General features: G+C 48.7%; 6 protein-coding genes, 1 long non-coding RNA gene, 3 other non-coding genes and 1 pseudogene across 14 annotated transcripts; 3 read left to right on the forward strand and 8 right to left on the reverse strand.

Moving 5' to 3' along the window:
* The window catches only part of LOC105869221 (small ribosomal subunit protein uS11-like), a 6,919-nt pseudogene extending 3,175 nt beyond the window's left edge, over positions 1-3,744 (forward strand).
* A 17,367-nt stretch (positions 3,745-21,111) lies between these two features.
* SNRPE (small nuclear ribonucleoprotein polypeptide E) lies at positions 21,112-27,258 on the reverse strand. Of its 2 annotated transcripts, XM_012758891.2 has the most exons (5): positions 27,125-27,258; positions 26,615-26,641; positions 25,535-25,597; positions 24,023-24,101; positions 21,112-21,327 (listed from the first exon to the last, which is right to left on the reverse strand). In XM_012758891.2, exons 1-5 carry the CDS (start codon positions 27,176-27,178, stop codon positions 21,272-21,274), a joined length of 279 nt encoding a protein of 92 aa, XP_012614345.1. In that variant the 5' UTR covers positions 27,179-27,258; the 3' UTR covers positions 21,112-21,271. The 2 variants fall into 2 exon arrangements, with proteins under 2 accessions (XP_012614345.1, XP_012614356.1); XM_012758902.2 differs by lacking the exon at positions 26,615-26,641 and having other exon boundaries at positions 27,143-27,258.
* Positions 27,259-31,774: 4,516 nt separating this feature from the next.
* ZC3H11A (zinc finger CCCH-type containing 11A) lies at positions 31,775-52,122 on the reverse strand. Its single transcript, XM_020284342.2, has 16 exons — positions 51,984-52,122; positions 50,376-50,495; positions 47,665-47,788; positions 47,191-47,394; positions 46,955-47,071; positions 46,428-46,508; positions 45,493-45,603; positions 44,627-44,689; positions 40,797-40,895; positions 39,309-39,377; positions 38,182-38,688; positions 37,473-37,552; positions 35,607-35,940; positions 34,957-35,123; positions 34,518-34,585; positions 31,775-33,769 (listed from the first exon to the last, which is right to left on the reverse strand). The coding sequence occupies exons 1-16, from the start codon at positions 52,035-52,037 to the stop codon at positions 33,511-33,513; spliced, it is 2,457 nt and encodes an 818-aa protein (XP_020139931.2). The 5' UTR covers positions 52,038-52,122; the 3' UTR covers positions 31,775-33,510.
* An 11,006-nt stretch (positions 52,123-63,128) lies between these two features.
* On the reverse strand, positions 63,129-63,227 carry LOC142863845 (uncharacterized). Its single transcript, XM_075996936.1, has one exon. It carries the CDS (start codon positions 63,225-63,227, stop codon positions 63,129-63,131), a length of 99 nt encoding a protein of 32 aa, XP_075853051.1.
* A 516-nt stretch (positions 63,228-63,743) lies between these two features.
* On the reverse strand, positions 63,744-69,719 carry ZBED6 (zinc finger BED-type containing 6). Its single transcript, XM_075996935.1, has 3 exons — positions 69,585-69,719; positions 69,011-69,076; positions 63,744-68,289 (listed from the first exon to the last, which is right to left on the reverse strand). Exon 3 carries the CDS (start codon positions 67,828-67,830, stop codon positions 64,888-64,890), a length of 2,943 nt encoding a protein of 980 aa, XP_075853050.1. The 5' UTR covers positions 67,831-68,289; positions 69,011-69,076; positions 69,585-69,719; the 3' UTR covers positions 63,744-64,887.
* An 8,617-nt stretch (positions 69,720-78,336) lies between these two features.
* Positions 78,337-88,832, reverse strand: LAX1 (lymphocyte transmembrane adaptor 1). Of its 2 annotated transcripts, none has more exons than XM_012758858.3 (6): positions 88,551-88,832; positions 88,016-88,211; positions 84,900-85,012; positions 84,004-84,111; positions 83,312-83,391; positions 78,337-80,694 (listed from the first exon to the last, which is right to left on the reverse strand). In XM_012758858.3, exons 2-6 carry the CDS (start codon positions 88,102-88,104, stop codon positions 79,801-79,803), a joined length of 1,284 nt encoding a protein of 427 aa, XP_012614312.1. In that variant the 5' UTR covers positions 88,105-88,211; positions 88,551-88,832; the 3' UTR covers positions 78,337-79,800. The 2 variants fall into 2 exon arrangements, with proteins under 2 accessions (XP_012614312.1, XP_012614303.1); XM_012758849.3 differs by having other exon boundaries at positions 88,016-88,266.
* LOC142864022 (U6 spliceosomal RNA) lies at positions 86,880-86,983 on the forward strand. The gene has a single exon (XR_012914620.1). It is a non-coding gene; the product is annotated as a U6 spliceosomal RNA (small nuclear RNA).
* A 12,504-nt stretch (positions 88,833-101,336) lies between the features above and the next one.
* ATP2B4 (ATPase plasma membrane Ca2+ transporting 4) lies at positions 101,337-201,164 on the reverse strand. Of its 3 annotated transcripts, none has more exons than XM_020284344.2 (22): positions 200,708-201,164; positions 187,760-187,945; positions 157,817-158,473; positions 144,257-144,454; positions 143,412-143,669; positions 142,779-142,904; positions 142,176-142,319; positions 141,001-141,036; positions 139,237-139,398; positions 135,391-135,605; positions 134,803-135,045; positions 132,624-132,865; positions 130,496-130,727; positions 129,443-129,622; positions 128,653-128,740; positions 127,690-127,796; positions 121,103-121,294; positions 120,410-120,623; positions 119,660-119,871; positions 118,555-118,662; positions 115,315-115,491; positions 101,337-105,939 (listed from the first exon to the last, which is right to left on the reverse strand). In XM_020284344.2, exons 3-22 carry the CDS (start codon positions 157,998-158,000, stop codon positions 105,625-105,627), a joined length of 3,633 nt encoding a protein of 1,210 aa, XP_020139933.2. In that variant the 5' UTR covers positions 158,001-158,473; positions 187,760-187,945; positions 200,708-201,164; the 3' UTR covers positions 101,337-105,624. The 3 variants fall into 3 exon arrangements, with proteins under 3 accessions (XP_020139933.2, XP_020139932.2, XP_020139936.2); XM_020284347.2 differs by lacking the exon at positions 187,760-187,945 and adding an exon at positions 111,586-111,763 and having other exon boundaries at positions 105,775-105,939; positions 200,708-201,162; XM_020284343.2 differs by lacking the exon at positions 187,760-187,945 and having other exon boundaries at positions 200,708-201,162.
* On the reverse strand, positions 115,669-115,776 carry LOC142864014 (U6 spliceosomal RNA). Its single transcript, XR_012914612.1, has one exon. It is a non-coding gene; the product is annotated as a U6 spliceosomal RNA (small nuclear RNA).
* Positions 201,165-209,574: 8,410 nt separating the features above from the next.
* On the forward strand, positions 209,575-213,192 carry LOC105869283 (uncharacterized). Its single transcript, XR_012914514.1, has 3 exons — positions 209,575-210,098; positions 211,552-211,654; positions 211,775-213,192. It is a non-coding gene; the product is annotated as an uncharacterized LOC105869283 (long non-coding RNA).
* Positions 212,008-212,069, reverse strand: LOC142864027 (U7 small nuclear RNA). The gene has a single exon (XR_012914624.1). It is a non-coding gene; the product is annotated as a U7 small nuclear RNA (small nuclear RNA).
* Positions 213,193-283,739: the final 70,547 nt, after the last annotated feature.

Consider the following 283,739-nt stretch of genomic DNA (forward strand, 5'->3'; position numbering starts at 1 on the left):
CAGCAACCACCTCCGGCAGTGAGCATCTCGCCAGCTACCCCACCTGCACTCCACAAATCCGGTGATGCTACGATTTGCTAGAGTGAGAGAAAACTGTTTAATTAACCATCTTTATTTGCCCCTCCAGGGTCCTGAAAGCCCTTGCCTTTCCTCCTTTTGTGCACATACAATTATGTACACTTCCCAACAAGCTATAGACTGGAGTGTAAATAATTAATTTTATTCCAATAGACCCTAAAATACTCCCTCCTTTAAGAAACCTCCTGGCTGGCCGAGCGCGGTGGCTCACGCCTGTAATCCCAGCACTCTGGGAGGCCGAGGCGGGCGGATCGTTTGAGTTCAGGAGTTCAAAACCAGCCTGAGCAAGAGTGAGACCCCGTCTCTACTAAAAATAGAAAGAAATTAATTGGACAACTAAAAATATATATACAAAAAATGAGCCGGGCGTGGTGGCACATGCCTGTAGTCCCAGCTACTCGGGAGGCTGAGGCAGGAGGATCGCTCGAGCCCAGGAGTCTGAGGTTGCTGTGAGCTAGGCTGACGCCACGGCACTCACTCTAGCCTGGGCAACAAAGTGTGACTCTGTCTCAAAAAAAAAAAAAACAAAAAACAAAAAACCTCCTGGCTGAACATTTCCCCTGGACACTAAACTCTCAACTTTTTTATTTCAAGTTTTCCTGTTCACAACTCTAAAATTTACTTATTTTTCATGGAAACATTTTATTCCTACTTTGCTATAGTTGTTTTGGTTTTGTTTTTCTGTTGTTGCGGGTTGGATCTTCATAAGTATACCTATCTGAAATTTTAATACAATAAACGACAGGTACTGACTTTGATCTTGTATGGTGGAACCTAGTAACATATAATTTTAAAAATAATGAACACATTACATAGCCTGGAAAACGAAGGTGTAGTGAAAAATATTCACAGCTCCCAGACTCCCCCTTTAGAAGGTCCTTTCTCTTATCTAAGGAAAAAGGAAGGGAATTCCATGAGTCACTGAGGAGTTTGGGATCTGAAAGCCACCCATCCCCATCCAAAATGTTTTCTGGGGACATGTTTTTAGAATGCAATAATAAGGAAAAAGACCTACCTTTATCTCTTTTCCCCATTTTACATCCTCACACCTACAAAGGTCCCAAACAAATGACTCGTAAATAAGAAGTCATTGCTATCTCCTTAACTGATAGTAAAAAATAAAATAAAATAAAATAATAAATATATTTTTAAAATTAAGAAGTCATTTTACATACATTTATATTTATTATATTTCTCAATTTAAAAATGTTTTTCATATTCAGTGTCAAGATGTAGACACTGCATCCTGTAACCCCATCCGCTACCCCCCCCACACTCCTCCTCTCCTCGTTTCCTGATGAAGAGGCTACGCTGAAGGCCTGCTGCCTGCCATTAACTCTCACTTTGCCCCAGTTCTCCCACTAGGGCTCAGATGCCCTGCCAGTTTCATCCTTCTAGCTGTGGCCAAACTTGGGAGACTATGTCTCAAAGGTAGGAAGTACTCCTAAAGCCTGGGGAAATTTCCCTACGCAATCCACAGAAGATAAGTTAGGAAAAGCCAACAGAGGCAATTCAGGAGCTCTAAGTTCCATCCTCCTAGACAAAGGCACCTGCCCAGAGGACTCTCTCTCAACAGAACCCAGTCACAAAGTGTGGGACGTCCGCAGTGCCAGGAGAGACCAGGGCAGGTGAGAAGAGGGAGTTTTCTGGCCAGTCAGCTTTTCCCCCTAGGCTGTGGAGAGAAGGCTCTGAGGAGAAGGCTCTGAGGAGAAGGCTCTGAGGAGAAGGCTCTGAGGAGAAGGCTCTGAGGAGAAGGCTCTGAGGAGAAGGCTCTGAGGAGAAGGCTCTGAGGAGAAGGCTCTGAGGAGAAGGCTCTGGGACCAAGTAGAGGAAAATGGAAAGCAGCACCCGGGTTAGCCAGAGGGAGAAAGAACAAGGAGGCCATCCCTGCAGCAGCTGGGAGGCTCTGTCTTCAACAATAGGACGCATAAATTGGAATCTGAACTTTCACAGCAATCAGTCCACACCCACATAAGAAATCAAGGCAGTAAGGAAAGCCAGAGCTCAGATGATGTGTTTAAAGTAGTGGGGATGGAAAAGGGCTGTGTTCTATTTTTTTTTTTCTTTGAGACAAGAGTCTCGCTCTGTCGCATGGGCTAGAGTGCTGTGGTGTCAGGATAGCACCTCAAACTCCTGGGTTTAAGCAATCCTCCTGCCCTAGCCTCCCAAGTAGCTGGGACTACAGGTATGCGCCACCACGTCTGGCCAATTTTTCTATTTTTAGTAGGGGGGGGTGTCTCACTCTTGCTCAGGCTGCTCTCAAACTCCTGACCTCAAGTGATCCTCCCACCTCAGCCTCCCAGAGTGCTAAGTGGTTCTATCATTAATGCTGTTATAACATTCTCTTTTTTTATTTTTGAGACATAGTCTTGCTTTGTTGCCCAGGCTAGAGTGAGTGCCGTGGCGTCAGCCTAGCTCACAGCAACCTCAAACTCCTGGGCTCAAGCGATCCTCCCGCCTCAGCCTCCCGGGTAGCTGGGACTACAGGCATGCGCCACCACGCCCAGCTAATTTTTTGTATATATATTAGTTGGCCAATTAATTTCTTTCTATTTTTAGTAGAGACGGGGGTCTCGCTCTTGCTCAGGCTGGTTTCGAACTCCTGACCTTGAGCAATCCACCCGCCTTGGCCTCCCAGAGTGCTGGGATTACAGGCGTGAGCCACCGCGCCCGGCCTGTGGTGGTTCTTACAGCAGCTCAAAAAACGTTTTAAACCGCTGCTTGGAGATGCCCGGCTTTGGTGCAGCACTTTGATTTCAAGTCCATTTGATTCCTTCAGCAATCCTCAGGGGTTGCCGGACTCACTTTCCCCTGATGCTGCAATGATTAGGAAGGCTACATAACACCGAGACAGCGCCCCGGGTGCCCCGAAAGTGAGTGTCAGTTTTACAAGAATCCCAGCATTGCAGGGCTGTGGTGAGAGAAGTGGGCAAAGCAAGAGGAAGTCTGTTACTGACACTCCGCTCTATCGGGCGATAATGCAACCGTTCACCTTCCTGTTGAAGAGTTCGACGTGCTCTCACAGTTATAAATGAGATGCTCTCAGATTGTTTTCTTAAAAATTCCTTAAAGTCATCTAGCTTTTAAAAGAGTCGTGCCATCTTGCATCAGCGATCTAACGCACTTCCCTGGTGACTGCTCTGACATAGGGTGGTATACGTCCCTTGTTTTCGTGGCTGCCCTTCATGTGAACCCCCTCCCTGTATCCGGGGGACTCCCCGCCATTTGAGCTTTAGTACAAAGCAGGCCAGTGTCCCACTGCAGAAGGACCAGACGCTTACTGTCCGAGCAGCTCCTACAGCAAGGGAGTAGGCAGGTGACCTCGACTTGGCTGAGTGGACACGCCCACGTGGGATGACGACTCAGGAAACAGTAATGCAAAGGAAGAAGCAGAAAAACACTTTATTCCAACAACAGCCAAACCCGGTTTCATGCAGTGTTCGGTGCTGGCAGCAAGAAAGGCTTCATCAGACTGGGTCCATGCTGTGACTTTGGCAGTGGTCATGCCTCCCTCCCTCCCCTTTATTTATGCCCATTTCCAGAGCTCTCGTCTCTAGGAGACCCTGTGAGCTGCCCAACGCCTTCTTTTGGCGCTCAGGCCCAAACTTTGGCGACATCTTTGGGTCTACTCTGGAATCCTATGAACAATCCATCAAGAAGTTCTGACAGTGGCCCATCTCCTCTGCTGCTACTTCCTGGCCCAAGCCGCCCTTATCCCTCGCCTGGATTACTGCAATAGCCTCCTTTTTAAAAAAAATCACCCACTTAGGCCGGGCGCGGTGGCTCACGCCTGTAATCCTAGCACTCTGGGAGGCCAAGGCAGGTGGATTGCTCGAGGTCAGGAGTTCGAAACCAACCTGAGCAAGAGCGAAACCATGTCTCTACTATAAATAGAAAGAAATTAATTGGCCAACTAATATATATAGAGGAAAAAATTAGCCGGGCATGGTGGGTGCACGCCTGTAGTCCCAGCTACTCGGGAGGCTGAGGCAGGAGGATTGCTTGAGCCCAGGAGTTTGAGGTTGCTGTGAGCTAGGCTGACGCCACGGCACTCACTCTAGCCTGGGCAACAAAGCAAGACTCTGTCTCAAAAATAATAATAATAATAATAATTAGGATTTGGAATCCTAACTCTCTAGATCAATATAATAGGGTGTAGCTACTACAGATTATGTCACCTGAAAATTTTATAAGAATTCCTCATAGGTCTTTTTTTTCCTATAGAGACGACGTCTTGCTACGTCGCCCAGTGGCTGTTCACAGGCACAGTCATAGTGTACCGTAGCCCCAAACTCCTGGGCTCAGGTGATCCTCCCGCCTCAGCCTCCTCAGTAGCTGGGATTACAGGCGTGTGCCACCGTGCCTGGCTCCCATAGGTCTTTATTCAAGTTGTTGAAGCAAATATTGAATGAGGTAAAGCCTGGCCTTTAGAAATCTCTCCCCAAGTTGCGATTGATTTTATCAGTACTCGGGTTTAACTCTCCAGTCAACAATAAATAAATGCACCCCCAACCGCTCTGCACGGAGGAGACTGTGGTTTAGTGAATGCAGCAGTGGACTGAGAACATATTCTCATGGATGTGATTGTGACGCAAACTTTGCCACTGACCTCGGACAAGTCCATTCATTTTCCTTGAACTCATTTTGGAAAATGGGAGGGCTGCATTAAGCTTACTCCCGCTTCCAAAAATTCAAGGATTCTATCATTCAGTCTACATTTCCTCATGAAAAGAGACAATAATGTGCTATCTCTTTATCTATTATCTCCCTCAACGACAGGGCAATAATATTTCTTTCTCTTTGGCCTAATTAATGGTACTTCAGCAAATGGGAGTCTTGTAATATTCTCAAGACCATCTAATTTCAATTCATCCCACAAACATTTGTTGAGTGCATACTGTGCCAGACATTACGGTAAAGCACTGCTAAAATAACTCACCAGCAATAAAAAACAAAGTTAATCAACAAATAAACACTGCATTCTCCAAGCTGCCTCCTGCTCACTGATTTTAGACCCGTGCAGCAGCGTGGAAGCATGTCAGACTCCTTTCCACTGCCACTACCCCTTGCAGTTTCCGCAGCCTCGGTCCTTGTGCACCTTATCCAAAGAGTTATGTCTTGTCCCTGACTTCTCTGAGATTCTCTCTCATTCCTTCAGAGGTTATACGCAATTAACCGTGCTCTTCATTGCATTTTTCAGGTGTTCCTCTGAGGACCTTACGACTTGATCACGGAAGCAGACCACTCTGAGTAAGACATTAATAGGGTAAAGGATGTATCACAGGGATTAGGTCTTATGCAACCATGGGGGCTAGTGGAGCAGTCTATGTCGGTCTGTTGCTTCTGAGTCTGGTGCTGGGTCTGAAGTCAGTGAGGCCAGTGGTTGAAAAGGGAAGATACATGTGATATGGGAGAGACAAATCCATGAGGACGAACCAGAGCTGCGGGGGTCTTTCCCTCACTCTCTAGATAATGCAGTCCATCTCCAGGATCCGTCTACCATTTGCTTTAGTTTCAGTGCCCGTGTCCTAGAGAAGTCAAAGGAGAGACCCATAGAAGTCAAAGGAGAGACCCATAGAAGTCAAAGGAGAGACCCATAGAAGTCAAAGGAGAGACCCATAGAAGTCAAAGGAGAGACCCATAGAAGGGTCCGTGTCCTAAGAGAAGTCAAAAGCAGTCTCGAATAATCAGAACCCTTCTGCCAGACTGCCTGATGTTGATTTGTTTTCTGGCACGGCTTCCTCTACCTCTTCTTCTTCGTTGTCTGGCACTTGGTCGGAAGCACTCATCTCCATCAGTTGTCTTCTGTTAATTTCTTTGGTGTGGTGTCTGTTAGCTCTTGAGTTTCTCCAACGTCTATGTCTTGTTGTTGTTGTTTCGGCCATATCCTCGCTCTCTTTTATGATTTCCTTGACTGGCTCTGTCTTAAATCTTGTCATGTACAACATATGGGCACAGTTTTTCTCCAGCAGGAATTTGTTTCAAGCCTGATAGCTTTCATGGCTTTTTCCATAACGACAATGGCATCTTCAGTGGTGTAATCTTTCTAGACTTTCATGATGTTCTCCCTGTTGGGGTTCTCTCCCATAGCACTGTCAATCCTTTCTGTGTGTAATGAGCCGTAAATGTCCTTATAACCCCCTGATCTAGAAGCTGAATCACAGACGTGGTGTTTGGGGGCAGGCAGACCCCTTCAGGCCCTTGGTGTTGAACTCATGGGGTCCTGGGTGGCCAGAGGCATTGTCCTATATCAAAAGAACTTTAAAAGACAGTCCCTTACCGGCAAGGTAACAAAGGGACAAAGCATTGATGAAACCAATCCAGAAAGTGTTCTCATTGTCCAGGCCTTCTTGTTGTACAGCCAAAACACTGGCAGCTGGTGTTTATCTTTCCCTTCGAGGCTTGGGGGTTTGCAGCTTTATAGATAAGGGAAGACATGATCATAAACCGGACTACATTTGCACAAAACAGTAGAGTTAGCCTGTCACTTCCTGCCTTAAATCCTGGTGCTTGCTTCTCTTCCTTACTAATAAATGCCCCTGTTGGCATTTCTTCCCCCTACTAGAGCACTTTCATATGCATTAGAAACCTGTTCAAGGTGGGTAGAGTGGTACACGCCTGTAGTCCCAAGCACTCAGGGGGCTGAGGCCAGCCTGGGTAACATAATGAGATGCCTACTCTAAACAAAATAAAACAAAACCATTTAGGCAAGTGTCTTTTCTCCTCAGTGATTTTCTTAATGGTGTTTGGGAACTCGTCTGCTGCCTCTTGGTTAGTAGAAGCCACTTCTTCGGTTACCTTGCCATTTTTAAAGCTAAACTTTTTTCTAAAATTATCCAACCATCCTTTGATGGCATTAAATTCTCCAGCTTCAGATATTAGAGGCTACAGGTGTGCCTTTCTTATAGCAATTCTGCACCCACATAAAAGCTGCGTTTTCAATATGAGATAAAAAGATATTTCACAAACAGTGCAAGGTTTTCCCGCCTCCTGGTGTAGCTGCAACAACGGCTTCATGAATTTCATTTTCTTTTTTTACACTGGTCCTCACGTTGATTTCATTTATCTTGAAATATTGGGCAACTGCAGCCACAGACCCCAATCTACAGCACGTATCAAGAAATTCAACTTTTTCTTATAACGTCATGACTTTTCTCTGCTTCTTGGGAACACTTCCAGCATCATGGGTGGCGCTTTGTACGAGTCCCGTGGTGTTGATTCAAGTTTTACGGTATTGCACCAAACACGACCCAAAATATGTACGAACTGCAAGAGACCACTTTTCACTACCATATGCAATGCGCTGGAGAGACAAACTGCTTACACAGAGATGGCGTCTTAAGCAGATATTCCCAACACTTGAGATCACTGCAGTAGCAACAGGAGGTGGCTACAAAATTATTACAGTAGTACTGAGTTACTACAGTTAATTCTATGATAGAGAAAGCCACCGGAAGAGAAACCCAGAGGACTGGAGTTATGCTGCCATGGGCTAAGGAATGCTTGGAGCTACCAGCAACTGGAACAAGCAAGGAGGTATATTCCCCAGAGCCTGCAGAGGGAATATGGCCCTGTTGACAACTTCACTTTGGAATTCTGGGCTCTAGAATTCTGAGAGAATAAATTTCTATTGTGTTAAACAAACAAAAATTATGCATTCATGATTTAATACTGTATCGTTACATTTGTTTACATTTCTCTTGACTGTGAATGGCTCCATGCATGGTCTGTAAGTGTTTGTGTGCATAAGTTTCAATAAATTTTAACTTTTTTTTTTTTTTTGAGACAGAGTCTTGCTTTGTTGCCTAGGCTAGAGTGAGTGCCGTGGCGTCAGCCTAGCTCACAGCAACCTCAAACTCCTGGGCTCAAGCCATCCTTCTGTCTCAGCCTCCCAAGTAGCTGGGACTACAGGCATGTGCCACAATGCCCGGCTAATTTTTTCTATATATATTAGTTGGCCAATTAGTTTCTTTCTATTTATAGTAGAGACAGGGTCTTGCTCTTGCTCAGGCTGGTTTCGAACTCCCGACCTCGAGCGATCCGCCCGCCTCGGCCTCCCAGAGAGCTAGGATTACAGGCGTGAGCCACCGCGCCCGGCCAATTTTAACTTTTTATAATTGATTTGTATATATTTTATGGTGGTAAATGATAAAATAGACTAGTATTTACATATATTTTATGCATTCGTAACATACCTTTTCCTTAATATTTTCAATATTTCTAAGCTACACAGTTCATGTGTGAGTTTTTTTTAAGTTGTTGCAAATCTCCAAAAAGTTTTCCAATATATTTATTAAAAAAATCCATGTATAAATGGACCTGCACAGTTCAAACCCATGTTGTTCAGGGATCAACTATATCTCCTACTGGCTCTTTTTTCCGGTAGAATTCTGATAGATGCAGTGATATTTTTTTTTTTTTGAGACAGAGTCTCACTTTGTTGCCCAGGCAAGAGTGCGTGCCGTGGCGTCAGCCTGGCTCACAGCAACCTCAATCTCCAGGACTCAGTGATCCTCCTGCCTCAGCCTCCCGAGTAGCTGGGACTACGGGCATGCGCCACCATGCCAGGCTAATTTTTTTTTTGTATATATATTTTTAGTTGGTCAATTAATTTATTTCTATTTTTGGTAGAGACGGGGTCTCGCTCAGGCTGGTTTCGAACTCCTGACCTTGAGCAATCCACCCGCCTTGGCCTCCCAAAGTGCTAGGATTACAGGCGATGCAGTGATATTAACAACAGTTGTTCATAAGTTTTCTTAGTATAATATTAATTTTATTAATATCAATATGTAGAAATATATAGCCTGGGCACAGTGGCTCATATCTATAATCCCAGTGAGGCAGGAAGATTACTGGAGGCCAAGAGTTTGAGACCAGCCTGGGCAATATAGCAAGACCTTCTCCCTACAAAAAAATTTAAAAATTAGCCAGGCATGGTGGCACATGTCTGTAGTCCTAGCTACTCAGGAGGTTTAGGCAGTAGGATTATTCTCCAGCCTGGGTGACAGAGTGAAATCTTGTCTCTAAACAAAAATACAAAACCAGACAAAAAAAAAGATTCAGAAGAAAGAGAGATTGACTTTAGAAATTATAAAATTTCTAAGTAACTTAATAAAGAATGAGAAAGTATGAGGAAGTTTTAAGATAAAGAAGCCAAAATGTACAAAACTGCTTATCTTCTGATGATCAGTGTTACTTTGGATGTACGATATTTGCAAGTAGAATTAAAATGAGGCATTTGAGGTAGTTAGCCTTCGAGATAGCTCCCAGTGGTCCCTACCTCCTGCATTGACATCCTCGTGTTGTCCCTTCCCATATTATACTGGGGCTGGTCAGTCTGATCAATGGAATATAGCAAAAGTGATATATGTCATTTGGGAGATTAGGTTTTAAAAGATAATGTGGCTCGGCTGGGCGCAGTGGCTCACGCCTGTAATCCTAGCACTCTGGGAGGCCGAGGCGGGAGGATCGCTCGAGGTCAGGAGTTCAAAACCAGCCTGAGCAAGAGCGAGACCCCATCTCTACTATAAATAGAAAGAAATTAATTGGCCAACTAATATATATAGAAAAAATTAGCCAGGCATGGTGGCACATGCCTGTAGTCCCAGCTACTCGGGAGGCTGAGGCAGGAGGATTGCTTGAGCCCAGGAGTTTGAGGTTGCTGTGAACTAGGCTGACGTCACAGCACTCACTCTAGCCTGGGCAACAAAGCAAGACTCTGTCTCGAAAAAAAAAAAAAAAAAAGATAAAGGAAACAAAGTAAAACTCATAAAAAAAGCAAAACTGAAGAATCAAGAATAAAAATTAGGAAACATAAAATAGAAACCAAGATAAACCTAGTATAGTATCACCATTAAAATTTTTCTAAATAGTCAAAATCCTGCTATTAGAAGGCAAAGGATCATAAATTATTTTAAAATCAGTTAAATAATATGTTACTAATATAGATACTTAAAAGTCAAAAGGTCTAGAAAGGCTAAACATAAGAGAATGGGCAAAGGTAAACTAAAGTTATAGAAAAGAAAAGCAGGGATAGCAATATTAATGCCAGATAAAATAGAAAAAGGGCAAACAAGCACTAAGGCAGGTAGAGTTATTCCATATGATGAAGGACAGTCAGTGGTGAAATATAACACCTTGGGTCCACCCTACCAAAGTAAAGAGGTGCAGCTCCCGGTGGAGGGGCCAGTCTTTAAGTGATCTAAATATCTGTTTGAGAAAAAGAAAAAACGAAAATGTTGATATTTTGGCAAAAAGGGAAAATATAATGATAAGGAATTAATATGGACCAACATCGCAGCTAAATGTATAATGTAGATTGATAAGCTCTTAATGAGAAAATTATAAAAGTACAATTATAGTTGGGGATTTTAATGCTCCAATATCAATGACACATTAAGCAGACAGGATAATTCATAACACAGAACATTATTACAGATTTTATATTCTAGAAATAATGGCTACACATGTTCATGTATAGAAATTGAGCATGCCAGGTTATAGAGAAAAATCTCACTAAAGATAATAAAGGAAAACATTTTATGGGCTATATTTTCTGTCCACAATCAAACATTATTGCCTAAATGTTTTCTAAACTTATAAAATAAACAAGTACCCTAGAAATAAGAACTTGGAGAAAAAAGAAAAGCAGAAGAGAAAATATAAAAAGACAGCACTTTGTAGGCTATAAAAGTGTATAACAAACGTTAGTAATTATTGGTTACCAATTTAAAAAATAATAATGAAAATGCCAAGCTATCTAAATCTTTGTGATAAAGTCAAAGCAGTATTTGGAGGAAAATGTATAGTTTTTAAATATATTACTTTTTAAGGGAGAAAAAATATTACATAAAAGCAACAACAAAAATATCACCAAAAGTAGAAGAATGGGAATAATTAAGACCAAACAAAATTAATTATAAAATAAAAATAACTTGATTATGTAAACATTATAAAATAGATGAGCCTCCAGCAAATCTAATCAAGAAGAGAGAAAATATACCCAAAATATTAGAAACAAGGAGGCAAATAATATACAAACATGCCCCAAATTTTCCTATTATAAAGAAAAAATAATTTTTAAAAATTCTAATTCTCGGTCGGGCGTGGTGGCTCACGCCTGTAATCCTAGCATTCTGGGAGGCCGAGGCGGGGGAATCATTTAAGGTCAGGAGTTTGAAACCAGCCTGAGTAAGAGTGAGACCCGTCTCTACTAAAAATAGCAAGAAATTAATTGACCAACTAAAAATATATATACAAAAAATCAGCCGGGCATGATGGCGCATGCCTGTAGTCCCAGCTACTTGGGAGGCTGAGGCAGAAGGATTGCTCGAGCCCAGGAGTTTGAGGTTGCTGTGAGCTAGGCTGACGCCACAGCACTCTAGTCTGGGCAACAGAGTGAGACTCTGACTAAAAAAAAAAAAAATTCTAATTCTCTCTTTTTCTCTTAAAAGACCCCTTAGAAACCAATTTTTAGAAATAAGTTTTCTGATTATAAAAGTAATACAAAATTTATATTTCTATTTGCACAGCAGACTAGGTACTACAGGACTGAACCATCTACTAAAAGCAAGAAAAACTGCTGGATTTTTAAAAATCTTAAATGTATTCAGAAGCTGAAAAGAAAGTAAAACTTTCTTGTTATTAATGTATCTATTTTAAGGCATTATTGGTTGAAAGATATAGAATTACTTTACTTACTACAAAAAAAATAATGTTGTCAAACTATGACACAATGCTTTCTTATAACTTTTTTTCTTGTGACTTTTATACTTACTGAAGGAGATCTTTTAGACTAGTCATCTATTTTTAATCATATATTACTCTTCACCAAACATAGTAAGGAAAATATAAGGGAAAAAAATGCTTAAATTATGCCTTAAACTTCCTCCCATTCAATCTGGCTCTTCTACACAATGCTTCGTGCCATCAAGAATATTAGTAGGTTGGGGGTGGGGTTAAAAAAAAAAGAATAGTAGTAATGTATTATTTCAAAACATAATCCTTAAAATAATGAAAAACCATTGATGCTGGGCTCTTAAGCCTGACTTTGCAATTATGTAGCACTAACCTACTTCTGACTCATGTTTCAGGAATGTTGCTGAGTAAGTCTGATAAACTATGAGGCCATTCCCTTTCCACTAACATTTGATTCCTAGGGATTAAAAGAATGCTCCACTATTAGCCTAAAGATTTTCTTCTAAGCCACTGATACGCATTCTGCAATTTCCATGCTGTGCTTTTGCTATTTGTATGTGCATAGACGATGAAATCTGTTATGCTCACCTGACTGGCAGTGATTGTAGGACACCATTAGTTTAAGATAAAAACTGATTTCAGAGATGTTAAAATGTGAAAAATGTATGTTTCAAATAATAAAACATGATAAAGTGGTGGTGAAGTCAAATATGGAGAATATCTATCAAAACTGGAAGAGCTTAGGTTCAATTTTTTTTTTCTTTCTCACAGCTATAGGTTCCAGAGAGGTTAGCATTGTGCCACATGTGAGCTAGAAATCAAAGCCCAGGCCCACCTAAAATAGGGAATCTCAAAGGAGATTTCTTCCTCTTCCCCCTCTTAGAGCTGGGTCTCCAAAGAGTTACACTCTCAGCATGATGTGAGGCTAATTAGAAATCATCCATTTCTCTACCCCAACTATCACCACCAAAGAACAAAAATCACCACCTTAAAATTTGGTGCAGAGTTAGGAAGGGGAGATAATCTCCTCTAAGAACTAAAAGCAAGCCCTAATGTAGATCTGCAGCCCAAACACATATAACCTGGATATCTCAAAAAACAAAAACAAAAAACAAAAAGGCCACAAGCCAAGAATAAGGTTTAAAGTAATCCTAGTATAATGATGCCCTCAGCTGCCCATAAGAAGCCAAATCTCTTTAGAGAAATTCACCTATATCCCAGCCTTCAAAGAATTCCCAAAGAAATAATAATAATAATAATAAACCACCAAAAAGTCAGTTGAAAGTAAAACAACTACAACAAAACAAGAAAAACAAATCAGAAAACCAATAGGAAACAAAGTACCATGAGCAAGGACCAGGAAAATCAGAACTGCAAAGACATGAGATGTTGGAATTACCAGACACCAAATAGGAAGAAAAATTATTTTTACTACATTTCTCAAAATAAAAAGTTGAAAACCGGCCAGGTGCGATGGCTCACGCCTATAATCCTAGCTCTCTGGGAGGCCAAGGCAGGCGGATTGCTCAAGGTCAGGAGTTCGAAACCAGCCTGAGCAAGAGCGAGACCCCGTCTCTACTATAAAGAGAAAGAAATGAATTGGCCAACTAATATATATATATATACAAATTAGCCGGGCATGGTGGCACATGCCTGTAGTCCCAGCTACTTGGGAGGCTGAGGCATCAGGATCGCTTGAGCCCAGGAGTGTGAGGCTGCTGTGAGCTAGGCTGACGCCACGGCACTCACTCTAGCCTGGGCAACAAAGTGAGACTCTGTCTCAAAAAAAAATAAAGATAATAATTTGTGGCTCATGCCTGTACTTCTAGTATTTGGGGAGGTAGATCGAGGCAGGAGGATTGGTTGAGGTCTGGAGTTCAAGACCTGCTTGAGCAACATAGTGAGACCCCCCATCTCTACAAAAAATAGAAAAATTAGCTGGACATAGTGGCTCACATCTGTAATCCTAGCACTTTGAGAGGCCAAGGCAGGAGGATCGCTTGAGGCCAGGAGTTCAAAACCAGCCTAGGCAACACAGCAAATTTTTTGCTGCTAATATCATTTCCAGCATTGCTGAATCTTTTCTATTCACTAGTGTTTCTCTTAGTTATGAGTCATATTTTCCCATGTATTTGCATACTACTAATTTTTTATTAAACACTGGACACAGTGAATGTTTTGGTTTTGAATGATTTTATTGCCTTCCTTTAAAGAGTGTTGAATTTTGTTTTAGCTGGCAGTTAAATTACTTGAGGATCATCTTGATCCTTTCAAGCCTTATTTTTAAGTGTTATTAAGAGTGGTACTATTTTTTTTTTTTTTTTTTTTTTTGATACAGAGTCTTGCTCTGTTGCCCAGGCTAGAGTGAGTGCCATGGCGTCAGCCTAGCTCACAGCAACCTCAAACTCCTGGGCTCAAGCGATCCTGCTGCCTCAGCCTCCCAAGTAGCTGGGACTATAGGCATGTGCTACCATGCCTGGGTAATTTTTTCTATACATATTAGTTGGCCAATTCATTTCTTTCTCTTTATAGTAGAGACAGGGTCTTGTTCTTGCTCAGGCTGGTTTTGAACGCCTGACCTCTAGTGATCCACCCGCCTCAGCCTCCCAGAGTGCTAGGATTACAGGTGTGAGCCACTGCGCCCGGCCAAGAGTGGTACTATTAAAGCTTGACCTTTCTAGGGTCTCTTCCGAGTGTCCCATGTTTAAAAAGTTCTCTCTGGCTGGTCAGAACTCCAACGTCTCCCAACTCTGGGTGCTCTGGGAACTGTTCGCCCTATTGCTCTTCTGGAGATCTTTGCCCAGCCTGAAGGAGTTTCACCCCATGCAGGCACAGATAACTACTAAGCCAAAAAAAAAAAAAAAAAATCCAGAGGTCCCTGTACAGATTTCTGGAACTCTTTCTGTGCAGAGACCTCCTCTCTGAAACGCTGTCTCATGAATTCTAACTACTCCAGATTCTCCAAACTCTGATCTCTGTCTCTATAGCTCCCCGAGTCCACTGTACTTAGATTGGCTTCTCTCTCCCTATGCCTGGTCCAGAAAGTGCCTCAAGGCTAAAAGCCAGCGTGCTTAGCACTTGTCTTGTTTGTTTCCCTTCTTTCAGGGTTCATAATCCTTTGCTGCCTGTTGACCGATCAATGTCTGAAAACAGTTATTTTATATGTTATGTCCAGTTTTCTAGCGGTTTATGGCCTATGTAGGGAAGGAGCAAGGCCAGCACCAGTTAATTTGTCATGGCTAGAACATGATTCACTTTAGACTATGAGAAATTGGGCATTGGTGTTAAAATTTCTGGAGTAATTACTAAAAACATAAGAATAAATACAGGTTGAGAATCTCTAATCTGAAAATCCAAAATCTGAAATCTGAAAATTTCTGAGTGCTAAATTTTGATCACACAAGTGGAAAATTCCACACCTGATCTCATGTAATAGGTCAGATATATTATTAAAAATATATAAAATTACCTTCAGGCTATGTGTATAAAGTGTATATGAAACGTAAATGAATTTTCTATATAGACCTGGGTCTTATCCCCTAAGTTATCCCATTATATAATGCAAATATTCCAAAATCCAAAAAACTTTGAAATCTGAAACATTTCTTGTCCCAAACATTTCAGATAACGGGTACTCAATTTGTATCACATATTTGTGTGGTCAACTGCAAAAATGGCCACAAATTCTTCCCATCCCCACCAAAGGTGGAGTCTACTTTTCCACCCCTTAAATCTGGTTGGCTGTGTGATGTGCTTTTACACCTGTAGTCTCAACTACTCGGGAGGCTGAGGCAGGAGGATTGCTTGAGCCCAGGAGTTTGAGGTTGCTGTGAGCTAGGCTGACGCCACTGCACTCTAGCTTGGGTGACAAAGCAAGATTCTGTTTTTAAAAAAAAAAAGGAAAAAAATTAAAAATTTTTCATGCTATATAATTTCATCCTAAAGAAAAGACAGAAAACTAAAAATCCAATTTGTTAGGTATATATAGTCCTGATAAAGATAACACACACATTCAAAAGGAAGACAATAGTAGTAACAAAAGAAACATATTAAATACTGAATACTTACTATGTGCCAGGCACTGTTCTAAGTACTTTATTCTCATAAAAACCCTATGAAGGAATTAATTTTATTGCTACCATTTTGTAGACAAGGAAATTTAATTACCAAAATAAGAAGTGGTAGATTACAGAATTTGGTACACATCTATTAGACTACAGTCTTAAAATAAAATTTAGCATTACACTTTGCATATCATCAGAAAGGACACTTTGTTCTCAGTGTGACGGACAGTCCTAGTTGTCCACCAGTGTTCATTCTCCTTTTCCACCTTGCTATCTTGTGTTCGTCCAATAGCTGGCTCTGAGGTTAGGGTTTGGGTGTCAGTAGTTATTTAGGAGACGCTGCCAGAAAGCACAATAAGAGAGGAGGGAAGTAAACAGAAATGGCAGGAAAGCTAATACAGTTTGCTTTAGTAAGCTGGTTAAATACTGGGGTAACCGGGGCTCAATTCTGCTTGGGACCTTCTGACAGACTATGTAGGGCAGCAGTCTCCAACCTTCCTGGCACCAGGGACCAGTTTTATGGAAGACAATTTTCCCATGGACGGGGTGGGGGCGGGGGATGGTTTCGGGATGATTCAAGCACATTACATCCATTGTAATGTGCAGTCAAACCTCTCTGCTAATGATAATCTGTATCTGCAGCCGCTGCCCGACCTAGCATCACCACCTCAGATCATCAGGCATTAGATTCTCGTAAGCAACGTGCGACTAAGATCCCTCGCATGCCCAGCTTACAGGATTTGTGCCCATGTGAGACCCTGATGCCACTGCTGCTGTGACAGGAGGAGGAGCTCATGTGACGACATAAGCGATGCGGAGCAGCTGTAAATACCGATGAAGCTTCACTCACTCAACCTCCTGCTGTGCAGCCTGGTTCCTAACAGGAAACAGACCGGGGATTGGGGACCAGAGATACAGAATATGCCTTGGAATTGCACCACCAAACAGTATTTTTCCCCATCTCTAGTCCCTTATGATGTGAGGGCTTCTCTCCAAGAGCAGTAAATCTCAGGCAGCATGTGGACCAAGCATGCTGCGGTGGCCAGAGAGCGCCCTCAAGCAAAGACACAAGAAGTGATTGTTGTGTGCAGCAACTGGTCTGCAAATGCCCTCGGGGAGGGCCGAGGGGTTACGGGCTGAGCACTGAGCACCCACGGAGTCTGCTACAGTGACAAAACCACGATTTTGTTCAGTGCAGTTAAGCTTAAAGACTTACTGTTCACTTGATGTTTCCTGATACTGTACCTCCTTCCCCAAATTTATATGTGAAAGCCCTAGCCCCGAATGTGACTGTGTTTGGAGACAGGGCCTTTAAGGCCATAATTAAATGAGATCATAAGGGCCCAAATCCAGCAGGACTACTGTCCTTATAAGAAAAGGAAGAAACACCAGAAATCTCTCTGAACAGAGGAAAGGGCATGTGAGGACACAGGAAGGAGGCAGCTGTCTGCAAGCCAGGAAAAGCGCCTTCAGAAACGGGATCTGCCAGCACCTTACCTGGGACTCAGCCTTCAGAACTATGAGAAAGTAACCTGTTGTTTAAGCCACTCAGTCTGGGGTATTTTGTAATGGCAGCCTGAGCAGACTCACATACTTACTTTTTAGACTTCCTTGTAGCTAGCAGTGAACAATGGCACAGTTATGGCCAATGAAATATAACTAAGTGTTTGGGTGGAAACTCTGAGAAAGCTATCAAGGACAGACTCGGATGGCATGCTCCACTGTCCTAGGGGAGCAGCGTCCATCTAGTGATCACAGGGATAGGCATAAGGATAATGCCCCAGGTGCCGAGGGAAACGGCAAGGAGAGATGGAAGTGGCCTGGCTGTCTAACAGCATCACTGCCCGTCACACTAGCACAGGCGTGTGCTGTACACCAACACATGTCATATAGCTGGACTACCCATCTCAGCTTTACTATGAGCCAAATAAATTTGTATTTGTTCAAGCTACTGCTAGTTGGCTTTTGTGCTCCTTGAAAATTCCCAGATGATAAATCCAAGGAGAAAAAAATGGAAAAACAAGAAGTTATAGGCCGGGTGCAGTGGCTCACGCCTGTAATCCTAGCAGTCTGGGAGGCCGAGGTGGGCGAGGTTGTCGAGGATTGCTCGAGGTCAGGAGTTCGAAACCAGGCTGAGCAAGAGCAAGACACCATCTTTACTATAAACAGAAAGAAATTAATTGGCCAACTAATATATATAGAAAAAATTAGCCGGGCATGGTGGCGCATGCCTGTAGTCCCAGCTACTTGGGAGGCTGAGGCAGAAAGATTGCTTGAGCCCAGGAGATTGAAGTTGCTGTGAGCTAGGCTGACACCACGGCACTCACTCTAGCCTGGGTAACAAAGTGAGACTCTGTTTCAAAAAAAAAAAAAAAAAGAAAAGAAAAAGCCTACATAAGTAGGTGGTTATGGTTATAGAAGGAATAGTTAAAGAAAGGCTCCTATGTCATCCAGTTAACACAATGAGCTATCTATTAATGTGGTTTATGCCAGGAATTGTCCATGACACCTCCGGGCCCAGAATGCCTTAATCCAAATTAGAATCCACTCTCTAATCCTGACATTGTTGACAAATGTGACATACAATGTCAAGAGCTGGCACCTGCAAATACAAAATCCTAGGATTTTTCAAACTTTTCCTTCTCCCTACCTGCTACTAATAGAACACCAGGCCCACTTCAGCACTTACTTTTCCTTCAGAGCCTAATTCTCTACTCCCACCACCTTTAAGAATGTTACAAGAAGGCTGGGCACAGTGGCTCACGCCTGTAATCCGAACACTTTGGGAGGCCGAGGTGGGTGGATTGTTCGAGGTCAGGAGTTGGAAACCAGCCTGAACGAGACCCCGTCTCTACTAAAAATAGAAATAAATTAATTGACTAACTAAAAATATATATACAAAAAATTAGCCAGGCATGGTGGCGCATGCTATAGTCCCAGCTACTCGGGAGGCTGAGGCAGTAGGATCGCTTGAGCCCAGGAGTTTGAGGTTGCTGTGAGCCAGGCTGATGCCATGGCACTCCCTCTAGCCTGGGCAACAAAAGTGAGACTCTGTCTCAAAAAAAAAAAAAAAAAAAAGAATGTTACAAGAGAGGTAGTGGGTGTTGAGCAAGACCCCCTTAGACACCAACAGCCATTCCAGAAAAATAATTGCTCACATACCAAGGGCTGCCAAGAGCAGCTTCCCAGCGGCATGTTTTAGTAACCTTAATGCAGCAGAGAGCAACGCCTCCTGCAATACAAACTCTGCTTAGAAGAAAGGGTCTACAGATTGTGGAAAAGTACAACTTAAAAAGCAAACACCACAGGCTCCAGTAGAGCAGGAAAGCAAGCAGAGATTTCTAAATACGGAACTCAATTGTAAGAGTTCACTGTACCTTAATTCTCACTACCATTTGCTGTCAAAAATAGAACCTTCCATGTCTTGATCCATTCAGAACAAGCCACAGCAGGCACAGCTCTGCTTCCACAGGGTAGCCAGGTCAGAAAGGCCACACAGGGAAATGGAAAAGGCAGCCAGCAGGTTTTCTTAGGGATTATACTGCTCCAGCTTTTATCCTTCTTCCCAGCTATTTTGGTGCCAAGAAAGCTGCAGGGAGGTCTGTGAAAAAGCAGTTATCTTTTCACCAGCAGGGCTGAAGCAGTCTCAGGACTTTAACTCCCTCTGCTGCTCAATGTTTTCTTTGCATGCTGTAATTGGTTTAATAAATTCCAAACTCAAACGTTAGAAGAGCTAAAGCAGCCCTTTATTTCAAAAAAAAAACCAAAAAGGCACAAGTTCAGATAAGAGAGGACTGTAGCTGGAATGCAAAGTTCTAAGCTGGATAGACTTCTACACTCACATACAAATCTCCTCTATCTGAGGAAGGATTTCTTTTATTCAGTTTAATGGATCTCTCTAGCACCTAGAAAAGTAGGAGATGGACTTATTGGTCCTTCCTCGCTCATCCTTAATAACACTGCCTGTAGCAGAATTTAATGGCCTTGGCTGGGCGTGGTGGTTCATGCCTGTAATACTAGCACTCTGGAAGGCAGAGGCAGGATCGCTTGAGCTTAGGAGTTAGATACCAGCTTGAGCAAGAGCAAGACTCCATCTCCACTAAAAATACAAAATGTTTTAGTCGTGGCACACGCCTGTAGTCCCAGCTACTCAGGAGGCTAAGGCAAGAGTATTGCTCGAGCCCAGGAGTTTGAGGTTGCTGTGAGCTACAATGACACCACTGCCCTCTATTTAGGGCCAAAGAGCAAAAGTCTGCTTCAAAAAAAAAAAGTGGGACTTAATCATCTTTCAAGATCCAATTTAAATAGCACTTAAGGATGTGACATTAAAACTATTTGTTTATCTGTCTGTTTCACTGTGTATACTCAACTTTATGCCAGAGTTCAATAACTATTTAACAGAATTCTAACTAGAACCACCCTGAGATAATGCTGGGAGGGGAGATTTGTCCACATAAGAATTGAATCAGCAATCACTGAGGGAGAAACTAAAATTCTCAGAGATAAGAATAAGAGCTAGGTGCAGTGACAGGTGATATGGCACCTACAGTCCCAGCTACTTGGGAGGCTGAAATGGGAGGATAGCTTTGTGCTCAGGAGTTTAAGTCCAGCTTGAGCAGCACAGTGAGACCCCCTTCTCTCTAAAAAAAAAAAAAAAGAAAAGAAAAAGAAAAGAAAGAAAGAAAAAGAAAACGGAAAGAAAAAAAGAGTAAGAGACAGGTGTGTTTCTCCTGCATAGTATTATTCTGCTTAACAATTTACCAGTTGTGTTTGTGGTCTTTTTCCGCCTATCAATCTCATACAGTCTCCTTCCTATTAACAGAGCTCATTTTTAAAGTACTTGAAAGGCATTTCATCCTTTTCCTATAACCAAATACTTCTCACATTCTGATCTTAGGGATAAAATTCACAAAGACCTCACAGTGACTCAGTGAGAGGGTTGAGCTAACACCGATCCTATTTAAAATGTCCCCAACCTATTTTGGTTAGAAACCCTAGTGTTCCAGTAGCCAGAAGCAGAACCTATGAAGACATGTATTAATGCAAAACCCTTGTTTGTTTCTGTGACCCTCCCCTTCTTTGCCAATAATGGAAGCTTACCTGCCAGGTAGAATTCCTACTCTTCGCCCCAAGAATCTACAGCTCCAAGGTCTGAGATAAGCATGTGCCGAGACAACTGCTACCCTTCCGAAAATGTTAAAATAAATACCAGCAGCTAATCATGCTACTGGGTGAAAGGTCTCTACCACTGGGTAGAAAGAAGCAACATAAATTTTTTAATAAAAACAATCACGCAGTATTTATTGTCATTTTGAAATAACATAAGGGTAATCAAAACAATATGAACAAATGTTTTAGAACTATAAGCCTAACAAGTACACCTAAAAGACCTGTATTGCCATCTCAACAATATCTCACTTCATTGATCATTTCTAGTTGGAGACACTTTGTAGCAGAGTGATATTATCTCCTTTTAGCATGATCCGACCTGTAACAAAACAAACAAACAAAAACACCCTATTAATAGCCACACCCTCGGATGTGTAATTATCTTTTAGCCTCAGAATTTTGTATCTAGTTTTTGAACACTATTGTGAAAATGCCTTCTCTCTCATGAAGATATGTGAACATTTTTAAGTGTCCATATATTGAAAGGCTTTCTGGCTCCATTAGAGTATATGTGACAATACCCTAATGAAGGCAGATGTTATTTTATGAAAAATACTGTTTCTACTAAGAAAACTGAATAGGCCTAACCCAACATTTCTCAATGCTGAGTTTGTTTTACTTACCACTGCCCAAGCTTATTTAAGAGAACACTTTTTTTTCAGAAATATGTATAAACATCTTTAAGAACACTGGTGTTCATTGGTAGAACAGTTGAAGAAATGTAAATCAACTCCAACAGTGATTAAAAATGGTTTACTTTCTCAGGCTTCTACAGATAAAATTAATCTATTCTACAAGATCAATACTACCATGGGAATTCAACACTTGGCAAACAATTTATAAATAAGATGACCTCAACAAGACTAAGTTTGCCCTTCCTGGCAACACATCTTTAAACTTAAAAAACTCAGGCTTTCAGTAAAATAGCCTAAGCAGGAAGAAGCATAACAAGACATCACATTACTTCTCAAAATCTACTTCCCACATATCTAGTATAGGTTCAAGAGAATCCTCAGGGTCCAGAAAACATACACTGAACGAACAGGGACCAAACAAAATGTGACTCATGCATTTATGGAGCATCTGGTCTTACGGGAGAGACACTGCTAAAATCATCCCTCTGATAAATGTTTAACTACAAACTCAGAGAGCACATCATACCCTGCCTTCCCCTACCCCACCCCCAGCAAAACCCAATTCAACTCTGGGCTTCTTAGAGGACATGATATTTGATCTTAGTTCTAAAGATACAGGGAATAACATAAACAAAGTTATACTGTGGGGTAAATGTGCAGATTCAAGGAACTAAAAAGAAGGTAAGTGTGGCTAAAGCTCTGAAAATGAGGCAGAGTAATACAAGACGAAGGGAGGGAGGTTAAGACCAGATCATGAAGGATCTTGCAGAATACATTAAAGATTTTTTTTTCATCCTAAGAGCAACAGGAAGTTCCTGATGAATTTCAAGAAAAGGGATGACATGGTCAGACTGGTGTTTTTAAGACAGAAGCCTAAAGAGCTGGAGGGGGCCGAGGTAGTTGCAGAGAAATCAGTTAGTGAATTAAAAAGAAATTGGTGCCACTCAGTATGGCAGGGAACACTAAAATAGCTCTAAACAATGTGAGTGGGAATTCAGTTTGGTTTCCGATATGCTAACTTTGAGGAGCCTCTGAAACATTCATGTAGAAATGTTGAATAGATTCAGAGGAGAGGGCTGGGCTACGGATATAAATTTGGGAATCAATACACCAGATGGTAACTGAAGCTGTAGTCTTGAGTACCTAGTTAGACAATACTTAATGAGAGGACAGCCTAGAACCAAGTCGTAAGCAACTCAAACATTTAATGGCTGGGTCTCAAATAATGAATATACAAAAGTCTGAAAAGAAATAATCACAAATGAAAACCCAATTGTAGTATCACAGAACTGTGATACTGTAAAATAACCTGGCACACAACTCCTAAAATCCTTAGATTCTCCAAAGTGATCTTTTGTATGCTGATGAGTTGGCTGATGGCCAGCAGCCCCTAGGTAGCTTCAGGATGGGGGCTGCCCACCTGGTCACCGGAAGGACCAAGGCATGATTAGAGAGTTGTGACTTTCAGCTCCACTCCCAACCTTGGGGGAGCAGAAAAGACTGAAGTTTAAGTCAATCACCAATGGCCAATGGTTTAATTAGTCATCCTCACGTAATGAAGCTTCCGTAAAAACCCAAAAGGACAATTCCCGGAGGTTGGCCAGCCTGAGAGGGCATGGAAACTCTGCACCCTTTCTCACATGCCTTGCTCTATGAATCTCTTCATTTTTATCATTTGTAACATCCTTTATAATAAACCAGTAAATGTGTTTCTCTGAGTTCCGTGAGCTGCTCTAGCAAATTAGTCAAACCCAGGAAAGGAGCTGAGGGAACCCCAATTTATAGCCAGTCAGATGCATAGGTAAAACCACCTGGAGCTTCTGGATGGTATGGGGGAGGAAGTCTCAGGGGAACGAGCCCTCAACCTGTGGGATCTGATGCTATCTCCAGGTAGAATTAGAGGACACCCAGCTGGTGTCAGCTGCAGAACTGATTGCCTGCTTAGTGTATAGGGAAAACACTGCCACACATCTGGTCACAGAAGTCTTCTGTGTTGATTATTACTGAGGGAGGGAAAACAAAAATCACCTTCTCCCTTCCAGTTCAGACAAGGAAACAAAGTGTCTTAAGGAGGGAGTGGCCAACAGTGCTAAATGCTGCTTAGAATTAAATAAAATGAGAACTAACACTGACCATTAGATTTAACACCATTAGCCTTTGGTGGTCACCTCTGGTGACCTTGGTGAGAGCTGTCTGGATGGTGAGAGCAGCAGAAGTAGAGCGAGGTGAAGAGTAGGTGGCAGAGGGTGACTTCAAAAGTGTTCTACTCCCCCAACTAATAACTTCTCAATGCAAACTAAGTTTAAACACAAAGTGAGCTGCAAGTCATTCAATTGTACAGGCGAATAAACATTTCTGTAAAACCATCTGTATTCTTACCCAGTTGTTTTCTTGACTTCGTTTTAGAATGAATCTCTTCTGCATCATCTAATACAAGGTTCATATACTCATCAAAACCCTAGAAAAATAAGCCAGTGGACTGTCATCTTCAAGTAAAATCATGTCCAAACCATTCTAAATGAGTATGCCTATCAAGACACAGAAATTACAACTTCTGAAATTCACCTCTACAGACCTTTTACCTGAAACACTGCGTCCTACTGAAACCTCTTTTTAAATAACAAAGAAAGCTAGAATGTAGTCCAAATTACTTCTTCAACCTTTTGGATTTAGGACTTCAATAGATATGCCAACAAACCATTCTCCCTTTCTTTTATAACCTGCCCAATATAGAATATGGGTGTACCTATAGGAATTACCTTCTACCACCGCACTCCCCATGTTCCACAAACACCATTACCATCACCTACTACACTTGTTTTCCAACTGGTAAATATGAGATTATTGATGGAATTTCTGGTATCTAAACGAAATATAAAAGTGTCCCAACATAATACCTCTAGTCATATTTTATCTTTCTTTAAAATATTACTGGGGGTATCCCGCTATCCTGGAAGTCTTGCTTAAGTGATCCTCAGCCTTTGGAGTAGCTGGGAATATAGGCATGTACTAGTACACCTGGCTCAAATGACTTTTATTTTTTTTTATTTTTTTTTTTATTTTGGCATATTATGGGGGTACAGATTTTAAGGTTTCAATAAATGCCCATTTCCTCCCCTCCCCCCAAAAGTCTGAGTCTCAATCATGACCATCCCCCAGATGGTGCACATCTCACTTGTTATGTTTGTATATACCCGCCCCCCTCCCCCCTCCCCCCTCCCCAATACCCTATTACTGTAGCACCTATGTGTCCACTTAGGTGCTACTCAGTTAATACCAGTTTGCTGGAGAATATATCTGGTGCTTGTTTTTCCATTCTTGGGATACTTCACTTAGTAGTATGGGTTCCAGCTCTAACCAGGAAAATATAAGATGTGCTATATCACCATTGTTTCTTAGAGCTGAATAGTACTCCATGGTATACATATACCACATTTTATTAATCCATTCTTGGATTGATGGGCACTTGGGCTGTTTCCACAGCCTTGCAATTATGAATTGTGCTGCTATAAACATTCGAGTGCAGGTGTCTTTTTTGTAGTGTCACTGGATCATTTGGGTAGATGCCCAGCAATGGGATTGCTGGATCAAATGGTAGATTCACTTGTATCACTTTAAGGTATCTCCATATTGCTTTCCACAGAGGTTGAACTAGTTTGCAGTCCCACCAGCAGTGTAGGATCAAATGACTTTTAAAAGTTAATTTTCCCTCTTTTTTGAATTACCTATTCCATATCAACTAGAACAATGAAAAAGCTAAATTAGTGGCCCTTGAAAAACATTCCCTGGGTTGGATCTTTGACTTTTTGTACATTGCTCTGGCTGACCATTTTCTGTGAAGTCTTTTTCTAGAACAAGCTGCTCTGAGATAGAAATAGCCTGGATACTCACAATGATACAGCCCTCTATCCGCATATTCACTTGCTCATAGAGCCACACCTGAATCCGGGATCTCTGAAATGGTCATGAAAATAGAGAATTTTTTAAAAAAGTAAACAAAATCAAGTAACTTTTGTCAAATAATAGAGAAATATGGCTCATAAAAAAAAAAACTTTTAATGAACATAAGACAAGAGCTTTAAGTCCACGCATGTCTAAGAATTGTTAACCAAGAATGGTTACTTGCCAAGAAATATTTTTATTTAATAAATGCCATATTGGAACTGTCCAAACTAATAATTTTTCTGTGATCTTAGGACTTAATGGTATTTCTTACTTCTAGTCTCAATACATTTAGAGTGAAAACTGATGACAGTATAGCACAAACCAGTAATTTCTAATGATCAAGGACTTGTTTCTTAACTCCTACAGCAAAATCCAGCTCCAGAACAGAAATTTCTCTAGGTTCTCAGTTTTCCATGTCACACACCTAGCAATCAATTCTGGTTGTTAAAAGTTATAATGGCTTGAAATTAATCTGTTTTTCAATTATGTTGTTTGTCCCACTCTAAAATTTAAGTTGCTAAAAACCTCCCCAGAGAAAAGCAGCTGCCACCAGGGTCTCACTCTACCTTCTTCCCCTCTTCCTTTTTTAGTGTCTTTTAAAATTCAAGTTTTCCCACAGGTAATAAATATACCACCTTTTCACATGGTTTAAGTTTATTGGGTTTTTCTTCCAATGTTTCATCTTAGAAGGTACAAACGTGAAAAGGTTCTAATGTTCTGGCCAAAATCACTACTAACAAAATACCAATGCTCAAAAACCATACCACGTCTGCAAAGACATACTTTCCGAAAACAATAATTCTGATTTTGCAAAGTAATGACAACACAATTCTTTGTACGCTTGGAGCTGGCATGAATACACACTATTTGAGCTTTCCCTCCATCTTTTCCCTTAATTATTCCTCCAATCTCTAGTTTCATCTATTTCTTTAAACTCTAGAACACAGTGATCAAAGAAGTTGACACAAATAACCAGATAAATTCGTTTTTTGCTTAAAATAGTCGCGAAACAATTAACTTACTTACATTTTGTAAGTATCTGAAGATGAGGTTCTGTACCACAGCGGTTAAGGAAAAAGTTTACAAGTAGCATAGACTCCGCTCCCTGAAACTTGCGAATCTACCCACATCTTTTATTTTCTGAACGGGAGATCTGGTGCCTACTCAACGAAAAGTGCCCAAATGGGCACTTACAAGGGGCCCCCCAGGAGCCCCCTTATTTTCCTGGAGTTTCCTTGTACCGACATCTTCCTCCTGCTCAAGACCGTTAACTCCCTTTTTCACTGAGTACCTAAAGTTGTCTTGCTTCCGCTCGTCCCCTCCATCCCTGCATTCCCGCCGCAGGGGTCTGCCCAAGCCCACCTCCCGCCCGTCACCGCGTCTTCCACTGCCCGCGCTTTCTCCCGGCCTGGGTCGCCCCGGGGGCTCATGGGATGTGGGTCCCTACTGCGCTCCCTCCGGCCGTCTCCCAGCCTGCGCCTTCGCACCCGACATTCTGGCCCGCACCGCCTGCTCCTGACATCCCGCGTAGGATACGATGGGCTGCACCATCACCTTCTGCACTTTCTGGCCCTGGCCTCGGTACGCCATGGCGGAAGCTCACAAAGACCACACCGACCCGCGCGCCACCTCCGAAAGCAACTTCCGGAAAAAAAGAACCGGAAGCGGAAGTGCATGGTGGCTACACGGAGACCTGGGCGGCTCCAGGAAAAGGCCTCTCTAGCCATGAAGTCGCTTTTCTCTGTGCTGCGTTAGCATCCGGGGGAGGCCAAATGAGGCTACGGCTCTTTGGAACCTGGGTGGATCCTGCAGCGACACCTGGAGGGAGGCGGAAGGAGGCGCCGAGGGGCTTCGGTGCGGCGGCCATTGAGGGCGGCATGCCGTGGTGTCTTCATTTTCTGAGTTGGCTTTAAGAGCCAAAATCATCTCACTGCGTGACTGTCTGTAAAATAACTTAATTTAGTGCTTTCCTTGAGGCCTACTGTGCTGGAATTTGGGCTTGATAGCAGCATCGTGGTGGAAAGGGCAGGACAGCAAGAATCCCAAACGCCAGGCCTTACCTGTAGCACTCAGCCGCGGGCAGTCTGAACTCCAAAGCCAGACGCTGTGGTTTGCTCCAGTTAACCGATTCGACTCTCATCAACCTTGTGAAGAATCATTGTCACGGTGGCAACTGAGGGTGGCGATTTAGCGTGAAGGCGCGGAAACTTGCTTGCTGAGCGCAGATCCAGCTCGCTCAGCCTCCCTGCGTCTTGGTTTAGTTCTTTCCAAAGTGGAGATGAACATGTACCTTCCTCAGGAGATAAAAGATTCAGTGCAATGATACTCTCCGTGTGTGTATATGTTAAAGCCTCGGTGTTCGAATGTGTCGTCCTTCCCCGGGTAGCACAGTAGTAAGTGCTGTGTTGAAATTCAGGTGTTCCTGACGCCAAAACCCACTTCCATTATGCCATGGCTTGTGGCCTGGCAGAAATTTCATTTAATTGGAAAGCCCATTTTATAGATGAGGAAACTGAAGCTCAAAATTGAAAAGACTTGCCTAAGGGAACATCGCTTAGGGCAAATGGCCGAATCAAAATGTTTAACTGAGGTCTTCTGTTTAATGGGCATAATATTAATGCTAGCCATCATAAAGATGCTGAGATGAAAGTGATTTATATATATATATATTTTTTTTTTCTTTTGTTTTTTTTTGAGACAAAGTCTTGCTTTGTTGCCTGGGCTAGAGTGAGTGCATGGGCCTAGCTCACAGCAACCTCAAACTCCTGGGTTCAGGCGATTCTCCTGCCTCAGCCTCCCGAGTAGCTGGGACTGCAGGCACAAGCCACCATGCCTGGCTAATTTTTTCTATTTTTGGTAGAGGTGGGGTCTCGCTCTTGCTTAAACTGGTCTTGAATTCCTGAGCTCAAGCCATCCACCGGCCTCGGTTTCCCAGAGTACTAGGATTGTTTTATTTATTTTTTTTGAGACAGAGTCTCCCTTTCTTTCCCAGGCTAGAGTGAGTGCTGTGGCGTCAGCCTAGCTCACAGCAACCTCAAACTCCTGGGCTCAAGCGATCCTTCTGCCTCAGCCTCCCGAGTAGCTGGGACTACAGGCATGCACCACCATGCCTGGCTAATTTTTTCTATATGTATTATTTGGCCATTTAATTTCTTTCTATTTTATAGTAGAGACGGGGTCTCGCTCTTGCTCAGGCTGGTTTCGAACTCCTGACCTCAAGCAATCCACCCGCCTTGGCCTCCCAGAGTGCTAGGATTACAGGCATGAGCCGCCAGGCCCGGCCGTTCATCATTTTTTAAAAGATCAATTTATACCTTAGTGAAGAATAGTTGACAGCTGAGCAAACATAAGGTAAGGCAGGGGTTCTATGAGAGTACCAAGTCATCTCATTTTAAGCCACACAAAGTCCAGCTGTAACAAACACCTCCAGGAAACCTTTCCTGACCAGTCTCAAACTCGTTGATTTCTCATTCGTTTGGTCTGTAAAGTCACCCACTTTATACTTTCACCTACTTACCTCCTGTTTTTTAATAGTATTAATATTTCCTCTCTAACTACTTCAAGGGCGGAGCTTTTGCTTATACTGCCCAGTAGGGTTTAATGATGGTTCAAGTTCATAATATTCTAATCTGAGCCTCTTCAAGGGGTGGGCGTCCAAAATACTTGTGGCAGTTAATGCCAATTTATTTTTCATATTTCCTCACAGTACCTTTTCTAAACTTCATCACCCTCGTTGAGCTCCCAACCCAAACTTTTTTTTCCTTTAAGACAGAGTCTCATTCTATTGCCCTGACTGGAGTGCATCATAGCTCACTGCAACCTCAACTCCTGGGCTCAAAGTATCCTGCCTCAGCCTCCCAAGCAGCTGAACTACAGGTGCATGCCACAGTTTTTCTTTTCTGTAGAGATGGGGCTTGGATATGTTGCTCAGGTTGGTCTTGAACTCCTGGGCTTGAGTGATCCTCCCACTTTGGCCTCCAAAAGTGCTAGGATTATAGGCGTGAGCCACTCCACCTAACCCAAACTTCATTAACCACATATACCTATCAGGTAAGGGTTCCTTCCATTTTGCTTCTCCTCTTCCCTAAAATTTTCTCCTACTCTTGAGTGTTCTTGATCCACCTAATTCCCTATCTGATATATCTATTCAACAAATAATAGGGTCTTTTTTTTCCTTTTCTTTTAATCCCAGGACAGATTATAGCAGTCTTTTTATTGATTATAGCAGAACTTGCAGATTATAGCAGTCTTTTTATAGTCCTTCTGCATCTTTTTCACAATCAGGTTTTGGCTCCATTTACCCCCTACTTATATTTAGCTCTGTGTAGACTGTTGCTTCAATTCTACCTTGAGGCCAAATTAGTTTAACACATTAATTGCCACGTGAGCCTGGGGCCTCACGAAGTATATGTACTCACAGGAGCCACTTGAAATGCTTTTCAAATTGCACAGAACTCACGCACAGAAAACAGTAACAAATTTTTTCATTAAATTAGAAAGGACCATTTTGTTTTCAAAGTTTTTATTCTATTTTCATAATAAAACACCATGGCCCCAAGGAAAAATTTTTTTTCTAATGTGGCAGTCAATGTGTTAAGATAAAAAAAAAACCAAGAACAGGCAATACCAAATTGTAATTCATTGCTTTTTGCTTATCACCATAGACTCTGACTCTGCAACACTTTAGCAGTTAAACCCAACCAAATCTAAACAGCTGAGTCATACGCCCACTCAGTAAAATCTGAATCCTAAATTAACTTTAATGTAAAATTAAATTCTGGATTATTCTTATTTAGGGTCATTATTTCTTTAGGCCCATTTTATTGTATATTGTTATGAAATGGTCAAGTATTTTCTTTGTACTTATGCACTAACATTTTGCAAATTCAAAAGAAAATGCAGATTGGAGATTTAATTATGCTGTCAAATGTCTGGGTTATGGGCACTTTCAAAGATTAAGCAGCTTCATCAAGTCAGATTTAAAAAAAGAACTCTTGAATCAAAAGTTCAATTTATCAAACCCAATGGTATGTAAGAATATATACTTTGAACACTGTGACCTAGAAACTACAGTGAAGGAATAAAGTAGTGATCTTTCAAGGTAGTGCAGGATTACTGTCAATGAGTATGTGAATTAAAGGCACATAAGTATTCAGTAACTGTTAGCTCCTTTAAAAGTGTTACCTCTTAAGCAGTTACAACTGGAGACCACGTATTTCCTGTTGCTAAACTGTCAAATTAAAACCAAATGTTTTAAGGAATTGCAGTTACTCTAGCAAAATGAAGTTACAGTTTTAGAAAAAGACCATAGAATTTTGATCAATATAAATCAAGCTTTGTTTTTGCAACTGTAATTATTAAACATCAGTCTTATGTCTGTGATAGTTTCAAAGACTGGTTGAGATGAAAACAAACATTCTATGTTCTGGCCACATGAAAGGATCTATTGTGATTTAGGGTTCAAGTCAGAACTCTAAGAATCATTCATATTGAGACAAAATATATGAATTATGAAACTATCTTGATATTTCTAGCTATGGCCAAATGGCAACATTTGGGCCCTTTTATTACTACTAAAATTGAAAACTGTCATTCAAAACTAAATATACCATTGTTTTGCTTTTTGTGAAAAGTTGATTCAACTTGTTGGGACTGCTTTTAGACTACTAATAGGAAAAAAATCTATGTTCTTTGGTAGCTACTAAGTTTATATGTATTCTTATAACAATTAAAAAATTAGAGATGAAGTCTTGCTATGTTGCCCAGGCTAGTCTTACTGGCTTCAAGCAATACTCTGGCCTTAGCCTCCTGAGTAGCTTGAGATTACAAAGCACCAGCCACCACACCTGGCTCAATGCTTGAAAGTTCTAAAATGTTTAATCTAACATTGCTTTTAAACTCTCCCTCTTTTAAAAAAATTAATGGCATCACTTGAGTTAAATGGTAAGAACTAAGTATCAGTATCAGAAAAACCCTCACCTACATATAAAAAAGCACATGTAGCTAAAACTCAGCTCATTTGTGGGTAAGTTTGGCAATATGTCCTCATGAAAGGTTTCTAAAGCCAAATAATACCTGTGAAATTGGGGCACTTACACAAAAGGCCAACAACATTCTGACTGGGGACTCTCGTCAAGGTGGATCCCACGCTAAAGTGATGTAAGATTACTTAATTCACAACGTCAAGACGTTCCTACACCAGTTTTATTTAAAACACAAATAAGTATTTCTCTTTCTGTAAGGGCAAATGGTTCAAATAATGCTGAACACGAATCATTGACTAATACAAGTGCTTTAAATATGAAACAAAATTATTTTTAAAAATGCAAAAGAATACAGTTTATATACAAAAGGGACCTGGAATCTATAAGCTGATTCCAAAAATGAAATGAGTAGAAAATCTGTGGTGAAACCAGAACATTCCACCCCTGCTTTGGAGAAGGGCTATCATACAACATTCAGTCAGCTGAAGATGGATTGGTAGAGGTGTGTCTATACATAAATTTCAAGTCATTTTTGCTTGTGCAGAATCATCTGGATCTTCCCAAGACTGAATGGGCAGTCCTGTGGCTTTCTTCCTTTTCCATATTCCCAACAAGGCTACATGAAGTTCAACTCTTGATGAGCCGCTTACAACAGCAGTTCCTTAGGAGCCAACATGACAGGTGGGTCAGATTTCCCTATGAGAAACAAAGCTGGCCACCTACAGCAAAATATCAAAATGGACAAGTCCTTCTTTCCTCCTCCTTCTGATTATGTACAATGTCTCCTTTAAGACTATTATCCCCATCATGCTTGTTCCTTCACAAGTCTAAACCTTGAGGTGAAGGAGACTAACATCAAGAAAAGAAAATTCAATTCAGAAATGAAGAAAACTGGCAGGTATACAATACACCCCCAGAGCATCTCAATAACCCTGCTACAGTACAATCAGTGTACTGCTATGGTCCAAAGATAAATACTGGCAGTTCAAATGAGTTCATTTTTGTCCCTCAGGTAGTTAAAGGGCACCAAATAAATACTGGGCAAACAGTTTGCTGGGAGAGTTAAGAAATAAAAAATTAACTGATTTTTGTCCCAGTGACAATTCAATGCCAGAAGGAGGCAAGTATTGAAGAAAAAGGACAATTTTCATACTAAAAAAAAAAAATTCCTCTAACCATATCACCATCTCTTCTAATGAATCCAGAGAGTCCCAGAAATAGAAAATTAGTTTCAGGGGACCCCTGAGGCACTTTAAAGCCTTAAAAAATTACAGTAATAATAAATTAGATATTGCTCTTCAGAGGCTAACAGAGCAGCAGAAGCATCAAAATCAGGTCCAAAGAATTATGTCCATTTTATAGGTTTCCTGAGCTGCTCAGCCCTCTTTAAAGCTTAGTTGACTCTCCGATTACCTTTAAAAAGACATACAATTTAACACACACTGAGTGGGTTTTTTTGTTTAGTGGTAGCATGAAATTTGGTCCTTAATGGTAGCAGCCGTCTTCATCCATTTCAAACTCCGGTAAATATTAAGTACATAAAGACAATACATAAAAGAAAGAATACAACAAACGGGGAAAAAGCCAAAACTGACAAAACACCTCAAGGAGTCACTAAGTTCTCTTGCACCCTTTCACTTAGATCTCCTTTTCTCAGTCTCTTTTTTGTGGAGAGAAGGGTATGACAGAACTTTTTTCTCAAAGATGCTAAACAATGGCATCAAATGGACAAAATGGCTATCGAGTGACTTAAAAAACCTGACCCCAAGGAATCCAGGACACATACAGATAATTCAGAGGTATACTTCTGATATGGGGCAAATTCTAGACTAAACAAATGATCATCTCAGATAAATGTTATAATAGATGAAACTAAGTCCAGTTTTTTGGCGAGTTTTTTTTTTTTTTTTTTTTTTTTAAGTGTTCTCACTACCACCTTCAGCTGTCAATCATTTCTGATAGCTCAAGCAAAAGGTCATCTTCATCCTTCCCAGGATCCAGGTCGATTTCAGCTTCTAATTTGCCTCCTGAAATCTCCCATATTAGTTTCTCAAAATCATCCTCCACAGAGAGCGGGGGCTTTCCTGTTGAGGCAGAGCTGAGTCGGCGAGTTTTTGTGGCCATCTGGGATGAGGAAGGGCCAGATACCTCTGGGGGTGAGAGGTCTGAAGAAGACTGGGTTGGAGGCAGTGTAAGACTGTAAGAAAAAAATAAGATTATTAGAAAACTGCCCTTTTTCTTTCTTTTTTTTTGAGATAGAGTCTCACTTTGTTGCCCTGGCTAGAGTACTGTGGCGTCAGCCTAGCTCACAGCAACCTCCAACTCCTGGGGGGCTCAAGCAATCCTCCTGCCTCAGCCTCCCAAGTAGCTGGGAATACAGGCATGCGCCACCATGCCCGGCTAATTTTTTCTATATATTTTTAGTTGGCCAATTAATTTCTTTCTATTTATAGTAGAGACGGAGTCTCACTTTTGCTCAGGCTGGTTTTGAACTCCTGACCTTGAGCAATCCTCCCACCTCGGCCTCCCAGAGTGCCAGGATTACAGGTGTGAGCCACCGTGCCCGGCCTGAAAACTGTCCTTTTTCAATAGTTGCCTGAATCACCTAGGCTCAGGGACACAGAGTTAGCAAAAGGGTTGTTTCTGAGGACACACATAAAGAAAGAATTTTTACTAGTTTGGGACCAAGCATTTTTATAATTTAAAGTACAATTCAGCCAGTTGTTAAATATATCTTTTAGATGATATAGGCAAAATATAAACAGTGGCACCATAGGAGAACAGCAACTCTGAATTTTCATGCTTTGTTGCAGTTAATTTGAAGCCAAGCAGATTTATTTAGATATGGTTAAATTGTTTAAAGTTATTTATCAGTGTTATTCTTTAGAGAGCATAAGCAGTAACAATGGCCTGGAGTGTGGTTAGAAAAAATTACAAGGTATTACCTGTCTCTAGGTTTTTCTGCCTCAGGCACAGTGACTGATTTGTCCTCAGAGAGGACTGGGACAACAGCCTACGAAAGGAAGGGTAAAGTAATTCAGTGGGAGTCAGGCTTTTTTATTTGAGTATATTCACTTTCTTTTGCTGCCTTCTTAAAAAGATGGCTATCATACTTTAAGCCTAGGAACCCAAGAATCAATAATCTAAAGGTTGAATGTACAAATAAGCAAAATATCTTGCCACCCAAGTATTAGCCTTTAAAAAATCCTGTCCTGCCACTTCACAAATGTCTAACTGTAAATGTAAAACACAGTAGCAACCCAAACAACTTAAATGCTAGGAAATGCCATGAAGTGTTACACATGGAGCGCTAGTAAAGCATCCATCTTTTCTGCTTACCTACCACACAGAGTAAAGCACCACAACAGTGGGTCTACTTCTTACCACAGCTGCTTTTTTGGCCGGGCTTTCCTGTAGGACGCTGCTGGAGCTGAGTGGCTTCACAGCTGCAATGACAGCAGGATGTACCTCCACTGCCTTGCGTTTTGGGGCCAATTTGGGGGATGAAACAACTTTAACCACAGACGGCTTCACATTTACTTTGGGTTTAACTACAAGGGACAGAAAATATCTGATTAACAGCCAGAATAAACTCTCTTTTACATGGAGGATAACACAGAATAAAATAGCAAAAATCTTTCAGTACTAGAAATACCACAAATAATTAAAAAAAAAAAACAAAAAAAACCCTGAAAATGATCCATATGTAGTTTGTACTACAGGTGGTCACCATGTAGATACACATATTCAAATGACCCCTTTAATGCCTCTTGAATTTGTCACTGTTCTTCTATTTTACTTCTTTAAAACCAGAGGAAACATGCACCATACAAAATTTTAGACAAAGTTTTTTAAATAGCAGTTTTGAATTCTGAGAAAGGAACTCTAGTTTTATCTTTGTATAATAGTATCAGAAATATTACTATCCACCTATCCACAAGGCAAATGAAATTCAACCTAATTATTGCCAGGGAGTTTTTAAAACTTGGTAATTTTGATATCCTAAAGCAAGACATAGTATAAAAAATACTCACCTTTACTCCTTTTATCTAAGGTCTGTGCTGCACATTTCACATTCAATATTGAGTCCCCAATCCCTGAGGTTTCTACCTCCACCTTCTGGGATGACTTTGTGGGAAGCCGCTTGGGCAGGTGGTGCCGTGTGATGCCTGGCACAGCAGTGAGCACCGGTTTTTCTGCCACTTGGGTATTGCAAGAGGAGACATCTCCCCGAAGGGGTGTCAAGACTGACTTTTCCTTCTGTAAGGCTCCCCTCTCCTGCTGTTTCTGCATGTGCTTCTCTCTCATGGTCTCACATCTCTTGACTTGAATTTTAGTAATGTCAACTCCTGTGGTCTCGTCTGAAGCCTGTGGATAAATTTAAATGACAGAATTAAAACCTAATACCTCTAATAACCTATACGGTAATTATTGTTTATAAAGCACCAGGCTAACATCTAAATTAAGAAGAGTTTGAAATGATCCAGAATCTAAGAGAAAAACTCTTTACTTGATACTAAAGTAGACAATATCCTTCTAAAAATGAAAGATTAAAGATGTGTGGAACAATAAAAACCCCAGAGCATATAGGCTATAAAACCACAACTCTAAATCAAATACTAATGACTCCTAAATACACACTTGCACAAAGATTTATGTACAAAGATATTCATTATTTACAACTGTGTAAAAACAAATCTAAAAGTCCAGAAATAGATTATATTCATGTAACAGAAATATTATATAGTTGGTAAAAGCAAATGTCTTGAATTATTAATATGATAAAGTTAAAGCAGGCTGCAAAATGATACACTGTAGAGTTCTCAATTATGTTCTAAACATGAAACAAACTCACATTCATGCATATATAAAAAAAAAAGCTCTTGAAGAAATCCATGAAAACAAAACAAAACAGTGGTGGTCATATCTGGGTTATATAGAATTAGAGTTTGTTCATTCTTCTGAAAAATAAAACTTTCCAAGTTTTGTGTGGTACACAGCATTACTTTCAAAGGCAGGGGGAAACTGTGTAAAAAATATTAATAACAAATTTTAATACCTTTTTAAGAGCAGAGAATACTAATATACATAGAACTACAGGAAACTCTCTTAAAAAAGATTTGTAAATATAGGCCAGGCATAGCAACTCATGCCTATAATCCTAGCATTTTGGGAGGTTGAGGCAGGAGGACCACTTGAAGCCAGTTTTTTTTTTTTGAGACAGAGTCTCACTTTGTTGCCCAGGCTAGAGGGAGTGCTGTGGCATCAGCCTAGCTCACAGCAACCTCAAACTCCTGGGCTTAAGCAATCCTTCTGCCTCAGCCTCTCGAGTAGCTGGGACTACAGGCATGTACCACCATGCCAGGCTAATTTTTTCTCCCTATATATATTTTTAGTTGGTCAATTAATTTCTTTCTATTTTTAGTAGAGACGGGGTCTTGCTCAGGCTGGTTTCGAACTCCCAACCTCGAGCAATCTGCCCGCCTTGGCCTCCCAGAGTGCTAGGATTACAGGTGTGAGCCACCACGCCCGGCCCAAAGCCAAGAGTTTGAGACCAGCCTGAGCAACATACTGAGACCCTATCTCTATAAAAAATTTAAAAATTAGCCAGGTGTGGTGGTGCACACCTGTAGTCCCAGCTACTCGGGAGGCTGATGCAGGAGGATTGATTCAGAAGTTGGAAGCTTCATTGAGCTGTGATGATGCCACTACATTCTAGGCCTGGGCAATAGGGTGAGACCCTGTCTCAAATTTAAAAAAAAAAAATTATAGAGAAAGACTGTTTATCTAATGTATCAGTGAAGTGTTAAATAGAAATTTACATAAGGTAAGACAGAAAAGCACACCTAGCCTTTGTTTGTCATGGACAAAACCATATGATGATCTTTAAATAAACTCACCTCTTTGGCTTCTGTTCTAGGAACACTGCTCTGAGAAGCAACTTCACTTCCTTCCGGAAGTTTCTTCTCTTCTTTCATTCCTATAGTCACATTAAAGACATCATTATTTATTTCATTTAGACTGCAACTTTATGACAGATGAAGTTAAACAAAACTTTACTGGACAAATAAAATTATAGATGAATCCTAAGATGGTCCTTATATAAAGTCTAAAAATGCACATAAAAATAGCAAACATCTATATAGTGTTGCTGTAAAGAAACAGCTTAACTTGATTTAATTCAGTAGTTTTACAAGTTATCTGAGAAGGCTGGACACAGTGGCTCATGCCTACAATCCTAGCACTCTGAGAGGCTGAGGTGAGAGGATCGCTTGAGCTCAGCAGTTTAAGACCAGCCTGAGCAAGAGATCCTCTCTCTACTAAAAATAGAAAAAATTAGCTGGGTGTGGTGGTGCACACCTGTAGTCCCAGTTACTGGGGAGGCTGAGGCAGGAGGATCGTTTGAGCCCAGGAGTTTGAGTTGCTGTGAGCTATGCTGATGCCACATCACTCTAGCCCAGGAGACAGAGCAAGACTCTATCTCAAAAAAAAAAAAAAAGTTATCTGAGTAAAGAAAACTTGTCAAAGAACTCCCAGGAAGATCCCATGGAACACTCCTTTGGAATATTATTTAGGAAAGAGGTACTATAGATGAAGCTTTCTTGTTACCTGTTCTTTTGGTGATTCGGAGCAACCGCCTTGCCCCAGGGTTGACTTCGTGTTGAGGCTGGGAGCTGGTGCTGCTCTCTGAGCTCTGCTGCACCCTCAGTGCCTTCTCCAGTTTAATTTCCTCCAGTGTCTTGATGTGCACCTCCTGCATAGACTTTGTTCTACCTGCAGGCTCCTCTGATTGTCCTTTACTTGTGGCAACTATGGGTGGCAAAACCACTGTTTTTTTAATTTCACTGTCAGTTTTTAGCTTGATGCAAGTTGCATCCTTTTTGCTTTTTTGTCTTTCTGCTTCCTGCTGCCGATGTTTTTTTTCAGCCAGGACCTCAGAGAACGTTTTGATTCGGATACTGGAAGAATTTCTTGTCCCTGAAGTAGAATCATCAGTTTTTGAAGGTCCTTCTGTCTTGAGTTTAGTTTGCAATTCTCCACGTTTTTGACTGGCTCTTTCAAGAAGAATTTCTTCTAATGTCTTCACGTGGATCTCACCAACTTTATTAACTCTCTCTGTTTTAATGGGGGAAAAATATGGCGTTGTACTTGGAGTTCATCTCTTAATGACTTGGAGAAGTATCATTTGGGCAGGCAATTAAAATAATAAAAAATGTAACATTAAATTTCTATCTCAAATTTAGATTACTGCATGTTTCAGGTAGTGGCCCTCAAGGAAAACTCTTAGGAAGCAAAAATTGGTGATTTCAATTTCTATTCAGAAGTGTATTCTTGGCCAGGTGCAGTGGCTCGATAGGATTAATTGAGCTCAAGAGTTCGAGACCAGCCTGAGCAAGAGGGAGACCCCATCTCTACTATAATTAGAAAGAAATTAGCCAAACAACTAAAAATAGAAAAAATTAGCCAGGCATGGTGGCGCATGCCTGTAGTCCCAGCTACTCGGGAGGCTGAGGCAGGAGGATTGCTTGAGCCCAGGAGTTTGAGGTTGCTGTGAGCTAGGCTAATGCCATGGCATTCTAGCCGGGGCAACAGAGTGAAACTCTGTCTCAAAACAAACAAACAAACAAAAAACGACCACAGGCCCTAACCTAATCACAATAGGTAAATCAGTGAAAAGGCAAAGACTCTTATGGCAAGGAGAAAAATATCAGAACCAGGTCTTAGGATTTACTTACCAGTTGCCTCCTCATTATTGGGACCAGCTGACATGCCCAATCGCTCTTTCAGAGACTTAGAAACTTGAACTATAAAAAGAAAGAATTTCAAAAAGCAAAAGTTGAACAGAGACTTTCTACAGGTCATATCTTTTTCAAAGTCATAAATTAGACTACACTTTTCTAATACAAAAGTTTAAAAAACAATCAAGTCATAAACTTTTTTTCTCAATAAAACAGATTTATGTGAATCATAGAATCCTTAGAGCACTCTGGAAAGCTTAAAAAAACCCTACACTTTCTTTGTATAAGAAAAGCTGTACTACTGAATTCAAGAAAATAATTTTGTTACTAAATGATCTTCTAAAATCTTATTGCCATCAAATATTTTTCCCCCTAAATTTATTGAAATATGCTCTTCAGCTATGAAAATCTTCAATGATAGAAAGGCAAAGAAGAAGTAACTTCTATTTGCTCTGAGGATGCAAACAATGCCCCAAAACAGGAATATTTGCTCATCAAAGCCTCTTAGGCTGGAGGAAAAGTGAACAGAAGTGTCTTACCCTCAAGAAAATTTAAAACTAAACACAATGAAAAGGAAAAATACACCTACTCTTTAGTAATTAACCCCAGTGATTCATGCAAGTCATACAAGTGGGAAAAAAAAATCCACTACTTGATTTCTTTCTCTCCTTCAATTATAAACCATTCTAACTCCCACATATCTCTTGATTTAGTCCACGTTTCCAAACCAATTTCTAGATCACTAAATTTATGCCAATACTACCTTCTCTTATCTGGATTATTTTAACAACCTGCTGACTCATCTCCCAGCCATCATGTTTGCCCACTTCTACTCTTTCTCCATATTGCAGGCGGGGTAATGGTTTTAAAATCTGAGCCTTTGATCCCTGTTTACAACCTTTCAATGGGTAGTTACTATCTTAGGATAAGCCCAAACTCTCTAACATGACTTAAAGGCTCAATATTATGATCCAGTCCCTCCTCCTTCTCTAGTCACCATGCTCTTCAGCCCATTTCTGTGTTTTAGCCATACTCAGTGTTCCTGGAGCACATCACACTTTCTTAACTCTGTGCCTTTGCAGACAATATTCTCTTTGCCAGAAACACAAACCTTGTCCCTCCAATTTCGCAGGGCTAATTTCCAACACATATTTAAGGTCTGAACTTTAACATCACTTTCTCTGTGAACCTTTCCATAACAGGAGCCCTTCTTATCTGTTCTTACAGCACCATGTACTTTTCTCTGTCACAGAATTTATCACTTGCTGTTATACTCTAAGCTTCTAAGGAACGTGGTGGTGTTTATTTTGTTCAATGGTGTCTACCCAGAATCTAGCAGAATAAGCAATCAAGTGTTTGTTGAATGAATAATAAAACGGAAGATGATAAACTAATTTACCCGAACAAGAGAATGACAAACCATAGCAGTTAACATTACAAAAAACAATTGTCAAAATTACATACAGTATATTAGAACTAAAGTACCTTTCTTTGGTGTTTTGTCAGTGTTAGCTTCTGGAGCTTCAACTTTCTTCCCTAGCCTCTGTGCAAGGCTACGCTTTAATGGAAGATCACTGTCACCACCTACAAATAGGGAGAACTTACTTTAATATTTCAAGTCAATCTTCAGTGAGGTCAAGAAATATAAGCAAAAACAAACAATGTAGAATAATTCTGTAAGTTTTCTGAATTTATATGGTGTGTTGTTCACCAACGTCCTTAGAACTCAATAGTTAGTGAAGGAATAAAAATGCCATAGAGGCCGGGTATGGTGGCTCACGCCTGTAATCCTAGCACTCTGGGAGGCCAAGGCAGGAGAATCACTTGAGCTTAGGAGTTCAAGACGAGCCTGAGCATGAGCAGCATGAGCGAGATGCCATCTCTACTAAAAATAGAAAAGATTAGGTGGGCGTGGTGGTACGTGCCTATAGTCCCATATACTTGGGAGACCGAGGCAGGAGGATTGCTTGAGCCCAGGAGTTTGAGGTTGCTGTGAGCTAGGCTGATACCAAAGCACTCTACTTAAGGCAACAGAGTGAGACTCTGTCTCAAAAAAAAAAAAAAAGCCATAGAGAGAAGAGATAAGGGATGAAAAATTAAGAATGCACATATGAACACTGACCAAATAATTCGCTAAAACTATAAATGGAGGATCCTAAATCCTGGTTGAAATTAAAGTTCAGAATTAGGAATGTGAAAAAAGCTTCATGTACAAAAAAATCTTAAATTTAGCCAATTGCTGAATTCATGTTAAATTTACCTAGTATAAAGAGAATTAAAAAGAATTATATAATTTCAAGTTTCCCTGTGATACCAAGACTCTGAAGGCTACATAGCCCCTCTCCAATTCTGGAAAATAAATTTAAGGTTTTGAAAGATTCTGTATCCTCAGCCAACTCCCCAACTAGTTGATAAAGCCAAGAACTAAATTAAGTTTCCAAACTCCAGTTTACCATATTGCACTATGCAATGTAAGTTGTTTAAATGTCCTAAGTTTTTAAAAACTGTTTTTAGATTGCTTCACTGAAGTTATATTCTTTTCAAGATCTCATTGAAAACTTCACAAGACCCTGCACAGAGTATGATTCTCTCTCCTCTCATACATGAAACAAAAAATCATACTTTATATGTATGCTAATGTTAAAATAGCTTATTTACATATATTAAAATTTTTTACTATTATTATTATTATTTTGAGACAGAGTTTCACTTTGTTGCCCAGGCTAGAGTGAGTGCCGTGGCATCAGCCTAGCTCACAGCAACCTCAAACTCCTGGGCTCAAGCGATCCTTCTGCCTCAGCCTCCCGAGTAGCTGGGACTATAGGCACATGCCACCATGCCCGGCTAATTTTTTAAATATATATTTTTAGTTGGCCGATTAATTTCTTTCTATTTTTAGTAGAGACGGGGGTCTCTCTCTTGCTCAGGCTGGTTTTGAACTCCTGACCTTGAGCAATCTGCCCGCCTCAGCCTCCCAGAGTGCTAGGATTACAGGCGTGAGGCACTGCACTTGGGCTATTTTTTTTAGAGATGGGGTCTTATTATGTTGCCCAGGCTAGACTCAAACTCCTAGCTGAAGCGATCCTCCTGCCTCAGCTTCCTGAGTAGCTAGGACTACAGGTGCATTTTTTTAACTAAAGTTCTCAGATCAGCTTTATCAAATCTAAAAGTCTTAGTTTAGTTTGCTCATAGTTGCTGAGGATTAGATGAAAATTTATATAAAGCATTGTGACACATACCAAATCCACAGCAAATATCAGATTTCATTTGGGCATGGTTTAATTTTTAAAGTTTTTTATTACTTAGGGCACTAACTGTGTAACTGATTCAATGACACATCACGTTTTCTAACTATCAGCAAACTTGAAACATTATTAAGTTCAGAACAGTTTTGAGGATAGGGCAGTGAGAACAATGTCAAAGAAAATATAAAATAGAGGTAAGGTTTCATTTTAAGCACATTTAAAACAGTATTGTGAACTAAAAATAATCCTAAGCCACACCTTAAAAATGAGCTACCAGCCATGACAGAATGAGGGAGATAAAACACAATTACAATTGCACATGATTTCCCTTTTTCATAAATATTCATGACTCTTTCTACAGCTTGTTGAATGTGTACATTTGACCATACAACTTAGTATAAAATCTTGTTTCTTGCCTGGCTTCTAGCTGGGCCTCTGCTTTTCAACAGCCAACAGGCTGCTACTCTTTATGAGAAAGCTCTCATTTTCTCATTTTTTCAAAGTATAAACCTCACTATTTTTTTTAGTTGACAGTATCTGAAGGAAATTCTGAAATCAGAAAAGGTTTTTGAAATAATTTTTTTGTACACATACACATTTTATTTTACTTTTATTTATTCTCTTACAAATTTTTAATTCTTTTTTTTTTTTTTTTTGAGACAGAGTCTCGCTTTGTTGCCTAGGCTAGAGTGAGTGCTGTGGCATCAGCCTAGCTCACAGCAACCTCAATCTCCTGGGCTCAAGCAATCCTTCTGCCTCAGCCTCCTGATTAGCTGGGATTACAGGCATGCGCCACCATGCCCACTCATTTTTTCCATATATATTAGTTGGCCAATTAATTTCTTTCTATTTATAGTAGAGACGGGGTCTTGCTCTTGCTCAGGCTGGTTTTGAACTCCTGACCTCGAGCAATCCGCCCGCCTCGCCTCCCAGAGAGCTAGGATTACAGGCGTGAGCCACCGCACCCGGCCAAATTTTTAATTCTTTATTTAATTTTTTACTTTCTTTTTTTTTTTGAACACTCAAGAAGAGCATGTACACATACACATTAAGGTACATATACAATTCAGTAATATGGTAAAGTATTTCTCTAAATATAAAATAGCACCAATAAATCAAAAAACTCAAATTATTAACCAAACACTCCCCCCACCATAAAATACATACATTTATTATTATTATTATTTTTTTTTGAGACAGAGTCTCGCTTTGTTGCCCAGGCTAGAGTGAGTGCTGTGGCATCAGCCTAGCTCGCAGCAACCTCAAACTCCTGGGCTCAAGTGATCCTACTGCCTCAGCCTCCCAAGTAGCCGAGACTACAGGCATGCACCACCATGCCCGGCTAATTTTTTTTCTATATATATTAGTTGGCCAATTAATTTCTTTCTATTTATAGTAGAGACGGGGTCTTGCTCTTGCTCAGGCTGGTTTTGAACTCCTGACCTCGAGCAATCCGCCCGCCTCGGCCTCCCAGAGTGCTTGGATTACAGGCGTGACCCCCCGAGCCTGGCCAATACTTACATTTAAATTTGTATTTTAGGCTGGGCATGGTGACTCATGCCTATAATCCTACCACTCTGGGAGGCCAAGGTGGGAGGATCGCTTCAACTCAGGAGTTAGAGACCAGCCTGAGCAAGAGACCCCGTTTCTACTAAACATAGAAAAATTAGGCCGACGTGGCACACGCCTGTAGTCCTAGCTACTTGGGAGGCTGAGGCAGGAAGATCATTTGAGCCCAGGAGTTTGAGGCTGCTGTGAGCTAGGCTGATGCTACAGCACTCTACTCAGGGCAATACAGAGTAAGACACTGTCTCAAAATAAACAGACAAATAAATATGTGTTTTAAACCTAGTACCTTCTAAAAAGTTAATGATGGTACTAATTTAATTAAATTATAATACTTTAAATTTCTGTAACTTCAATAAAAGGTATAATGCACACATGAAAAACATGAGAAAATTTTGTAAGTGCTTTCAGCCAGGAATACAGGGGGACTGCCAATATTGATGGAGAGTTTGGAGAAGGTATCATGTTAGTGCACAAAGAAGCAGAAAACAAAATTTATCTCACCTACTGAAAATTTTCGTTTTCCTAGTCTCTCCGTAAGACTCAATCGAACCAACGGTTCTTCTCCTGAAATAACAAAAACAGAATTTCTCTACCACTAGCCAATTCTTTCTGTATTGAGAAACTAGTAATGGGTACAAAGTATGTTCTGATGTTAGTATGAGCCCACCCAGAAAGTCTCTTGAAAATCAGGTCTCAGTCTTAAGGAAGATTATTGTACTTAAAAAACCCCCCTTTTAATAATAATTTAGACAGCCAAATGCACACAATAGTACAGTACTAATTATTAATAGCAGCCAAGCATAAGGAGAGAGATTGTGTTCTTAGCCACCTGGTTATAAAACCCAAGCTATACTTTTGCTTGTGCACTTTGATATGTTAAATGAAATCATACCCTATTCCAATACTAGCTCTGCTGTATCTTCCTTTCATCACCCCCCAGCAAGAAATAAGCTCTCTTTCTTCTGATTCTTTGTTGTTTGAAAGGCATAAACATTTAAATGTATCTACAGCTACAATTCCTTATTAGGTTTAAAATTATTAAGTAAAAAGACTTTTACATTTTTCTGCAACTTAAAGAGTTTATATTAAAGTCTTTTACCCAACAAGGGAAGTCAATAAATTTGTTGAATGGATATAAACAATAAATGTAAATTAAGTATACATAAATGTGAAGGCTGCTTGAATTAAGAATTTCAACCTTTTAAATAGTAGAGTCAAATGCATCAACTTTCATCCTTATATCCAACCAACATACTAAAAGTCTTACTTCAAATTCATCAAAGGTAAAAAATATCCAGGATTTTGCATTTCCAATTATATAAATGTAGAAACCTGACAACTCTGAGACCTACCTATACCTTCCTTACCTTGTTTGCTGGACAGAGTTACTGTCCTCACCACAGTCCGAACATTCTCTTTTTCAGGACCTGGAATGGGCTGAGGATGGAGTAAAAGACTGGAAACTCCTGAAGAACCTTCTGAATAAGGCAAGTGAAAGAACAGCAAATGATTTATGGAAAATAAAACTATCATAAGACAAAAAAATTTTGTTTTTTGTAACCAGTTAAGTCCAATACAGACTGCTATATCAAAGCCAATCAGCCTTTTTAAATCTGTTTTCCTATGAAATGGGATAGTGGTGGGGGGAGCCTTGGAGCATAATGTGAAAACAAAATAAAAAAATTATTTGGACTAACTTAGGCACTCAACCTCCTTTTATTTATCAATAAGGCTAACATCATTCTAAAGTTATCCTCAGAAGTATACCACACATTAGGCATGTCAATCTAATCCATCCTTTCCATCTAAATTTAAGCATCTGAAAAACATAACTCCAAAGTTCCCACAGAACAAGCTTTAATAAAAGGATTCTTAGACCCAATCATTTATCTCTATATATAATACATTTCACACTATAATTTTTAGGGTCAGAAATACAGATCAACCAAGTTGAGGCAAGCACTGGAAGAAAATCCTAGCAGCTCCTGAGAAAGAACTCTTCTACTACAAAATGAAGTTTTTCCTCTTTTATTATAGTTCTTATATTGTGTTCTTTAGGGTTATAGTTCCCAAGATACATAGGTTCTTTCAGGTTCTTTATTACATGTGCCTAGTTCTGAATAAAGACTGAAACACAGCTGCAATGAATTAAAAAAGCAACCATGATTTAAATAAACCTGTGTTTTACTTCAAATAAGCCAAAGAAATCAAAATCATTTTGCTAATTTTGGCTATTAATTCCACAAGTATCCTTATTATTCTTCCCTAGCAACATACAACCATCTAAGCCAAAATGACTTACCACCTTGCTTCTTAGATTTTTCTTTCATTTTCTTTGATTTAATTTCCTCAAGAGTTTTTATTCCAAAATTCAAACATTCACCTGAAAAACCCAAATAGAAATCATATGAGGACCTAGAGCCGGCATCCTCAAACTACGGCTCTCAGGCCACATGCAGGCCGCCTAGCACATTTATCCAGCCCTCCAGGTGTTTTTGCCACTGCTGCCTGTTCTCCTTAGCAGCCGACTCGTCCAGGGCCCACAGTGCGCACTCTCCAACGGTCTGAGGGACAGTGAACTGGCCCCCTGTTTAAAAAGTTTTAGGATCCCTGAACTAGAGCCTTTTCACCTTTGCATTTTATCTGTACACAGCAGGCATTCAAACATCTTTTGAAGGAATGATCAAGAGAAAGCATGTGTGTATAGCATTCCTTCATGAAACAGATATTTAGGTCAATCACTGTGAACTAAATTTCAAAGGTAGTTAAAATACTGTGGACACATTCAATAATGCTATAAGATTTAGTACCAATACAGCCTCCTCTTACCCTGCTTTAAATTGACCCCAGGTTTCCGGGCAGAAGCCGCTCGTAATCCATTATGAACTTCAGGACTTGGTTGCAGAGTAGGTGTTTTGGTTTCATCACTTTCCTCAGAGAACTGATCTATGTGTCAACATTTAAGGGAAATGCAATTAAAAACACGCCTACAGCATTAATCCTGATTCTGTCCGATTCACCACATGACCCTGACTATTTGCTTTAAAGAAAGAGCTAAAACTTACCATCATCGTCTTCATCATCATCTGCGGCATTAATTACAACTGGTGGATGTGTGGGGCTAGGGACATTTTCAGAACTTTCTACTTTCATAACACTCCGCAGCTGAGGGGAAGGATTAGACTGGACAGACAACTTGTTCTGCTGAACTGTGAGTTGGCTAGCCTTCACTTCCTCTTCTGGTGACTCAGGCACAGTGGGCAACACAGCTAAAGATACAAAATCAGTCATAAATTAAAGCTAGAAGATGCAATCCCAATTCTCTTAAACAAAAATCCCTGGCTACCTATGAGTATATGCCATATACTAATCATTTAACCTTAGGTACAGTTCAGTTCCCTCGTCTGTAAAGCGGAAAGAATACTTTTCTTCACTAGACTGAAAGAAGGCAATGTGTAAAAGTACTTTGTACAGTGTGCATAACCGGTGTACATTTATTTAATAACAACTATTGTTTTAAAATTAAAACTGGATCTCACTTTTGCTCGGAGGTAGGAAAAGGCCATCAACATAACGTCCTCTGTTGTGATGGAAAGCGCAGTTTAGTTTTTGACATCCCATTGGCTGATTTTCCCAATAACAAGGTATTTCACTGCGTTTCTTCTACAAAAAGGAAGAACACATTGTTTTCAAATAAAAAATGAAGTGAGACCTGTTGTTAATTTGGTAATTTGTTTACTGGATTAAGTTTATACAGGGTTCAAAAATCTGAGGCATGTAAGATGAATTTTAGAAGGAAGAGAAGTTGCTAAAAGTGACATAATTTAAGGCATGAAGGAGATGAAAGGAGCAAGGAAGTAGTGGTACACAGAAAAAGGGCTCCTTCTCAGCCCTCTTCCCCATCCCCATAGCCATTGCTGTTGTTTCTTCTTCATACTTTCAGAGATTTTTTTTTAAATGCATATGCAAGTGAAAAACAAATATAAATTCTTTTCCTTCTCCTTTTTTATACACCTTGTTCTTCCCCTCACATTTTTCCCTGGACAAAATATCCTGATCTTTCTAAAATTTTTTGTTAACTGGTAGTCAGTGCTTCACTGAATGACTGCAGCAAAATTTATTTTAAATAAAGGACAGTTAGGTTGTTCATAATATTTTACTCTTACAAATTATGTTTTAATGAGTAAATCTGCATACACCTTATTTTGTACATGAATACATATATGTAAAAGATATAAGCATTTAGTTCCTTTGAGACATGCAGCCAAATAAGCCCCTGTGCAGAAAAGAGTTAACATAGCAGCTCTGAGACTATTATCTTTAGAAAGGCCTGCTTGCAAGACTGGCTCTTGGTTGTCATCTCCCAACTTGGCTCTTGGAATGCTACCAGTCACTTAATTGGTAAGGTGGAAAGGGGGAGGCTCACCATGTGCCTAGAATGTGTAAACAATATGATTTATGCTGAATATCTGCCTTCCTTCTGGGAGTCTGAAATTTTGGTACATGTTAGGCAAAAGGACACGGCCAGCCCCAATAAAACCTTGGGTGCCAAGTCTATGATGGGGTTCCCTGGGCAGAAACATCATACACATATAGCTGCATTTTTTTTAAATGGAAGAGGAATAGACTTTGTATGACTCCTCATGGGGGAGAGAACATAAGAAAGAATCCAAGTCTCATGTATGGAAACAAACAAAAAAAAAAAAATGAAAGAAAGAATCCAAGTCTCTAATGAACTTCCCTGGACAAAACCATCACATGTGCATTGCTGCAATTCCACTGTTGGTGCAAGAGTATGCTCTGTGTGACCCCTAATGGGAGTGAGTGTAAAGAAACTTGCATTTGGATTCCTCCAGACTCTTCCTGTGTCTTTTTCTCTTATGATTCAACAGTGTATTTTTACTCTATTGCTGTAATAAATCTTAGCTTTGAGTATACTGCAGAGAATCCCTAAATGAACACGTGCTCTTAGAGAGACCCTGACAAACCTTCCATAGGTGTTGTGCCAAAATAAATTCTACCACCAATTTTATAAAAGTTGCAGAGTATTTCTTTCTCAATTTATTTAGTGAATTCCCCTGCCATTTACAAGACAGGCAGCTTAAATGTATCATTAAGAGACTAGAGGCCGGGCACAGTGGCTCACACCTGTAATCCTAGCACTCTGGGAGGCGGAGGCAGGCAGATTGCTCGAGCTCAGGAGTTCGAAACCAGCCTGAGCAAGAGCGAGACCCCGTCTCTACTATAAATAGAAATTAATTGGCCAACTAATATATATAAAAAAAATTAGCTGGGCATGGTGGCGCATGCCTGTAGTCCCAGCTACTCGGGAGACTGAGGCAGAAGGATCGCTTGGGCCCAGGAGTTTGAGGTTGCTGTGAGAGAGGCTGATGCCACGGCACTCACTCTAGCCTGGGCAACAAAGCGAGACTCTGTCTCAAAAAAAGGAGACACTAGAAATCTAGAACCAGACTAGAATAACTATATGACCTCAGATACAAATAGCAGTCTCTTCCTTCTTTCCCTATTCCGTCCTTAACAATTCAGTCCAAAGTCTTAGATGGGGCTGAAGGAGATAGGCATTCATCTCGGGGGAGGGACAAGGTGGCCCAGAGGAGAGTGTTGGAGCCTGACTGAGATGAAGAAGGTATCCACGTGACCAGGTGGAACTGGCATAGGGTGTTGGAACCCATGAGGGTTAGGAAGACGTGCATGGGAGGGTACCCTGGCAAGTACTGAGCCTGAGAAGGGTGAGCAAGACTTCTGTGCAGAAGGGATCTCAATATAGGGTGAGAAAGGTATATTCATGGAGGGTCAGCCTGATATAAATATCAAAGATCAACCAGGGGTTGGGCACAGTGGCTCACACTTGTAATCCCAGCATTTTGGGAGGCAGAGGCAGGAGGATTGCTTGAGCCCAGGAGTTTGAGGTTACTATAATATAGGCCGACACCACAGCAACACAGCGAGACTCTGTCTCCAAAAAAAAATACAGATACTCTGCAAATATACAAATATATTTTTAAAGCTCAGATTCACTATAAAACTGCTTTCCAGAAAAATCATGCCCCTTCAGGCTCATATCATTTAGATATTAATGAGCATTAATGTCAGAAATGTCAGTGGATCATTAAAAGAAAATTATACTATTTGTTATAATATATATAGCAAAATGTCACTTTTGTCCCTATATTTTTTATTGACCCACCAGACCCTAGACTACTTATGAGAATGCAAATTCAAAACTTACATCAATCTCCATGTGCCGAAACCTGCACACCTGTCGAAAACAGCGCCCTTCTTGCCATAATGTGCAAACAGTTTCATTTCCTAGTGCGGCCTCACAGTGACGGAATGGGCAGCTGTCACCCTGTAAACAAAAAGAGAACACAGAAAAGAAGTGTGACACTGAAATAAATCCCAGGTAAAATGTGCATAATAAGAGTTTCCTGGAATCTAAGCTGGAGGCCATAGAGCATGCCTGTAATCCCAGCTACTTGGGAGACAGGCAGGAGGATCGCTCAGTTGCAGGAATTCAAGACTGACCTGGGCAATACAACAACATAACAAAACCCCATCTCAACAAACAAACAAAAAGCCAGTTAGCTTCCCATAAGCTAGACAAGTACAAATGAGTAAGAAAAGACAGACAAGGTAGAAAACAACTGAGATGGGATAACAAGAACAATTTGAGAGCAACAAATAAATAATTTCCTATAACCTATTTCTTGACAGTACCTTCCATCTGATCTGATACATGCTAAGATAAAGGGTTGAAAAAGACAAGTAGGAGTGTTAGGTACTCTTTAAAAATATATTTTACAGGCTGGGCAGGGTGGCCCACGCCTGTAATTCTAACACTTTGGGAGGCCAAGGTGGGAGGATCACTTGAGGCCAGGAGTGTGAGACCAGCCTTAGCAAGAGCAAAACCTCGTCTCTACAAAAAACAGAAAAATTAGCCAAGCATGGGCATGGTGGCATGTGCCTGTACTCGGGAGGATGAGGCAGGAGGATTGCTCAAGTCCTGGAGTTTGAAGCTGCAGTGAGCCATGATTATACCACTGCACTATAGCCTGAGTGACAAAGTGAGACCAGGTTTCCAAAAAGAAGAAAAAAAAAAAAAGTATTTTATAGTTTATCTTCAAAACTGTTTCATATATCCTGACTTGTATAACTCTAGCTTTTGATGGAAAATTAGAAAGTAGAGTAGAATTTAAGTATAATTGATATATATAATTAATTATGCTTCACTATATATTATACAATGGTAATATCTCAAACAAAATGCTGTTGTGCAAAGTGCTATATATAAGATAAAATTATCAGAGCTTTGCTCAAAAATTATTTTAAACACAACATTAAGATGATTTGAGAAAGTTTTTATAACATATAAGGCTTACAAAATTAGTAATAAAGAAATAACAGAAAAGCAGACAATAACTAAAGAGAGCTACAAAAGAATCAAGTAGAAAAACAGGAAGTTTTGACAAAGATAAGTAAAATACAATCCACATACTCATTTAATCCAAAGCGTATATTAATAAAATCAAAGTTAGCAGTTAGTAGGTCAAAGTGTCCCCAATTCCAAAGGCATTGTAAACAGATTAATTCTGAACACTGAATGATATGTCTCCAGCCTTTTCACTTTTGTAGAACATGAGAAAATTATATATAAAATGAAGAAAAAACATGAGCAATGAATTTTCCTAACTATGCTAGTTTTTACTAAAAAAACTGACAGCAAATAATAAACAGCTGAGCAAAACAAAACATAAAAACTTAAGATGTTGGGAAAATCTTATCCAATTCCACTAAAGAAACTGCAGACAGAACTGATTTTAGAAATATCATTTCTTACTTTGGTACATGTAGAATAGAAAAAAAAATAGCAGTCTTCTCCTTGATTAGGCATGCTGAGTAGATTCTTAGATCAGAAGTGGCTTCTTGAAACAAGCCACTGCTTCCTCAAGGTGAGGACCAGCTCCAAGTCTCTTGAAATGGGTTTTATCTTCCAAATGACAACTCAGTCACAGAAATTGTCTTTAAAATGTAATCCTAAAATAAGGAGACAATGAATTAAAGTATTTCAGGTAAATTCTTCCAACTTCCTCCTCCAAATCACCCTGGCTAATGCGGTCACATTGTTAAAACTGGATTTTAATTATATTAACATGCACTTACCTATACAGAGCCTTATAAACACATTGATTGTGAATATCGTACATTTTCATCTACAATGTAAAGTTTTTATTCAGGATAGCCATACCCTTCTTTCTTTTGTATTCTCTATATGCTTGTTACCTTGCTTCAGCACTGTAAATTAAATAAGCATTACTAACTAAACAAATGGTCTACATTTTAGATTATTAATGTGACAGATTATTTTATATAAGATACTTGATAAATCTAAAACATTTCTGAAAATCTGGATTTTTTTTTCCATCTAAATGAAAAAAATCAGACCAGGCACGGTGGCTCATACGCCTATAATCCTAGCACTCTGACTCAGAGAGGTCAAGACGGAAGGATCGATTGAGCTCGGAAGTTCAAGAACAGCCTGAGCAAGAGTGTGACCCCGTCTCTACTAAAAATAGAAAAATTAGCCGGGAGTGGTGGTGAGTGCCTATATAGTCCCAGCCACTCAGGAGGCTGAAGCAGGAGGATGGCTTGAGCCCAGGACTTTGAGGTTGTTGTGAGCTACGCTGATGCCACAGCACTCTAGTCTGGGCAACAGAGCAAGACTGTCTCAAATCAATCAATCAATCAACAAACAAATAAATAAATGAAAAAGATCAAATATTTTCACAAACATTTTTGTTACTTCAAAAGCATATAATTATAACTTGATGGCAAAACTGTTTAGCTAGAATACTTAGTAAAACAATTACCTTTGAAAAAAAGTCTGTGGAACTAACTTATAAAATGAAAATAGCTAGAGCTGCACACCAATTATAAACAAGAAACAAAAGAAAGCAGAGTGTGGTGGCTCCTGCCTGTAATTCCAGCACTTGGGGAGGCTGAGGCAGGAGGATTGCTTGAGGCCAGGAATTCAAGAACAGCCTGGGCAACACAGCAAGATCCTGTGTCTACAAAAAATTAAAAAATTAGCCAAATGTAGTGGCGTACACCTTTAGTCCTAGCTACTCGGCAGGTTGAGGTGAGAGGATCACTTGGGCCCAGGATTTCAAGGTTGCAGTGAGCTATGATTATGTCACTGCACTCCTGCCTGGGTGACAGAGCAAGACCCTATCTCACAGCAACCTCAAAATCCTGGGCTCAAGCAATCCTCCTGCCTCAGCCTCCCAAGTAGCTGGGACTACAGGTGAGTGCCACGAAGCCCAGCTGATTTTTTCTATTTTTATTTAGTAGAGACGGAGTCTGGCTCTTGCTCAGGCTGGTCTAGAACTCCAGAGCTTAAGCGATCCTTCCAGAGTGCTAGGATTATAGGTGTGAGCCACTGTACCAGGGCCTCTATGGCATATGGGAAGGAAAAGGGAAAGGAAAGGGAAGGGGAGAGAGAAACAGAAGGGGAAAGGGAAGGGGAAGGGAAAAGGACAAAAAGGAAAATGGGAAAGGGAAGGGGAAAAAGAAAAAAGAAAAAGGGAAGGGAAAAGGAAAGGGAAAGGAAGAAGCAAAAGAAGTCTTCAAAAGCCCTTTTCATAAATAGTGATTCAACAAAATGACACTCTACATTTCTACAAATTTGAACATCAGAAGATCAGGTTTCAGAAACAATAACCTACACATTGAAATCAATTAAACCAAATTAATCATATCTCCCACTAATAATTCCTAATCCAAGAATTGTATGCCATGATGAATATTAGCCTCAAAGTCAACAATCTAAGTTAGGAGTAAGAGTCTACAACTAAACATGTACCAAAATCTTTAAAATTTATGTTCCTTTTGACCCAACAATTCCATTTCTAGAATTTATCCTAAGGTAAAAATAATCAACAAATATTCGAGGTAATAATATGCACAAGAAAGTTCATCACAAACTTGTTTCTAATAATGAAATAACACTGAGAAACCCAAATGTACAAAAACTGGAAGCTATTTAAAAATCTATGGTACCTCCACATAAGACAATGTGTAGGTAGCTATTACAGAGTTTGGTGGCAGAAAGTAGATGCTGCTGTAAGCAGCTCTGGAACTGCTTACAGCAGAGGAACTGTAGGCAGAGGCTGGAAGAGTTTTAAGGCGCTCGACAGAAAAAGCCTAAATGAAACTGCTGCTAAAAATTATGAACATTAAAGATGCTTATGGTGAGATCTTACTTCGAAATGAGGAACATGTTACTGGAAACTATAGGAAAGGTGATTCTTGTTACAAAGAGGTAGAAAACTTAGCAGAATTGTGTTCTATTAGGTGGAAGGTAGAACTTGTAAGCAATGAACTTGGATATTTAGGTGAGGAGATTTCTAAGCAAAGTGTAGGGGGAACAGTGTGGGTTTTCCTTGCTGCATATAGGAAAATGCAAGAGTAAAGAGACACATTGAGGCAAGAACTATTAAGCAAAAATGAAACAGAACTTGAAGATTGAGAAAATTCTCAGCCTATCCATATTGCAAAAAAATGAGGATGCATGCTCTGTAGAGAACACCAGGGGTATGGCTGGACAACAGTTTGCTGAAGAGATTAGGTGTGACAGTGTATCCAATCAATCATCTCAGCAATGATGTGCCAGCTTGGAATATAATGGACAGACATGTATGGAAGGAACATGATAAGAAGACACATATGGAGAAGATGGCCATGTGCCTGGAGTGATGCATCAACAAGCCAACGAATGCCAAGGATTGTCAGCAAACACCAGAAGCTAGAAGAGGCAAGGAGGGATCATTCCCCTACAGGTTTCAGACGGAGCATAACCCTGCTGACACCTTTTCAGACATCTAGCCTCCAGAACTGTGTGGCACTTGGTTATGACAGCCCTAGGAAACTAACACAGATTACAAACATACTCAAATGACCTTTAACACATTGACTGCCACACTAGAAAAAAAATTTTCCCTGGGGCCACAGTGTTTTATTATGAAAACAGAATTAAAAACTTCGAAAACAAAATGATCCTTTTTAATTTAATGAAAAACCTGTTACTTTTTAATTCTCTGTGCATGAGGTACATGCAACTAGAAAAATAGTTCATGTAGTTCAAGGTAAAGAGATGTGTGAATTACATATGCTTCATGAGACCTCAGGCTCAAAACTAGCGTGAGATAAATACAACTCATATGGCAGTTAATGTGTTAACAAACAAAAATTCAGTGAGAAAGAATGGTCTTTTCGATAAATGTTACTCAATCAACTGAATATTCATATATAAAAAAATAAATCTAGACATAGACCTTATAACTTTCACAAAAGTTAAAATGGATAACAGACCTAAATGTAAAATACAAAACTGTAAAACTACTACAAGATAACATAAAAGAAAATCTAGGTGACCTTGAGTTTGGTGATGACTTTTTATTTTTATTTTTTATTTTTTTTGAGACAGAATCTTGCTTTGTTGCAGGCTAGAGTGAGTGCCGTGGTGTCAGCCTAGCTCACAGCAACTTCACACTCCTGAGCTCAAACAATCCTCCTGCCTCAGCCACCCAAGTAGCTGGGACTACAGGCATGTACCACCATGCCCGGCTAGTTTTTTCTATATATATTAGTTGGCCAATTAATTTCTTTCTATTTATAGTAGAGACGGGGTCTCACTCTTGCTCAGGCTGGTTTCGAACTCCTGACCTCGAGCAATCCGCCCGCCTCGGCCTCCCAGAGTGCTGGGATTACAGGCATGAGCCACCTCACCCGGCCTGGTGATGACTTTTTAGATTAAACACCAAAAGCATAATCCATGAAAGAAAATATCAATAAATTGAACTTCATTAAAAGGTCTGCACTGTAAAAGCACTGCTGAGAATGAAAAGACAAACCACAGGCTGGGAGAAAACGAGAAACACATAACTGATAAGGATTGGTATCCAAAATATACAAAGCACTCTTAAAATCCAATAATAAAAAACCCTACCTAATTAAAAACTAGGCAAAAGATCTGAACAGACACCTCTCCAAAGATATACAGATGGCAAATACGCATATGAAAAGATGCCCAACATCATGTCATTAAGGATTGCAAATTCCTTTTAGAATGACTAAAATCCAAAACACTGACAACTTTAAATGCTAGTGAAGATACAGAAGCAACAAGGAAGAAGTCTGGAAGAACAAACACAAACCAAAATGTTCACAGTAGTTACTGCCAGGGTAGGTAATTATTATTTTGTTTTATGCTCGGAATTACATTTTTTCTAATATAATCTAATACAGACATAATAAAAAATTTAAGCCCGCCCACCTGTCCTGACCATTAGTGATTTGCTACAGCGTGAGACGAGGGTTGGATCTTTAACAGCACTCACTGATCCACTAGTTGGAGGTAAGATCCCCCGACCTCAAAGCCAGGGAATGCATTCCGCATTCTAATGTACACCAAAAAGTAATTTAAAAAATCACTTCAAATGGGGGTCAAGTCTCTAGGGATATTCAAATAATTATAATGACACAGATGCAAAAGGGAAAAATATTAATCTGAGGAGAAGGAAAAAGTTTAAGAGAAAAAAACATTTTTAAAGGGGAATAAAAGGCCTAGAGGTAAATTTTACTCCTGAAATCAACATCCCAAAGAACATATATGACTGTTACTGGTTTCAGGAAGACCTTCAACAAAATAATGAAACAATAAAATGGCAGCTATGAAATGGCAACAAAATAACCTGAATTACAATTTTTGACAACTGATTTTCAAATTAGACTTTGCAAAGATCCCTCAGAGTTAGGCAGAGTGTGGGGAGATTGAATCCTGAGTAGATGGACACCCCCTTACTAATGTTACAACAGAAGTTCCTTCATGGCTCTGTTTTGCACACTAAGCTTCTATAACTTTCACTACAGGGGAAAAAAAAAAAAAAAGAATATAATTGCTATTTAACAAAATGGCAAAAAAAAAAATCTAAAAATTAAAGTAAAATTTGATAGTAATAATGCTATCCCAAGCAAACACCCAATACCAAAATGCATACAAATAATTTGTTAAGTTTTAAAAGGAAAAAAAAGTATACAGGTTATTAAGAAAAACCTGATTACTTTCCAACAGAAAATAGCTGTTTTGAAAGTAGGAGGCCAAGATGAGTAACTGGGCCTTTCTCAACCCACCCCTACATTAATGTAGGAAGGAGACATCTTTTAAATTCTTCACCTTCTCAGTAGATTTTAAAGGATATAGCACTGATACAAATGAACACACCACTATGAAAAAAGTGTGGGAAGAAAACTCAATGAGTAAGATGTGCAACATTTGGGGGAGGGACACACTTGAAGCTCTAACTCGAGGGGGGAGGGGGAGAATGGGCAATATATGTAACCTTAACATTTTTACCCCCATAATTCGCTAAAATAAAAATTTAAAAAAATAAAAAAAAAAAAAAGAAAGCTTAAAAAATTAAGAAAATTTTCTGGGCACGGTGGCTCATGTCTGTAATCCCAGCACTCTCGAAACCAACCTGAGTGGATTGCTTGATGCTGGGAGTTCGAGGATAGCCTGAGCAAGAGTGAGACACTATTTCTACAAGAAATAGAAAAATTAGCTGGCGTGGTGGTGCACACCTATAAACCCAGCTACTCAGGAGGCTGAGGCAAGAGAATTGTTTGAGCCCAGGAGTTTGAGGTTGCAGTGAGCTACCATGCCGCCACTGCACTCCAGTGACAGAGGAAAACTGTGACTCAAAAAAAAAAAAAAAAAAAAAAAGGCAGCATCTCAAAAAAATCCAAAAAACAAAAACAAATTTTTAGCCTCTTCCATTACAAATAGATTTCAATAAATTCAACAGAAGGAATAGACAGCAAAATAAACACTGATGAAAAACATAACTGAATTGTAAGAGATCACTAGCAGGACATCTCCCAAAATACAAAGCAAAATTCTTAAAAAAAGTCAATATGAGAGAAAAGGTATATGATATAGAAATAATTCCAAGAAATGCAATTTCTATACAATAACAATTCTAAAAAGCAATGGATCTTAACATATGTACTGAAAATCTAAAAAGCAAAAAAAAAAAAAAAAGAAAAAAATGAAAGAATAGAATTTTATTAATAAAAAAAAGAAAAAAGAAAAAAAGCAATGGAACTGGTAGAGATAATAAAAGAAACAATATAAGAAAATTTTCCTAAATTGGATGAAATTGAGTCTTTAGATTAAAAGAGCTCATCAAAAGACAGAATTTTTCTTTAAAGATATTCCTACTATATGCAGTTATAATGAAATTTTTGAATTCCAGTGGTAAAGACAAATTATACAAACTTTGAGGAAAAAGCAGATTGACAACAATGGAAAGAAAATCAGACACTGCTGGGGGCAGTGGCTCATACCTGTAATCGTAAAACTCTGGGAGGCGGAGGCAGGAAGATCGTTTGAGGTGAGGAGTTCTAGACCAGCCTGAGCAAGAGCTTAACAAGAGTAAGACTCCATCTCTACTAAAAATAGAAAAAATCAGCTGGGCGTGTTGGCACATGTGCCTGCAATCCCAACTACTCAGGAGGCTGAGGCAGTAGGATTGCTTGAGCCCAGGAGTTTAAGGTTGCTGTGAGCTAGGCTAATGCCATGGCACTCTACCCAGTGCAACAGAGTGAGATTTTCTCAAAAACTAACAAACAAACAAAAACAGACTTGACATTATTAGATTTCTCATCTGAATCTCTAACTGCCAAAAGATAAAACGCTATGCATCCAGAATTTAAAGGAGATTATGATCTTAGATTTAGCCTTTCAAACTACATTTCACACAGATAGCTCAGGATTTAGAAGGTTTTAGATATTAAAAGTCTCAAAAAGCATACCATTTATGTATTCCACATATTCTTGAAAAAATTATTCACGTATTCTAACTTGAGAAAAAGAATCTAGAAAAAAAACCTCAAAAGTAGAAAATCAACAAAATAAACTATGTCAAAGGCACTATTTTCACTGCTTTTTAAAAAAGTTTAAAAATGACCGCTTTGACAGATGAAAAACCCTCAATTAAGTACTTTAGGAAATTGAACCAGCTATACATTAAAAGAGTACCAACCACTACATGATCATGAAGGTTTATGCCAGGACTAAGAATGGTTTAACATTAGGAAATTCATTACATTAATAGTGCAAATGGGGTAAACAACCAAAAACCATGAAGATTTCAAAAGAAGATTTCGAAAAGGAAAAAGTGTTTAAAAAGTAAAGAAAAGGTTTTGTTTTGTTCTTTAAGATATGCTGCATCACTGTCGCCCAGGCTGGTAGGCAGGGTGGCACAATCATAGCTTACTGCAGCTTCAAACTCCTTGGGCTTAAGTGATCCTTCCACCTCAGTCTCTGGGACCTACAGGCATGCACCACCTTGCCAGGCTAATTTTTTTCTTTTTTTTTCTTTTTTTTTTTTTTTTTGAGACAAGGTCTACACTGTTGTCTAAACTGATCCTGGCCTCAAGAGATCCTCTAATCTTAGCATCCCAAGTAGCTGGGATTACAGGTGAAAGCCACCATGACCAACAGAGAAGGGATTTAAAATAGTATTTTTTTAAAAAGTAAAATGGCTTTAAAAATTTTTTTAAACCCCCAAAGCAAGCTAAAATGCAACATACATTCTTGATAAAAACCCTTAGGTCACTCTGGGAGGCTGAGGCGGGCGGATTGCTCAAGGTTAGGAGTTCGAAACCAGCCTGAGCTAGAGCAAGACCCCGTCTCTACTATAAATAGAAAGAAATTAATTGGCCAACTAATATATATAGAAAATTAGCCGGGCATGGTGGCACATGCCTGTAGTCCCAGCTACTCAGGGGGCTGAGGCAGAAGGATTGCTTGAGCCCAGGAGTTGGAGGTTGCTGTGAGCTAGGCTGACGCCACAGCACGCACTCTAGCCTGGTCAACAAGCGAGACTCTGTCTCAAAAAAAAAAAAAAAACCTTAGGAAATTACAAGGCACTTCCTTAGCAAAAATGCCCAAAATGCAACATATATTCTTGACAAAAAACCCTTAGGAAACTACAAGGTACTTCCTTAGCATAAATGCACTTAATCACCAGAAACCATCAGTACATAAAGCATGGTAAAGCAGTAGAGGTAGGCTCACTCAAGACAAACAAAAAAGGAACACCCAACTGTCTCTACTGTAATTCAACACTGTTTCAGATTTTCTAGCATATAAAGAAAAAAATGGCATAAATACTAAAAAAGGATGATAAAAAAAAATCCAGAACCTGCAGATTATATATATGCTTGCAAAGTAGAATATCAATGAAAAATAATAAAAATAATAAGATATACAAAAAGCAGTGAATTTCCTTTATGCCAGCAACAACCACTCAGATGATAACAGAAGGTCTAATTCACAAAACTATAAAATACATAGGAAGAAAATGAAGTAGTATGCAAGACCCACATTAAATTAAAAACAAAACCAAAAAACTGTGCAACTATGAAGGTACAGAACACCTTGATAATGGATACACAAAGGGAGTATTAGATGAAAGAAGTTAACTTTTCTCAAAAATAATTCATACACCAAATACAATTCAATTCAAAATCCCCGTAAGAGTTTATTATTAGAACTTGAAGGATTGTAAAATCATCTGGAAGCATAAGTATTTAAGAAAAATAAAGACACTTTAAAAAGGAATCAAAGAGCCCTCCTCTACCTGATATAATAGATGGTAAAATATGACAATGTTTAAATGTAATAATGGCAAATGAATATGTACACACAGATCAACCAAACTTAAAGACAGTCCATAAATGTGATTTATAAAAAAGGTAGCATTTGAAATTAACAAAAATGGCTAGACATTTGAAAAAAAAAAAATTTCTACTCCACATACAAATATTCAACGGAATAAAAGCAGGGATGGCAAAGAGTATGTTATAGCTCATTAATTAGAGCACAATACTGAGAAAGATTCTGAATTCCTAACTGCACTCAGCAAAAAGGCAAGCTATAGGCCGGGCGCTGTGGCTCACGCCTGTAATCCTAGCTCTTGGGAGGCCGAGGCGGGCGGATTGCTCAAGGTCAGGAGTTCAAAACCAGCCTGAGCAAGAGCGAGACCCCGTCTCTACTATAAACAGAAAGAAATTAATTGGCCAACTGATATATATATATAAAAAAAAAAATTAGCCGGGCATAGTGGCGCATGCCTGTAGTCCCAGCTACTCGGGAGGCTGAGGCAGAAGGATCACTCGAGCCCAGGAGTTTGAAGTTGCTGTGAGCTAGGCTGACGCCACGGCACTCACTCTAGCCTGGACAACAAAGTGAGACTCTGTCTCAAAAAAAAACAAAAAAATAAAAAAAGGCAAGCTATATCTGACAATGTCTATGATGCATATGGGAGGAAGACTGGCAGTGTCATATAACTACAATCTTTAGATGGCATCTTTAATGTAAAATATATAATCACTCAACTAAATGGGGAAAAATGCATGGTATTTTTTTTATAAGCTTAGGATAAACAAAAACCTTTCCAAGCAAAAATCTATCAGCAACATGGCCAAAGATTAGTATCTTTACTAAAAGGGATGCATTAAGAACTTCAAGTCAAAAAGACTTCATTAGTTTTTCAGTAAATTGGTACAACTTCTTTAGCAAGTAACAGATAACAATTCTATAAATTCTCATCCAAGAATTGGTTCTAAGTAAATAAGTTCACATAGATATATGTGCACAGACCGTTACTGGATAGAAGGTTGTTTTTGTTTGTAATGGCAAAAACCCAAAAGTCTATCAATAAGGGATACATTAAATTATGGCACATCTATACAATGGAACACAACATAGTCATTGAAAAGATGAGGCAAAGCTATTTATGTGTGTGGACATGGAACTATGTTGTGATAAACTATTAACAGTGCTTTTCTCCAAGCAGATGGAATTACAGGGAGTTTTTACCTTGGCTATATTATTTGTGCCTTTTTGCAATGTGCATATATTATCAAAACAAAGAAAGAAAAAAAAGTTTCCACCCCAAAACTCAGTATGTCAACAATTACGTACAAGAAAAAATGTCTGGACAACAGCCTTTTAATTTCTTACTGATCCAGGAAAATTATGCCTTAAATCACCAAAATATTCACTCCTTTAATGAGAAAAGGCCCATTTCCCCACTTACGTTAGCTGGTTGCTCTCAACAGGAACGTCTGTGTCTTCACTGAGTTCCAATCTATTACGCCTGTAGGTCGAACCAACACTCAATCCATGAATTAATAATAATGAGGCAGAAAAAATTTTCCTCCTCACATTGCCAAGGAAACCTCTCAGCCACAATTCAAACACAGGCCGTGTTTTTAAAACATCTCCCAACTACTGGGAGATTAAGTCCATTCAAATAACCTTTGTCAGACTGGAGACAACTAGGTTAGTTATCTCCTCAAAAACAAAAAACAAAAACCAAAAAAAGTTCATTTAAAAATGAACTTGAGATTCAAAGGGTTATTAAAAAAAAATAAGATCCATCTTCCATAGCCGAACAATACAATTAAAAAAAAAAAAGAAAAAAAGAAAAAAACCACCAAAATTCAATAAGATCCAATTTCTGGTCTTCAAGATTTCTTCACCTATTAAGAAAAAAACAGAAACCTTCCCCCATCTTTATTATCTGTATAATAAAAGCATACTTGTATGTAAAAATATAAATTGTTTTATGTATATAATATACATATACATATATAGTAACTGGCTTATACACACACACACATATACACAAATGAGGGAAATAAAACATTTGGATAAGTTTCCCCTTTTGAAACACACTGTAAACGCCTTTAGATTTGGGTTCATTATAAAAATAGTGAACTTACTCTTATACCAAAGTATCATGAAGTTAACATTAGGCTAAATTTTGCCCAGCCCACTAAATAAAGATTAAAGGAAATCCTTACACATGTCAATGTGTATAATATGGATGTATGTATATCATCATCATCATCATCAGGGAGTGTTTAACCAAAAAAGATAGAAACGTATAGTTATAGAGTAACTAGAGAGTGGTGCAGCAAGCTGTAAAAGGCAGAGCAGCATTATAGCCATTCTAAATTGGTACTGTCAAAATACAGAAAGCTTCTATCTAAGGGAAGATTTTTTTTCTTTTATACCAACACCAGTGTCACTGGCATGCCAGTCAATATTCGCCCTGCAAAGGCTTGCTTATGCAGCCTAGTTGCAAATTCTTTACTACTTATGGCTATAGCTAAAGACTTTATAATTATCATTTACTCCAACTAGTAAAAGGGTAAACTTTTAGAGTTGAAATTTCATTTCACAATGGTACATTTACCATTTAAGAATTGCAAAAAATAAAAAACAAAATCAAAAACAAAAAATCTATTTTGATACATAGAAATGAGTTCTAAATTTTGAAACCAGCCCAGTAACAAAGCAATTTTGATTCTTACGTTAATAAATACTACATAATTTCTAGGCTAAATCTTGCCAAATACTATCCAAGACAAAACTAAAATCAAAACTTAAAAAAAAGTGGACACCTTTTACTCACACTTAATACTAGTCAATTTTCCAGGAATTTTTTGGGCAGGGAATATCCCCAAATCTAAAATGAAAAAAAGGAAAAATTGGGATCTTACATTAGTTATTCAGTCTGAAACTTTTAAGACTTTTACTAAAAGTCATCATTTCTGGCCTCCCACTCAACCACAAAAACATACTTTCAGAGTGGAAAGAGACCTTAAAGATACTGAGATCAATTTACTCATTTCACCAATGATTCCTAACACATGAAAATATTGACTGCTTATTTTTCATTAAGAATACACTGGCCAAAGCAACCTCATACTTAAGAATACAGTATTATGGATCATTATGTATGTTTTTGAAAAGAATATCTAAAATAGAGAACTATCCTTTGGGAAATGCATACTGAGTTTGTCAAAGTATGCTCATAGGGCTTTTATTACAATATCTACTCAATCTTTTTCAAGTTTTGCAAACTTTTAGTATGTTTTTTCCCATAAATTATGCAAAAGTACCTATACCATCTTTATTTTTATAATATTTTTTAAAGGTTAAAAAAGCCAATTCAAAGACTAAATGTAATTTTTTCCTAATTGTTTTTTCTAATGTTTTCCTTTTGTTTAAGATCCAGTCCTACATATACAGGGTAACTCTATCATACTCAATAATTTGAAATTATAAAGCTGACCAGTATGAGGAGGCAATTATACTTTCCAAATATAAAACAATTTTATGGGTTTTCTTTTTCCCAAGTTCAGGATTTTTAAAGAAATAGAAAAATGGGGTGGGGGAGGCAGGCCAGCTTAGTATGCATTTTTTTTTTTTTTTATCATTTCATTGATTTCAGAATAATCAAACTTCCCACATTGGGGAAAATTTTACTTCAAACCAATTACTAATTCAATCTATTAGGCAGAAATAGACTAAGGCCTTTCAATGCTGCACTATATTTTTTAAAATTGAAAATATTGTTTCCTTCTCAGTGTAAACAAAATTTTCAAGTGCTAACTACACTGAGTTACAACTGTGAGATCTTTAATCTTCATTTTATCAAAATTATATTACCTGAGGGATTTTCAGCCCTTTTTGTGTTTTCAGGTTTCCCCAGATTTGTTTTTTAAGGAATAATTAATATGACTATATATAACAACTACAGCAATTAGGATACAGGAACACAGCAAAAAGTTGCCCCTTTTAAATAGATAAAACGAAAAAGAAATTAAGATATTATTTCTTTTTCATTGTTTTGAACAACTCCATTCTCAGGATCCCAGCTCAGAACCAACGTAGAATAATCATAGTTAACATTTTTCAAGTTCATTTTCAGAAACATCAGCTGTTCTATATTGTCAAAGTCCAAGCTCATGATCTGTTTAGGATGAAAGTGGCTATTTGTAGTAAAGATACATTCAGACTGCCAACTACACATGGGGCAACTTAGATACTGAATAGCAACCTGGGTCAAAGCCGGCCATATGCTCATCTTCCTCTGCCAGTAAATCAAAGGGTCATCACCTCCTGAGAATTCTGAATACTTCTCTTTGAAGTACTCATCTACAATTGCAATAGCAGAAGGGAACATGAAGCTTTTGCTTCTAATGGCAACGCTGTCTGTGGCTGAACTATCAATGGAACCTGAATTGGAGGTGCCTTCTTTTATAGATAAGGTAAATGCATCAGCTCCTACTGCAATTGAAGGACCAGAAGGTTCTGAAGTCACAATCTGGCAGACCTCTGGTGAAGATTCCATATAATTACAAACCTCTTCTGCAAGAATCTGCTTATAAGTTTCTAAATCAGCACCTTGAGGAAAAAAGTCTTCCAAACTGTTTTTAAAGCAAGGATCCAACAAAGTAGCCAAGATACAGGGCTTGGATTTGAGCATGGCACTTAGTAAGGTATCAGTTTCAAGTTTCAGAGATAAACTGTCCACCAGATTGAGGGCCTGAGTAATTCCTCTGACTTGAAAATCCTCTCTGAGTTTCTGCAGGGAAAGGAGTAGATGATGGATTACGGGTAGCACTTGATTCAACCCTGTGGTCTTCACACTCACTTTCTGGGTGGCCTCCTCAAATGGCTTAAGAATATCACAAACGTAAGTCATTAGAGTCCACTGAAGGGAAGTGAGCACAACTCCACTGGCTCTACCAAGACTATGGTGAACTGAATAGCAATGTTCCAAGAGCCATTTTAACATATAAAAGGTAGAAATCCAATGTCCAGTTTCATCCTGCTTCAAATTCTTCCATGGAAGTTGGTGATCGTTTTGGAACTCTTGCAGTATCTGACGGGCCTTTACTGAATGACTAAAATGATGACAGGTTTTCCTAGCAGCCACTAACATATTCTCAATGCTTTTGTGCTCACAGAAGAAGTCCTGAATGACTATATTTAAACAATGTAGGAAGCATGGCACGTGGGTAAAACCACCATCTTTGATTGCATGTACCACATTTGAGGAATTGTCAGAAACAATGAAGGTAGGGATAAGGAAATTAGGAGAAAGCCACAGACCAATCTGGTCATTTAATTCTTGTAAAATGTTGGTTATCAAACAGTCTTTGGCCAAACCTGTAACACAAAGCACTGCCCACTTTCTAAAATTGGGGATCCTGCCATTATGGGGAAAAGGTGCAGTTTCCAAAGAGACCCAGTGTACAGTCACAATGAAATAGTCAGTGGATGGGTCATGGGTCCATATGTCAACAGTCAGGTGGATCTTTTGGCTTTGAACATTCTCTAAAGTTAAGAAAATTTTTTCTCTGACACAATCATATAACTGAGGTACAGCCTTAGTGAAAAAGTAAGTCTCTGATGGCAACCTATAGTCAGGGGCTACAATCTGCATGAACCTCTGAAAGGCTGGGGTTGAGAAGTAGTTGTAAGGATGCATATCCTCCACAATCATTTGAATAATTGCCTGATTTATTTGACTTGAAACTGGATTTTCACAATATATTGTTTCTCTCTCCTGTGATTGTATCACAGTGTCTTGCTCTGCAACAGGAATAGGACTTGCAGATCTATTTTCAACCTCTAACACGGGAGGTTCATCTGAATCAGAGTCACTAAGGTCCTCAGCTGTTAAATCTTGGCTGCCTGTAGACTTTTCTCCATGCACTGTATCACTTAGGAGATCATTTCTCTCAGTCTCAGCTTCATCTAACCCATTTCCAACAGCACCATTGTCTTTGTTGGCAACAGCCCAATGGATGGGATGGGTGGCCTGCAGGTGCCGTTGAAGTGTTGAAGTTCCTAAGTGGGAACCTGGCCTACCCCGGCTCACACTTCTTTTGCATATATTACACACAGCTCTTGAGATATGCTGAGGATCGGTGTAAAAAAAATTCCAAACTGCAGATGTCTTGGCTCTGGTTCCAGGGATTAAGGAATGCTTGACAATGTTACTTTTGATGAGAAATCTCCCTCTTTCTGCCCTTAGGGCATCAGATGCTGATTTATCACGTTTCTTCCCCATTCTATTATTAACTAATGGATCAGTAGGAATATATTCAAAGCTTCCACTGCTTCCAGGAGAAGAGGGAGATAAAGATACATCCAAGGTAAAATCTTCCTCCCCACTGGTGACTCCAAACTTGTTGGCCCTGGTCCAGTGAGGAGAATGCCTTGCCTGAAGATGTCGTTGAAGAGTAGACGTACCAAGATGGCTGCCTGGTTTACCCCTGCTGACACTCTTTTCACAGAGATTACAAATAGCTCGCCAGGTGTACTGGGGGTCAACATGGAAGAAATGCCATACAATGGAAGTCTTGGCTCTGGTACTAGGTAGATAGATCTGTTTTTCTACATTGCTCTCAAAAATACTTTCTTCATCCTGGTCAGGGGCATCAGATGCTAACAAAGCAGGGGCATCTGCAACAGGCCTCCCAGATCCCAAATCCTTATTAAACTTTTTGGCAAGGCTCAATTTTTTTCGACGTCTTTTCCCCTTAATTCGCAAACCCTTCTTTCTTTTCTTTTTAGCAGGCAATTTTGCCTCTTTATCCAGTCCTTCTGCCACCATCTTTCCTTCTACCACATCTTCTTCATCTGTATTAGAATTAATAGAAACACATCCCAGAATCCCAGCACCACTAAAAGTGCTGCATCTTCTGCCAGAAGTGAGGGAGGAAACTGGTACACTTAAAGTACATATACTCATTCTATTTGTGTCTCCAAAATTTGTATCTGTTAGTTGGTTTATTATTCAAGCAGAAATACAGCTGTCCCTCTCTACTTGCATTACCTTTTCTCCAGTTTCTACAGGGAATCAAATTCCCTTTGGACCAATAACTTCCAAGCCAGGTTATTTTTGGAGAAAAAGTGACAGCAAAGGAGAACATTCCCAAACTCTTTCTTAGAGGGTTTTAAGATCCCTTCCAACTTTCTGAGGTTGGAAGTCAAACAGTCCAGTGTCCTCATGTTATAGAAATAAGTACTGAGGCCCCCTTTCCCAGAGTCATAGAGTTGGTCAGTAGCAGCTAGAATCCAGGTCTTCCAAGTCCCAGGTTCATGTTCTTTCTGCTTCATCAAGAACTTTATCTACTTGAATTGCCTTCAAGCTTTAAAAATATGTATTTTTATGATGCCTCCTGATAGCAACATCAATTTTTCCTTAATTCTGAAATTAATTATTTTCAGGAAATTTCATTTAAACAAAAACATAGTGCATCATTCAACATCCATCATTTAGGACTGTGATTTGCCAATACAACCCAAAAAGTAACTTCTGGAAAACTAAATCAGACTCCACATACTGGTCATTAACAGCAGCAAATGCTAGTTGAGCCCTTTTAGCTCTAACTAAAAAGTCACACAATTTTTAAAAATGTGAGTGACTGAAAAAAATGCCTTGATTATGAAATTTAAAAACAAGATTACAAGCTGCATTTTCAATGTACTGTTTATATCAAGAGTTAATCCTAAGTTTAGTTTTCAGATATTTTTAGCCTGGAGAAGCTTTACAGCCTGTAAATAAGTAACTCACACGTTGGACTCTACATGAACAGCAAAAACTGAAATATGAGCTTTAAACCACTTCCATTTCTTTTCAGTTGATCCCTCCCCTTCCCCCAATACCTACACACATTTACCCTAAAAAGCATCGCTATCACTAGTTCCACAGCCTCCTTCTCAAGGTCCAGAACCAAGGCCTGGAAGATGTCAACAAAATAGGCCTTCCCCATAGGAATCCGCACCGATTACGGGAGTTTAGGGGGTGTTCTTCATTATGGTTTCACCAATCCTACAAGGAGAACGGAGGTGTCCCTGTTGCTCTTGACTCCGATGCTGAGGGCCAGGGATGGGAGTGTAACTGGGGCGGGGAATGGGGTGTAGGATACCGGAATAATGTCGGTGGCTTTCTGTATGTGGAGTTTGAGAAAATCTCCAAAGTAGGTAGTGGGACCCTGGAGAGGAATGAGAGTAGGTAAATTCAGCTCCTGGCACTCAGTCTGATTTAGGCAGTGAGGGTCCGCTACACTGGACAAACTGTTGCCCGGAGAAGAACCCGATCTAGTGTCAGTTCCCTCTCCGGGAGTCGGACAACAGTCGGCTTTCGGGGCTGCTCCGGGATCCCCCAGTTTCGCGAGCACCGGATGTGGGGGAGGGGAGGAGGGTTTGTTGGGAAGGAGCAGGCGCCGTGGGGGTGGGGCTGGGGCTGGGGGTCGGGTGGATGGGAAAGTGAGCGGGAGCCCGGGGCTCCCTGCCGGGCCGGCGAGGGCCGCAGCCGAGAGGCTGGGGGGAGGAATCGTTACGGCGGGTGGAAGGACCCGCTCTGACTTCCCGGGCTAGGCCGCGACCCAGGGGCGAGGGGAGGCCGCTGCCACTCCCCTCGCCCTGTCCCCCTCCTCCTCGGCCCCAAGCCACCCGGGAATCAAAAAAACGGGTCTAGTTACCAGAGAACAGAAACTTTACCGAACCGGTGACACTATCCCCGACTCCCGATAGCTGCCACGTCTTTCTTCTTTCTTAACCGCTGCCGTCCGTCGTCCTCAGAGCAGCAGCAACAGCAGAAAAACCAAAGACTGCCAGCGTCAAAGATGGCGCCCGGCTACAGGCTCAGCTCTAAGACCCGGCCAGTAAAAGTGCCAGCACGACGCACCGCGCAAGGATTCTGGGAGATGTAGTTTCCTCTATGAGGCGATGCCTAAGATGGCTTCTCCGGGTCACAGGTCACGTGACAGGGAGACGCAGGGCCGTGGGGTCCCTTCCCTTCGGAGGAATGAGTTTTAGGAAGTTACCGGGCTCTTGAAGACGTCTTTGATAAAATTTTGTTTTTGTTTTTGATTTAAGACAGTAAGCTCCCGGTTTATTCTTACCAAAGTGTTTGCTTAAAGAGTAAATTGTCCAGAACCGTGTATAAATTTAATTTAGAAATGAACTTTACTTTTCTCGTGTATGCAATGCTGAAAGATTTGTGAGTTTATTTTTATTTGAAGAAGTGAACTTGGGCTTTGGGGGAGTTTTTTTTTTTTATTTCTTAAAACAAATTTGTATATTAAGAAAGTTAATTCATGCTCATTAAAAAGTTCATGAGAAGGAAAAGCAATCAGTCTCCTCCCCACTTTATTATTAACATTATTCTATATTTCCCTATTTGAAAGTTTTTACCTTTTCCCCCTGATTATAAAAGTAATACACATAAATTTTAAATAATACAGAAATACAGTGTGGAAAGTTAATCTCTATTAATCTCATTCCTGAGAAATAAGCTCTCATAAATTTAGCATATATACTTTCTAACTTTTTAACCACTTCAGTACAAGCTTCAACTATAGTGACAGCCACAGATGAACGCGCACAGCTGAGCGTTGACTTTAGCCGACAGCCGTGATAAGACTTTTCTAATTTTTCATTTATCAAAATAAAATTGTGAACATTTAAAAATAATGTAATGAAAACATATATGTATATGTTACCTATTCTGATTTACGTTACAAGTAAAGCTGCCTGTAAAGTAAAATAAGCTTTCAGTGTTTTCAAGCTTTCCTCATCACACGAGAGATGGTGAGCCCCATACCGAAGTGGTTAAATGCAAATTTACTTAAATATATTCAACTTTAACATCTATTGAAAGAATTTGTTCTGTAAAACCTGGATGCAGTCAAAACGCCACACTCAAGGATCCAGAAGGTCAAGTGCGGCCCCAAGTCTGTGGGTTCCCCACCCCTAAGCCCCTCAGCAGAACTTGCTTAGGTTGCAACCTTTTACCTAACTTGGATAAAGAACATAGTTCTGCTACTAAGAAAGGACACACTTGATGGTAAAGCAGATGGGACTGCAGACACCTTTTCTTTTGTCTTTGTTTTGCCAGTTGCTAGCTTGGTGTTGGAAAGCCAGCCAGCCCATGACTAGGGATCTGCCAGAGCAGAGAGGTGCTGAGTCTCCTTGTACCTGGAGTTTTATCTTCTTTCAAAGTGAGGAGCCACAACTTCAGAATCTTAGCTCTAATCCCTGCCTTACAGGACATTACTCTGTGGTTGCCATGTCAACCAGACCTAACAAACAGGTTCCTGGTAACCAATTTCTATCCGTGCCACATACCTAGGGCTTTTTTTTTTAATTTAACAGGGCTCTCAAAACAGCTTCAGGGGTTTCCAGCCTAAGGCTTTCCAAGCTGCTGTCCTGGCCTGACTGGTATGCTATATATAGTTTATGGTTGTATCATATTTCATCAAATCTAAAATATCATTGATTGTAAAAGAGAGAGAGGAATAAAAACCCTGCCAATTACACTCTGACAGGCCATTGATCAAAGATATTAAAGTTGGAGAGAATGTGCTTTTTTTTTTAAGGTGGGAGGTTGTAAGGAGGGGTGCATTGTTTCTTTGGGGTTTTTTGTTGTTGTTGTTGAGACAGAGTTTCACTCTGTGGCCCTGGGTAGAAGTGCAGTGGCATCATTGTAGCTCACTGCAACCTCCAGCTCCTGGGCTCTAAGCCAGGGGTCCTCAAACTTTTTAAACAGAGGGCCAGTTCACTGTCCCTCAGACTGTTGGAGAGTGCGGCACACGTTCCACACATGCACACTGTGGGCCCGGGACGAGTTGGCTGCTAAGCAGGACAGGCAGCTGTGGCAAAAGCACCTGGCGGGCGGGATAAATGTCCTCAGCTGGCTGCGTGTGGCCCCAGGGCCATAGCTTGAGGATGCCTGCTCTAAGCAATCCTTCTGCCTCAGCCTCCTTTAGCCTCCCAGGTCCAGGATGCTGGAACTACAGGCTTGAGCCATAACAGCCTGGCTGTTTTTTTTTTGTTTGTTTGTTTTTTTCTTTTTGGTAGGAAAGGGGTCTCACTCTAGCTCAGATTAGTCTTGAAATCCTGAGTTCAAGCAATCCTCCTACCTTGGCCTCCCAGAGTGCTAGGATTACAGGTGTGAGCCACCACATCCAGCCAAAGAATGCACATCTTAGAATGAATGAAATACAGTATTTAAAAATAAGAGCAGGCTAAAACTATGTATATATATATATATTTAAATTTTATTTTGTTGCAATTTATTTCTATTTAAGGCATTATTGTGTATATTTTTTTGTAATTTGCTTTTATCATTTTCAATATATCTTGAGTATCTTTTAATGATCATGATCAGTGCATAGAGGCTTAACCACATACGTCCTTCACAGTTCCTTCCCACTCAATGTAAGGCTCTGTTTGCAATTTGTTTCACCAGTCCCTAGCTGATGTAAATACTTGTGTTTCAGTTTCATTAGTCTCTCTCAAGCGGGGAAGAAAAATAGTAGGGTAACATGGATATTGAAGAGGGCAGAAGTTAGAAGCCTGAGGCTATGGAAAAGAGGCAGAACTAGTAGGGAAACCCTCTGAGAGTCAGGAGAGGCTGCACAGAACTCTCTCCTCCCCCACAATATATACATGCCCACAGAATTCTCAGGGATGGGGGTTGGCTTGCTCTTTATACATTATAGGCGTATGTATCCAGACCTGAGGGTGTAATGCCAGACTCCCCTTACCCAGACTGCACCTCAAATTCTATATGATTTTTAAACAGTCTCTAGACTTTTTCAGTAAGTAATCAACACAACCTTTTAGGATGTCCAGTGTGGTTTTGCTTTGAAAGCAAAGGTCTTGTAGAGCCCTCCAGAAAAATAATGCAAAATTATTGAGACAAAATTAGCTTCAAAAGAAAATATTTTGGCTGGGCGAGGTGGCTCACGCCTGTAATCCTAGCACTCTGAGAGGCCGAGGCTGGGGGGTCGCTTGAGCTCAGGAGGTCAAGATCACCCTGAGAAAGAGTAAGACCCCCATCTCTACTAAAAATAGAAAAATTAGCCGGGCGTGGTGGTTCCCACCTGTAGTCCCAGTTACTGGGGAGGCTGAGGCAGGAGGATTGCTTGAGCCCAGGAGTTTGAGGTTTTTGTGAGATAAGCCGACACCATGGTACTCTAGCACAGGCAACAGATCAATACTCTGTCTCCAAAAAGTAAATAAATAAATAAATAAAATTTTAAAAAATAAAGATAATTTTATCAATGATACTTAAGAAAAGTTTCTCTCAATTTCACAGTGTATTAGTGATGTCATGCAAATTATAGGATTGTTGTCAAATTTAGGGAAGCTTCTGTCAAGTTTCTTTTTTTTTTTTTTGAGAGAGGGTCTCGCTCTGTTGCCTGGGCTAAAGTGCAGTAGCATCATCATTCATTCCAACCTCAGACTCCTGGGCTCACGCGATCCTCCTGCCTCAGCCTTCTGAGTAGCTGAGACTACAGGTATGTGTCACCATGCCCGGCTAATTTTTCTATTAATATTTTTTTGTACAGGCCGGGCGCGATGGCTCACACCTGTAATCCTAGCACTCTGGGAGGCCGAGGTGGGTGGATCGCTCAAGGTCAGGAGTTTGAAACCAGCCTGAACAAGAGTGAGACCCCGTCTCTACTAATAATAGAAAGAAATTAATTGTCTAACTAATATATATAGAAAAAATTAGCCAGGCATGGTGGTGCATGCATGTAATCTCAGCTATTCAGGAGGCTGAGGCAGGAGAATCACTTAAGCCTAGGAGTTTGAGGTTGCTGTGAGCTAGGCTGATGCCACGGCACTCTAGCCTGGGCAACAGAGTAAGACTCTGTCTCAAAAAAAAGAATATATATATATAAAATATAAAATATATATATATAATAAATATATATATACATATATATATATTTTCTGTAGAGACAGAGTCTCCCTATGTTGCTCAGGCTGGACTTAAACTCCTGGCCTCAAGCAATCTTCCTGTCTCGGCCTCCCAAAATGGTGGGATTACAGGCATGCGCCACCACACCTGGCCCTGTCAAGTTTCTCATATATATAAGCACTAAGACTTTATCGAATTATTTAGTATATTCTTGACCAGGAGAAAACTTCCATTTTTACTAAGTGTATTCGTTCTATCTATTGCTATATAACAAATTACCCCAAAATTTAGTGGCTTAAAACAACAAACATTTATTATCTCACTGTTTCTGTGGGTCAGGGATTCAGGAGCAGTTTGGCTGGGCGGTTGTGCCTCAGAGTCTTTCCTGAGTTTGCAATTAAGTTGTTGGCCAGGGCTACAGTCATCTGAAGGCTTGACTGGGACCGGAGGCTACATTTGCAAGTCAACTCTTATAGCAATTAACAGGGAGTCTGTTTCTTACCCTGTGGGCCTCTCCGTAGGGCTGCTCAGGATATGTGTAGCTTCCTTCACCGTGAGTGATAGGAGAGAGACACTCAGACAGATGCTGTAAGCTGCAGTGCCCTTTATGACCAAGCCTTGGCAGTGACATGCCACTTCTTCCCTATTGTGTTGATTACACGGATCAACACTGACATGATGTGGGAGGGGACTTGAAACAAGGCCTGGGTACCAGGAGTCAGAGGTCACTGGGGTCTCTCCTGGACGCTTGCTACCATACCAGATGTTAGTGATAACTGAACCCTCCCCTTAAAATTGGACACGCATGAAGAATTTTCCACAGACTGGCTTCTGGCTCCCTATATTTCACACCTTGTCTCTCCTCCACAATCTGCGTTTTTCTGGGGCCAGAGGCTGTTAGGGCAGGTTTACATCCAGGTGTGACCTCTGGCCCCACAACTTTTTTGTCATAATGCCAGATGACTCAGCACGGTGGGTAATAGAGGTATTCTTTTTTTTTTTTTTTTTTTTTTTAAGACTAGTCAAGTAATAGAGGTATTCTTGAAAGCCATTTTGACACCCAGGAAAGTGAGTTTAAACCACATAAATATAACCCAGAATAATTGTATACCAAACCACATAATGTTTGCACAATATTTCAATTATGCTAAATATCACTGACTTTTTCACTTTAAAGTGATTAATTTTATGTTATTTGAATTTCACTTTAGCAAATATATTTTTTAAAAAATACTACAGGCCAGGCGTGGTGGCTCACGCCTGTAATCCTAGCACTCTGGGAGGCCGAGGTGGGAGAATTGGTCAAGGTCAGGAGTTCCAAACCAGCCTGAGCAACAGCGAGACCCCGTCTCTACTATAAATAGAAAGAAATTAATTGACCAACTAATATATATAGAAAAAAAATTAGCCGGGCATGGTGGCGCATTGCTGTAGTCCCAGCTACTCGGGAGGCAGAGGCAGAAGGATTGCTTGAGCCCAGGAGTTTGAGGTTGCTGTGAGCTAGGCTGACGCCACGGCACTCACTCTAGCCTGGACAACAAAGCAAGACTCTGTCTCAAAAAAAAAAAAAAAAAAAAACTACAGCCAGGCACAGTGGCTCATGCCTGTAGTCCCAGCACTTTGGGAGGCTGAGGTGGGAGGATCACTTGAGGCCAGGAATTTAAGACCAGCCTGGGCAACACAGTGAGAGCCTGTCTCTACAAATACTTTTTTAAAAATTAGCCAGGTGTGTCCTAGCACTCTGGGAGGCTGAGGTGGGAGAATCACTCAAGGTCAGGAGTTCAAAACCAGCCTGAGCAAGAGCGAGGCCCCGTCTCTACTGAAACTAGAAGGAAATTAATTGGCCAACTATATATAGAAAAAATTAGCTGGGCATGCTGGCACACGCCTGTAGTCCCAGCTACGCGGGAGGCTGAGGCAGGAGGATCACTTGAGCCCAGGAGTTTGAGGTTGCTGTGAGCTAGGCTGATGCTGTAGCACTCTAGCCCGGGCAACAGAGTGAGACTGTCTCAAAAAAAAAAAAAAAAAAAGAGCTGTCCTTGTGGGAAGGGATGTGTTTACCTTGGTTGGAATGGAGAGGTGTAGCGTCCATATTTCCAAGAAGAGACTCAGGTAGGAACATAGATCTGCGGGCAGGGAAGGCAGGCCCCTGGGAACAGGGCTGGCCACATAATTTGTAGGACCCTTCATTCAAAAAAATATGTATGAAAAGACTGTTGTTGAAGGTGCTAAAATAGACAGCTTTTCCCTTTCTTCTAGTCTCTCTCTCATCATGGTGTTTTTTATTTACTATTTGGTGCCATTCTAAGTAAAGTTAACATTTTAAATAGTTAGCATGAATTTGGCCATTCATCTGTACATTGCGCAATGCAAGCTTTGAATGTAAATAGAACAGCATTTAACTTGGATGTGGAATCACCAAAATCACACCATTTTTGTTGTGTGGCTTGTATATACATAAATGCAGCTGATTCTCAGTATTCATAGATTTTGTATTTGTGAACTCCGCCTACCTGTTAAAATTTATTGGTAGTCCCCTAATCAATACTCCTGGCAGTCTCTATCATTCACGGACATGTGCACGTGCAGAGCTGGCCCACATGCACACGCACCACCTAAGTCTGAACAGGCAAAGCTCTCATAGTACTGCGTGGGGAACTGCTCTCTCGTGAAGGGCCTCAGGCGCCTCCCATTTCCCCTGCAGAGCCAAAGGAGCATCTGACATAGGAGGGAAAGGTTAGAGAGCTGGCTCTTTGTCACCTTCTTCTGAAACTGTCCTAACCCTTCAGGGTGGAAAGAGACCTCTCCCTTCCCCGTCTGGAGTTGGGAATGGCTGGCTAGAGGGAAGGGAGGCCTGCGTGTTTCCATTCTCCTCTAACTCCAGGGGAGCAGGACTCCGACTGGCTTTTTCACTTGGAGCTTCTGGAAGTATTTGCAAGTCAGTAATAGACTCTTAGCCCACAGGAAAACCAAAAGTGACCATAAAGCCCCCGTGATATCATACTAACAACAACAACAAAAAAAGGAGTCACAACGGATTAGTTATCTTTATATCTGCTTTGTTTTCCTGTCCCAACTTGAAAAAAATGCCCTCATCTTTAGCATTATCAAGCATATAAAATGAGACAATGACTCAAAATTTCCTGGCAACTAATGTGACAAAACAAAACTCTAAAGGGAAAGAAAGAATTACAATTTAGTAAAGATCTTCATGGATTTGTTTATAAAATTTTTCAGAAGAGATAATAAACAGAGCGGATACCTAGCTAATATGAGACAATCTGCAATTTATTAATCATTCTTTGTTTTTCTTTTCTGAGACGGAGTCTCACTCTGTTGCCCGGGCTAGAGTGCCGTGGCGTCAGCCTAGCTCACAGCAGCCTCAAACTCCTGGGCTCAAGCCATCCTCCTGCCTCAGCCTCCATAGTAGCTGGGACTATAGGCACATGCCACCATGCCCAGCTAATTTTTTCTATATATATTTTTAGTTGGCCAATTAATTTCTTTCTATTTTTAGTAGAGACGGGGTCTCGCTTTTGCTCAGGTTTCGCACTCCTGACCTTGAGCGATCCTTCCACCTCGGCCTCCCAGAGTGCTGGGATTACAGGTGTGAGCCACCGCGCCCGGCCTAGATCCCATAAGTTTTCATCCTCTCTTAGTTATGAGAATGCTTTCATGACGGCTTTAAAAATTTTGTTCTGTTCATTTAAGCTTCATGCTCACATCGGATACAAATCTCTCCTGACTTGATCAGGTGAGGTTGCTGCAGCCCTGCTGCCCCTGCTCACTAACCCTAACCGGCCACCAGTACCAGACTGTCACAGTGTCCTCTGTGTAGCATGAATTTAAATGCCCCCGCTTGTGGAGCGATGGTCTGTTTTCACTCACAATGCTTCCAACCCCAGATGTATGGGTTTTTTTTTTTTTCCCCTTGCACCAGTCAATACTCCAGCTCTGTGGACACCAGTTGGGTATCCTACAATTCAATTGCATTCCGACACTAGCCAGCGTCTCCTTATTTACAATAGGTTTACTTATTTGTCTAATCCAAGTATACATTTAAAGTAGTTTCAGAATTGCTATACTTCTGTGAGATACAAATTTACAACCAGAGCTGCAGTGTTTGTGTGCAGTGCTTTATGTCCTCATCTGACAGTTTCAGGTCAAAACATTGTTTTCCAAAGGTAAATGTCAGGGTCTGGTGTAGTGTGGCTCACGCCTGTGACCCTAGCACTCTGGGAGGCCGAGGCAGGAGGATCGCTTGAGCTCAGGAGTTTGAGACCAGCCTGAGCAAGAGCAAGACCCCTTTTCTGCTAATAATAGAAAAATTAGCTGGGCGTGGTGGTGCACGCTTGTAGTCCCAGCTACTCGGGAGGCTGAGGCAGGAGGATTGCCTGAGCCCAGGAGTTGGAGGTTGCAGTGAGCTACAATGACAACCACTGTACTCTACCTAGGGTGACAGAGTGAGACACAAAAATTCAAAAAGTTAATTGTCAATTATTTTTCCCTCCATCCCCTTCAGTGAGGTTATGTCATACATTTGTAATACAATTAGATTTATTTGTCACAATTTGCATACCATCCTGGGTCCCCCACAACCTGGTTAATTTTTTAAAATTTGGGTACAGTAAAAGTCCCCTCTCTGTGGCACACCGTTTGTGGGTTTTAACAAATGCATATTGTCATGTATCCACTACCACAGGACCATATAGAACAGCCCCATCATCTTAAAAATTCCCTCCTGCAGCCCCTTTGTCGTAAACTCCTCTCCTTTCCCAAACTTGGCAACCGCGGATCTGTTTTCCATCCCTATGGTTTTGCCTTTTCCAGAATGACTCATAAATGGAATCATGCACTATGTGGGCTTTTAGGCCTAGCTTCTTTCGCTCAGCAAAATGAATTTACGATTTGTCCATACGGTGTGAACCAGCGGTTCGTTTCGTTTCTTTTTACTGTGGGGCGTGGAGGGACTCACGGACTGCACATCCGCAGTTTGTCTTTCCAATCACCTGTTGAAGGACATCTGGGTTATTTCTAGTTTTTGGCAATTATGAATGAAGCCGTCATAAACAGCCATGTGTGGGCTTTTGTGTGATTGTGAGCTTTCAGTTCACTTGGATCAATTCCTGGTAGTGGAATGGCTGGGCTGTATGGTAAGTATATGCTTGTAAGAAACTGCTGTTGAACAGCTTCCCAAAGTGGCTGTCACGCTTTGCAATCCCGTTGGCGACAAGTGAGAGTTCCTGTTGTTTCGTGTCTCCGCCAGCAATCGGTTGGTTGTCCGCACTCTTTTTAAAATGGCCATTGCCCGCCCACTCCAGCCCAGCTTCTTCCTTCCTTTGGCCTCTGCTTGGATCATAAAACAATCTCTACTCTTGCTATGCAGGCTGCTGGCATCCGTGAAGGTAGTGATTTAGACGACTGCCTATCTCCACCGTGCACTAGAGTACTTTCCTGTTTTGCCATTTCCTAACAGTTGTACAAGGCAGTTTCAGCGACATTCTCAGGTTGGGTGAGAGATAATAGCACCCTGCTTGAGAAGAATTCCTCTCTGGCTTTCTGAAACCTCTGCTTTTCTTTTCTTTTTTTTCTTTTTTTCTTTCTTTCTTTCTTTTTTTTTTTTTTTTTTTTTGAGACAGAGTCTCACTCTGTTGCCCAGGCTAGAGTGAGTGCCGTGGCATCAGCCTCGCTCACAGCAACCTCAATCTCCTGGGCTCAAGCGATCCTCCTGCCTCAGCCTCCCGAGTAGCTGGGACTTACAGGCATGCGCCGCCATGCCTGGCTAATTTTTTGTATATATATTTTTAGTTGGTCAATTAATTTCTTTCTATTTTTAATAGAGATGGGGTCTCGCTCAGGTTTTGAACTCCTGACCTCCCACCTCGGCCTCCCAGAATGCTAGGATTACAGGCGTGAGCCACCACGCCCAGCGGAAACCTCTGCTTTTCTGCAGCCTCTTAGCTCTCAGCTTAACCAAGTAAATGCATCGAAATACCAGAGTGATCAAGGGTCTTCGCTAGACTCTGCAGTGACAAAGGATCCAACGGGATGGACCACTTCGTGTGGCTTTCCAGCCAGGTACCTGGATTTTAATTCATGAGGAAGGCGCTGAGTGCCAGGCCCATGCTCAGAGTCCCTGCCGCCTGGCTTGGCAGCCAGCACGTTCTCATAGTCATCAGAGTCCTCGTCTGACATCTCTTCTCTGTGTGTCGTCTGACTGTTCTCACTCTGTGTGGATGGCTGAAAGGCCACATAATCCTCTGAAGCCAAGGACCCTCTTCTGACAGGTTGGATGTGGGTCTCTGGGCCATCTGTCCTGCCCTCAACACGGCCTGTGTTTGAGGATGTCGCTTCTTCATCAACCTGCTGCAGGTTTCCACTGGGATCTGCTGGCGGGACATTTTCATAATCTCTGCAGCACTGACAAGCCACGTGAGGCTGCGTCTCCTGGATGGCCCTGAGATCCAACCCCGTCATGTTGACATAGTCATTTGAGGTCTGAGAAGAGCATTCCCCGTCACTGAGAGAGTCACTGGCCTCAGGTTCTGGGGACCAAAAGCTGGTGCAGTTCACAGCATTCCTGCAGTCCTCGAGTCTCTCTGCAGCAAACTCCAGCTCCTGGGCGCTTGGAAGAACAAGCAGATTTCTGGAGGGGCTGTTGGCAGACGCCAGAGTCTCAGCAATCTCTTCTGCTGTGGGGACATTGACATAATCATGTGAATCCGCTGAAGAAATGTTCGTGCGGTCTCGGGAAGCTCGGACATTGGAGCATTGTGCCAAGGGAGTGAGGTTTCCGCACATCTGGGGCACCGTGGCATTGTCGTAGATCCCCACCGCGAACTCCTCGGCATGGATACGGGCTCTGTGCACCTGGGGGACACTTCCTGCCCCGGGAGGCTACGAGGAAGAGGAGAAAGCCAGTGATAAGATGGAAGCAGAAATATGGACAAAGCCTTTCTTCCTTAAAAGCTCTAAATCAGGGGTCCCAAACTGCAAGGCTCTACAGACCACGTGAGTGTGAGTGCAGTAGGCTGAGTTTAAGAAGAGCAGCAGTGTAAACGTGATGACAAATTGCAGCTGGTTTTCGGCCACAGGGTGGGGCTTCAATGGCAGAGTGGGGAGAAAGTATTGTTAGGTAGATAGCAAGGGACCTCCGAGACTCTTCCTAGGTGACAAAAGTGGGTGCCTTGCCTTGGTGCTGCCTCCAGCAATTGTCCCACCTGAGAAGAAGGACAAGGGTTCCCCAGCACCCCAGTCTTGGTGCTGCCTCACCTTAATCCTGCTCTGAGCAGCTGCCACACCTGGGGGAAGGAGGAACCTTTCTAGTCTGCAAAAGAATAGAACATGGCCTGGGGCAACCTAAGGCTAATGATTACCATGTTGTTAGTTAACTGTCCCTCAAAGTGGTTCCATGGTGACACCTGAACGGTGAGGTGGGCCCATCCCAGACCCCAGACCATAATCAGAGCTTTTTTGTTACGACAGAGGGGTCCATTTGCCCTTCTGTTGCCAACGTACCTTGCTCTTACTCTGTAAACCTGTATCTTGCTCTTGCTCTGTAAACCTATCTTGTCCTTCCCTAATAAACTTTGGTTCCTGCTAGCCTTGCTTTTGGTGTGTCTGGCCATTCTTCAGCCAAGAGCATACCAAGAACTGAGGACGGATAAGATTACCACTCCGAACCCTGACAGTATTGCAAACTGGAGAGAGTTTGCCTCCTCGGATCACAGTGAGGGACAATACAGCTCAATGGCTAAAGGAAGCTTAGATTCAGCCTTTCCACTTTGTGCTGGGTGAGTTTGAGCACTTTACCTACTCTCTCTGGCCCTTCATTGCCTAATTTATAAACTGAGAATCATCATAATATCTGTATCATAAGGTTTTGTAAGGAGTAAATGGATTACTATATACAGTGTTTAGCATAGCTCCTGCCACATAGAAAACACTAAAAGATGCTTGCCGTCATTATTAAAGGGACAACCGATACCCAGACTTAGCTGATTATTGCCACTTAGGGGTGCTGGTTTGATGTTTCCAGAACTTCTAAATTTTCAAGAAAAGCTGGACATCCGGACTTTAAATGTGGGCAACGTATTTAAAATGTTTTTCACATCCTATAGAGTGTAAGCCAAACATGTCTGTGGGTTTAAGACAGTTTGGGACCTAAATTCTAAATGCACAGTCCCCTCAGGGCCCACCCAAGTCCCGGAACTGGCTTTGGCAATGGCCCCTCCTCTTCCCTGCCTTCCGTCAGCCACTCGGACTCGCTACTCCAGAAGTCTTCCAGGTGGGAGCAGAGTCCAAGGAGTGGGAGGAGGGGGAGGGGAAGGTAGCAGCACACAGGTGGCTGTGTAGTAATTGAAACTAAATCTCTGGGTAACAAGAGGCTGAGTAAGAACAGTCGTCATCAGTGACATCAATGCACTCCCCCGGGGACGACCACAAAAACCAAACGAACTAATTTTTAAACAAACAACCTAACTATCAAAATCAGCACCCTGGCCAGGCATGGTGGTTCACACCTGTAATCTTAGCACTCTGGGAGGCCGAGGAGGGCGGATTGTTCAAGGTCAGAAATTCAAAACCAGCCTGAGCAACAGTGAGACCCCATCTCTACTAAAATAGAGGAAATTAATTGGCCAACTAAAAATATACAGAAAAAAATCATCCAGGCATGGTGGCGCACGCCTGTAGTCTCAGCTACTACTCGGGAGGCTGAGGCGGGAGGATCGCTTGAGCCCAGGAGTTTGAGGTTGCTGTGAGCTAGGCTGACGCCACGGCACTCACTCTAGCCTGGGCATCAAAGGAGATTCTGTCTCAAAAAAAAAAAAAAAATCAGCACCCCGATCTTCAAAGCATCCCCTCTACTTTCCTTGCGTCTTTGCCACAAACTGTTACTGGATTCCTGCTTCGGAGCCAGATCTTCAGACTCACAGATCATTATCGTTAATTGTAGCATTCCCCTGGTAACCTCAAAGGTTATCTGATTTTTGATCAAACACTTTCTACATCAGCTACGGTGCGGAACGACTTACGGATGTTTCTGCTATGACTGATCATTGAAACAACTGGACACAGGCCCTACAAGTAGTTCCCAAAGCAGGGCTTTAAGTGTGTTCCGAGCACCAACAATGTCCCAACATTGGACATTTGTGTGTCCTTTTGAGGTGATTCTTTTGAAGGGGGCAACACCCATTTGGAGAAGCGCGTTGTCCATGTGTTTGTGAAAATGATCCATTTCAGCTCTAACATCAGGTACTGGAATGCAGGTGCTCCGGTGCCTTTCTTAAAATCCCAAGCACTTGCTCCTGCCCTTCTTAATTTTTCTCCCTGGGTATAGGGAGGTCCTGAGGCTGGTCTTCCCGATTTATTAATAGGGCGGCAGGGCCAGGGCCAAAGGACACGCTATATTTGCAGTGAAACCAGATCCCAGCCCTAGAACTCTTTCCCCTCAGTTCTTCTGCCAGAGGCGTGCCGTTCTCCCTAGAAGCTTGCCGTGTCCCTGGGCTCTTACCGCGTGCTCGGGGCTGTCAGGGTTTCTGGAGAAGAGGCTCTCGGTACTGAGAATACAGCCACCGCTTGACTGAAGTCTCCCTGAAAGGACGGAGATAAAATCCTGAAGATAGTGGGCCAGCCTCCGAGGGCTCCAGCCTAAACCATCCCAGCATCGCGGGGGAACCGGGTTTGCACCGTGTCCGGAATTCCCAGCCTGGGGCCTGGTGTCCTGTGCTGCAAGGCTCAGGGCTACAGAGGGGACGTGCTCGGAGACCTGGACGCCCCCTCAGCGTGTGTGGCATTAGCGGGTGCTAGCACAAGGGCTGGGGGGGGGCGCTGAGAAGGAAGCTCCTGCAGCGGACCACCCTCCCACCCGTCCCTGTCCCCTGCCTATAATGCTGGCACCAAGTTCTCCTGCATGTATTCCTCAGGCCTAGACACTCTGGGCTTTCCGCTACTGCCTTAACATCAAGGAAGCACAAAACCCCTACCCAAAAGGGCAGGGGAAAGAAAACAAAAATAAAAACACCACCCCCCAGCCCAGAAGTGACCCTCTGCTCCCTTTGTAGAGCTCTCTGCCCCCCCCGCCCCCCAGCTGCAGCTTGCAGTCTGTGTGTCCTGCTCTCTGGAGGGCAGACGGGTGTGAGAGCTTAGGGAATGTGAGCAGAAGCTTGAGCGTCTGCACGCCGTGGACTAGAAGGAGAAACCTACCCGGCTCTTCTTGCCACGGAGGCAAGAGGTCATAAATGTTTTTGGCTCGTTGTCTGGGCCGTGGCAGAGTTAGGGGCCTGGCGGCGACTTGGAGGTAAGGAACTTGCCCTGCAAGGCGATGAGAGAGAGAGAGGGTCAGCAGGGTCGGCGGCAGGGCGTGGGGGCCAGCAGGGTCGGCGGCAGGGCGTGGGGGTCAGCAGGGTCGGCGGCAGGGCGTGGGGGCCAGGCGGCTGCTGAAGGGACTCCCCGCCCTCACCAGGGCTTGAGCTAGAGGCATTTCCACTTGCGCTGGAGGAATAAGGGACTCGGTGGACAGAAGCAGGAAGGGGACACTGGGCATGGGGGTCCCAGGGCAATGTCTGTCCCCGTGGAACTCAGATCGGCACTGGGCCGTAGGAGCCACAGCTCAGGATCTTAGTGAGACAATGGCCAACGTGTTGGATAAGAAAGAACTGAGGACTCCCCCTTGCAACAGTTCATCCCTGGAAAATAAACCGGGCTTTAAATGCCAGGCTAGATTATTTATCTATTCATTTATTTATTTATTTATTTATTTTTTTGAGACAGGGTCTCATTCTGTTGCCTGGGTTAGAGTGCCGTGGCGTCAGCCTAGCTCACAGCAACCTCAAACTCCTGGGCTCAGGTGATCCTCCTGCCTCAGCCTCCCAGGTAGCTGGGACTACAGGCGTGTGCCACCACACCCGGCTATTTTTTTCTATTTTTAGTATAGATGGGGTCTTGCACTTGCTCAGGCTGGTCTCGAACTCCTGAGCTCAAGTGATCCTCCTCCCTTGGCCTCCCAGAGTGTCAGGATCACAGGCGTGAGCCACGGTGCCGGGCTTCAGGCTGGATTATTAATTCTGCTGTGTCTCAGCACAGACCAACAAGGGACTCACGCTTCTTCCGTTTGTTCCAGTTGCACGCGATGCAGAAAACTGTGACGACCAGGAGGATGATGGCAAGGATTCCCGCAAGCCCGGAAAAGATGCTGCTGCTCTGGCCTGGATCTCTAGGAGGACAACAAAATGTCATGGCCCGCCTGCAGGAGGGCAGGGAGGCAGGAGGGTGGGGAGGCAGGAGGGCACATTTCCTTCAGGAGCTAGAGCATGAAGGTTTGGGATGGGAGCCCAGGGAGGGGAAGCTGAGGGGCGTGGAAAGCATGGTGGAAGAGAGGTCATCTCTGGCTTGGGCCTGGGAGAAGGGAATTATCCCTTTTGGATGCCTACTGAGTGCCAGGAGTTTGCATGTGAAGTTTATCTTTACAACAAACCTATCTTGCTTTGCGGCCAACTAACCTGAGATTTAGACACCGAAAGGTAAGGCAACAAGTCAAAGATGACACAGGTAGGAAGGAGCAGAGAAGGACTGTGAATCTAGGGTTATTCGGGTCCAAAGAGCATGATCTTTCCACGCTACCATACTGTCCTCCAAACTTGCAAAGTCAAATCCAGCGAGCCCTGCAGTCTTCTCACTGCCTGCTCCTGGGCTTCCTGGCTTGCTCAGAGGAGAGGATCACCCAGCTCACAATTAGGGAGTGGCCTGTGACAGAGTCCAGCTTGCATGAACTTGAATAACCCCCACAGCATCCACTTGTGGAGCTGGTCTCCAGGCGACGCTCCACTGTTGTGCGGAAGTGAACCAGTGCAAGTTCTGCGTTACTTTGCCACTCCCCGGCCGGGCTGCGGTCACTGCTTTGCTTTGCTAGAGTGCTGAACAGCCTCCAGATGACTGCAGCCCCAGAGGGCCACTTCTACTATAACGGGAAGCAGCCAACTAAAGTCACAGCAGGTGTCAGTGAGCTGACTTACTACTCCCAAATATCAGAAAACCAGGTCATCTACCAGGGAAGGATTTTGTTCCCCTGAATTTTAGGCTCATTCATCCAGCATTCTACTGGGCCTTTCTAGCTGCTGCCAACAGACGTCGCAAACCAAGACAGAGCTCCGTTCTCCATCTGCGAACCTCCTCTTCCTCGGGGGTTTCTCGTTATCTAGTGGCCTGGTCGAAAACCCTGGAGCCATTCTTAACGGCTCTTTCTCCTTCCTGCCCCATTGCCTGTCGGCCAGCAGATTCTGTCTGCTCTGCCCTGGCCCACTGTCCCTAACCCAGCCACCTGGTCTAAGCCGCCTTGAGTTCCACATGGACCTTTGCGATAACCTTCACAATGGGTCTCCTGGCTTTCGCTCTTGGCCCTAACGTACTGATTTAACACGAGCCAGTGGGATCATTCTAAACAGCAAATCAGATCGTGTCCCTCCTCTGTTTGTAATTCCCAGGGCTTCCCATCACACTTAGAACAAAGTCCATAGTCCCCACCCAGCGAGGGCTTATTGGCACCAGGTGATCTGGCCTCCACCTACCTTCTGACCTTATTTCCTGCCACTGTCCCTCTGACTGTGACTGCCAGGCCTCCTTGCTGTCCCTTGGCCACGCAAAGCACTATTCTGACTCAGACCTGCCACTCCCTGGCCCAGGAGCCCTCCTGTCCCAGCTGTCTGCATGGCTCAGTCCCTCATTGCATTCAGGCCTCTTCCAAAAGGTCACCTCCTTAGACAGGTCTTCCCTGGCCACTATCTATGACTTGCAGGCCCCTTGCTTTGGTCTACTCTTTCTTCATGGCACTGGTTACTGGTCGATACTGTAGTATATATCCTTTTGTCTATCTGTTTATCACCTGCCTCTCCCGCTGGGGCTGTAAGCTTTGGGAGATCATGGGCTTGTCTATCCTGCTCGCATAGTGCCTTAAACAGTGCCTAGTACTTAGTAGGGCCCTGATGAATATTTGTTAAATGAATGAGTGAATTAATAAATGAGTGAATGAATATAGAAATAGTTTTAGGGGGTTGCTTCAGGTTTCTGACAACTTTTGTGAACTCCTTCCTCGTTTGACGGCACGTATACTAAAATTGGAATGACACAGAGATTAGCATGGCCCCTGTGCAAGGATGACACACAAATTCGTGAAGCGCTCCATATCTTAAAATATTTTTTGAAAAATACAAAAATTAAAAAAAGAAAAAAAAAAAAGAACTCATTCGTCATCATTGCCATGTCTACCTGCATTATCCATAATAATATTTATTTCCCCAAATTACAGCAATTTTAACTTTATTATAATTGGGTTGTATTTTTATAAGAGCACTGAAATTTATTTATTTATTATTTATTTATAATAGCACTGAAACACCTGCCAAGGTTCCTGAAGTTCCGATTCCTAATTAACCTTTTTTCTTTTTTCTTTTTTTTTGAGACAGGTGCTTTGTTGCCCAGGCTAGAGTGAGTGCTGTGGCGTCAGCCTAGCTCACGGCAACCTCAAACTCCTGGGCTCAAGCAATCCTCCTGCCTCAGCCTCCGAGTAGCTGGGACTACAGGCATGCGCCACCATGCCCGGCTAATTTTTTCTGTATATGTTAGTTGGCCAATTAATTTCTTTCTATTTATAGTAGAGACAGGGTTTCACTCTTGCTCAGACTGGTTTTGAACTCCTGACCTCGAGCAATCTGCCCACCTTGGCCTCCCAGAGTGCTAGGATTACAGGCGTGAGCCACCAAGCCCGGCCTAAATAAAGGTATTTAACGTTCCAAAAAATACGTATCTTTATTGCATCTGTTATTACGATTTTCATTCATGGCAAGTTTTAAGCATCTGAAAACACACCCTCAGGAAATTGGGCCTTTTGTCTCCAGACGGAGTTTGCTATTGTTGTTGTCTGAGGAGTGCCCAGTGGGACTTGAGAGAGGAAAGACCGAGGACAGGGGTCAGGGCTCCCGAGGGGTGAGAGGTCAAAGCAACTTTTCCTCTCCCACGACATCTCCTTTCCTTCCTTAATACCTTCCTGTCCTCCTGTCCTCCCAAACCCTAATACCCTCCTAGGGTTTGGTGGTCTCAGTGGACCCGAGCCTTGGTGTGAGGGGCAGCAGCACTGCTGGGGACCATGCCCTGGTCCCCAGGGAGGACCAGGACCCTCTGATTAAACCTGGGAAGGTGGCGCTCACCTCCCCAAATCACTCACCTGTCCAGGGTGGTGGGAGTCACCCACAGGGCTCCGGGCTCTGAGGTCCTCCCTCTGATTTCCGAAGGGGTCCTGTTGGTGACGTCCATTGTCTCGGAGACCTCTGAGATGCTCTCTAGCTTCAGCTTCTAAGTCTTCTCTTAATCAAAATCGGTAGCCAGCATGTCCACTCCTTTTCTTGGCTCTTCCTGAGTTGCTGACTCCCAGGAGACAAGGCACATTTGTTTGTGTTTTGCATATCACCAAGTGTCCTTTTAGTAGATAACATAAAAATGACAGAAAAGGTCCTCATCTTCACGTCTTCCAAACACTCCCTAATGCACAACTTTGTGCTCTCAAAATTCCTTGTTAAATCTTTATCAAAGTCCCCCACAAAAAACTTTTGGTTTTTAGTCCTTTTTCTCTAAAGCAGCCAATCTTTCTTTCTAGAACTTTCTCCCCTCCGTCCCCCCCACAAACTGCCTGCCTTTTGTCTACCCCTGAAATGTCAGGCTGAGTTGACCCAACATACAAAAACAACAGGTTTGGTTTCTACCTGAACGTGGGACGATGCCCGCTAAGGGAGGTGGTATCTCCTCCGGGTGACGGTGCTCCACAGGGAGGTGGCTCAGGGGGAGCCCACGGCCTCTGCCTGCTGGTGGGGACATGAGGTGCCCGGACGGGGAAGCTGCCCAGAGGCCCAGGGGAGCTTCCGTGAGAAACTCATCTTCCTCTAACCCCGAAGGAAGAGCAAAAAGAGCAAACCACTTCGCCAGAATGGAAACAGAGAGTCAGTCACAGGAAGCGACGCCACCAATGTGCTAATGATGCACAGGGTACAGGAAATGCCACCGAGCCCTTAATAAGACAGAAAACAACCGGATCTTCAGCCCCCTGCTCCCTGGGCCTGCCAGGTGCTCTGTGGTCTGTGATGGGCGTGATTAAAAATGGGGCAGAGTCGCAGAGGACCGCGACGGTTCGCCCCAGGAGTCCGAGACGTTTAGACTTGTACAAGCCTCTGGGTTTAGAGGTTTTTTTTTTTTTAAAGAATGTTTTTAGCAAGTCTAGGTAGCACTGTGAGATTTTTCTTAGAGAAAAATGCAGGTCTCTGGGCCCCAGCTTCTGGTCGAGTGGGTGGAGGCTGGCGATGGGGGCAGGCTTTTTAAATAGATGCTTTTCCAGGTGATTTTTGAAAGAGCTGGTTTGCGTTTCACATTTTGAGAACCAAAGCTCTGGGTATTGTCCCAAGAGTGGCGCTAATGCCGCCGGGTTGGCAGGGCCCTGGGAGGCCACCCGGCTGCCTCCTGGCTGTGTGGGCTCCTGCACAGACAGGTCCCAGTCTGCGTGTCATGCACCTGCCTCAGAAGCCAGGTTGTTTGTCCCCAGGCTACCTGCGGTGTCCCAAACTTTGAAGATTGCTAGAAGTTTGTTTCTAATCCCCTTGCCCCTCTTTCCCTACTAGTCTCCGTAAACATCCTTTGCACCCTGGGACAGCCCCAAGAGAAGCGGCCACTAAGGTTGCAGTGAGTACGTCAAGAGCTCGCTGCCTGCGCTTCCCACGAGGAAGGGGGCTCCCAGGCGGGTGGGAGGGAAGACGCCCAGTGGCCCCGTCACCACGCCTCGGGCCCATCTCTCTCCCCAGGGCACATGGAGGACCTCGGCTTCCCCGAGCCAGCAGCCCCTGCCCGGTCCGCGCCCAGGCTCTCAGCGGCCCGCTCCAGGGAGCTCCGCCGTCCGCGTGCTGGGTGCCCTCCCTCCCAGCAGCCTCACCTGCGGGAGGCAGAGGTGGCTCAGAGGCAGCCGGCTCTGGAGCTGGAACCTGGGTCTCTGCCCACTTCTCCTTTGGACGGGGTCTGAGTAAGAACTAGGACTCCTCACAAGATCTGTCACACTGGTGGCAGGGACCGGCGTCCTGAGCCATTGGAACCAATATCGGGCTGTGTGTGAACTGGCAACTTGGAAGGTGGTACTAGAGACGGGCACCTTAGAAGCCTGACTGCTACTTTAAAAAAATTTTTTTTAAAAAGAACTTCCCAGCCAGGTGCAGTGGCTCACGCCTGTAATGCTAGCACTCTGGGAGGCCGAGGCGGGAGGATCGTTTGACCTCAGGAGTTCGAGACCAGACTGAGCAAGAACGAGACCCCATCTCTACTAAAAAAAAAAAAAAATAGAAAGAAATTACCTAGACAACTAAAATATATACATATAAATTAGCTGAGCGTGGTGATTCACACTTGTAGTCCCAGCTACTCGGGAGGCTGAGGCAGGAGGATCGCTTGAGCCCAGGAGTGTGAGGTTGCTGTGAGCTAGGCTGATGCCACGGCACTCACTCTAGCCTGGGCAACAGAGTGAGACTCTGTCTCAAAAAAAAAAAAGAAGAACTCCCCCCTGCGTGTGATCATTTCAGGGCCTGGCTTCTCTTATCTACGCCACTGCTGCAGTCAGACCCATCTTCCCTCCAGTTTCCCGGTTCTCTCCTGCCCCCGCAGAGGGGAACCACCTCCTCAGCGTGGCTTCCTGAGTCCCCGCTCCCAGGCTGCTGGCAGAGCGCCAGGTTTCCAGGCTGTGGCCCTCGCCCCCTCCAGCCCTCTCTCCGTTCACTCCCCAGGGGGCAAACCCTGATTAAATCAACAAATTAAAACAAAGAGTATCTGAAGTGATTCATCGTCACAGTGGAAGAAAACCATTGATTCCTGGGGATCGGGGTGTGTGTCTTAAACCTGATTGCTCTAGTGTTTTCCTTAAGCTGCTTTTATTGATTTTAAGTATTAAGATTGGTTTTATTTATTTATTTATTTATTTTATTTTTTTTTTGAGACAGAGTCTCGCTTTGTTGTCCAGGCTAGAGTGAGTGTCGTGGCGTCAGCCTAGCTCACAGCAACCTGAAACTCCTGGGCTCAAGCGATCCTCCTGCCTCAGCCTCCGGGGTAGCTGGGACTACAGGCATGCGCCACCGTGCCCGGCTAATTTTTTATATATATATATCAGTTGGCCAATTAATTTCTTTCTATTTATAGTAGAGACAGGGTCTCGCTCTTGCTCAGGCTGGTTTTGAACTCCTGACCTTGAGCAATCCACCCGCCTTGGCCTCCCAAGAGCTAGGATTACAGGCGTGAGCCACCGCGCCGGCCAAGATTGGTTTTATTTTAATTTAATTTAATTAATTAATATTTTTTGGAGACAGAGTCTTGCTCTACCGCCCAGGCTAGAGTGCCGTGGCATCAGCCTAGCTCACAGCAACCTCAAACTCCTGGGCTCAAGCAATCCTCCTGCCTCAGCCTCCCGAGTAGCTGGGACTACAGGCATGCACCACCATGACAGGCCAATTTTTTCTATATATTTTTAGTTGGCCAATTAATTTCTTCCTATTTTTAGTAGAGACGGGGTCTCGCCCTTGCTCAGGCTGGTCTCAAACTCCTAACCTTAAGCGATCTGCCCGCCTTGGCCTCCCAGAGTGCTGGGATCACAGGCGTGAGCCACCGCGCCCGGCCTGAGATTGGTTTTAAATAGACATAATTTGTGTAGCCAGGTCAGTAATGTCCTTGGGATAGGGCAAGTACCTGCTATTTTGATGATGTTGCTGACACCAAAAACTTTTCAGAAGTCCTCTTTGGAAAGACAGAAGCACTGCATTAGAAAGAGTTAACTCAAATTCTGGACTCAAATTCTGAATTACTACTTGCCACATCTTGGCAGCTCATCTAATCTCCTTGGGTGTTTCCTTGGATGTAAAATGACAATAATAATGGTACTTATATAATGCTATTGCAAGAATTAATTGGGCTAACAATGAAAAATGCTTGGCATAGGACTTGGGGCATGTAAGAGCTCATTAAATGGGGGCCACTATTATATTATTGTGACATTAGTCTCATTTATATTTAATTGACGGCTCTTTTTAGCCTTTTTCTTTTCTTCTCTTTTAGTTTTTTAGAGATAGTGTGTTTCTCTGTCACCCAGGCTAGGGTGCAGTGACGTGAGCATAGCTCACAACAGACTTGAACTCCTGGGCTCAAGCGATCCTCCTGCCTCAGCCTCCCGAGTAGCCGGGACTACAGGCATGCGCCACCGGGCCTGGCTTAGTTTTCTATTTTTTGTCGAGATGGGGCTTTGCTATGTTGCTCAGGCTGGTCTTAGACACAGGCCTCAAATGATCCTCCCGCCTTGGCCTCCCAAAGTGCTAGGATTACAGGTGTGAGCCACTGCACCCAGCTTTCTTTTCCTCTCTTGATGCTTACCTGCCTGCCATCCGTGTGTTACTTTATTTTTTAAACACATGTTTGTGGGACATCTCCCATTGCATGGTACTAGGCACTGGATTTGTACATAAAACAGATGGGGTCCTTGCCCTGGCACAGTGGCCAGGCTGGCTGGCTAGCCCCGGGCATGCACTGTGCATTCCAAGCAGACCCAGCTCTGTCTCACTTTTGTGAGTTGCTTTATGTGAGTTGTTTCTTTTTAACGGCAGTTTCTTTTTCTTATGTAAAATTCCAAAAAGAAAAACCTTTTAAAACTTTATACTGATGGGGCACATGGCTCACGCCTGTAATCCTAACACTCTGGGAGGCCAAGGTGGGAGGATGGCTTGAGGTCAGGAGTTCGAGACCAGCCTGAGCAAGAGCGAGACTCTGTCTCTACTAAAAATAGAGGCATTAACCACATGATGTGGCATGCACCTGTAGTTCTAGTCACTCAAGAGGCTGAGGCAGGAAGATCACTTGAGCCTAGGAGTTTGAGGTTGCTGTGAGCTATGATGACACCACTGCACTCTAGCTGGGGTGACAGAATAAGACTCTGTCCCCCAAACAAAACAAAACCAAGCAAACAACAAAAAGCCCTTTATAGCCGTTATTTCTGGGTGGTGGGGCTTGAAGCATTTTGTTACTTTCTTCTTTGAACTCTTACTGCTTGAATTTTTACAAAGATCAAGATAGATCAAGCGTCTTTTTTTGTACTTTATTTTTTTTTAGAGACAGGGTCTTACTCTGTCACCCAGGCTACAGTGCAGTGGTGTCATCATAGCTTACAACAGCCTCAAACTCCTGGATTCAAGTGCCATCCTCCCACCTCTGCCTCCCGAGTAGCTGGGACTACAAGTGTGCACCACCATGCCCAGCTAATTTAAAAAAAATATATAGAGAGAGTCTCGCTCTGTTCAGGTTGCTCTTGAACTCTTGACCTCAAGTGGTCTCCTGCCTCGGACTCACAAAGTGTTAGGATTACAGGCGTGAGCCACTATGCTGTGCCCAGTGTCATTTTTACAAAAAACAAAATTATTAATTAATTAATTAATTTATTTATTTTGAGACAGAGTCTCACTCTGTTGCCTGGGCTAGAGTGCCATGGCATCAGCCTAACTCACAGCAACCTCAAACTCCTGGGCTCAAGGGATCCTCCTGACTCAGCCTCCCGAGTAGCTGGGACTACAGGCATGCGCCACCATGCCCAGCTAATTTTTTCTATATATTTTTAGTTGCCGAATTAATTTCTTTCTACTTTTTAGTAGAGACGGGGTCTCACTCTTGCTCAGGCTGGTTTCAAACTCCTGACCTTGAGCAATCCTCCCGCCTCGGCCTCCCAGAGTGCTGGGATTACAGGCGTGAGCCACCGTGCCCGGCCCAAAATTATTATTTTTAAAAATGTGACTCCAATGCCACCACCTCTGTGAGCCTTCCGCTGCTGAGACCTGGGTCTTCCACCTCTGCGCCCCCACGGCGCTGTGCGTGAGACTGTGCGAGAAGGTCCCTCACGTTGATGGGACTGCCTGTTTAAATGTCTGTCTCCCCAAAGTAGACTTTGAAGCCCTTGGGAGCAGGGACCGTGTTTTATCGATTGCATCTCTGGCATTAAGAACGAGGCCTGACCATACGAGCCGATTGGACCCCCGGGAAGTTCAAGAAGTTCTCCTGGGTGAGTCTGCCACAGTGGATCAGCGAGCGTGGCACGGGGTGTGATATGCAGACGACAGTCAGTGGCTAGTCCTCGTATTGTGCGCTCATCAGTCAAAGAAAAGAAGGCCAACCCCACTGTCCTCTGCACCCTCACTGGGAGGGGACCCGGGGTCCTGTGTTTGTCTCCTTGGCCCTACAAAGGTGTTAGCAGTGGCTTTTGTATTTCCTGGGCCAAAAAAAATGTGCCAAAATTGCCCATGTGAAAGACAGCCCCAAGCAGGCTTGGTTTTTGGAGGTTTGGGGGCCGGGACTCCCACGTTAGGGTGACACAGGAAGCTTCATCGTGACAACCCGTCACCTGCCCTTCCTCATTCATCTGCCTGTATCCTGCAGGCCTCGGCAGTCCAGGCAGTTCTGACACGGAACACAGGCAGCGAATGCCGGCCTTCTAAGTTGAGCCTGTGAGAGAGTGTGGTCAGGACAGAAAGATTTAGAACGGACAGAAACATCCGTCTCAATTCTCTGCTCCCTGCCCCTACTCCACCCGAGACACTCGAGAAGAGTGAGGAGCATTTGGAAGTGACAGCGGTGACCAGGCCAGGGGAAGCTCTGTTCCCTGCTCAGGCGGAGCCCTGGTGGAGGAGGGGCTGGCGTTGCTGGCAGGTGAGACGGCCCCTTCCTTAAGTCTGGAGCCCGCGAGCAGAGCTGGCCTCTGAGCCCTCGGTCCTTCTGGGGTTCTGTGCGTGTCAGCCTCTGCAATGTCCCTTGAGACCTCCCAGCTGGGGAGCCGCAGAGCGGAGGGGGCCGTGGGTTGTGTCTGGATGAGCTAACACCTGTTCACAGCCCCGAGTCTTCCCTCGGCCCCAGAGCCGTGGGCCAGCCGGCGTCCCCTCCTCCCAGACACAGACCCTGACCCCAGGCCCCTGGCAGGAGGACGGTGACTCAGCAGAGCGAGCGGGCTGGGTGGTCACATCGGGAATTAGGCGGGGGCACAGCGTGTCTCAGTGCAGGTGGGGGAGGCAGAGGGCCTGCCTGACAACGGGAGTGGGGTGTCAGAACACGGAAGACACAAGTCAAGGTGAGGGTTTTCGTGTGTCCTGGTGTGAGTAGAATATTTCGGTCACTAACCAAGGTGATATTTCATTCACCGGGGTGTCCTGAACAGGCCAGGGAGGCAAGCAATATATACCTTCATGTAGTTATTTTTTCTTTGAACAAACATTTGCTTTTTGCTTTTTCTTTTTTTGAGACAGAGTCTCACTCTGTTGCCCAGGCTAGAGTGAGTGCCGTGGCGTCAGCCTAGCTCACAGCAACCTCAAACTCCTGGGCTCAAGCAATCCTCCTGCCTCAGCCTCCCGAGTAGCTGGGACTACAGGCATGAGCCACCATGCCCGGCTAATATTTTATATATATTTTTAGTTGGCCAATTAATTTATTTCTGTTTTTAGTAGAGACGGGGTCTCACTCTTGCTCAGGCTGGTTTTGAATTCCTGACCTTGAGCGATCCTCCTGCCTCGGCCTCCCAGAGTGATAGGATTACAGGTGTGAGCCGCCTCGCCCGGCCATGCTTTTTGCTCTTTTGTGTGTCATAGGACAACAGCATGACAGTGGGTCTTGCATCTACCTGTACCCCTTAATAGTAGGCCAGGCCCACATGCGGCATGTGTGCTAGCTAACGCTGCATTGTCCTTCCATTTTTTCCCTAGATTGCAGCCACACAGTAGCCAACAGGAGCCCATTAAACTATCAGATAGGTCATTGCAGGCCTTGGTTAAAAAAATCCTCCAGTGAATTCCCCCAGTGAATTCCCTTTCATGAAAAAGACAGCCTTACCATGGCCTCCAAGTTAGTTACTCAGTTCCAACCCCTGGCATCCTTGCATGTCCTCAAATTAAGATCTCCTGCCTCAGGGCCTTTGCACTTGCTGTGCCCTTCCTCCAGCTCTCTTCAGATAAATGTCTCTTTATCAGGGAAGCCCTCCCTGACCACTCTATACCCACATCCGGTGCTCCCTCCCCCCCTTACCCCACCTTACTTTTCTCCCTTTCTTGTCATTTGACACGCTACATAAATATTTACTTGTTTACTTTGTCTCTCCTCCACGAGACTGAATTTGGAGAGGCCAGGGACTGTGTTTTGTTTACCCAGAGCCTATAACAGTGCCTGGCACAATAAATACTTGTTGAGTGAATGAGTGGACCAGTACCCAAGGGGAGGCGATGAGACCACAGAAGGTGCCTGAGAGAGCCCTTTCACAGGCCTTGGTGAGTGCACGCTAGGTCAGGGCTGGATTTGATTTAGAAGAGAAAAGACACATATTTCTTTTTTTTTTTTTTTTTTTTGAGACAGAGTCTCGCTTTGTTGCCCAGGCTAGAGTGAGTGCCGTGGCGTCAGCCTCGCTCACAGCAACCTCAAACTCCTGGGCTCAAGCGATCCTCCTGCCTCAGCCTCCCGAGTAGCTGGGACTACAGGCATGTGCCACCGTGCCTGGCTAATTTTTTTCTATATGTATTAGTTGGCCAATTAATTTCTTTCTATTTATAGTAGAGACAGGGTCTCGCTCTTGCTCAGGCTGGTTTCGAACTCCTGATCTCGAGCAATCCGCCTGCCTCGGCCTCCCAGAGTGCTAGGATTGCAGGCCTGAGCCACCTCGCCCGGCTGACACATATTTCTTGTGCTTTGAAGGACGTGGAGCCGTCTGTCTCTGCTGCAGGTCCTGCCTGTGCCTGTCTGGGTATGAATCAGAGTTCAGCGTGCAGACGAGAATGCCACCTTGCAGGAGAGGAGAGACAGCGACGAGAGAGAAATTCCACGTAGACGTTCTCCAGCAGTTATTGACAGCAGTTAGACCTAAGAGCAGGCGTGCAAAGGGTGTCGGGGTTGGAAACATCCTTAGGCCACACAACAAACTTGCAGCAGGGTCCGGATTCCCAATCCAGGCCCTTCCCACCACACCTCGGATGAGACATCATGCTTCTTCTCGTCTCTCATTTTATGCCGTTCCACTGGGTTAGATCTCTGGGTCCCCCCCCAAGCTACTGCTCTTTCTACAGCAAACTCCAAAGCAGGAGATGATTATTCCACTGCAGAATCAGCCAGACGACAGCCTCGGCAGGCCGGACGACAGTCACGAGGCTTCGCTGTGTTTGTGTATACGTTGGTAATTATAATGGGAGATAATTGGGACAGGATCCAAATTAGGCTCGCTTGTGTATTTAGACACACGACTCAACGTTGTATTGCCACCCAGCGTTGGATCATTTCAGCACTGATTATTTGATTTGTTAATTAGAATCATAGTGTTTCAGAGCTGGCAGTGATCTTAGCTTTTTTTTTAAGCTACAGTTGATCTGGAAGCCAAAACCATTTTTTTTTTTTAAATGTGCCACTTTTGTTGAACACCTGTGGGCCCCGGATCATCTCTAAGGAGTAACTTTCTGATCTCCAAAATATAATTTGGAAATCATCCATGTAGTTCAGTGGGCTCCTTGCCAAGATGGAAAATCAAGCCAGTCAAGAAGTAGAATTGGGGTCAGGGCACGTGTGTTTCCTGCCTCCGGATCTGCCATGCATCAGAATCTTTTTTTTTGAGATAATGTCTCCCTCTGTTGCCTGGGCAAGTGCATTGGCGCCGCCTAGCTCACAGCAACCTCAAACTCCTGGGCTCAAGCGTTCCTCCTGCCTCAGCCTCCTGAGTAGCTGGGACTATAGGTGTGCATGACCACGCCCGGCTAATTTTTTTTATTTTTAGTAGGGATGGGGTCTCACTCTTGCTCAGGCTGGTCTTGAGCTGCCTGAGCTCAAGCGACCCTCCTGCCTCTGCCTCCCAGAGTGCCAGGATTACAGGTGTGAGCAACAGTGCCCGGCCCACACATCAGAATCTTATTCCATCTCTCTCGTTTTGTTGTTTTAGCTCCTTCACCAAAGAGTGAACAGAAAAACATCCAAACCCCTTCCCTTTCCTACCTGGGCAGCAGCAGCTCAGTACAAAGGCTTGGCAGGAAAGATGCAGGAATTCTTGACTCAAGTAAGGATGCATCTGTTCCCCTTTTCCGCAGGATTGTAGGCCATCTCCAGTTCCCAGCCCTTCCCTCTCCAGCCTCATTCCTTCTTTCAAACAGGGTTTTCATATATACTTGGTTTAAATAGGCTTAAGACATGAAGACCTGGAGTTAAGCACAAATCAAAGTCTTTCAATGTAGTAGTTCAAGAAAGCTTATTTTTACAGGTTGGGTGCAGTGGCTCACACCTGTAATCCTAGCACTCTGGGAGGCTGAGGCGGGAGGATCGCTCAAAGTCAGGAGTTTGAAACCAGCTTGAGCAAGAGCGAGACCCCATCTCTACTATAAATAGAAAGAAATTAATTGGCCAACTAAAAATATATAGAAAAAATTAGCGGGGCATGGTGGCGCATGCCTGTAGTCCCAGCTACTCCGGGAGGCTGAGGCAGGAGGATCGCTTGAGCCCAGGAGTTTGAGGTTGCTGTGAGCTAGGCTGACGCCACAGCACTCACTCTAGCCTGGACAACAAAGTGAGACTCTGTCTCAAAAAAAAAAAAAAAAAAAGAAAGAAAAGGCTCGGTTATGACTGGTTCCACGCAGGACACAGGCAAGCCCGGAACACACAAGCTGCTGCCTTTCAAGCTGAGAGCTTTCCGGTCCATAAATCCCGCAGGTTATTATTGCCTCTCCTGGTTTAGGTTCACGGTGCAGGCAACCGGACGTCAATGACACCACACAGAGACAGTGACATGTGTACGTGTTTTATTTACAACAGAGTTTGAAAATCATTTGTTGGTGAAGGACAGGCCATTGTCATCGTCCTTCCTGCTTGCCGTGACAAGAATGCCACGTCCTAACAGACCCAGGTCGAGGGCTAGTGACAACCTCACTGGTACCCAGTTAGTCATCTTCTTTGGATTGGCCACAGAGTACACCAGGGAGTCTCCCGGTCACATGTCTCCTTGGGAGGGAACCAGGCAGGCTTGGTAGACAGCTTCCAACCAGCCCAGCGACCACAGGGAGAGCATGTATGGAAGCCGAGAAGGGGAGACTCACGAAACATTACAAAAGGTCAAGAACAAAGCAATTACCCTTCTCCGGAACCGGGGGCAGGAAAAAGATGGAAGAAAAGAGCACGCTCCTTTCCATGCAGGGACCTGGGCCCACGGAACTGAGCTGGCCCTTCCATCCCATGGAGCCCGTGTCTTAGGATATAGTGGTCTCTGCCAGAGTGATGCTTCAGGGGTCCGCTCCTCACCATCCCTGACCACACACTGGGGTTAGGAGGTGTGGATCGCGAAGATCCTCTGTTTGGCCTAGCACGGAGGGGCAGAATCAGGGCCCAGAAAAAAAATAGTGGAGGTAAGAGAGGAAACATGGGGCCAAGCTTCAGAAAGAACTCTACAGGTGTGTGTATGTGATGCAACCTTTTTAGCCAAGGGTATTTAGGAGGGAATTTATAAAGGAAAAAAAAAAGACTTTAGTTCTGTTTTTTTTTTGAGACAGAGTCTCACTCTGTTGCCTGGGCTAGAGTGCCGTGGGGTTAGCCTAGCTCACAGCAACCTCCAACTCCTGAGCTCAAGCGATCCTCCTGCCTCAGCCTCCCCAGTAGCTGGGACTACAGGCATGCGCCACCATGCCCAGGTAATTTTATATATATATATAATACATATATTATATGTATTTAGTTGTCTGGCTAATTTCCCTCTCTTTTTTTTTGAGACAGAATCTCACTTTGTTGTCCAGGCTAGAGTGAGTGCCGTGGCGTCAGCCTAGCTCACAGCAACCTCAAACTCCTGGGCTCAAGCAATCCTCCTGCCTCAGCCTCCCGAGTAGCTGGGACTACAGGCATGCACCGCCATGCCCGGCTAATTTTTTCTATATATATTAGTTGGCCAATTAATTTCTTTCTATTTATAGTAGAGATGGGGTCTCGCTCTTGCTCAGGCTGGTTTCGAACTCCTGACCTCGAGCAATCCGCCCGCCTCGGCCTCCCAGAGAGCTAGGATTACAGGCGTGAGCCACCGCGCCCGGCCAAATTTCCCTCTATTTTTTAGTAGAGACAGGGTCTCGCGCTCTTGCTCAGGCTGGTCTCGAACTCCCGAGCTCAAATGATCCGCCCGCCTTGGCCTCCCAGAGTGCTAGGATTACAGTCATGAGCCACCACACCTGGCCTTTAGTTCTGTTTTGTGACACTTCTGGACTCAAGGGATCCTCCCACCTCGGCCTCCCCAGTAGCTGGGACTACAGGTGCACACCACCCAGCCCAGCCCTAATTTTAAGTGGGTCATGTGTTCCTATGTGTGAGCATGAGTGAACTGGGACAGGCAAGAAAAGTGGGGATAAGGCCTCAGATCACAGAGGTCTTTTTTGACCAAGGCTGCTTACTCCTTCAGAAGCAGCCTGTGCAAACGGCCAGGAGAGTCTGGGCTGTTCTTCAACATCATACCTTTCCCCAAGGAGCTTGGGAGAGTGGACAAGGCCCGTTCCTCTCTGTGATGTTTTGAAAGAGAAGAGGAGGCCGGGCGCGGTGGCTCACGCCTGTAATCCTAGCACACTGGGAGGCTGAGGCGGGAGGATTACTTGAGGTCAGGAGTTCGAGACCAGCCTGAGCAAGATGGAGACCTCGTCTCTACTAAAAATAGAAAGAAATGAGTGGGACGACTAAAAATATATAGAACAAATTAGCCGGGCATGGTGGCTCATGCCTGTAGTCCCAGCTACTCGGGAGGCTGAGGCAGGAGGATCGCTTGAGCTCAGGAGTTTGAGGTTGCTGTGAGCGAGGCTGACGCCACGGCACTCACTCTAGCCTGGGCAACAGAGTGAGAATCTGTCTCAAAAAAAAAAAAAAACCAAAAAAGAAAAAATAAATAAAAGAGAGGAGGGGACTTGGTTGTGCACCTGGATGAGGCCTGTAGGAGGAAGGCGGTGTCTGAGCTGTGAAAGCTTGGAAAAGGAAGCTGTTCTGATCTGAAACTGGGGCCTAATATCAGTCACGTGAGAGATTCCACGAATGGAACAATTAAAAAACAGCCACAGGGAGGGGAGTGGGATAGTGGAGAACCCCAGAGGGAAAGGCAGCTAATATAAGGGGAATTGATTTTCCCAAAAGGCATTTCATTAAAAAAAATTTTTTTTAAATGATAACAATAAAAAAAACAAAGAAAAAAGAAAGGACTGCCAAGACTGCCTCTTTCTTATGCTCCCCAAAGCCCCAGGTGCCGAGCTGTGGTCCTGACCGGGGTGGGCAGAGCAAAGCTTGCAAGTACAAGGGGACGAGCGGGGCGGCCGGGCGGCGGGCCGGGAGGGCGGCGGGCCGGGCGCAGGGCCGCCTGACTTCTGCACTTGCTCAGCTCAGTGCTCGGCACGGCCGTGGCGTTTCCCTTCTCGGTTTCAGCAGCCAGCCAGTGGCATCGCCCGCACGTGGAGACGCATTGAGGACAGCACAGGTACAAGTGGGCATGGGCTTTTATTCTCAGTGCACGGCAGTATTGGTTTCTGCTCATCAGCAAAAAGCTTTATTGGTTCCAAAAAAGTATCCCTTTTAAAACTCCCATTATTCTTCCTGTCTCAGTGAAACAACACATCTGAATTTTCAGATTTGCCAGTTTATACCATTTTTTCCCAAGAACCATATAAATACATGCAAAACATTGTACATAGAGCTTAAATAATATCAGAATGCAAATACAGATCTGGGTGCACTGTTAAGCTGAATTGCAAATTATGGCAACACACACTGGGGTACACATTGCTTTGATATCACCATTTGTTTGTTTATCTCATGCAGACCACCATAGTCAATCTTTTGTTTTGTTTGTTTTTTCCTTTTTTGTACAAAAAATACCAGTGCTTGTTATACTAGTTACTGAAAAGAAGAAACTCAAAATTCCTATCTGCATGCTGATTTGAAAAGAACAACGTGGATAGATTTGTTGGCACATATATATGGCATATTCACATATGGCATATATACATACGGGGAGAAAACACGGGCCAGTTCCATCACGGGGAGCTAATCTCCCTCCGTCTCTCCTAATCAAGAGGAAAGGGAACAGCAGGCCTAACAGCAGGGTAAGGAAGGCAAAAGGACTGGCACTGAGCTCAGGGGAAGGGTGTCTGGTCTATTCTGAGGAAGAGGCTAGAATGGCTTAAGAATAGCAAGCATTTTAAGTGCCCACCCTCATCCGTGCAGCGGGGTGGTCCCTAGATAGGAAAGGTGAGGGAGTGTGCATATTGTGAAGGTGCCCCGGGCTGCTTTAATTGTAAGGCAAGGGACGCAGGAAAGAGAGGAAGGGATGCACTTAGAGGTTTCTCGGCACACGCGAGTTTTCGGCAGTGAGGTAATCCCTTAGATTTGACTGTGCAAACGCTCCCCTCTGGAGCTCGAGGGAAAGAAGAAACTCGAACCCGAAAGAATCCACACGTGTCCAGAGGGGTGTCTAGGTGATCTCTCTCTTAACGCCTTTAGGGACAGGAGAGTCATTTCAGAGGACAGAAGACACCCATGGGAAGGACCTAGCCCCAAGACAGCCACCCAGGACTAGAACCAGCCGCTGTTTTATCCATGTAGAGTTCTGTCCCTTATGTCATATAGCGCACAAAACCTTTCTAGTGGAGAGAAGGAGTCTCAAATCACATCCTTGCCAAAAAAAAAAACAAAACCTCACTAATGGAAAATTCCAGGAGGAACAGGAGGTGAAAACCATAAAAATGCAAACTCCAATTTAGAGTAGCCTTGCGGACCAGGAGATGGTAATAATGTCCTTGGTACCACTCTGCCAGCTATTCTCCAAGAAACACAAAGCCAGCCGAGGCCCTGATCCTAATCACTAGTTAGGGAGGAGCCTGGCACTCTATCTCCACGTCGGGGGCGGGGCGCAGGGGTGCAGGGCGCAGGGGTGCAGGGCCATTCCCTGGCAGCTGTGTCCCTCTTGCTGGGTGTTTTCCTGACTATCCACAATGTACTATCCGTTTTCCTAGGTTTGTCAAGAGAGGAATTCTAGGATGATATGTTCTTCTTCTCCCCATCAGACCCTTTTCAAATCCAAAGCACCATTTTGGGGAAAAGCATTATTAACTTATGCCGTATTTTACTCACTGCCAGTTGGATCACTGAAACCGAATAGAAAAAAACTTATATAAAAAAACATATGCACATAAACACTTGAACTTACTCAATTCCATGTCAACAAAATTTATATTAAAAAAGTCTAGAAACCAATAATTTTTTTTTTCCCTAAGTATAAAGATGGCTGTTTGGAGAAAGAAGTATGGTGTATTGGTTTTAAAACCAGTTACAAATACACTAAGTCACCTGTCATGCCAGACAGCTGGTTATGCATTCCCTTCCATGGGGTTACATGACGGCACTTTGTTTTAAATCCTTTAAACAAAATACATATGGCTGACTCGAAAATATCAGTTTCTGATCTAAAAGAAAACTATATATCTTTGCATATATTTCTATATTTTCTCTCCTACTATGGGAAACTAGAACACACACACACACACATAAAAAGAACTGTTGACTTTAAAAAAAGTACACACGAGCCCTCAAGAGTAACCTGTCAGGCACCATGAGAGTCTTTTGGGAACGGGAATGGTAAAATAGCCTGCAAAGCTTGTTATTGGCTTGCCTTTGAAAATGATCTGAGGTAATAAAAGATTCGATAGAATTAAATCTTCCTATGTAGTTAATGAATATGAATGTCAACACCTAATGCCTTGGGTGAGCTATTTTTTTCCCTCCCCCCCCCCTTGAGTATTTAAGACAGAGAAAAAAAAAACTGCTTTACAAAAGCCCAGTGGAATCTGCTTCCCTATTCCCTACAATGCTGGACTGTGCAGTAGAGGGGTGGGGGGGTTGGGCCCTTACAGTCCTGTCTTGGACAGCTCAGGTGACGGGAGGGAGGGAGGAGGGATCCACTGGAAAAGGCTGAGTGGATCAGGCCACCCTCCTCACACGTGGGAGTCTGGCAGTTCAGAGGAGCCTCCAGCCCCTCTCCTGACTCCCGTCTCTCCAGAAAGAGGGGTGCGGGCTCCACTTACCTCGCGGGCCGCGGGAGGCAGGGTCACGGGCCAGCCCCCGCACAGAGGAACCTAAGTCGACATCAGCGGGGATAAAAACGGAACTCCCGCACGCACGTGTGGCTCCACCTCGTTAAGGAACACTTAAAAAAAAAAAATCTCCTAGCGAAGTCCCCGACTCCTGAGAGGCGGACAGGAAGGGGCTGCTTTGGGCAGTGTTCAGGGAAGAAGGCACAGGGCTTCACTGGGCGGCGGCCGGGGCACGTGGCGAAAGAGGGGCTTGCAAGGGGGGCTTTTCAGTGGGGCATTTTGCTCCTTTAAGTCGGCAAAATGTCACGGGGTGCCTCCCGCTTTGGATGCATGTTTTCAAAATCGGAATATGTGAGAAAGGCTGGGACCTTCTCAGAGCCGGGGTAAGTCGTGGGGCGTAGCAAAGAGTAGAACTGGAAACTAAAGAGGATGCTGAAGCTGGTACCCAGGCACCTAAGCTCACGGTTCCTGGTCCCCGCAGGAAGGGTTTTTTCAGATCATGCCGGAATGGCTCTTCAATACTCAATACTCTTCAATACAAGGCTTTTCAGTACTCATTCCCCAAACAATCATGGTCTGCCCTGGAAGAGCCTTGGCAGATGGCTTTGAAAGCAGTGGTTACCCCAAGCAGGACTCACTACGGTCTGCTCTGATGGTCTGTCTTGTCCTAGGCCTGCCATTCTTCTGGTCCTCAACATCCAAGTCCAGCAAGGAGGCAGGGTCGCACCCAACTCATTCTCTTGCCGTGACTTTAGGAATTGGAGAAAGCTCGAGCCTGTGGTAACACTATACACCACGCATTGCGACCTTCCCGGGCCAGGCTGACCTCCCTGGCACTTGACAACACACACGCTAATAAGCTGGCAGTTTCAAAGCAGAAGGTAACCTGGCCATAACAGGGAAACATCCTTACCTGCTCTTAATTGCTTCAAAAGGACCCTTTTAGCAAAGAAAGCTGTCTGATTCCAGAACTAAATTGAGGGTTCTTTTGGGGCCAGAAGGGAGAATGGTCAAATTTACTCAATTCACCCATGTCCTTTCCATGTTCTTCATTGTTAAAACATTAAAAAAGAAAAAAAAGTGAAGGAAAGGAAGCCAAGGATCACAAAAGACCAAAAGAATCTCAGGGAGGTTTGGCTGGAAGGGCAGAAAGAGCCAAAGGCCTTTATGTGTAAGTGTTCAAAATGGGGAAAATTGTCGTAAAAACAATCACACTACTGGATGATTTTATACAATCCCTCCCTACTTCAGCCCATTTCATTTGGGGATTTTTGTCTCCCTCTGAACCCTCAACTTAGCTTATAAACAGCACAGACTAATAGGATAAAATCCGGAAATCCAGACATGGTGACGAGTATATGAACAAAGGGGAAGAGTTTAGGCTGGGGCGATGCCAATAGGATTGTTGTCATTTCTTTAAAAATAACAGCTGATATACCCATGAAGTAGATTCTACCATTACCTGCCTGGGGTTTGACTGGGTCCTGCTACAAACCCCAACTCAAGCTTAACCTGAAATCCTTGTAGGTCTGTGCTCTTGCCTCTTCACGGTCAGCTGGGGTTCACACACACGTGGGAGCAGCTGACATGACAATGAAAAGGTCCATCACCACCTTATAGATGGGATTAATGAAAAAAGAAATAGAGAAAGCAGGGATGGGAGTCAGAGAGTGACAGTTCAAACTGATGTCTCCAGGCTGTGTAGAGGGCTGTCCGAGCGGGAGGCAACAATTTGCACTTGATTGCGATCCACCGCATTGTTGTTTCTGTTGGCATTGACAGTGACCTCACCATCCAACAGGGGCACACTAGTCCCAGATGTAGAAACTGCGTCAAGATCATTCTCCTCTTGCTCATCCAGGAGTGGTGTTCGTGGCAACTCCTCGTCTATGGCGAATTCAGGTTGGATCATGAAGTTGTGGATGGAGTTATGGCTCGTGGGTTTCTGAATGCTTTCGTGGAGGGAACTATGGAATGCTCTGACCACCTTGATCTATACCAGGGGAAGGAAAAGGAGGATGAGAAAATAGGGAGGTGAGAACTGGCCAGCAGAACAAGGAACTGGTGGTTTGAGGAGAGAAACAAAACCCAAACTATAAAATGCTCAACAACCCAAACCAAACATGTTAAGAAGAGATCATGGGGCACTAGACACATCCATGGCTCAAATGTCAAGCACTGGGGTAGGGTGGGGTGAGTGATGGCAAACAACTAGGATGCTTCAAAAACCAAAGCAAAGTTAGCATTCCCAAACAATCCACTCTTCAGATGAAACAGAAAACAAGAAATCTCATTAGTTCTTTCAGATGGAGGGCAAGGACATTGGAACTAGGACATTGTGCAAATTAATAGCCAAACTGAAAAGATGTTTCCGACATGTGTATTTCTGTGTTGAGGCCAAACATTTCGTGAACGTGGAATGGAGAAATTACTCATTGAAGTTCAGTTATCTGTTTAAAGCCCTCAGAGGGCCAGCATATACCAATCTGCACTCAGCACACATCAGGTGACATGTGACCACGAGCACGGTGCAGCCAGGCAGACAAGCCAGTCTTCATTTGTGTCAGCAGCATGCAGGGAAGCAAAACTCTCCAATTGAACAACATGCCCCTTCAGTCAGGAGACGTGCATGTACTGACATCACACACATGCCACTGTGCTCCCTCCCCCGAAAGGACACAGAACTCCACTCCTTCGGTCCCTCTCCGAGAGGACGTGGACAACACACAGGTGTCGAAATACGCCTTCCTCCTGCCTACCGAGGGGAGACCCAGTTCCCATCACTCAAAAGCATGTCCCTGTCTCTGACGCATACAAACTGTGCCCAGTCATGCCACTTTCTCCAGCTGTTTCCAAATTGCGAAGAGGAGCGTGATCTCACGTGCATAAGGGAAAGGAAGGGACCAAAGAGAGAAACCCAATTCGGGGGGCAGTGCTGCCAACAGGTGGCCTTTCTGATGGGGCGGAGGAGGAGGAGGATGGAGGAAAGGAAACCATCTGCAGTCTTACTGGGAAGAGGGAAATGCATTGCCCTGTGTCAAAGTCTTTGTTTTACTGCACACAAAAGAAGGGATTCAGTCAACTCAGGGTCAAGAGGAAAAAAACTGATAATAATTGATGCCCGTGAACAGCCTTTGCTTAGCCATGGCACTGGCTCTTTTGGTGGCTCTGCAGAGAGACTACAGGTCTCTCTGAGGTGTGGCTTAGAACCTGGGTGGGTAGAACCGCTGTAGGAAGAGAGGGCTGGATCTCCGAGGGCGGAGAGAGAGGCCAGGGGAAAGGTACATGGCTGCAGGACAGTGTTCGTTGTTGGGAGGTGGCTGATTTAGTCTTGTCCAAAAATCCTTCCCACAGAAAAGAAATGGCAGCAATGCAGGAGAAATTGTGGAGGTGGGAGGGAGGGAGGGAGGCGTGGCGAATGTTGGGGTAGGGCACCCCTTTCATTCCTCTGCTGTTTAAGGAAAAAATATGTCCCTGGAGAAGAGGCGAGAAGGCAGAGACAGCAGAGCGTGCGAAGAAAGAGCAGCCAAATAAATGGGTTGGGTTGCCTGTCCCGGGCTTCCTGCCACTGCATGGAACCTTCAAAAGGACAATGCGAAGGAGGCTCACCATCGTCCTGCCGGTCCCTCTGCTCTGGAGGAGGTGTGTCTCTGCTGGCTAGGGCTCTCCTTATCTTGCCTCACTGCCCCACGGCCTGCAGGCCCAGCCAGGACTGAGGGTGCCCAGAGTTTAGAAGGCGAAGAACTCCTTGCCACTCAACAGTATCCTCTCAACACCTCAGCTGAGAAGAGTCAAGGAGCCTGGGCACACGCTCACCACGCTGAACAGAAAGTGAGCACCCTCTTTTCCACCCTTCTGTGACTCCTGTCTGACTGCCTGACGTGTGAATTTTACCTGTCTTGTGGCCTTCGCTCCAGATCTAGGTGGGATCAGATGGAATGGAGGTTCCACCTGGTCTTCAGGAGGTCCCAAGTTTTCATTGGTCTACAGCCAATCTTAAAGCAAGGCAAGGTGGCCTAAGTGACCCTAAACCTAACGCCTCCTCCATGGGCCCTGGTATAGATACCGGTACTGGCCAAGGGTTGGGTCCAAAGCCATCCCACCCATCAAAGGCACTTTTCCTCTGCTCTTGGGGTCTCAGAATTTCTAATGAGTACCAGAGGAGAGCAGGTATTTTAACCCCCAGTTCATCATCTTTAGTATCAGTGATTTTCAAACTTCCTGCTTCTATTCAATGGAATGCTTTATTGCAACTATTAATATTATATATGAAGTACATTATAGAGAATACATTTTTAATGACTGGGGTTGGAGTGAGGGGTCTGGAGCCCTAGCTACTGGCTTTTCCTCTCACCTGTTGGGGTGACCAATAATACTGTTACATACAGAGAAACAAGGAGGGGGATAAAAGTGAATTAGGGATGGAAACAATAGGGAAAGCTTTGGGGGTGCAAGGAACAGTCATCCGGCTAGACTGCAGGACTTCTGGAATCTAAAGGGAAACCAGCCACCTGCAAGGGAAGCTCAAGCGAGGTGGGGCCAGAGAGCTAGGGAGCACTTCCTGGCCTGGGGGTGGAGAGAAGGGGGAGGAAGTGGAGCGCATGGGCCCTGCTAGAATGCCCCTCCTGGGCGCCAGCACCGGCCTCACGTGTGCTGATGAACAACCACACGACGTCACCACCAACCCACTCCGGGGCTGGCATCTCCCCTTTCTGGGAGCTTGGTGACTGGTGCATGGACACCGCAGGGCTGGGGAAGCAGGAGAGGGGAAAACTCAGAGCGCTCTCCACTCAGCTAAGCAGCCTTCCCTCCCTGGTCAGCACTTCGCAAAGCCTCTGAGAAATGTCTCTTCCGGGGCCCCTGTTCTGCAGGCGAAAGTGGCTGACGGAAGGGCCACTCTTTTCATGACTCTGGAGCTCCAGGCAGGCTGGACCTTCGATTAGGTGTGAGTGCTAGAGGCTGCTGCCTGCAGCTCAGGGAGCGGGCAGGTGAAGACTGCGTGTCCCCGGCTGGAATTCGGTAGTTTTCTGCCCTCTTTTCAGGGCAGGAGGGAAGAGAAGGATTAGGGCCTTCCTATACAGGGGACTCTTAGAGAGCTAGCTCATGCTGAACAAAGAGCAGAATTCATTTGGAGATCTGCAGTGGGAAAGAGGGTTTTAAAATGCATGACTGTAACTGCTAGGGCCTCCAACTGAGAAGGCACAGCTGGAGAAAGAGCAGGTGTGGCCCGTCTCTCCCCATCCATCCAGCCCTCGAGGGTTGCTGCACACCCTCCACTGGCTCCCCTGCAAGAGCCCAGTGGGCTCGGTCTTCTGCTTGGTCTCTTTCCACTGTGAAACCACCGGGACACCTGACATGAACCCTTCCTACCAGAGAGGGATGATTTAAAAAGAACAGAAGCTAGTTAGAATGGGATGGCAAAATGAGAAGAAAAAAGGAATTTATTTTATTTTACTTTTTTTAGGCTGGTCAAGTGAAGCAATGGGAGTGGAAAAGGCACAAAGGAATCTGTAACTGATTGTGATCAATTAGTTGTATTTTTTTGTTTGTTTGTTTGTTTGATACAGAGTGCCATGGCATCAGCCTAGCTCACAACAACTTCAAACTCCTGGGCTCCAGTGATCCTCCTGTCTCAGCCTCCCGGGTAACTGGGCTACAGGCGCTTGCCATCACACCCGGCTCATTTTTTATTTCTATTTTTAGTTGCCCAGCTAATTTTTCTATTTTTTGGGTAGAGACAGGGCCTCGCTCTTGCTCAGGCTGGTCTCCAACTCCTGACCGCAAGGGATCCTCCTGCCTTGGCCTCCCAGAGTGCTGGGATTACAGGTGCGAGCCACCATGCCCGGCCCAATTCGTTGTAAACACCACTGCACTTGGACCAGCCAGAAAAAAGGAATTAAGACAGGAACACAGAGGGGATCTAGAAAGACCGGAGCGAGAGAGGCTCTTGGATATATTTGTAGGGCAAGATTTATTTAGTTCTTTCTTAGCCGGCTTTGGGCCTGATGAAATAGCACGCATCTATACCAAGCCCACCCCCCACACCTCACATCAGAACACTTAACACTTGGCTAAAAAGACAGAATAAACCTAAGTCAGGTCAACCCATACAGTTCACAATCAAGGGAACCACAGACAATGCGACTGCCCTGTCTTCATCCCGGCCCCAGGGTTGAGGGTTGAAGCTGGGGCCGGGGAGGAAGGAATCGACTGACCGCTCAGGTACCTGGAGCCCGCAATACTCTTAACATGGAGAAACCCCTCTCCTAGCAAATACCTTAACAGCACCACCAGCAAAGAGCTGGCCGCTTTCTCTCTCCTGTCTGGGTCCCATTTGGGGAAGCTCAAATGACCAGGACGGGAAGGCATAAGCCTAAGGATCCAACTATCTACCGATGGGAACACCAGATCTTAGGTTGAGAGTTGACAGCCTTCCAGCTGAAAGGCTGGCTGAGAAAGGGATTCCTTAAAAAAAGGCGTTTCTCTTAGGAAACTTCTAAAAAAGGAGATCTAGTAAATGAAGGAAAAAGTAAGTTATTTCAACCCTTTAATATATTTCTCCTACTCTGATGTGAATTAATCGATTCTTAAACCAGACTGTGGTGGGGCGCCCCCACATGGCTCACGCCTGTAATACTAGCACTCTGGGAGGCTGAGGTGGGAAGATCGCTCGAGGTCGGGAGTTCAAGGCCAGCCTGAGCAAGACCAAGACCCCGGTGTCTCTACTAAAAAGAGAAAAATTAGCTGGGCGTGGTGGTGTGTGCCTGTAGTCCCAGCTACTTAGGAGGCTGAGGCAGGAGGATTGCTTGAGCCCAGGAGTTTGAGGTTGCTGTGAACTAAGCTGACGCCACGGCACTCTAGCCCGGGCAATGGGGTGAGACTCTTGTCTCAAAAAACAAACAAACAAACAAAAAAAACTCCCCCCAAAACACAACAAATCAGACCATGGCTTAAGGTCCCTGAAAAGCATAATAATGAGGATGTTCAGCCCTATACGCTTGAACTGAACTGCCGTCTTTTCTTCACATCCAGCTACAACTTTTACACTAATACTGCCAGCCAACAACACAGTGGTAGCCAAAAGGACTATTACCATCGACCAAGTTCAATATTGGCTCCATTATGACAGGTCCACTGGTAAAAAAGCCACAGGCACATAAGCTCCCTTCATTCCTTTCGTCAGGAGATTCCAAACTCGCCCCCATGTAAAGAGAGTCCCTGGGTATCCCCCCAGTCTAACCTCAACCTAAGCTTGGGAGGTGGATTTTAGACTCAAAGGAGCAGAAGAGGAGAGGAACCACAATACACCCAAACAAAGCAAAAAGCAAACAAACAAACAAGGCAAAGCAAAACAAAACAGAACTTAAGGAAAAAGAGGAACAAGAAATGCAGAAGAACAATTGGAAAACAGAATTATTGTCTTTAAAATGGTTAAGGTTTAATAGCTTTTCTACATTAAAAAAATAAAAGGGTACATTGCCTGGTTTTAGAGTGGGATTTTTGTCTTTTCTTCCCTTAGGTCAAAAGATCAAAGGGAAAAACCAATAGGGAAAGATAACCATGGTTGGTTAAAGTGGATGCCGCGTGCTCTCTTGTGGTCATTTTAGCAAATCATGCATCGTAATAGACTATCACTCACTGCCCAAAGTAGGAGATGAAGCAGCAGCAGCAACAGTGGTGCTGGGGGATTTGACGGGTACAACTGCTGCATAGGATGAGCTAGGAACAAGTTTTACATCATGGTGTTGACCCAAGTTCTGTCGCCTTAGGATTCCCTGAAAAGAGCCTCCAGTCTGGAATGTGTTAATTACGTCCATCTGCAAAGAATCAGAGAGTGAGATAGCTTTGCTCCGCAGTCAGAGAGAGGCTGCATAGATAGAGGCAGGGAGGGTCTGGGAAGGCTCGGGAAGGGGGGTGGACGTAGCTGGGAAGAGGGGACCGGAGATAGAAAGCAAGAGAGAGATTCCCTCACGCACAGGGCAATGGTGAGGAGAAGGAGGGGGAAAGGTTAATAGCACATCACACTTCATTTAGGGAACAATTTGCCGTGGAGTCCCAGCACCCAGCCAGAATCCAGTTTTCTCTTCCCCTTTAACCTACGGTGGGTGTTTTAAGGTGTATAGGTGTCCAAGAACATTTAGCATTTAAAAGGACTTCCCTCCCACCCCATCACTCCTAACAGCCAGACAGCGACTAGCAGCTTATTCATGGTTTTGACCTGTACTCTTAGAAACAATGTGTACAATTTAGGATACTGAAGGCAAAGTACATATCACTGAATTTCAAGGCTCAGGAACCTCTAAGCCAACTAAACTGGCTACCTAATTTTTGTAGATTTCCCAGGAAAACACCTCATGATTAAAGAAACAAACAGGGCCCGTGCAGTGGCCTGTGCATAGGTGGCCGTGAAGGAAAGGCACCCGGACCATGAGCTGCTGGGCTCATCCTCTCCTGGGCATTTCTCTGAGATACCCTTTCCCTTGGCCGGAGGGGACAGGGCGCTTGAGAACGGAGCTCAAGACTCTGGCGGCCAGGCCCGTTAGAGAGCGTGCTGCTGGCTACGTCAACGCACTGGAGATCCTGAACAGAAAACTCAGCAATTAGGCCGAGGGAGGAGAAGGAAGAGTTTTTGGTTGTTGGAGGCGGTGGGAGCAGCTGCCTAACGCCAAGGCTCGGTCTAGCAGGAATGGAGGGAAGGTGCTGATTCCATCAGTCCGACTCCCATGTCCCCGGAAGATGGGAAAGCAGGCCCCTTGGGAGCGAGACGCCTGCTCTTACGCGTGGGGCTTCCCGAGAAGCCATGAAATGTTTAGGGTTAATTTCTGGAGCCAGGTCAAAGTTTGAGCTAAAAGGCCACCCCTTCCTCTCACATCACACAGTTTTCGGTTCCAGGGAACCAAGGAGTCTGAACGTGCAGGGGGGAAGGGTCTACGGTTGGGAGGGTCCCAGCTCCAGCCAAGAAGGGGCCGTAGAAGACTCATCCTTTACTGCTCACTACGGTTACAAGGTCCCAACATCCATAATGAACTTAGATCCCAGCTTGACCTTCCCGTGATCCTAGCCTTTAAGCTCCCTAAACTGCTTTATAGTGCTTTTAGCTCCCCAAAACCCAAGGGGAAAAGAGACGGGAAGAACCGTCTAGAACCAGGGAAAGGGGAAATCCCGCCCAGAACTGGACGGCAGGGTGGCACCGCCTCCCGCTCCTGAGCCAGGCAAAGAGACTGACAGCAAGGATCAGCACTGCGAGGGCAGGGGGTGTTGTCGGAGCCGGCTCAGGCTGGAGCGCTGGCGCCGCAAGGGCCTCGGGTACCGGGGTGCGCGTGAGCGCAGTCAGCCTCCTCTGCTTACAGAGTCAGGCGCACACTGGAACCATAGGAATTTGGTCACGGGGCGTCTTCACCAGATCTCCTTTGGTGCTTAGGTTTGGGCTTTAGTGCTGTCCTGGCCCAACTGCCTCATGCCCCAACGGGGAAAGTTACGACCCTAGAGCTATGTAGGCAGCGAAACCAACAGGGAGGTGCACGGACAAAGGGTGGGGCAGTTGGCAGTGGAGGGGAAGGAAACCCCATCAATCTCAGCCCTACAGGACAGAAGACTGGCAAGGAGTAAGGAGGTTCTGGAATGAGGGGGATCCTGGCTAGGAAAAAAAATTACATAGTAGCAGAGGAGGCAGGTGTGATCCTGAAGGGAAGAAAAGCAAAGACAGGTTATTTTGAAAAGAGCAGACCCAGAGGGAAGCGCTGGGGGCTTTAGAGACGGGAGCCGAAGGCACCAAGTTCTATGGGCACTGGATGGACTCGGCAGCCAGGAGGAGGGGGTGGGCAGGGGCTGGGCGTGGAACTCTGGGTGCCACGAGGCACTGTGTGCAGGTCCTGCTGGCATTTTCCTTTCTGGGAGGAGGAACTCGAGAGAGGGCGAAGGAACCCCAGTGTTCCCCTACCTAGCCCTTCTTTTCCACCGGCTGTCCTGCCCCTGGGAGATGAATTCCCACTAGGGATGCAGTTTAGCAGATTAATTTCGTCTATCTTCCCATGCACTAAGGAGGTGGGGTTGCCTGGGGAACTTTCTAAACTATTTGCAAGGCCAAATTTAGAGTAAAACTATTTTGGGGATCTCCAGCCCATCAACAGAGAGAAATAAATAGGCTTGTTCTCTGGAGACTCCCCCTGAGATCTTGGAATTTATAGTTTGTTGACATGGGGAATCTGAGGAGCAAAATGATAAAGGCATGTGGGGTGAGAGCAGGGAAAGACAGAATTATCAATGCCTAGATCAGCCCATTCACTCAGGAGAAGATAGTTACAACTGATGCATGGAAAGTGAAAAAAACAAAAACAAAAAGATTGGCCGGGCATGGTGGCTCTTGCCTGTCATCCTAGCACTCAGAGGCTGAGTCGGGAGGATCGCTCAAGGTCAGGAGTCCGAAACCAGCCTGAGCAAGAGCGAGACCCCGTCTCTACTAAAAATAGAAAGAAATTAATTGGCCAACTAAAAACATATAGAAAAAATTATCCAGGCACGGTGGCGCATGCCTGTAGTCCCAGCTACTCAGGAGGCTAAGGCAGGAGGATCGCTTGAGCCCAGGAGTTTGAGGTTGCTGTGAGCTAGGCTGACGCCACGGCACTGTAGCCTGGGCAACAGAGTAAGACTCTGTCTCAAAACAAAATAAAAAAACCCAAAAAGTTACTGCAGGGCTGTAGGCAGGGGACTTAAGAGCAGCAGCATCTATCCCATTTCAGAAATTGCAAGAAGAGAAAAGGTTTGAAGGAATTATAGCTACTTCCTGGTCAGGAAGCAAGTCTGAATCCTGCAAAAGATACTCGGGCCTCGAGACACCGTTATTTATAGAGACTAAACCATCAGATTCCCCAGGATGGCCTTAAGCTTTGGGTGGGGAAGGGAAAAGGTGGTGAATTTTTTTTGCAAAGATCCCCCCCAGATAACGTCTATTCCCATAAGGGCAGCCTGAGGACTTTTCGTTTGGTGTCTGCCGGGGATGTGGGCGTGGAGATGCCGCCTAACGCCTTCCTTCTGAAGAGCAGGGAAAGGAACCGAACATTCACTTTCCACTGTGGGGGCCGGTCTATCGCAAGACCCCTTAGCTAGGAAGCTCGCCCACCTGGACAGAGGGCGGGAGGCCGGGCTGAGGGGCCAACGCGAGGCTGAGGGGCTGTGCTACAGTGTTCCCTGGCCTCGCTTCTCTGACTGCCCTCCCCTCGGAGATGCACCTTGGTGCCCTGAAGCTAGGGAGCCAGGGCCGCCCATTCCTTTAGTCGTGAACCTTCGGAAGGGGAGGGAGGCTGGCCGCCAAGAACTGCTGCCCTCAGGACACTGCCCCAGCGGGGAGGACAGGCCTCTACCAGAGTACCTGGGTCTGGATGCGGTTCAGGCCTCGGAACCAGAGGATCTGGCCTCGGCGCAGCTCCATCTCCCCGTGGTCGATCTCGTCCAGGCCCTCGGCTTCCTTGGTGATCTCCTCTTTGTTGGTGCCGTGCCCAGCCTCCTTCAGGAACTTCAGGGACTTGGTAGGTATCGCGGAGATGACCTGGGAGGAGGTGCATTTATTTTAAATTTATTTATTATTATTTTATTTTAGCATATTATGGGGGTCCAAGTGTTAAGGTTACTTTTATTGCCCATGCCCCCCTCCCCCCTCGAGTAAGAGCTTCGAGCATGCCCATCCCCCAAACGTTGCACATCCTACTCGTTGTGGTTGTATATGAAAAATATGGAACGCTTCACGAATTTGCGTGTCATCCTCGTGCAGGGGCCATGCTAATCTTCTCTGTATCGTTCCAAATTTTAGTATATGTGCTGCCGAAGCGAGCACATGGGAGGAGGTGCATTGAAGGGGGAGAAGCCAGCGCCAGGTGAGAAGTCACCGTGGCCGGTGACTCTTTGCCCTGGCCAGCGGGAGAAGGGTTCTCCGAGTGCCACCAGCTGCCAGGCTCTCAGGAGGGTTCTCCGTACTTACGGACACACAAAAGAGGGCTTGTGTTCTAGTAATCCACCAGCCACCTGCCTAGTTATATACGTCATTTTCCTCTTTCTGTCTCCCTTCTTCTTTTCCATTTTGCTACCTGTCTTTTATGGGAAACATAACTATAATGCATGGTACGAGGTAGGAAAAGACAGAGACCAGGAGCTGGGGGACAACAAGCCTGGGGAGAAGATGGTCACACTGCACATGTAGGGTGAGGGGTAGAGGGGGTGCTGGAAGCGAGTGACTCCCTTCTTTTTTATTTAATTTTTTTTTTTTTTTTGAGACAGAGTCTCACTCTGTTGCTCGGGCTAGAGTGCCGTGGCCTCAGCCTAGCTCACAGCAACCTCAAACTCCTGGGCTCAAGCAATCCTCCTGCCTCAGCCTCCCGAGTAGCTGGGACTACAGGCATGCGTCACCATGCCCGGCTAATTTTTTCTATATATTTTTAGTTGGCCAATTAACTTCTTTGTATTTTTAGTAGAGACGGGGTCTCGCTCTTTCTCAGGCTGGTTTTGAACTCCTGACCTTGAGTGATCCGCCCGCCTCGGCCTCCCAGAGTGCTGGGATTATAGGCGTGAGCCACAGCGCCCGGCCGAGTGACTCCCTTCTTAGTTACCACAAACAATGTAATGCCTGTGTTATAAAAATATAGTGGGACGATACTATTAATAAAAGTTTTCTTGGGCTTGGGGTGAAGAAGTGCTTGAGACAAGCCATGGAGGAAGGGACACATGAGTATTTCTTTTTTTTTTTTTTTTGAGACAGATTCTCACTCTGTCACCCCAGCTGGAGTGCAGTGTCATCATAGCTCACTGCAACCTCAAACTCCTGGGCTCAAGGGCTCCTCCTGCTTCAGATTGCAGAATAGCTGGGACTACAGCCACAAGCTGGTATGCCCAGCTAAATTTTCTACTTTTGTAGAGACAGGGTCTCGCTCTTGCCCAGGCTGGTCTCGAACTCCTGACCACAAGCCATCTTCCCACCTTGGTCCCCCAAAGTGCTGGGATTGCAGGCATGAGGCATAGCGCCCAGCCAACACACGAGCATTATCAGAAGGCATGGAGCAGCAGGTTGGGGTTGAAATTCAAAATAAATCCTTGAGCTCAGAACCTGTCGGTTTTCCTTCACAAACGGGACGAGGAGTAGGCAGGGCTGAGACGGGAAAGGAGGCCGGCACGGGCAGTCCAGCATGGAGCCCGGCGTTTTGAGATGGGAAGAATGTCAAAGCTCTGCTTCCGGATGTCGGAAGGAGCTGCTGCAGCACAGAAGGCAGCCTGTGATCAGCATCGAGGCCACGTGGCCACGTGCGACAGCAGACCCAGAAGAGAGTTCCCAACAAGAGGTGCAGCAGCCAAGCTTCACCCACGCACAAAGCCGCTTTAGGGAGCCACTGGTAAATAAACTGCAGCAAACAGAACCGGGTGGAGGGAATCGGGTTAGCAATTTACCAGGGGGCATGTGGGAGGTGTGAAGAAACAACCAGTAGGTCTGGGGGGAAGGCCTGCAGCTCCAGAAAGGGCTCTTTGGGGCCAGGTGGGGCAAAGCCTCCGTTACCCAGGGGGCCGGGCACTCAGGGATTATCCGCAGAGATCTGGGCTCTTGCAGAGAGAAGTACAGCCCAGGCCAGCGCTGAGGATGAGCGGGAGTGAGAAGTGGTATTAGGGAAGGAGTGAAACTCGGACCACACCTGATGCTATTATATATACAGTACTCATAGCTACATTTATTGAATACTTGCAAGGTACCAGATAGACACTGTTCTAAGTCTTGGCAGGCGTCCTCAAACTACGGCCCGCGGGCCACACATGGGCCGCCTAGCACATTTATCCGGCCCTCCGGGTGTTTTTGCCACCGCTGCCTGTCCTGCTTAGCAGCCGACTCCACCTGGGCCCACAGTGCACTCTCTCCAGCGGTCTGAGGGACAGTGAACTGGCCCCCTGTTTAAAAAGTTTGAGGACCCCTGCTTTAGCGTGCAGTAACCAATTTGCTGATTGATAGCAATTAACAACGACCCCGTTATCCTAAATTGAGGACACGGAAGCACAGAGAAGTTAAGTAACTGGCCCGAGGGGACTCAGCTTGTAAAACGGAGAGCCAGATTCAAACCCATGCAGTCATTCCCCAGAGCCCGTGCTCGGACCCGTGTGCTCCACCGCTTCCCGCCAGATCTCGCGAGCCTGAACTCATCTCAGGTGAGAGTCAGGCATTCCACGCACAGAGAGCCACGGCGAGAAACAGAGGAGGCTGGGGAGCCCTGAACGCGTGCACGCAGCAGCCCACGGACAGGCTGCTGCTGCCGCATTGGAATAAGGACTTGTGCTTTTGTAAACTCTTCTACTTCTATTTTCTTTTTTAGCAGAATTCCTTTGAAAAGTTCCACCCGTCCCAGAGAAGCCATGGGAATTGCCTGCCCCCAGGCACAGTTAGAGAAGAAATCAGAAACCACTGAAGTGGTGGGCGCTGGTCCTGCCGCCGCAGGGTGCTGGGCTGGGGGAGAGGAGAGGACGGAGGGCGGAGGGCGGGGCGTCACCACAGCTGCTGGTTCCGCGTCCTGCAGAGGAGGGGCCTGCAGGCTGTGCGGGGATGCAGGGGAAGGCAGGGGCGGGCGGGCGTGCAGGCACTCACCTGGCCCCACAGGAGTTCTCCAATCCCGATGAAGAGACACCACAGCCACTGGGCCAGGCTGAGCTTTGTACAGCTGAAGGGTTTACCCCCAAACTCCACGATGAGAATCTAAGACAGAGAGCAGGGCAGCCTGCCATCAGGGAGGTGACCAACAGGCACTCAGTTCTCCAGCCAGGGACGCCAAAGCCACACATTCCCCCTGCCCCAGGATTCTCGGGGTGCGAGTCCTGATCTGCTTGCTGGGGAAGGGGAAAGAAGAAATCTGGAAGGAGGGGCAGATGCAAACAGCCTTTTAGAGCACTCTGATGAGACAGATGCCGTCACTATGACGATGATTAATGTAAGACGTGGGGGCGTTGGGGGACCTGGAGGCTTCTTGTGACAAAAGCCAGTGGGTGACAAAGAGAAGACACAGCGATGGAGGAGAGGCGTTGAAGGCGGGGCAGATAAGGGACACATCCCGCTGAGGGAGGGGGCAGGAGCTCGTCGGTGCTCGGAAGTTCCTGTACCCGGAGATGTGTTAGTGTACCTCTGCCCAGGGCCGGAGGGGAGGGGCTCGATCCTTGATCCTTTTACCGCCAGGGCGGCCATGCCCTTGACCCTGGTTCCCACAGGAGGAGCCCAGGTTGGGCCGTGTCCGCTACATGTGCACCATGTCACATGTCACCTGTCAATTCTCTTTCCCCGTAGTCGTGCAGCATTTTCTACCACGAGCCCCCTCAGAACCAAGGTGAAGGGACCGGGAGCCCATACTACACGCACACACGTGTTTCATGTGTGCTGGCGGGGGGCACGGAAAGGGGCTAGAAGAGAGTGACCCGTCTCTTGGCCCCTTTGTGGGACTCCTGTGTATTTAGAAGGGTAATGAAAGGGTTCTCCAAGTCCTGTTTGCAGCCCGCGTACTGCCTTGCACTGGAACACCTGGCACGCCGGGCCCGACTCCACAGCAACGCACAGATGGAAGCTGACCGGGAACCCCAGAGTGTTCAAGCCACGGCCTCGGTCCCCATTACTCCCTCCCTCCTTTTCCGGGGTGCTTAGGGAACGGTGGCTCCCAGCTTCTGGCCTTTACCGTCCCAGATCTGCTACCCCGACAGACTCTCACCTGGCTGATGAAGGTGCCCAGGACTACAGTGCAGAAGATGAGGTTGCGGTGAATGCCTGCGAAGACATTCTTCTCCCCGTGGATCTTCCGGGCGTTGATTTCATTGAAGAGCTGCATCAGCACAAAGGTGTTGAAAACAATGGTGTAGTGCTCGGTGGGCGGGGAGTGCAGCGGTGCCTTCCTGCCACTGTCAATGCCAAAGAATCTCTCACCTAGCAGGCAGAGGAGAAGCATAGGAGGGTAAGTGTGGTCTGAACTAGGAGTCAGAAAGCGCTGGTGTGGCCACACTGGGTGCTTGTGGCTGGCGTCCATTCTAACTGGTCACTATCTGAGCTATACTTGTTAGTAAATATTTTAAACATCAGGCCTGGTCTCGAACCATCGGGCCCCGTCTCTGTTTGCCACTGATGCTTGCTTTCATGCAGGGTAGCGTGGTGGTGAGGCTGTGTGTACTGGGGTCAGAGAGACACAGGTTTGCACTTTAGTGCCACTATTTACACATCATGGAACCTGAGCCTCACTTTTGTCATCTATAAAAATGTGAATAATAAGGCTGCCCCCGTGAGATTCTGAAGAGGAGTACACAAAACAGCACGGTGCGCCGTGTAGCAGGAACACGGGAGTACTCAGTAGGTGACGCCGCTGCTTTTCCTAGTCTCAGCTACCTTTTTGCTCGGGCCACTCTCTGCCCCCATCTCCATCTGGCACCCGGCCGCTGCCCCTCCCTGCCCTCATTCCACCCTGGCTCACCAGCAAAGACAAGGACAAAGACGACAACGAGCTGGTAGATCGCATGGCCCAAGATGTTCTTCATCATGGTCCGTGAGATCAGAGGCTTATTCCGGCCATAGGGGCGACGATTCAGCAGAGACTCCGTAGGGGGCTCCGTGGCCAGGGCCAACGAAGCAAAAGTGTCCATGATTAGGTTGACCCACAGCATCTGCACGGCCTTCAGTGGGGAGTCCTGGTGGGAAGAAGAACCAGTCCTCTGAGCTTCCCTCGGAGACCACCCCCCACCTCCGCGTCAGCCCCACCTCTGCTCTGCACATGGCTCCTGCTAGCCACCTAGACTGCGAATCTGGCCGTTTAGTAGCTGAGTGGCCTTGAGAAAGTTACTTAACCCCTCTGAGCCTTGCATTCCCCATCTGTAAAATGGGGGAGATAATACCTACCTTGCAAGGTACTCTTTCTGAAGAGTAGAGACAGTACATACCAGTGCTCAACACAGTGGCTGATGCTAAGTGCTAAATGAGTGGCAGGTAAGTCTTCATTGTTCCACATAAGCAGATGGAGACAAAGGACCCAGGAGAGCTAACTCCTGCCCCAACCGTTACCAGGGAAACCTTGCCCTTACCCCTCAGCGGGCACACTGGACCCGCTGCCCCGTGCTCCTTCTTAGCCCCCGCCTGGCCCTTCCCATGTCAGCCCCCACACCCCCCGCACCTGAGTGATGCAGGCTCCGGTGAAGGCCACGATCACGGCCACCACGTTGACAGTGAGCTGGAACTGCAGGAACTTGGAGATGCTGTCGTAGACGTTGCGCCCCCACATCACTGCCTTCACGATGCTGGTGAAGTTGTCGTCCGTCAGGATGATGTCCGAGGCCTCCTTCGCTACGTCTGTGCCCGCGATGCCCTGCGGCGAGACGGGGAAGGGAAGCGGTGAGACGCGGGGCGAGGCAGGGCTTACCCACGCTCCGAACCCTGGGCTCCGCCAAGCTTCAGAAGCGGGTGTGCGCGTTGGCGGGCGCGCTGGCCACACAGAAGGACACGAAGAGGAAATGGGTCTCTGCCACTCCGCAGAAGAGGGCTGGGGCCCGATGCCACCGCCTTACTCCCGAACCCGGCCTGGGAATGGCAGTCGTCTCCGATACCCCCCTCTCCCTCCCCTCTTGCGGCCTCTATCTTGCAAACTAACTGAAAAGTAGTGAACTAATCCTACGCATTCTACCTCCAAATTCTTAAATTTATGCTTAAGAATGAATTAAATTCTTAAATTTCCATTGCCAGTATCTCATTTACGTCCTTGTCTCCTTTGCGCCTTTGAGAACTCGACATCTTGCTCTAGGAGTAGCTGTATGGCAGCACAGCTCAGGGTCTGTCTCTGTTCAAAATCCTATCCACGTGGGCTGGGCGCGACAGCTCACGCCTGTAATCCTAGCCCTCTGGGAGGCCGAGGCGGGCGGATCGCTCAAGGTCAGGAGTTCGAAACCAGCCTGAGCGAGACCCCGTCTCTACTATAAAAAAAACATTGAAAGAAATTAATTGGCCAACTAACATATATATAGAAAAAATTAGCCGGGCATGGTGGCGCATGCCTGTAGTCCCAGCTACTCAGGAGGCTGAGGCAGGAGGATCGCTTGAGCCCAGGAGTGTGAGGTTGCTGTGAGCTAGGCTGACGCCACGGCACTCACTCTAGCCTGGGCAACACAGCGAGACTCTGTCTCAAAAAAAAGAAATTAAAAAAAAAAAAATGCCAAATGTTTAGAGGCTTAAAAAAAAAAAAAAAAAAGCCGGGCGCAGTGGCTCACGCCTGTAATCCTAGCACTCTGGGAGGCTGAGGCGGGCGGACTGCTTGAGGTCAGGAGTTCGAAACCAGCCTGAGCAAGAGCGAGACCCCGTCTCTACTATAAATAGAAAGAAATTAATTGGCCAACTAATATATATAGAAAATTAGCCAGGCATGGTGGCACATGCCTGTAGTCCCAGCTATTCGGGAGGCTGAGGCAGGTGGATCGCTCGAGCCCAGGAGTCTGAGGTTGCTGTGAGCTAGGCTGACGCCACGGCACTCACTCTAGCCTGGGCAACAAAGCAAGACTCTGTCTCAAAAAAAAAAATAAATAAATAAATAAAAAAAAAGCCCTATCCACGTGGAACCACTGAAGGCTCTGGATAGCCATCTCAGAGGTTGAAAGCCATGCTTTCGAAATAGTGAGCTTTCTAAGCCTGGCAGTCAGTGCCCTCAGCCAGTGAACCCCGATTCATTCTCCAACCTGCTCTTCTATAATCTCTTTGCTCACAATCTACTTGTTTATTCACAATCCCCTGAATCTCTTCTAGAGTTTACACTTCTAGTCGCATCATTTCCCTAAGCCTGAAATAGCCTCTTTCCCCATCTATTTAAATCTTATCTATCTTTAGGGCCCCATCCAATTAAACCGGAATTGCTCTGCGAAGCTATCCCTGACATCCCCAGCCCATAATTCTATTCCACATCTTGCAACTCCGCAGAGGAGCTTATTCTTTAATTTGGTGTGTACTGGTTGGTAGATTATTTGTTCCCTTTACCTGGTAGCATCATTTTCCTATTGAGATTGCAAGAGATGAGCATCTGTTAGACTATGGGATGGGAACTAATCAAGTTCCCATCAAATAGTTCCCTACGTAGGCATGATGGAGTGGTGAGGGGAAGTATCTTAATAAGTTGACATTGGAGTAGAGATCCTGGTGAAGAGACAGTGTCCTTCAGGATATACAATTGCAGAGAATTCCAGGGAGAGGGAAGAACGAGTGCAAGGAATCAAGGAAGAGAAAGGAGGCCAGTGTGGCTGCAGCAGTCTGAGCAAGAAGAGAGTGGTAAGAGACACAGTCAAAAGACTAGTGGAGGCAAGAAAATCCAAGCTCCCCAATACATGCACACAATGCCATAGGATGCACTGTAAAACAAAAGGAGCGATATTGTTATATAATTATTCATATGGAATAATCTTCATTTTTTTCTTTTTTTTGAGACAGAGTCTTGCCCTATTGCTGGGGTTAGAGTGCCGTGGCGTCAGCCTAGCTCACAGCAACCTCAAACTCCTGGGCTCAAGCGATCCTCCTGCCTCAGCCTCCCGAGTAGCTGGGACTACAGGCACAAGCCAGGATGCCTGGCTAATTTTTCTATTTTTAGTAGAGACAGGGTCTTACGCTTGCTCAGGCTGATCTCAAACTCCTGAGCTCAAGCAATCTTCCTGTCTCGGCCTTCCAAGGAGCTGGGAATACAGGCATATGCCACCACGCCCAGCTAATTTTTTCTATTTGTAGTAGAGACAGGGTCTCGCTCTTGCTCAGGCTGGTCTTGAACTCCTGGCCTCAAGCGATCCTCCCACCTCGGCCTCTGTGAGCCACTGTGCTTGGCCTCCAAGTTATGTTGTTAAGTGAAAAAAGCAAGGTGGGCTGGGTGCGGTGGCTCACACCTGCAATCCTAGCACTCTGGGAGGCCGAGGTGAGCGGATTGCTCGAGGTCAGGAGTTCGAAACCAACCTGAGCAAGAGCAAGACTCCATCTCTACTAAAAATAGAAAGAAATTAATTGGCCAACTAATATATATAGAAAAAATTAGCCGGGCATGGTGGCGCATGCCTATAGTCCCAGCTACTTGGGAGGCTGAGGCAGCAGGATCACTTGTGCCCAGGAGTTTGAGGTTGCTGTGAGCGAGGCTGACGTCATGGCACTCTCTCTAGCCTGGACAACAAAGCAAGACTCTGTCTAAAAAAAAAAAAAAACAATTAAAAGAAAAGAAAAAAAAAGCAAGGTGGAAAAAAGAGTCTATAGCATAGTATCACTTATCTAAGGGAGTAGGCTATAAATATATTGCACGTTTGATTATATTTTAAAGAAGCAAACAGAAGGATAAACCAAAAACTAAAGAAAAAAATTACCTGTGGGGTTAAAAGGGAAGCAACAGGGTTAAGGCAACAGGGACAAAAGCCAGATTTCTACAAATATACCTTGTTTTGTGTATTTGACCATAGAACCACAGAACTATTTTATTTATATAAATAGAAAACAAAATTAAATTTGAAAAGCAATCTCTAAACTGGAAAGCCATGACATGATATAAATGAACTGGTGTAGCCACTTGGTAGTGCAACTACACAAGAGACAAATGTTACAAATGAGTTTATTTTTATTTAGTTATTTATTTTGGAGACAGAGTCTCACTCTGTTGGCTGGGCTAGAGTGCGGTGGAATCAGCCTAGCTCACAGCAACCTCGAACTCCTGGGCTCAAGCGATCCTCCTGCCTCAGCCTCCCGAGTAGCTGAGACTATAGGCATGCACCACCATACCCAGCTAATTTTTTATATATATGTTTTTAGTTGGCCAATTAATTTCTTTCTGTTTATAGTAGAGACAGGGTCTCGCTCTTGCTCAGGCTGGTCTTGAACTCCTGAGCTCAAACCATCTACCCGCCTTGGCCTCCCAGAGTGCTAGGATTACAGGTGTGAGCCACCACGCCCAGGCAAAAATGACTTTAAAACATAGTAATTTAATGGTATGTTTCTAGTAAGACACACCTATGGATAAAAAGAATAAAAGAAATATATTTAACTGTTTTTAGTAGAGTAATTGTATTATTATTGATATTATTTTTATTTTGAAACTATTACATATATTTTAGGATAAGACAAATAATAATTATGTTAATGCCATTAGGAATAGCAAATTTCCAGTTGAAAAGATACAAATATAAATTTGGGGAAGTTAAATAAGGTCAGAAAGTTAGAAATTGGGAAGTTAGAATTCCATTATTCTAAATTTGAATGGGAAATATTACTGTGAATCCACAAAGCATTTTATTTTCAAAAGAGACAAACACCAAAACAAAAGTGAGGAATAGAACATTTGTTTTTTTGGTTTTTTTTTTTGAGATAGGATCTCACTCTGTCCCCTGGATAGAGTGTCGTGGCCTCGGGGTAGCTCACTGCAACCTCATATTCCCGGGCTTAAGCAATCCTCTTGCCTCAGCCTCCTGAGTACCTGGAACTACAGGTGCACGCCACCACGCCCAGCAATTTTTCTATTTTTTTTTTTTTTTTTTTTTTTGTAGAGATAGGGTCTCATTCTTGCTTAGATTGGTCTTGAACTCTTGGCCTCAAGTGATCCTCCTGCCTTGGCCTCCCAAAGTACTAGGATGACAGACGTGAGCTACCACTCCCAGCCAAAAGCATATTTTTTAGCTTTGTCTACTGAAAAGGCCTAGAAAAGATGATCTACTCAAGAAACACCCTCGCATTCCAATTGTGTTCTCTAATTACCATTTCACACTAAAATACAGCAGGACTCTTTAGAGAAATCGATGATTTCATATCTAGGATAACAAATGTGCACAATATCTCTGGAACATCTTATCATGTAAGGAACCAAGAAAGCTATTAAAGACAACTGGGGTGGTATCGAAAGGACTCAGCAGTGTTGAAGAGGCCTCTCCTGGCATATTCCTGAAATTTCCTAGAATAAAATTTTTTTTAAAAAGTGGGCTCGCTTGGCCAGGCACAGTGGATCATGCCTGTAATCCTAGCACTCTGGGAGGCCGAGGCGGGTGGATGGTTTGAGCTCAGGAGTTTGAGACCAGCCTGAGCAAGAGCAAGACCCCCGAGTCTACTAAAAATAGAAAGAAATTAATTGGCCAACTAAAAATATATAGAAAAAATTAGCCAGGCATGGTGGCGCATGCTTGTAGTCCCAGCTACTCGGGAGGCTGAGGCAGGAGGATTGCTTGAGCCCAGGAGTTGGAGGTTGCTGTGAGCTAGGCTGACGCCACGGCATTCTAGCCCCGGCAACAGACTAAGACTGTGTCAAAAAAAAAAAAAAAAAAAAGAGGGCTCTCTAAAGTTATATTACTTCTTTCTTTTTGCCTTTTTTCCCTCCTTTTTTGGTAGAGATGGCATGTCACAATTGCTGAGGCTAGCCTTGAACTTTTGAGCTCAAGCAATCCTCCCACCTCCGCCTCCCAGAGTGCTAGATTACAGGTGTGAGCCACCGCGCCCGGCTGATATATTACTTCTTAAGTACCCTTCCACTGCCTAAAAATCACCAACAATCCAATTTATATGGGAGGCTTTCAATCATAAGCTACTTGAATGAGAGGATACAATCTGGGAGGTTTTAAACCTATCTGAACATCAGAATCAACTGGTGCACCTGTTAAACACGCACACATTTCTGGTCCTCATCTCAAACCTTTCTTCTCAATCAAGAGAGCCAACTGTGGGCCGCTGCGGTGGCTCACGCCTGTAATCCTAGCTCTCTGGGAGGCCGAGGTGGGTAGATAGCTCAAGGTCAGGAGTTCGAAACCAGCCTGAGCAAGAGCGAGACCCCCGTCTCTACTATAAATAGAAAAAATAATTGGCCAACTAATATATGTAGAAAAAATTAGCCGGGCATGGCGGTGCATGCCTGTAGTCCCAGCTACTTGGGAGGCTGAGGCAGGAGGATCGCTTCAGCCCAGGAGTTTGAGGTTGCTGTGAGCTAGGCTGACGCCACGGCACTCACTCTAGCCTGGGCAACAAAGTGAGACTCTGTCTCAGGAAAAAAAAAAAAAAAAAAGAGCCAACTGTGGAAGCTTGGAATATGTGGTTTCAAACAAACTTTCCGAATGATTCTGACGCTCAGCCTCACAAGTGAAAAGCAGAGAACTGAGCAGTGCTAGCCCACATGGAACATGAATTTTCTATAGTTTGCCTAGGCAGACAATATCACCATGTCTGTGGACAAATTTAAGTTGGTCATCGTCTGGGCACGGTGGAATCCCAGCACTCTGGAAGGCTGAGGTGGGAGGATTGCTTGAGGTCAGGAGTTCAAGACCAGCCTGAGTAAGAGCAAGATCCTGTCTCTACTAAAAATAGAAAAAAAATTAGCTGGGCAACTAAAAATAGAAAAAGTTACCCAAATGTGGTGGCACACTCCCGTAGTCCCAGCTACTCGGGAGGCTGAGGCAGGAGGATTGCTTCAGCCCAGGAGTTTGAGGTTGCTGTGAGCTAGGCTGACGCCACCGCACTCTACTCAGGGTGACAGAGTGAGACTGTCTCAAAAAAAAAAAAAAGAAAAACATTAAAAAAAAAAGTCGGTCTTGCGTTTCCCGGGTAATGACCCTTCATAACATCCCTGTCCCTGCTATCTACTCTTCGCACTCGATAGGTCCCCAATCACTCACGCTGCTACCGGCCGGGTGGGCGGGAGAGACGGCGCCACCAGAAGCCGCCCGGGCCTCCTGAGGCAGGGAGAGGGCAGCTCGCAGGCGGAGGAAGACACCGTGCGGAGCTTACCATGGCGAAGCCAACGTCTGCTTTCTTCAGGGCGGGCCCGTCATTCGTGCCGTCACCGGTGACAGCCACCACCTGCCGCTGCTCCCCAACAGTGCTGTCAATGATGCCTGGGAGAAAGAGACGGGCGCCGCCGTGAGCCCGCGCCTGCCGCCAGGGGCTGCCGGGCAAGCAGCGTTCCGAGAGAGGCGCTTCTTTGGTGTGCCCACCCCACTCCAGGCAATCCCGCGTCCCAATCCCCCGTCCCCCTGCTTTCTCCTGTCCTTCTTTCTTCCTGATGCTAGAGGTTCTAGAGCACGGGTCCTCAAACTTTTGAAACAGGGGGCCAGTTCACTGTCCGTTGGAGAGCGTGCACTGTGGGCCCGGGACGAGTCGGCTGCTAAGCAGGACAGGCGGCGGCAAAAACACCCGGCAGGCCGGATAAATGTCCTCGGCGGGCCAGCATGTGGCCCGAGGGCTGTAGTTCGAGGACGCCTGTTCTAGAGAAACCGCCTGAGGGCAGCGAGTGGCTCCACGGGGCAGCACTCTGAGCTACGCAGGGCTGTCCTCGTCTGGTGGCCTAAGGCAAGTGCCATGTGTCGGGGGAAAGCGCCAGGTGGACTTGAAGGCAGAGACCTGGGGGTCACACTGCACCTCTTCTGCCCACCGGCCGGCCAGCTGGGTGCGTTACTGGTCTTCTCAGCTTCCCACTTCCTTATTTACACAACGGGCATAGTTTTACCTGCCCGGCCTACTTCTCAGCGACATTGGCCAACACGAAACGGTAATGTTCGAGGACGAGTTTATTGTATGTCATACTCACCCAGGGCTCAGACGTCTGCTAAGCTGCTTGTCCTCCCACTAGCCTGGCTGCTCTCCTGCCACCTGCCCGCTCCGGCAGGAGAGCTGCTCGGGCTGGCGGCTGTCACCTGCGCTTCCCCGGCCCGCCTGCGCCCGTGGCGGGGACGCACTGGGAGCCAATCTCACCTTTCACCAGGGTGTGCTTGTCAGTGGGGGACGATCGTGCCAGGACCCGGAGCTTAGGCCAGATCTCGTCCAGCTTTTCTTGCTCTACCTGCCGACACCAGACCACACCTGGATCAGTCAAAATCTTACTTTTCCACCTGCCCCGAACCACCGGGAGATCTGACACCCCACAGCCCCACGGGCGAGCCTTATCCTGGCCTCCAGGGGACATGAAACGGCCAGCTCAGTCTCCAGGGGTGAATTTACTGATGGTGGTCGTTCGGGCCCTTCTCCTTTTCTTTTTCCTCCCCGTTCCCCACCTGGGAGCCAAACCCCTGTTCTTACTCCCTCAACGGGAGGTGGGCTAGGGCCGTCGGCTGTGGGCTCAGGTGGCTAAAGTGGTGCTTCTGAGGTTTTAGGTGTGATTTCTGTGCAGACCAGGAAAGCTTTGGTCTCTCCATCCCCAGACACGGCCTCTGTTAGCCACCGCTGGCCACAGGGCAGTGACACAGGAGGGGTGGGGGAGGGGGAAATCGTCACTAAACCATCCCCTGACTGCAAAAGCAGAAAGACATGAGAAGTCAGTGACACTGTCTCAAAAGATAGCTTGTGAATGGAGATATTAATAATAAGAAGACAGACGACTCCTCATCTTACCATCTGAGCAGCTTTGGTGCAAAGGGATGCTTCGCCGTGAATAGGTTTGAGTTTAGAAACCGCCCACCGGCTCCCACGCGTCCCAGCTGCCTTACGCTGGCGACGGCCCTTCCCTTGCCCAGAGAGGCCCCGGCGCCTCCCGCCCCGGACCCACCTCGCCCTTCTCATTGCGGATGAGTCGGTTGAATTCTTTGCCTTCTAAGCACAGAAAGTCATCCGAAGTTGTCAGAATGCCACACTTGGTGGCGATGGCCCGGGCTGTGTTGATGTTGTCACCTGTCACCATTCTGACAGTAATGCCAGCTCGTTTGCATTTGGCAATAGCGTCTGGGACCTGTGGAGAGTAAAGAAAGAGGAAAGGCACAGATGGGGGGTGGCGATCCTTCTGAGCTGCCCAGGGCCATGGGGCACGGGCTAAGTCTGGTCATTTTGGTGTAGCCAGCTGATGCCTCACTTCTGTCAAAGCTACGGCAAGTCACATTTGAACTTGCCTCCTTGCACCATGGGGTCAGAGGGGAAATCTGCTTCAGGAGACTGGTATAAAAATTTGCTCCTCGGCAGGGCCTGGATGGCGTTTTGAGATCTGACCACTGCTTTCCTTTCTAGTAGAAGCTTTTACCACTCTCTTGCCACCTGGCCCATGCTCCAACCATGTCAGCTCTTTGTAGTTTCCCAAATGCATGACGCCTTCTCATGCCTCTGGGCCTCAACAGTTGATAATCCATCTGCCTGAACTTCTCGGAGGCAGAAACTTTTTCAATTCCCTAGTGTCGAGAATAGCGTGCAGCACACGGCAGGTGCTCAGAAAGAATGTGTTGACTGAAAGAAGGCAGCTAAAGACAAAGTTGGTGTCCCGGTGAATTCTGCCACCCAACTATCGTTAAGTAGCAAATAATAAGCCCTCGAAAGAACCTTTATTTCCCGCCACTCCAGACAGCACGGGCTCTAGGGAGGCTATGCGCCGTCGGTTTGGCACGCCACGGCACTCCTGGGAAGCAGGGAGCAGAGAAAACGCTATCCCTGTCAGTGAGATGCAGTTCGGTAACTTGCCTGGGGTCACGGTTAGAAAAGGGACTGGGTACCCCACCTTCCTGGGACTCCTGGGTGGCTTCCTATCGGGTCACACTGGGCCTATGCGTAGGCCAGGGGCCGCCGGGAGGCTGCCTTTCTTTGTGTTCTCCCGCTCTTTCTCGGAGCGGAGCCTCACCTCTGGGCGCACGGGGTCCTCGATGCCCACCACGGCGATGCAGGTCAGCTCGGTGAGGATCTCACTCTCGTTGTCCCACGAGGGCTCTGCGTCATCAAAATCCCGGTAAGCTATGCAGATAGTCCGGAGTCCCTCAGAGGCCATGGGCTCAATGACATTGCGTACCATGTTCTCTCGGTCTTTGTTCTTGAATGGTACCGCCTCCCCTTTCTGGTCCAGGATCCGGTTACACCTGGAGAGGCGCACAGTCAGAAAGCAGTGGCTGCGTTCCCCTCTCCACACGCTCCTACAATCCCTTACGGACATTTTGGCAATCTACATTATTCCCAAAGACACCATTCCATGGGCAAGCCTCTCCTTTTTCCATCTCTCAGCTGAGCCCCTCTTTCCAAGGCGGGGTGGCCGGTGACGGAGGATGGTCTGGGGAGGCAGAGAGGATGACTCTCCCCTGTCTCTGTTCTCACCCGTGTGTGAGTACAATGCTGAGTCATTTGCAGACCACCTGCTCTTTTGAATTTCTATTTTTTTTTCTTTTAGAAGAGGTCTCACTCTGTCACCCTGGCTAGAGTGCCGTGGCATCAGCCTAGCTCACAGCAACCTCAAACTCCTGGGCTCAAGTGATCCTCCTGCCTCAGCCTCCCAAGTAGCTGGGACTTACAGGCATGCACCACAGTGCCTGGCTAATTTTTTCTATTTTTGGTTCAGACGAGGTTTCACTCTTGCTGAGGCTGGTCTTGAACTCCTAAGCTTAGGTGATCCACCAGCCTCGGCCTCCCAGAGTGCTAGGATTACAGGCACGAGCCACCACGCCTGGCCTCTTTTGAATTTCTTGAAGGTAGAGAGACTTTTTCAATCCCTAGTATCTAGAATCGTGCTCAGTGCATGGTGGAGGAGGGTGCTAAGCAAGAACATGTTGATTAAAAGAAGATGGCTAAAGCCAAGTTGGGGCACTGGTTAACTCAGCCCTGCTGGCCCTATCCCTAAGCAGGGTAAACTTTTAATGATCTATGGATAATCTAACCACTTTTTTAGTTATATAACTTCCCTCTAATCAGAATTGGGAATGGAGGGCCGAGTGCGGTGGCTCACGCCTGTAATCCTAGCACTCTGGGAGGCCGAGGCGGGAGGATTGCTGGAGCTCAGGAGTTCCAGACCAGCCTGAGCAAGAGCAAGACTCCGTCTCTACTATAAATAGAAAGAAATTAGCCAAACAACTAAAAATAGAAAAAAATTAGCTGGGCATGGTGGTGCATGCCTGTAGTCCCAGCTACTCGGGAGGCTGAGGCAGGAGGATGGCTTGAGCCCAGGAATTTGAGGTTGCTGTGAGCTAGGCTAACGCCAAGGTACTCTAGCCCAGGCAAGAGAGTGAGACTCTGTCTCAAAAAAAAAAAAAAAAAAAAAAAAAAGAATTGGGAATGGAAGGGAAAAGAGAACATAGAAGTAACATGTCTAGTGCTTGCTGTGTATAAGGTATTCCACATACCTTGAATCATTTAATCATAGCGAGGTGGTTAGTAGTATTGTCACTACCTGATATTATTTAATACTGCCTCTGTTTTCAGATTGGGAAATGAAAGTTTAGATAGTCTAGGTCTGAATCCTGGCTGTGCCAGTATTAGATGCGTCCCTCCTTTACCTCTGTTTTCTCACCTCTAACGACATTAACCACTTCGGCACGGCGCTCACAGTCCGCACGAGTCTGCGCTGTGCATTGATGGTGTCCGTTTCGCTCCTGTGTGGTGAGGAAGGCTTTAAAGCCCTGAAAGCTTGTTTTACTTTACAGGCAGCTTTCCTTGTCATGTAAATCAGAATAGGTAACGTATACAGCTATGTTTTCATTACGTTAATTTTAAATGTTCACAATTTTATTTTGATTAATGAAAAACTAGAAAAGTCATATCACGGCTGTCGGCTAAAGCTGACGCTCGTGCCGAAGTGGTTAAGTAGCATTCTCCTCACTGAGTCGATGAAATGAAATGAGCCTCCTAAAGTACTTAAATCCAGTGCTTGGATGTCAGTTATGCCACCACCTGGCCGGGGGGCTTGCTCTCACACGTGGGTTCCGCGGGGGGCACGCCCCGGGCCTCCCGCGAGGAGGGGCGTGCAGGGAGAGCGGGAGGGAGCTCACTTGCGCAGGATGATCTCGGACGCGCCCTTGCTGTACATGCGGAAGCCGCCGCCGGGCTTCCTCACCACCGTGCTCATCGACTTGCGCACCGAGTTGAAGGTGTACACCTTGTGGAACTGCTCCTCGGGCATCTCGTCCCGCACGGCCTCGTAGTCCTGTTTCAGGTCCCTGACAAAGCCCAGCAGGGCACACTCGGTCTTGTTGCCCACCTGCCTCGGCAGGCCTCCCTCCTTTTCTGGAGGCTGAGAGAAAAAACACACGGGACCGTTGCATAAGACGCCTCGGCCCGGGAGAGAACTCAGGAAGGAAAGAATTAACTTACAAAACTTTCTCATATAGACCCAGAGCCCATGGGGGAAGTAATATCTGTGTTTTCATTTTTTTTCTTTTCTTTTTTTTTTCTTTTGAGACAGAGTCTCACTTTGTTGCCCGGGCTAGAGTGAGTGTCATGGTGTCAGCCTAGCTCACAGCAACCTCAGACTCCTGGGCTCAAGCAATCCGCCTGCCTCAGCCTCCCGAGTAGCTGGGACTACAGGCATGCGCCACCATGCCCGGGTAATTTTTTCTCTATATATTAGTTGGCCAATTAATTTCTTTCTATTTATAGTAGATACGGGCTCTTCGCTCTTGCTCAGGCTGGTTTCGAACTCCTGACCTCGAGCAATCTGCCCGCCTCGGCCTCCCAGAGAGCTAGGATTACAGGCGTGAGCCACTGGGCCCAGTCTGATTTTTTTTCTTTAATTAAAAAAGTTTGTGTGGCCGGGCGCTGTGGCTCACGCCTGTAATCCTAGCTCTTGGGAGGCCGAGGCGGGCGGATTGCTCAAGGTCAGGAGTTCAAAACCAGCCTGAGCGAGACCCCGTCTCTACTATAAATAGAAAGAAATTAATTGGCCAACTGATATATATATAAAAAAAAAATTAGCCGGGCATGGTGGCACATGCCTGTAGTCCCAGCTACCCGGGAGGCTGAGGCAGAAGGATCACTTGAGCCCAGGAGTTTGAGGTTGCTGTGAGCTAGGCTGACGCCACGGCACTCACTCTAGCCCGGGCAACAAAGTGAGACTCTGTCTCAAAAAAAAAAAAAAAAAAAAAAAAGTTTGTGGCCGGGTGCAGTGGCTCACGCCTGTAATCCTAGCTCTCTGGGAAGCTGAGGTGGGAGGATTGCTTACTCCTTACTCAGGAGTTCGAGACCAGCCTGAGCAACAGCGAGACCCTGTCTCTACTATAAATAGAAAGAAATTAGCCAAACAACTAAAAATAGAAAAAATGAGCTGGGCATGGTGGCACATGCCTGTAGTCCCAGCTACTCGGGAGGCTGAGGCAGGAGGATCACCTGAGCCCAGGAGTTTGAGGTTGCTGTCAGCTAGGCTGACGCCAAGGTACTCTAGCCCAGGCAAGAGAGTGAGACTCTGTCTCAAAAAATAAATAAAATAAAATAAAACAAATAAATAAATAATAAAAAATTTTTATTTTTAGAGATGGGGTCTTGCTCTATTGCCCAGGTCGTAGTGCAGTGATGCAGTCACAGCACACTGTAACCTTGAACTTCTGAGCTTGAGTCTGAGCAGTTGGGATTACCAGTGTGTGCCACCACTCTTGGCTAATTGTTTTCATTTTCAAGAATGGGGTCTTGCTATGTTGCTCTGGCTGGCCCCAAACTCCCGGGCTGAAGTGGATCCCCCTACTTCATCCTCCTGTGTTGCTGGGATTACAGGCATGAGCCACTGCACCCAGCTGTGTTTTTTTTTTTTTTTTTTCCCCCAGGGTAGGCAGACAGTGGTCAGTGGTGTGCATGATCCCCAAGCCATCCAGGCCTTAGGGGTTTGTAGTTTGTGACATTGCTGGTCTCTCACCCCATCGGAGTCTTACGCTAATACCCTCTCCTTGTTTCTGGAAAGTGAGCAATTTATTCCAGATAAGCCCAAGTCTACTCCCAGCAGGAGGTCCGTCCTTGGAGACAGTGCCTGTTCCTGGCCGAGGATTCCCAGAGGCCCTCCCCGCTCCCATCTACTCCCGTGGATTATCTCCCAGTGTCACCCAGGTGTGCTCCCTCAGGAGTGAGAAACAGGATGTGGGGTGGCAATTCAGGCAGACTAAGCAACAGGGGGTTTGCCTCCGAGAACACTAACGTTCCCTTCCATCCACCCATTCTAAGTGCCCAGGCAAAGGAAAAGCTTACCAGAATCTTGGAGGTATAAGCAGAGTTGATAGAAATGCCATTGACAATCAAGTCCAGGACCTTGGGCAGGAAGATATCTGGGTTCGGGATCTCACGGTAGTGGGTGCCCCCGATGTAAGCCTGTACCACGGTCATGCGGTTCATGGTCAACGTGCCTGTCTTATCAGAGCAGATGGCCGTGGCGTTGCCCATCGTCTCGCAAGCATCCAGGTGTCGTACCAGGTTATTGTCTTTCATCATTTTCTACAAAGGAGAAGAGAAAAGACTCAAGCGAGGACCAACCGGGCCCTCCCAGTTATAGGCCAAAGTCATCTCCCAGCCAACATCTCTCTGCATTGCATTCTGCAGTCCCGCACCAAAACGCAAGATACTATTTTTGTCAAACTCTTAAGATTCTACTGGGTTGTTTAGATGTTGATGCATCTGATTGAGATGGCTCTGTCCACAGTGTCAGGGACTCCTGCTCTTGTGAGGCACCACCCGAAGTCCGTAGGGAGTCGAATGGCCTATCCCCTCACTGGCAGTGACAGGGGACCCTCCCCTCCCATCTCTGTCCTGAAGGAAGAGAGAGAGTTGTTCCAGTCTCACCTTCACAGAATAGGCCAGTGAGATGGTGACAGCCAGTGGCAGCCCCTCTGGCACAGCCACCACCAGTACAGTGATGCCAATGATGAAGAACTTGACAAAGTACTGGATGTAGATGGGAGTACACTCAGATACCCACGGTCTCTGTTGTATCCCAAAGGTGTCGATCACAAAGTACAGAATCAGGATGAAAACTGTGATGGCAGACATGATCAGACCTGTCCAGGGAGACAAATCACATGAACCCAGGCTTGAGGGCGTTCCTAGGGTCCTAGCCAGAGACGGACCGGTGTAAGTCGTAGCCTTTGTTACCAATTTTCACAGCCGCCGTCTCCAGGAAGGCATATTAAAACCCCCTACCCGTTCTTTGCTGGTTGTGCACTACAGCATTGGGAACAGACACTGGTTTTGCATTCCAAAGACACAGGTCCTCAACACTGCGCTAACTTTTTTTTTTTTTGAGACAGAGTCTCACTTTGTTGCCCAGGCTAGAGTGAGTGCCGTGGCGTCAGCCTAGCTCACAGCAACCTCAAACTCCTGGGCTCAAGCGATCCTCCTGCCTCAGCCTCCCGAGTAGTAGCTGGGACTATAGGCGTGTGCCACCATGCCCAGCTAATTTTTTCCTACATATATGTTAGTTGGCCAATTAATTTCTTGCTATTTATAGTAAAGATGGGGTCTCGCTCTTGCTCAGGCTGGTTTTGAACTCCTGACCTCGAGCGATCCGCCCGCCTTGGCCTCCGAGAGTGCTAGGATGACAGGCGTGAGCCACCGCGCCCGGCCAGCACTGCGCTAACTTGACGCGTGGCTTTGGATAAGTCGTTGACTCTCTCTGGGCCTGTTTCCTAGACCAAATTCCTCATCCATAAATAAGGGGGTTGGACTGTTTTTTGAAACAGTGTTCTATGATTTTATCCCAAAGCTACCCTCTTGCCACAATTCACAATATAAGTGATTGCACTAGTCCATTTCCTAGTAGTTTATCAGCTTCGACTTCCCCCCTACTGGCCTGTGAATGCTGGACAGTTCCCAGTTTGTTTGCAGCGATGCCCTGTGGTGCTGGCAATAACCTACACGACTAACCCTTAGCACAGGGCTTCCGGGCCTTTCCCTCGTCACGGCGCACGCAGAAAATGGCGGTAATAGCAAACATCTATGTAGTGCCTGCTGTGGGCCAGGCAATCACTTCTCAACAACCTTGTGAGTAGATTACTATTATCACCCTCTTATTAAAGATGGCGAAACTAAGGCACAGAGCGGTTTCCGGTATGGCATATCGGTAGGGTGACTGACCATTCTGACTTGCCTGAGACTGAACCATTTCCTGGCACGTGGGACTTTGCTAACACCGAGAATAATCCAAAGCAAACGGGGATTGTTGTTTACCCTATGCGTTAAGGTAAACGGAAAAATCTGTTGACGGTCAAAAAACGCCGGCTTAGGGGCTCCGGTTGCTCTGGGTGCTGCCAGGCCTGTGAGGGCTTAAGGGATCAGGATCTGGGCACACCTGTCCCTATCTGTGGCACAATATTTGGGGGAAAACTCTGCTTGAAACCGCAGTCTGGTTTTGGGCTTTGCTTTTCCTGAGGGTCTGCTGACTCTGGGGCCTCAGAGCAAGGCTAGAGATGATGCTATCGAAGAAAACAGATCCTTCTGGACTTTGCTTGATTAAGGTCAGGATTATGACGGGGAAGCGAGACACTTAAGGTGCAATATGCAAGCAGGGACTCACTCTCCGGAGGATGGAAGGCACCCCGCTTGCCTCACCCGCGGCCTGGCCTGGCCTGATACAGGAAATTTAAACAACCAGAGCAAACTAGTGGCCAACCTGCAGGTAGGTTATGCTCCCTAAGAGGAACAAGGCAGAGATTAGGGGACTATTAGGAGGATTGGGTGGGGTCTGTTTAATATTTCAAACCTGTGTGCCAGGCTCAGTAACTTCATTCTGCACCTGCAACTCATCTCATCCGTGTGCAGTTTATATGCAAGAGATTCATAGTAGTTAAAATTAGCCAGGTGCTGGAATGAAAGAAAGAAGCAAGACCAACACAGCCCACTAGATCTTTCTGTGATGCTTTAAACATTCTCTATTTGCACTTTTCGATACGGTAATGTGGTTAATATGACTGAGGAACTGGATTTTTAATTTTATTTAATTTTAATTAATTCCAATTGCAATAGTCTCATGTGGTGAGTGGCTGCTATGTATGGTGGGCAGCACAGATCCTTGCTACCCAGCGTGTGCTAACAGGTCAGCCACATGGCATGGCGTGGGGGCTTGTTAGAAATGCAGAATTCTGGGCTCCACCCTAGACCTCCTGAGCTGCATCTGCACTGTAACAAGAACCCACGTACTGTGTTTCCCCGAAAATAAGACCTACCCATAAAATAAGCCCTAGCAGGATTTCTAAGCATTTGTGCAATAGAAGCCCCACCCCGAAAATAAGCCCTAGTGACGGGCATGGCTACGCAGCGCATCTGCACAACCCATGCATGTCATCACGGAGTGGGAAAGAAGACGAGCAGCCCTTCTCATCTGCCCCAGGATAGCTCTATGGCTCGACATGAGAGATTGGGGCCAATGGTTTTAAAGGATATAGAGTCACAGGAAATTCAGGATGGAATTCGGGGTTTGGAGTGATGATGATGTTCCAGAAGACAACTTAACTATATTTGAATAAATGTAGATTGTTGTACTGTACTTAAAAAAATAACACATCCCCTGAAAATAAGCCCTAGGGTGTCTTCTTTTTTTGTTTTTTTTCTTTGAGTCAGAGTCTCACTTTGTTGCCCAGGCTAGAGTGAGTGCCGTGGCGTCAGCCTAGCTCACAGCAACCTCAAACTCCTGGGCTGAAGCGATCCTCCTGCCTCAGCCTCCCGAGTAGCTGGGACTACAGGCATGCGCCACCATGCCCGGCTAATTTTTTCTGTATATATTAGTTGGCCAATTAATTTCTTTCTATTTATAGTAGAGACGAGGTCTCGCTCTTGCTCAGGCTGGTTTTAAACTCCTGACCTCGAGCAACCCGTCCGCCTCGGCCTCCCAGAGTGCTAGGATTACAGGCGTGAGCCACCGCGCCCGGCCGTAGAGTGTCTTCTTGAGGAAAAATAAATATAAGACCCTGTCTTATTTTTGGGGAAACACGGTAAGCAGCGCACCCAGAGACATACTGATTGTGACTGATAAACAGAAGGGTAGGGTCAGAAAATAAACAGTGGTAAAAGACCATATCTGGAGGGATAGGTCCACTGAAGGAGCAATCTTCCTTTTGTCCCCTCCTCACATTCCCCTGCCCCTCCGTTGAAAGAAGGTGGTGGGGGAGAGGAGAAGGGAGAGGTAAGTGATGGAGAAGTCACTCCCTCATAGTCAGAGTGCATGAGGGACCTTTCCTCTGGAGACAGCCTCTCTGACCACTGTCTTCCTTTTTCCTCCAGTCTTTATTTGGTGTCTATGGCTCTGTGCTTGGCCAGAGGCTGCTACCACGCCTGGGAATTGCCTTCAGCAAACTGCAGCCTCCTCTACCCTTAAGGAGTGTCCAAGCCAACACATGAGACAGGTAAGCAGTTATTAAAGACTTCCTTCTTCAGCTTTAAGTCTCCCTTGTGACACATGCTCTTTATTTCCCATTTGTTTGGGTACAAGAGACCTGGGGCCCCTTAACCCTTACAACAAACACACAGGGGCAATTTCTCTCTCTAGGGAGTGGCCAAACGGTGGCAGAGCTACCCGGACCCAACTAGCCACTCTGAAGTTTCGGCTTCTTTCCGCCAGTCCTGGTTGGTGTAGGAAGAAGGGGATGGAAGCAGTGAGGCCCCAGCGTGACACTGAGGAGCAACGCCGCCACTCACCGGCTTTCCCAATCTGCACGGCCAGGCGGGTCAGCTTGCCCTGCAGCACCGACTTCTCCTTTTTAGGTACCTTGATTGACTTCTTCTCCTTCTCCTCACTGTCAAGTCCCTCCTGGCTGTTGAGTGGCTGGATTTCCAGGGCCACTCCATCCTGGGTCTTTGCTAGGGTGCACACACAAACAGGACAGGTGAGCAGGACAGGTGCTAGCACGGGGTGGCAGGGAGACGGAAACCAAAAGACCCTTCTGTCTTTGTACTGGAATATACCTGGGAGCCCCTGACATCAGTTCCTGCCACTCCCACCCGCTACCAGACATGGAACTTACCTTCGACCCTCTATTAGGGCCTTGGGAATAATATTCTAACAACTGGAGATGAGACAAGGGTGCTTTTAGGGTACGGATTTCCTCTTCAGTGGTGGCTTCCTGGCATTACCTCAGAGCCCCAAGCCAGGTTTATTCCAGCAAGGGGATTAATCATGTCATTAAGTGCTATTACCAACAAACATCCTTCCTGGAATTCAGCTCTTAAAATAGTGAATCTTTACTGCAGAACCCTTTACTGCAGAAGGAAAAGGCTGGAAGATGTTTCTAGAGCATAAGCTTATTTTGTTAAATGGGTTTCCTCTCTCTCTCTAGAGTATCAGGCAAGAAACACAGACCCCCCCCCCCCAGACACAGGGTATTTTCCAGCTCCTTCTTCTATCAGTTGAAGGACAGGGGAAGGAAAGCCCCTTTCTTCCCTGCCTGACAAAGGTAGGGAGGTACGGAGTGGAACTTGGGGTTAAGTGTTTTGGGGGAGAGGGATGAAGCTGATGTGAGGGACACCCCCCCCCGGCACAATAGAAAGCAGGGATAAAGACAGACATAAAAATCCATTTTGCTTTTTAAAAGAAGAGTTCAAGAGACCTAAAGTTAAAGAATTATTTCTGTTTGGCCCTGGTTCTCTGCTGTGATGGCTTTATTTCTAAAGATTCTTATGATGTGGGTTAGTCACAAAGGGAAAAACAAATCTCCAAGAGCCGTCCCAAGCGCGCAGTCCTCGCTGGCTCCCAACGCCCCTCTGCCTGCACCCCTGCAGCGCCCAGCCCTCGCTTAGGATGCCCTTCCTGAGAGAGCCTGCCTGTCTCTGCCGTCGGACTCACAAATAGGACAGAGACGGGATGTAAACACAGCCACCAGAAAGAGAAACACACATCGGATCAGGAGGAAGAAAACATTGTGGAGAGAACAAAGAAAGAGGTGGGGAGAGGTCCGGACAAAGGGCTCTCTCCAAGCACCCCCGAGAAGACCAGCAGAGAAGGAATCCAGACCAGAAGAGGACACCGATGAGGAAGCTAGCAAGAGGAGGGTGCAGGGACTGCCCACCCCAACTCCCTCCGCCATAAGGACTCTGAAGTCTTCCAACCCAGAGACCGAGGACCACTGGTGTTCAAACCCAGCCGAGGGCAATGAAACAAAGAGTTCAGCACCCCGGGAAGAGCAGACCAGTCCCACACAACCCCTAAGAGAAACCTTGACGCCTTGACGTGAGGTTCTACGAGCCAACGGCAGAGGGTGCTGTTGTCCCATTTTTAGATTGGGATGGGGACCTTGCGACCCCCCGCCCCCCCAAATCTCTGCACCTTCCTCTGGATGAGGGATCTGGGCCACAGCAGCAGATAACAGACTTATGGAGCAGAAAAGGGAGAAGGCAGATGGCCTGGAAAGGTCTGGTTTGAGCGTGGGCAGGTAGAGATGGTAAATGAGTGGGTGGAGAGGTTACCTTTGTTGCGATTTTCAGGGACTCCTTGTTTTTTACCTGTTTGAACAAGAAAGAAAAAAGTGGGGTGGAAACCCAGAGTGACTATTAAGAGATCAGATATCCAGTTTGTCGGTCCTGCTCAGAGCCCAAAAGGGCGACAGCAAAGGGGCTGGGTTGCGGGGAAGGGAAATGGAAAGGAAACTCACATCTCTGCTTTCATTCATTCTAGCCAGAGGCTCTAATGAATCCTTGGGAGACGGAGCAAACACTCAGTAGGTGAGTGCAAGCGCACCCCCGAGCTGCTTTCTCTTGGAGCATGGCTGCTGCTGGGAGGGGGCTCTTGGTCTGAGTCACATTGCTTGGGAAAATGGGATGGGGATTTGGAAGTGAGAGGTTAGAACTGTTTCTGCCCAATGGCAAAGGCCCTGAAGGTGTCTCCGTGTTACCTTCAGCAGCACCAGGCAAGCGCCCTCCTTATTCATCTGCAGATAGCTGCAAAAATGAATAGTCTCATTTCCTTTTCATAGACTGTCCTCCACTAAACAGCTCAAGATGATCTTCTAGACGAGTGGTAGAAATCTTTCTCTCTCCCAAGGGAAGAAGGAATGCTTAGGGAAAGGTGTAGATTTGGTTTGAGTGTCTTTTCCTCCTCCTCCTCCTCCTGTCATTCCTTCCTCCAGGAACAAGTGAATGGCAAAGACTGGACTAACTTCAGGGTAGACACTACCTCTCTGTCCCCACTCTCCTAGCTGTGTCCCCCTTGCACTGAGAGCCCACGGTTTCATCAGGAATCCATTTTATTCTTCTGGCCAGTTTCCCCCTAGTCATGATGGCTCATTTACTCTCCCATCTTTGAGGGACAAAGTAGGGGGAGGAGGCGTACACACAGGGTATGTGGCTTAGAGCACCTAGCCAGCGCGTTTTGGGCAGGCTTTATAACTTGGCCCTTCACAACTCACCGATAGGCACAAAAGTTGAGGCTCAAATTCAATCTGATTTGGGAGCCTAGAGCCAGGATCTGGTTTTTCATCAGAGATCCCTGGAGAGCCAGGGGTTATATCTTTATCCCAGCAAGGAGTATGGATATCTGGATATCTATCATTCCAGCAGATTCTTCCAACTAGGCTTTCCATCCAGATCCTTGTTTGTCCCATTGGGACGAGAGGAAAGAGAGTCTCATTCTGGATGTCCCTTACCTTTCTTCTTCTTCTCTTCCTCCTCCTCCTCCTCCTCCTCATGGTCCTCATGGGCGCCCAAGAGAGTAAAAATGATTCCAGTCTGGGAGTTCACACCCACAGCAGTCACTACCATCCGGCCAGAACCTTCCATGACATGGGTTCCTATAAAGAAAAGGGGAGGATAGAAAGTAGTGTTTTTTTTTTTAAATACCTAGCCATGACTTGGCGTGAAACACAAACTTAGAAGAAAAACTAATCCCCTATCCCATGGATAGTGACATACTTAGCATAGTAGGAAAAGGTTGAGAGCTGGCCCATTTAAAACAGACCAAGCAAATTGGTAGGAAGGAGGAAAATGTGTCTGTTTTAAGGTAAGCCCACCTTGTGTCCCCTCCCCCACAACCAGCAGGGCCCCTCCAAGGAGCCTCCAGTACTTGTTTCATAGAAAACCTAATTTAGGTTGCTGACATCCCTGTATTCCATCCTATAATACTCTATTGCCCCAATTGAACCCAAGGGAAGGAGATGGGATAGAGCCAGAAGAGAGAGCAGGGTCTGGGTCCTGTGGGCTGGCTGTCTGCGGGGAGGTAGAAGGGGAGCTTGGGTAGCCCGAGGCTATACCTGAGAGCAACATGAGGTCTTTGTCCAGGGACTTCTTGACATGGTCTGATTCCCCCGTCAGAGTGCTCTCATCAATCTTCAGGTCATTCCCCTGGATCAGGACCCCATCTGCAGGCAGCAGGTCGCCTAGTGCACAAAGGGAAGTGGGAACAGTGAAGGAGGGTGGGTAAGAGCATGGCCAAGGGTGGGGACCTCCAGCTTCTTCCACTCCATCTCAGGGCTGCTCCCATGGGCTCTGCCGGTAGAGCGATGGCCAGGAAGTCTCTGGAGAGCCTTTACAAGACACCGTCAGCTCTCTACCACTCAGGACAAGATTCCTTTCCAGGTTTTATAAATTCAAACTACTATCAATACCCAAACATGGATACTGTCTCTGTGGCCTGGACATTACACACTTTTAACCTTAAGGCACACACGGTACAAGTGTGACAATCTTTTAGGTGAGTTCCAGCTACTGCTGTCTCTGAAATGCCTTCCTGCAACCTCCTTAAACACTAACTTAGAAGCTAGCACAATTTGGGGTCTCTTTGGGTTTTCAGCAATTCTCAGCCCTCTCATGTCAAAGGCTCTACCCTTCAAATGTGGGGCCGTGGTGGCGGTGGTGTACGAGAACAAGAAACGTGGAGCTCTCACCGTACTTGATTTGGGCGATGTCACCCACCACAATCTCAGACACGGGGAGCTGGATGAGCTGGCCGTTTCGGATGATGGAGAACTTTTGCTCCTGTTCGATGCGGCTCTGCAGCCCCCGAAATTGCTTCTCTTTGCTCCAGTCATTAAAGGCAGTCACCAACACCACGACGATCACCGAGAACAGGATGGCTGCCCCCTCGATCCAGCCGGCTTCCGCCTCCTTCTCATCTTCTGGGGCACTTGCAACATAGCCACACACTGTCCCAGGGAAGGGAGAGAGACGGTCACCGAGGGGCTTTTGTTGGCATTCGGAAATGAGGGTAGTCCTTCCACAATCCCCCTCCAAAACGGAAAGTCAGGCAAAGAGAATAATAGAAGACAAAATTCCTGAGTAAAAGCATATCAGAGGATATAGCAGGATTGAGTGTTGTCTTATCACCAGTATAACTATGTATGTTAATCCAAAAGAAGCAAATGACTAAAGAGAACAAATTATGTCGATGCAAACTGTAGGCAAGTCGCATGGAAACTCACACTCATGATTTCCAACATGGTCAGGCTCCCACTGCTATTTCCCACAAGGCCAGACCGCTGGCAGGGGCACTTTGAGATGCAGGGCTCTGTTGCTTGGATTTGATGGGAGAAGGGGGAAAAAGTCTTCTGCAATAAGGGTGGGTTGGAAGAATAGCTTACTAGCTACCAGTAGGCTTCCTGTGGACAGCCCACTCTAGATAACAGGGCGAGAGTTTTAAGCTATAACCTGCCAACCCCCAGCACTGACTGCTTTTTGGTGGTGGAGGAAAGAACCCAGATCAGAGTCATGCTGGTATGTTTAGGACGCTCACCTTCACTGTCTTCACTCCCGGGACGGTAGAAGGACAGGACCAGGGAGATGATGGCTGCGATCTCCAGGATGATGAGTGTGACATCTTGAAGGGCTTCCCACACTAATTCTAAGAAGGTCTTGGGCTTTTTGGGGGGTATCACGTTTTGTCCAAACACCTGCCGACGTCTCTCCAGATCTACAGGGTTCCCAGACAGACCTGAAAAGGACACAGGCGTGGGTAATGAATGAGGGGAAAACGGGGAATGATAAAAGAAGGCAGTTAAAAGCCCTATTTTAAAAAAAGACCTCTTGCTTCTTCAAGTGCCCAAGTCTGAGAGACAGTTAGGGTGGCCAGCCATCTCGGTTTGCCCAGGACTTGGGGCGTGTGGAACTTCCGGTCTGAATATTAGCAAAGTGGGACTAGTTGGTCACCAGGCCACTCACTTCTTGTAACCAGGATAAGCTAACCCAGACGTGAAATCTCTTCTACTCCTCACTGAGTTCGTGCTAGACTCCAGCTCTAAGAACATAGACATTAAAACATCTCTTGGGATTCACGCAGAACTTTTCTCTCACGTGGAAATGCAGGTAATGATTTAAATATAGAGTGAGAGGCCAGGTGGTGGCTCACGCCTGTAATCCTAGCACTATGGAAGGCTGAGGCGGGAGGATCGCTTGAGGCCAATAGGAGTCTGAGACCAGCCTGAGCAAGAGCGAGACCCCCGTCTCTACAAAAAGTAAAAAAATTAGCTGGGTGTAGTGGTGCGCACCTGTAGTCCCAGCTATTCAGGGGGCTGAGACAAGAGGATTGCTTGAACCCAGGAGTTTGAGGTTGCAGTGAGCTACGAGGATGCCACTGCACTCCACCCGGGCAACAGAGTGAGACTGTGTCGCTAAATAAATAAATAGATAAATGCAGAGTGAGTTTCCATCCATTGGCTTATACATAAAGGCCAGAAAAGGATGACCTACCTGCTCAAGGTCATGTAAAAAGGACTAGCTGCCTGCTCAAGGTCATGTACAACGGGGCAGAGCCCACCGGGAGAGCCCACCCATGTGTCTTGATGCCGAGTCCTAGGAGCTTTAGGAGCTCATCAGAGCAGAGGCTTTGAGATGGGCAGTTTTGGGGATCCCCTGTAAGCACATATGCTCCTCCTTTTCTGTCACACGCACACACATGCGCACAGGCATAAACATACACCATTAAGAGGTACTACCATTCTACCAAGTACTAAGTACTTGTAGGTACTAAGAGAAGTGCTACTATTGAGGTTCAATAAAAAGAGAACAAGAAAGAAAGGGGAGGCCATAAAGTTTTCAGGTACTACATAGTCCTTGATTACCGGTATCTTCCCCGCCCCCCCACATGCTTACATACCTGTGTGCACACGCCACGTGACACACACAGTCCACGCACACCATGCAAACATGCCACACACATACCACAAACATAGCACATACACACCACATACATGCACACACAGACCCCACACACATTCTAGGCATGTGCCCAAAGGGACGAGAGGCAGGCAGGATTATTCTAGCGCCTTGCTCACACTCAGGCCCTTCTGCCAGACCCCACGGGGTTACCCTTGAGGGAAGAGGGGACCGACTGTGACATCAATGCCAGTGGCCTCCCATCCAGCTGTTTACCCGCTGGAGTCCAGCTTTGGCACCGGAAGCTGTTGGCTGCCTGTTTGATGGGTTCTCTGCAGGCAGGATGGGGTCACCAGCTGAGGAAGGTCATGGATGGGATGAGGGGGAAGGGGATACCCAATTGAGCTTCGCAGAGCGAGCAAGGAGAGCAGCAAGGACAGACAGAACTGGTGAAGCCGGCAGTGCACCGGCTACTCTGCTGGTGGGGAGCCAGTGTGGACGGTGGGGAGCCAGTGTGGACAGTGGGGAGCCAGTGTGGACGGTGGAGAGCCAGTGTGGACGGTGGGGAGCCAGTGTGGATGGGTGGTGGGAGGTGGCATCCTCTCTCCATCTGCACTGAATAGAGCCCAAGAGCGCTGCCTTAAATGGCAAGAGGAGAGACGTGTGAGACCTACGGAAGATGTGTGGACAGAGAAAGATTTTGAAAACGGGACTACAAGTGCCCAAAGGAGCGTTTTTGGCAGGGTCTGTGAGATGGTCTCCATTTCTCCATCCTAAAAACAAAACCTGGCAGGAGGTGCTCGGCCACTCAAGGGTCGGGGAAGGCAGCTGTGGGAGCCCGCCAGGTGGGACGGTGGGGGCAGGGATGGACGGGCGTCCACACTTACACAGTCGGGGATTTGAGGGCCCTTTTCTGGGGTTCCTTTCACCTGCTAGTGCTCAGGAGACAGACGCAGGAGCTGTCGGGGAAGCGGTGGCCGAGGTTCCCGCCCAGGGTCTCCTCCCTCCCAGGGCCCAAGTCCTCACGCCGCCCCCCATCTGAGCAGAGCTCCATGGGGAGCAAGGTTTGGCCCAAGCGCTGGGAGCAGGTTGGCCTGCTTCCCACAGGCTCCCTGCCTCCCGCACCCAGAAGCCGCATTCCCAGCAGGAAAGGAGAGCGGGGCCTGGGAAAGGCGTGTTCCGGGCAGGGGGCGGGCAGGGGCAGAGGTGCCACGGGCAGGGCCTTGCTGGTTCCTCCTCCCCGGGGACCGGCCATGGCAAGGCTGTGCCAACTCGAAGCTGCTGTGCTGAAGGGCCAGGCCTGCTTAAGGGAAGCAGGAGTTCTGGCAATTTGTTGACCCACCTGGGATGTTTAGCAAAGAAGCAGGATTCACAATGTAAAGGGAAGAGATGCTCTTCCTTACTTAAGGTTTAATACCGTGTTTCCCCGAAAATAAGACCTACTCATAAAATAAGCCCTGGCAGGATTTCTGAGCACTTGCGCAATAGAAGCCCCACCCCGAAAATAAGACCTGGTGACGGGCGTGGCTGCGCAGCGCATCTGCACAACCCGTGCATGTCGTCGCGGAGCGGGAAAGAAGACGAGCAGCCCTTCCCATCTGGCCCAGGAGAGCTCTAGTGCTCAGCACGAGAGATTGGCGCCAGCGGTTCTAAAGGAAATAGAGTCGCAAGAAATTCAGGATGGAATTCGGGGTTTGGAGAGTCATGAGGATGTTCCAGAAGAAGACGACTTCAGTATATATATATTTTTTTTCATTAAGATTGGCCCTCTTGTAGACTTCAGTATATTTGAATAAATGTAGATTGCTGTACCGTACTTAAAAAAATAACACATCCCCTGAAAATAAGCCCTAGGGTGTCTACTTGAGGAAAAATAAATGTAAGACCCTGTCTTATTTTTGGGGAGACATGGTTATGAGGGCAAAGCAGGACATCAGACAGTAAAGATCATCACAAGGGGCATCGCAAAAGCCTGATGGAGCCCCCCACCCTGAAAGAGTCTATCTGAGCACCCCATCTAAGGGGCAGGGCTGCCTGTCCCTCCCTGCTCTCATATTAACACCTTGTAGTCTTCCCTGACTCTCACCCCTCCCTCCCCTATATCCGCATAGTCAAACCCCGCCCGCTCTGCCTTCAAGATACACCCAAAGCCCAAGCACTTCCACTTTTCCACTGTGCCATCCTGGTCTCAGCCACTCCCACTCCCATCCCCATTATTGCGACAGTCTTCCAACTGGTCTCCTTGCTTCCGCTCTCCTGCCCTCAGTCTGTTCAAGGCACAGTAGCCAGAGCGTTTCTTAAGACCCGAGGCAGCATGTGTCACTCATCTGCCCCAAACCCTCTGGCTTTTACTTGGAGAAAAGCTGGGCACCAAAGACCTTATGGTGGCCTCTAAGGCCCTCGTGAGCCCCCAGACTCCCAGCCCTTGTCTCCCGCTGCTCTTTCCCTTGTTCCTTGCGATCCCGCCCGGCTCGCCTCCCTGCTCTTCTCTGCTGGTACCAGGCATGCTCCTGCTTCAGGGCCGCCGCATGATGAGCTGTCCCCTCTGCCAGATCCCCCCTCGCTGGGCAGGGCTCACTCCTGCAGGTCTTTAAAGTGCTAGCGTCCCCCGTGCAGTGAGGGGACCCTGGCTCTCTCGATGTCCCTCATCCTGCCCAACCATTTCCCTCGATAGCTCTTCCCACCTCAGCACGGATGTCTTCATGGATGGTTTGTCTGACCCCCTCCACAGGGGCAGGATATTTTTGTCTGTGTCCCTCAGCCTGTAGCGGAGCCCGGCACACTGCACACGTGCAGATTTGCTGAATGAACTGAATGAACGAGCGGTAAATAAGATTGCTAACACTCAGCGCTCATTACGTGCCAGATGCTTCCCCGGGCACATTCATGCTTCTCATTCAAACAGCACAACACCCTCTGTGGGGGCTGCTCTTCACCCCATTTTACATGTAAGCAAACTAAGGCCCGGTGAGGGTATGGCTGCGTGAGCCGGTAAGTGCCAGAGTCTATATATATGTACTCCCTGCAGGAGACAGCTGGATGCCAACCCACGCACAGAGGGGGCTGGGCGTCAAGGCAGCTGCACTCGGCTGAGGCTTCACTCTAGTGTGACCAACTTGTCTCGGTCTGCCTGGGACTTGGCAGGGTTTAGCACTGAAGTCCCTGCCTCCTGGGACTCCCCCTTGGTCTCAGGCAAACAGGCTTGGACTGAGATGAAGTTGGCCACCCTCCTTCCCTTCCCACGGGGTGGGCCATGTGTGCTGCTTTCCTCTGTACCTTGAAGCCAGCACTGTTCCCACCGTCTGCAACTGGGATGAATTAGTCCTGTCCTTTTCCTGTCCTCAGGGATGATGACATCACCGTTAGGTTCATCTGAGTCCAATTTATGAATTTTGTATTCAATTAAAGGTTCCTTATGGCCTTTTTTGGGCCCAAGCAAAGGGAGCAAGATACATTATGGAAAACATAAAAGGTCAGGCCTTGCTCTTGCCTAGATGCCCTTAAAGTCACTCACTCGCTTCCTGTTTGCCATTTCCTACTCATCTATATCTGCTCCACCTTAAGGCAGCCCGCGCTGGGATAACTGCTACCTTAAGAAGTCAAGTTGCTGCCCCAGCGCCCAGCTGCAGCCCAGCAGGGCGGGGCTGTGAGCTGCAGTGGCCTAGGGAATCCTCTCTGACATGTGGCTGGGCGGGAAAGCCGTGTGGGACCGGGAGCTGGGCCAGTCCCCAATTTGGGGCTTTCCATTCCAATTCTTTCTGCCCTAGCGTGGCTTTCAGGCCCTCCTCTCAGCAGCTGTCATGTCACACAGACTGGTCCAGTCCAGGAAAGGGCTTCTCACACACTCACACAGTCCCCTGGAGGAGGGAAGGAAGACTTGGCAGGGAGAGAATTCTGGAAACACAGGAAAAGGGTTCCCCCTGGAAAATGCATCAGGAAAAGGAGAGGAAATTTCATCCTCAAGAACATGAGAAAGCCCCACCCACACTGGGAGGACTTCTGGCCCCGAGAGCCGGACTGGGCGCACACACACGTGCGCACACGCACACACATGCACATGCACACACGCACGCACGCACACACACACGCACACGCACACACACGCGCGCACACACACACACACGCTGGGGGGTGGCGAGGACAATGTCAGGCAGTGAAGTCATCGCCCCCACCCCGTGCTGGGGAGTCGGCAGCCCCTGCCCGGCTGGGCGGGGAGACTCGGGGAGACGAGTCGGCAGCAGTGGGACGTTTGTGTCTGCTGTGAGCCCGCGCAGCACCCGGGGCCTGGGAGGGGACGTGCAGCCCAGCCCTCGGCGGCGACCTGGCAAGGACAGTTGGCAGGGGCACCCCTTATCAGACCTGGCTCAGCCCCGGGAAGGGTGTGGGGCCAGGCAGATACCACGAGGGACTTCCCAGCTGTCTGCGTTCCGATACCTTGCCAGGGAGGCGGCAGACTCTCCTCCCACAGAGAGCACAGGGGGAGGTTTCCCTGGGCTGATCTGAAGGCGGTCCTCTCGGTACATGAGATGGACAGATACCAGAATACCTTTCAAGTCTTACCTTTAAAACCCTGATTAGGGGTTAGGGGACTAAGCGGGAGGAGTAGCTGAGAACCAATATGGGGCCCTGCGGGATCTAGCCCGCTCCCACTGTTGGCCAGAGGCTGCTCTTCCAGCGGGGCGGGGCGTGGAGCAGTTTCCCTCTTTCAGCACCCGCAGCTGAACACCCCCTTGGCTTGCAGATGTGTTCTCTATCTGCTAGACTTCCAGCCCCAGAGATAAAGCCATCTACTCCGGGTCACACAAGAGGATAATGGACTTATGGAACAGTGCTCCTTTCTGCATGCGGGCCCACAAAGCCCTCTGGCCCACCCTGCTCTATGCCTTTTTTGAAGACTGCAAGTCCAGCCCAGGAGGACACTCCCCAGCCCTCTGTGCGGCCACCTCCTCCCGTGCTTCCATCCCGTGTCCCATTCCCAGCGCTCCAACCTCGCAGCTAAATAAACAGAGTGAGATCCCCACTTTCAAGGGTAGACGCAACATCTGCGTAGGCCTGGGAGGGAACGCCGTCTTTCCTCCTACCCCTCGCTGATGGGTCAATGCAACGCAAGAACCAGAAGGTTAAAAACCAAACCAACCCAACCCCCCAACCCCAAACCCAACACACACCCCCACCCTGCAAAACTTGCAAGAGTTGCCTCTGAGCTGCCAAAGGAACGCAGCAGAAAGGGTTGCAGGCCCCATAAAAGGGGAGACAGCAGGAAGGGCCCCTAGGTTCAGGAAGACCTAGCCACACTCACCTCATTAAGATTTCTCTGCCCTCTGCCTGGCGGCATTATCCCAGCTAACCTAAAAGCCCGGCTCTGGGCAAGGAGGAGCTGGGTAGAGTAGAATTCACAAAACCTGGTTGGGCTGGGAAGGGAAGGCACACAGCCTTCATGAGCCATGGGCACGAAACTGGGCGCCAAACGCAACCAGCTGCGAACTCCCAGGAGGCAAGGTGGAGCTCCCCGTGGGGGCGGTGGCGGGAGTGGGGTGGGGGACAGGACAGAGGGAGGGCAGTCACCTGCCATTTGGCTATTGATGCTGCTTTTCCTAAGTTTTACAAAAACCTTTCCCACCCCTCTACCAAGTACTATTTTTTTATTAATGAAGCTACTGGCCTTGCCTCAACTACTCACATCAGTGTATCCCCTTTCTAGCTGTTTGAGAGGACTGCCCCCCTCTCCTCCCCCCCTCCCTCCGAGATATTCTTCTGGCTTGAGTAGCTCTCACAGCTTAAACTGGTGCTGACGCATCTGCCCAAAGTGTGACGGGCGGAGCGGACCACAGCATGCCCATCTCTGCAACAGGGCACAGGTACGTTGTTATTAGGGTCATTTATTTGGCATCCTTAGCAGAGTCGGGGCATGAGCTCAAGGCAATGGCTATGGGGCTGAGGGCAGGATGAAACAGGGTAGATAGAGGCTGTGCTTCTAACTTTGAATGGACGAGCTCCTAAAAACTGACATTCCAGAACAGACTATAAACTCTAGAAATAGGGAAGAAAATCTCAAAGCAGCCAGTTGCCTATCTTCCTCTCACATTTGTTCCATATATTCGCTTGCTTTAGTCCTCCACATCCCCTCAACATTCTCCAGAGCAGCGGTCTCTAAGTGGGGGGCATGTGCCCATCTGTTGGCACGTGGGGAAAAGACCACAACTTTTCATTTTACCTCATCCGTGTCTATGCTTGCATGTCTTATTATGTAAATGATGTTAGTGTTAGAAGTCCTAGGAGTAATGCAGTAGTGTTGTAGGTGAACGTTCATTTGGGATATGGGCTCAGTTTTTTCCAGATTGACATGCTACAGGAATTTCAATCTGCCACACTGAGGAAGAGCCCGATCCCAGTATGTTCCAGCTGTGGCAAAATGGACAATTCTTGGTAAAAACAAAACAAAACAAAACACGCACTGCTCTCAAAAGGCATGGTGACAGGACACAGTCAAACCCTAGAGATCTTCAGCTGACAGGAGAGGTTAATCTAAATCCTCAAGTTAATGAACCAAGATCATAATTTGGGCTGTCTTTTTTTTTGAGACAGAGTCTCACTCTGTTGCCCAGGCTAGAGTGAGGGTCATGGCATCAGCCTAGCTCACAGCAACCTCCAACTCCTGGGCTCAAGTGATCCTGCTGCCTCAGCCTCCTGAGTAGCTGGGACTACAGGCATGCGCCACCATGCCCGGCTAGTTTTTTCTATATATATCAGTTGGCCAAGTAATTTCTTTCTATTTGTAGTAGAGACCGGGGTCTCACTCTTGCTCAGGCTGGTTTTGAACTCCTGACCTCGAGCAATCTTCCCGCCTCGGCCTCCCAGAGTGCTAGGATTACAGGTGTGAGCCACTGCACCCTGCCTGTCTTAAAACACATTATTTTCCCTACTGACATCTACTTCCTAAGAGTCTCAGCTCCCTAAACCCAGTAACTACTCAGTAATTACAGAAGGCAAAGATGCCTGCATTTTATGCCAAAAACATTCAGTAAGTAGTAGCAAGGACCATTGAGCATGGCCACGCTAGAGCTTCCCCAGGTAACCGCTAGTGATACATGGGTCTATCTCTACCTTCTAAGTCCCCTTCCCCTCTCCTGCCATCCCTTCCACTTAGGTCCCCACACTGTGTGCTCCCACAACACCCTGTTCTTCCCCATCGTAGCACTATGGTGATACTCCTGAAATTGCCTTCATTTATCTGCGTCCTCTTAGATAGCCTGTACACTCTGTGGAAGGAGGGACTGTGCCCGTCTCGTTCCCCATTGTACTGCAAGCACCTAGCAGGCATTAAACATCTGTTGAATGTTGTCGGAAAGAGAGATTGGTGACCCTTAGTACCTCACTGTCACACTCTCAACTCTGCAGAGGAGAGAAGAGGTAGAGGGGTGCAAAGGGAACATGAAATGGAAAATTTCCCACCAAAATTCCTCCAGATCCAAATCAAACAGAAATCGTCTTTAGCCTTTTGAAAGAAGCCCACAGTTAATAATTTTTCTATTTCTACAGGGCTCCCCTTCTCTGCCCTTTCTGGTCTGGGCCTAGACCTTCCCCTCAAGTGCTGGCCTAAGCTCCTCCCCGGGAAACATCATTCTGACTCCTAAACAGGGTAGCACAGCTGAGGACCAACATGGAAAAGTTCTATGGGGAAGAAAGACCATCTATCTAAGACCTTCTATCCTTCTATCTAGGCCAAAGACTCTCTCCCCTAGGACCATCCCTTTTTCATACAAACTAAAAGATACTGAGACTAAGGAAAATATCTCTTCTGTCTTCCCCTTAGGCCAGAGGTGACTGTCATTTCAGGTTCACCAAAGGTTTCTCCTGCTCACAAGGCCATTAGGCACCACCAGAAACCACTCAGAAGGGAAAAGGCCATCCTCTAGCCTGCACCAGCCAAAGTGCTGTGATCTGTGGGGATTGGAAAGATTGCTTGGGATGGTAATGGGGTGGGGAAAGAAGAAGAAACTGGAATGGGGGAAGAGGCAAGCAAACTAAAAGGATTCCATTGGTGCAAAACGCTCAGGTTGTCCCTACTGTTAAACCCAGGGCCACACACCTTGCTCAGGAGCTAGAGCCACTGCTCCTGTGTCTTTGCTTGTGTTTATACACAGCCCTAAAAACTGAACTCATTAGTCACTTTGATTTAAGCATATATCCTCTTTCATACCTCCCCCGCCCCTTCCTGTTTCCCTAAATTTCCTTCCCTTTTTTGCTCAGACTCTCAGCCTTGTTTCTGGCTGTTGCTGAATGCTGAGGGAGCTGAGCACCTCCTAGTCTTCCTGAGTCTGACCACCTCTTGGCCAACGGGGCAGTTCCTCTTACTCCAACGAGCCAACGTACACTCAAGGAAGGCAGGCCAGTATCAACACACTGGCGCTGGCTCACAATTAAGACATTTTCTTGGGTATTGAAATGCAAAACAAACTTTAAAATTAACCGTGCTTCAAAGATTCTCTGTGTTGCTGCTCTAGCGTGGGAGGCAGCAGAGCGTTAATGAAACGTAAGTCAGAAACAACGAAATATTCCATCTCATTCATCTGGTAGTAAGACCTCAGATAAGTCACTTAAACCCTTTAGCCTGTTGAGACAGAGAGAGAGAGAGAGAGAGAGAGAGAGAGAGGAGAGCACACACATTAAAATGAAGTCCCACTTGCCTTTAGAGTTGTGTCAGTCTAGGATGGTAAAACCATGTTAGTGTCAGAAATGTTATAAACCCCGAGTTCCAAAGTCCCTTTAGTAGCTATCATTAAAAAAAAAAAATTCTGTCAATCAATAGATGCTATAAGTTCATAGGAAATAAAGGAAAAGTGTCATACTCTATGAACCAATCTCTCTAATCTTCACCTTCATTTTCAACTAGCAGAATTCAAGGTAAATTTCTTTATTCTTATTACTAGTCTGCAGGGGCCTCCCACAGGTGACAAAATTATGCTAGGCTGTCAGGCACCTCCTTGTGGCCTTCTGTGAACAGGCTGGCTTTTTATAGCATCAGCTCATTGGGCACCTGTATATTAATGCTCTTTTCTCTGCCTGCTCAACTAAACCGTTCAGTATTTCCCTTGTCTGAGTTGATACTCCTGTGTCTTAGCTATTCTGTGTCTCCTTTTCTTATCACTTCATTCCTTTCACACATTAGGAGGTCATTGTTGGCAATGGGGCCTAAAAATTACTAATGGAAAGGTTGTTTTCCAACACCCTGCCTCCCCAGCTCAGAACAAGCCAGCCCCATGGTAAGTCTTACATTAAAACAAATCAGGGCCGGAGTGATGGCTCACGCCTGTAATCCTAGCACTTTGGGAGGCCAAGGCAGGAGGATCGCTTGAGGCCAGGAGTTCGAGACCAGCCTGAGCAACATAGCAAGACCCTGTCTCTACAAAAAATAAAAAATTAGCCAGGCACAGTGGCATGTGCCTATAGTCCCAGCTAGTCAGGAGGCTGAGGCTGGAGTTTTGCTTGAACAGGCAGGTGTTGGAAGTCTCAGGGAGCTATGATGATGCCACTGCATTATAGCCCAGGCAACAGAATGAGACCTTGTCCCCCCCAAAAAAAACAAACCAACCCCTCAACCAACCAAAATCAAAACAAAACAAAACAAAACAAAAAAACTGATCAGAATACATATTTGTAATCTAAGGAAGCAGGAGATGGTAGTAGACCACTGTGCCAGTGGTAGGAGTCTGGGGATACAGGCATGACCAGAGTGTGTGGCAAGAGAAGCATCTGCCATGGAAAGGGATGGCTTTCACTAACATAGGTCTAAAACCAGGACTGGAAAAGAATCAAGAGCATTAGCTATGTCTGTAACATTTGATATCTAATGTTGAGAGAATGGAATGTATGTTGGCCTTCGGGAATGAAAGCTCTCTGGGAATCAGAAAATAAACAGTAACAGCTGTAGGAAAGGATTTGGAAAATTTGAGGAAACTCTGGATCCTTCCCTTAGGAGTTCCCCAGGCTCCAGCTTATTTGGACCCCTGAGTTCCACTCTGTGAGAGAAACAATTTTCCAAAGGGATCAAGAACAGCACAGAAAGGGGGGAAAAAAAGACCCTGCTTAGATTCTGATGGGTGTATTTTATGAAAGTACTTTACAGAAGGACTCTATAGTCTCAGCGGAAACATAATTAGGAACAGACTCTCTTTAAGGTCAACCCTGTTGTAAAAGTGACCGAATAAAGAAATCTTGCAGGCAGGAAGTAGGAAGTGTCCAAAAGTAGGCAGTCATCAGATACTAGCTAAAAGGCAGAGACCAAACCACATGAAAGCAACAAAGCATTGCCATCTTAACCAGGTCTCCTTTTGCAAGCCAGAAGTGAAAGGGGGAAACGGACAATGGTTACAGTTACACATGCAGGGACCCCTCCAGATGTGACAACGCAGTATGCTCCATGGGCTCATATTCTGGCGAATATCTTCAGATATATGGGCTCTGTTTTAATCTGAGACAACTAATTTATTAAACACTTATTATAAGTTTGGGCACTGTGCATATGTTATTTAATCCCAGTAACTCTATGGGCTAGGTATTAACAACATTACTTTCAAAGAAGAAACAGACTCAGGGAGGCTGAGTAAACTGTTCAGTGCTATTCGGCTAGTAAACTATAGAGCTAGGATTTGAACTCAAAGCCTATGAGATAGGAAACTGAATTCTAGAAGTAAAGAGAACATGTAGGGAGACTCACTTAGGTTGCAGACAAAAACAAGACGTGGGCGATGTACAGATATCTATGTAAAAAAAAAACTTTCTTTTTTCATCCTAAAGAGTCTAGACTCCAAGTCACTAACTTATAATGTAGCATTGGTTAAGTGTGAAAACTCCTTGGAATTGGTGAGAAATATGCAATGGCCTCTGAGGAAGGTTCAGAAACAGGAAACCACATGAGGCTGAAGGCCTCTAATAGACGGCATCTTTGCAACATCTCATACTACTCAGCCATGGACTGGCTGATGTATAGGGTCAAGAGAGAATCTGGGCCGGGCGCGGTGGCTCACGCCTGTAATCCTAGCACTCTGGGAGGCCAAGATGGGAGGATCACTCGAGGTCAGGGAGACCAGCCTGAGCAAGAGCGAGACACCATCTCTACTAAAAATAGGAAGAAACTAGCTGGACAACTAAAAATATATAGAAAAAAATTAGCTGGGCATAATGGTGCATGCCTGTATTCCCAGCCACTTGGGAGGCTGAGGCAAGAGGATCACTTGAGTCCAGGAGTGTGAGGTTGCTGTGAGCTAGGCTGAGGACACGGCACTCTAGCCCGGGCAACAGAGTGAAACTCTGTCTCAAAAAAAGGAAAGAATCTGCTACAAAGATGCTAAAACCAGGCAAAAGTGAGAAAGCATATTTCCTTTGGTTCTCTCTACATTTTGATGAGACGACAGTCCACAATATCATGGTGCACCAGGCAACTGGGTTGAGCCAGGCAAGCATGAAGCTGGATTTTTCATTCTCTTTTAAGACTAGATCAAGAAGAACTATATTAAAAGTTCATCAGGCAGGGTTGAAAAAATCATCTATAATTCTCTGACAGAAAAAGATAAGTGATCCAAAGATATGGTGGACATATAGTAAACACTTTATGATTCCATTTCCAACTGTATACAGTAGAAAAGTACTCAATTGGGCAGATGGACTTATTTACTTTTTTGTGTGCCAACCCCTCCCTTTTCCCTGGCCACTACACTGTAAGGTCAATGTGAGGAAGATTATATCTTAAAGTCTTTTGTAATCAAAGACTGATACAGAACAAGGACTTGATGATTATTTACTGATGAAAACATTTATATCATAAACATTTGTAAGATATTTTATTTGCATATAAATAAAATATCTTATCTTATAAAATATCTTATTTTATTTGTGTATAAATAAAATAAAATATCAGATATCTTATGTGTACGTTAACTCTCCTCCTTTCTGTACACCGATACAGAAAAAGGAGGAAAGAAAGTCGGCAGAGGATACCACGGTTCCTAAACATCATCTCTGGGAAAGAAATGGCTCTTCATGGCCTCATCTCTTTTCAGTGCTTCAGATGCTACACCTTTCCCACCAGACAAAAGTATACCAGCTGGGTCTCCAGAAATGTGCCTTCTCTAGAAGCTGGGAAAACAATATTTGAAACACTAGTCACCTTCCTCCAATTCCCCACCCCTGAATCGGGCTTTACCTTCCACAGGGGAGGTTTTCAGTCTACTGCAAAGATTCTCTACACCTCCATAGTGGACAGTAATCTGGTTCAGTGCATCGATCGAACGCAGCTCCATGAGCCTTCTCAGTTCCATCACTGTGCAGCCAAAGTCCCTTTCCTGGATTGAGTTGGCCCGCAAGCTACGTTCTGATGGGTTCGTCATTTTGCCTGTTGTTACCACGCCCCTCAACCAGAGAAGATGTAGAGTTTCCCGTCAACTGATCAGCGTCTCCTGCGTTTCTGTCCCAACTTCTTCCTACTCCTTGTGTCTCTGGGGGCCCAGTTAGGAGATAGATCGAATAGATCTTGTGCAATAAGCTTCAGAGTAGCAATCCCAAGCCTAGGTCCTTTCTTCTGTAGGAAGCCTGGCAGCGAGAAGGGAAGAGGATTGGGGGAACCGAGTGGATGACGGACTCTGTGTTACGATGATTGGTGTCCTCAGGTGGTGATGGAAGTGGTAGTCCAGGATAGATAGGTTCCTAGCTTAGACCAACTCGCCCAGATGGAGGTGTAAACAGGATGTGCATGTTACCATGGCAGCAACCTTAGCAACAACCAGCAACGTGATAGTAGAGAGGCGGCAGGAGAAGGAGGATGAAGAGGAAGGCTTCCTGGATCCTGTTGACAACTGGATATCTGGAATAAAGATTCAAAGACAGACAAAAAGAAACAATTAGAGCAGTCATGAGGATCCAGCTTCTGCAAGGGCAAGAGGTACGCATTCTAGGACAAGGGTTTAAGTGACAGTTGATACCTGAGCTGAACTGATAACTGAGGCCTGCGCTGAGTGAACTGACTGAGGAGAAGCCCTTTCCCCCATGGGAGGCCCCAGCAGCCTGGAAACACCAGTGTAGAGAGTAATTTAAAATACAACCCAGTCTTCCTGTCTCTCCTCTTCCAAACCAACCCAACACAAATCTCACAACTCCAGGAACTTGGAAGTAAAAAGCCACAACTTCTAATGGTCCTAAGGTTCTTCCTATTTGTGTGAGGGACCTGGGACAGGGTCCTTTAGTCCAGTCTTACCTACAAGAGGTACGAAGAGGTCAGAAAAAAGGAGTTCAATAAACTAGGAATAGCTTATAACTGAGAAATCGGTTTTTATTAGTAGGCCATTCAAACACCCCCAGATTGTTTGTCATTTATGGCTACTATCTCATCTATAATCTACGTGCATCCTTTTATTTTCAGTAGATAAAATAAGCACAGTCCATTCTTTGACTCGTTTTTCTACCTGAAACTAAAATCAGGTCACATGTACATAGTAACATTCTTTTCTTCTATAGGATAATTCAATACGATAATTAAGATGAACATATATTTCAAAACGTCATGTTGCACATGATACACACAGGCAATATTATCTGTCAATTTAAAATAAAATAAAAAGATGTAGAAGATAATTTAAAAAAAAAAGAAAGAAAAGAAAAAGGAGTTCAGACCCAAGTGATCTGAAGGGTGGGCGACCAGTCTGCACCCTCTCCCACACCCCAAACTCTTCCCTGCTCCCAACGTACACATTTACAAACCAGGAAGAAAACCTGATGGAATTTGCCAAAGTCCTCCAAAGCCAATTAGAGTACTCGGCCCCCAGCTGCATGGAAATCCTGCAGCCTGCGGAAGTTGCCAACGAGTCAGGCACCAAGTGCTGGTCTTGCGGCTGAGCTCCACCTTCTTCTAAGAGGCTTTTGGGGGAAAGGGGGAGAGTCAAATGCTCTGGCAGTTGGTGATACAGGGTGGAATCTTTTTTTTTTTTTTCAATAAAGGGGAAAGAAGGACCTCTGAGAAGGAAAGATAGGAAGTTTGAAGCCTGAGCGTGAAAGTTTCTCTGGGGTGGGAGAGAGGAGATCGCTATCAATTCAGATAGAGCACAGGCCACAGCAAGGTCAGCAGGGGAGACAGTGAGCCTGTGAGTGAGCCCTGGGAGGTCTCAAGTCAGCTCAATAAATGAACCAGAGAGCGGCAACCCTTTCTCCACGCAGAGAGACATTTGTTACCTCTCACACTTGCCGACTGAGGCGTGGGGGTGGAGCCTTGTGTAGGTGAGGGCATGGAGAGCTGAAGATGGGAAACAGACTTATCTATCCTGAGCCCCGTTCTCAGCTCCAGAGAAGGGCTGCTGTGTGTCGTGCTGGAGCTACTGTCACACACCAGCCATTTAAATATATATATGTGAAGGGGTCCTTCCTGAGCACAGCACCAGGACACAGGGCACCCGGATGAGTCCTGATTACCTAGCTCCCCTTGACTTGAGTTCAGTTACTGGGGTTGGGGGGGGATGAAGATTTGACGTTTTCTGTCTTCACTCACTGCAATGTTTGCTCCATGAAGACGGGGATTCTTACCTGTCTTGTTCACAGGTTTAGGAGAGAACCTGCATATACTGGGCACTCCGTAATATTTTTTTTTGTTGAATAACCAGTGGCAGATTCAGAACACGTTTTACCATCTCCTCAGGCACACTTTGGGTAAGTCACTTAGCCTTTTTAGGATTCAGTTCCTCCCACCATTAATTGGGGGAAGAATGGGCCCTACATTTTCACACCACCCTAAGAGAGTGATAAAGGAATGGGATTATAGATAGAAATAGTGCTTGGAAATCTTAGATGAAAGGTGTCCAGGCCAGGTGTGGCGGCTCACGCCTGCAATCCCAGCACTTTAGGAAGCCAAAGCAGGAGGACCGACTGAGGCCAGGAGCTTGAGACCAGTGTCGCCAACATAATGAGACCCCTATCTCTACAAAAAAAACCCAAAATGTTAGCTGAGTGTGGTCGTGCGTGCCTATAGTCTCAGCTGCTAGGAAAGCTGGGGTAAAAGGATCGCCTGAGCCCAGAAGTTTGAGGCTGCAATGAGCTATGATCACATCACTGTACTCCAGCCTGGTGACAGAGCAAGACCATGCCACCCCTAAATAAATACATAAATAAGAAAGTTGTCCAGTGTCTAGTATAGGAGTATAGGACACTCAAATAAATAACGGGAGAAAGTTTAAATTGATCTTAATGAACTTCTGTTATCTATCCCTTCAAGTAGAAGAGCAATAGTTCTATGTGCCCTTCATCTCTCCTTGGCAGGGAACACTTGCCCCCCCCCCCCAAAAAAAAAGAATGGAAAGTTAGAAGGCAGCTTCATTAGCAATAACCATTAGCTAGTTGTAACCATTAGCAATGACCACTACCACATAAAGTCTTGGGTCTCTAGAAAATCAGAAAGGACAGTGTGAGTCAGAATTCCTTACTTTGAACCTCTTCTCAGGGCACTAAGAGGGAGAGAGCTTCCACTCACATAGGTAACCACCGAAAAAAGTTCATATAAGATTAGAAAACATGGGGCTAGGCCGGGCGCGGTGGCTCACGCTTGTAATCCTAGCACTCTGGGAGGCCGAGTCGGGCGGATTGCTCAAGGTCAGGAGTTCAAAACCAGCCTGAGCGAGACCTCGTCTCTACTATAAAAACAGGAAGAAATTAATTGGCCAACTAATATATATATATGTATATCTAAAAATTAGCCGGGCATGGTGGTACGGGCCCGTAGTCCCAGCTACTCGGGAGGCTGAGGCAGGAGGATCGCTTGAGCCCAGGAGTTTGAGGTTGCTGTGAGCTAGGCTGACGCCACCACGGCACTCACTCTAGCCTGGGCAAGAAAGCGAGACTCTGTCTCAAAAAAAAAAAAAAAAAAGAAAAGAAAACATGGGGCTAAAGAACACACATGGAGAAGAATGAGAAGGTTTGTCCACTTCAGGCTGATCTAGAGACACACACACAGTAGGTCAAGAACTAAGCTGTTGGTACAAAGTCAAACAGGCAATGCCGGCTGGGCGCGGTGGCTCACGCCTGTAATCCTAGCACTCTAGGAGGCTGAGGCGGGAGGATTGGTTGAGCTCAGGAGTTTGAGGTTGCTGTGAGCTAGGCTGACGCCACGGCACTCACTCTAGCCTGGGCAACAGAGTGAGACTCTGTCTCAAAAAAAGAAAGAAAGAAAAAATTAAAAGGGGGAGGCACACATAGTTGGGGCCCCAGATTTAAGGTGGGATCTCTATAAATGCTTTTCTGTAATTTGGAAGCATGTCAGCGTGTCCACGCTTCTCTCTAAGCTCTCTAGAATATAAGCTTTCTGCAACTGCTGAGCTTGCCTGACCCATAACCTTATTAGGCAACTGCCAAAGAAAAATCCGAAGTGCTTACAGCACCTCAGCCTCAGATGCAATGCCCAGAAACCTGGGAGGTGCTACCTCTTGGCAGGTCAGGATTAGCCACTCGGCTTGGGGCCTCCTGGCTAAGGTATGTTCTCACTCCTTGATCCAGCATTTTGCAAGCCCAAGGGATGATAGGCTAGAAGAGCAGACTCTCCCATCCCTTCCTCCTGGGGCAAGAAATCATATTGCCTTACATGATCATTAAGTTATATCTAATTTTTTTCTCCAAAAAGTCCTGGAACATCTGTTCTATGATTTATAGATGACGTGTGAAAGCAATGACATATCAATTCTAGGTAGGACAGCTGTGATGCCCACCTTACAGATGAAGACACTGAGGTCCAAAGAGATAGAAAGTGATCTGGTCTTTGGTAAGTCAGGAGCCTTGACTGTCTGGTGCTTTTGTGTTACACTTTACTCCTTCCCTTATTTTTGGACAAATATCTACGAGGCCTTTTAATATGCAGGCATTCTCTAGAGCAGGGGTCCTCAAACTTTTTAAACAGGGGGCCAGTTCACTGTCCCTCAGACCGCTGGAGAGTGCCCACTGTGGGCCCGGGTCGAGTCGGCTGCTAAGCAGGACAGGCAGCGGCGGCAAAAACCCCCGGAGGGCCGGATGAATGTGCTAGGCGGCCCGCGTGCGGTTTGAGGCCTGCTCTACAGTACAGAAAATACAGATTTCCATTTCGAGGAAATGCTGACCCTTTCCCTCACTCTTTCTCTTTCAGAATCAACTACATCCCATTCCCTGCAATGAGGGCAAAATAGAGCCCCTTCCTGTTTCCGTGCCTAGGGGAGAACGACCTTGGATCACTTCCTCGTAATCCCACCTGCAGTTAGGCTCACTAGCAAGTTCCAGAAATGAGGACCTGCCAGAGACAAGAAGCTTATCCACTAAGGCACCAAACCATAAACAACAATCAGGCACTCGGTTTCCTCCAATTTTGTCCAAGGAATCTTTTACTCTTAGAAGCTTTCCCGGGGTGCTAAAGGCACACACTCTCAGACTGAGGAAAAAGCATAACTCCTGTAGAGGCTATACAGCAGGGTATATTTGAAGAAATGAAAGGAACCCACCCTCTGAGTCTCCCCTGCCAAAGGCTCCCGGTGAACCTGGGGCAGCGATGCTTGGGACACGAGGACGCACGGAAACGGGAGCGAGGACACAGGAGGGACCAGGGGCGCGGGCTCCCGGCTGGAGCGGCGCTGCATTCGGACCTGCCTGGAATACTAAGTGGCTCCATGCAACTCTGGCCCCTGGGCTGCAGGAGCGGCTGCTCCACGGAGCTGACTCTTGTTTCCTGCCCTGCCCTTTCCTCTTCACTGGGCTCCGCTCAGGAGCAAGTCAGCGGCACTCGGAGACACCATGGCAGGACAGCTGGCACCCCATCACTGCCAGGCGGGACTTGGGGGGGTGCAGAAGGGAAGACCTCCAGGCAGGGGAGGCAGGCTGGCCCCTCCTTGGAATGCACCGAGCTGAGATGCGAGGCCTGCGTCAGGCGCCCCTCGCAGACCCTGCTGTCTTTTCTCTGACCCAAGGTCAGCTTATCTCAAGCCAAGCGAGGCTCTGTCCATGTCTCCCTATACTCAGGAGCAGGGGTGGAGGGTAGGAGAGACAAGAAGGGAGGGAAATAATATTTGTTGAGCGCCTATAATGTGCCAGGTGCCATGCCAGGCACTTCATGTGAAAACTAGAGAGAAATTATGCATACACACACACACACCACACACACACACGTGTGCACGTGCGTGCTACGCAGTGCCTACCTAGCACAGTGGCTGATGTATCCTGATAGAGTGGCGGGTCCAGATGCGGTATTATCATTATCACACATACTGTTTCACCGAATTCTCACCATCCCATTAAGGAGGACATTTCTGTTTCATAGCAGGGAAACACAGGTCCAGAACGCCAGGATCTGTGCCCTCGTCTGAATCCAAAGCCACCCTGTCTCAAGTACAACAACAATGCTGTAAGAAAATGTGAACAGCCAGGTGCGGTGGCTCACGTCTGCAATCCCAGCACTTTGGGAGGCTGGGGCGGGAGGATCACTTGAGGCCGGAGTTTGAGACCAGCCTGGGCAATACAGTGAGACCCTGTCTCTATAAAAAAATAAGAAAAATTAGCTGGGTGTGGTGGCCTGCACCTGTAGTCCCAGCTACTCAGGAGCTGAGGCAAAAGGATCACTTGAACCCAGGAGTTTTTTTTTTTTTTGAGGTCTGGATATGCACAGAATCCAGGAGTTTGAGGCTGCAGTAAGCCATGATCATGCCACTGCAGTCCGGCCTGCGTGACAGAGCGAGACCCTTTCTCTAAATTTAAATAAATAAATAAAAGTTTCAAAAACTAAAAAGAAAAGAAAGGAAAATGGAAACAAAGTTATGGATTTACTCCCTAAACCTACATGAAAAGAAAGGCCCACGTCAACCTATCTGTCCCTCGTCCATGATCTCCAAAAGCTCTATAATAGGTCAGGGAAACACTTACCTCTTTTGAGCTTTCTGGGCCAGTGTAGGCTCAGATCCACAGCTTATCGGAGGCAGACACCCCCGCCCCCTGGCCTGTCCACCCCTCCAAGCCCAAATGCCCTGGGCTCTAGACTGCTGTGATTCCAGGCATATCCATTTCCCACCCGGAGAGCCCAGCGGTAGGGATGAGTGTTTCCTCCACGCTATCACCTCCCGCCCTTGGCCTTGCAGCCCCGAGTGACCTAGGCACAGAGAGATCCTGCTCTGGATTCTCCCTCTCCTTTCTCCAGAGAGGCTACTCCTGTGCATTGCCCGCCTGGAGTTTCTTAAGCCTTCCTCCTCTCAGGCACTCCTGTGCTTCTGAAAAGCCCGTGTCTTGTCAGGAAAGTTGGCAAGAACCTGACCCTGGCAGGCTGCCTAGCCCAAAACGTCCCCAGCTGGCCCTTCCCTCTGAAGGTAGGAACCCCACACGGAGGCTGCTCGGCTCTCCTCCTCCTCCTCCTCCTAGGCCTGTATTTCCACGACCCAGATTCCAGCCCGCCCTGCCAGTCCCATCCCTCAGGTCTGGTGGCCACCCTTACCGTCCTCCTGGGCTCTTCTCCTTCCCTCCCGGTGCCTGCCCTGCCCTGCTCTACCTGCCCCTCTGACACCTGCTGGTTTGCAGAAGCAGACCTAGCACACACCCTCCTTGTTTACCGAGGCCCTTTGGAGGCCTGGGAAGAAGGTCAGAGGCAGAGTGCATTGGCTACAGGGCAGGTGGTGGGTGGCACCACTTGTCATCATCATCCAACACAAGCCACACCCGAGCCAGGAAGCCAAGGGAGGGCTGGGGCACCGTCGTGACCACAGGATGGCACACTGTGGCCTGGTCCAGGAACCTGCTGCTTGCTAACTGTCAGCTAGCCCCTAGAACGGAGCCTTCTGGTGGGCACTTCCTTCCCGAAGAGAGAGCACCACTTCCTGGTTACGAGGTGGCACCCGCACCAAGTCTGCTACCCCGAGAGCATCTCCTTCAATTCCTCAGCGGACGTGCAGTGCCAGAATCCAAGCCTCTGTCTGGAGAAAATGTGTTACCCTTAATCCTGGCGTCCCCGGAATGCAGAATCCATCCCCACCTCCCCAGCGCCACCGGGTGCTGCTTGGTCAAACTAAGCCAGTGCATGCCCTGGACCCCCGTCACCTACTCCTGGGAGCGTCTATCTTCCAAAGACAGTCTCACAGGGCTGGAGGCAGCGTGTGCAAGGATGTTCACTGGAGCAGCATTCGCAGTGACAGGGACCGCCCCGCCCTGTGACGGATGGGTAAAGTATGCTGACCAGGCGGCCCCGAATGTTGTGCGACCGTTAGAAACACAGACTAAATGCACACATGACAGTAATGGGGATCTTAAAAACATACTACCTGGTGAAGGAAAAAGGATGATTTGACAGTTTTTACATAAATTAAAAACACATGCATCTAAAGCAATGCTGTGCCTTTTAAGGGACACATTTGAACAAGAAGATACATATTATTAGCACATTAGAAAGCCGCCCATGGGCAGAGAAGGGAATAGAAGTAGGACGTGGGGAGAGAGGGAGCGAAGGAGGGGCCGTGCACAGACCAACGATAGTAACAGGCCACGAATCCACAGTGTGATTGACGACTCAACCTTCTGCACCTGAAGTCCAAAAGAAAAAACAAAAAACCTATCCGTCTTGGAGTGGCTGCGTTGTCTAGGATATGCTGTGCTGCTGTGACAATGACTGCAAAGCTTATCAGTCCCGGCCAGAGGCCTTCAGAAGGCAGGGAGAAGACAGGGCCCACAGATGGCCCAGCTTTCTCCAAACAGTGACCCGGGAACTGGCCCGAGGTGGCAGCCTGCTCCCCAGCACCTGGCCTGCTCAGATCCTGCTGAGTCAGAGGCCAAGACAGGAAGCCCCAGGGCATGGGCAGGGAAACTGAGTGAGAGGGAGGAAGCAGGCATGTGCCTGGGAGGGCAGCCCTCCCCCTCCCCCCCAAGGCCCCCTGGCTCCACCCTAAAATAGCACCAATATGATCAAGAAGGGAAAGGGCATTTCCCCTGGCCCAGAGCCATGGGGAAGGTACCCTCTTTCAAAGTACGTGAGTCACACTGGCCTAGGTCACCTCTGTGTTCTCCCGTGACTCAGAGGGTGTGGGGGGCGTAGCGTTGACAGCAAGCTAGAGCTCAAAAACTGCACAGGGCAACAGGCAACGCTGACCATGCCCTTCAGGTGGTTAAGAACCGGAGCCAGTTTCAGGTGGAAGGGACAGCGGCGTCCAGAAGGTCTACCGTTTAAGGAGAGGGGTGCTGGCAGCCTGTCCCGCCCGCCGGGGACATGCTCAGGATGGGGGTAGCAAGGGCGTCTGCCGCGCGCCCCCGGAACTGCCCCGGAGCTACGAGGCCACGGCGGGACGCAGACCCTGGGCAGTGGCGCTCAAGTTCTCGGCACGCACGCGCGCTGGGACCGCACAGATCGTCTTTCCTGGGGCTGCTGTGGTTTTTCCACATTTTGGTTCCAAGGAAACAAAGGGGCTTTTTAGTAGCTGGATTGGATCCTGGGTTATTTTTAGGAACAAATTTCAGCAGAGCCATGTCATGCTCACGGAGAGGGAGAGGGGTTCAAGACCTGGTTGGCCCCAGGCCTCAGGCTCTGCTGGAGCCCTCGGGGGTGAGCAGGGAGCTGCCTGGCCTCAGACAGGGGAGGCCACACCTCATCGCAGCTGCCTGTCCCCGGGGGCTCAGCAGGAGGAAGTGAAGTCACATTCCTGTGTGACCCAGACACTAGTCAGCGAGTTACACACTGGCCATCACGCCCGGCCACGCCCACGACCTCTCTACGGCCCGCGACCTCTCTCCGGCCCGTGACAGTCTCACCTGTCCAGAGTACAGAGATGCCCCCCTTCCCCTCTTTGCCTCTTCCAGCCTTCACTCAGCCCAACCGTTTCCTGGAAGTCACAGCGAGGGCTCCATGCTGGGACGATGGCATTTATTAAGAGAGCCAGCAGCGCTCCCTGACAACCTGCCACCTCTCCGCTCCTGTTCCACTCTTCCGCACCTCGCACAGCCCCCCAACAGCGGACTGGTCACGCTCCCCTGCACTCAGCTTGGCTCTCAGACCCCGAGTGAGCACCAGAATCCCCCGGAACACCGGGGAAACCTCCCGCTGCCCCCACACTCCCGCGGGTCGCTGGTTCCGGGGACCACGCTCTGAGAACACCGCAGAGGCCCCGAAGCGTTTCCGTGAACAAGCTCCTCCTCAGCTCCAGGCCGAGAGGAGAAGGCACAGGAGGGTCTTGTCACCCGTCTCCTCTGTGTACCCTCCCCACTCTCGCCCTCCCTCTGCCTGCACCGTCTCGGGGCAGCCCGTTCCCCAACAGACCCACGAGCCCCCCAAGGCAAGCCCGTCTCCTCTCCGAACGTGGGAAGATAGACCTGCGCACTCAACACGCTGCAACAGAAGCCAAGATGTATCCGGAAAGCTAAAACAAGCCACCCCGTGAGGTTCAGAGGGACACCCAGGCCCCCTCCCAGTTGGGGGACACCCAGCGCCCCCCAGGCCTGCCTGCTCTCTGCACAGGAGAGGGGACGGAGGCCCGCGTGCAGGTGAAGGGGAAATGCTCGCTCCGGCTCCTGAAATATCACTGCCCCCCGCACATCTGGAAGCCCTCCAGTCTCTCCCCTGCTGTCCCCCACCTCCGCCGCCAGGCAGAAGGGCCACCCCCCAGGGGCGCCTGCCCCCTGCTCCGAGGCCGGGGCGGCAGCTGCTGTTTTCCAGGCCGGCTGACAGGCTGCTGTAAACACTCGCTCCAGGTTGCTATGGCAAAGGGAGTGCGCAGCCCGGCTACGGTGAAGCTATTTATGTGCCTGTAATGGCAGAGTGGTCTGTTTTTTATTATTTTACTTTTAAAGTTTTCCTTTCCCAACCCCCTAAATCAGCTTTAAAAAGAAAAAGAGAGAGAGAGCCACCACGACTTTCTCAGGGTCGAAAAGAGTATGGCCAGAAAATAGAACTTACGGCCCGAGCCGGGAAGGGGAAAAGTGGGGGCGAGCTCCTTCAGAGGGAAGGTGGCGCTTCGGGGCACGTCCGAGGGGCACTCAGAAACTGGATCCGGCTTCCCTCCGCCTCAGCTCCCCGAGGCTTTCTCACCTCTCTGCCCCCAGCAGACAAAGCCATTTGTCTTCTTCCTCCCGCACTCCCAGCACCCACGGATGGGGACACTGAGGATCCCACCAGGGGCCATGGGAGGAGAGCTTCAAAGCCCCCACTGCTTCTGTGGGTGGCAGTGCCCCTCGGGCACGGGGCCTTGTCACTCTGGCTGGAGGCCTGCACAGAGCACCCAGCAGAGGTGCCCCTCAAGAGAGGCACTTCCTCCCCTTGTACAGAGAACTTTCGCCCGAGTCTTGCTCCCTGGGGAGCTTTGGGTGAAGGGATACCCCTGCACGACGAGATCGAGGATGTGTACCGGGGTGGCAAGGACGCCAAGCCAGCACCAAGGAGTCAGCATTCAAGGTTCAGATTCCTCCAGAGACACATTTGTCTCTGGGGCGCCAGGCACAAGGGGCAGGCTGTTGGCAGAGGAGGTGGGGAGGGATGAGAGATCAGTCTCCATCCGCTGGAGGGGGGCACTGTGGCCCGCTGCCTTGTTCGCTCCCCCAGCCAAAATAAAAGAACAAATAAGAAAAAAAAAAGAAATGGAGGCCAGGCGCGGAGGTTCACACCTATAATCCCAGCACTCTGGGAGGCCGAGGCTGGAGGATCAATTGAGGTCAGGAGTTTGAGACCAGCCTGAGCAAGAGCGAGACCCCGTCTCTACTAAAAATACAAAGAAATTAATTGGCCAACTAAAAATATATAGAAAAAATTAGCCGGGCATGGTGGCACATGCCTATAATCCCAGCTACTCAGGAGGCTGAGGCAGGAGGATCGCTTGAGCCCGGGAGTTTGAGGTTGCTGTGAGCTAGGCTGACGCCACGGCACTCTAGCCTGGGTAACAGAGCGAGACTATCTCAAAAAAAAAAAAAAACATGCTATAGGTTGCGAATCACTAAATGGCATGAAAGTAAGAGAAAGAGAGTCACCGTACAGAAATAGATGGTTGAAATACAAAAGATGCTGCGGGATTTTTATCATTCCTCTCTTCTCACGTTATTCCAGCTCCTTTTGGATTGGTGCACACTTACTAGTAGAAAAAAACCTCCCACTGCCAATGGAGATACTAACTAGATAAAATTGGCCGGGCACGGTGGCTCACGCCTGTAATCCTAGCTCTTGGGAGGCCGAGGCGGGAGGATTGCTGGAGGTCAGGAGTTCGAAACCAGCCTGAGCAAGAGCGAGATCCCGTCTCTACTATAAATAGAAAGAAATTAATTGGCCAACTAATATATGTAGAAAAAATTAGCCGGGCATGGTGGCGCATGCCTGTAGTCCCAGCTACTCGGGAGGCTGAGGCAGGAGGATGGCTTGAGCCCAGGAGTGTGAGGTTGCTGTGAGCTAGGCTGACGCCACGGCACTCACTCCAGCCTGGGCAACAAAGTGAGACTCTGTCTCAAAAAATAAAATAAAATAAAATAAAATAAATAAGTAAAGATAGGGCAGCGTTTAAAAGAGCACATCCTATAGAATGTTCCAGTTCCCTGCATCTCATATAAGAACTGACTGTCTCCCAGATGCCACCACGGCTCAGAAAGGCTGTAGACGAGGACAGCCCCCGCGGGGAGGAGAAAGGGCAGGAGAAGGGGGAAATTCTGATGCTCCCATCAGGGACCCACCCTTCTGCTGCCCCAGGAGAGGTTAAAGTCCTAACTGACAGCCCTGGTTAGCTCATAAACTCTTGTTGGAGAAATCAGAAGTTGGGATAGAAATCAGTCTTGGCAGCACCTTGAGGTCAAAAGAGCAGAGCCGGCATGGTTTCTCGGCCTGTCAGACCAACTGTCATCCGCGTCCCAGTCCCTGTAGGGTAGGAAGGGAGGAGGGACGAGGTAAGGAAAGGGTCCAGAGGGGCAAAGGGGTAGAGTCCTGGGCAGGTGGGTGCAGGCTGATAGAAAGGCACCAGCTGGGACCCAAGGGTACAGACAACCTGTGTGTTTCCTGTCCCAGATCTAAGGGTATCGACTCCAGCTGAGTGGCCATCACTTTGCAATAGATAAAAAAGACAGAGACACAGGCATGTCTCAGAATCCCAAGGTACAGCAAGCATCCGAAAACCATGGGCTAGAAAGAATATCCATTCAAAAGGGCTCGCATCCATAGTGATAAACACAGCGCCATTGTTGAAAGAGACAAAGGGCAGGCAAAGAGGTGACTCAGCCCCAGCTGGTCACTGTTGATGGAAGTATCTCAGGGGAGAGAAAGTGGAGGGTAACGTTTATTTTTCTTCCAAGTGAGCAGAAAGGTCATATGATCTCCCTGTCCCAAGGCAAGCCAGCGCCTGGCCTAACACGAGGAACTAATGAATGAAGCGTCTTTCTCTGCTCCAGCGTGCTTCCAATCACAAGGGAAGGAAAAGTACGCAAGTCCCACAAAGGGACTCCTTCCCCAGAGAGAACCGGGAAGACCCACCCAAGCACCACTCCTTCCGCACCTGCCTTGTCTCTCCCCCCACCCCCATTCCTTGGGCCCTGAAATCAGTAGACAGAAGGGATGGGAAGCACATGTCCCTCCCCCTCCAGAACTCAGCGTCTTAGGGATCACCCGCTCTCCCGGGAGAGGCAAAGGTAAGCAACACCCCACCGATCCCGAACTCCCGCACGCAGGGTTTTAGATGCCACTGCAGCACCTCCAAGGACAACCTGGGAGGAGTGTGGGATGGCGGCGGGAGGTCTGTAGGAAGTGGCAAAATAGGATGTTTTCCGGATTATTTTATTTCTACAGCACCAAGTTGCCAGAAGTCATGGGAACAATACCTAGAAGCAGATTTTCCACCTCCTCACTTTTCTCTCTCTATACTCCATTCCCAAGCTTCTGACTTTCTTCTTTCTTTTTTTTATTTTTTATTCTTTTTTTTTCTTCATCTTCTTTTTTTTTTTTTTTTTGAGACAGAGTCTTGCTTTGTTGCCCAGGCTAGAGTGAGTGCCGTGGTGTCAGCCTAGCTCACAGCAACCTCAAACTCCTGGGCTCAAGCGATCCTCCTGCCTCAGCCTCCCGAGTAGCTGGGACTACAGGCATGTGCCACCATGCCCAGCTAATTTTTTCTATATATATTAGTCGGCCAATTAATTTCTTTTTATTTATAGTAGAGATGGGGTCTCGCTCTTGCTCAGGCTGGTTTCGAACTCCTGACCTCGAGCAATCCGACCGTCTCAGCCTCCCAGAGTGCTAGGATTACAGGCATGAGCCACCACGCCCGGCCCTTCATCTTATTTTTTATGTACAAGATTCAAACTTTATTCTTTCATATCTACGTATATCCCTTTCCCTACCCTCTCCCTTCTAACCTAACCATCTATTTCTATCTCTTGGTCTCTCATTTTCCACGTCTCCAGGGACGGCCTAATTGGATGGAATTCAATTCTCCCTGCCACGATAATTTCCGAGACCAATCCGCCCTGTCCCAGTCCACAGTGGCTCCCAAGTGGGAGGAGCAAGACAGTGCTGAGAAGCAGGTGAGGCCCTGGTGGGGCTGCTACCACTGGCACCAACCCAGGGCCTGTCTGTGTCACTGGGGCCAAAGGGACCCAGGACAGGACTCTGTGAGCCACTGTGCACTCCCCCAAATCCACCTGCAGCTCGCCTGGCTAAGTCAATATTTGCGCAGCATCTAACTACGCTTGAAGCAGAGGCAAATCGCTAAGACTGAGGACTCAGAAGCGAGGAACCCTGAAAGAGATGGGGAAGAGGAGAGAGATGAGAATATTCCTGTGGGTTAAAAACAAAAGTCAGGATCTAGAATGCTTGGCTAAGCCCCTCAATCTAGCAGACATAGGGGAGTAGCCTGACAGAGCAAGGGGCTGGGAGACTAGACAGAAAAGGCACCCTGGGCTACGTCTGATCCCAGCTTCTTTCCTTCTTTCTTTTTTTGAGACAGAGTCTTGCTCTGTTGCCCTGGGCTAGAGTGCAGTGGCACCATCATAGCTCACCGCAACCTCAAACTCCTGCCTCAGCCTCCCACGTAGCTGGGACTACAGGTGCACCACCATAACCGGCTAATTTTTTTTTTAAATTTTTAGTAGAGAACCCCTCGCTCTTGCTCAGGCTGGTCTCGAACTCCTGACCTCAAGCGATCCTCCTCCGCTCGGTCTCCCAGAGTGCTAGGAGTACAGGCGTGAGCCACCGAGCCCAGCCTCCCAGCTTCTTTCAATGCTCCTAAGGAAGTTGAAGATTGGCGAACTGAACATAATAAGCTAGTCCTACCCAACTATAAGCTGCAAGACGGCTCCACTGTCCCACCTTGGTTCCACTCTGAGCCTACAGGACTTGGGTTGGGAATAGGAATACAGAGGCCAAAATCCAACCCCTTGGTGACAAAGCTCCCTCCCTCTACCTCTCTCCACCACTACGAAAGGATCCGCAGAGAGGCCAGGGTAGGAGTAGCAACAGGGCCTAACCCTGACCCAGCACAGTCAAACTTTCGTAGGAATTTCGCACCATTTGCCTAAAATTCGCTTCTGCATAAGTGTGCCAGCGCAAGCTTCCCCCAGATCCTCCAGCCTCACACAGCCTGGCAGCTGTTCCAAATTAGCAAGGTCGCCACCACCAGAGGACGGTCCTTTCCGGTGTGGGGTGGGGTCAGTGCCCTCCCTTTAGGGTTTCGGCCACCGAGCCCTCCCTCTGCGGGCAGCCCAAGTCCTCAGGGAAGCTGAGGACACGCCATGCTCTCTTCCCTCCCTCCCTCCGACAGCTGGCCCAAGAAAGAGCGCTGGCCTCCATGGGGGGAAGTCCCCGGCGGCGAGGCTATGGAAACTTTGCCGTCTAAGGCTGTGGAATTCTTCCACTGGGCTCCTGCAATTAATCATCGCGGCTCCACGGATTCCCAACTTGGGGCTTTAAAAGGTAGCGCCAGACCAAGAAGGACAAACATGTCAAAGAGAAGAAAAAGAAAAAAATAAAAGAAAAAGTTGGTGTCAGCTAAAAGATAACCACCTCTGACACTAATCTACTGAGCCATCCTGAGAAGGGGAGAGAAGAAAAGAGTACCAGGAAAATGAGTAGAGACCACAGTCCAGAATGTTCTTCCCGGTTCCCAGCTAATGCCACCCGCAGCCACACCCAGACCTTGCAGAGACCCTGGCTCCCACTGCTGACCGCCTTGTAAAAAGAGGCATCTCGGCGTCGGCTCGTGTGCAACTTCCTCCTGTTAGCAGATCGGTGGCTGCTGTCCCCCTTTGGGAAAAAAGTGCCCGAGAGCTCACGGCTGTGAGTACGAGGTTTTGGAACATTAACTCCCAAGATGGTAGAAGTGGCCTCTTAGGCCAGGTTGCCATAGTTTCCAAGAGAACAAACAGAAGTTTGGCCCTATAGAGGGGTAGGAGGGGAACTGCCTTTTCCTTCCTAAGGGAATAGTTTCGAGAGCCAAGACAGGAGGGGGATACGGCAGAACCAAGAGAAGGTGACAGAGCGAGGGAAGGAAAACGGACAGTCTCCGGAGCTCCCGTCCTTCCTGCTAAGCGGAGGGCGGAGAGGCCCATTTGTAGGACGCTAAGGCCCTATTCGGCAGGTGGGGCAGAGCTAGGGAGTTAATAAGAAGATGAGCAACCTCTCTCCTACGTTAAATGTCTACCCAACCAAACCTAGGAGGCGGGGACAGCAGAGGCCAACACTCGGCTGCACTGGGAAAGTCGGGGACCTCAGCGGCTCTGAGCTTCGCCTGCAAGAAGGCAGGCGAGGCAAGAATCCCCAGAAGTGACGTACAGAGCTGCTGTCCCCCAGAACGGAGGCCTGCCCACTGTCCACCCCCTACACTGGCACCTGTGCACGGCCTTTCCAGGTCCCCCAGTCAGGACTCTTCCAACCCTTGCTCCAAAGGAGCCAGACCCGGTGGAGCATCGCAAAGCGCCAAAACGCTACCGCGTCCTCCCAGCAGGAGCTGTCAGCGACACGCGGCCACCTGCCCGAGGAATCCCCGCTCAGACTCCCGGGCAGCTCCCTGCGGGTCCTGGCCGTACTCTTGGATGCTTCCTCCTGAGCTGGGGCCAGCCTGGGTCACGCTAGAGAGGAGGAAAGGAGAGCTGCTCAGGCCTCTGCTACACCCAGAAGCGGGGACCGTGGGCCCCCCGGCGGGGGAAGTGCCACTTATGCCCTGCTGCCTTCTGGAAGCGGAGAGGGGCCAGGACTGGCTGACCATAAGCCAGGAGGCAGGGCAGACTTAATTATGATTTTGTCACTAGTAACCATGCTAGTGCCAGTCAGTTCCTGGCCTTTCCAGGAAGCAGGACCCCTGCTTTCCCCGCCGACTACATCGACACTCACGGAATCCCATAATCATAGCCATGCAAGGGACTTTGGGAAAGGTCTACTGCAACCCCCCTCACCGTGCACTTTAGCCCCTGTGAGCCAGATTGTGCTGGGCACTGGGCACAAAGGCCGCACGATTCAGACAGGAAGGCAGGACACAGGCTAGTGATGCAAAGAAATCTGTATCAGGCGTCAAGGGACAGGCGGAAATATCTCCCAGACCTGCTCACCTGTGTGCGTCCCAAACCTCTGCTGCGGGAGACAGCTCACTCCCAACGTGGGCCTCCCCGCAACGGGCTCGGCCCCACAACCTGAGCAAAGGGGGCTTTCTGACCTCTTTCCGGAGCTGCCACATACAGCTGTGTGGCGTGTGCCGTGAACGTGGGCGCCAGGTAAGGAGGTGGGCGGGACATGAAATCCACCCTAAGTTTTGCCAGACGGGCCTAGCACCCATGGGCTATATTCACTTTCCTAAAATCCTTAAAAGGTACCTTGTGGGCTGGCAGCTGCACTTAACTGTCAACCTGGCACATTCCCTTGGGTCACCAAGCGCTAAGAAATATCTAAGGAAGAAAACCAGGAGTGAAGCCGATTTGACCAGGGGATGCGCTAGACGCAGGGCCGCAGATACCTGAGCAGCCGGCCCCCCCGGGCCCAGGCCGGAGCTGCCCACCCTCGGCCGGGCTCCTGCCCCTACAGCTCACTGTGGCAGCTGTCCTACCACAGTCCTTCCCAAGGAGCACTGGTGGCCTCAGTGTACCCCCCTCCAAATCCACTCTTCCTAAGCCTTAGTTTCCTCATCTGGAAAAGAACATAGATCAAAAAGTAATCTATCTCAGCGGTGGCTCATGCCTGCAAACCTAGCACTCTGGGAGGCCGAGGCAGGAGGATTGCTTAAGGTCAGGAGTTCAAAACCAGCCTGAGCAAGAGCCAGACTCTGTCTCTACTAAAAATAGAAAGAAATTAATTGGCCAACTAATATATATAGAAAAACTTAGCCGGGCATGGTGGCGCATGCCTGTAGTCCCAGCCACTCGGGAGGCTGAGGCAGGAGGATCGCTTGAGCCCAGGAGTTTGAGGTTGCTGTGAGCTAGGCTGACGCCACGGCACTCTAGCCTGGGCAACAAAGCGAGACACTGTCTCCAAAAAAAAAAAAAAGTAATCTATCTCATATGAAAGTTGGGAGGGCGTGCAAAGGCCCACCGCCCTCGGATGAAGACAGCGCATGTTGAGAAGCTGTTTTACCGTGGAGGCGAACCACCTCTGCCCCAGCCTCCCGGAGCCTCTGGCCGCCTTGCTCCCGCACCTGCCCATCCTGGGGCTGGAGCCCCGGTTCTCTGGGCCAGGAAGACAAGGGTCCTCTCTGACCACAGACTTCTCCAGAATCTCTAACTTCTGCAGCTGCATCTGAGGCATTTATCTTTCCGAGGTTCCTTTCTAAGTGGTGTCAGCGAGACTGAACAGAACGACAGAAAAGGTTCATGAGAGTAAAAGAAGGTTGCGGCAAGAACTCACATTTGGGTGACGCTTCCAGTTTTCAAAGCACTCTGATGTGTGATCTTTGTGGCGATCTCTTAAGATAGACAGGACTGGCAATATTATTCTTTTACAGATTTTGTAACGCAAGGGCTTAAGGGTGAAGTGACTCACTGGGTCACAGCCACGTGACCACAGGCAGAGCCTAGAAGCAGCGAAGGCACCACGCTACGAGCTCCCAGGCCCTCCAAAGAAAGCGGAGAGGAACGGCAACAAAAGAACAGCAGAGCAGCCTGCGCGACATGGTCGGGCATTGCAGGCCCGGCCCAGGACATCGGAGCTGGGGATTCCCGTCGGATGAGCTCAGGGGATGACTGTTTAATAGGTTCTCCTGTTTCCTCCCGGAGGGAACTGTGAGACATGCTGAGCGTGTGTGTGACGTCCGTGTGTGTCATCTGTTTGGGCCACGGACACCTTGAAGGTGCAGACTGCGGTCTGGATGGCGTCTGGACAGGGCCTGGCATGCTGCAGGGGTGTGAACGGGAGGGGAACGACATCGGGTGCAGGAAGCTTAAGAGAAAGGAAGGAAAGGGGCCTTTCCCTTAGGGAGCTCTCAGTCCACGAAAGTCTAAATAAAGACAGGACACACGCGTACGGAGGAGTCCTTCAACTGCAGCCCGGCGCATAGCGAAACGCTGGGGTGTGTCGAGATCAGAAACGGCAAAGACCGACAAGGGGAAGAAATGCAAGAAACAAAACCAAACAAAACCCCAAAAACCTAAACAAGGGGGAAAAGAGTTGCCCTGGAGTCTGAAGACCCTTTGCCTACAGCGCTGAAGTCAGAGAACTCCTGGGGTGAAAACAGGCTCTTCCTACGGGAAGGCAGGCAAAGGCCAGGTGGTGGCCCCAGTCACTCCCCTCCAGCTGACACCCCTGGCTACAGGTGACTCCGTGCACCTGAAATGCCTCTCGGGAAAAGAGACCGCTGGAAGCAGGAACCCCAGAAGCAGCGTCACAGCGGCGCTCACAAACAGCACGCTGGGCTGCACCCTCCCTCCACCTTCCCGGAGGGTGACCCCCTCAGACCCTGCTGCAAGGAAAGCGCAGGCTGCTCTCTCCAGAGAAGTCTGGGTGAGGGAGGGAGTGCCTCCCCGCGCAGATGAACAAAGTGTGGCACGTCCATACAGTGGAACTGTTATTCGAGGAAGGAAATTCTGACATCCGCTACAACATGGATGAACCTTGAAGACATTTAAGCCAGTGGCAAAAGGACAAACGCTGTATGCAGTACCGAGAATAGGCAAATTCATGGAGACAGGAAGTAGCGTTACCAGGGACTGGAGGGAGGGGGAGGGGGATTATTGTTTAGCAGGTACAGAGTTTCTGTTTGGGATGATAAAGAAGTTCTGGAAATGGATGATGGTGATGATAGCATGACATTATGAATGTACTTAATGCCACTGATCTATATACTTAAAAATACTTAAAATGGTATTTTTTGGGGGGGGGGAGGGGGATAGAATCTCACTCTGTTGCCTGGGCTAGAGTGCTGTGGCGTCAGCCTAGTTCACAGCAACCTCAAACTCCTGGGCTCAAGCAATCCTCCTGCCTCAGCCTCCAGAGTAGCTGGGACTACAGGCATGCGCCACCACGCCCAGCTCATTTTTTCTATATATTTTTAGTTGGCCGATTAATTTCTTTCTATTTTTAGTAGAGACGGGGTCTGGTTCTTGCTCAGGTTGGTCTCGAACTCCTGACCTTGAGTGATCCTCCTGCCTCGGCCTCCCACGGTGCTAGGATTACAGGCGTGAGCCACCGCGCCTAGCCGGAAGGTCCTGCCTTGATGTTGGTGGCTGCTGACTGATCAGGGTGGTGGCTGCTGAAGGCTAGGGTGGCCGCGGCAATTTCCGAAAATAAGACAACAATGAAGTTTGCTGCATCAGTTGACTCTTCCTTTCATGAAAGATTCCCCTGCAGCATGCAGTGCTGTTTGATAGCATTTTACCGAGTAGAACTTCTTTCAAAACTGGAGTCCATCCTCCCAAACTCTGCCACTGCCTCATCAACTACATTTATGTAATATTCTAAATCTGTTGTCATTTCAACAATGCTCACGGCATCTTCAGGAACAGATTCCATCTCAAGAAACCACTTTCTTTGCTCATCCATAAAAAGCAACTCCTCATCATTTTAAGTTTTATCGTGAGATTGCAGCAATTCAGTCCCATCTTCAGACTCCACGTCTATGAATAATTCTAGTTCCCGTGCTGTTCCCACCACACCTGCAGTTACTTCCTCCACTGAAGTCTTGGACCCCTCAAAGTCATCCATGAAGACTGGAATCAACTTTTGCCAAATCCTACTAATGTTGATGTTTTGACCCCTCCCACGAGTCATGAATATTCCTTTTTTGTTGTTGTTCCTGGAGCTTCCCCTACATGAAAATGCTCTCATTTTTTTTTCTTTAATTTAAAACATTTTTATAGCTGGGGTCTTGCTACGTTGCCCAGGCTGGACTTGAACTCCTGGGTTCAAGTAATCCTCCTGCCTCAGCCTAGCTAGGATTACAGGCATGTGCTGCTCTGTCTACAAATGTTCTTTTTTCCTTTTCTCTTTTTTTAGAGATGCGGTCTTGCACTTTAGGCTAAAGGGCAGGTGCACCATCATGGCTCACTGCAGCCTCAGACTCCTGGGCTCAAGTGATCCTCCCACCTCAGCCTCCTGAGTAGCTGGAACTATGGGCATGCACCTGGATAATTTTTGAATATTTTAGAGACAAGCTCTCACTATGTTGCCCACAGTGTTCTCAAACTCCTAGCCTCAAGTGATCCTCCCACCTTGGCCTCTTCTTGGATTACAGGCGTGAGCCACGGTGCCTGGCCAAGAATGACGCATCTATTCTGGAAGTTTTTCAATTTACTTTGCTCAGATCCATCAGAGGAGTTACTGTGTATGGCAGCTTTACAAAATACATTTCTTAAATAATAAGGCTTGAAAGTTCCTTGATCCACGGGGTGCAGAATAGATCTGGGAGCCAAAAGAAAACAGCTTGGGGAGGAACTCAAACCCCTTCTCTCCGAGACTTCTGGGTCCTAAAGTGGAGACCAGCCCCACCCAGGCAGGGAGGGAGGGCCGTGAGCGAGGGAGGCCAGGGAAGAGTGACCGGCGGCCTGGGAGCTGCCCTGCGCAGGAGACCTCAGCTGCATCGGGAGCCCGGGGCGGGGCAGCCTTGCCAGAGGTCGCTCACCCAGGTCTCCGCCTGCCTGGCTCCCGCCCTCGCTTCGGGCCCGCCAAGTTGCGACCTGCAACCTGGGCGGGGACGAGACTCAATCGGGGCTCCCAGCTGGGTCCAGGGGCAGCTGGGGAAACTGCCTCAGCTCCTGAGGCCAGGCTTAGCACAGAAACCCAAAGTGAGGTGGGCCGGCTCCGCCCCAGCAGCAGCGATTGCTCAGAGGGGTCAGGTGACTCGCTGCGGGCCCAGCCACACACGCAGCCCCTCGCCCCCCAGGACCCTCATCCTTCCCCCCATCACACCTGCGCCACACCTGGGCTGGACACAGGGAACCCTTCCAGTTCTCGCCCCGCCCTTCACCTGGCCTCCCTTAAACAAAACCCTGTGGCTTCCGCAGCTCAGCCAACTTCTCAGCACAGCTTCCTCCAGAAAGCCTCTGCTGCCCGGCTGCCAGCACCCCTGGGAACAGGGCCTGGCTCCAGACTTCCCGAGGCGTGCCTGCTCGGTGAGCGTCCACTGATCCACGGGCACACGCCAGAGGGGCCAGAGGACCGGGCAAAAGCTGGGGTGATTCTGGGCGGTGAGCATGGAAGCTGCAGTTCACATCAAGTGGAAGGGAAGGCAGGCCGTGATGCATCTGGCATGCTCCAGCGCAGGGCATCACAGGGCAGTACAAGTGAGCGTTCCCTAGCCCTCGCTCGGCAGTCTGGGATGGGGGAGTAACCTAGAGCACACTCCACTGAGCACATGGGGACCCTGAGCCACACACTGGGGAGTGTGGCCTGCCTGGTTGGGTACAAGTGGCCTCAAAGTTTCTGGTCTGTAAAGCGCAGTGCTTTTGACTTTTCAAAGCACTTCTGTTCAGATTCCATACTCTCCCCCCCACCCCAGATCATCAGAATGATCCTTTGCGGTTAGAAACAAATGACAAATGAGGAAACTGGGGGTCAGAGGTTAAGTGACTTGCTCAGGGTCACACTGCTAACTTGCTCAAGACTGGAACTAAATTAAGGGACTCTTTTTTTGTTTTGTTTTGTTTGGAGACAGAGTCTCACTCTGTTGCCCAGGCTAGAGTGCCGTGGCGTCAGCCTAGCTCACAGCAACCTCAAACTCCCAGGCTCAAGCAATCCTTCGGCCTCAGCCTCCTGAGTAGCTGGGACTACAGGCGTGCGCCATCACGTCCGGCTCATTTTCTCTATATAGTTTTAGTCGGCCAATTAATTTCTTTCTATTTTTGGTAGAGACGGGGGTCTCGCTCTTGCTCAGGCTGGTTTCAAACTCCTGACCTTGAGCAATCCTCCTGCCTTGGCCTCCCAGAGTGCTAGGATGACAGGCGTGAGCCACTGCACCTGGCCAAAGTACTCTTTTTAATGCCCCAAGATTCTTACATTTTTCACCTACTTTGAGTGTGTCACACTCACTTTCCCATTCTCCAGCATGGAGAGAAGCCACCTACTCCAGACAAAGGGCTTAAAGTTTACAGGAGCTGGAGAACCGCCTTCCAAACCTCAGAGGAGTAAGGAGGGACTTCCTCGGTCGAGAGTCTTCATCTACGTATCTGTAGGTACTCTACAGTATACAAAGCACTTTCACATCCATTATCTCAAGTGATTCTTGTAATAACCCTGCAAGGTATTCAGGATTACAGTATCTGATATTTTAAAGACAACGAAAGGCTAGAGTGTAGCTGTTAAGTGGCAAGTCCAGTGAGGAACACCCTCTTCTCTTCCTGTGTCATTTTTCTTGCAGGAGGTTCTGGGGTTACCAATGCAATAAGCAAGAATCCTTTGTTAGCTTTCTGGGCTATTGCAAAAAAAAAAAAAGAATATACTCTCTATTCATAATGGAAACCTACAGCATCTCCCTCTATTTTTGTCATCTACCTCCCCTAGGTGCCCGGGAAGGGGGAGAGTGGAGGGGGGATGGGCTATGGGCACAGAGTGGCCAAAGGCTTTCCCAGAGTGACACAGCAAGGAGGTACCGGCTCACGGGTGAGCCAGGACTCCATGTGCTGGCCCTCGATCCTGCACTGGACTTGTGTCAACATTCCTTAGGCAAGTCTGTATCTGTCATGGAGGACTCTTTGTCATTCTTGAATTTACAGCAGCCAGTTGGTTCGGCCTCCAAAAGACTAGCACTTCAGGCTGTCATTGCAAAGCATCCCAACTGCCGAGGGGTGTCCAGTGGCCAACCACACGGGACTCTCCATCCCCATAATATATACCCAACACATTTTTTTTTTTTGCCCCAAGCCCTACATTTGCTAATTATCTTTTGGCTGGTGACAGCCTCCCGATCTCCCTAACTCCTTTCTCTCTTGTCTCTTCCTGTTCTATTCTCGGATGATTTCTTTTTTTTTTAAAGAAAGAGTTTCGTTTCTTTAAAAATATAGCTGCAGATGAAATATACTTAGCTTCTCTTTCACACATATGCATGTTAGAGAAGGACGGCAGGAAAGCTTTAGGGTCTGCTCCGACCACGGGCCAGAGGGAGAAACCAAACCAGCAGACGGAGCGGCCTCTTGGCCGTTCACGAGTAATCCCACTCACAGGTTTATAGGGAGCTTTATGTAGGGTGTCCCACGTCTTCTTCCAGAAAGCCTGGCCTTTGGCTGAGCCTGCGCAAAAGCCACTTTGCATTTTAACTGCCACTTCAGACATGAGTTGGCCTGCTCGCCTTCTCCTCCCTTCATGTGGGATCCAGACACAGGGAGGGAGGCGTTTCCCACAGGCAACCCAGCACCTCCCAGCCTTCTCCCCCTCTGATCTCTCATCCCAGCCCAGACCCCTGTGCCCCGCCCAGGCTGGCTCCCGAAGGTCAGGTCAGCTCTCAAGGCAAGCTGCGGCTATCCGCGTCTCTATTTCATTTCTAAAACCGCACAGACATTTTGCCTCTGGTTGTCTGCTATTATTGGATGTCATTGGACTATGTTTGGGGCTGACTCGTAACCAATTCCTCAGGAAAGTGCTCATGCTATATGATAGTGAGTAGGAAATACATCAGATCAAAAGTTCAATGTGCAACGTGTTCCCAATTTTGTCAAAAAAAAAATGTATACACTCACCCACTTAAATAAATAAAAGGGAATACAACAAAATATGAACAGTTATCTCTAGACTTATGGAAATTTTATTTTTCTCATTAGCCTTTTCTGAATATTCCAAAGTTTCTAGAATGATCTTGTGCAGAAGCAGTACAGAGCTCAGACGCTGAAGTAGGAGAGGCATGGTTTGAATTCCACAGCTATCACTTAGTAGCCGTGGGAACATGGATAAAGTATTTTATCACTCTGAGCCTTAGTTTCTTTTTTTGAAATCGAGGATTGGATTGGAATGACACCTTCCTTATAGGGTTGTCATGAGAAAGAAATGAAGTCATGCAACTTTAGCATTTGTCTTGGTGCCTGATACATATACTACGTGCTCAGCAAATGTGAGATACTTTTATGAATTGCTTTTATACTCAGGGAAAAAGTAAATATCCTTAAGCAAAAAGAAACACTTTGCTAAAAATTCACCTTTTGGATTAAAGTACATTAGAAAAACAGCAAAAGCCCTCCTGAAAATGTAGTATCTCTGAAAGTGACTGGGGTAAGAATGAATATAAAATAAAGTGGGGCTTGGCTATGTCACTGTTCATATGAAAAGGGAAATATTAGAAGGGAAAGTTGTCAAATGAGGAATGATGACTGAGAAATACAACGTTGATGAAAGAAAATATAGATGCTATTTGAAAGGAGAAATCCCTACAAAAATAGCTAGATGAGGCTGGGCGTGGTGGCTCACGCCTGTAATCCTAGCACTCCTGGAGGCCAAGGCGGGCAGATCGCTCAAGGTCAGGAGTTCAAAACCAGCCTGAGCAAGAGCGAGACCCCACTCTACCAAAAGTAGAAGGAAATTAATTGGCCAACTAAAAATATATAGAAAAAATTAGCCGGGCATGGTGGTGCATGCCTGTAGTCCCAGCTACTTGGGAGGCTGAGGCAGGAGGATTGCTTGAGCCCAGGAGTTTGAGGTTGCTGTGAGCTAGGCTGACGCCACGGCACTCTAGCCCGGGCAACAGAGTGAGACTCTGTCTCAAGAAAAAAAAAAAAAGCTAGATTAGACCACAGAATGACTGACTGAACTATAAAGCAACATGCATAAGACAACGGTACAAACCAGAAAGTGGAAGAGCTGGCGAGTTGGGTAAGCAGGGATGACCTGCCGGGACAGTTGTTGGGGGAGAAACAGCCTTGGCTTAAACAGAGGCAGAGGTCAGCCCCCACTTAGACGAGGGATTTGGGGGATCGGGAGTGTATGGATCGGGCCCTGCCTGGGGAGCTCCGAAACGCGCCTGTTCACAGCAGCACGGCATGAGGCAAGCTGAGGAAGCCAGCAGGAGAACGTGCCGTCAGCGATCTGAATACAGCTGGGGGCCTGCCCTGTTTTGTGCCAAAGACACGAATGCAGGCTGGACACCAGAAAGAAACAAAAAGGGAATTGCCATCGTCACCAAGGTTCCAAACGGAGCCCGGCTCGCCTCTCTAGCTGGGAATGGTGGCCACGTAAAGTAAGCAGAGGGGGCCTGCAGGGAGCCTCAGGAGCCCCCAGCATGAGCCTGAGCAGGGGGAGGTAAAGGTAAAGCTCCCCCTGACAAGGGCTCAATAATCCTGGGTGGCCCAGTCCCCAAGCAAAGCATCCCGGGGCACTGGCCACTGCTTCCTTCCACACCTCTAAGTCACCAGCTTCCCAGGAAGATGCCCCAGTCTCATTGGATCCCAGGGCTGTCACCCCCTCCCTGAGTACCCTTGCCTCTGCCCTTAGAAGTTTCACTTTCCCTGTTCTAGCTTTGCACATGCAAATGCCCGCAGAGACCAGGCAGGCAACAGACGAGAGGAGCAGGCGGAGCACGCGGCTACCCGGAGCGGAGGAGACTGCAGCTCACGAGATGGTGCACGCTCGAGATCGTGCACGCTCGTCTGGAGGGGCCGCAGTTACTCAGCTCCTGCTGACCGTTGCCATGGGGAAAAAGGTAGGCCAGTATTGTCAAGAGCTTCTGGTCTGGGGGAAGAAGCAAGCAATTTGGATTTCTGTGAAATCTTACTTTTAAATTTTGGTACCCAACTATAATTAATCTGCAGGGTTATTTGGGTAGGAGGCAGCAGAGGATTTTAGAGTCGAAACGTCCTTGAAGTACATTTAACCCAAACTATTCATTTTATACATGAACCAACTGAAGTCCAGAAAGATTCAGCGATTTCTCAAGAGCGATAGCACAACTCGAATGGTTCAAATCCCACGTCTCCCAGCGTCTAGTCCAGAACTCACTTCTCTAGACCACCTGCCTGTCATTAGGAAGCCTTTGCAATTATTCAGACGTGAGATGACGAGGCGGGGAACAAGGGGATGTGGCCCTGGGAAGGAAGAAGGTAAACTTTGCTGTGGTCTTAACCCTAAAAAAAAATTTCTCTTTGTTTATTCATTTAATCACCTATCCATTCATCCATCCATCTATCCACACTTTACTGATCCTCGTTCTGCAAGCCAAGGACCGTGCTAAGTAAACACGGGGTACACAGATGACTAAGCCATCACTCTCCTTGCAAGTAGCTCACGGGCTGGGGAGTGGGCCCAGCAAAAACACTGCAGCCAGAACCGACAAGTCACTGCGTCCCAGCAACCACCTGCCATGGCCTGTTCACGTGAACTCTCAGCTAATATTCTCACCCTCGTCTGTAAGCCAAAGCATCTCCTGTCACTGAATGCCATCCCTGAGACCCTGGGAGGGAACTGGGGAATTTCTCCCACTCCAAGAGAGCCCGGAGCACTGAAGTGATCCATAGGCAGCAGGAGCAAGACCCGCACTCAATGCCAAGCCCCTTCCAGCTAAGGGAAGGCAAGTTCTGGTTCATGCCTTACCTTGGCCAAGCTGCCACTTCATGTCAGCCAAAGCCTCTGTGTGGGTGTGTGCTGGGGACAGCAGGAGAGATTCCACCCTGGGACTCTCCTGTCCTTTTAACCAGTGGGCTGCTCAATTCCAGTGGCAGCTAGCAGTTGATCTGAGTGACCAAATGGCAACGGTACCCTTGGGCCACAGCTTCTACAAAAGCAAGTGGAGCATCGTGGCCCAGTCTGACTCCCTCCAAGAGATTTCCCAGCATTGGCTCCTGCAGCGCCTGCTCCCCGGGGAGGAATACAGGGCAAGAGCAGACAAGGCGAGGTGGCTGCAATGCTCCACCCACCGCTCTGCCTATTTTGCCAGGATTCCTGTTGCTCAAGTATCAAGCAAAGCCCTAGAGCTGGCACCAAGAGGGTAATCTGTCATGTGGAAATGATGAAGCCCCCCTGGGCAGCCCCTGCAGGCCCCTGGTTGGAGGGTCGCAGGGGGCTGGGGCCTCTGGGTCTTTCAGTTACGGGGAGTTAATGGCCTATGACCATTTTATAAATGCACTGAGCTCAAAGGTTATCAAGGTGCAGGTGGGCAGGCTGGTGCCAGGATCCACAGAGAAGAAAGGGAGAAGTGGACTGACAAAAGAGGAAAACATTAAAATTTGATGATCACTTACTATGGGCCAGGCACTGAGAACATGTATCACTCTTTACTCATGCATATTCCCATTTTCCAGAGAAAATTGAATCTGGGAACCTAAGCGATTTGTGCACTGGGAGATAATGAGCTATGTCCCTTTTATAAGGGGTCGCATAGCTGGCCAGGCAGACTTACAGTCTGTTCCGTCTGACTCCCCTAAACCTGTGGTCTCAGCCAACACCGTCTGCTGGGCCTGGAAGGCGATGGGGTGATTTGGGACACAGGGCATTGTTAAAGAGAAAGGCATGGAGCAGGATTCAGGATTTGGTAATCTGACCTCTGGGGCTAAACATTCTTTTCTCTATCACTATGGGACCTGAGTATCCTGTTTCCTAGTCCCAGTAAGTGGATTTTCCAGTGTTAGGGAAATCTCCCCTCGCCAGGCTAAATGTCTTAGGTCAGATGTACGAACAGGAAACACAGATCTAGGATCATACTTTCCTTTAGACTTTTCTACGTTGCTGCTAATGTCCCCATCAAAGCAGACTGTGGGGGTTAGGGGCAAGAAGCACACCTGGAGGGTTACCCCACTTATTTCAGTGGCCCATTCTCCAAGAACATTACCGTTTTTCCTCTGACTTCGGGAAGCCCAGGAGTGCGGAAGTTACCAAAGCAAAATGTACTAGACAATTTTTTATTGAGCACTTACAATGGGCCAAGTGCTATTCTAGGTGCTTAGGATACATCAGTGAGCAAAAAGATTAAGATCCCTGCCTTCAAGAAGCATGCATTCCAGGAGACTCAAAGTGAAACAATCTTTTGGGGGAAGCAGTGTTGTGTAGTAGAAAGGCCGTGAGCTTTGGCTGTTGTGACATATTTGGCCAGATGGGCCTGGCCAACTATCAGCCCCAACCCTAACCAGCCAGATGACCTCTGGGCAAAGCACTTAGCTCACTGTTTGCTGTCTTATCTGTAAAATGGGGACGGTAACATGTTGTAGGGGTGTTGTAAGGGTTAAAGGTAATGTGTATAAAGTGCCTGACCCCACAGATCCTGGGACAACATGCATGCCCTCTTCTTCAGGGGCTTCAACTGGGGCATTAGCCCCAAGATATCAGAGAGACAGATTGATGCGGTGAAGAACACAGTCGTGGTTTTGAATCAACCTAACTAAGGTCAATGAATTTTCCCTCTAGAAACATCCGCTCCCACCCACAGTCCCTGTGCAAGAGACAGACCTGGGTGGCCGTGTTTGATCAGTCTCCACTGCCCTGCAGCAGGCCACAGACCACTGGAGCCAGGTGGACATCAGCTCTAAGCTGTCACCAGCCACTCTTAGCATTTGGACAGAGAGGCCGAGTTAATTTTCTCTGGAGAGCCAACGGGAAGGCCGCATAGACTTGGAGGCTGAACCCGCTGCTGGTTAACCACTATGGGGCCTGTGCATGTGGTCGAGGAGAGCAGCCGTCTGCGGGGAAGAGAAGGCCGCACCCCAGGGAGAAGGCACAGCCCACGTGGCTCCACTTCCCACCCCTCGCTTCTGTGCCATTTCCCCGAAGCCTTCTAATCAGGCCTCCCTTCACTTTTGCTTCTGTGAGTAGGCTTCTCTTCTCACAACCAGACGATCTCTAAGACAAATCCTGTACCTGTCTCAGAAGGTGGTTGTTGTGACATAGTTTGAAAGCAGCTGGCATTTAGTCGACATTCAATAAAGGTGTCGAGACTCTCCACGTTCTTGTCAGCCAGTCACTCAGCCACGGAAGGAGGGAATCCGTAAGCGGGCTGCCTAGGGCTGCACCCGAGCCTCACGTTTTATGAACATCTTTATTCACCTGCAAAATGAAGACAGCACTAGTACTGACCTCACTATTTGCTGGGAATATCCAGTGAGATAATCCAAGTTCAATACCTAGCACATAGTTAATGAATATCAGCTTGGATTGTTACTTCTATTGTTTTTTTTTTGTTTGTTTGTTTTTTTGAGACAGAGTCTCACTCTGTCACCTGGGCTAGAGTGCCGTGGCGTCAGCCTAGCTCGCAGCAACCTCAAACTCCTGGGCTCAAGCGATCCTCCTGCCTCAGCCTCCCGAGTAGCTGGGTATACAGGCATGCGCCACCATGCCCGGCTCATTTTTTCTATATATATATATATATATTTTTTTTTTTAGTTGTCCAGATAATTTCTTTCTATTTTTAGTAGAGATGGGGTCTCGCTCTTGCTCAGGCTGGTTTCGAATTTCTGACCTTGGGCAATCCACACGCCTCAGCCTCCCAGAGTGCCAGGATTACAGGTGTGAGCCACCGCGCCCCGCACTTCTTCGTCTTCTTTTTTTTTTTTTTTTATTTAGTCAATGGCAGAGAAGATTGAATGCACTTCTAACTGTTGTTATTTAACATGCACTTCTAACTGTTGTTATTTAACATGCAACAAGCGTTGCTTTAGGTCTTGATCTGGGCACAGAGAGAGGACGCAGTAAGAACAGGAGCTGGAGTGGACGGTGAGAGAACAGATGTTCTGGAGTGGGCTGGGCCATAGAGAGAAGAAACTCAAATGCGGAGTGGCACTTCAATGTATACGCAATGCTTTCACCTACAATATCTCATTTGTCCGTCACAACACTCTAGAGAGCAGATAAGAAATGATGATACTATACACACTTTTTTTTTTTTTTGACACCCAGGCTGGAGTGCAGTGGTGCCATCATAGCTCGCTGGATACACACTTTATAGATGGGGAAACTGAGGCTCAGTAAAGATGTGTACAGCAGGTACCAAATCCACTCCCTCATCCTTTGTACCACGTTGCCTCTGAAGGTAGCAGGGAAGGGGCTGGAATGAGAAGTTAGGACTGGAGGAGAAACCGGAGGGTTTCTATGGAAGTTTATTTTTTCATTCCTAAGTACCACTTGGATCCCTTCTGGGCATCCCAGCAGAGGAACGTCTCTGCCCCACCAGAGTCAGAGGCTCCGGGTGTAAGCAGAGGATCGTAAAGTCAGGCGACACCACTGGGATGCCAAGCCAAGGACTGGATAAAGCAGGCGGACCAACACCCGGCTTCAGCACCACGCCCTGGGCCAGGAGGAGGCTTCCTCGAAGAAAGGATGGGGCGAGTCCTGTGCCGTTCAGGTCACGCTCCCACTGGTCACACCAGGGGCTGCCCTGCAACGGTGTCTAAGGCCCCTCCCAGCTCAGACGCGGACGGAGTCTGGAAGTCAGAGGTCAGAGGTAACAAACAGGGAAACAAACGCAAATGCCCTGGAACGCCGCCACTGCCACGATCTCGGGATCAGGGATGGGATCGGGGCTGGCTGAAGGCCGGCGGTGCTCAGCCCCTCCTTGCCTCCTGGATACTGCTTCTCCCCACACCCCAACATAACGCCTGGCATATGGTCCCTGCTCACTTCATGTTTGCTGAATGAATAAACAAACAAGCAAATGAATGACAGATTGGCTCTGGCAATAAAACTGGCCTGTGCTATCGCGCTGTGTGCAGGCCCTGCCCTGCTCACTCTTAGACCCCAAATCAGAGCTCCGTGGCCAATCTGGCTGGGTCAGCTGCCAAGGAAGCAGCAGAGATAACAGCACTTCCCCTCCACACTTCCTCTGACCTTTCGGAGGAGCCAGACCCGAGGAAAGGCAGGGCCAAGGATGCCCGGGCAGGAGGAAGGCTCTGCCCACCCCTTCCCAGGACTGCTGCTTCCCCTGGCAGTTGTCCTGCACCTCCCCGCTCGAGGCCCACCGTGCGGGGAGGAGCCGCGGACAGGCCCATTAGCAGCGGCGCAGGGAGGAGAGCGGTGCCCAGAGTACTTCTCTTTGCATTTTCTCCAGGGCTAATGACCTTAATTGTTAATAATAGCAGCAACAATAGCAACCATGGCACGGCACCTTTGTGGTCTTGAGAAGCTTTCTTCCAAAGTGCTCCTGGCTCACAGGCTCCCTGTGCTGCGCTCGTCCCTGGAGGGACAGGGATGTCCCGTGATGTGGGCAGAGATGTCGGGTACCAGGGAGGCGAGGTGCTGCTCTGGTCACCCGGCGATGCAGTGACGGGGTCCAGGGCCCAGTCTCAGGCTCCGAGTGCATGTGGAGGAGGCCTGGCTGTGCCTCAACCCAGCCCAGCGTCTTTGCGCATGTCTCTGCGTTTCCGTCTTCTCACTTGAGAAAAAGGGAAATTGGACTATTTCTCCAGCTCTACCCACCTCAGATGCTCTGGCTCAATGAAACGAGCTGCCCTCCAGCCCACAGCCTGGCACTGCCCTCCCCACCCCCCGCACAAGGTCGGCAAGCTCCTGGAAGCGTGGGCGCCAGCTGTGCCTGGCCCAGCGTCCATCCTGACAGCTGTCCTGCGGGTGCTCCCCAGGAAGAGGGCTGCAGCACAGATGGCAGGGAGGAAACGTCCAAAAATCACCCTAACGGCCCACGAGCGCCAGCAGAGCAGGCAGGCGGCAGCGGGCCGCCACCGAGGCCAGATGCCACCCTGCCCGTGACACCAGCGCCGGCGCAGACGAAGGCTGGGAGCGTTCCGGTGGGTCGGAGCAGACAACTGCCCCCGCCGGCCAGAGCGGCTGGTTCTCCACGACGACGTTCGTTCGACGTTCGGAGTGTCGCCAGTTGGTTCCAGCAGAGAGCCCCTCCTCCCCATCTCCCCGCTCCTCTATCGCATTTATCCTTTCTCCTCCTGAGCAAGCGCCTTGGCCAAGAATGATTTCCAGTTGAACCCTGCCAAACCCTGGCCTGCCCATTCCCACCAGCACGTCTTCAGCTCCCAGCCGTCACTAGGCCACGCATCCGTGCCAGAGGGAGCTTCGAGCGTGTGTTCTGCCTCTCGTCTGCCTCTAGAAAGGAGGAAGAACAGGGCCGGTGTTTGCTATTTCCTCCTTTCTTAAAGTTTCCTCCAGCTGCAGTTTCCAAGACGTGAGGCAGGGCGTTTGGGACATACGGAGAGTGGCCTACAGATGCCGGGACTGCCCTCACTCTGCCTGGGCAGCTGCTCCAGCCGGTGACCTGGAGGGCCAATGCTAGAATCTCTCTCTCTTTTTTTTTTTTATGTTATAGTAGCTCAAATTAAGACACAAGAGGCTAGAATCTCAAGCAGACTCTGGACAAGGGCTTGGCTGATGTGTCTACCTCTGGGGCCAAAGGACTGCATGGAGAGGGAGGGCAGGCTGGCCTAGCAGCTGGCAACTTTCCCCGCATTTCTCCTGACCCAACCCAGGCTGGTTAGGTTCAGGCAAAAACCTAATCTCTCCAGCCCACAGCCTCGACTGCAATCCCTGACTTCCAGTACCTAACAACAGGAGTATCAGGTTGAACCATAAGAAATTGCTCCCTTTTTTTCCCCCCCAGGGACTATTGATTAGAGATGAAATTGCCTTTTGTAGGTCAAAAGTGGTTGCATGTTGGCAATTTCATACGGTTCAGTCTAAGAACTCTTTCTGAAGTTCTGGACTTCTCTATCTATAGCCAACATCGCTTAGTTTCCAGCTCAAGACAGAGCAGAATTAGGGCCTTGGGAGGTATTCAGTAAATGCTTGCCAAGTAGAGTTCCAGGCAGATGGAGGCGGGAAACCTTAGAACCTATTCTGCTCCCAAAGCTCATGACGGTCCAAAGGCAGAACTTTTTTTTTTTTTTTTGGTTACTTTTCTGTTGGCCATCCTGGGTAGAAGGATGGAACTTAGCTGCAGGTTGTGCTCCATTGTGCCAGGCTCCATGATAAAAGAATTTTGTTTGGGCATTGAGAGTTTTACCCCTTTGTCTTCCACAGAAGAGGAAGGTCTTGAATCAGAAGTGTCTGTACGTCCAAACTTGGTTTCAGTGCAGGAGATGAAGTCCCAGAGGTATCACTTGCCTCACTCAAGATCACACAGCAGGCAAGAGCCCAGACCACCAGGTTTCTGCAAACTCCTCCCTGTCTGCCCCTTCCAACTTCCCGGCTCCCCTGCTTTCAGGCTCCCTGGCCCAGACAGAAGGGGGACTGACTGCAGGATCTACAGTCCTCTCCTACATGAAAAGAGCCCTGAGTCAAAAGAGGCCTAGCCCCAGGGTTTCCAGGGAGAAAAGAGAGAAAAAAAAAAGCCATCCTGGAAACCCGATCTCTTTCCAGAGCCTCAACCAGACTGGGGGGGGGCAGGGGGGGAGGGGGGGCAGCGTGGTGACTGGGTCACCCACAGTGCAGCCAAGTATGCTGTCCCTGCCATCCCTGCCAAGGGGGACCTAGACAGCCTTGCTCAGCTCAGGCAGGCAGGCTCAGGGCAGGGACAGCCCAGCTCCCTCAGAATCACCTAATTAGAGAATTCTAAGGGATGCAGAAGGCAGTCAGCCACCACCTCTTGCTGCTGGGGAAGTCCTTCTCTTGCAACCTGAGACCCCTTCCTCAAAAGGTAGGGGGGAGGTTCTGGAAGTCCTCAGTCCCTAGCTTTCCTCAGCTGGCCCCATGGTGAGAGATACCTGTCATCCCACCTCCCATGTCCTGCCCAGTCCCCACCCACGTGGCCCAGCTGCTCCCACCTGGAAGGAAAGGCCTGTGGTGACAGCAGTGACTGTCTGTCCCCCCTTGGGGGGGGACTCCCTAAGGGAAACCCCTTTGTCGGGAAGACCCCTCTCTGTGCCCTGTGGGGATTCTCAGCACTCCCGACCCTACAAAATAATGCTCCTTTCGGTCAGGAGTTGGGGAAATGGGTGAGAGGAGTCCAGGAATCTAGCAGTGCTTTCTGGCGTTGACGTCTCTCACTATCTCAGTATTTTGAAAAAATTTCAAACCTGAAACACTGAAAAAAATAGTACAATAAGCAACTACAGACTCTTCACTTAGGTTCACGGATCGTTAATATTTTGTACACACTTTCTCAATGTATATATACTCACACACACATTCTTTTGTGGAACCATTTGAAAATAACTTGCAGACACTTTGCCTCTAAATACTTTTGCATAATCTCTAAGAATAAGGATATTCTCCTACAAAGCCTACATTAGCATTTATCACAGCTAAAAAAAATTACATATCATTTAATATATATTTTAAATTACCCAATTGTTCCAGGATATCTTCTATAGTCTTCTTCTTTTTTTTTTTTTACCCAGGATCCAATTAAAGTTTATGCATTACATTTGGCTATAATGTCTCTTTAGTTTCTTCTGTTCTAGACTGGTTTCCACCTCCCCATCATTCTCCCTACAACACACAATTTTTTTTTGTGCTAGTTTTCTCTGTATGGTTCCAAGTTTAGTATATGTGCTACAGAAGCGAGCACAACATACAATTTTTATGGGTTTTTTTTATGACATTCACTTTTTTGAAGAGTCTCAGTCATTTGTCATTTATAATGGTTCACACTCTGGATTTCCTCCTTCGTCTCTTCTTAATTAGGTTCAGGATAGACATTTTTGACAAGAGCATAGGAGGTGTGGCTGCACATCCTACAGCAACCTGGGGAGGCTCTTTTGTCAAATGGTCTCGCCACTGCCGATGTTTGATTACCTGGTTAAGGTGGTAAGTGCTGGCTTTCTCCATTGTAAAGACAGACTGTTCCATCTGTAAAGGGTTTGTAATCTGTGAGGTGACACACTGGGCTATAGGCTGAACCTTTCCCCCAAATGCATATGCAGAAACTTAAATCCCAGCCCTGATGGCATTAAGAGGGGGGACCTTTGGGAGGTAATTAGGTCATGAGGATGGAACCCTCCTGAATAGGATTAGTGTCCTTATAAGAAGAGACACCAGAGAGATAATGTTTCCCTCTTTCTGCCACGTGAGGATGCAATAAGAAAACAGCTGCAAACCAGGAAGAATGCCCTCATCAGACATGGAATCTGCGGGCACCTTGACAATGAACTTCCAGCCTCCGGAACCTTGAGAAATAAATGCCTGTTGTTTAAGCCACCCAGTCTACGGTGGTCTGTTGTAGCAGCCTGAACTAAAATACGGCAAGACCGACCTTTTACCCAGTGGTTTTAGCATCCGTTAGATGCGAGCTTGAATCAGCTATTACACTGGGGGCTGCCAACTGGTTGATGCAAAGTTCTGATGATGTTGGCCAAAGGGCACAAAGACCAGTTAGACAGAGGAATAAGTTTTTGAAATCTATTGCATGGCAACTACAGGTAATAATAACGTAATGCATATTTCAAAATAGGTAAGAGAGCAGATTTAAAATTTTCACATCACCAAAAAAATGATAAAGATGTGAGGTGATGATCTGATGATTAGCTTGACTTAATTATTCCAGCGTGTGTGTGTGTGTGTGTGTGTGTGTGTGTGTATCTCAAAATATCACATTGTAACCCATAAATATATACAATTGTTATTTTTCAATGAAAAATAAAAATTAAATTTAAAGAAAAGATCTACCATTACTTCCACATTTTATTAGTTGGCATTTCTTGTTTGGTTTGGTTTTTTTTTTTTTTTTTTTTGAGACAGAGTCTTGCTCTGTTGCCCAGGCTAGAGTGCCGTGGTGTCATCATAGCTCACTGTAACCTCAAATTCCTGGGCTCAAGAGATCCTCCTGCCTCGGACTCCTGAGTAGCTGGACTATATAGAGGTGTGCACCACTATGCCCTGCTAATTTTTCTATTTTTAGTAGAGACAGGGTCTTGCTCTTGCTCAGTCTGGTCTCTAGCTCCTGACCTCAAGCAGATCCTCCCACCTAGGCCTCCCAGAGTGCTAGGATTACAGGTGTGAGCTACTAGGCCTGGCCTTAGTTGGTATTTCTGTTCGGAGTTTTCCCTCCCTGCTCCTCCTCACCCCTGTTAACTGTCAGAATGGACTCAAGGAATCTTTCATATTCAGTGCATTACAATCCATTACCGCTACCCTCTTTGATGCTCAATGTGTCCCACATTTGCCTGGTGGGAGCCCCTTAAAGCCAGCTCCTGTGTCCTTTGACATGAGCTGCTCTAGCTTTCTGGCACAACACGGTTCACCTGTACTTCCCAGTCCCAGACTTGGAACCAGCCATTTCTTCAAGGAGCACTGGTTTCTTATAGTGGAAAGTGATAATTAAAAATAAAAATCTAGGTATAGTTGTGTTCACTCCTATTGGGTAGCATTGCTTCTAGACTCTTTGGGTGGACAGACCTACAAGATATACAAAAAGACCACATGGTTGGCAGGGCACAGTGGCTCACGCCTGTAATCTTGGCTCTCTGGGAGGCAGAGATGGGAGGATCCTTGGGGCTCAGGGGCTTGACACCAGCCTGAGCAACAGTGAGACCCCATCTCTACCAAAGATAAAAAAGACAAAAAACAAACGAACAAACAAAAAGACCACAGGGTTCTTCCTCCCTTCCCTCATTTTATACTTATATCTCTCTTTTTCCATAGAGAAACCCTAATTTCCATAAATATCAACATAGCTACTCATTGATCTATCCTATAATAAACAAAACAGTTTCGAATTTATGACACCAATATCTCAACCAACAGCATGCCAACAATGTAAAGTCCAAGAGCTCTTTTTTTCCTTAGAATATTAATTCCACTAAGGATATAGAATCAGAGTATTAAGCTCAAAAATTATTAAATACTTGAATGAATTCTTTCCTATGTAGTCAAATTGATATTCAGTTAGTTATTGTTTCCGTTGTGGTTGGCTTTAATTTTTGAATATGTAAAACACTTGCATGGTACAAAAATTAAAACTGTCTAAAAAGGTAAAACAAGAAAGGTCTCACTCCCATCCCTATCTCCTCCACTTGCTCCCATCCACCCCCTATAGGCAACCATGTTAGAGGATTTCTCATTTATCCTTTCTCTGTGTGTTCGCAAAAAATATTCATATTTCTCCTGCTTTCTCACCTCAAAGGGGGCATACTACCCACACTCTTCTACATCTTGCTTTTGTCACTTAATAACATATCCTAGAAATCACATTGTATCAGTTCATGGAGCTCCTACTCATTCTTTTTTTCTGTTTCTGGCTGCCTAGCACTCTGCTGTGTGGCGGTACCATCATTCATTCAACCAGTCTCTTAAGAATGGGCATTTAGGCCAGGCACGGTGGCTCATGCCTGTAATCCTAGCACTCTGGGAGGCTGAGGCGGGCGGATTGCTCGAGGTCAGGAGTTCGAAACTAGCCTGAGCAAGAGCGAGACCCCCATCTCTACTATAAATAGAAAGAAATTAATTGGCCAACTAATATATATAGAAAAAAATTAACCGGGCATGGTGGTGCATGCCTGTAGTCCCAGCTACTAGGGAGGCTGAGGCAAGAGGATTGCTTGAGCCCAGGAGTTTGAGGTTGCTGTGAGCTAGGCTGACGCCATGGCACTCTAGCCTGGGCAACAAAGAGAGACTCTGTCTCAAAAAAAAAAAAAAAAAAAAAAGAATGGGCATTTGGATAATTTCCAGTGATTTCCTATTACGAATATGCCCTACAGAAGCATCTTGTGTGGATATCTTTGTGAATGAGCATCTTCTGGATAAATTTCTTGGAGTAGGAATGCTGGGTAAATGTGTATGTAGTTTTGTTAGATGTCGCTAACTCCCCTTCCATAGGGTTGTATTGGTTTGCACTCCTGGCATTGGTTTTCCAACCCAGGTGGACCTCGTTATTCCATTTCCAGTTCATCTTCCCTGAATTCTCCCCGACATTTGTGTATGAAACTTGGGGAACTAGGGCAGAGAGAAGAAGTGATGAGGCTGAAGACCTGGGAAGCCAGAGAGGAGCTGGAGTGAAGGGAGGTGGAGGGGGGCCCTTGCCCCTGACACGTATGTCCTCATCCCCTTTTCTCTCCCACGGTCTCTCCCCTACCCCTCCACACAAAGACTGTCTCCCAACAGCCTCTTCCCTGACCGGGAGCCCTTGGCTCTGCTTCTACCCCGATGCTGCCTGGTTGTCCTCAACCCAAGTTCATGCGGGCTGAACACAGAGGACGGGCTGGAGGTGGAGGCAGAAGTAGAAGGTCCCTGTCATTTCTGTTTTAACATGCACAGAGGAAATAAGTCAGTGGAACAAGAGTGGCTCACACAAAGGAAAGAGGAAAGAGGAGACAAAGAGGGACGCTGGGAGAGGAAGCCGAGCACAACACAGGCCCTCTGGACTCCAGCCCTATTCCTGCGACCTACAGAAAAGGGAAAGGAGGGGAGAGAGGCTGTCCTCCCGCTTGACTAGGCCTCGCCTTCCTCATCCCTCCCACCCGCCAAATAGCAACTGGGGGTGACAGGGGCCAGCCTAGGGAACTAGGATGGGGAGGGAGCGCTGTCTGAGGGGCGTTCTGGGGGCACAGAATTCAGATGGCCTGAAGAATCCCCCAGGGGTGGACAGTTAGGCTCAGGGTGGGGCACTCCCCTTCAAGGTCAAACCACACATCTGGGACAATCTACTCCAAGCCCAACCGTTTATTAGGGTCCCTTTCCTCCCTTCAAAGCTCAATAGGTCTGGAATGTTCTATGCTAGATGGGCAAGGATGACCCATGTCTTTGGGTCTGAGGCCAGAAGCATTGAAAAAAGAGGAAAGGGCCCACAGAGGTTACTAAGTAAAGCCACATTCCGGAATAAGGCAGAGGAATGCTGGCACTGCTGACAGGTGGCAGCTGTGTCCTGCCAGCTGAGCCCCCGACCTCTTCCTCTCAGGACCCACCAGTCAGTGGGAGTGGGAAGAGTAAACCCCCTATTGTCCTTGCCCAGGGACCTCCACCCCCGCCCCCACCTCACTTCCTCCAGCGCCCAGACCTGGGGCAAATTCTAACTGCTTTACTTCCTACCCATAACTGGGTCCTCCCAGTTTGACTTCAGACAGACAGAGACCACAGCAATCTGACAAATCTGACTCAGCCACCCCCTCCCACCTTACCGTGGGGAGCAGGCTTCCCCCTGTGCAGAGGGGAACTGGGGGGGGGCAAGTTGGGAGCCCTCAGTTACGTGGAGGCTGAGTTCCTTGCTCCCCAAACTGCCCTTGCCTCTCTCAGAAAGCACTGACCACGTGCTCCAGTGTCCCGGGCGCTGTGCTAGGCACTGGGAGCGCAGCTGGGGGCCGGGCTGTGCTACTTGGACTTGACCTTGAATCCTGAGACACGGAGGTGGTGAACCGAAGGGAGGGGGCTGCAAGGAGCAGGCACGGCCAGGGAGGCAGGAAGCCTGGGCTCCCCAGCTCTGAGCCGGTCTCCGCGGAGTTCTCAGACTGAGGCCGCGACGGGAGGGTGGAGCCGAGCTTCGGGAGAGGCTGCTGGGCGGGAGGCTGCTGGGCGGGAGGCTGCTGGGCGGGGCGCAGAGGCTGCGGAGCGCAGAGGGGGCCCGCGGGTTGCTCCAGTCCTGGAGCCCCCTGGGGGAGGGCTGGGGCTTTGGGGTGCAAATTCCCCCTCTGGGCACACCCTGACTCAAGGCCGCAGGAGCAGGCGCCCTCCCCTCTCCCCCCCCCCCCCAGTGCAGTGCGTGCTAAACAGGGACCTGCTCCTCCTGGAGAGGCCCTCCCAAGCCTTCCAGAATCTACCCCTAGTCTGGAGGGCTGGCTGCAGGAATGGTGGCATTAGGGGCCCCCACAGTAGGAGGCCGTGGGGAGGGGGGAGCGCAGGATCTAGGGGTTATACCTCAGCAAGATGGTGGCAGGAGGATGGGGCTTTAGAGAAGAGCAAACAAATGGTTCCCCTCCCCCCTCCAGAACAAGGGCATTGACTCTGTCTTGGGGCCTCTGCCCACAGGGGAAGGCCTCGTGCCCTTCTCCGCCAGGATACAAGCAGGGAAGAGCTGCCTTGCCCTGGGTGCAGTCGGATCAATCAGAACACCTCAAAATGAAAACTGATTCCTCTTGCTCTCCCGCCCCCACCCAAGCTCTCCTCCCAGCCTTTTGCCAGCCTCAGCTGTGGCCTTTCCCAAGGCCCCAACCGAACTGGCTGGGGTGCAAGGCAGGTGTTGCCTCCCCCAGCCTGGCCCCCACACATCTGTCCGCCTCAGGGCTCATTCCCACCTCCCAGAGCACCGTCTACCCAGCTGCCACCATCCCTCCCTGCCCCAGCGCCTGCTCCCCAAGCCACCACCCCCAGCACCCCAGCGGCACCCAGCCCAACTCACAGCCTCTTCCGGCCCCCCACCTCCCAAAACCTGTCCTGCCCAGCCCCTCCGTCTAGGCCGGGCCCATCCTGGAAGGACCCCGGTCTCCTGCCTTCGTTCCAGGTAGAGGCCCCAGGGCAGACGGGCACACAGGGCAAGGGTCTCCACGTGGCAAGAGCTGGGCGAAGGGGCTGCTCTGCGGAGGGGCTCGAGGAAGGAGGCGGAGGATCTCAAGACTCCCCGCCAGACACCCCACCCAAAGGAGGAGGTGGCCCAGTAGGATGGGATTTTCTTTTGCCCTCGCCCCAGGGGCCTCCGTGGAGCCAGTTTCTTCACTTGACGTTCCTTCCCCCCACCCAGCCAGCAGGCGTCGCGTCTGCCAGTCACCGTCAGGCGGCAGGAATGCCCAGGAGGGAGGCGGCTCCGGCCCGCACAGCGCCCACTGCTCGCCCTCCACGCCCAGAAGGAGCGGAGCCACCGCACCCTCGGGGACGGGGAGGAGAGCACGAGGCGGGCTGGCCTCGGGGAGTGATGCCAGCGGCCCCATGCACCAAGAGCGCGCCAAGTATGTGAGTGAGTGTGAGAGTGAGTGAGTGCGCGCGGAGGCAGAGCGGCAAAGGCAACCCCAGCCTTCCTTTCCAGCTCTCTCGGCGGCCGGTGCAGCCACCCAAGACGCCCGCGAGCCCTGCCCGCACGCCCGGGGCCCGCGCCCAGCCGCCGAACACTGCCCGGCCCCACCATGTCCAGGCTGGAAACCGAAAACTTTTCAGCCGCACCCCCTCCTCCGTCCTCCGCGGGCCGGGCGCGGGCGGTGCCCTCCGAGACTCGCAGTTGGCTCCGGACGCTCGAGCTCACTCGAGCAGCAGCGGCGCGAGGGAACTCCCAGCTAGTCCACAGCTAATTATGGACGTGAAAGTCTGAGGATGTTTTGCAAGCGGCAGAGAGAAACTGCTGAGCAGTTTCTGCAAATCCAGAGAAATCTGCGCACTCTCCTTGCTCACGCCCCTCCGCTCCCGCATCTCGCCCCTCTCCCGGTCCCGGAGGCAGCCCCTCCTTCCAGCTAAAGATCTCTTACTTGGTTCTTTTTTTTTTTTTTTCCCATCTCTCTTTTGGGCTTTTGAGAAAGGGAACAGACGTGGAAAATATTTTTGCAACAGTTTTCCATTCTGCCTCTCGTTCCCAAGCCAAGGGGGAGGGCAGGAACGGATGGGGGGAGGCGAGGAATAAATGTTGTTGTTTTTTTCTCCTCCCCCCCCCAAGAGCTCAATTTTGGTGTGAAAAAGACAGCCCCTCCATTTCCCTGCCTCATGGCCCAGAAATAACACAAACTAGGAAAAGAAAAACAAATCACTTGTGTGATCCTATGGCTTCTCCTATGATCACACAAGTCCTGCTTCTCAGGACTGAGAACAGGAAAGAAATACAGTATTTGACAAATCTGCGCCCGCGCGCGCGCACACACACACACACACACACACAAATCCTCCAAACCCAGTTGCATGAAATATGCTAGGGAGAGGAAATTCAGGGAGTTTTAGAAGCCATAGAGAGGAAAGAAAGAAACAAAGTTTGCAAATCACGAGTCGATTCACTCTCTGCAAGCCTACCTCTCTTTCTAGCAAAGATCCAGGTTGCTCCAAGCGGGACTCTCCCTCCGGGTTTCCATGGACGGGGACAGGGCAGGGTGACCGCCCGCCGGCCTCGCAGTGTGGCGGCCACGCTAGAGACGCTGGCTTTGCTCTCTCGCCTTCGCAGCCGCGGCCGGCCGGGGAGTGGGCTGGGTCCTCGCCGAGTCCTCCCAGTGGGAAGGACCGCTCAGGATCCTGGAAGCGGAGGGTGCAGCGAGCTGGGCGGGAGTCTCCGGCCTTGCTGTCTCCGGAGGGATGGTTCCCCAGCAAGTTCGTGCCTCCCGCTCCGGCCCCCCGGCTTCGATCGGTCTCAGCAGCGGGGCTTTCTTGGGAAAACGCTTGTCATGGCAACAGCTCCAGCCAACTCGGGCCAGACTCCGGCTCGCCAGCTCTCCCCGCGCGGCGCGGGAGGGGACGGGGCGGGGCGGGCGCCGGCACGGGGCGGGACTTGGCGCGGCGCCAGACCATTACTCCACCGTTAAGGTGGCCCGGCTCGCGGCGGCCTGGCTTCCTGCCTCGTCTTAAGGGGGAATGTGGGAAGGAAAGCGAGGAATCCTCTCTGCTCTCCGCTTTCCTCCCCGCCCTCGCTCTCTCTAGGCGACCAGAAAGCTGAGGGGGGCGGGGAGTGGCTGTGGGTGGCGGCATTCAACCGTCGCTGGGTGGAGGGGGAAAAAGGAAGCTTCTTGCAGGCGGTTGGCTTCCTGCATCTCCTAACAGGCCTGCCACCTCTTACTTGGACCCAGGACCCTGAAACCCAAGTGTCAGTGGGCATTTGTGTCGTCCCCTCCCACCCTCCCACTCTCCCACCCCTGTCTGAATAGGGGGCTCGGAGGAGGGGCCGAAATGCCTTGTGTATACCCCCCAGCCCCAGCCAGGCACACACTCTTCCTCACCCGCATTTCAGTTCGCACACAGCCCGCACGTTGCTCCGTCTTGCGCTGGCTGTACCCGCCAGAGGCGCGTGGGAACAGCTGCCCACTTTGGGGTCCCAGCATGGCACCGAAAGCTTTGCATATATCATTTCTAACCCTCATGGCAACCTTGAAAGGTGCTTATTATCATCCTCGGTTGAGGAAATTGAGGATTGAATGACTGGCCCAAGGTTCCACCTCTGGTCAATGACAGAGCCAGGATTCAAGGCCAGATGGGACTGACTGCCCATGCGCTTTCTCCTACTTGCATCACACAGTCCCATCGCAATGTGCACACGCTCTGACGTCCGTGCACACCTGTACACAGCCTGTAGACCATTCATCACACCCCTGTGCCCGCACGCCCAGCAGCATTGTGCAACAGTGCCCCCCATAGATTCTGCATAGAACTTTATGGCTTTCAAGTCCAGACATGCGTCATCAGCTGGTTCACACGCTGACATAGCGTCATTGACGGATGCATTCCCACACCTACCTCAACAGAACACACTCACTCATTTTTATATGCTTATGGAGGGCAGGTTGACATACACCTCACAGGTTACAGCTGTAAGCTACGCTGCGAGGAAGGTGACTGGCCACTACTTCCCATCCTTCTTCACAGGGGTTTGGGAAAAGGCCTCTTTGATCCTACCATCCTAACCCAACACCTCACACCACACCTGTCCTCCTTTGTGGCCCTCCCTGTCCCAAGACACAGCGCCACATGCACATGGAAAAACAGAGTTATAAGACCCAGGGATTTGGTTTCCCTCCACCCATAAGCACCCTTCCCAATTTCCTAATGTTGAGGTCCTTCCTTTCCTCTATTTATTTTCCTATCCTACTCTTTCTCGATAACTCATCCACATCCTATTTCTGAGCTAGGGAAAGTTAGACAAAGGTAAAGGAACTTTCTAGAGTGTTTTGGCTGGGCTGAGAACTCAGAGCTCCTCAGCGTGGTGCTGAAGGTTGCCTGCTGCCATCTCTCCTGGGAGCCCAATCCCAAGTAAGCCCTGCCTCGATGGTGCCTCTCCTCTCCAGCCCAGCCTAGCTAGGGCTGCAGGGGTGGGGGGAGATTTTATGGAAATCTTTATAGTTTTCTATGGAAAACTATCCATGGATTGTTTCCTAAGCAATTCTTTCTTCCTAGGCATTGAAGGTCTCACCCTCAAGGCACATAAAGGACACCAAAGGTGACCTCCATTCTCATTTGCTCCCTACCCCTCTCCCAACTCCTCTGGTCCTTTCCTCCTCCCCAGGGCATGTCAGGCATAGAAATGGCACCTCGTTAGATTTTGGTAGGTCCTAGCAAAATGTCAGACTCAGGTGCCCACATCAATTGTTGGGGAAGAGATGGGGAAGGGAAGGAATCAACAGAACAGAGCTCAGATGTAATGGCTTGTCAGGCTCCTTGCTGGATGGGAACAACTTGACATTTTAGCGCCCAACGAGTGTCAGTTGCATCTTTATCATGAGCAAGCCAGTCTCTGAAATGGCTCTTTAAATGTATTAAAGTATATTTTAAGCTCATCTGCAGTGGCTGTGTGTGGAAGCGTTGCCTACCTGTTCAGTAAACTTGTCTTGGGGGAATTACAATGTAGACCAGATGTATGGTCCCATTAAGGAGGAAGTCTGCTCCGGCTGGCCTGTGGGGGCTGGGGACTGATGTCCCTTCACAGCTGATTACTGTTTGAAAGGTAAGACCTTCATCAAAAACTCCCTGGATTCCAGGGAGACAGGCCGTGCAGGAGAGGTGCTGTCAAAAGAGGCTCTGATGGCTGCCCCACCTCTGGTTGGCTGGGATTCATGGGCAGGCAGGATTGTGACTTCTATGGTGGCTGTAGGTCCTCCCTTCTCTCAGAGCAGTGCTCCCCCCTTGACTGGCTGAGTGGTTGTGGGATGAGGGAAGAGGAATCCCCCTTATACTTCATTGCCACCCCCAAGCCCCCTGCAGACGGGAGGTGGCCAGTGTGACCCCAGGGGAACAGTAGCCTGACCTCTGCAGCCGAGCTGGCTGCTGTGGCAGCTTGTTTCCTGGAAACCCAGAACCCTCGGTGCCTTGTTTCCTCCAGCAGCAGGTTTGAGGTCTAGAACGGGTAAAAAAATAAATCTATCCATAAAAATAACCACAAGATGTGGGAAAATGGAGTTGGTCCCCCGGGGGCAGGAGGGAGGACACTGCCGCTGGCACAGGACAGACGTTCACGGCAGGCTGTTCTGCAGGCTCCGCTCAGCCTCTGCACAGTCCCTCTTCTCCCTGTCCTCCTGCTGACCTTACGGGCTCCCTGCCCTTTAGCTGTAGCCTTGCTCTCCTTAGCCAGGTGTGCTGGCCCCCCCAGCAGGTCCGTCTCTGCAGGCGTGCGTCACTGTGGACCCTGTCCCCTGCTCACTTGAAGAAAGTGCAATCGGCGCTCTCTGCCTTACATGTTTAACAGAGTATGTTCCTATGCGTCTTGACAGCTCCACCTTGAGCCCCCCAGACCCCCTCATCTCCCCTGAATGCAAATGGCATCACTCCCTGTTTGGGTGTCTACTGTTTCTGTCTTGTCTAGAACGGCGACCCTCCTCTCTGCGCCCACCAGTTCTTTAGGGTGATCTTGCTCCTCCTCCTCCTACAAACTTTCATTGTATTACAGGTCCTACCCCCACCCGACCCAAGCTGAGCCAATCACATCCTTTCTTGGGATTTTTTAAACTAAAAGTCAAAGAGAGAACAAGGCCTGGTTCCAGCAGTGAACACCGTGAGCACAGTGAGGAGAGAGGCTCTGGAAGCTTCAGGGGCTGTGTTCCCGGGTCCCCGCCTGGGGAAGAGGCCCCGGCAGGAAAGTCCCCAGCTCGAAGGCAGAGAGGGGCAGAGGGGAAGCTGGGCAGCGAGCGCTGGCAGCATTGGAGACAGTTGTGCCGCATTTCCTACTGTACCCTTGCCTTTCCTACGCTCGAGTTGCATGACTCATTATGCTTGCCTACACTAGAGGAAACTGGGTTTTTTGGTCACTTGTACTAAGTAGTATAGAAATGCAATATAGAGAGTAATATCAAGAGTCCCTCTCTGCAAGGCTTCTTGGGCGTGGCTCTGGGTAAACTGAAAGATTAAAAAGAAAGTAATATAGAAACTCATTGAGCTAGTACCTACGATGTAGGTAGACTCATTTCAGTGCATTTTATTCATGCAATAAGTGTTACTGAACACTTATTATTCAATTCAGTAGACATTTGTTGAATGTCTACTGTGTCTACATCCACTGGGCCCAGATGAGGTATACAGAGGTACTAAGCTTACAGTATAGTTGGGCTGGGGGAAGATGTGTTCATAGAATAAACAACTACAATAGAAGGTGGCGCTATAGTTATTCTTTTTTTTTTTAGACAGAGTCTCACTCTATTGCCTGGGCTAGAGTGCCATGGTGTTAGCCTAGCTCACAGCAACCTCAAACTCCTGGGCTCAAGCGATCCTCCTGCCTCAGCCTCCCCAGTAGCTGGAACTACAGGCATGCGCCACCGTTCCCGGCTAATTTTTTCTATGTATATTAGTTGGCCAATTAAGTTCTTTCTATTTTTACAGTAGAGACAGGGTCTCGCTCTTGCTCAGGCTGGTTTCGAACTCCTGACCTCAAGCAATCCACCCACCTCGGCCTCCCAGAGTGCTAGGATTTACAGGCGTGAGCCACTGCACCCGGCCTTTTTTACATATATATTTTTAAGACTAGTCAAGTGCAGTGGTAGGAAGGGGAAAGTAGTAGAACAAGAAATTCCTTCTGTAACTGACTGTGAACAATCAGATGAGATAACTCACTGCCTTCGGACCAGCCTTAGGTAGTACTTGTTAAAAGATGAAATATTAAAACACTTCTTTGGAAATTCCAGGGACTGATTATTTTGGATAAGGATATTAGAAGGCTCTAGGAAGGAGAAAATATTTGGAAGTACCTGAAAATCTTTGAAGAGCAAGCTGCAGACTGTTTGGGGTGAGGGGCAGGGGTGGAGCGGGGCAGGGAGGGGAGGGATGGAAGGAATGTGTGGATGTAGAAAGAACACAGAGGACAGGCTGGGAGGTGGTTTGGGTCCCATCTGTGGGGGGCCCTGAGTGGCCTAAGTGGGTCTGTGCTCAGCAGGCTGGCTGTGACGCCGTGTGCAGGGTAGCTTGGAAGCCGAGAGGGATAATCTAGGTGCAGCGTGATGCTGAGCAAGGTTATAGAACACAGTCATATATAACATACTGTGTTTCCCCGAAAATAAGACCTACCCACAAAATAAGCCCTAGCAGGATTTCTAAGCATTTGCGCAATAGAAGCCCCACCCCGAAAATAAGCCCTAGTGACGGGCGTGGCTGCGCAGCGCATCTGCACAACCCGTGCATTTCATTGTGGAGCCAGAAGGAAGACGAGCAGCGCTTCTCCTCTGCCCCGTGAGAGCCCCATGGCTCGACGTGAGAGATCGGGGCCAGTGGTTCTAAAGGAAATAGAGTTGCAAGAAATTCAGGATGGAATTTGGGGTTTGGAGAGTGATGATGATGTTCCAGAAGAAGACGACTTCACTCTATTTGAATAAATGTAGATTGTTGTACCGTACTTTAAAAAAATAACACATCCCCTGAAAATAAGCCCAAGGGTGTCTCCTTGAGGAAAAATAAATATAAGATTCTGTCTTATTTTGGGGGAAACATGGTATGCTTTCCATATATATAATGTATATAACATATCCTTGCCTTCCAGAAGCCTCTGAGCTAGTGTGGAGACGCATAAAGAATGAAGTACATGATTAAGTCTAAAACTTGGATCACAGTATAAAAAAACCCACGAAAGCGCAGCAAAAGGGAAGCGGAAGAGACGGGCTGGAGCCTTTGAGGAAGGCTTCTCGGTTGGCGGGCCTGCCTCTGGCCTCTGAAATTCTTCCCAGGGTCTTTCTTCCCACTGCCCTGCAGAGCAGGCCTGGGGAGGGCTGAAGGCAGGGCATTTATCCAAGTAACATCTGCCTCCAAGCCCTTTGTCTGTTCTTGTCCCGCATAACCCAGGGCAAAGGTTCTGATGGGGAGGAAAGGGGATCCAGGAAGACAGCTTGGGAAACAGAATTTAGCCGCAGGTTGGCCCCAAAGGCTGGGTGAGCTCTGGCTGGGGGCTGGGGTAAGAATGCCAGGCAGAGATACCGAGGCAGAAGTCCGTGGACTTGGCCCAGGCCCTTGGGAACCCAGATGGCCGGGGTTGACCCTCCAGGACATTCTCATCTACAATTAAAGCAAGTGGCTCTCAAATCCAGAGGGAGGACTGCTTCGGGAACCAGGCGGGGAGGACTCTGCTCAAGGAAGACAATAATGATGTCAGCTTGGGGGAATCTCAGGAAGATAAGGATGGACACTTCAGGCTGTGTGCGTAAGAGCAACAAGCAGATAGCAGCTGCTGTCTCTGCAGCAGTAACAACAGCAAGCTGGGCTGTTTCTCCGCTGCGGGCACCTTGCTGGGCTGTCCCCCAGGAGGCCTACTCCCAGCTCACCCCCTTGCCGAGTGTGGGTGGCCACCAGCCACAACCGACACTTCCATTTCTCCCACTTCCTGGGATGCCTGTGGAGAGGACTGGATGGAACCGCCTTTGCTGAGATCATCAGAAAGTGTGTCTGAACCTGCAAGGGTGGAATGCAGGATTAAATCAAAGGGCGCTTTCTCTGCTGGCTCCAGGAGCTGGTCTCAGAGGACCACCTTGTCACTGCACTGCAGAGGTCTTTATGGCTCAACTTCTGTTCATCGGGATTTTTGTTCTTTGTGTACTGCTGGCTTCGTGCTCTGATTCTGGCAATAACGAGGGTGAGTGGGGTTGCCGAGAGCCCCATTTTACTCTGCGATCTCAGGCAGATGTCCTGTCGCAGGAAGGGCAAGCCAGGCAGGGGGAGCATGTGTTCTCAGGAAGAACCTGTGCGCCGGGCTGGGTTCTCATGGAGGGACCGACTGTCTCTTCCTCATCTTCATGTCCCCGTGACTAGCACATCGGGGCCAATCTGGTGCGTCCTGTTAAATGAAGGAGTACAGAATTTGACATGGGAAAACCCAAAATAGAGGAGGCGAAGGTCAGAAGCATCTTTTTGAGTCAGGGCCTTTGACGAGATGCAGAATTAGTTTGGGATTTACTTGGGAGCATATTTTGCTGCCCTAATTTCACTCTGGTTCAATAGTTTTGGAAGCTGCAGTGGTTTGGCTTTAATTTCACTTTGAACTCATTAACTAGGTGTTTGTTGTTGTTGTTGTTTTAACTGAAGTTTGGTTCATGATTTGCTTTTCTAACAAAATATTTGTCTCTCATTTGTTTCAGGGTAGAGCAAATTAGTGCCAGTTAAAAATAGTTTTTGGTTAATGGTTGTGCTCCATAGAGGAAGTGAGTGTGGAGTGAAGAGAGCAAGTGATGATTTTTAAATTTAATTTTGAATCCTCATTAGAGTGTTAGCTTTGCCCTAAGTACTCATTAAGTTTTAAAAAGAAGATCAAAGGAACCTCAGTTGGAAGGACACTTCCCGGCCCCATGCTAGACAGGAAGAGTTTACAACTCATCCCATCTCAGACGCCCCCCCCCCTTCCAGAGGCTTTAATAGTTCTGTGTTTGCGCAGTACTTGCAGTTCACAATGTGCTCTTTCTACAGAGAATGCTTAATTTGATCCCTATAATAGTCTCATATGATAGGAAGAATACAGCATGAGTTATTATTCCCATTTTATAGTTGGTGGAAACTGAGGCTCGGAAAGGTTGACTAAATTGTTTGGTATCACACATTCCATGGCAGGAAGATGACAGAAGTCCTCTGACTGCTGGCCCGAGGCAGGGCCCCTTGCCCTGAGCTGACAGCCTTTCTCCCCCTCCCTGCCCCAGGCCAATGCTTCAGGCTTCAGGGTCCATGGACTTGGGAGTGCCAGGACGGTGGCCCTGGCTGGGAGGGGCTTCGGGGAAGGGGGGTGGCAGTGGAACCTGTTTGCATTCCAGGAACTGCATTTCAGCCTTTCTGGTTCTCTGACACCAGGGCCTGGATTCCAGAAATTCCCCTTCCCTTGGCTTTGATTCTCACCTGGGCGAGACCACAGAAGGAGGCTCTCCGAAAACCTACAGTGGAATTTGGTTTTTTAGGGGAGGCTCAGGCAGGATCTAGCCACTCTCAGTCTCTCCATTATCTGAGCAGCTCCTCGCCCGTCTTTGCGACCCTCTCCTTCCAAACACACACCCGACCCCAAGGCTCAGGCTGTGCGCTTACCCCCCAGCCACTCATCCAACTAATATTGAGCCCTACTATGTGCCCAACAGGGAACAAGCCACTTTACTTGCATTGATCGCCTTTCACTTTCAAAGTCCTGAGAAGTAGGTGTCATTATGCCAATTCCATGAGGAATGAAGCCCAGAGAGTACTGATACCCAGTAAGAGAGGGAGTGGGGCCCAGAGAGACCCGGCCCAGAGTGTCTTAAATGTCCCTCAAGGCTCTGTCCGTCTCGCTCAGTCTAACAGCTTCCAGAAGGCAGGAAGGAGGATGGCGGGCCTGCCTGTGCCCACTGCAGAGGCTCTTAGTCGATGGAGGGAAGAGGATAACACTCTCTGTGCTTAACCTGGGGCGTGGGCAGGCTGGGGAGAGGGGGAGCATGGCAATGGGGGCAGACCCAAAAGTGAACAGAAGGGTCACGAGGGCTGCAGTGGGCGAATGTTTAAAAAATCTCTCACTACCCAACAACTTCCTGCCCCACTCTGCTCCTGACTCCTCTGAGTCTCTCCAGACCTCTGGAGAAAGGAGGCCCCCTGTGCTCTTGGGAAGCCACTCAGTCCTGTCCCCACTGGCAAGCAGCACTGCAGATGGCTCAACAAACGGGGGATCCTCTGAGATCCTGCAGCCGCCTCGGGTCATGTCGCTCAACTCTGGTTTGTTAGAAGCGAGCAGATTCGTCCCCAGCCCTACCTTAGTCCTGACTGCCGATTCTCTTTGGGGCACCCCCAGAAACAAAACGAGGGCAGCGACTGAGGTCTTCGGCATTTTAAGGCTTTTGCTGAGTCTTCCCCACTCCAGACTGACGTTTGTGGCCCGGAGCTCTAGCTTAGGGTCCCTTTTGCTGCTGGAACTGGGTGAGAGGTGCCTGCCGGAGCCAAGGCAGAGGTGGGGGGGGGGAATTGCCACCATCTGGATTCATCTGCCTTCTTAGGGTCTTCTTCGGGGACTTGGTGGCTGGTAGGGGGGAGTAAGTCTGTAGGCAGGAAACGCTAATCGCTAATCGGTGCATGTCTTGTGGAGGGGTGTGGCTTGTCCGCTGGTAGCCACAGACATGTTTATTTGTGGTTTGCTGAGGGGCCTTTGCAGACGCTGTGTTTTCCCAGGCCCCCGTGGGCTCCCCATGGCTGTGGCATCCGGGGACACGTGGGGGGTGCCGTGAGATGCCTGTGCCACCTGGCCGATTGATTCGAGAGGAAGGCTAAGGGCAGCACCCTGAGCCAGGATCCTTGGGTAAGTCGGAAACACGGAGGTACCTTCTGGAATGGTGGGCTCCTTGCCCCGCGGGGACCTCCGCAGGCCCTGTGGTTCTCCCCTCCACATTCCAGGCGGGAGGGCTCCTGCTACTGCCCCAACAGCAGCTGGTTCTCAATCAAGACCGGTTTCTGGAGAAGGTGATTCCACAGCTTTGCGGGGACACACCCTTTCCCCGTGGGCCACTCCCGATGTCGCTGGGAGGCCCAGGCCTCCATCCCTGCACTTTCCATGGGTCATGGAGGCTGCAGCAAGCCCTGGGGTCCACCGTGACCGGACCACCTGCTTCAGGACCATAGGGTGCCACTCGCCGCCTGAGGTCACAGTGCATCGAGCTGCAACTTCTGCCTGGTAATCGCCCACACAGTGAAGTGGCGATACCGTGATTATCACCTCCGTGCGATAACCAGCCCCATAATAACCAGCCTATTGTGCGTCTTGCCTGACGAAGGCTGAGGAATTATAGTCACAAATAACTGTGGCTCAGATCCACTTGTGCAGCAGCCCCTCGAGACTCGGTTCACGTGTCACCTCCCCTGAGAAGCCTCCCTGAGTCCCCTCTCCAAAACCCAGGTTAGGAGCCCTCGAGGGCTTCCAGAGTGTTTGGAGTTAACCTCCGTTAAGTGCTTGCTGTGCACCATGATGTCTGTCTATTGTGCCTCGTGCCCACTAGACTCCGGACTCCTGGAGGGCGAAGGCATCCTACTCATTTTTGTATTTCTGGTGTCTGGCAGGGTCCCTGGCATAACAGGTGCCTGATAATGATTACAGCGAGAATGAAAGATGGAACCCACGTGAACGAACATATAGTGCTAGTGGTGCTTGAGAGTCAGCGATCCGTCACAAGAAAGAATATTCTAAACAACTGATAGAATTTCAGAGGCAGGTGGGCCAGGAACCTGTTCCCTAGGGGCCTTTGAGAAGGAGCAACATGCCTGGCCGGGCGCGGTGGCTCACGCCTGTAATCCTAGCACTCTGGGAGACCAAGGCCGCGGATTGCTCAAGGTCAGGAGTTCGAGACCAGCCTGAGCAAGAGCGAGACCCCGGTCTCTACTATAAATAGAAAGAGATTAATTGGCCAACTAATATATATAGAAAAAATGAGCCGGGCATGGTGGCGCATGCCTGTAGTCCCAGCTACTCGGGAGGCTGAGGCAGGAGGATCACTTGAGCCCAGGAGTCTGAGGTTGCTGTGAGCTAGGCCGACGCCACGGCACTCACTCTAGCCCAGGCAACAAAGCGAGACTCTGTCTCAAAAAAAAAAAAAAAAAGCCACCTGCCCGGTGTGGGCTAATCTTGGGTTCTGCAAGGCCTGGGGACAGGGCTATGGGTTTTGACCCCCTTAAAAACCACAGATGCCAAGCAAGGAAGAAAGAGGAGGGTCGGCGACTCTCCCTCTAGGACCCCAGCCTCCTCCCTCCCCCGTTTCTAGGCGCCTGTGGACATGATAAACGTTGAAACGCTCATAATCCTTTGAGATGGCAAGTCCTGGCGGAGCATCTACCCACCATCCAACATACACTTCCGAGCGTCAGGTACTGTGCTGGAGTTTTGGTTACGCTGTTGTGCCCACCACACCTTGCGGGGTACTACCACTGTCATTTTATAGATTCACCCACCAGCTTCCAACCCACATTTTCTGTTCCCTCACTCAGGTTTCCATCCCTTCCACCCCAGCCTGTGGCCGGGGATATTTCTCTCATCTTCCCGTCACACCACAAAAAAAAACCCTTCTCTGTCCAGCGCCGAAGTTCCCTCGGCCTCCATCCCAACAATCTCAACCCTAAGTCGTCAGACCTCCTGAATTATGAAAACTAGAATTTTCCAGTAGTTTCTTTCTTTTTTTTTTTCCTTTTTAAATTTTTTTTTAAATTTTGATATTTTGGGGAGGGGTCTTCCGGGGAGGACTGGAAAAACTGCTAGACACGTTGTAAAAGAGCTGTAACGCTTCAAGTAATTTCTGCCTCTTTTGGACACCCAGGAGAGATGACTGTTTCTGGCTAAACAGTCTTCTTTTTTTAAACTCCATTTCAAAAGTTTTAGAATTGATATATGATGGTTGTATATATTTTGGGGGCACACGTGATATTTTGATACCTGTATACAGCGTGTAATGATCAAATCAGGGCCATTGAGAAATCCATCACCACAAACATTTATCTTTTCTTTGTGTTGGGATCATTATGATTCTTCTCTTTAAGCTATTTTGAAATATACAATAAATTATTAACTATGATTTCCCTACTGTGCTATTGAATAGTAGAACGTATTCCTTCTGTCTCACTGTATCTTCATTTTTCTTGAACTCACAGTTTTTCCCTAATGCTTTGTGGACAGATCAATGCCCTGACTTCATGCCAGGCTCTGTTTGAAGACTGGGAGACAAAGGTGGATAACATTGAGCTCTGGTTCTTGGACAGCCAAGAATCTGTCAGAAATTTTTCATGTCAGGCCAAGCAAAGTGGCTCGCCCTTGTAATCCCAGCACTTTGGGGAGCTGAGGTGGGAGGATGGCTAGAGGCCAGGAGTTTGAGACCAGCCTGAGCAACAGGCAGGCATGGGGGTGCACGATGCACACCTGTAGTCCACGCCACTTGGAAGGCTGAGGCAGGAGAATTGATTGAGCTCAGGAGTTCGAGGCTGCAGTGAGCTATGATCGTGCCACTGCACTCCAGTCTGGGCGACAGAGAGGGGGAGAAAATTAAAAAAGAAGTTCTTCATGTCATCCATCTATTTGAGTGTTTACCTAGCCCCGACACATGCTTTAGTGGCTGACTGGGTGCCGCTGATTCAAGATCAGGCTCCGCGGTCATCTGTAGTCTTGTCTGCATCTGGTAGCAGCACTCTGACTTTTAGGAACGATCACTGGTCTGTCATGCTAAGCATGTGCAGTGTTGGAGCAGTCGACTCCACCCCGGGCTCCAGGAATGTGCACATAACTCAAAGCAGGCCATGAGACTCAATTCTGGGTCTTGGGTTGAAACTACCACCGGCAGAATTGAAACCAGGGGGGTGCACACCTGGAGCTGCTGGGGCCGCCCTGCCCACGCCTGCCTGAGAGTGGAGTCGACGTAGAGCCCAGCGATGAGCTGAGGCGAAACCAGTTCTGCCCACATCCTGCGAGCCCTGTATGGAGCCGGGCCTCACACACACATGAATTTTGCTCAAGCCAGTTACAGTTAGGTTTCTCTTAATTGCAATGGAAAAAATCTTGACTACTATTAGACCCAAGGCCCATATTCAAAATAATAAATGCCATTTATTGCAGAAGTCCTTTATACAGATTACCTCATTTAGTGCTTAAAACCTCCCTATGACATAAGCACTATTATTATTCCCCATTTTTAAAGATAGGGAAGCTGAGACTCAGAGAACTGAAGGCACTGTGGGTGCTCGGAGGGGCGGCATGGCTGGGGGCTGGCATCGCCAGGGAGTGTCCGTCGGGAGTTGATATAAGCCTTGAAGGTTTCAAGGTTCTGAACCAGGCAGGTCTGGCCTCCCAGGAAATGGCTGGAACTGAGGCAGCGAGGCCTGAGCCTCTGGGGGATCAGCCCCCCAAAGGATATAAAATTGAAGCTGAGGGTTCCTGTTGGGGGCAGTGGAAGATGAGGAGAGAGTGGGACCCTTCTTCCAACAGCTTTGGGGAGAATCAAGAATTTGGCTATCAAAATAATAAATGCCATTTATTGTAGAAGTCCTTTATACCGATTACCTCCTTTAGTGCTTAAAACCTCCCTATGACATAAGCACTATTATTATTCCCCATTTTTAAAGATAAGGAAGCTGAGACTCAGAGAACTGAAGGCCCCAGAGCTAAGTCAGGATTTGAACCTGCTTGTTGTCAAAATGTGCCACCTGCCCACCCCACCCCACCCCACAACACCCCACCCGGGGCCCTCTTTCCTGTGGGTCCTGGTGACTCATACTCCTTCTTGGCAGACCTTGTGGCTTGCAGACATTGTGGTTTTTGATAACCGGGCAGATGAGGTCATCCTGCTGCTGTTGTTGCCTCTGCTCTTGGGGCCTGCCCCCTCGCCAGCCCTCGGGCTCCGGGCTGCTGGTGCTGGGGCAGGAGCTCCGGAGCCAATGTTGGTCTTTTCTTTTTTGTCTTTTTGGTTTTATAGTGTCTTTGAAAGGACAATGGGTGGTTCCCCAGGGGCTGAGCCAAGCCCTTTTAAATTATATGCTCAGTGTTTTCTAACAAACACTGGTTCTTGTATACCAAGGCCAGTTCTCACCACACTCATGGTACTTGGGGCAGACTGCGTCTCCCCTCTTTGTTAGAAGCCCTAAACCCGAGATGTCAGCAGCCTAATCCTGCGGCCCACAGTCTTCCCCTTTCCCGGGGGCCCTCCTGGCCCCTGTGAGTGTGATGCACTGGCTGTCAGCCGCAGGCTCCCCGAGTTCCCAGGACGCTAAGGAAAAGGGGAAGCGCAAATGTGTCCTGAGTCATTTCTGCAAGCTTGGCACCCTGCCTCATGCACCTAGTCCTGTGTCGCTTAAAGATGGGGATATGCCCTGAGAAGTGCATCATAGGCGATCCTGTCATTGTGCAGACAGCACAGGGCGTGCTTACACAGACCTGGATCCGATAGCCTTCTACACACCCGGCCCACGCGGCGCAGCGCCTTCTCCTGGGCTGCAAACCTGCGCGGCATGTTCCTGTATGAACGCCGTAGGCAAGTGCAACACAGCGGTAAGCGTTGGTGCATCTAAACATATCTAAACGCAGAAAAGGTGCAGTAAAAATACGGCATTAGAGACTTATGTGACCATTGTCATGTATGTAGTCTGTTGTTGGCTGAAACGTTGTTACGCAGTGCGTGACAGTATCTTAAAGTTTAATCACAGCAACATAGTAGCGGTACAGTTTGCCTCATTTTGCAGCTGCGAAAACTGATGCTCACAGAGGTCCGAGTCATCTGCCCATCGCGAGGGCAGGGCCGGGATTGGCACCAAGTCAACTTGGGGAAGTTATTGTTTTGAACTTGACCATCTAGGCAGTGGGGCATCACCGAAGGGCCCAGCAGGAGAGCGAGAGGCTAAAGCAGTGTTTCAGGAGGACTGATCTGACAGCTGGGGGCAGGGGAGGCCTTGCAAAAATGACAGGAAAACCCCTAATCCTGCACCTTCCCCAGCAACAGTTGAAGATCCATCCTGTGAGTTCTCTCCAGCTGACAGGTGCCTGCAGGAGTTCTGCGCTGCCGAATGGATGGACAAGAGATGTGAATCTCTCGCCTTCAAAACTGGTTTTTGAAAATCTGCTTTTACAAAGTTCCTGAGTAAACAGCAGGAGAACCAGCTACAGCCTGGACCATTTCTCGAGGACAGAGTCCCATCTCCTGTGACGATCCCTTCCCCAAAGTAAGGCAGGACACCGAGTCTTGAACTTTGACATCCTTGCAGTTTTGTTATCTACCTGCTGCCGCTTTTGTTATCAACTAAGAGCCATCATTAGTTTTCTCTCTTCTTTCCCCTTAAAATCAGCGAGCCGCTGGCCTGGCTGCCGTCACCCCCTTCTCTTTCTTTGGGATGCCACGTGTCTCCCTGTTCTCTTCCCCCTTTCCCTTCTCTCTCCCCCTCTTTCTCTCTCTTTCTTTCGCTCTCTCATTCTCTCTATCCTTCTGAAAAGATCAACTTTTTTTTACTTTTATACCTTAATTTCTGCATCAGAAATCTACCCTCCCCCCCACTGTGAACACCTGCTGGGCTTTCCACCCTAATATCGCTGTGGATAGGACAGAAGCAAGGCCACAGCTGTAGGAACCTGTGAGGACATTAGTGCCACAATGTCAGCTTGAGACTCCCCCAGGAGGACGGCAGAAGCAGAAAGGAGGGACGGTTGCAAGAGACACTGAGAAGCAGAGGTTAGCAGCTCTTGAGCAGACCCAGACATTGATAAGGAAACAGGTCCTTTTACTTTTTAGAAAATTTAAAAATTTATGGCTGGACGTGGTGGCTCATTCCTGTAATCCTAGCACTCTGGGAGGCCGAGGCGGGCAGATTGCCCGAGGTCAGGAGTTCGAAACCAGCCTGAGCAAGAGCGAGACCCTGTCTCTACTATAAATAGAAAGAAATTAATTGGCCAACTAATATATATAGAAAAAATTAGCCGGGCATGGTGGCGCATGCCTGTAGTCCCAGCTCCTCGGGAGGCTGAGGCAGGAGGATTGCTTGAGCCCAGGAGTTGGAGGTTGCTGTGAGCTAGGCTGACGCCACGACACTCACTCTAGCCTGGGCAACAAAGCAAGACTCTCTCTCAAAAACAAAAAAAAAAAAAAGAAAGAAAGAAAAGAAAAGAAAATTTAAAAATTTAATTTTTTTTATGGACAGGGTCTTGCTTGGATGCCCAGGCTGGAATGTATTGTTGTCATCATATTTCACTGCAGCCTTGACCTCCTGGGCTCAAGGGATCCTGCAGCCTCAGCCTCCTGAGTAGCTGGAACTACAGGTGCATGCCACCATGCCCAGCTGATTTTTTAATTTTTTTTTTTTTTTTTTTTGAGACAGAGTCTCGCTTTGTTGCCCAGGCTAGAGTGAGTGCCATGGCGTCAGCCTAGCTCACAGCAACCTCAAACTCCTGGGCTCCAGCGATCCTTCTGCCTCAGCCTCCTGAGTAGCTGGGACTAGAGGCATGTGCCACCATGCCCGGCTAATTTTTATATATATATATCAGTTGGCCAATTAATTTCTTTCTATTTATAGTAGAGACGGGGTCTCGCTCTTGCTCAGGCTGGTTTTGAACTCCTGACCTTGAGCAATCCGCCCGCCTCGGCCTCCCAGAGAGCTAGGATTACAGGCGTGAGCAACCGCACCCGGCCTGATTTTTTAATTTTTTTACTGGAGACGGGGTCTCGCTCTGATGTCCAGGCTGATCTCGAACTCCTGGCCTCCAGTGATCCTCCCCATCAGCCTCCCAAAGTGCTGGGATTATAGGTGTGAGCCACTGCACCCAGCCCCTTCCTTTTTCTGATAATTCAGGGTCCCACCAGGTGTTAGTGGCCTATGTCAGAGACAAGGCCTATCTGTCATTTCTACTCAAGTCGGTTATCCAAGGGACAGAGGAGGCAGGGAACGTGTGTGGTGAGAGGGGGCCTTGTGCTGTTCCTTGGCAGGGCTGGTTAGGTCGCCTGCTGTCCCAGGGCAAGGCCTCGCCTTTGGAAGATCTGTCTGCCCAGCCCAGGAGAATACATCATGTGTGCTCAATAAATGGTAATTGGTGGTGGCCGCTCAGAAGCCTCTCGAAAATAGAGCATGAACAACCACTGTTAATGAGCAACTCCTCTCCTTAGCTGGTGGAGGCAAACAGGTCTAATGACTCTGTCTTTCCTGATGGGGGAAACTGAGGCTCAGATTTCCCAAGGTCACCTGGAGAGCCAGAGGGCAGCGTTAGGGTTGGAATGCATCATTCCCCACCTTGGCCTGGAGCCCTGATGCTTCCCCCAGCTCATTTCTCCTTGGTGTCAGAGAAACAAGGGGAATTAATGATAAGCCTCTACTTGAGTAGGGTTGTTTACAGCTTACAAAACTGCTTCTCATCCATTATCTCATTTGATCCTCGAGGCAACTGGGTATTATGATGCTCATTTTACAGATGAAGAAACTGAGGCCCAGAGTATGTGAGGCAATGGTCATTCAACTGTGAGTGAGAGAGCTAGAATTCAAAGTGAGGGGCTGGGTGGCTCACACCTGTAATCCTGGCACTCTGGGAGGCTGAGGCGGGAGGATCGCTCAAGGTCAGGAGTTTGAGACCAGCCTGAGCAAGAGCCAGACCCCTGTCTCTACTAAAAAATAGAAAGAAATTAATTGGCCAACTAAAAATACATAAAAAAAAAACTAGCCAGGCATGGTGGCGCATGCCTGTAGTCCCAGCTACTCGGGAGGCTGAGGCAGGAGGATCTCTTGGTCCCAGGAGTTTGAGGTTGCTATGAGCTAGGCTGATGCCACGGCACTCTAGCCTGGGCAACACAGTGGGACTCCGTCTCAAAAAAAAAAACAAAAACAAAAAAAGAAAACAAAAAAACAACAAAGTGAGGGTTTCTTTTGACTCCAAGTCCACAGCTCTTTCTAGGAGGCCATGAGAGTAAGGAAGCAGATAAAAAATAGAACAGCAAAGACAAGAAGCAGAAGGTTCCGCGGAGGGCAGGGAATGCAGCATAGGTGGTGCTGGAGGGTTCAGCTGAAGTGCAGTAAATGCTCTGGGCAGCAGAGATTGCTCCCTAGGGGCCTGAGCTGCAGGGAAGCGTGTTTATCCACTTGGGGAGTTAGCTCAGTTCCTCCTGGAGGCTGATGGGTTGAAGAGATTTCCTCTAGAAAAAAATCTTCCCTGTAATCCTAGCACCTTGGAAGGCTGAGGCAGGAGGATTGCTTGAGGCCAGGAGTTCAAGACCAGCCTGAGCAAGTATGAGCCTATATCTACTAAAAATACAAAATTTAGCCAGACACTAATTTTAATGGTGCATGCCTATTGTCCCTGCTACTCAGGAGGCTGAGGCAGGAGGATCGCTCTGGCCTCAGGCAAACATTACAGGCCCAGGCCATGATGGTCTTATAATAGAGAACTTGTGGGACTAGGCGTCCCAGTCCTGGGTTTTGGTTCTAGCTCTGCCACTGTATTGTGACAGAGCTATGTCCAGTGTATTCACAGCATCTGCATATAGTAGGCACTCACTGAATATCTGATGAGGGAGTGAATGAATGAATGAAATAATTAGCTGTGGCCTTGGGCAGATTGCTTTTCCTTTCTGAATCTTGGTTTCCAGATCTGCAAAATGGGGATTATAACACTAGTCCTGTCTCCTACTCCCAGCCATCTCGAACCCTTAGGAGTGAATGAACGGATAGATGTGAATGATGTTTATGTATCACAAAGTTCGAGTTCTACTCCGGGGACAAGATGGTAGCTGACATTTGAGTGCCCCCCACCCCCTCCCCCCAACTGCTGCTCCTACTCACTGGCCAGGTCGGCTGCTTGGTCCACCCCCGCCACGCCCCACACCTTTCCAGACCCTTGCTAACCTCTCCCTTGAAACTTGGTTGCCCCGTGTCCCATACCTTCAGGGATGGGAACTCTGTGAACATACCAGCGATATTATAATACTATTTGCCCTTTATTAACACCTACTATGTGTTGAGCTTTGGATCATTATTATGTCCTTTAATCCTCACAACAGTCCTCTGTGGGACTCAGAGAGGGGAAGTGACCTGCCCCAGGTGACCACAGCACTAAGTAGCAGAACTAGGATTCCAGCAGGGTCTCTGGTCCTGCAGCTGAGCGTGCCGACCTCCCAGCTGCAGACCCTTGGGCTGACAGCCCGCCCGGTGCCGGCAGGTGCATTTGTCAAGGGGAAGACAGCACAGCAGTTAGAAACGAAGACTTACGTCCAAGTTCAAGTTCAAGCTGTACTCAGTTGTGTGTCCTCAGCAAGTCACAGCAACGTACTAATTCTCTGTGTTTATCGCATAATCATGCAGATCAAAAGCAATGCCGTGTTCAGCGCATGAGAGAGGAAAACCTGGCGTGGATTTCCCCTCCCCAGCCCCTCTCCCACCACCCCTCCCAGAAAGCAATGCTGTGTTCAAACTGCTTAGTTAACTGTGAAGTGTCCCACAAATATGTGATATGATTTTTATATGCCTCTTTTTTTTTTTTTTTTTTTGAGACAGAGTCTCACTCTGCTGCCCAGGCTAGAGTGCCATGGTATCAGTCCAGCTCACAGCAACCTCAAACTCCTGGGCTCAAGTGATCCTCCTGCCTCAGCCTCCCGAGTAGCTGGGACTACAGGCATGCGCCACCATGCCCAGCTGATTTTTTCTATATATATTAGTTGGCTAAGTAATTTCTTTCTATTTATAGTAGAGACGGGGTCTCGCTCTTGCTCAGGCTGATTTCGAACTCCTGACCTTGAGCAATCCTCCTGCCTTAGCCTCCCAGAGAGCTAGGATTACAGGCGTGAGCCACCGCGCCCAGCCTCAGCTAATTTTTTCTGTATGTTTTTAGTTGGCCAATTAATTTCTTTCTATTTTTAATAGAGACGGGGTCTGGCTCTTGCTCAGGCTGGTCTCTAACTCCTGACCTCGAGGGATCCTCCTGCCTTGGCCTCCCAGAGTGCTAGGATTACACAGGTGGGAGCCACCATGCCCCACCTATATGCCTCTTTTTTATGCCTTTTCTAGAGGCATTGGTTTAACATAAATGGCTATAATGGTGGGGACTCCAGACACTACAGCAGACGAAGAGACACTTTAGGGAAAGGGTCTTTCAAGGCTCCTTAGGTGATGTCATGAGTTAAGAGGACAACTGACCCCATCTTCGGTTAGGAAGGCTCTGTCCTCAGGCTCCCAAAGATCGTAACCTGTAGCAGAGCCCTAACGCACTGTGCCCTCCTAGTGGCTGGTTACCTGGGCCCCAGATCCTCCCTTAGAATTAACCCGCAGTCCCTTTGTCTCCTGCAGAGCTGGCCGTGTCTGGGGAGAACTCTCCAGCTACTCAGAGCCTCTCCTTCCCACTCAGCCAGGCCTGGTGCGGTGAAGGAAGGAAAAGCTCAGTTACAAGCTCATCCCAGCCAGCCTCGTATGGAAATGCCGGCAGGCCCTTCCGGACTGGATGCCGCTCCAGCAGCAGCCGCTGCGGGCTTCCTAAAGCCCCAGCTCTGAGCTAAATATAGAGGCGGGAGGGAAGGTGGTATGGATTTGAGGGGTGGGAAGGGACTAGGGAGGGGAGGGAGAAAGAAATAGAGCGGGGGGGGGGGGGGGGGGGGGAGGCAGAAACGAAGTTGAAGACATGGGAGAGAATGAGAAGAGGCTCAGAAAAGAGTTGCAGGGAAAGTGAGATGAGAACAAAGGAGGGGACAGAGCAGTGAGCACCACGGGGAGCCGAAGGGCCTCTGGGCCTTTCTGTTTGTGGTGCAAGAGCATGCATGGTGGGGGGAGCCTGCAGTGACAAGACAAGTGGCCTGGGCCCCAACCCCATCCGGCCAAACTGCTGAAAGCCCTTGGTCATTGTGTATCTGCCAGCATGGTTGGGACAGGGACAGCGTGAGTCTCCATACCCTGCCAACTGTCCCCACATCTTCATTAGGGGTCCCCTACTCCACAGCTTCACATAGGTACATACCACATACGTACCTCCAGTGGGGGGTGTAGAGGTAACGGGCAGGGTAAGGTGCTGAGCCAGAACCAAGTCAGGAGGGAACCAAGTCAGGAGGATCAGACCCGGCTGAGCTGAACCTGGCTGGACATTTAGGGAGGTGAGAGGGGGACAGAGGTGGGGGAGCCCTGTGAAGGGAGGAGGCTGAGGAAGCTCAGCACAGGGTGGGAGAGGCAGGAACTGGGGGCTGTCCCGCAGAGGGGTTGGGGAAATTCACTGCATTTTGGTCTGGAAATGAAAACTATGCAAGCATCATATGCAACTAGATTTGCTCTCATAGCAACTGTGTTTGAGGCCACCGCTCTGGCCGTTTTGGGATGTGGAGTGAGGCTCTGATGGGGACCCCTGGCTGTGTGGGGGAAGGACGGGTTGGGGGCCTGGGGGCAGGGGAAGGGCTGGGTGTGCTTTGCTGTGTGAGTCAGCAGCACTCAGTAGCTGCTCAGCAAACATCTGTGGGTGCCGAGAGCCTGGGGAGCAGGAGATCGAATTCCCCTTTCTCCCAGGCTCTGGGAGGGAGACATGGACAAGGGAAGAGGGAAGAAGGAAGCCGCTGGTGAGAGAATGGAGGAGAGAAAAGAGCCTTGTCACCCTTCTCCCAGGCTCCACCAGAGCAGGGCAGCTCCTGCCCCCCACGGGAAGATCGGCCAGTGTTCGTGAGTCTGGAGGGGGCTGTGCTGGAATATTCAGCTTTGCTCCCCTCCCCCCAGCTGGGGAGGGGGTAGGGAGGAGCAGGTGGTGCCTGAGGCTGCCTGTGCTTTCTTAAAGGGACAGGAGGCCCTGTTGGGGGCCTGTGCTGTCCAGCCCAGGAGGGAGCCGTGGCAGTTTCCAGTGTGAGGAAAGAGGGGGAACTGAGACCGACCGCAGGGAGAACTCCACGACGGGGCAGATCCTGAGACACTGGCTGGAGTGCAGGAAGGAGCGTGGGGGTGTCTACACCTGGAGCCCCCAGGGACAGCTCCTCTGGGCTCTGCGGGTGCTGGCCCCACCCAGCCAGCGGGACAGATGGGCACACTACAAGGGTTGGAGGCTGGAATTTGGGAAGTAGGTGGAGGTCTGGGTGCAAGAGGAGAATGGAAATAAGAATGTCCCTATCCCTGGTCTAGGGGTCCAGAAACACCGAGCGCTTAGCCCAGCCTCTGTCCTGGTGAGAGAGGGAATAACGGAGGGAAGGAGCCAGGTAGAAAGGGGAGAGGGTGAGGGGCTGAGGGAGGGTTGGAATGCAGGGGTTGGGGGAGGTTGGTGGGAAAGGCAGGGAGAGGAGAGAAGAAAGCAATGGCTCCCTGGTAGATGCTGGGGTCAGAGTGGGCCCAAGACCCAGAGGGGCGGGGAAAAGGCTGAGACGCCAAAAGAGGGCAGGGAAAGAGACAGACCCAGAGCAAGGAGGAAGGCAGGGACTGAGAGAGAGTGCTGGGGCAGGGGCTGGGGAGGAGACGCTAGAAGGGGAGCGCTGATGCCAACGAGGGAGGAAGAGCAGAGGTGGGAGGGCCGCCATGCCGGCCAAGGAGAGATTGCTGCTTTTCTTCTTCTCTTTCTTCTCGCTATCAATAATACATTCCCGAGGAGCCGCTTTTGACAGCAATTAAAAAAGCATTTATGCTCCCAGAGAGAAATTGAAATGATTTCCTCCCACTTCCCTACGCTCTCTGGGCAACGGTCCCTAGCGATGATCTCCCCGTGGTGTGGTGCGCAGTCCAAACCCGCAGGAGACGGGAGAGGGGCCGCGGAACATTCTCCGCCCCCTCCCCAGAGGCAGAGTCTCTGCAGGTTTCCTGCTGGCCCTGGTGTGGAGGTGGCTGTGCAGAGATGGGGGTGCAGAAGCTGGGCGTTTCCAAACCTTTCCTGATCGCCAGACCTCGGTGCGGGAGGAAGGGAGGCTGGCCGCCTCTTCAGCCTGCTGGCTGGAGGTGACCCTTGTCTCTCTTTGCTGAAATGCCCAGAAGCTAGGAGGCCGGGCCGCTGGGAATGCCTTCCAGAGCGACTCTCCACTCAGCAGCCCCTCACCAAGCCACTGCTGTGTCCCGGGACCTCTGATGGGTGGTGGGGTGTTCCAGGCCCGAGGGAGACGGCCCTGGGGCTCCAGGAGCCTCCTGCCTGGTGGGTGAGGGACGCACACACAAAGGACCAGGACACCAGACAGACAGCGGCAGACGGTGCCAGGAGGTGTTGGGAGTACAAGAAAGCAATGGAGAGGGAGCGAGGGGGCAGGTCAGTGGGAGAAGCTCCTCCCCAGGACGGGAACAAGGGAAATGATCATGGCTCCCTCTGGCAGGACCTCCCGAGCCAGGTTTTGTGCCATGCTTTATCTACGTTGCCTACTTGCCTTTTTTTTTTTTTTTTTTAGGCTAGAGTGAGTGCCGTGGTGTCAGCCTGGCTTACAGCAACCTCAAACTCCTGGGCTCAAGTGATCCTCCTGCCTCAGCCTCCCGAGTAGTAGCTGGGACTACAGGCACGCGCCACCATGCCTGGGTAATTTTTTCTATATATATTAGTCGGCCAATTCATTTCTTTCTATTTATAGTAGAGACGGGGTCTCACTCTTGCTCAGGCTGGTTTTGAACTCCTGACCTTGAGCAATCTGCCGGCCTCGGCCTCCCAGAGTGCTAGGATGACAGGCGTGAGCCACCGCGCCCTACATTGCCTCTTTTACCTGAACCTTGCAGCTACTCCCCAAGGGGGCAAGGACTTTAACAGACTGAGAAACCGAGGAGTGAAGAAGTTATGCAACTCGCTTGAGGCCACACAGTTGGGAAGGGACAGAGCCAGGATGAAAGACACCGAGCTGCTCTTTTCCCTCCATCTATTCTGCCTCTCGTTGGGAGAGTCTAATTCCAGAGCCTATTTGCTCAGCAATTTCACGTCTAGACACTTACCCTCCAGATGGCCTTGCACGTGTGCCAGATGCCACTGTATAGAGTTTCTCATTGTCACGTTCTTTTTAACAGCAGAAGATTGGGAGCAACCTAAACATCCATCACAGGGGATGGCTAGATGGATTTGTAGACGACGGAGTCCTCCGCAGTCCTCAAGAGAAATGAAGAGCGATTTACATCTAGACATGGAATGGTCCCCAGAACACTTCGTTTAGTGCGAAATGCAAGCGCAGAGCCGTGTGTATAATATCCTGTCGTTTGCTGAAAAGGGCGGGGAAGGAGTGTCTATGCATAATTACTTAGTTTGCATAATGTATATATGGAAGGATATACAGGACACATAACATTGGCTGCCTCTGGGAAGGGGGATTACATGCTTGGGGATCAAATACTTATTTATTTATTTATTTATTTATTTTTGAGACAGAGTCTCACTTTGTTGCCCAGGCTAGAGTGAGTGCCGTGGCGTCAGCCTGGCTCACAGCAACCTCCAACTCCTGGGCTCAAGCGATCCTCCTGCCTCAGCCTCCCGAGTAGCTGGGGCTACAGGCATGCGCCACCATGCCCGGCTAATTTTTTCTATATATTTTTAGTTGGCCAATTAATTTCTTTCTATTTATAGTAGAGACGGGGTCTCGATCTTGCTCGGGCTGGTTTCGAACTCCTGACCTTGAGCGGTCTACCCATCTCGGCCTCCCAGAGTGCTAGGATGACAGGCGTGAGCTACCAAGCCCGGCCATTTGGGGATCAAATATGAAAGGAAGATTTTTCATGGGATACTGTTTTGTAACTTATGTGTTTTGAACTATTTAAATATAGGACCTATTAAAAATAAAGACATAAAGTTAAAAATAAATTTCCGGGCCTGGGCGAGGTGCAGTCTAAACGAGTGGGAAGGTGGGGGAAGTTGACGGGAAGCAGCATAGTGGAGAGGCTGTGGAGATTAGCGTCAGAAAGACCTGGGTTTGGGTCAGGCGCGGTGGCTCACGCCTGTAATCCTAGCACTCTGGGAGGCTGAGGCAGGTGGATTGATCGAGGTCAGGAGTTCCACACCAGCCTGAGCAAGAGCAAGACCCTGTCTCTACCATAAATAGAAATTAATTGGCCAACTAATATATATAGAAAAAATTAGCCTGGCATGGTGGTGCATGCCTGTAGTCCCAGCTACTCGGGAGGCTGAGGCAGGAGGATCGCTTAAGCCCAGGAGTTGGAGGTTGCTGTGAGCTAGGCTGACGCCACGACACTCACTCTAGCCTGGGCAACAAAGCGAGACTCTGTCTCAAAGAAAAAGAGAAAGACCTGGGTTTGGATCTGCACCCTGCCACTTCCTGGCTACCAGTCTTAGGACCTTGTTGAGTCGCACTGGCTCATCTGTAAACAGGGACTCACTTTCCCGGTGGGAAATTTCAGTGAGGAAGACATGCAATGAGGTAGGCGTGTGCATAGCAGAGGGCCTCTGGGCTAAGTCCTCAGAATGTGGCAGCTATAACCACCTGGGTCCCGGAAGAACCGGAGGGGAGGAGCGCATGCGTGCTGCTCCTGTCTGGCCAAGTGTGGAGAAGTCTCGCTGATTCTTGAAGGCCCTGGGGCCTCCCTGAGGGTGTCTGTGCTGCCTGACAATCGATCCTGCTGGCAGGTGGAAGAAAGGGTGCAGTTCCTCAGCTGGGGACGCTGCTCTGCAGTGGCATCCCTTTTGCCTGGACAGAACCGGCCACCATCGGGAGCTGCCATGCCCAGCAAAAGCCCCCTGCAGGGACTTAAGGCCACTTCAGTCTTCTTCCTTCCTTCCTTCCTTCCTTCCTTCCTTCCTTCCTTCCTTCCTTCCTTCCTTCCTTCCTTCCTTCCTTCCTTCCTCCTTCCTTCCTTTTTTGAGACAGAGTCTCACTCCATTGCCAGGGCTACAGTGAGTGCCATGGCATCAGCCTAGCTCACAGCAACCTCAAACTCCTGGGCTCAAGCAATCCTCCTGCCTCAGCCTCCCCAGTAGCTGGGACTACAGGCGTGCGCCACCATGCCCGGCTCATTTTTTCTATATATTTTTAGTTGGCCAATTCATTTATTTCTATTTTTAGTAGAGATGGGGGATCTGGCTGTTGCTCAGGCTGGTCTCAAACTCCTGAGCTCAAACAATCTGCCCGCCTCGGCCTCCCAGAGTGCTAGGATTACAGGCGTGAGCCACCGCGCCCGGCAACAATCTTCCCCTTTCTTGCATGGAGTTTTCAATTGTCCTCTAGGGCCTCCCTTCCCAACCCAAAGCAAGGGATACCTTCCTGGAGGTTCCACGAGGGGTGGAGGGGTGTCAGGTGATGTGGTAGACTGAAGCCAAAGACCTGTGTCCACACTGGGAACTCCAGATCTATGAATTCACCTCTGTGAGCCTCAGTTTCCTCATCCGTAGAATGGCAATGGAGGTCCACCCATGAAGATCAACTATACGGTAAAAGCACCGCGTTAGGGTGGAAGTGGGGAGCTAGGGGAGGCTGCTTTTGTCATCTTAGGGTGGGTTTGATACAAACAGAACAGCGTGGAGACTGGTAAACAAGCAGACAAATCCTCACTTACGCCAGGTCCCTCAAGCCAAAACAAGATCAGCCAGGGCTTGCAAAGGCCCGCGATGAGGGTGTACAATAGGTGATGCTTCTACTGTTTGGAGAGCCTCCGATGGGCAGGTGAGCAGTGGGGCGCAGGGAGGGGGGCTAGGGAGGCTCAGTGGTCAGCTGCAACGGTTTTTCTGGGCCTTTTCTTCACTCAACAATCAGAACCGGGTGTCCCTTTATTGGTTTCTACTGGGAGAATCCAAGAAGAGATAAAATGTGGGTGGCTCCATCCTTGAGAAACCCTCAGATAGACGCAGAGGGCAGAGACTGCTCAGCACAAGAGGCCGTGGTTTGACACGAGCAAATTACCACTGTGCCAGCTGGTCATCAGGGTCAGGGAGGTCTAAGCAAGAAAGGCTTCCTGAAGAGACTGGAGCCTGCTGGCAGGACCAGAACCCAGGGGCCGCGCTGGTGACCCCTTGGGAAAGCAGCTGTCCTTTCAGGAGTGTGGCCTATAATGAGCTGGAGAGCAGGGGCGGGCAGACTGGAGCCCTGGGGGCAGATTGCTCAGCTCTCCAGAACCTTCCCCAGCCAGGCTGCCCTGTTGCTGCCTGCAGGATGGGGGGTGAATAATGAACTGCTTATCTTCTCTTCAGCCTCTCTCAGGGACTCTGCCCGGCCCAGCCCAGGAGAAGACGGGAGCTGGGAAGCTCAGGGAGGGCTGGGAGCAGCCGCCAGCCACAGTGAGCAGAGGGCGCAGGCAGACCTGGCAGGCGTTGAGGGCTGGAGTCTCGGGCGGCCAGCCCTTGACACCTCGCACGGGGCTGGTGCCTGGTCTTCACTTGTTCTGTGTCAGAGTTACACCCCCGCGCTGGGGACGCTGGCTCTCTGCGTCTGTCTGCTGGGCCTCCCGTGGAAGCCAGGCCTGGTGGAGCCACATGAATATTGATGTCTGCGCAGCCACCCTGCAGGGAGAGCCGCGGAGCCCCGCCGGGCAGCCCTGGGTGCATGGAGTCCTGATGCGAGGGGGCTGGCGGAGGCCAGGGGCTGCCAGGAGGGGCAGGAACCCCAGGACGGAGAAGACCGCAGGGTGACAAACACCAAATCCAGCAGTCACCTGCGGGGAGGAAGAGGAGAGCGAAGGGGTGGCCTTGCAAAATAACAGGGAAACACCTAACCCGACAACTGTCCCCGTAACAATTAAACGTCAGTCCCGCGAGTTCTCTCGCTAACAGGCGCCTGCGGAAGTCAAGCTTTGCACAACTTCTGGAAAAGCTGCATGGACAGAAAACAGATGTGAATCTCTCTCCTTCAAAATTGTTGTTTTGAGAATCTGCTTTTACAGAGTTCCCGAGTAAACAGCGGGAGCAGGAGCTACAGCCTCAGCCATATCTGGAGGACAGAGGCACATCTCCGGTGACCATCCCTTCTCCAAGGGAGGCAGGACACCGAGTCTTGGACTTTGACATCCTTGCAGTTTTTGTTATCTACCTGCTGCCGCTTTTTAAAAATCAACTGGCAGCCATCACTAGTTTTCTGTCTTCCTCCCCCTTAAAATCAGCAAGACCCTTGGCCTCGCTGCTGGCACGGCCTTCTCTTTGTTTGGGATGCCATGCATTTCCCTTCCCTTCCCTTCCCTTCCCTTCCCTTCCCTTCCCTTCCCTTCCCTTCCCTTCCCTTCCCTTCCCTTCCCTTCCCTTCCCTTCCCTTCCCTTCCCTTCCCTTCCCTTCCCTTCCCTTCCCTTCCCCTCTCTCTCATATTCTCTCTGTCCTTCTAAAGACTAAAATAAACTTTTAACTGTTATAACTTAATTTCTGCATGAGAAATCTTTCCCCACTGCACTGTGAGCACCCACTAGCCTTTCCACCCTAACGGAGTAGGCAGGCGATCCTCCATCTTGGCCTCCCAGAGTGTTAGGATTGCAGGCGTGAGCCGCCCCGCGCCGGCCAGAATTCCTTTTCTTGAGTGCACTCCAAGGCTAGAATTCTGTAGGACCCTGGAGGGAGAGGAGGTTGTTTGGAAGGCCACGAAGCCTCCATCCAATAAGGGGAGACACTCTCATGAGTCAGACCCGGCACCAGCAGTTCTTACTGTGCGGAGGAGCCGTATCACTTAGACCAACATGGATTCAATCAGAGAAGACTTCTCGGAGGAGGTGAGTATGGGGCAGGGACTGGAAGGAGAGGTGCTGGGAGGGCACCCAGATGGAGAACAGTGACCTGGTTCTCTTGGAGCCGGGTGGGGGTGAGGGTTCCTGGGTTGTGCTGTGTCAGAGACCAAGGGTCCAGTGTGACAACCAAGGGCCATCAGAGTGAACGAGATTGTCTGGGAAGGGGAAGAGGGAAGACAGGCTTCCCCAGGGCAGCTGGGGACGGGATGTCCAACTGTCCTCCAGTGGGATGTGCAGGGCTCCAGCTGCAAGTGCTCCTCCCTTCCTGGGAAAAATGCAAATGGTGCTCGTGACTGCCTCAGCGCTGGGCCCAGGCTGGACTGCGTGCTGGGGGGGGGGACTGCCCTGCAGGAGGGAGGGCAAGGTGCCAAAGTGCTGTGTGACTTCATAGGACTTCCTATTGTAAGGGTGGGGGCGGGGAACCGGGGTGCTCAGGATCTTACAGAGCGTCTCTGCTTTTATGAATGTGCTTCTTCCAATCGGACAAAGACGTGTCTTTGCAAATCTGTGTGTGTGAGCATGTTTACACAAGCCCCTGGGCCACACCCTTCTGGTTTTTATTAGCAGCCTCTTTCTGTCATTCTCAGACTTTCCCTTTCACAGCCTGAGGCCCCGTCAGCCCTCCTGCTGAGCAGGGGCTGGGACCTAGGGTGAGCCATCCCTGGTGCTGCTCTGCCAGGCCCCTGGGAGGAAGCCCCTCTCCTCCCACCCACCCATCCCAGGGGGGAAGCCAGGCCTGCAGGGAAGGAGGGAAAGAAGTCTAGGGATTAATTCACCGACACTCATGCAACATGCATTTTTAAAGATCTTTTGTGTTGGGTGCCGTGGATAGAGTTATGACATAGCAGGGAATTCCTTATATCCAACGTTTTCCTGGCTTTTCCTGAAATTGTCTTTTTCTAGAGAAGCTCAGTGGTGAATCACTGGAATCCCCACTTCCCTGCCCTTCCTCTCTTCTCATCCTTTCCTCCCACCCACTGCAGCAACCCAGGCTGGGACGGGCAGAACAGGATGGGCCCTGGGGCCCTTCAAGCCCTTTGGCATGGGGGGAATGGGTCACCCCTACAGCAAGCCTGGCAAACCGGCCCCTAGCATCCCAGGTCACTGGGGCTGTGGCTTCCCTCTGTCTCTCTCAGAGAAGGACTTGTGTGCCCTGGAAGAGAACAATGGCCTGGGACAAGGTTCTGACCTGTTGCCTCCCTAGCAGCCCTCCGTTCTCTGCAGGGAGCAGCCTCAGGAAGCAGGTAGCAGAGACCTGAAGCTGTTGCCGTGAGTTTTTCTTCCGTTCCCCTTGGGGAAGAGAACTGGGGCCCAGGGAAGTGCTATTTGCCGATTCTTAGCTGTTAAGCCAGGGCTGGGTGGGGAATTGTTGGCCCAGGAGGAGTGCTGGCCAGGGCAGCAGGGCTGGGTACTCATCTCTGCTCCCATCCTCTGCGTTTTGTCCTCTGTCACTGTCCTGTACATTCTCCGTGGAAGAAGAGGTGCTACAACATTTTATTTGCTATTTCTGGGGCCTCGTGCTATTGTTTTGTTTTGTCTTTGAGACAGGGTCTTGCTCTGTTGCCCAGGCTGGAGTGCAGTGGCGTCATCATAGGTCACTGCAACCTCAAACTCCTGCCTCAGCCTCCCAAAGTGCTACGATTGCAGCCTGTTTTGTTTTGTGAATGTACTCTACTCTGTACCTGTTCGCCCTCCCAGATTGGAAGGTTCCTGAGGGAAGGGTGGTGCCTCCCAAGCATGGAGCCCCCTGAGGGCCCCTTCCCTCTTCCCTGCATCCTGCCTTCTGTGCAGGGCTTGCACCCGCCATTGGCTGATTAGGAAACTTGCTTCCTTCTGTGAGCATAGAGCAAAGTCATCAGACAGCTTCTTCCTCCAAAAACTTCCAGAGAAACCTCCAGAGCCCTTTGTGAAGAAGATCTACATGTCCTCCTGAGATGTCTGGGAAACCAGAGGACAGAAATCACCAAGTTTTTTCTCTATCAGAGCGGGGAACCCCTGACAAAGCAAGCATTTTAGCCAGACACACAAATCTGGGAGTTAGCAAAACCAGGACTCGGATGCATAGCTCTTTCCCTCCCAGCCTCAGCGTGGCTCAGCGTGGCTCCTGTTTGGTGGGGTTTTAGCAAGTTGAAAAAAAAAAAAAAAGAAAAAGCTCAATACATCAATAGGGGATACTGAAACGGCTCAGCAAAGCCTCGCTGGTGGTTTTATGGAGCCAGTTCGCTCGCTCCTGAGAGTGGAGGCCTGGGGTTGGCTGCACAGGGACACCGGCCAGACGGGGGCTACACACAGGCACAAGAGAGTGGCTGCTCTGACTGAAAGCAGGTTTCTAAACCCTCTCGGGGGAGGTGAAGAAAGAGCATGAAAGGAGAAGTGGGGAGTGAGGCCGGGTGGCAGGCAGCAATGCCGGGGCAGGGACTGTGGGGGTGATGGATGGGCTACAGCGGAGCCTAAGGGGCAGCCATCACTTGCTGTCGAGACCAAGCGGCAGATAATAAAGCGAGGCAGCCAGCCAGAGCAGCGCTGGCAGGTCGCATGGATCACAGACAGGCAGGCCTGGTGCGGGAGGAGGGATGGGGACTCCTCAGAGCAGAGAGAAACGAAAAGACCTGGCCGGTCCGGCAAGGAGGGCTGGGAGAAAAGGGGGTCGAGGTGTCGTTGGGCACCCAGTCTTCGGTTTCTGAGAGGGACAGTCCTTGGGCTGTGTAAGAGTATAGGGGAGGCGCATGGGTGCTGAAGAGAGTGGGGAAGGGGGGAGCAGAGGGGACAGAGACAGGCAGGAGCCCACTGGGAGCCGGGAGGGTGCAGTGGAGAGGGGGAGGGGAGGCTGTGCACCCGTGTCTTCCCGCCGGGCAGCTGATTCAGCCCCTGGGGCACCTGCAGGGCAGAGGAGTCGGCCCTGGCTTCTCGTTGCCTGTCCACCTTCGCTCCCAGCTGGGGGCCGTGCTCGTAGGTGGTGTCTAGAAATGGAAGAAGATGCATTTGCTGATGACTTGGAAATGTTATCTCCTCTCTCCCATCTCTCCAGCAAGCAAACTTCCTTCCCCATCTCCTGGCCACCCTCCTTCCTATGCCCACTTTGTCTTGTCTTCCCCGGGGATTGGGGGCAACTGTTGCCTGCAGAGGAGAGAACCCGGTCAGTGCTCAGAATTCCCCCAGGAGGCCAGAGTGTTTTGTGAGCTGGAGCTATTGTTGTATCACATCAGAGTTTAAGCTTGCTGTTGTTGGTATCTTTAAATCGATGGCAATACACAAAGGCTTCATCCGAATCGATGCCGGTATCTGCGGGTGCTAAGAGCCCGTCGGGGAGAGATCCGTTAACGGTAAAGGAAGGGCAGACAGACAGCGGGTGGAGAGGAAGGCAGCCAGGGCCCGAGATCAGACGCCAGGACCCAGGGCAGGCCTGGGAGGGGTCCTCGTCTGATGCCGGCCAGCTGGGGCCCGTGGAACTGCGGCCACAGGAAGGTGAGCATTAGGGAGGCTGAGTGCGGCCACCTTGTTCCACTCTTGTCTCAGCCATGTTCCTGGCCGAAGACGGGTTTCTCGAGGATATCCCAGGAATGGAATGATCTGAATTAAAAGCCTAAATAGGGGTGAGAGAGCGCCAAGCGATGTTCTCCTTTCCCAACAGAGGTCAAGACGTGCAGCTCTCCGGGCGGGCGCGGTGGCTCACGCCTGTGATCCTAGCACTCTGGGAGGCCGAGGCGGGCGGATTGCTCAAGGTCAGGAGTTCGAAACCAGCCTGAGCAAGAGCGAGACCCCGTCTCTACTATAAATAGAAAGAAATTAATTGGCTAACTAATATATATAGAAAAAATTAGCCGGGCATGGTGGTGCATGCCTGTAGTCCCAGCTACTCGGGAGGCTGAGGCAGGAGGATGGCTTGAGCCCAAGAGTGTGAGGTTGTTGTGAGCTAGGCTGACGCCACGGCACTCACTCTATCCTAGGCAACAAAGCGAGACTCTGTCTCAAAAAAAAAAAATAAATAAAAGACGTGCAGCTCTCTGATCTGAAGACAGAAGGGCAGAGCAAAGTTCCTACAGTTTGAATTTTTATGAATCTTATTACTATCGGTGATGTTATGAATGATTAATAAGGCAAGTCTGAATGGGAGGTAATGTCCAGTGGAGACAAGGAAGGAAGGCGGGAAAGTGATTAATATTTATCGAGAGGGGACACACGTCATCCTTTCTGCTTGGAGCTTCCGCACACGCTCTCTCCCAGTTTAACCCAGACAGGCTGCAGCCTGGGTTTAACTCCTTGCCTCCCACAGCTGCGGCTGTCTGCCTTCCCTCCCTCTGGGCCTTGGGGACTCAGGTCGGTGTTCCCCATGAGTTTCTGTCCCCAGGGGCCGTCCTGGATCAGCAGCATCAAGAGAACAGGTTTTCAGAATCTCCCCGTCGCGTCTTGCGTTGACTCAAGCCACCAAGCTGGAATGGAGCTGGAGGGGGTGGAACAGGCTTGGAGGAGGAGGTGAGCAGGGGACACTTGGTACTCCTGGTCATCTTCCCCAGTGACCCTTGCTCTCGACAGACTTTCTGGGAAGGTGCTGGCTGGAGTCCCCGGCCTTGTCCATTCTTCTTCCCCCTCTGCCTGCTGCCTGGGAGGCCAGGCCCTGAACCCCTGAGCCCTGGCCCTGGCCCGGCCACTCCTCACTCACTTCTCTTCGCCAGCTCAGGGCTGCTCCTCAGGCCTCCGCGATTCTGACCTTCTGCAGCGAGCTGTGGAGCGTGAGCCCCGGGGGAGCAGGCGCTTGCCCGTGTCGTGCACAGCCGTGCCTGGCACGGAGCAGGTAGTCAAGAAATATTTATTCAGTGCATCACCTACTCTTCCTTGCTTCAGCAAGACTCCCTTTCCTAGGAAGCCCACGTGTCTCTGGCCTTGGACTTGCTCCGGGCAGCAGCGTGGGGAGCCAGGCGGAGAGGCGAGGGCTGTGGCTATTCTTGCTCAGCCTCCTTGGGGTTTTGCCCTCCCCGATGCACAGGAACCTGCTGCGGAAATACCGGCCTATTTCCTTCTCCGGAATGGCAGAGGGAGGTTGAGGAGAGGGTCCTTTTCAGCAAACTCTAAACACGGCCCCTGGTGGCTGGGCAGGTGTCTCAGAGTGCCAGGTCTCAGGAAGAAGGGGGTGTGGCGGGTGGGGGAGGAGGCAGAGAGGAGAAGGGGACCCAGGGAAGCCTGCCATCTTCAGTGGGAGCTTTGAGTTGTTCCCTCAACCCCACAAACTCTTTAGAAGTGACTGGGCTGGGCTGTAGCGAAACCCCCTCCCAGAGGCTCCGTCACCCGCTGGGGCTGGGGAGTGGCCGGAGTCCGCTCACCTTCCCTGCCCAGCTCATGATCTGTGGAGCACGTGGAACCTGCAGGAGCCCAAGGATCCTGGGCAGCAGGGGTCCTCTAGGGCCCTGTAGCCATCTCCCGCCATAGGCAAGCCGGCTGAGAGGGAGACCGGGCTCCCCAGGGTCATTCTGTCTCCCTGCGTCCTTTGCAAAGAATTCCCTGCCCGGCCTCCTCCTTTCCAGCCAGGGCAGGACTTGAGCGAGGTTGAAAGTCTGTTCCACCATGGAAGAGTGAGCCACTCCTGAACTTCTAGGGGGCCTGGGCACCTCACTATTCGGAGGGAGAGTCTGGAGTCGGGGCGCCAGGCTTTGGCACAGGACAATGTTGGGTCCCAGTGCCAGCAATATGGGCAGAGGCGAGAGACTAGACTGGAATCTCGCCCTTTTGCCGCTAGCGGGGCCACAGAGCTATAGGATCAGCCCTCCTGTAGATGGGAAGAAGGCATGGCTGCCACCCTGCACGGTCTGCTGGAATTGTTGCCGCAGAAGGAAAATGTGTGTACATTCTATTCTCTGTGTGTGTCACCCATTGTATACCAAAATTCAGGGAAGTAATTCTGGGTCTTGCAATTCCTCTGTTCATTGATAGCCAACCCCCACCTCGCTCCTGGTCCCTCAGATAATCCAGCTCAGTGGAACTGAGGCGGGGAGCTCTCTCTAAGGACTCAGGCAGGCTGGATGCTGCCATCATTTTCGCTTTATCTGGTCCCCAGAGCAGCCCCCAAAAAGACCCACAAGTCAGGAACTGCTCTCTGTCCGCCTGGGATTTTTGCCTGGGTTCCAGAAGGGCAGTCATGTCATTTTCATTAGCGTTGGCCCATTGCCGCCCCTCACTCTGCTCCTCCTGCCGGGGCTCCCTCTGTTTCCTCCTTCCTGCACCCCCCTTCTTGGTAATTAACAGGGCTTGGAAGGGCGTCCCGCCAGCAGGCGGCCAAAAGGCGGAGCAGGCAGCCGTGGCAGTGGCGGTGCCAGCCAGAGGACGGGCGATTAAAACAAAATGATTCATCTTGGGAATGAGTGCAAATCGCTTTCCATTTGCAGGAATCAGGGCTGGGCTCCAAACAGCCTTTGCGGGCTCGTTGGGGAGATGGGAGTCTGGGCCATTGACCGTTAAGTAAGTGATGAGCTCCTCTGAGCGCTCCCTGCTGACTCTGCGGACCTGGTGTCTGGCCAGCAACGTGGGCGGGAGCGCCAGGGAACCGGCAGGGAGACCCCACCGAGCCCCCACCGACTGAGGCTGCTTGGCTCAGTTAGGACAAGGGGAAAGTGGGGCAGGGCCCCTGCAGGTGGTGACCCGGTGACTCTGGAGACCCGGAGTACTCCTGGGCACCCTGTTATCAAGGGTGGATGCAGAGGGTGGTCAGTCGGCGTGGGTGGCCAGAAAGCAGTCAGGCCGGGCCACCTAATCCTTGGCTTTGCCACCAGGGATTCCAGAGCGCACAAGGTTATTTGAAGAGCATCTGCTGAGTGTGCCGGCCACAGAGCGGGCACTGGGGAGTTGGAGAGGAACAAGGCAGGGATCTTGTCCTCAAGGGACTCACTGCCCAGGGGCGGGTGGTCAGCAGGTCAGCAGAGCCTGTTTGAAAAGTGCTGGAATTTGAACCGCCTACCGTGGCTGAGTGGAGGAGGGAATGCGTGCGGACACAGGCCCGGGGCCAGGCGGCCTGGGAATGCCATGCTGCGGAGCTTGCGCCAACCCTGGAGGCTCGCGGAGCCACCAAAAGACTTAAAGCAGGGATGGGATGAGGTCACGCTGTAGTTTTAGGCAAGGTCCAGCCACCCTGAGGCTTTTCAATCCTATCTCGTCCAGACAAACCCACTATAGTCTAAAAAAGAATCTAAGCCATGTATGTTAAACTGTTAGCATTTATTTAAAAAAAGCTAGTGGGTACATGGGTGTGTGTTATTTTATTCTCTGTACTTTTCTTTACATTTTCAAATTTCAGAATTAAAAATGAATTTTTGTGTATCCATAGATACACATAGATAGAATAATATGCTGTGCTGAAAATGAAGGTGAAATCGTGTATTTTGTCATGACAAAATGCCTGCGATATACTTTATTTTTTTTAATTATTTTTAAATTTCTTCTCTTTATTTATTTTCTTACTCTCTTCTTTGCCAAACAGATCATCAGTGCCACCTGAGATATACTTTTCAGTTGCAAAACATAATGTATAGTATGATTCTATTTTTGTGACAACAATAAATAAAGTGACTCTGGAAGAGAAGTGTCCCAAGTGGGTGACAATGGCAAAGTTACTGTGGAAGGGTGGAATTCGGATACCGATAGGGAGAGGGGGAGTTTTCATTCTCTATTCTATTCCTTGCAGAATTGTTTAAATCTCTCCACCTTCTTTCTTTTTAAAGAGAGGGCGTCTTGTTATGTCCCCCGGGGTGGAGTGCAGTGGCTGTTCACAGGCACAGTCATAGCACTGGCCTCAAGCGATCCTCCTGCCTCAGCCTCCCGAGTAGCTGGGACTACAGGTGCACACCACGATGCCTGCCTAATTTTTCTATGTTTAGTAGAGACGGGGTCTTGCTCTAGCTCAGGCTGGTCTAGAACTCCTGACCTCAAGCGATTCTCCCATCTCGGCTCCCCAGAGTGCCGGGATTACAGGCGTGAGCCTCCGCACCCGGCCACAGCACACATTATATATAAAAAAAAAATTCATCATCCACCTCCATTCTGCAGACCCCAACAGCCACTTTTCGGTCTATCTTTCCGGACCTCTCTCCTGCTTCTGACCTGCTGTCCTCTCCGTTCTTCCTGAAACCTCCTGTCCCCCGGCCTCTGCTGCCCTGAATCCCCTCTGGTCCTCCTGCTTCTCTGACTTCCCTCTAGCACTTTCCACCTTAGAGCGCTCCTTTTCGGCACCCCTTAAACGCTGGCGTTTCTCAGAGGGCCGGCCCGGCCCGCTGTTTGGCTTTGTATGTTTCCCTTCTGGGAGAGCTTGTCCGCTGTTATCCACGGAAACTGTGACCTGTTTGCTGACGGAGCCCAAAGCGGGTCTTCGGCCGGCTGCCACCGCCGCCTTCAGTGTCCATGTCCCTGTTCACACGCCTGTTAGGCACATGCTTTCAGAGGGTCCAGACGTCCCACACTCAGCTTGTCTCAGCGTGTCACCCCCTCCGCTCCCTCCTACTAGCTGTTCCCCTCTTTCTGTGTCCCCCACCTCAGACATGCACCCAGCCTTTCACTCTGACAGTGGCAATCAACGCCTGATCGGTCTCCCTGACTACAGTCTTCCTCCACACAGATTCACTCTCACGCTACAGTCGGCTCGACAGCCGCCGGATGCAAATCTCACCGCATCACACCCCTGGAAAACCGTCAATGACCCCCACCCCCTGCAGGTCCAAGTGCAAGCCCCTCAGCCTGGTGCTCACCGCCCACCCAGCCCCACCCTCCCCAGCTCATGTCCCGTCCCTGTCCAGCTCTGTGCCCCACTCCGCGCCGGCCATGCCTGCATGCGTTTGCTCATGCTGGAACCTTCTTCCAGCTTTCTCCCCTTGGCTGACTCATCCTTCTACACCAGGCCCAATGGGCGTCTCTCCCAGGCTTGGAGAAGCGCCCCTTGGTTGTGTTCTCAGTGCATTCTCTTTCTTACGTGTGTCTACACATCTACCGAACAATCCGCATCCTCCTCGCAGTGTGTGTGTGCGCCTCCCTCACTGCTCCGCAAATCCTGGAAGGAAAGGGGCTTGCATGTCTTTATGTGCAATCGTACACTTTTATATCCTCAGTGCCTCAGCACGGTGCCTGGCGTGTAGTGGGCACGTGATAAATGTTTGATGCACTGAGGGAGGCACCCACTCTTGCTTTCTCCGCCCCCTCTGCCTCCTTCCCCGGCAGCAGCAAGCCTCAGCCTTACCGTCTATTTTTGCATCAGTATTGATGTTCCCGCGCTCAGCTCCTTGATTCTGGCCCCTGCCCCTCCTTCCCCGCCCCACCCGCCCCTCCCCCAGGCTTGGCTGCTGCATCCTCCTCCTCCTCCTCCTCCTCCTCCTCCCGGGCTTCCCTCCCTCACCCTTTCTTCTGCTTCTCTTCTGTTTTGCCCTTCTGTATCTTTCCAGAGGCTTCTCTCCCACTCTTCTCCCCTGTGGGGGCCACTCAGGGCAGTTGCAGCCCACCCCTGGCCCAGGCGTCCGCAACAGGACTTTGTGTAGTCACCTTCGCGGCGGGGCCTAATGACCGGGAATCGTCACACGATTCTGGAGCGACAGCAGCTACAGCCTCGCAGGCTCAGCCGGATGCTGCTGCGCCGGCCCTCTCCGGAGCAAATTTTGGAAGACATTCCTGCCCCGCCCTCTGAGGAAGGGGGTCACCTGCTCACAGCTCCTCTCTCCGATACTTATAACACAGTCCTCAGCTCCACTCCTTAGTCCTCGGCACCCCAACTGCGCAGCCAGGGCCCCCTTCATCGCGCTCGGCCAGGGGCTTGGCATCCTACAAGCTGACCTTCTACCCCGAGAGGAGCCCCAGGGACAAACGTGTTCATTCCGCCGCTCGCTCACACAGCTCCTGTGCTCCCGGGAGCGCCATGCACCGGGTGGGACAGAGGATGCAGACAAGGGGCCACGCAGGAGTGTGTCCCACCCTAGACCCAAAGGAACGCAGGTCTGGTGGGGAAGACAAATCCGAAACAACGTTGCTAAATAAGGAGGCCTTGGTAGAGGACAATGCCAGGTGCTAGGGGAACGCAGAGGGTCACCTGAGCATGCCCGGGTAGGAGGAAGGTTTCACAGAGGTGCCACTGGAAGAATGAATGGGAACGGATGAGGCAGACGGGGGACAGTGAAGCGGACAATTGCCCTGTGGCTGCCTAGTGTCCTATTTCAGAGAGAATTCCTCATGGCATGAGTCTTAGTGAGCGAGCAGTCTACCGCCTTCCACTACACACTAGAGAGGGCAGGGCTCTTGTCTCCCTGCGCTCCAACATGGAGCTTACCTTCCGACATGGGCAGCGAGGTGGGTCTGGAACCCGGGCTCAGCCAATCTGATGCCCCCACCGGGTGTCTGGGACTTGGCAATTGTTTGCAGCCACGGCGGCCTGTCCTAGAATCCTTGGGCAGCAAGCGTCTAGTTCCGGGCAGTAGGGGCCCAGAACTAACAGGACGCTCCCTGCCATGTGACCTTGGAGTGTTCGCTGCCACCCAATAACCCTTGGTCCCTGCCTGTGGTGGGGGCTACTGCCCATCAACTCTTGAGCTACCAGAATCTAGCCTTCCAGAATATTCCTTGTCTGCTTAAGTTAGCGGGAGTTGGTTTCTTTTGTTCTCAACGGAGTTCCCCGCCTGGCTGAGGCTGGAAAGAACTTTCAGGAAGCTGGGAAGTGCAGGATGCAGAGTTTGGGGAGAGGCAGGTAGGGTGATGAGGCTGGAGCACGGTGTGGGGAGTGTTAGCCAGGCTGGGGAATGGGCAGGGAGGGGTTCTGGACGAAGGGCTCTGTCCACCAGGCAGAGAAATTCGCCTTTTTCCCATCAGGAGATGAGCAGCCGTTGGAGAGTTGAAGCAGGGAGGGTCATGGTGAGACTTGGACCTTAGGAAGATCATAGGGGATTGACGTGGGGATAGATTCGAGCAGGGCTGCTGCTCACCCCTGGGTGGGGTTTAGAAAAGGGCGCCTCCTCCAGGCAGCCTCAATCCTGAGGAGGCACTTTTGGTGGGCAGAGGGTAGCTGGGTTTCAGCCCCAATTCGCCCTTCCATGGGCACCTTGTGCAGAGCACAGGTGGTGCAACAGTCCCCAGTGGCCTGGGCGCTAGCACACGGCACGTCCCCGGGCTAAGGAACTCACACTGCTGCCTTGCTTTGCCTTCTTCTCCTGACACCAAGCCCCTGCTCTCCCGGCCGGACAGACTGCCTCTCTCAGTCCCTGGGCTTTGGGAAAATAAGGCCACTTTCTCAGCTGGTTCTCAAGACAAGACCTTTCATTTCGAGCAGAAACGGGCTTTCTGGACAGGGCCTCACCTCAAGCTGGTCATGCCAGCCTCTCTAATTCCCACACCCAGAAATCTTCCCTCGGGTTTTCCTTAGGCGTCTACTCTCCAACCCACTCAAGCCTTCCAGGGAAAACAGTGACCAGGCTCTTGGCTGACCGTGGGAAGGCCAGCTGTGCAGGTGGGTGCCTGGCACGGAGGAAGGGCTGGCCCCTCTGCCCCCGGCCCCTAGGCCATTTGTGCTGGGAGGGCCTGTGGCACTCAAAAAACCATGGGTTCTGAGTCTTCCTGCCGACAGATCCTCGGGGATTGTTTGACCTAAGCTCCCCTGCCCACCCTGCAAAATACAGCTCTCTTTTATAGAAGCCTGTCAGAAGGACATCCAGCATCTGCTTGAATACCTCCGGTGACGGGGGACTCACTACTTGATGTAGCAGCTTGTGTCTTGATGACACCGAGCAGTGTACTAGGCGACCTTCTCAAGGTCGCATGTCATAACTGTGACTCCCACCGTGGAGTTTCTGGGTCACTCCCCAACCCCCTCCTTTGCTCGCAGCCCTCTTCCTGCTCCCCAAGGACTCATTCCTTGGAGTGGCCTGGCTGGTTAGTGTGGGCGCGTGGCTCTGTGCGGGGGTGTGCAGGGCGGATTCGCCCGTTTGTTTTCCTTCTTCTCTCCTTCCCGGTAGGCCCGGCTGCGGGACTGGAGCTGCGGGATTGGAGCCATGGGCACGCGTGGGCCCCGTGTGTGTGTGCCCGGCCGCGTGGGAGGGCGGCGAGCCGGAGGCCTCTCCTTGCCGGCCCACTCGGGCTCCGGCTGGCTCCCACCCATTTGACCTTAGAAAGTTTCCTGCTTTTGACAGGAACAAAACAGAAGATGCAGAGAGGCTTGCGGTTGCCTTGGCAACCCCAAAACACGGGTGGGGGAGGGGCGGTGGGAACCGGAGGGAAAGGGAGAGACTGGGCTCCCCCACTCAGCCCCCCCCCCGCCCCTCAAAATAGCTCAGGAGAAAATGCTGCGCGGTCCCAGCGTTCCCTTCCCTGCTCCAGGGGAAGGAGGAGGGAAGGCGGCAGCGTGAAGAACAGAGGTGGCCCTCCGACAAGGGAAGCAGGAGGTGGGATTCTAGAACCTTCTAGAGAAATCTGGCACCCCTTGCTCTGCTTTCTTACCAAGCTGACTTACCTCCTTCTACCATCTGCTCCCTTGCTTTGTTATCAGGAATCTTTAAGGACCCCACTCCCCCTAAACTAACCAAGGAAAACCAGAACCCCAACCTCCCAGGTTCTCTGTCTTAGAGGAAAGTGACCGGCAGGGAGGTGAGGAGTGGGTGTCCCCCCCCACCCCCAAACCTTGGGACACCTCCTTTCCTAGAAAGCAGGGGACTGAACTAAGTCGGGCGGAAGGCTGAGACTGTTCGTTAAGAACAGAAGATGTTTGTCAGTAATTGGTGACACTGTCTCCCTACTGCCAGGGCCCCTCCCAGGTGAGTGTGTCAGAGCCCCTGCCTGGAAGCAGCTCCCCAGGGCTCCGGGAGACCAGCCCAGCAGTCATTGACACCCCCACTGCCCCCCGCCCTTTCCTGAAGCTCCAACCTCTGGGCTAGTTGGCCCCTTGCTCCATCCCTGGACTCTTATCTTGGGCACTAGAGCTCCTTTACCTGAGAACCACGGAGATTCTAAAGACAATTTTGCAGACATTTTCAAAACCGAACGTCCCTGATGCTACACTAACTAGTCCTGTGACTAAACTTTAGTGGTGGCCACGCAGCCTGCCTGTGGCATAACTGGGACGCCAGGGACGGGGCCCTTGCTGGGCTCTTGGAGCATGGCCTGTCGGGGTGTTGCGTGTGTTTCGGGAGCAGGTGGGAGGCGGGAGAAGGGGGTTGGGGGCCACAGGGCCCCTGGGCCCTCTGCGCACAGTGTCCCCTGGTGAGTCAGCGGAGGAAGGGGCGCCGGGCTGGGAGGGAAAAGGCCAGAGTTCTAGTCTGGCTCAGTCTCCGACCAGCTGTGGGTGGGAGGGAGACGGCCCAGCTCCCGGTGGCCACGTTTGTTTGCGATCTGAGCTTGGGACACGCGGGCTGACAGACAGTTGGGGGTGTGGGAGGGCCAGTGGAGCGGAAGATTTGTAATGAAACAGGTGCTGCCGTGACCCTGATCCCTGAGCTTCCTGAGTGTGGCCCTGCCCTCTCCCTGCAGGCCTGCCCAGCCCACGCCTCCAAGGACGGGGTTGCCTCCAGGCAACCAAAGACCCCAGGGCGCTGCCACTCGGCTCCTTCCCATCAGCTGCCCCAGTGCATGGGGACTGTGGACCACGGGAGTCCATTTATCTCTACTTCTTCCCTTCGGTCTCCCTTGAAGCCCTTCCCCAGTGCTCCTCACCCCCCTCCCCCGCCCCGCCTGCCAGCTCTCTCCACCCCCGGCTCCCTCAGCAGCGTGGCATCAGGACACAGGGGCGCCCCGATGACACACTGCGTCCACACCCAGCCCCAGCCGGGGGGAGGAGGACGGCTGCCCACCCCTGCACTGGCTCTGAGCTCCGGCGCCGGCAGCAGAGCTGGGAGCCCACGCAGGAGGACAGAGAAGGATGAGTCCTAAGGGTTGTCCGCCCTGCCTGCCCGGCTCAGGGGCAGGGGAAGGCAGCTTTGAGACTGTGACAAACATCAGAGGCAGCAGTAGGTGGTGAAGAGTGGACGATGAGGCAGGAACAGTGTCCGGCAAGAGGGAAGAGAGGATGGCAGGAAACCCAGGCTTGTTCCTGAGCGGCACGTTGTCCTGTGGGCCTTTAGAGAGGCCCTGCACTTTGAGAGGCCTTTGTCTGTTCCAGAGAGTTCTTCCCAAACACCACGTAAGCACGCACATCCCATTTGGAGGGAGGGCTCTCTCCCCGCCGGTCCTTGCTGGGGAGGAAATGAGGACGATGGGTAACCGAGTGCTTTCGTCATGCTGGTGACATGTTTGGGGGTTCCCTGAGGTCCCTGTTTTGGGGGCTGGGATTCTGGTGCCCGTTGGTTTGACCTTTCTGAGCCTTGCAGCTGGCAGTGCCCTGCGTCCCCCAGGCCAGGGAGGGCCCGGGTGTTCCCTGTGATTGGCAGCTGTGGGCGAGAAGTGAGGGGTCCACGTGAGCAGTCACTGTCTGGGCTTCGTCTCTCCGACCGAGCCTCTGAAGAGGCCATCTGGATATGGCACTGGGGAAACTGAGGCCAGAAGACACGAGCAGATGTGGTGTTACAGAGAGGAGGTGGGGGCAGTCCCCAGGCTTGACCTGATCGAAGTCCCCACTGAGCGGGTACCAAGAGCTGCTCAACTTGGCGTTTGCCTATGCCTGGGGTAGGCACGAGGGAGCAGAAATTGGGGAGACTATGAAATAGTCAGGCTAGGCACAGTGGCATGTGCCTAGAGTCCCAGCTACTTAGCAGGCTCAGGTGGGAGGATCACTTGAGCCCAAGAGTTCAAGACCAGAGCCTGGGCAACAAAGTGAAAGCCCGTCTCTAAAAAATAAAAGAAAAAGAACCTCTAACTTCTGAAGACTCCCTTCTGGGAGCTGCTGGAGACATTAAAGCTTGGACCATGAAACTAGGCGATGCTGTCGGGCACTTTGGAACCAAGAAGACGGGGTATCTCTGGAGCCCTTTTGCCCAACTCCCTTGTATTATTTCCCCTAAAATAACAGAGATCTATTCTCTCACAGTCCTGGAGAGGAGAAGCCAAACAGCACGGGCTTGGCAGGGGTCACCGCTCCGGCGGCTCTGCGGGGGGGTTCCCTCCAGGCCCCGCTCCCAGCTTCCGGCGGCTGCCTGCGATTCGCGGCATTCCTTGGATTGTGGACGCGCCGCTCCGGCCCCTGCCTCCGTCTTTACGTGGCGTTCTCCTTGTGTCTTCTCCTTTTCTTATAAGATTGCCAGCCACTGGCCTACCCTAAATACAAGGTGATTTCTTCTTGAGATCTTTTTTTTTTTTTTTTTTTTGAGACAGAGTCTCGCTTTCTTGCCTAGGCTAGAGTGAGTGCCATGGCGTCAGCCTAGCTCACAGCAACCTCAAACTCCTGGGCTCGAGTGATCCTCCTGCCTCAGCCTCCCGAGTAGCTGGGACTACAGGCATGCGCCACCATGCCCGGCTATCTTCTTGAGATCTTTAATCACACCCTGAAAGACCTTGTTTCCAAATAAAGCCAGAGCCTGAAGTCCCAGCTGGATATGAATTTTGGGGAGACGCTATTCAACTCACTACATCCTCTGATACTACGCTCATGCCAGAACTCTGGAGGGGTGAGGCGACCCCCACTAGTTCAGTCCCTGGTCACAGGGCATGGTGTTCACAGGAACCTGAAGTTCTGGCCGGGCGCGGTGGCTCACGCCTATGACCCTAGCACTCTGGGAGGCCGAGGCGGGTGGATTGCTCAAGGTCAGGAGTTAGAGACCAGCCTGAGCGAGACCCCGTCTCTACTAAAAATAGAAAGAAATTATCTGGACAACTAAAAATATATAGAAAAATGGCCGGGCATGGTGGCGCATGCCTGCAGTCCCAGCTACTCGGGAGGCTGAGGTTAAGAGGATTGCTTGAGCCCAGGAGTCTGAGGTTGCTGTGAGCTAGGCTGACGCCACGGCACTCTAACCCAGGCAACAGAGTGAGACTCTGTTTCCAAAAAACGAAAAGAAAAGAACCTGAAGTTTTAACCCACATCTCCCACCTCCTGGGCTTCCTAGAAAGTTGCAAAGCAAAAATCTATTGCACCCTATTCCCCAGGGATGGGCAGAAATGGTCCTCTTTCACCCAAAGGAGAGGCAGATGTCTGCAACGTTTCTGTGAAAAGTAAATTGCACCCTAAACCGCTTTTTGTTACCTTGACTAGCATCTTTCTTATGCCCACCTGAGTCCATCTTGCAGCTCAGCTGTAATCTCGGCTGTATCTCCTTGGGGTCTGTCCTTGAGGCTGATGTGGGACAACCTCTTTCTAACCCACCACTCTTTTAGGGACATTTGTCACGCCTCTCCCCGTCTCGGTGGGGGTTGTATTTGCCTGGAGAGGGCATGTCAGAGGCATTGAGAAGGTCAGGCGTACAACAACCCTCTCAGCTGACTTTCAGTTTGCGCCCCTCCCTCTGCCCCTCCTGCCCCAGGGTTGGCGACAAGCTGAGCTGTGGCCGTCTTTCCTCGCCTCACAGCCTGTGGCCACCACCAACTCCGAACAGCTACTCTTTAATGAAGGAGAAGCCGAGCTCCAGGTAGCACGGCCATCGGTCACCGGTCACCGTAGCATTGTGGAATCAGCAATCATTACGGTGATAAATGGCTTCAGAGCTCCATGGCAAGTGGTGCAGGAGGGAGGAGCCCCACTGTGCCCGTCTCCTTTGGCATTTTAAGGAGGAGAGAGGCCAGCACTGTGACGCTAGGTTCTCTCCTCTAGCACACGAGGGTGGGAAGGGGTTGGAGGGGAAGGGGGCGCTGCGATTTGAGGGCCGAGCCAGTCTCCACCTATGGGACCACCAAGGGTATAGGGCTTGGGGGTCTGGCGGCAGAACCCCGGGAGAGGGGGGAGTGGGAATCAGAGGAGACTGGAGCAGGGCCCGAAACAGGAACATAAGGGTAAGGGGCCAAGGTGCACGCCACGGATCAGTGTCCAAGCTGGGCTGAGGACCCACACCCTGGCTATTCCAGAGCCATGAATTTCATTCGCCTCACAACAGACAAACAAATAAACAGCCATTATTTTGTACCCGGCTCTGCACTATGAACTTCATACGTTACCTAATTTAATCCTTACCGTGCCAACCTTAGATAAGGGAAATGATTTATAGTTCACCGATTTGGGAAACGAAGCTCAGAGAGGTTAAGTAACTTGCTCCAGGTCACACAGCAAGTTTGCTGGAGCCTGGCTTTGAACTCAGATTTGCCTCACTTCAAGAGTTAGTGAATACTTGCAAGTACCTGGTACTACAGCTTCCTTTTCTCTCTGGAGTTGCGAGGCGAAAAGACAGGAGACTGTCCAGGTGGGGAGCAGAGGGCTCCGCGTCGGGGCAGGGGCAGGTTTGCTGGTGAGGAAGGGGGGCTCCCAGTGCCTGGCACCCCTGTCTGTGGTGGGAGAGGGGCTGGCTGGGTGGCTGGAAGGGGACGCGGCAGACATTGGGAGCGGGGGGCTGGCAAGGAAGGCTGAGACCCTAGTTGACTGGGTCGGGGTGCTTCTCCTTCGTGCAGGCCCCGCCCTCTCCCCACAGGAAGGACCCCTTCCTCCTCTTAAGCAACTTTATTGCTGCCCCGTGGGTGCACGGAGCTGACCATACCCATTGAGTCACCGGCCTGCCTGAGGCCTGTGTTTTATTCTGCGATTATTTTCACTCTCATTCTCCACCCTCACGCTTGTCCGCCCTTCCTCGCGGCGGCTCGCTTCAGCGCATTAAATGTACGTCCCTCTAGCCTGCCCTCCGCGTGCTGATACAGGAGCATGTGGATTCTTGAAAAGAGATTCAGGATGCTATTTCATGGATGCGTGTGTGTTCCTCATTTGCATAATTGGATTTGTGCTCTAAATCCCATCCCACTTCTTTGTTCACTCAATGGTGGGTTGTTAAAGACCTGTGCATGGTGCCACGTGACTGCTTTGCAGAACGGCGTTCCGTCATGCACACACACCGTGTTTGCTGTTCATGTCACACATACCGTGTTTACCGTTCATGTCACACATAACATGTTTACCGTTCACGTCACACCTACCGTGTTTACCGTTCATGTCACACCTACCGTGTTTACTGCCCATTCCTAAGCTGCTTCGAACTCGCAGGCACGACAGACAGTGCCGCAGTGAGCTTCTCACACACGCGTCCTTACCCGCCTGCGGGAATGTGTCCCTGGAATGATGGACACCAGGCCACAGAGCGTTTGGACACAGCCCTAGTCTTCTCGACCTCCCCTGGCACTTAATCCCTGTAACCTGCATTCAGCATCTTGTCCTGCTTTTCTTATTTATTTATCTATTTATTTGAGACAGGGTGTTGCTCTGTTGCCTGGGCTAGAGTGCCGTGGCGTCAGCCTAGCTCATTGCGACCTCAAACTCCTGGGCTCAAGCGAGCCTCCTGCTTCAGCCTCCCGAGTAGCTGGGACTACAGGCATGCGCCACCATGCCCGGCTCATTTTTTCTATATATATTAGCTGGCCAATTAATTTCTTTCTATTTATAGTAGAGACGGGGTCTTGCTCTTGCTCAGGCTGGTTTCGAACTCCTGATCTCAAGCAATCCTCCCGCCTCGGCCTCCCAGAGAGCTAGGATTACAGGCGTGAGCCACCGTGCCTGTCCCCGGCTGATTTTTCTATTGTTAGTAGAGACAGGATTTCGCTCTTGCTCAGGCTGGTTTCGAACTCCTGACCTCAAGCAATCCTCCTGCCTTGGCCTCCCAGAGAGCTAGGATTACAGGCGTGAGCCACCGTGCCTGGCCCCGGCTGATTTTTCTATCGTTAGTAGAGACAGGATTTCGCTCTTGCTCAGGCTGGTCTCGAACTACTAACCTCAAGCATCCTTCCACCTTAGCTTCCCAGAGTGCTGGGATTACAGGCGTGAGCCACCGCGCCCGGCCCTGGCTCTGCCTTTTAATTGTTAGTTACATCTCCCCTCGTACATGTCTCATCTCTCCTGCTACTTCTTAAATGTGACACGAGACCGCGTTTCTCTCAGTTTCGTATTCTCCGCGGGTCCTAATGTACATCTAATCCGCAGTTGGTGCTTCCTGAGGCATTTTTTAATAGACTGAACTAACATCTCCGTTCCCGTCGGCATGCAAATTTCTTGAGAGCAAGATTAACTGCATTTCATTCATCTCGACCGAGTTCAGAATCTGGCACTCTGTAAACTATTTGTTTAAAATATCACCAACGGCCTTCCTGAGACACGATTCGTGACCTTTTCAGACATGGGGAAACAGTGCCGTTAAGAGTGAACTGTTCCTGTAGACTTTGATGGCAAAAAAAAAAAAAAAAAAAAGAGTGAACTGCGAGTCCGGGGCTCTGAGCGGCACATAATTAGTTTTATGGCCTTAGATAGAGCAAATTTCTCCTCTGAGCCTCAGTTCCCCTCTTTGTAGGATGGGGGGGTTCAGTGCCTTTGTACGTCTAGCCTGGACCCAGGAGGATGAAGGACAAGCGAGAGTGAGGGAGCACCCCCCCCCCCGTTTGAGAAGCCGGCTGGGTCCGGCTGCTCTTCCGGGGGACAGGGTGCAGTTGGTGGAAGATGGGCCGGGCACACCCTTGGGTGAGGCACCTTTCCTCCCTTCTTCCCCCTTGGCGCGCTCCTTTATCCCCTGACCATCCCATGCAGTTTGGCTCTACCCATTTCCAGAATATTCATCGCTGACGACATAGGGTCCCGCAGAGGGGTGAGGGCTCTCTTGGGAAGACCCATGGTGGCAACTGGGGCAACAACCCGAATTCAAGGGATGCCTTGCTCCTGAGCAGCCAGATGGGGACAGAAGAAAAGGGGCAAGCCTGCAGCCCATCGTCACCTCGGAAACATGGGCCCCGGGACTGACCCAGGGGACCCTGCCACTGCCTACTTGGAGATGCTTGTCCAAGGAGGGCTTGAGGTGGCAGGGGAGGAAAATGAGAGGGACTCAGATTCGCCCAAGAAAATGCAGCGGGACACTGGGGGCAAGCGAGGACTGGATGGGCTCCCAGTCGGGACGCAAGGAAATCACTAGGGGGGAGAGTTTGGGAAGGAAAGCCTAGGCCAGCAGCTCTGGGGAGTGCGGGAGGGCGAGGAGACAGCAGGCCACGGCTGGCGTCTCAGCACTGGGCGAGGGCGGGAGCCCGGTGGTGGGGGCTAGTGAGGGCCGCAGGTGACCAGGCTTGAAGACCGACCTGCCCAGAGCCCCAGGAGACCCAGGAGGAAGCCGCCAGCTGCCTTCCAGGCCAGCCTGGCCCTGGCACAGCGCCACTTCTGTCTTGTTCTGTTGGCCAAGGTAGTGGCAGGCCATCCGGGACACAAGGGGAGTAGGACTTCTTGATGGGCGGAGTGTCAAAGAAGAGCTCTCGGTCGACTTTATCCTCCCACGTGTGCTACTGGAAATTCTCCCACTCAGGCCTTTCTCTTCCCCTGTCCCTTATCACCAGCTGCAAACCTGGTCCCCACCTTCCTCTCACCTGCTGTGAGCACGAGCACCCTCCTCTCGGGCCCCTGTCTCTGAGCTCTCGGTCCCGGCTGTCATCCCCCCTCCCAGGTCCTACACCCCCGTCCCTGCCCACCCACCTCGGCCTCCCGTCTGGACCCTCTTGTATCATCAACTTCCTCGTGTACAACCCTTTCCCTTCGCCTCCCCACGAACATGTCACTCTCCCCCGGACAGAGCCAGCTCTTGGCCTGCCTTTCCCAGGGCAGCTGCTGCGCTTCTCACGAGGAGGGCTCAGCTTCCCCCCTCTGCCCCCCGAGGCCCTCCACACCGTGCACAAAACAGGACACGACTGAAATGCAATTGCTTAAAGTCTCGCAATCCAAGTGGAGGCCGAGGACAGGGATGCAATTCATCAGTCAAAGGACACGTGTGGCCTGGACTGCCACGTCCGGTGGGGAGCCGCCCACAGACACGACCGGCACACGCGTGGGGCCGGCAGGCGTGCACAGACAGCCGGCCTGCACCTCACTGTGCTCCCCTTGAGCGGAGGGACCACGTCCTGCCTGCCGTGGGCCCGACCATGGTACGTGGCTAAGCGTATAAATGCGTGGCCACATACCGGTCGCGGGCATGAACTTCCATCTAGAACGCCAGCCGCTCTTGCATTAGACTAACTGGAGTCCACGTGAGTCATGGAGATGCCTCTAAAGGGCAGTGGGGATCAAGAATTAAGACTCTTCTTTAAACATCTTTGCCATCTGGTGCTCAGCTTATCCTGGCTTCTCCCCAACCTGGAGGGTGACACTCATAAATCCAGAACTTTCTAAATGACCTCAGCATCTGACTCATAGTCATGCATGCCCTGCTCTCAATCTTGACAATTCAATATCTATGCATAGTTGTTTCTTTTCTACTCCCCGATCTAACAGTTCTTGCCTTCGGCCTGTTTTTTTTTTTTTTTTTTTTTTTTCCGCTTGAGCTGTTGCCAGCTCTGCTTTTGGCCTCGTCTCTCAAGACTGTTTTTTATACCCTGTGCTCTGGAGCCAGGCCTCCCCTTGCCCGGCGCCGTGCTCATGTGGAAAGGGAAGCACCCCGTGAGCCGAACCCCTTCATAAAACTTGTACTGATGCCCCCAACCAGACGTGAGCTCTTCACACTTAGGAATTGCGGGGAACCTTAGCGGTCCTTGTCTGACGTCGCTTGGCAGGGTCTGCCTTTAAGTTGTGCACGTTCTTGCCTCATCCTTTCTACTTCGATAGCAGACAGTGAGTTTCTGTGGCCAGGAGGCTCCACCTTACTCACTTCCTGTCATACTCCGTCCTAACGGCACCCAGCCTGGAACAGTGGACTCGTGTTCTTTCATCTTCACGGCATCCCTTTTCTAAGGGAATCGTCCGTCTTCTAATTCTACCTGATAGGCCAGGCGCGGTGGCTCACCCCTGTAATCCTGGCACTCTGGGAGGCCGAGGCGGGCGGATTGTTCAAGGTCAGGAGTTCGAAACCAGCCTGAGCAAGAGCGAGACCCCGTCTCTACTAAATATAGAAAGAAATTAATTGGCCAACTAAAAATACATAGAAAAAATTAGCTGGGCATGGTGGCGTGTGCCTGTGGTCCCAGCCACTCGGGAGGCTGAGGCAGGAGGATCGCTTGAGCCCAGTTCGAGGTTGCTGTGAGCTAGGCTGACGCCACGGCAGTCTAGCCCGGGCAACAGAGTGAGACTCTGTCTCAAAATAATAATAATAATAATAATCACAATTCTACGTGATGTACAGAAGTTGGGCACAGGATGCAGGCTGGCCAACGAGAAGACTCCATCCCCTGGCCCCAGAGGTGGCTGCAGGGATGGGCAGGAGACCTGAGCAGAACAGTCCGCTTTGAGATTGGCCGCATCTATACACAGAGAAGGAATTTTCTTCCTCTGAGGCCAGAAGCTGTAAGGACGGTGGAAGGGATTTGCTTGTGGCCGTCTCCCTGGGCCACACGTAAGGTGCTATCCGCAATAGGAGAGAAGCAGACCCACCTCCAAAGAGGCAGAGACAGAAAGAACAATGGCCGATATGTTGGGGTGCCAGACCCTGCTCCAAGCACACTATGCGGAGGCTCTAATTTACTCCCCTCAAGCACCCTAAGAGGTCGTCCTATTATCGTATCCATTTTACAGACAAGGAGACGTGGGCACTGAGAAGTTCAGCAACTCATCTAAAGCTGCCCAGCTAGTTAGGTGGCGGAGCCAGGACTGGAACCCCGGCTGTGGGGCTCTGAAGCTGTCCCGCTATGCTGCTGCCTTCTATATGAGCCACGATGAACATAAATGGGAAAGAGATAGGTTTACTCCTTTGCAAGCAGGTGCAAGACAGAGCTGACAGCGTGGCTTGAGCTCCTGGATCTAGCTGTGCCTGCAGCCAGCTGACTCATGAGCTTTTCGGTTCCATAAGGCAATGCATGCCTTTGTTTACTTAAAATAGTTCGTGCATCAGTCACTGGCAACCTCCTGGGTTCACCGTGCAACAGTGTGTCCTGGAGAGAGACAGCACTGCTTCTGGGTCTGCATTTGGGCACTGCCTCTTGCCACCTACACTTGGACAAAGGACCTGGCCTCTCAGGGCTGAAGAGCCCTGGAGATGAGATTACATGTAAAGGCGCTTGACGATACTCATGCAAGTTAAGTGCTCTATCATTGTTACCGCTCCTCTCTTCCCCTTCCCTACGTGGCGTAGCTGTTCAATAAGCATTTGCTGAATTGAATTAAATCCTCCTGAGGCTGCAGGATGTTGCCTGAGCTTAAAAGCAGCTGGAGCTACGGAGTCTCCAATCAGAGGAGCAGCTCAGCCGGAGGGGTCACCTAAGAGCAATATTTGACCAAAAATATTATAAAATAAAAATAAAATGAAGATTAAAAAAGATCTGCCGTCCTCCTGTCTCCCTGGCTTCCAGAGCTTTCCAACGGAGAAGACAAGTTCTCTCTGCTGTCCACTCCGTGGTCCCCTTGCCCCTCCTTAGAGTTTCCCTGCATAGTCACCTACTCACCTGGTCCTACTGGCTCACGTTCTAGATTTTTCTCACACCTGCTCTCTCCTCCTTATCCCTACTGATGACACCCTTGCTCAGACCTCCATCGCCTTCCTGGATGTTTGCAACAGCCTGCTCTCTGTTCTCCCTCCAGCCTGCCAGCCTCGCCGGGCAGCCAGGAGCAGCCGTGTTAAAGGCGACCAAACCACTCTTCGCCTGGAAACTGCCACGGCCCGCAGGGTAACGGGCGAGGCCTTGGCAGACACACAAGGCCCTCCTCGGCCCGGCCGGGCCCTGCCCGAATTTCCAGGCTCGTCTCCCACTTTGCTATTTCATGCCTCTGTGCCATCCCCGTGCTGTTCCCTCTGCCGGAACACCCTGTGCCACCTCCCTCCCGCCCCCGCCCAGCCCTTACTCATCCTGCAAGACTGTGCTCCCTGTGCCTCTTGTTCCTCCTGCAAACAGTCACTGAGCTCCCGCCCCCACTCCTCGGGCCAAGCGCTCCTCCTCTCGTTCCCACAGCGCCTGCACGGAGTTCTGCCTTCTTATTTTTATAGGGTCACTTTATGCATCTGTCTTGAGAACTCAGGCCTGGGCGAGTCCGACTCAGCTCGCACCCAGCACAGTGCCCGGCACCCGGCAGGCTCCCACCTGTGAGCATCACCTCGATGGGGGCTGGAAAGGAGAAAGAGGAGAAACTATTTTTCTTGCAGACTGAAATCCTGATTCCCATTCATTCCCTGCCGGGTTTCCTTCATCCCTAGACTGGGGCCAGCGCTTCTCCTAATGGCCAATACAACAGCCTTAGGGTTTAATTGTTGGGGACAGAGGGGCAGTTTCTCACCTTGTAAAGTGGGGGGACAGGGGGTCCAGTTCCCCTGCTTTACAAGGCGAGAAATTCCACGAGTGGAGGAAAAGGCAAAGGGGATTTTCCCTGGGGTCCTGTGCGGCTGTAGGATGGTTTGTGCGACTGTGCGATTCTCCGTACAGCTCTGCATGCACGGTACCTGAATACCGGTAGGTAACCTTTGGCTACCTTAAAATAGCCCCCATCCCAGTTTCAAAAAGGATAAAATTATTTCATTGCATCTAAATATAGGCAAAGAGTCTGCACTGATGCATAACTTAGGCAAATACATGCAAATCCCTCGCAGACTTGGGGACCTCCATCCCATTCCCTTACGCCAGCTGGGCCTCTGGAGTTCCTCCTCTCTGCGCTGGGGGCCTTGAGCACCAGGGCTCTCGGGGATCCAGTGGGCTGGCGCGTCCTGCCAGCCTACCTCTCGGGGCTGTTGGGGGATGGAACGAGGGAGGGTGAGGGCTGTGCCCACGGACGTGCCGCCCTGCAGCTGGGCCCGCGGGGCGCTGGGCGGGACCGTCCAGGGGGCGTGTTGGACAGGCGGCCAGCAGCACGCTGGGACCGCTGGGGTTTCGGTCCTCTCTCACTCCCACTTGTTCCCCCTCTCAAGTCTGTTTTCCATTAAGAAGAACCGAGTTCTCCTCTCTGCCTTTCCGCCCGGTTCCCTGAGCCTGCCTGGCCGGCTGGGAGCGCCAGGCCGCCTCTGCTCCTGCTCACGGCCCGCTCACTCGGACCCGGACCCGGGAGGGCGGAAGGCAGCCTGGCCAGGGGCCGCCCCCGCCCGCCTTTCTCCAGGGATGGAAAATTCGGCCTGCCCTTGTGACTGGAAAAAGCAGGGCCAGCTCAGCAAGGCAGAACAGGGTGGTTAGCCGGCTCGCCCCTTTCCCAGGGCCGTGGTAGGGAGGCGTGGCTCAGGCAGGGGTCACCAGCCCTGGCCCAGCCGGGAAGTTGTGTGTGTGTGTGTGTGTGTGTGTGTGTGTGTGTGTGTGTGTGTGTCACAGCAGGCAGCAGCCTGCCAGGGGCGGCGAGGGCTTTATGAGAGGGTGCTCAGATCGGGGAGGTGGGGGGAGGGAAATGTGAGCAGAGCCAGGCTGGGAGGGAAGGCCAAAGGCGAGTGATTATTCTGTGTCAGGCCCATTGTCTCGGGGAAGATGCCGGGCCAAGCCCACCGCTCCCTTGTCCTTGTCCCTCCGGCTCCCTGGGCCGAGGGAGGGAGGAGGCCGAGCATGTGCCGCTGTGGGGTGATCCTGTATCTGCCAGGGGCTGCAGAGGCCGGTTCTCATGTCTCGAGGCTGCAAGGAGCGGTTGTCACCCCAGCATGGGGATGTCCGTGTTCGGCAGTGAGGCAGGGTGGGGGTACGGCCCCGAAGGGTGCGCCCAGGACAGGAATAGAAACGAGACTGGATGGGAGTCAGCTGGATGGGGACACAGAGGGTGGTGGCAGGGACGGGGTTGTGTCAGAGCTCAGACGCCAGAGGCTGAGGCAGGAAGAGCAGGACAGTGGGGTGTGCTCGCCCTCCTCCCCCACCCAGCACGGAGCCCGTCTCCCTCCACCTGCCCGCCCACGCCCTTCCACCTGCCCGCCCACGCCCTTCCAGGCTCCTGGGCGAGCCCTGAGAGTTTTCAGGAACTCACTCTGGGAAGTCCTGGCTTTGTGTGCAGGGAAGCGGCGGTGCAGCAGGGCGGGGTATGGCCCTGAACACGCATCCCTTCCTCCTTCCTGCGGTAAGGCTCAGAACCCCGGCGAGGCGCCCGGCTTCTCGGCTCAACACAACAGTTCCTGTGTGTCTGGCCGCGGCCGTGTGACGAGGTTCCAGCCCGTGGGAGGCGGGTGGAAGGGGTGTGTGCCACTTCTGCGCGGTTCTCTAAGGGAAAGGCGTACGCGCCGCTTCCCTCTCCCACTTCTCACTGAGCAGACCGTGGGCGCGATGGCAGGAGCCACAGCACTCATCTGAGGCTTCGAGACGGAAGCCATATGTTGAAGACAGCAGAGTGACGAGACAGGCGGCACCCCGGGCCTCCCGCGCTGGGGAACTGCCAGACTCAGCCCTGGACTGCTGACGCCAGGGCCGTTCCCGAGAGCGGATTCACCTCTCTCTTGTTTCAGCCGCTGTTACTGTGACCTCCATGACAGCGACGGGACTTGCGTCTTAGCTAAAATGCCACAACCGACAGTCACTGAGATCCTACTGTGTGTGGATCACTGTTTCGAGCATTTCACAGGGAGCATTCAATTCGATCTTCGCCACACCCGGATCCACCGGTGCGCAGGAGGGCTGTCCTGGCTCTCTGAACAGCCCAGACCCGTCCCCTGTCCCCTTGCTATCGTCAGCCAAGGCAAGGCCAGCTCGTTGGGGCCGAGATCGGGCACCTGCTCTGGAGACTGCCGTCGTCTCCGCTGCACACCAGGCGATGGATCTTGCACACACAAGGACCCGCTCCTATGAACCTGCTCCGATGAAGACGTGCCCCATCCACCCCAGTGTCGCCGGGAAGTGAAGCAACATCACGATTCTCGTGGAGCAGGAGTGGCCGTCCCCTCCTAATGGCGGCGGGGGTGGCGGTGGCTTGCGGCGGTCTGTATACCAGCTGCACCCCCACCCTTCCTTCCCACTCAGAAGTGCCTCGTGCAATGCAAGGAAGTCAGAGTGGCCTTGCTGAGGATGTGGTTTTTGTATCTGCTCTAATTTATTTTTTCAAAGGTAGATTCCTCCAAAAGTGTTCTGAGCATTATTAGCAGCAGATCTCTTCCGTCACGCTCACACCTGGCTGCGGCGGGCCTGGTTGTCATGACACCACCATGGAGGCCCAGCACCTGGGAGACAGCTTAGTGGGGGGCCCAGCCTCCAGGAAAGGGCCAGCTTTCCCTTCTGTGGTCTGCAGTGGCACAGGCAAGGACAACAGGGTGGCCACTCTTCAGCGCGGGCAGGACTCACAGACCTCATCGGGATGGATGTCCGCTGGGGTTGCCTCCCTAAGCATCCCTTCTGGATTTTTCTGCGCACAGCATCTTGCTTTCTCTTTGGGGAAATGCCTATTGCCTGTCCCGCGTGACTCATGTCTGCCTTCTCCAAAGATCAGGCAGGCAGCTCAAACCAGACGACAGTGTCTCTCCTGGAAACTCAGTGCCGTGGCCCAGGAAACAAGGCCGACATAGCAGCTAGGACTGAGTTGCCTTGACCTATGCGTTCTCGCTACTCTGAATTTTGAGCAGGGTTTACGTAATTAACAAATTAGGTTGAGTTCAAAGTTGTCCCTGAAGAGCCGTCTCACTCTCTTGCACTTCCATCTACCTCCTTGGAAAGGTGAGAGCAGGATTGCACTACAACTAACGAGTGGGAAATTGTATGCCACCTGCAGGAAAGGTATGGCCTGGGCTCCTGTCCCTACCAGGCATGGCTGCCCAAATCTCCCCTTCATTCCGGAAGCCTACGGTAATCGGAGCGGCCGCACCGGGCAACACTGGGGCACCGTGCTCATGCTGTCCTTGGAGTTGTGCAAAGAGGCAGCTTCCAACACTTTCCCTGTTGTTGCTCTAGTTGGTTGGCCCAAGTTGGTTTCTTTCTTTTCTTTCTTTTCCTTCTTTTGAGGCAGAGTCTCTGTTGCCTGGGCTAGAGTGCCGTGGCGTCAGCCTAGCTCACAGCAGCCTCAAACTCCTGGGCTCAAGCGAGCCTCCTGCCTCAGCCTCCTGAGTAGCTGGGACTACAGGCATGCACCACCATGCCCGGATAATTTTTTCTATATATATTAGTTGGCCAATTAATTTCTTTCTATTTTTAGTAGAGACGGGGTCTCGCTCTTGCTCAGGCTGGTTTTGAACTCTTGACCTTGAGCCATCCTCCCGCCTCGGCCTCCCAGAGTGCCAGGATTACAGGCGTGAGCCACCACTCCCGGCCCCAAGTCAGTTTCTGACGGTTGCAACATGACCCATGTTGTAGAGCCCTGAGCTGAAAAATTTAGCCATTCTGCCACCGTTGAGCAGCGCCGCTCTCAAATCATCCTGGAACCAGAACTGTTTCCCTTTTCCTTAAAGTGCTCCAGGAATAGAGCTACTAGATGTAGTAAATAAAAATATAAGATACCTCGCTACATTTGAATTTTAGATTAACACAAATAAATAATTTTCTAGTACGACTATGTCCCATGCAATATTTGGGCATCCTGTATTTTATCTGACGACCCTACCCAGGGAAGAAGACGATGACCCACCTCTTAGGGTTGACCTGAAGGCACTCACCCTGTTTACCCTATTCTACGGTCCCTTTATCCCCAGAAGTAAATGGCTTCTTTAAAAGTGGGCATATCATTTACTAGACAATTGGGCCAAGCATAGGTACCTGACACAACATAGACCAACCAAGAGGCTCCCTAGGGTTGTTTTCCAACGGGAGGAAAGAACTAAGTGTTCTCAGCTGTTGGAGTTCAAGACTCTAAACTCAGGGACTGATGGCAGCCTGGATGTCCAATACACGAGCAGGGCTCGTCTCTATGCAGAGAGAATGAGTGAGATGAGCAGGCAGAAGCAGAGAGCAGAGAAGGAGGGAATTCTGACAATGCCCAAATCCAAAATCCAGATGTTCTGGAGGCCTCTTGCCTTTGCCATGTTTTAATTATTTATGGGTTTTATTTTTTAGATCCATGAACTATTCAGTTCTTTTTTGCCCGAGGGTTGAAGCCAAATTAATGCAAGTCGCGACCTTTACTTCATTGTATTAGAGTAAGCTGTGAAGTTTCTGTCTTCCCGAGATGTGTGTAGGAGCGGTGTCTTACTCATCTCGGCCTCCCCTGCATCCGACCCAGCATCTGCGTACAGTAGAAGCTCCACCATGTTTTCAGTACACCAATAAACGCCTCCTTGGGCTTGCAGATCGGCTGTGTAATGCACACTCAGCTGATTTGATTTCTTGACAGAAACTCACCAAACGCCATGACTCTTTCTCACCAGTTCATCGGAAAACCCTGGACTCAGAGGATCTCCCACCCCACTGCTGGCGAGGATGTGGGTCGGTTGTGTGCGTTTGCCCAGGGAGGAAAGTAATGAAGCCTTCATGACAAGGATCATGCAGGTGGTTCAAACAAGTTGGCTTCAAAAGGCAGCCTCCTTGCACTCTGAAATCGTTTTGATTCCCTTCTAGACAGATTCGAATGGAATAGGAGCGAGTCCAGGTGGGTCCTCCTACAGGGAAGATGGCCCTGGCTCTCCTTGTCCATGCCCAGGACAGCTCCTGGATGGCCTCAGGGAAGCCCAGGGAAGGGTCCCTGCACGGCATGCCCAGGGTGCCGTGGGTCTCCCTGTGACAAGAACAGGGGGACTCAAGTCTCAGGCATTCATGCCACTAGTGCATGTCCTGCCTGGCCTTTGTCCCTTCATGCCCCATTTCCCTGGCTCAGTACTCTCAAAAGCCTGGGATAGCGTTGCAGAAGGCTCAAGTCTCAGGTTACACCAGAGGCTGGGCCACCTGGAAGCACAACCCTGGCCCCACGCCCCTGCCCTCAGACTTTCAGGAAAGAGGAATCAGCTTTCAGCTGAGTGCCAACCTGTCTGCCAGGAGAGGGCCCGGCAAGTAGCGCAGTGTCCCGAGACAGCGGCCGCCCAGTGTCCCAAGCTGTGCAGGCAGACAGTCCTCTCTGCCGGCAGGAGAATGGAATTCTGTCCCCTTCTGCGCTCCAGGAATGCCGTCATCCCTAAATTGTTTGTGCCATCCATTTGAGTCGGAGGAGAATTTCAGAGCTGGGAGAATTTGTTTGTGTTTCCACAACTTATAATGCTCTTTTTTGTCAGACCAATTTACCAATACAAAAGGATGGCCTAACATTCAATTACGGAGAGAGGAAACACAAAAAGCAAACTAAGGCTTTGCAACATCAAAGTGGATATTATCTTTGGCAAAATGTAAAGAGATGTAGGGAGAAAGGCTGCCGGGGAGGTTCTGTTAATAGCGGGCTTGTCAGCTGATCCCTAGGCCCTTTTTGGCTCTAAAGTTCTGGAGACTTAGGTTCTTTCCTACATTTGCTCTGTTTTCTCTGTTCTCTTATCACATTTCTTTATTTCACTGGCTTCTTTTCCTCTGTGCTCATCACATTTGCATGCTGATTTTTGTAACAATGGTGAGGAGAGCCTTTTTCTGAATAGAAATTTTGATAGCACCAAGGATGGACAGAACAGTCGTGATTTGCAGAATTGATTTCTCACGGCTATCTTTTTTTTTTTTTTAGAGATGGGGTCTCACTATGTTGTCCAGGCTGGTCTCAAACTCTTGGCCTCAAGTGATCCTCCCACCTCAGCATCCTGAGTAGCTGGGATTAGAGGGCACGTGCCAATGTGCCCAGCTGTCTCACAGCTGTCTTACCTGCACAAGCGTGTACCTACTGGGAACTCTTAGGTGGTGTGTCTTCTTGTCTTTGTTCCTTGGAAAAATAACCTGATCAGGTACTGACCTCTAGACCTACATATAAAATCAATATCACTTCTGTATCATTAACTATGTGTCAGTTATTAGACTAAGTAATTCAGATATAGTATCTCATTTAAAATCCTTTATTATCCAATAAGGAAATATTATTCTCATTTGACAGATGAAGAAACTGAGTCCCAGTGAGACTAATCAACTTGACTGCTGTCATACAGCTGGTAAGTGGCTGAGCCACGCTTGGCACCAAAACCTCCCTGACTCCAAAATCTTCAAGAGTTTGTGTAACCGGTTCCCTTCCTTGACCCATTTCCCTAAACTGTTTATGTCATCCTCCTTCTCTTCCCTCAAGACATTTCAGAGTCCCTGTTCTCCAGTGCAGGGGTCTTAATTTGGGTTTTCAGAAGGGCTTCGGGGAAGCAGCGAGCCTGGTGAAATTGTACTCGCGCCCCCAGGTGTGGATGTCTGTGTCCCTGTTCCTGGCAAGTGGCCATCACTTTCATCACGTCCTCAAACGGTCACGAGACTCTGCCAAACAAACATGGCAGGGAGGCTTACCTCTCCTCAGCTGCCAGGAGTGAGGTTCTTCATGCCAAGGAACCCAAACTTCCAGTTTTAGGACAGAGGTTCCCCCAAAATTCATATGCATCAGTCTCTCCCAGGGAGCTTGTTAAAATGCAACTGCCCTGCCCCACCTTACGGATTTATTTGGTAGATATGGGGCCAGACCAGGAGTCTGCTTTTTATTTTATTTTATTTATTTATTTTTGAGACAGAGTCTCGCTTTGTTGTCCAGGCTAGAGTGAGTGCCGTGGCGTCAGCCTAGCTCACAGCAACCTCACACTCCTGGGCTCAAGCGATCCTCCTGCCTCGGCCTCCCGAGTAGCTGGGACTACAGGCACGTGCCACCATGCCCGGCTAATTTTTTTTTATATATATATATATATATTAGTTGGCCAATTAATTTCTTTCTATTTATAGTAGAGACGGGGTCTCGCTCTTGCTCAGGCTGGTTTCGAACTCCTGACCTCGAGCAATCCGCCCGCCTCAGCCTCCCAGAGTGCTAGGATTACAGACGTGAGCCACGGCGCCCGGCCGAGTCTGCATGTTAATAAGCACCTCAGTTGAGTGTGATGCCAGAGATCTGGGCCACACAGTTCTCTAGCAGGATGGAATCTTCTCCATGATGAGTTACTCTCCAGTCCCCACTCAGTCTCCTGGTGACCTTAGATCCCCGAGTTAACCCACCACATTACTGCAGCTATTCCTTTGAAAGGGATCCAGGCACTTTCCACTCCTCCCATGACACATACTTGACCTTGTTAGTGAATGTCAGGGTTGTGCTCCATAGAAAGAAAATCCAGAGAATCAGAACAAATTAAAATAAATTGCAGGCCGGGCACAGTGGCTCATGCCTGTAATCCTAGCACTCTGGGAGGCCAAGGCTGGTGGATTGCTTGAGGTCAGGAGTTCGAAACCAGCCTGAGCAGGAGCGAGACCCCGTCTCTACTATAAATAGAAAGAAATTAATTGGCCAACTAATACATATAGAAAAAATTCCACCGGGCATGGTGGCGCATGCCTGTAGTCCCAGCTACTCGGGAGGCTAAGGCAGGAGGATCGCCTGAGCCCAGGAGTTTGAGGTTGCTGTGAGCTAGGCTGATGCCACGGCACTCTAGCCTGGGCAATAAAGCAAGACTCTGTCTCAAAAAAAAAAAAATAAAATAAAATAAATTGCAGCACATTCTCCCTAATGGAAATATTCAAATCATTAGATACTCCAGGACTGATGTCATCGAGACACCACCTATCCAACATTAATTTTTACTCTGCTTCCAGCAGAGGGTTTGTAAGATGGTTGTCCTTGTCCCCTTCCTATTCTTCATTAATGCAATTAGGGCGGCTGGAGTTTTAAAAACTGGACGCATCCCTTGGGCATTCCTGGAATGGTCTCAGGAAGGCCAGCGGCTCTCCACTCAGATTCGTAAAGGGGCCTTCACCCTGGTGGGAGCCCTGATGACCAGAAGAGGACCTCCGCCTTGCAGCTTCCTCCACCTTCATGGCAGATAAGTGGGCCATCTTTTCTGCCCAGCCCAGGCTGCCCTAACCTCTTTTGTATCCTTTCAAAGCCCTAACAGGAAGCTGGGGGGATATGAAACCCCATGACCCTTGTCATTGCATTTTGGGCCAGGCATGGCTAGAGGGGCTGCCTGACCTATGCTGGGCCAATTACATATGGTCTCTCTCGCTCAGGATTCTGAAATGGGGAGGCTCAGAGACCCTAAACTGTCTGGAACTGGGAAATTATGTGAATTCAAGTCTGAGGCAGCTTATGCTGGTTTTATAAGCAAATGGAATAGCAAAAGTCTATTGGGGAGTAGTAATGGGAGAGAGATGGAGAGAAGTTGCCAGTTTGCACCCTTTCTGAGCTCAGTTGTGCTTCCTATTCTTGGTTTTATGAACCTCCTCCACAGTCTTTCCATAAATCCTTTTTTGCTAAAGCAAGCTCAAATGAATTTTGACTCTTGCAATTAAACTATTCTTTACTAAAGTGCTTCCCAAGCTTTTCCACTGCAGACAGAAAATGCTAATATCTGCATGGTACAAATTTTACTATGGTACAAGCGCACTTGTACCATTTGGTACCACATTTGGGGAGTTTCACCTTACTACCACATAAAATAGGATAAAGAAGAGGGTTTGTAATCAGTAGACTGATAGGAAAAACATGGAAGGACTATGGAGTTGAGATGGAAGATGGATTCATGCTAAGGTGGAACAGGGAGGGGTGAAGATTCCCTCCTTTCGGGATAGTATCCAGTGGCCTTTTTTTTTTTTTTTTTGAGACAGAGTGTCACTCTGTTGCCCAGGCTAGAGTGAGTGCTGTGGCATCAGCCTAGCTCACAGCAACCTCAAACTCCTGGGCTCAAGTGATCTTCCTGCCTCAGTCCCCCAGTAGCTGGGACTACAGGCACGAACCACCATGCCCGGCTAATTTTTTCTATATATTTTTAGTTGGCCAATTCATTTCTTTCTATTTTTAGTAGAGACGGGGTCTCGCTGTTGCTCAGACTGGTTTCGAACTCCTGACCTTGAGCGATCCTCCCGCCTCAGCCTCCCAGAGTGCTAGGATTACAGGCGTGAGCCACCGCGCCCGGCTTCCAGTGGGCTTTAATGCTGAGTCACCCTCAGCCTCTTGGGACCGTGTGGTCTGGCTCACTGAGGTCACAGCTATGGGGGGAGGTACAGCTGCAGAGCGCTAGACTGACCGTGCTGCCTCTCCTGTAGCCTTGCATAGAGGACACCAAGAAAGGCACAGACCCCAGCCCAGGTTGCCCAGCCGAATGCACACGGGGCATCCATCCCTTCGTGCGACACCCTTCGTGCGATACCCTTCCTGCCCTGCCAGCATCAACGCCCAGCTGCCAGGGGCCACATCAGGAAATTATTTATTCATCTTGCCAAAGTGCAACAGTTGAATTCTCTGCCATGCCCTAATTTCTGTGGCTCTAGTTAATGTCGTGACTAGAAAAGAGGGGAACCCTGACAACCAGAAACGTGCATCACTGAGAAGTGGGGAACCTGGGCCCATGCAGAGAGCTCCCGACTGCACACCCTGGAACAAACATTAGATGCAGTCCACCGTAAAAATGCATTCTTTGCCTAGGACGAGTATAGAGAGAGGTCTGGATGTCACAACTTGAGAACAAACATGAGAAAGGACACACCCAGCAGCCCATTTTCTCCCTTGAAGTAGAATAACTAAGAAACGAAAGGTGGAGTTGGGTGACGCTGGCTAAGCAGCAGAGACCTGGCAGAAGTGGGAACCCCGGACCAACTCAGGTGCTGTTTCTAAACAACAGGTTATTACTAAATAAATAAGTACATACATACATAAACAACAGGTTACTGATTGCTTATAACCAATAGGATTCCTTAGGAAAAAAAAACCTGACGAACAGCCCACCAGGTCTTTATGGAAAGAACAACTTCTGTGTTAGATTCAAACAACACAGCAGAGAGACTTACTCTCCCACACCTGCCAGGCACCAGGCAGAAGTGAACTGCTACGCTCTGGAAACAGAGCATCCATTTATTCATTTACAATGCAAAATACAATGCTGGACTTTAAAGTCTGGGGCAGAAAATGTGCAAGAACAGCAAAGAAATAGTTAAAGAATGATGGCAGAGGATCTCAAAATACACCATAAAGTTTCAGTAATTAAAATAGTATGGTATTTGCCTAGAAATAAATAAATCAATGCAACAGAGACCAGAAACTCTATATAAATGGGAACTTAGTAAATGATCGTGGTGGCATTTCAAATCATTAGAAGTGAGGTATTAGAATCATTAGATATTAATTTGAAAATAAAATAACATTAAATTTATACCTTACACCATATCCAAAAATAAAATTCCAGATGTATTAAAGATCTAAACATAAGGGGGGAAAATCCCCCAAATATAAAAGTAGTATAAAAAAACCACTATAACAGGGAACGTTTTTTTAAGTAAGCCATAAATACCAGAAGACATAAAAGAAAAGATTATCAGATTTGACAGTATGGAAATGTTAAACTTCTTTTTGAAGAGAGATATCATAAAATGAAAAGACAAGCAGCAGACTGGAATAAAATGTTTAGAACATATAGAGAGTAGGTTACTATCAGTTTCTACAAAGTAATAAGAAAAATAATGTAACTACTTTAAAAGATAATTTATAACAGAATACAAACAACTTACAAATATATCCTATAGCAAAATAAAATAAGACTGATTTACTATTTTCTAACCATCACATTGACTAAAGTTAAAATGCAAAATCCTATATCATCAAAGCTTTTGGGAAAAGGGCATGCATACTTTTTGGAAGGCAATGTATGGTATGTTATATTTTAATTCCATTTCTAGGAATTCATCGTATAGAAAAATTTATATATACACAATCATAAGAAATGTATGGGTGCAAGGATATTCCCTTTAGCAGTTTCTAAGAACAAAAAAAGCCCCAAAGCAAAACTAGGTCATTCCTTATTTCTGTTACACAGTCTTTCTTTGAACAAGGCACAATTAATTAAGTTTACATGCAACAAATTACAATTCTATCTTTCAGAAATTACACTCAATTTACCTTGATTGGAGTCTAAGATGTTTTGAAACTCTTCATTCACACGTCCCAGAAAACATCTCAGTTTATTCCCACATCCACCGTGGGTGGGTTTTCCTGTTTTAGCTCTCAGAGGGCAATCTCATTTCCTAGCACCCATGTATGAGCAAGTAGAAAACTGGTAAAGTGTCACATGAATTTGGCATGTCATTAACCCTCCCCCTTTTGAGTTGAAAGGGCTGCTATTGCTCCCACGGACACCTGGTGGAATTGCTGGGGCAGAGGAACCCTGGCTGGAGGGTGGAGGGGGTGATGCAGAGGAGAAGGGAACCGATCCAGGAGTCCCCAGTAAGTGCCGGTCACCGTGACAAGCCGCGGATCACACCAGGGGCTATTTTCCTCCCCAGGAAACATTTGGTCATATTTGGGGCCATTTTTGGTTGTCACAACTAGGAGGCTGTTCCTTGCCTCTAGTGGGTAGAGGCCAAGGATGCTGCTAGGTATCCCACAATGCACAGGACAGCCCCCCACCAAGGAATCATCCAGCCCGGAGTATCTCCAGTCCCCAGGTTGTCTATTGATATAAGGTGATATAAAGCACCTTGCATGGATTATTTCATTAATTGTCGCAACAACTTTGTGAGGTAGGAACAATAGAGAAAATCTCCTAATAATAGGCTTTCGCTAAATCAACTCATATACCTAACTAGCTGATGTTCTCTGTTTTCTCCCTAAAACCCACAGAGTGATACCCACAGCCCATGAAATGGGCTGGCCACTCTCTAGGATGCGTGTGCACTTCTGCTCTGTCAATACAGCCACATCCACCAAGCTGCCTGTGTTACTGGACCTTGTAATTTTCTTATTATTGTGATTGTGCAATTTAGCCGCATATCACATGAATCAGAGTTTCTCAGTCTTGGCACTGCCACAAATCGATGAAATCTGAGTGCAATGATAAAGGGACTTGTTTCTATGACAGCTGGCATGGCAGAGACTGGCTGTGTGCTCACAAAACAGTATCCTCTGATTCCTGGGCACACAGTTGGACCGTATTTCTCAGAACCCTTTGCATCGGGCGGGACTATGTCTCTGCTTCTCACCAGTGCCACGCCAGCGGTCTGCTTCGCTTCCTAACTTCCAGGCAGAAGTAGCTAAGAGCGGGTGTGCCTTCATCCTCCTTCTCCTCCTCCCTCTTTCCTTCTTTTCTCACTTGTTGCACCCAAAGGCAGTAACCTTGGAAGCCACCTATGGGAGACGACAGCCCATGACTTGGAGGACAGCCACTCACCACTTAGGAGCACTTTGGGGGCCTTATGCAAACACATAAATAACTTCTATTGTTCTTGGATCATTATACGCTTTTGGGTTTGGTTATTAGACCAAACAGTGTTTCCTTAACAAATACAACTGGGTTGAAAACACTTGTAAAAGTGAGTCCCTGAAAACTCACCATTCAATTAGGTGTGTGGGGGATGATGGTAAATATTGGGGAAAAAGTTATAAACATCTAAAAGAATTGTATAGTCATGTTTCTTTTTAGGAGCCTTTAAGCTCTTGCTCCGTTTTGAAGAAACCATTGGCTCTGCGTTGCTAGCACGGTTCATGCAAGGAAATCATCTTGGAATCTAATCAGCAAAACTAAAAGGCCTCGCCTTACATCAAAAGACTTATATAGGTACATTTTGCTATTTTAAGTTGAAACTAAATGTTTAAAGTTAATATATATATAATTTTTAACGATGCCTTGCTTTAGCTGACTTTTTAAGATAACCTACCTGCCGCCAGTCCCAATCCCATGGGATGAGGAACGTCTACTGCTCTACCGTTTTGCAAATGAGGAAACTGGGCTTCCAGAAGGTAAGGTGGCTTTCCCAAATCCCATGGCTAGCAAGTGGCACAGCCGGAATTTGCCTCCAGACTCCCACCTCTCTCCTGTTACCCTGCGGTGGCTTTTCTCTCCCTTGGGAGTCCTGGGAGTGCTGAGCTCGACACAGGCCATGACCTCTTTATGTGACAGAGAAGTCGGGTCTGGCTTCCAGAGGCTCGTTACACACAACGGCTAGCAAATGCTCCCATGACGGTCGCTCAGTTGGCAAGTGCTTGGGTTTGTAGGGATGTTTAACTGCATGCAAACAGGGTCAAGCAGCACAGACCCTGGCTCTGTGTCAGTCCCGCCCAGAGCCCACGTGGAGGGTCCCCCTCCCTGCAACTGGTGTCTGCATCCCTGCAGAGCTGTGGCTGCCAGTCCTTGGGACATGCTCCAGGTCTCAGGCTCCCTGTCACTGACGCAAGACTTTCCTTAGCGTTCACAGATTTATCACACGTCATCCCGTCTGAGCCCCTTAGCCACCTGGAAGGTAAGTAGGGCGGATTTAACCTCATCTTATGGAGAATTGGAGCTGAGAGGGGTCGAGTCATCTCCTGAAGTCCCCTGGCTACTATCTGGCAGGGGTAGTCCTGTGGCTACTGTTTGGTGCCCTGGTGACAGGCTCCCTTTGGAGGTGGCCAGGCCTGGTTCCAGTCCGGGCTCTGACTGTCATTGGCTGGGCTGCAGTAGTGTTGTCTCCTTTCACCTGGAAGCGAATAACTGCATCCGCTCATTCGTGATTTGGTGAGAGCCTCGCTGGCCGTGCCTGGCTCACCGCAATGTGCCATTACTGCTCACCCCCACCCCTCCGCTCTGCACACTCTGTGCTGTGCTCGTCTACACCTGCATGCCCACGTCCGTGTCTGCACCTGAGCCGCGCATTCGCCCTGGCGGCTGGCTGCACGCGAGGCCCTCCCCGCCTGGCTGGAAGCTTCCCGAGAGCAGGGACCACGAGTCCTTCATGGAAAATGCTACGAGTCGGCTCCTGTCCTCAGCCAGGAGCCAGGAGATCTGGGTTCCAGTCTTGTGTCACTCTCTTTCTTTTTCTGAGGCTCAGTTTTCCCATTTGTGAAACGAGGGAGTTTGACTAGGTGACGTCTTAGATCCTTTCGCGTGATGATATTCCATGGTTTCTAGACTCTCACGTCGGACTGGAAGCTCCCTGAAGCTAGAGGAACTGTGGCTCCTTCACCCCTGGCTACTCCCAGCCCAGTGCCTGGGAAAGGGCTCTGCATGGTCACAGTCACTCAGGTGCACACGGTGTGTGCTGAGCACATTGCCAACACCTTTCGAGAGACAGAAGGAGGAGAAAACGGTCCCACCGCCCAGGAGTCCTGACTGCCAGACTCCTTGAGCAGCCCACACAAACACACGTGAAACAACTGAGTTTAGTAGTCCCTGGGCATATCTCCATTGGAGAAATATTAATAACAAACAACCTCCCAACAGACCTCCTTGCTTCTATTATAGCATCTCCCCTTGCTAGTACACTCGCTCATGGCTTCTAGATATACAAATCCCAAATCTGATCGGATCACTCACTTGCTTCAAACCTTTCAATGTTCCCTATCTCTGGTGAACATCTGAACTCATCAGCGTGGTACAAAGCCCTTTGCTATCTGGCCCCTGCCCTCAGGGTTCTGATCGTGGTCGCTCCTCACTGGTGCCTTGGACACTGGTTGTTTGGAACCCTCTCCTCCCGTCCCCAGCCACAGCCCCCACCCCAGCGGCTCGGCCAGGCTGTGCTGCCACCATGACCCACTGCTTTGACCCACTGTAGGTCCAATCCCATCACTTCTCTTTTACTTATCTCATTTGAACATCTGAGCCTGAGAGCCCTTTTCAGCAGGAATCACAGAATCTTGCTCTTAAGGCCTCTCATCCCCCACTGCTATGAGGCACACAATGACCCGGGGGTTTACTTGATCCAAAGAGATCAGTGTGTGAGAAAAGAACAGAGCCGTGCAGGGCAAACTGGGGTGGGTTTCCTGGAGAAAGAGACTTTCCACCAGGATTTAGACACGTATGGGAAATTTGGCAGGCATTTCGTGTTGGCAGTGGGCATAGGAGGACCCCTGGCTCAGGTGGAAAAACAGCAGCATTCCTGGCTCAGAATTCAGGGACTTAACGTTGATAAATTCCAGTCTGATAAGGCTTTCAGGAAATGGATGAATGCATTCAATGCTGATAATGTTCCAAATTGGTATAGTCCTAGAGATCACAAACATGTTCATACCCTTGCCAAGTGTTCCTGCTCATGGAAATGTGTGCTAAGGAAATCATCCAAACGAACACCAAAAGTGCTAAGAACAAATAATGTGCATAGAGGCATTTTTTATTGTAGGGAAAATTTGGAAGCAATCTAAAGTTCAACAATAGGAGCTAGTTAAATAGAGCATGAAACATCCATATAATGCAGCATTAGGGAGACATTAAAATGATACTTAAGGGCCAGGCCCAGTGGTTCACGCCTGTAATCCTAGCACTCTGGGAGGCCGAGGCGGGAGGATCCCTCAAGGTCAGGAGTTCAAGACCAGCCTGAGCAAGAGCGAGACCCCGTCTCTACTAAAAAAAGAAATTAGCTGAACAACTAAAAATATATAGAAAAAGTTAGCCGGGCATGGTGGCGCATGCCTGTAGTCCCAGCTACTTGGGGGGCTGAGACAGGTAAATTGCTTGAGCCCAGGAGTTTGAGGTTGCTGTGAGCTAGCCTGATGCCACAGCATGCTAGCCCAGGCAACGGAGTGAGACTCTGTCTCAAAATAAATAAATAAAAATAAAATAAAACAAAATGATACTTAAGATACGTATTAGGCTGGGCATGGTGGCACATGCCTGTAGTCCCAGCCACTAGGGAGGCTGAGGCAGGAGGATCGCTGCAGCCCAGGAGTGTGAGGTTGCTGTGAGCTATGATGACACCACTGTGCTCTAGCCCAGGCAACAGAGAGAAACCTTGTCTCAAAAAAAGGGGGTGGGGTTGTATTATTCAAAAAAAATTCAGTAAACATTGATGGAGGGCACTGCATTAGTCTGCTCCAGTCGCCATGACACAGACCATAGACTGGGTGGCGAAAGCAACAGAAACTTATTTTCCCACAGTTCTGGAGGCCGGAAATCCAAGCTCTAGGTGTTGGTTCTTCTGAGAACCAATCACACATCTTCTACTCCTCCCATTCCCATGAGAAAGGACTTGTTTAGGGCAACACCCCTGGTCTCTCTCTCCAACCCTCTCTCCCTCTACCAGGAGAGCAAGGGGGACCGGGCGCGGTGGCTCACGCCTGCAATCCTAGCTCTCTGGGAGGCCGAGGCGGGAGGATCGCTTGAGCCCAGGAGTTTGAGGTTGCTGTGAGCTAGGCTGACGCCACAGCACTCTAGCCTGGACAACAGAGTGAGACTCATTCTCAAAAAAAAAAAAAAAAAAGAAGAGCAAGCGGGTGACTTATCTGATTAGTGATCTTAAAGAAGGAGCTGAATATATTACATAAGTGATGAGCCCCTCCCGGATTCTGTCTTGCAGTCTACACTCTGAACTGCTTCCCTCTACCACGCAGTGAGCCGAGAGGACCACTGGTTCTTTGAAAGCATGGGGGTAGAGGTAGGTCAAAGTATACTTTTCAAAGACGTTAAAAACGTGACTTCTATACAGATGTAGAATATGTGTCAGAGTTTAACTCATGAGCAAAGGAAGCAGCAGTATGTTAAAGCTGGTTCTTAAGGGCATTTGATGAACAGAGATTTATATATCACAGTTGGTCGGGAAAGGAATGCAGAAGTAAGTTTATTAAATTGGACACAAAATCAGTTAATATCCTACAGTGCAATAAAACCGTAGCCTTTGCAATTATCTTTCTACCAAACAAATAATTTGCATCTCTACCAGACAAAAATCTGCTAATTAACATGGAATGTTAATGAATGTTAATGAATCTAGGCCCTAATGTATAGCCAATATGGAGGCAAGCAAAGACCCATTTCTCCTACTAGACGAAATAAATCTTGATGGGCCTGTTAGACACGTCACAGCATAAACATTGAGAGGACAAGCAGTCATCTTTTTGCATTGTTTCCAAGTTTTTGATAATTTGGGGTAATTCTTAACAAGGGATACATTCAGTACTGGGGGAAGAAATGTCAGCAAGCACATGTAAACATTTTTTTGTTTGTTTGTTTGTTTGGAGACAGAGTCTCACTCTGTTGCCCAGGCTAGAGTGCTGTGGCGTCAGCCTAGCTCACAGCAACCTCAAACTCCTGGGCTCAAGCGATCCTCCTGCCTCAGCCTCCCGAGTAGCTGGGACTACAGGCATGTACCACCATGCCCGGCTAATTTTTTCTAATTTTAGTAGAGATGGGTCTTGCTCAGGCTGGCCTTGAACACCTGACCTCAAGTGATCCTCCTTCCTCAGCCTCCCAGAGTGCTAGGATTACAGGTGTGAGCCACTGAACCCAGCTAGCATTTCGTCTAAATAGTTTTTTATTTCTATCTCTATCTTTGTAATTCCCAGGTCTGTCTCTCCTTTCTTCCCCCGACTTGGGTAGAGAATAGAGAGTGTTACTTATTGAGTGTCCCAAGCCCCCGTGGGCATCATATCCCATATTCCAGAGTTGCCTGTGACCTCGCTCGCTCGTGCCCCTCCCTCCCCAGGCTGGCTCTGGACAGAGGGTGGCCCGGAGCTTGTCATTCCCTTCCCCTGCCAGTCTGGGAGGCACCATCCATTCAATTCTCAGACTATGAATGCACAGGAGGAAACAGACTTATTCATTTTCTGCTATAAACTTGGCTGAGACGCCAGTTTAATAAACACAATAAATATCTCTTCTCAGCGTTTTTCCTCCCATTATGAATATGTATGAGCTCTTAGAACTTTGAAAAGAGGCCGGTTTCCGGGTACAGCTTCTGGATTGAGGGCCCCCTAGGCTGGGAACCGCAAAGGACTTGCATGCTCCATGCATCAGCCCCCACCCCTAAACTGGGCCTCTGGAGCGGGTAGGGAGGAATAAGATCGGGTACATAGCTAAGTTCACATAATCGTTCAGTGAACACTCAGCGAATGCCTGTTATTTGTCAGCCACAGAGGTAGGAGCTGCTGCTACAGAAATGACCAAAATGTACAGTCTCGGTCCTTCACAAGTTCAGGGTCTCCTAGGAGAGAGGCCTGTAAACAAGCAAAGGACAAGCACCATGTGATAAACACAGCAATGAAAGCACGCGCCTGACCGCCTGACGTAGGGGTTTGTTTGTAAGACAGATTGGGCTAGGGAAAAAACACGAACTGCAAGCAGACATACCTGGGATCAGGTTCCAGCTCTACCACTTAGTTGAATGCTTTAGACAACATATTTATAAAACGGGGTCAATGCCTTCCTTACTGTTTTTGTGAGTATTAGAAATCATGTATTTAAAGCACTAAGTATATAGCACCCGGCACCTAGCTGGCACTCGATAAATTATAGCTATTAATGAGAGGCATTGATCTTTTTTTTAAAAAAATTGTTTAGCTATAATAAATAGTTCACAATAGAATTGCCCTTTGTTATGTATGTATAAAGCACTTTCAAATCCATTATCTCCACACGGGGAAGGAGGTATTTTTGGCCTCGTTTCACAGATTGGGAACCTGGGGCTTAGAGAGGAGAGAGGCCTTGGCCAGGGCCACGCAGCTAGACAGGACAGAGAGCTAATGAACCGGTATTACCTAGGAGGGCAGGAACCTTCTGTCTTAACTGCATTTTTAGGCCCGAGCGCTGAGAGTAAGGACCAGCAGGAGGAAGGAATCACGGTGGCCTTTGCTAACACAGGGTGGTCAGAAGGTGGTGGAGGTCCCGCAGCCCACTTGGGGTAAGGTAACCAGAGGATAAAAGCAAATGGGGCCCCCTTATCTTTTCGGGAGGAGCCTGCAAGGAGGGAGGGAGGAGCCCAGCTGGGGAAAGTTGACTCAACGCGAAGTTCCCATTTCCCTCACCAGGAAAAGAGCTTTAGACAGGAGAGGTCAAGACTAGATAAATGTTGCAAACTTTTGCACTTTTGTCATCTCCCCTTGCTTGATAATTTTACCTCCCAATCGTGCCTCTGAGGGCTGAGCAGCAAACTCCTAACAAGGAAAATCATCTGTCTGCAGGTTTTGGGTGCAGCGAGGAAGCAGGAACCGGGGAGACAGCATCCCACTGTGCAGAAAGAGGAGAACCCCTAGGGACGTGTGGGTGGTGGCAGATTTTCAAGGAACAAGCAGGCAGACTGAGTTTCTGGCACATTCCAGAGGCTGGAAAGGAGAGGTGAGAAGAACACAGGAACTGCTGGGGCCAAAAAGGGGTCCTGGGGCTTGGCGATGGAACAGCCACGTGGATGTCCCCATGCGGAGCCAGACTGGGAAGCTCTGCCTTCGGAATCCAGACTCCTGTCCCCACTGCACACATTCCCATACGAAGGCACCTGCACAGTCCCTGTGTGATGAAGGTTTTTATTTTTTTCCAGCATATTATAGGGGTACAAATGTTAAGGTTACTTATATTGCCCTTGCCCCCCATTTCCCCGTTGATGAAGATTCTGATGAAGATGAAGATGTGGTGTGTGTGTGTGGTGTGAGTCATGGGAGTGCATGTGGTATGTGAGCATGTGTGTGTGTGGTGCGAGTCATGGGAGTGCATGTGGTATGGGAGCATGTGTGTGTGGTGTGAGTCATGGGAGTGCATGTGGTATGTGAGCATGTGTGTGTGTGGTGTGAGTCATGGGAGTGCATGTGGTATGGGAGCATGTGTGTGTGTGGTGTGAGTCATAGGAGTGCATGTGGTATGCGAGCATGTGTGTGTGTGGTGTGAGTCATGGGAGTGCATGTGGTATGTGAGCATGTGTGTGTGTGGTGCGAGTCATGGGAGTGCATGTGGTATGGGAGCATGTGTGTGTGGTGCGAGTCATGGGAGTGCATGTGGTATGGGAGCATGTGTGTGTGGTGTGAGTCATGGGAGTGCATGTGGTATGGGAGCATGTGTGTGTGTGGTGTGAGTCATGGGAGTGCATGTGGTATGTGAGCATGTGTGTGTGTGGTGTGAGTCATGGGAGTGTATGTGGTATGTGAGCATGTGTGTGTGTGGTGTGAGTCATGGGAGTGCATGTGGTATGCGAGCATGTGTGTGTGTGGTGTGAGTCATGGGAGTGCATGTGGTATGCGAGCATGTGTGTGTGTGGTGTGAGTCATGGGAGTGTATGTGGTATGTGAGCATGTGTGTGTGTGGTGCGAGTCATGGGAGTGCATGTGGTATGGGAGCATGTGTGTGTGGTGTGAGTCATGGGAGTGCATGTGGTATGCGAGCATGTGTGTGTGGTGTGAGTCATGGGAGTGCATGTGGTATGTGAGCATGTGTGTGTGGTGTGAGTCATGGGAGTGCATGTGGTATGCGAGCATGTGTGTGTGTGGTGTGAGTCATGGGAGTGCATGTGGTATGTGAGCATGTGTGTGTGTGTGGTGAGTGGTGTGAGTGTGGGTACGTGGTGTGTGTGTGTGTCTGTGTAAAGCGCAGAGGTGCTTTGGGGAGAGTGTCTGGAGCTGCTGTAGCAGGGAAGGGACCCGAGTCCCGGGAGGAGCCGGCAGGCAGGCAGGGAGGAGCCCAGCTGGGGAAGGAGCAGCCGGGGAAAGTTGACTCAACGTGAAGTTCCCATTTCCCTCGCCAGGGCCGCCTCCCCCTGGGCACTCAGCACCGTGCCAAGGATTCCATCTCTCTCTCTCGCTGGGAGACCTGACAAAACCGAGTGCCTTGTGTGGTAGGTGCCCAAATTGCAAATCGATGATGTCTGAATTAAATATTGATTTCTCCCCTTTCCTTTCAGGGACGTTTCTGTAGAGTAATTGGCTTGCTGGTTTTGTTTTTTGCTCTTTTTATTTTTCACCCTGGTCCTTAAACACTCCTCTGCTGAGGGACTGACCGCCGGGGCGAGTGAGCGAGCGGGCCTCCCTGCCTGCCCCCCCCCTCTGGTAACTTTCCTCTCCGGAGACCAAATGCCGGCCAGTGGGAGAAGCGGCCCATAAAACCTGACCGTCTGCCATCGGCCCACGGCCCACGGGGCTGGGCAAAGGGCAGCCGCCCCACCCCCAGTGCCCCTTGGCTTGGACGTCCAGTCCCAGAGGGAGGCGAGACGCCACCCCAGGCCAAGGGAGACATGCCGGCCCAGGGCTGCCATCCCCAGCATCTGCTCCGGGTTCGTGGGCGGGGGAGGTGTTTGTGAGGGTCTCGCTCTAAAGGACTGTGGCGCTCTCCTCACTGCCCCCCATCCCCGTAGAACATACAATTAAGCACGAGATAAATTAAGAATAAGGAAGAACAAGAGAGTTCCGATTCCCCCATAATGATGGCTGCCGTCTGCAGCAGCAAGCCACTCTAACAGTCTTTGCCGTGCCTGCCTTGCTGGGGTTCCGTAAGTGCTGACAGCAAGGGGTGTGGTTGGGGGGACTGGGACCTCCTGCTGGGGGTTGGTGGGCTGCAGCCCGGAGGGGCCCTGCAGCCTCCCTGGAGCACCTGCCAGTCCCAGGCTCTGCCCAGCATGGCCACCCCCCACCCCCTTCCTGTGTGCCAGCGGCTTCCTGGGCCTCCTGCACTTTCAGCCAGCAACTGGCTCCGGCAGCAGAAAAAGAAAACAGCCAGGTCTCTGGTCCCAGAGGGCCAGTCCGGGCAGGGGAGGCTGTTCCCGGATGAGCTTGTTAGCAGAGAAATTTAATTACTGCCCTCCCGCCAGGGCCACGGTTCTGTGTTTCCATAGAGCACCCGTCCGTGGCTCTAAGGTGAAGGTGTGGAGCATGGAAAATCTCGGGCTGGCCCAAGAGAGTCCACAGTGGTCCCAGGCGGAGAAACCCGGGGCCCCATCCTCTCTGCTTCTTCCCACTCTGCGTCAGTCACCCCGGTGGGACCCACCCCAGCCTCAGCCTCTGGAATGGGCCGCAAGGAAAAGCAGGGAACACACTCATGCATTCGGCTAAGGTCAAGAAACACCCGGATGAAACCCAGCCTGTGATCTGAAAGACGCCTCCCTGGGGAGACAGACACACAAACAATTACGACATCGTGCGATAAGTGCCAGGAGAGGCCAAAAGAGGGACACCCAGCCCCGGGCGAGGTGGGGTGGGGTGCAGGGGGGCCAGGGCTGATTCTGAGCTAATTCTCATGAAGGGCTTGGCAGAGGCAAAAAAGGTTGGGGGATAGGGAAGGGTGTTCCCAGAAAAGGGAACGGCATGGAGCACAGGGAGGGAGACGTTTGGGGGCCCACGTGCAGTCTGCAGTGGGGTGCCGGGTGCTGCGGGACAGGGTGGGCGTGCAGGTGGCCCAGGGCTCACACCGCCGAGGTGGGCTGCCTGAGTGTGCGTCAGGGTCATGATCGAGGGAAGTGCACACAATGGGACCAAGTGAGACCTACTTCTCGGGGACTCGGAACGGCTCTGAGTAAATGAGGTGATCTATGGAAAGTGCTCAGCACAATGCCTAGCCTGGAGTCAGCAGGTTATTACTACTGATGAGTTGCACGACCTTGCAAAAGTTATTTGATAGCTTTCATCCTCAATTTTCTCATCTTTAAAAGTAAGTTGTCGGCTGGGCGAGGTGGCTCTCGCCTGTAATCCCAGCACTCTGGGAAGCCCAGGCGGGCGGATTGCTCAAGGTCAGGAGTTCAAAACCAGCCTGAGCAAGAGTGAGACCCCGTCTCTACTATAAATAGAAAGAAATTAATTGGCCAACTAATATATATAGAAAAAATGAGCCAGGCATGGTGGCACATGCCTGTAGTCCCAGCTACTCGGGAGGCTGAGGCAGGAGGATTGCTTGAGCCCAGGAGTTTGAGGTTGCTGTGAGCTAGGCTGACGCCACGGCACTCACTCTAGCCTGGGCAACAAAGTGAGACTCTGTCTCAAAAAAAAAAAAAAAAAAAAAAAAAAAGACAACTTACTTGAGCCTGGGAGTTTGAGGTTGCTGTGAGCTGTGATGACACCACTCTAGCACTGGCAACAGAGCAAGACCCTGTCTCAAAAAAAAAGCTAAATTTTATGTTATGTATATTTTACACAATTAAAAATATATACATTGAAGAAGACTAAAAAAACATTAAACGTTTTTCTTTTCTAAAACCTAATTCATTCAAATAGAACTTGTCTAGAGTCTGGAATATGAGATAGTGAATGAGACCAATCATTCATCCATTCATTCATTGTGTCACGAAACACATATCCTCGCACCAGGCCCCGTGCTAGGTACAGGACTCGCATGAGACAGCAGGACAGACCTGGATGCTGACCCTTCCTTCTCCTCAATATGGATCTGAGTTGGGGGACTCGTATTTCGAGGGGAACCCATTAAACTGTCCCAGGGAATATCAACTGATGCCCCAGACCAGGCGTCCTCAAACTACGGCCTGCGGGCCACATGTGGGTGTTTTCACCCATTTGTTTTTTTACTTCAAAATAAGATATGTGCAGTGTGCATAGGAATTTGTTCATAGTTTTTTTTAAACCATAGTCCTGCCCTCCAATGGTCTGGGGGACAGTGAACTGGAACCCTGTTTAAAGAGTTAGAGGACCGGCCGGTCGCGGTGGCTCACGCCTGTAATCCTAGCGCTCTGGGAGGCCGAGGTGGGCAGATTGCTCGAGGTCAGGAGCTCGAAACCAGCCTGAGCAAGAGCGAGACCCCGTCTCTACTATAAAAATAGAAAGAAATTAATTGGCCAACTAATATATATAGAAAAAATTAGCCGGGCATGGTGGCACATGCCTGTAGTCCCAGCTACTCAGGAGGCTGAGGCAGGAGGATCGGCTTGAGCCCAGGAGATTGAGGCTGCTGTGAGCTAGGCTGACGCCACGGCACTCACTCTAGCCTGGGCAACAGAGCGAGACTCTGTCTCAAAAAAAAACCAACACTCACGCCTGTAATCCTAGCTCTTGGGAGGCCGAGGCGGGCGGATTGCTCAAGGTCAGGAGTTCAAAACCAGCCTGAGCAAGAGCGAGACCCCATCTCTACTATAAATAGAAAGAAATTAATTGGCCAACTGACATATATATATAAAATTAGCCGGGCATGGTGGCTCATGCCTGTAGTCCCAGCTACTCGGGAGGCTGAGGCAGAAGGATCGCTCGAGCCCAGGAGATTGAGGTTGCTGTGAGCTAGGCTGACGCCACGGCACTCACTCTAGCCTGGACAACAAAGCAAGACTCTGTCTCAAAAAAAAACAAAACAAAAAAAAACCACACATAAAAAGTTAGAGGACCCCGCCCTAGACCGTGCATGCTGGGACCGGGGTGCTCCATGGAGGGGTGGCGCGGTCCCAAGTGGGCGAGTGGGCACAGTCGTTTCCAGTGAGCTCTCGCTGTCGTCCCACCCCCAGCAAAACTCCTTTCCTGGAAGGCGGAGGCTGAGCAGACCAGCTCACTCACTTTCAGGCGTTCAAGGGCAGATGAGGCACCTGGGATGGCCAGGCAAGTGTGTCACCAGAGAAGCACTCTGGGGGGGGGGTCTGGGTTGCTGTCGTGTCACCACAGCCACGAGGAAGGCACGGTCCACGTTCAAGACCTAGCCAAAAACGGGGAGAAAGGGCAAGGGGTGTTCTGCCACAGGCTGGGGCCTTTTTCACGTTTCCTGATGTCTGCTAGGAAACGCTTCACAACATCTTCAGAAGCTGGGATGGGGGAGGGGGTTAAATATGAGAAGGGGGTTGGCACTACGCGTCATACCTGGCAGGGACTGGAGCGGGGCCGTGGGGAGCTAGGAGCAGAGAGCCGACTCTGTTCACTGACCGTCTGCTGCAAGCCAGGCACGGGCGCTACAGTCGCTGCCGAGAAAGGATCGAGGGCACAGACAGGGAAGCTGGGCCACCTGTTTCCAGTGCTGCCTCTGCCACCTAGGGTTTATCACCTTGGGTAAATTATTTAACCAGCTCTATGACTCAGTTTCCTCGCCGGCAATGATGTGAGGCCAGTAACCTCTACCTCGTGGGCTGCTGCTCCGAGGATTAAATGAGTTTATAGCTGCAAAACGCGTACATCAGTGCCTGGCACATGGCAAGCAGGATGTGAGTTTCTGTTCGATGAGATTCAATACGTGATGGGCCCCGTGTTGCTCGTGAAGTGAGAAACTCTCGAAGCCTGAACACCACCAACCCCCAGACTCGGGCTTGTCAGTTGTCCTCTTGTCACCAAGCATGAAGCTCTCCACGCCGTCCCCCTTTCTCTGTCCTCCCCTCTGGGAGTCCCTCTGCTTCTTCCCATCAGGCAAGGACCTTTTAGTCAGGGCGGTAAAAGAAGTGGGCGGGGGCTGCGGAGCCCCTAGGGGCTAGGGGTGGGGTGACACCAGGCTGCCCGCCTCCGCCGGCCGGTGGCCCATGCGTCCTGCCAGGCTGCAGCTGACGGCACGCCCAGGGTGGGCGGATGCGGACTGGGCTGGAGGCAGATGAATATGATCACTATATTACCAACCCCACTCCCTCCCCCACGCTTGCCCCTAATGGCGATTATTATACTTATTAGAGGCTCAGCTGCCAATGGTTATTGATTCTCCCTGCTGCAGCATTTTAATCAGGGATCGGGAGCTATTGTTAGCAACGGGAGCCTCCCAGGCCCCAGGACAGGTGCAGAGCAGGGCAGCGGGGCCTTTGCAGCCAGGCAGGTGAGGTCCCCTGGGGCTCAGAGTCCTGTAGAGCACGCACCCCAGAAACATTCTGCCTCTGTCTGGTGGCAGGGAAGCGGGGCGGGGTTGGGGGTGATGGTGACACCCTGGGGTTCCGTCCACGGAGGCCACTGGCAGTTCTTTCCCAGCTGGGGCACAGCTGGGGCTGGCTCTGCTGGGGGCACCACCAATCCGCCTGGCCTCCCCGGGGAGGAGTCTCTTCCCTGGTCCCCTCCCCGGTCACCTAGCATGGTCACCACACACTCTGCCCAGTGGCGCTGAGGGCTGAACTGGGTGTGTTTGGGTCTCTGTGGAGCCAGGTGAGGGCCGGTGACAGGGTGAGGTGGGACTAGCCTAGCTGGGGTGTGGCCACAACACTCCGACCGTTTTTCCAGGGTTTGGGGTGAGGGTGGGAGTGAATTAATGATCGTCAAACCCCTATCGGGTGTCAGGCATTGTATTAGGGGCTTTGCCCGCGTTAATCCTCACGCCAGCCTTCCCTAGGGCACGGCGTTCAGCCCATTTCACAGAGGAAGTGGAAACTCGGAGAATCAAAGTCACTTGCCCAAGGTCACTCAGCCAGGACGGCGCAGAGCTGGGACTCCACCCAGGTCTTACACTTGCATAGGTAAGAAAACCCCATTTCAACAGACCGCTGGTGGCAGAATCTTCCAGACCTATGAGGAAGTTAGTCCTGCACAGCCCAACTCTGTTCTGCGCAGGCTCTGAGCACCCTGGACGGACTGGGTCCACCCACAGGTGACTGCAAGAGACCTGAGCCACCTGTCTGGGCTCGGAGTCGGGGGTGGCCCTGGACTGGGGGGGGGGTCCTGTGGCCCCCCCACTCCGGCTCCCTCTTCCACTGGCTCGCCAAGACGAGGCCGCCCTGGCTTTGTCCACTCCTGCCCAGACCCCAGCCTTGGTCCTGGGGTCCTGGCTGCCAACCGCGCTCTCCCCCGCCCGGCGCGCCGTCCTGGCTCCTGGCTCGGTTTCTTCGAGCCACGGCACACGAAGCCCCCACGGCAAGTGCGGAAAGCGGAGAGAGGCCAATAAAAGTCAAGTGGAAATTCAATAAATCAAAGATATTAAATATTATAAAATGGGTTGCATACACCCACAAACAAATGGATGTGGAATGTGAGCGTTTTCAGTCCTGCTGAAAATCTGAACTGGGTTGGGGGGAGTGGTTGTGACCGACTGCAGGCCTTTGCAGCGTCACTGGGGAATTCTGAGTCCAGGTGGGCACGCACCTGCCGGCTCGTCCAGAGCAGCCTGGACAGGCCATGTCCCAGGCCCGTTGTTGCTGAACGTCTTAGAAAATGCCTTAGCAATCCGGTCACCAGTGCTCTAATGCTCTTTGGCGGCGGGGCTCCTCCCCTTCTGAAGGAAGACAGGCCAAGGAGGCAGCAGTGGCTGGAGGGGGCCCCCATGCCTCCTCTGGGCACTCCACGGGCTCCTGCTCTCCTCCCAGGTTCCTTCCCCTCCCCCATCTCCTCTGAGGGCCTAACGATTGGCTGGCGATGGCGGGCAATGATGTCATCTCTGAGATCACCCTGGCAGACTGGCTCCTGGGCTTCCGGCAGAGCTGCCCGCGTCCCCTCTTGCTCCTGTGGGCATGGCCAGCCTCTGTCTTGGCCCCATCTTCCCCTAGCCTTTGACTCTGGCATTAGAGCCAGCCCCTCTTTTTAAGAATTGGTCTGTGCCTTTTCCTCTGTCCCCTCCACCTCCCCTCCCTCCCGCGCCCCAGTGCACTATTCCTCTAGGATCTTTCAGAAGGCAGTGGCCACGCCCTGCGCCCAGCTCCCCGCTCCCCGCTTGAGGAGCCTAGGGTGTGGTGTCCCAGCCCCGGTGTCTCTGACTCCCACCCCACCCCGCATGCTGCTCACGGCCTCTGCCCTGCAGGCCCAGCCGCCGGCAGCCTGGCCGCGTCTCCTCCTGCTCTTGCCCACTGCCCCCTCTCATCCACGTGCCTGCGCCCCTGGGTGCCGACACCCACCCCTGCTCGCGGTGAGGAGCATTGCTTGCTAGGGGAAGGCAGCTTGGGAGGGGGGAACGCTGGATGCCCCCTGATGAGCCCGAGACTTTTCTCGTCTGTAAAATGGAGATGGCACCTGATGGCAGGTTGGATGCAATGAGACAGTGCTTAACCCGGCGTCTGGCGCACAGCGGCGTCCCCGGGCCCAGGTCCCTGCCGCCCTCCCCTCTCTCCCGCTAACTCACGTCCTTCCAGCTGCACGGTCGGGCAGGGGCAGGGGATGTGACAGACCTGGGGGTCCGTCAGCAGCTGGGAGGCCTGATGCTGGCCGGGGCCATGGTGGTGCTGCCGGGTCACCTTGGCCTCGCCTGTGTCACCTGCCGCCCGCTCCCAAGGAGTGACATATCGGGATCCACATAACCCCAGCGGCTCCTGATATGCCGAGAGCCGTGCTGAGTGGGCATGGCAGGCTGAGCCCGCAGAGATGAAAGGAGCCGGTGTTGTAATCTCGGCTATCATGAGCATGATGAGTTTCTCCCGTGAAACTTGGAAACGCATCAGAGCGGCGGGCTGCCTTGGCCCCTGCCCTCGCCAACTGCGATGCCAAGACAAAGGGTCTTTGTTCAATGCCGCCTCCCCCAGCTCCGTGCCTGCAGCTCCCGGGCTGTCCTGATGGCAGGGAGGGAGGGTGCAGGGCTGCCGGGAAGGTGACCTTTCATGGGAGAGGGGCAGCTCTGCGGGACGGCTGAGACCCATGCTCAGGGACTGTCCTGCAGTTTCTCAGAGGCCCAGAGCAGCCCCAAACCTTGGTCACCTGAGTGCTGGCTGGCCCCAAAAGGGGCTCAAAGACTGGGAACTTAGGGTACGCCGCATTCCTCTCATAGCATGACAACAGCTTCCGTGTATTGAGCTCTATATGCACAGACATTATTTAATCTGATCCTCATGACAGCCCTGAGAGGGGGGTATTATTCCCATTTTGTGGATGTGCAAAGTGGAACACAGCAACTTACCCTGTGCTGGAGCTAAGATTCAAGCCCGCGTTCACCTCCACGGCTTGGCCAGACCAGGCCTTGCTATGGGAGGCGCCGAGGTCGGTGGCATCCTTACCCCAAGATGCAAGGTGCTGGCCGGGCGCGGTGGCTCACGCCTGTCATCCCAGCACTCTGGGAGGCCGAGGCGTGTGGATTGCTCGAGGTCAGGAGTTCAAAATCTGCCTGAGCAAGAGCGAGACCCCGTCTCTACTAAAAATAGAGAGAAATTAATTGGCCAACTAATATATATATAGAAAAAATTGGCTGGGCATGGTGGTGCATGCCTGTAGTCCCAGCTACTCGGGAGGCTGAGGCAAGAGGATCACTTGAGCCCGGGAGTGTGAGGTTGCTGTGAGCTAGGCTGACGCCACGGCACTCACTGTAGCCTGGGCAACAAAGCGAGACTCTTTTTTTTTTGAGACAAAGATGCAAGGTGCCCATCAGTCAGGGGCCAGCATGGCAAGAGAGGTGGCAAAACATGAACAGGTCAGAGTGAGGGAACTGGCGAGGGAGGGGGAACACCTGAAGGCAGGAGGAGGACCTGGCCAGGGCCACCCTGGGATGAGGGGCCACCCACAAGAGCTGTGCCCTGGTGGGCGCACGGCAGGCGCGGAGGGAGTGTGGCGAGGGAGTAAGTGAGGAATACTTCCGCAGCTTTCCCCCACAGCCCGGGCCCCACCGCTGACCCCCGCTGCCCTGCCTGGTGCAGACTTAGAAGCCGGTCCTCCAGGTCCGGGGCACAGAGCAGGGGGAGCAGGAGCGTGGGACAGGGATGCAGGGGCCAGCAGAGACAATGCCCTGCAGGGGCCTCCGGAGCTTCCTGGGGGACGGCCGTGGCTGGCAGTGATGCTCTGACCCGACGGGGGTGGCCTGGGGAAGCAGAAGGTGCTATGTGTCCTGGCTGCTCTCGCCACCGCTGGACGTTCTAGGGGCAAGAGCCCCAGGGGAGGACCCTGCTCTTCTCCTCAGGGACCCAGAGGATGTCCCGGAGTTAAAATAGGGGCCCACCTGAGGATCGCCAGGGGAGCGAGGTAGAGATGGGAGGAGGGGGAGAAGCAGCCGCCTCTGGAGGAGGGAGGGCAGGAGCCAGCAAACGGCCAAGGCTGCCCACCTCCTGCTTCTGTCCTTCAGAAACACGCTGGCTGCCAACGGCCTCCTGCAGGTCTGCACAGCGCTGACCCTGTGCAAGGCCGGTCCCGCCAGGCAGAGGCGTCTGCATGGGTGTGCTCTCTGTGGGGTGCCTTGCTCCATTGCACGGGTTCTCCCAGCCAGGGAGGAGGGCAATGCCAGCTCCCCTGAGCCTCCTCCCTGGGGTCCCTTCCCACCCAGCCAAGGCTCCCTCCTCCTCCCTGGGGTCTCTTCCCACCCAGCCAAGGCTCCCTCCTCCTCCCTGGGGTCCCTTCCCACCCAGCCAAGGCTCCCTCCTCCTCCCTGGGGTCCCTTCCCACCCAGCCAAGGCTCCCTCCTCCTCCCTGGGGTCCCTTCCCACCCAGCCAAGGCTCCCTTCCCGTCCTGAGCTTGGTATCTCTCACCTGTTAGCATCGCCTACGGCTACCTACCGCCCCATCGCCCCAGCAGCGTAAGAGCTCAGCAGGGCAGGGCGTGTGTTTGATGCACCACTTTAACCCACATA

This window comes from Microcebus murinus, chromosome 23, assembly GCF_040939455.1.
Source record: "Microcebus murinus isolate Inina chromosome 23, M.murinus_Inina_mat1.0, whole genome shotgun sequence".
In the NCBI taxonomy this organism is placed as follows: Eukaryota; Metazoa; Chordata; class Mammalia; order Primates; family Cheirogaleidae; genus Microcebus; species Microcebus murinus.

Coding starts and splice junctions, on each gene's coding strand:
- ZBED6 (XM_075996935.1), bottom strand. CDS start 67,830: ATGAGTATATGTACTTTAAGTGTACCAGTTTCCTCCCTCACTTCTGGC.
- LOC142863845 (XM_075996936.1), bottom strand. CDS start 63,227: ATGGCTATAATGCTGCTCTGCCTTTTACAGCTTGCTGCACCACTCTCT.
- SNRPE (XM_012758891.2), bottom strand. CDS start 27,178: ATGGCGTACCGAGGCCAGGGCCAGAAAGTGCAGAAGGTGATGGTGCAG. Junction 26,642..27,124: donor AGGTGATGGTGCAGCCCATC/GTATCCTACGCG, acceptor GCTGTGGTACAG/AACCTCATCTTCAGATACTT. Junction 25,598..26,614: donor TCTTCAGATACTTACAAAAT/GTAAGTAAGTTA, acceptor TGACCATTTCAG/AGATCCCGGATTCAGGTGTG.
- ZC3H11A (XM_020284342.2), bottom strand. CDS start 52,037: ATGCCTAATCAAGGAGAAGACTGCTATTTTTTTTTCTATTCTACATGT. Junction 44,690..45,492: donor AACTCTGTCCAGCAAACAAG/GTAAGGAAGGTA, acceptor TTGTTATTTCAG/GAGAAGAACCGTTGGTTCGA. Junction 35,941..37,472: donor CTAGAACAGAAGCCAAAGAG/GTGAGTTTATTT, acceptor ATTTATCCACAG/GCTTCAGACGAGACCACAGG.
- LAX1 (XM_012758858.3), bottom strand. CDS start 88,104: ATGGACGTCACCAACAGGACCCCTTCGGAAATCAGAGGGAGGACCTCA. Junction 85,013..88,015: donor ACTCCCACCACCCTGGACAG/GTGAGTGATTTG, acceptor TTGTCCTCCTAG/AGATCCAGGCCAGAGCAGCA. Junction 80,695..83,311: donor CTGACAGCCCCGAGCACGCG/GTAAGAGCCCAG, acceptor TCTTCCTCGTAG/CCTCCCGGGGCAGGAAGTGT.
- ATP2B4 (XM_020284344.2), bottom strand. CDS start 158,000: ATGACGAACCCATCAGAACGTAGCTTGCGGGCCAACTCAATCCAGGAA. Junction 142,320..142,778: donor AGACCTCATGTTGCTCTCAG/GTATAGCCTCGG, acceptor TTTTCTTTATAG/GAACCCATGTCATGGAAGGT. Junction 139,399..141,000: donor CCCTGAAAATCGCAACAAAG/GTAACCTCTCCA, acceptor TGTGCACCCTAG/CAAAGACCCAGGATGGAGTG.